The 265,122-nt window shown below is 41.1% G+C and overlaps 12 protein-coding genes and 3 long non-coding RNA genes across 17 annotated transcripts; 8 read left to right on the top strand and 7 right to left on the bottom strand.

Moving 5' to 3' along the window:
• Positions 1-12,127: 12,127 nt before the first annotated feature.
• On the bottom strand, positions 12,128-12,591 carry LOC118565593 (histone H3). Its single transcript, XM_036145970.1, has one exon. It carries the CDS (start codon positions 12,575-12,577, stop codon positions 12,167-12,169), a length of 411 nt encoding a protein of 136 aa, XP_036001863.1. The 5' UTR covers positions 12,578-12,591; the 3' UTR covers positions 12,128-12,166.
• A 154-nt stretch (positions 12,592-12,745) lies between these two features.
• LOC118565594 (histone H2A) lies at positions 12,746-13,373 on the top strand. Its single transcript, XM_036145971.1, has one exon. It carries the CDS (start codon positions 12,927-12,929, stop codon positions 13,311-13,313), a length of 387 nt encoding a protein of 128 aa, XP_036001864.1. The 5' UTR covers positions 12,746-12,926; the 3' UTR covers positions 13,314-13,373.
• Positions 13,374-22,518: 9,145 nt separating this feature from the next.
• Positions 22,519-23,273, bottom strand: LOC118565598. Its single transcript, XR_004932466.1, has 4 exons — positions 23,138-23,273; positions 22,950-23,047; positions 22,734-22,852; positions 22,519-22,625 (listed from the first exon to the last, which is right to left on the bottom strand). It is a non-coding gene; the product is annotated as an uncharacterized LOC118565598 (long non-coding RNA).
• Positions 23,274-28,089: 4,816 nt separating this feature from the next.
• LOC118565597 (histone H4) lies at positions 28,090-28,659 on the top strand. The gene has a single exon (XM_036145975.1). It carries the CDS (start codon positions 28,214-28,216, stop codon positions 28,523-28,525), a length of 312 nt encoding a protein of 103 aa, XP_036001868.1. The 5' UTR covers positions 28,090-28,213; the 3' UTR covers positions 28,526-28,659.
• Positions 28,660-29,365: 706 nt separating this feature from the next.
• On the top strand, positions 29,366-29,978 carry LOC118565595 (histone H2B 1/2). Its single transcript, XM_036145972.1, has one exon. The coding sequence runs from the start codon at positions 29,551-29,553 to the stop codon at positions 29,923-29,925; it is 375 nt and encodes a 124-aa protein (XP_036001865.1). The 5' UTR covers positions 29,366-29,550; the 3' UTR covers positions 29,926-29,978.
• Positions 29,979-34,957: 4,979 nt separating this feature from the next.
• LOC110367036 lies at positions 34,958-36,893 on the bottom strand. Its single transcript, XR_004932467.1, has 3 exons — positions 36,718-36,893; positions 36,252-36,650; positions 34,958-35,088 (listed from the first exon to the last, which is right to left on the bottom strand). It is a non-coding gene; the product is annotated as an uncharacterized LOC110367036 (long non-coding RNA).
• A 6,927-nt stretch (positions 36,894-43,820) lies between these two features.
• On the bottom strand, positions 43,821-44,471 carry LOC118565596 (histone H2B 1/2). Its single transcript, XM_036145973.1, has one exon. It carries the CDS (start codon positions 44,281-44,283, stop codon positions 43,909-43,911), a length of 375 nt encoding a protein of 124 aa, XP_036001866.1. The 5' UTR covers positions 44,284-44,471; the 3' UTR covers positions 43,821-43,908.
• A 694-nt stretch (positions 44,472-45,165) lies between these two features.
• Positions 45,166-45,699, bottom strand: LOC105915693 (histone H4). The gene has a single exon (XM_036145974.1). The coding sequence runs from the start codon at positions 45,612-45,614 to the stop codon at positions 45,303-45,305; it is 312 nt and encodes a 103-aa protein (XP_036001867.1). The 5' UTR covers positions 45,615-45,699; the 3' UTR covers positions 45,166-45,302.
• Positions 45,700-71,252: 25,553 nt separating this feature from the next.
• zgc:92594 (RING_Ubox and BBOX domain-containing protein) lies at positions 71,253-85,874 on the top strand. Its single transcript, XM_012849898.3, has 8 exons — positions 71,253-71,663; positions 72,845-73,498; positions 75,454-75,562; positions 76,973-77,068; positions 77,373-77,606; positions 79,253-79,275; positions 82,433-82,578; positions 84,740-85,874. The coding sequence occupies exons 2-8, from the start codon at positions 72,858-72,860 to the stop codon at positions 85,021-85,023; spliced, it is 1,533 nt and encodes a 510-aa protein (XP_012705352.2). The 5' UTR covers positions 71,253-71,663; positions 72,845-72,857; the 3' UTR covers positions 85,024-85,874.
• Positions 85,875-88,498: 2,624 nt separating this feature from the next.
• Positions 88,499-94,488, top strand: mrpl48 (mitochondrial ribosomal protein L48). The gene is made up of 8 exons (XM_012849899.3): positions 88,499-88,686; positions 89,193-89,245; positions 90,297-90,328; positions 90,424-90,509; positions 92,040-92,209; positions 93,779-93,881; positions 93,969-94,058; positions 94,298-94,488. Exons 1-8 carry the CDS (start codon positions 88,666-88,668, stop codon positions 94,373-94,375), a joined length of 633 nt encoding a protein of 210 aa, XP_012705353.2. The 5' UTR covers positions 88,499-88,665; the 3' UTR covers positions 94,376-94,488.
• A 2,285-nt stretch (positions 94,489-96,773) lies between these two features.
• Positions 96,774-100,594, bottom strand: sb:cb1081 (sterile alpha motif domain-containing protein 9-like). Its single transcript, XM_036146950.1, has 2 exons — positions 97,747-100,594; positions 96,774-96,829 (listed from the first exon to the last, which is right to left on the bottom strand). The coding sequence occupies exons 1-2, from the start codon at positions 100,565-100,567 to the stop codon at positions 96,774-96,776; spliced, it is 2,877 nt and encodes a 958-aa protein (XP_036002843.1). The 5' UTR covers positions 100,568-100,594.
• A 14,757-nt stretch (positions 100,595-115,351) lies between these two features.
• On the top strand, positions 115,352-140,954 carry LOC105915695 (scavenger receptor cysteine-rich type 1 protein M130). Of its 3 annotated transcripts, none has more exons than XR_004932465.1 (13): positions 115,352-115,548; positions 118,611-118,904; positions 119,051-119,335; positions 120,810-121,118; positions 121,206-121,496; positions 126,534-126,839; positions 126,922-127,218; positions 128,498-128,803; positions 128,886-129,182; positions 137,073-137,380; positions 137,463-137,759; positions 140,601-140,686; positions 140,771-140,796. XR_004932465.1 is itself a non-coding variant. In XM_036145968.1 (13 exons), exons 1-13 carry the CDS (start codon positions 115,383-115,385, stop codon positions 140,825-140,827), a joined length of 3,090 nt encoding a protein of 1,029 aa, XP_036001861.1. In that variant the 5' UTR covers positions 115,352-115,382; the 3' UTR covers positions 140,828-140,954. The 3 variants fall into 3 exon arrangements, 1 of the variants encoding a protein (XP_036001861.1); XR_004932464.1 differs by having other exon boundaries at positions 137,439-137,759; XM_036145968.1 differs by having other exon boundaries at positions 137,463-137,550; positions 140,771-140,954.
• Positions 140,955-143,104: 2,150 nt separating this feature from the next.
• On the bottom strand, positions 143,105-207,616 carry LOC105915708 (proliferation and apoptosis adaptor protein 15). Its single transcript, XM_036145969.1, has 4 exons — positions 207,241-207,616; positions 151,454-151,628; positions 151,198-151,353; positions 143,105-149,248 (listed from the first exon to the last, which is right to left on the bottom strand). Exons 2-4 carry the CDS (start codon positions 151,623-151,625, stop codon positions 149,184-149,186), a joined length of 393 nt encoding a protein of 130 aa, XP_036001862.1. The 5' UTR covers positions 151,626-151,628; positions 207,241-207,616; the 3' UTR covers positions 143,105-149,183.
• A 17,478-nt stretch (positions 207,617-225,094) lies between these two features.
• Positions 225,095-226,243, top strand: LOC110366681. Its single transcript, XR_002426879.2, has 2 exons — positions 225,095-225,421; positions 225,492-226,243. It is a non-coding gene; the product is annotated as an uncharacterized LOC110366681 (long non-coding RNA).
• A 13,954-nt stretch (positions 226,244-240,197) lies between these two features.
• LOC118565592 (calsequestrin-1-like) lies at positions 240,198-261,345 on the top strand (the record flags this gene model as incomplete). Its single annotated transcript, XM_036145967.1, is given in 3 exon segments — positions 240,198-240,600; positions 258,262-258,294; positions 261,252-261,345. Coding segments are annotated over 3 exon segments (364 nt in total), but the record flags the coding sequence as incomplete, so codon positions are not given.
• Positions 261,346-265,122: the final 3,777 nt, after the last annotated feature.

Below are 265,122 nucleotides of genomic sequence, written 5' to 3'. Positions count from 1 at the left end.
CTTTCTCCAGGTCCATTCCCAAAGCGTACAATTCTTTGGTTTCACGTGACGTCACAGTGCCGCTTCGCGACGCCGCGAAATTCAGATAGAGTGAAGTAGCTGAGGATCTGCCGTCTGAAATAATGCCTATGTTTTGTGTAGTTTACGGCTGCTCCAATCGTTCGAACCGAGAAAAGGAAAAGAGCTTTTACAGAGTACCAAAGATTGTCGTTCATAAAGGTGAAAATTGTAAAAAGCTCACAGAACAACGCCGTAAAAAATGGATTTTAAACGTACGTCTGCGGTCTGGAGGAGCAGAGTCTGCCAATGCCCGTGTCTGCAGCGACCACCTCGTCGGAGGTAAGCTATAACATTATGTTAGCTAGCTAACTTGTTTTTGTGGTAGTGTTTATATAGCATAAGGTTGTCGTTAAATGCTCATTTACTTAGTAATGATTAATCAGTTACCGGTAGTCTAACATGGACTTTCTATGGGACTGTTTAGGCTGTCCAGAGCTTTGGGTCACGTTGAGTCGGTAGACTGGGCTCCGACGGTCAACCTCGGTTACCAAAAAACTAAGCCCAAATCAGAAGCATCTTTTCAACGAGAGAAGAGGATGAAGCTCAAAGAAGATCAACAAAGCCGGTCGGAATGTGCAGAGGCTATGTTGGATCTCCAAAAGACAGCTGAGAGCCCGGGTATGAGCTCCGTTCTAACGCAGACAGGCGACTGCTCTGAACCGAAGCAGCCAGCTGACAATCCCACAATCAGAAGGCAGCAGTGGGGACTATGGGGCATTAAATGATCTAGGTAAATTATTGTACTAAGATGTGTAAACAGCATTATTATTAAATGTTACAAATGTGATTGTCAGAAAATCAACCTGTATAATTGGGCCAGAGAACTTGCATGCTTGTAAAAAGGTTGTCGAAATAGATAACTTCACAGCAATTCACATAATACATATTTATGAATTAACTAATTATGCTCCCCACTGCTATATTGCAGCCTATGCAGATGCCAGATGCCAGACTGAGCTAACCATGGATGACACTGAGAAGATGGAGGATGTTCTGGGACAGATCACAACAGAGCTGGGAGATCTTCGAACCAAAGCACTGGACACACAGTTCAACCAGGAGTCCTTTGAAAAAAATGAAGACAAGACAAAGTTCTACACAGGGCTCCCCAACTTCTTAGTTTTAATTCAGATTTTTGAGCTGTGTGAAACCTACATTCCCTCTGGTCCTATGTCTGTGCTGTCAAAATTTGAACAGTTAATTTTAGTTTTGCTGAGGCTGAGACTAAATTTCCAACTGAAAGATTTAGCTTTCAGGTTCAAGATCTCTCTGCCCACCGCCTCTAGAGTTTGGCATAAAATAATTGACATACTTCATGAAAGGTTATAATTTCAAATTGCGTGGCCAGAGCGACATGTACTTCAAGCTACAATGCCAATGGGATTCAGACAGGCATTTGGATGTAAAGTTGCTGTGATAATTGACTGTTTTGAAGTTTTTATTGAGAAGCCCTCTAATTTACTAGCCCAAGCACAAACATGGTCAAACTATAAGCATCACCATACTGTAAAACTTCTGATTGGTGTTGCACCCCTAGGCTATGTCACTTACATATCTTGTGCCTGGGGAGGGAGAGTCAGTGATAAACAGATCACAATAGAGAGTGGCCTCCTAAATAACCTGTTACCTGGAGATATTGTTCTGGCAGACCGTGGATTCAATATTGGCGATAGTGTGGGATTTTACTGTGCTTCACTACAGATACCTGCATTTACCAAGGGGAGAAAACAGCTGTCAGAGTATGAGGTGGCAGAAACTAGAAAATTAGTTAATTTGCGTATTCATGTTGAGAGAATCATCGGTTTAGTCAGAAGAAAATATCAGATTCTGCAAAGCAGGGCTATGCCCATAAAGCACATGGCAACAAAACCAGGTGAGGCACTAGCATTGATTGACAAGATTGGGGTTATTTGCTGTGTCTTGTCTAATCTTTCTCAGTCTGTCGTCCCATTGGAGTAAGGAGGAGGGGGGTAGGGATAATTAGTCCAGTACCTGAGCCCTGACACACATCAATCTGTAAATATGTAATGTAATGTAAATATGTTTTGAAATGTAATGGTAGTTTTAGGTCTTTTAAGAGGGGTCTAAAGGCAATTGCTGACAGATCTAATCTTGTAAATAAACCACCATGTGTTATTCATCTTCTCAATGGCATTTAATTTTAACAGTAAACATTCTTTCATCACATTACACATGTACGTTTGTAACTTGCTGTCCCAGTATTTCTGGAAGTACACTGTTTCTAAAAAAAACACTCAACTTTAGGAATCACATCATCCCAAAGTTCAAAATCAGGCAAAATCCTTTCCACAAAAATGTCATTGCGGTTCCACACAACAAAGTCACAGTACTCTGCATCTACAATGTGAAGCTGTGCCTGAACTTGGAAGTAGTAATCATGACTCCGGTCCAGCATGACATGATCCCCATCGTTGATAAGGCAGAAGCCCTTTCATCTTGGTAAGGGTATGGGCACTAAAATCACAGTGAGAAGGACATGTGAACAATAGATTAGCAAATATATTTTCTGCTTTTTTGCTCAGTTCAGGACTTTAGACTCGAAGATTTGGGAGACTTTACTACAACAGAGACTGTATTATCACCTTCATTTCGCAGATGCCAGTTCCGTGACAGTCACAAGCGACAATCCCATCAGGAGAGGATCCCATGTATGGCCACTTGGGGTTCAGCCAGAGACCACTGTCCATACAGGAGAAGCCTGCATGCTCCCGACCCATCAGCTTCTCATATGCTCCTATGGCTTGTGCCTCATGTTTGCATCCATAACTGTACACAGTACACATGCAAAACATGAAAAAGAAATTATTACTTAGTATTGGATGTGTAGAGCCAGTTCAGTGATTTCAATGCCATTACCCTAAACCCTATACTTAGTTCTACTCCTGCATAACCCTAACCTTATAACCCTATAATGTATGTTGACTCTTCAGAGCTGTCCATACCACAAATGAACTATGAAAACAGTAAACATTTGTTCTAATGTAAAAATGGTCTACAGTAGATGGCAGAGTAAGGACCACAGCTTTATAGTTGTGGTATGGACTCTCCTCCCACTTCATAGAACACTTTTTTAGTTACAATTCTTAATGTAGACAGCCTCATACCCCAAATCTTACCTCTGCCTTACCCTAATTCAAACCCTAAATACCTTGTAGCGGCTGTGGTGAACCTATATGCTTCTGGGTAGCATATGGCCTTGATCAAACTCGTTGATGGTTGCTGCGGGTTGGTCTTTAGTACTTGTTTAAGCTTAGAGGCAGTTATGCGCCCAGCTCTTTGTCTAAACCAAGTCCTGCCTGCACTCTGACTGATTGAGATGCCAAACTGTGTTTATGTGGGTCTTTGTTGTCTTAGCTCCTCTTTGCCCAACAGGTAAATTATTACCCTACCTTTTTTTACATGTGATGGCATCAGCCACTTGCACTGCTCTGTTGTGCAGGAAGCTGCATCTCGCATTTTTACCCCAGCTTCAATGGAAAAAAGCACTGCTCCTACATGAGAACATGATTCTGATAATCTGTGAATAGAATACAACATGACATTTTTTTAAAACCCAAAATGCAATCTACACCAGGAGCAAAGTGCAATCTATATCAGCACATTTTTGATGATGTGTAATATAGCCCACTTCTACTAAAACGGAGTAGCGCCTTAAATGATGAATAAACATGTTTATCCCTTAACGTTACAGCTCTCCCTGGTTCTGAAGTACACTGGCAGTATGCTAGTAGTAGTGCTACGTGTGTGTGTGTGTGTGTGTGTGTGTGTGTGTGTGTGTGTTTGTGTGTGTGTGAGAGAGAGAGAGATCTCGTGGTAAACATCCTAGCCTCACTTACCCTGCCATGCAATTGCAATGAGCTGCAATGACTTCTCCATCCTTCTTCGCAATAATCCACGTCTTCAGAGGTGTTTCTCTTGAACGCTGAGAGTGGTTTACCTTGAAACATAAACAACTGTCAGGCTAACGTTGTTGTTAAGATGTGTTGCATGATCGTTGACATTTTAGCCGCTAATGCTAACGCTAGCATCTTTTAACACATAAAACAATATAAGAACAAACACTCACCCTGGCGAAGACTAAACGATGATTGTCGTGGAGACGTTTGGTGCCGAGGTTGCGGACTCACCCGCTGACAAAGAAGTTATATGCCTCTATACTTTTATAGGCCTTCATTTGCTGTTTGGTGTAATACGATGTCTGAAGGACCAGATAGTTAGTTATGTCAACGGCCTCCACTGTCGGCAAATCTTTAAGGTCCACCGAAAACTCACTCATCTTCATGAGGTACGGTCAGGTCCAACATATCTGTCAATCAACTCCTTGTATCTATGTCTTGAAACAGGCTCTAACTCAATACGGGCTTTCGGTAACGGTGTCCTCCATGTTTACGCTAACTTCATAGACGTCCTGCCCTCCATCTGAAATCGCGCTCTCTGGCCGCGTCATAATCATCACGTGACTGAAACCCAGCTATTGGAGTGAACGCTGTTAACAATAAAGGTAACTGTCTCTTTTTAAAGCTAAGCTATCAGTCATTCTACGTCCTGGTATTGCAGTAATTGAATTGCTTTCAATTCAATTACTGACTGGATGCAAAAAAAAAAAACTTAGACAATATTTTTAGGTCGACTCCTGACAATGTTAGAGGTCTCCATCTGTTAAGTTCGCTTTTTTAAATAATAACATCATACCTTTGTTCACGGCAAGCGGCAGTACACCCCTAAAAAAGGATTCATTATAAACCTGCAATAATGGAGCTTTCAATTTGTCCCAAAAGGTAAAATAATATTCTTTCGGTAAGCCACCCAACCCTGGTGACTTATTGTTCTCCATGCTCATCATTGCTTTAGTTATCTCACTCGTAGTCAGGTTTTTATCCAACATTTCTCTTTCTACTGTTGCCAGTTGTCTGTCCATCTTTGAAAGAAAATAAGCCATCTCCTCTGTATGGAAACAAGTCGGTTTCCATACAGTTTGGAATCTTTTGCCACTTTCTCTTTACTTCTGCTAATCTCATCCCTTCTAAGGTAAAAAAAAACTTTTTGTTTCGGACTTTACCCTAAACCCACAATTCTCCAACTGACTCGAATAAAGGTTGCAACGTAAACCATTGTTGCAGTTTTCCCACTGTTGTGGAAAATTTTGTTGATGTATGTAACTCTGATCAGTGGCGGATCTAGGGGGTGGCTACTTGGGCTACAGCCCCGGTTGTTTCCCCGGATCTCGCTTCTGAGCTGATATGTTGTAAAATATGCAGTACTGAAATTCACCAGAAAGTGGCAGCATGCGCGGGGAAGCAGGCTGTAGCCTTCCAGTGCAGAAGAAGAAGTGTTTTCTTTCGTCGCTGCCAGCTTTTAGAAGTCGAGCGCCTCCGCGGTAAATTTTAAACAGATAGGCCAGTGGCTGATAATATCAATGGATATCAGAAGCTTTTTCAAAAAGCAGACGGCTGCACCAGCACCACCACCAGCAGTGCCAACAGCTGCTGCAAAACACACTGATGTACCAGGTATGTGAAGCTTTGACTGATTCTGAGATGTTGTTTGTCCCGGCCTCACCGGTAAAAAGAAGAAGCTTTTATACAACAGTTCTACAAACAGATTTTATTAGTTAACAGTATTACGGGACAAAAAATTGTGATTTGTTTGTTGATTTAAATATTTTTTGGCTCCGCCAACACAAACAGTTCATCAGCTGGAAGGAAACAAGGCTGTTGCTTGGCAACATGTCAACATTTTCAGAACAATGTGTCTCCACACAACAGCGCTGCTTTGTACCATTTACATCTACACATCAGCACCTGATCTGATCTCTGGTATCCAGGCCTCCCTCCTTCCTTTGTCCTGCTCTGAGTCTGATGAAATGTTGGTTTTGGAAGTTAAAACAGATGGATTAACGGTAATTAACGGTCCTTTGAACGCCTGTGAACTGTCCCAGAGCAGTTATCGGTAAATGGTCCGTTCGTTTATCCATCCGACTCGGACGTCCGAGGATGTTGAAAAGTATCCAAGTCAGACGATGGAAAGTTGAATAAAACGCTCAAAGTGAGAATGTGATGTCATATCCGAGGTCCAAGTCGGCTCGGAGCAATAGTACTCGTTGGAATGTTTCTTGTTCAATCAAATTACTCGGTCGTAACTAACTGTTGTATGATTTTAAATATAGGTCAGCTGCCATCCTGCAGTAAAGACATTGGGTCATCTGCAGACTGCAGACTGCTACTGCAGACTGCAGTAGCATCAGCCAGTGAACCACCACAAACAAGTGCTGTTTCAGGTTTGTGAATGTGCAGGTCTAATTTTATTTTATTTTATCACAAGTATAGGTCTAGAGACCTACTCCATATGAAACTTTTCATGATATACCTGATGTTTTTAATTTGAGATATACATTGTTAGATTACATTTACTTGACCTAAATTGGTATTGTGAGTTGATGAGGTGAGATTTAGCTATTTTCAGTTGATTTGATGGAATGTTGGAATTTGTTTTTGTTTTTGTCATGCAGATAACACAGCTACATGTAGGGCAGACCAGCTAGGGACAGCAGCAGGTGGACTACCAGATACTGATTTAGGGACCCCAGAAAGTGGCCCAAAGCAGGTGTCCCTCCCCCAGTACCCCCTTAGCCAGTTTGGTACCCAGCAAAGGGCATTTAACAAAAACTGGTTTGAGCAATTTAAATGGCTGGAGTACTCTGTAACCAAGAACTCTACATTTTGTTTTTCATGTCGGATTTATGGAAGGCAGAATATTCGCACCAACAAGGATCCTCTTTACAGTAGCTCCGGCTTTTCAAATTGGAAAAGGGCTTTGGATACCTTCCGTGAGCGTGAGAAAAGTGCCCTCCACATGTCAAGCATGACCTGTTGGCAGAGCTTTAAAAGCACACAAAATCATGGGGATGTGATTGAGCAGCTGAATACTGCAAGCTCAGCAGAAATAAAAGAGAGGCAGCAATACCTTAAGCGCATTGTGGGAGTAACCACATTTTTAGGGAAGCAAGGCATCCCATTCCGTGGGCATGATGAGCAAGACACAAGTCATAATCCAGGCAACTTTCTCGAATGCATGCAACTCCTCAAAGAGTTTGACCCCTTTTTCCAAAATGATAAGCCTCCATCTAATGCCGTCTACCTCTCCCATTAGACCCAAAATGAAATGATCACCAGCATTTCACAAGAAATAACAGAAAATATCACAAAACAAATTAAATCATCCAAAATGTACTCTGTGATGGCAGATGAAGCCAGAGACCAACATACAGAGCAGCTGGCTGTCTGTGTCCGTTATGTCACACATGGGGGTACGCCAAAAGAGGCATTTCTTGGGTTACAAAAGCTAGACAGTTTTGACGCAAAGTCAATTGTAGATAGAATAGAGGCATTGCTACAGTCCCACAATCTAAGTGACCTCATGTGTGTTGCACAAACATATGATGGAGCAGCTGTGATGAGTGGACCAGTTGGGGGTGTTCAGGCCCGCTTCAGAGAGCAACACCCTGAAGCTGTGTATGTGCACTGTTACGCACCTGAGCTCAATCTTGTTCTGTGCTACACATGCAAGGCTATACCTGAAGCTACCACATTCTTTCATCTCCTTGAAAACATCTACACGTTTTTCAGCAACTCTCTTGTCAACCACAACAAGTTCATAGAAATCCAAAACCAACTGGGATTAAAACCATCTCCACTTGTGGAGCTATCCACAACAAGATGGGCTCGCAAGGTGAGGTCTGTCAATGCTGTCTTGAACAACCTTCCTGCCATTCTGGCATGTCTCTGCAACATAAAGACAGCCATGGCCAAAGGGATCCTGGCAAAGCTCTCCAAGCCAAAGACCATCTACCTGCTTGTGATGTTTTCCAAACTCCTCAGTATTACTGAAGGGCTTCACCGGTACCTGCAAGGGGAGAGTTTAGACCTAGGTAGAGCGGCTCAGTATAAAATGGCAACTGTTCAAACCCTGATAGATCTCCGCACAGATGCAGGGGCTGAGGATGTGTTTATGAAGGCCAAAACCATATGTGAGGAAAATCACATCCAGCTCCCTGCTGGTCCCAGGCAGAAACAAAAAAGATTGGATCAGTTTGTGGTGGAGTCAGCCTGTGGGTCAACCTCCAATCCTACCACCCCTGATGATTTCAGACATCAGCTTTTTTAACCTTGCCTGGACCGGATGATACGGGAGCTCACCCATCGGTTTTCAGATGTTGGAGAGGAACTTATGTCAGGCATTCAAGCCTGTAACCCAAACTCATCGACCTTTCTTTCTGAAGATGCTCTCAAGTGCCTTGCCTTGCATCATAAGATTCAGCTGAAGCCAGAAGAACTCTTTGTGGCAAAAAATGTCATTATGAGAAGGATGGAGAAAGAGGAAGTCCCTGACGCAGCCGCTGTGTTCAGACTACTTGATGGAGACATGTTTCCCAGTCTGAAGGCGGTCCTCCAAGTGGCCCTGACAATTCCAGTAAGTAGCCGCAGCTGTGAACGCTCCTTCAGTGCCTTGCGACGTCTTCACACATGGTTGAGGAGGACCATGGGCCAAGACAGGCCCAATGATCTAGCCATCGTGTCCATTGAAAAAGAGAACCTGCATGCTATAACTCCTGATAATGTCATTGACAGATTTGCTCAATTAAAGCCACGCCGGCATAGCCTTATGCCGCCACCACAACAAAATAAGTAAAGACAAAGCATAAGAAGGAATGAAAGGTAGATCCGAAGAGGAAGGAGTGAAGAGAAAGTTAAGGGAAAAATCAACAGAAATGGAAGTCACAAGAATTTGGGGAGAAAGTAAAAGAGGAGAGACAGGAGAAGAAAAGGGGTTTAAAAAATAAAGGATTTATTGTATTGTTTTATTGTTCTCTTATATTTTTTTAGTCTATTTTATAATTTTATTTATTTATTTTTTATTATGTATTTTATATGTGCAGCACTTTGATGAACATGTTTCTGTTTTAAATGTGCTATATAAATAAAGTGGATTGGATTGGATAAGACGGTTCTCCGTGCCTCTCTGCTGTGGTGAGTTGAAGTACAAACAAATTGTAGTTTTGTGTGCGAGGCAGCAAAAAAAAAAAAGACGGAAAAAAGTAATCAGCATCTGCACCCTCATCTGATCATGTCTGGTCTGGATGCACCTGCATAACTTTCCCATGTGAAAGAAGCTCTAATGCTCACAGATTCACTTTTGTGTTTCCACATCCAAGGACACAGAGAGGAGTTGAGTTAGATAGGAACTGGATCGTACCAGTGGCTGCACTCCTCTGAAGATTACTCCCACTTTCTTTTTTTTTTAACCCAGAATGTATAAAAGTTAGTGTGTTCTTTTTCTCATTGCTCTGTTTCCTGACTGCGTTAGGGGACAGAGACATTCAAACGCTCATGCCTTTGAATTAAATAACTTAAAGACAAACGATGCATCATTTGTTTTCATGAGTGGTGTGCTCACTTAATTGATAATTATTAATATCCATTACACCACCAACCAGTGATGCATTGAAGTTACACTTCAGACGTGCCAATTACCAAGCGGCTATACGCAGACTTTGGTTGTCTGCTACAATTGGTGCCCCATCACCAACCGATCATGGCTGGGAGATGATAAATGAAGAACTCTGTATAAAGTGGATGACGGAACAGGCAGCACCAGATTCCGTTCTTGAATTTGTGCACTGTGCTTGTAAGACTAATAAATGTCAGGCTGGGAGATGCTGCTGTCTAAAAGTTAGTCTGGCATGTACTGACTTGTGCAAATGTACTGATTGTGACAATGATAAAGAAGTCGGAGTTGATAATGATGCCTCTGACGATGACTCAGAAATAGAGTAGACCCAATTTGACACCCATCATGCTAATGAATATTGCCATATTGTCTTTTTTATAATATAAATGTGTTACCTGTGTCCTGAAATTCAAATGTGATGAATAAAATCTATTGATAAGTATGTACATGTAAGTGTCTGTCATTGTTGTTGGGGCTGATATTTAATTTCCTATTTTAGTGAATAATTGCTGGAATGGTAAAGAAGTGCCTTATAAACAATTTTAATACTGGATTCAATGTAACATGTCAATAGGCCTACTTTTAAATGTGAAATGAAAAGCCATGGGTGCAGCTCAGCCTAAGGCCTTAATTTCTTGAAGACATGCAGTTTTCATATCACTTTAACTCATAAGTCATTTGAGTGAGCTATTCAAAGCCTGTAATATTTGTAGAAAGTACTTAGATACACCAGATAAAAGAAACTTGGTTTTCATTCTTCTCTTTTGAAGAAATGGGAAGCACTTAAAGTGAAGGGAAAACCCTGATTTGTCACTTTTTTTTTCTAAAAGTTGGCTCTGTCAACACCTTGTAGCTTCTGAATGTGCAGGTTTCACGTCTAGAACTTTTAATTATGAGTTTAGTCCCTAGTAATGATTGAAAAAGTGCAGAAATAGTTTAGTTCCACGGTCACAGGAACAAAACTTAATTTATAGCAACCATACAGATAACAGCTACTGGCCTAATAGCCCATTGGTATACACATTCAAATAATACATCTGTAGCACATTAAGTAAAATGACACTGACAACTGTACAATCTTAATTTTTTACTAATATCTAATACTATCTAACACTGTCCTTGAAAACATTAAAACATGCAACATATATTAAAACAAAATTTTAAATAGGTTTCACAGAGGCTCAAGTTACATAAAGAACTGTGATTTTTTTAATACCAAACTGCACAAAATAAATTTAATTGTATTTTTTTAATTTATTGATATGTATTGATGCTCTCAATGAACCAACAGTGGAGAAAATAGTAAAAATAATAATATTGGCAGTTTTTTTTTTTTTGGGGGGGGGGGGGGGGGGTTCAGACACCACTAGTTGGATTTTATTGTCGTCAAGATAAAGCCAGATTCTTATCACGATGAAGGAATTTTTCAAGATAACTATAAAACAATACAATAAAGGACCAGAACTATTTTAAAATGTGATTTATTGTCAGATGCGAATCCTGTAGTGATGAGCGGATTGCTCCTGTTAGTATGGAAGAAACAGGTGAGCTGTTGTAGCAGTGTGTGAACAAACAGGCATTAGCTCGATTATAACTGCTTTCTATACCAAACAATATCAGGGACCTGTTAAATATTTTCAAGCATTAAAAAATAAGATAGTAACTTCACAAATCGCACAAGTGAAAGGGGATAGGATGAAATAAATCTGCATTTTTTTAAAATAATAGGTCGTTATCTTAAGTGGGCCGGTCTGAAGCATGAAACTGTCTCACTCCGGCTCTGATGAAGCTGGAGACTACAAAGGCTTCTAAGGCCTAGTCTGATCTGATCTGAAGCCCTCGCTCAGTGCAAATGGTCTCCATAAACACTGAAGTCAACAAAGTTTGAGTTTTCTGTCAGTCCTAAAACCCGCGTGTGTGATTGGCCATCTGCGACACTTTACCTGTCATTCCATGTAAAACATGCATCCAAAATTGTTGACTAGACTTCAGCTTCTGTAAATAGCGAAAATATTCAGGTGTATTCATTTAATTGAAAAAAATAATAAATGAACCCACCTAGAACTAAATATCAGGAAACCCAGATTTTTTCCAGCATCTTATGGATTGCAGCTTGTTTGGTAAGGTTGGAGAGATATTCAGATTTGTACTTCATATTTCATGTCATGGTTCAGAGAAATCTTGATCCATTTGTACAAGTGTCATATATTAATGTTTTGATAAAAAACATGTTTCCAACAGTAAGCCCTGTTTTAGAACTGGATGTTGGCCTTATTTTAATTTATATTTATCTGGCTTTATTTATAGTCCTCCTGAACCTGAAGAATGGAGCAACTTTAGAATCACTTGGATTAAAGTCTTTCTGATGTTGGCTTGTAGCTGTTTTGATGGCTAAAACCATTAACCCCCACAGTTAATGAAAAAGTGTAATTTGTCCTGATGTGATTTAATAATGAGCATAAATTATCTGCTGGGTCAGTTTGTTATGGTGGCTTTCTGAATAGGAGGAAGAAGCTCCTGAGTGAACGTGTCGGTGGCTCTTAAAAGAGCCTTTGTGTGGTGGAGCTGCCTGCGGCCTCTAAGCTCTCTCTCCGCGGATGCGGCGGGCCAGCTGGATGTCTTTGGGCATGATGGTGACCCTCTTGGCGTGGATGGCGCACAGGTTGGTGTCCTCGAAGAGACCCACCAGGTAAGCCTCGCTGGCCTCCTGCAGCGCCATGACGGCCGAGCTCTGGAAGCGCAGGTCGGTCTTGAAGTCCTGAGCGATCTCCCGGACCAGCCGCTGGAAGGGCAGCTTGCGGATCAGCAGCTCCGTGGACTTCTGGTAGCGGCGGATCTCTCTGAGAGCCACGGTACCGGGCCTGTAGCGGTGAGGCTTCTTCACGCCGCCGGTGGCCGGGGCGCTCTTCCTGGCCGCCTTGGTGGCCAGCTGCTTCCTGGGGGCTTTGCCTCCGGTGGATTTACGGGCGGTCTGCTTGGTTCTGGCCATGGCGCTGCTTCTCTGATCAGGAGAAAATGTTACAGCCAGACGAGGCTCCGCTCTCTTAAACTGCGGCTCTGCGCGTCAAGCGGTGACGCTGGCGCAGAGCTCCGGGTCCTGGTTGGTCAGCGGCTCCTCCTGCAGCTCAGCGCCGCCCAGAGGAGTCGGCTCCCGGCTGAAGGTGCGCTGCTGATTGGAGGAAGGCGCGTTCAAAAAGTGCGCCTCTCTGTCCCGCTCTGCTGGAAGCTGCTCTGGTTGGTCGGCGGCAGCAGCGCGCCGCTCTCCGCCGACATATAAACCAGCTTTGGGCTCCTGGCGGCTCATTTTCTAGACTAAACACTAGAAAGCACCAGATAAGATGAGTGGCCGCGGAAAGACCGGAGGAAAAGCCAGAGCTAAGGCCAAGACCCGCTCATCCAGAGCCGGCCTCCAGTTCCCGGTGGGCCGTGTCCACAGGCTGCTGCGTAAAGGCAACTACGGGGAGCGCGTCGGTGCCGGAGCGCCCGTCTACCTGGCCGCCGTGCTGGAGTACCTGACGGCTGAGATCCTGGAGCTGGCAGGAAACGCTGCCCGCGACAACAAGAAGACCCGCATCATCCCCCGTCACCTGCAGCTGGCCGTGCGCAACGACGAGGAGCTCAACAAGCTGCTGGGCGGAGTGACCATCGCTCAGGGCGGCGTGCTGCCCAACATCCAGGCGGTGCTGCTGCCCAAGAAGACCGAGAAGGCCGCCAAGGCCAAGTAGACCTGCTCCCGCTGCAGAGCGACCCCACAACGGCTCTTTTAAGAGCCACCCACCCCTTCCCCTATAAGAGCTTTGATTTTTAGGTGAAATGACAAAAAAAACCTCATATTTAACAAGCTGTTAAACATTTAATTTCACTTGCACTGTTTTTGAAACATGCATCATTTTCAACAAAGGATAGTATTTTGCTTAGGAGTAGCAGAATTCCCTTCTCCATCCTCTGCAGCAATGGTGGCAGAGTTCCTGCATAGAGATGCCCCTCATCCAGCATCTTTGTCTGTGGACACTTCAGCTGTATGATCACACCCAGTGGTCACTCCATGCACACTACTTCTTCACTACTCAACTTAACTGTAACTCTGGAAATTATTTAGGAGGATGTGGGCCTCTGTGCTTGAGTGATATTATGGGTCCAGTTCAGAATCCTGGTTATGTTGTGTGCACATGATCTTTTAATGTTTTTAAGGCCTGCACAGGGCAGATTTTTTTTTTATCATTTTACAACTTACATTTATTCTGAATCCTTTAACAGCCAAAGCAGCTGCTTATCTTTAGCTAAGAGGAAGTGGCTAGATAAGCTCATTAGGAGGGCTGGTGTAGGTACCAGGTCGACTCGGGGTCCTGCGCCTCTCGAAAATAAGGAGTAACTGCAGAGCTGTGTGGGCGTTCCGACTGGGCGGTCCTTCTGCGCGTCATCACAGGATGTGAATCACCGGATGTGACGTCGCCCTCTATTTTATTTTATTTCCATTATTTATTTATTTATTTTTATTAAACAAACCATACATTGAAAAATGTTGCAGAGTTACACAAAACTGAAAGTGCAATAACGAAGGAAAGAATACAAAAAACAGTCGGGATTTTGAATGCCCCACATGCATATTTGTCCTTCTTTTTCAGGCTTTAGGCTTGGAAGTGGATTTTTTTTTCCAACTTTGCCTGGCTCCATGCAGCAAAATGTCCAATCTCTTTTTTTCTTCCTTTTTTTTCTTTTTTCCCTTTTTTTTTCCTTCTTTTTTTTCTTCTTTTTTCCTCTTTTTTTTTCTTTTTTTTCTTTTCCAAATACCTATAATACATTAAACAATAATAATAATAAAAAAAAAATTCTGTTCAAACTTTATTCTCATGTAAACACATACATTTTAACAAAAGAGCTGGTACAAAATCCCAGAGTGTCTTGGTGTTTGCTCCTCTGGACAGGCAGATCCATGAATGACATCCTGGACATTTAGGAAGGAGAGGAACAATAAACATAGGTGTAAAATCTTTATTACACTTGTATTTGATATGTCCATACCCTGTTCAACATTTGTAAAAATATATATATATATATATATATATATATATATATATATATATATATATATATATATATATATATATACACACACACACTAATGAAATAACTATATGATCAAGAAAAGTAAAACATTAATGACCATAATTTGATTTATCTCCAAGGTATTGTGGGAAATTTGCACATGCACAACAGCATCCCACCTCTGCTCAGAATGATTGGTTTAAAGAATCTCCCAGTTACAAGGCTTTTTTAATAAATAACATTACTCAGTTACTTTATATTTTACACTTTAATCCTCCTCCAACTTATGTTTACCTATTGCATTTGGCTGCAAAAGTGACTGCAGTATCCAGGATTAGGGTCTTCAGAGTGAACACCTTGCAGCACCCCCTTTTTCCTTTCCCAACATATCTTGTAGAAAAAAACAATAATAAAAAAATGAAATTAAAAGCAAACTGATCAATGGCAGTTACACCCTGTATGTGTCCGTCCGTCCGTCTTCTTCCGCTTATCCGGGGTCGGGTCGCGGGGGTAGCAGCTTCAGTAGGGAGGCCCAGACGTCCCTCTCCCTGGCCACTTGGGCCAACTCCTCAGGAGGAATCCCAAGGCGTTCCCAGGCCAGCCGGGCCACATAGTCCCTCCAGCGTGTCCTGGGTCTTCCCCTGGGCCTCCTACCGGTGGGACGTGGCCGGAACACCTCACCAGGGAGGCGTCCAGGAGGCATCCTGACCAGATGCCCGAGCCACCTCAACTGGCTCCTCTCGACGTGGAGGAGCAGCGGCTCTACTCTGAGTCCTCCCCGGATGACTGAGCTCCTCACCCTATCTCTAAGGGAGAGCCCAGACACAATACGTAGAAAACTAATTTCAGCCGCTTGTATCCGGGATCTCGTTCTTTCGGTCACGACCCAAAGCTCGTGACCATAGATGAGGGTAGAAACGTAGATCGACCGGTAAATCGAGAGCTTCGCCTTTTGGCTCAGCTCTCTCTTCACCACAACGGATCGGTACAGCGCCCGCTTCACAGCAGACGCTGCACCAATCCGCCTGTCGATCTCCCGCTCCATCTTCCCCTCATTCGTGAACAAGACCCCAAGATACTTGAACTCCTCCACTAGGGGCAGCACATCCTCCCCAACCCGGAGAAAGCACTCTACCCTTTTCTGGTTCAAGACCATGGTCTCGGATTTGGAGGCACTGATTTTCATCCCGGCCGCTTCGCACTCGGCTGCGAACCGCTCCAGTGAGAGCTGTAGATCACGCCCTGATAAAGCCAAAAGGACCACGTCATCCTCGAATAGCAGATACGCAATCTTAAGGCCACCAAACGGATCCCCTCAACACCTTGGCTGCGCCTAGAAATTCTGTCCATAAAAGTTATGAACAGAATCGGTGACAAAGGGCAACCTTGGCGGAGTCCAACTCTCACCGGAAACGAGTCCGACTTACTGCCGTCAATGCGGACCAGACTCTGACACCGGTCGTACAGAGACCTGACAGCCCTTATTAAAGGGTCCGGTATTCCATATTCCCAGAGTACCCCCCACAAGATCCCTCTGGGGACACGGTCGAATGCCTTCTCCAGATCCACTCCTGTATGTGTTAAATTGCTATTTACAACAATACTGTTTGGAACGATATAGATTCAAGACTATAAAGTTTAATATATATATATATATATATATAAATATATATATATATATATATATATATATATATATATATATATATATATATACCAGGTGTGAGCTGGCCCAAGTAACCGGGGAGAGGGACGTCTGGGCCTCCCTACTGAAGCTGCTACCCCCGCGACCCGACCCCGGATAAGCGGAAGAAGACGGAAGGACGGACAGACGGGCCAGGTGTGTGTTTTTTTTAGTTCTGCATTCGCAGCATGTTTCAATGCTGTACATGGTGTAGAACTCCTTCTTGTATGATGACGAAAACCTGCCCCAATTAGCAACACCTGTAAAAAGATCTTTTGGTCACCAAAGAGCTGGTGAAAATATGCATAAACAATACCACTGTACCCTTAATTACAGCACTTACTGTCAAGCCACTGAAAATGCGCCCGTCTCCTGAAACCTACAGTGGACACGATGTCTCTGAAGGTGGTGCAGACCAACCCCAGTGTTATGTAAGCTTGATCTCCTTCCAGGAGTACCACTTCCCCGAGGATCTCAGAGAGCCGACATGCTGACAAAATATATTAAAAGATAATCATTCTGATCATCAAGGCATAAATTGGGAGAAATGAGAACATGGAAAATTAATGACAACTAACATAATGTATTTCCCTTATGTTTGAATTCATCTAGTGTGGATGCGTTGTATTCAGCAGTGTTATGTGCTTGGAGTTTAAGAAAATGATTAATAGATTACCTTCAAAATGAAACACCTGTCATCTTTGGGAAACACAACCTTCTAGGGGAAAAAGGGAAGAAATATGTATTTCTTCCAGAAATAATCTGGAAATAATCTGGATTTTTTTTAATGAGTCATATAAATCAGACCGGTTTAAATCAAGTACATATTTGAGCTACAAATAATAAATTGTAAATACAATTAAAACCAGCAGAAAACAAATTGAAATCTAATCAATACCCATTCATTAAATAATTTACAAGACACATATATACCTACCAGCATGGCTTGGACTGGATTGAAATCATGCAAATATCCCAGAGAAGGCCAGTAGTTATGGTCATGACTGCTGTGGCACCAGTGGGCCAGAAATGGGCTCCAGTTCAGCAATAAGTGGTTATTAAAAAAACACTTGCAGGGGATTGTTTTTTATAGTTTAAAGACTAAGGGACATCTTGAGTACAGTTACGTTTTGTTTCTTACTTCCATAGCAAAATTAAATGAACAAACTGTATTTAAATTTGTACCTTGGAAGTCGTCTCCCTGAGAAATTAAAACTTCTGGCACATTGGACTCTGAAGAAAAGAACAAAGTATTATGAAGGTAACCCATGCCTGTGAAACTACAGCGAGTCTTTGTATTACTAATCCTAATACCTCTCAATGTAGGGCGTATGAAAGGTTTCAGCTGAGCGCCTGTTTTGCTGGACAGCGTTGCCACACCCTTTTCTGAAATGGACGTAATGATGTGTGGTCCAGACCAATTGGCTTCAAGTCGCCCTCCTTTTCGCCCTTCCTTTCTTTTATTTGCTTTGAGGACCTCATCACCAATTTGGAAGTGGAAGGATTACAAGTTCCCTCTTTTTTATTGTCTCATATGCCTTCTTTTGTCTGTCCTGTGCGTTTTTAATGTTCTGGTAAATCTTAGAAAATATTAAATGATGTTGTTATTATTATTTAAAACATAAGACATAACTCCATAGACATAGTTCCGTTTCACCATCACCTGCGATGTCAGCAGCCTTGGCCTCTAGGTCTTCTTCTGTCTCCTCTACCACCACGACACGTTTGTCATCATCCCCTTTTTCTTGTGTCGTGTTGTTTATCACACCTGGTGTGCGGGGGTGTCTTCCAAACAGAGCACAATAGGGTGTGTACCTTGTAGATCTCTGAACAAAAAACACAATCAATAGCATTTTACTGTCTTCTATGTCTGTGTGTTGATGGAAAACTTCATACGGATCAGCAGGCATTCTCTCTCAGTCCTCAATTTTTGCAAGAATAAAGTGATTGGAGTGATTCTTACCGATCTCTGTTGATTTTTCAATTAATACGTGGACATGTTCCAGTTACACTGTCTTACACACCTGTTTGGATGTATTGATGCCTGCTATTACTCCCCGTAGATCGTTTCGATCCTCCCCACAGTATTTGGCTAGTGCAGTCTTCATATTGCGATTGGTGCGCTCATCCTGTCCATTGGCCTGGGGATGGTAGGCTGATGTAATACAGTGTTTGACACCCAAAGCTTCAAAAACACCACGGTTGACCTGTAAACACATTTGTATAGCTTTGAGTGATACATTATGATTCATTACAAATATATATTGGTTGTAAACAAAACTGTACCTCATTTACAAATTCCCGGTCCTGGTCAGTTATAATCCTCTCTACCAGTCCAAAGTCAAGCAAAATATTGATAATTTTTTTTTTTTGGACACGTCAGTGGCACTTTTGCTGTAGAGAGATTTTGCCACCACCCACTTTGTGAAAAGATCTGCGGCAGTTAGAATGAACCTGCAACATACACACAGATTGTTTTGAACATAATTTGTATCCATGACTGTCATGTTCTCTGTTCTCTTTATCAAAAATCTAATATTACCGTTTGCCCTTTGCGGTGGTAGGAAGAGGACCAATTAGATCTATCCCAAGGACAGTCCATGCTTCCTGGATTTTTATAGGATGAAGGATGGGTGCCACAGTTTTTATTTTTTCGTGGTGCTGACAGCGAGGACACTCATCAACCTTTAAAACAAGTTATTCAATAATTGCAGTTAATTTCCTCACAAGTACACTGTTTACTTGAAGCAATGTAGGGACTATAATAAATGAAATGCATCACAATTTACACAGAACTTGGCAAATCTAATAAACAGTTACAATGAGCATAGCCTAACTTTCATTCAGAAGAATAAAGAATTAGAAAAATCGTACCCATTTTTTGACATCCTCTCGTGATGTTTTCCAGTGGTAGGAAGCTAACACCTTCTCTACTTCTCATATTTTTGCACATTTGCTCTCGAAGAATACCTACAATACCGCTATAATTACGTCAGTAAATTGTCCGAACCAATCACAATGTTTTGCGTGTTAGCGCAAACTTTAGCCCAATCGTGTATAAAGACGTTTGCGTCACCCCTCCTATAAGTAGCTTGCGCTACGACGCCACGTCATTCGAAATAAGTACCTTTTCTCGCTTCGCCCCAGCAAGAAGGGTGTCTGGTGAGACATCTCACTCATGCTACTCTGAGAACCGGGGTTACGCAAGTAACGTATAGTTCTCATTCATAGCATTCGTTTTGATGTCTCACTATGGGATATGGAGACTCCCGTATTGCCAGACTTGCCCGGACCGGACAAAGCCTGTTCAGAAAAACGAGCCCACCACTTTAGGTACAAAAACCCGTCCCGCAACATGACACGCGGGATGAAGCTTGAGTGCGGCTACCCAGCGCTGAAATCCCTTCATATGCAGACGGCCGAGGGGAACAACCAGAATGACGGAGGCCATCAAACCCAGCACCCACAGGCATAATCTGAAAGAGACTGCCCTGACAGGTGGAATGAGGCGAGGCAGGACCTCAGCCTGAGCACCCTGTCTGAAGAGAGACGAGCAGTGAACGAGACCGAATCCAGCTCTAGACCCAGAAAGATTATATTCCGTGTCGGGGCTAACACACTCTTTTCCTGGTTCAGCACGAAGAGTGTGAACCACTCTTTTCCGCGGGAACAGGACTGATAGCTCCTTCCCTCAACAGCGCAGAGATTTCCTCCTGCAGCGCGCACCAGATTCTCCCTCCGCCTGAGTGGGAACTATGCCCGAAAAGCGAGGGGTAATCCTGGCAAACTGAAGCCGGTATCCCCCGCGGGGAAGACCCAGGACCAGCTGGAGGGACTATGTCTCCCGGCTTGCCTGGGAACGCCTAGGGATTCCTCCTGAGGAGCTGGCCCAAATGGCCGGGGAGAGGGACATCTGGGCCTCCCTACTGAAGCTGCTACCCCCACGACCCGACCCCGGATAAGCGGAAGAAGACGGACGGACGGACGGACGGACGGACGGATGCGGAAAGCATGGAGGACACATTTAGCGCTCTCACCGCAACCACTGTCCCTTTATATGCCCTGTCCGTCAGGGCGGACTGGAAGCAGTCAACCTTGGCTGACAACGTGGGACTTTTGGAGGACGTCGACAACCGTGGATGCAGGTGTGCTGCTACCAGCGGCTCCATCGGGGGCATGCGATGGATGCCTAGCTTCTCCATGCCCTCGAAAGTCCAGGGACGAAGCTCCCTGAATCTGGGTTTTCCCACTGAACAGGCGGTCCTTCCAAGAGCTACTTCATCCAGGAGCTCCGGGAAAACGGGGAGCAGATGTCTGGTTGCCCTGGTGGCCTGAGGCAATTTCTTCCCTTCGTAGCGGGATCTGGTGGTCTCTGCCATTACTTCAGGCCATGGGATGTTGAGCCTGGATGCAGCGTGTTTGCACACTGACTCCATCTCCATGCACATGGCAGGGGAGCCTGTCGCACTCTCCCTGTCATCCTGGGGAACCGACGGCGTCCCCGGCTTTGCAGCCTGCGGGCTCGGAATGAAGAATCCGTCATCATCGTCGTCCTCCTCTGAAATGAGGAGCTCCGAGATGGCTTCATCTTCTTCCTCGTAGTCCAGCACTAGGACGTCCTCCACGGGTGAGAGCGCCGTGGCCAAATCTGCCTGGGAACCCCAGCTGGCCGTAGCGTCTGGTCCGTGGGCACCATCGTCTTCTCATGTTGTTGTCGTTGTTAGGCGGCAGCCCACACGACGACAGACACGGGTCTTTGCTGGAGAGGCTAGCTCGGCGCGCTAGCCGTCTTCGGAGGCTCTTCATGGTGAAGCGGGAACAGTCCACACATGAGCCTGGGGCGTCCACCGCCAGGCGGGCATGTTCCAGCCCAAGACATGTCGAGCACACTTGGTGTGGGTCTTTGCTCGAGATCTTGTTCCCACACCCACAAAAGCGAGCTTCCGTGCTGCCACCTCCCCTGGTGTGAGGAGAAGCAAGATTCATTTCGGTCGTGCTAACCGAAGTGAAAAGCTGACTGGTGTGACAGTTCAGTGAGGATATTAGCTGGTGTGCTAATATTGGCGGCACGTGCTCCAGACTATGGTGAAGGCTGGAGCGATAGCAGCTAGCGCCCGATGTCGAAGGGTTAGCTTAAACTTCCCGACCGTGGACCATTAAGCTAGTCTGCTATCAGAGATATGCCTCTAAGCAAGAAGAGGTAGCGCAAGCTTCTTATAGGCGGGGTGACGCAGACATCGCGATCACCAGCCCATCAGGATTGGCGTAATGAGATATATGCTTCTGAGGAATACGGCAAGGGGCGTATCCCATAGTGAGACATCGGAACGAATGCTACACTGCATGAAAAGTGAGATTTTCGTCCCCGTAAACTACCGCAGATCTCCCTAATTTTCGGCAGTTAACGACAATTTGCAACCCGTGCTTGTCGCCGTTTTCAGTGCCACAAATTGTCGGAACCGGACTCTGACGTATGTGGAGAGCGATCAGCTGCACTAATGGCCCTAATTAGCATATGAATGCAGCGAACCCGCGCGGCTGGCCAGGTCTGGCTTGAATAACCTACTCAGTATTGGCTGAAACCACTATTTTTAAATAAGTAAAATCGCTCCTGATTGGCAGCAAAACCACACGTGGCCAGGGCAGGCCAGAATGTTCTTACTCAGTATTGGCTGAAACCATTATTTTCAAACTAGTAAAATCACTCGTGATTGGTTGGTTGGTTTATATATATATATATATATATATATATATATATATATATATATATATATATATATATATATATATATATATATTATGCTGTATATTCATGTTATCTTATGTAGGCTACTACACTATCATTAGGCTACCTTCAAGGACATGAATGAATTTATACAGGAAATTAACATTTGCTAGGAAGATGTTTATGCAAAGAAAGAGCTTTATTAAAAAAAAAAACACACGCACACAACTATATACAACGCGAGGATCTTCCCACACATGCGTATCCAAAAAACGACAACTCCGTGAACTGTCCGTTTGCCTCCTCGGGGTTGTAGGCAACTGCTGGCGGCGTTCTTTCCGAGGGAGGTCCGATGTGCAGACGCCTGCTGTGCATGGCTTTGTACTTCGGCGTCGCCTCTAACCGGGACTGCAGCTACACACAGAGTTCAGAGAGATCCGGCCTACGAAATGACGGCGGTACAATCCATCCAGAGACCCCGCCAACGACGCCATCTTCCTCGTCAGACATGAGGTCGACGGTGGCGGACATCCAGAGTTCCACTTCCTCATCAGCTAGCACGCTCTGCCTCGATTCCTGCAGCTGTAAAAAACAAAACAATGAATCAGTATTATGCGATGGGATGCACTGCGTATGGACACAACACATCTATCAATGCACCTGAAAAATAGTCACCAAATAAAGTCTTACCCTCTTTCTTCTCGCTCGACTCCGAGCTGAATTCTTGGCAGCTTCCGCCTGCATTGAGTTCTCTGGCTGCGTATATCTGAAGCTCCTGCGTACCGTCTCGTAATACGTCTTACAGGCGGCTGGAAAACAAATAAATGAGAGTGGGATGAATAAAAACCAAACGCAAGTCACAGTAACATTAAAAACAAGGGAGAAACAGTAAAACAAGTCCCTTACACACAATGTCGTCTTTATCAATATAGTGTAAATCGAGGCTTGCAGTTATTGCTCCGAGCAGATAGGAGGTAACTGCCTCATTATGAGGCGTGCTTAGTCTGTGAAAACAAAATGTACAGTTATGATCGGTATCTATCCGTATCTATTTCCTTTTATCGCAGAATGAAAGCATATTCTTTAAATCTTACCCTTGCGCCGGTTCATAGCGCCTGCAAGTTGTCTCCGAGTTGTGAAGACGGCGTACTGTAAATCACAAAAAATACACCCTTAGCTTTGGGTTATGGCTAGGCTACTTTTAGCTTAGCTAGCAGTCAAATATATTCTTACCGCGAGCTTTTGTGCATCCGTCTTCTCTTCTTGGAGTTAGTCTCTCCCGCACAGTTCTTCGACTGCAGAGCCGCCATCTTGTCCTCTATGGACCGCAACCTGGAGTTTACCGAATTCTGCAGTTGAGTGAACCTCTCATTCATGTCGGCAGTATGTTGAGTAAGCTGACGAAACAGTCCACTGATAGCAATCAGCAGTTTCTTCTCGTCAGTCTGCGGACTGGCTGAAAGTTGTGGATCGCGTCCTAGAGGAGTTGAACGCGAGACGTTGTCCGGCATACCAGTAAAATCCAAACACAGTAAAGTCGTCGTCGTCGTCGTCGTCGTCTTCTTCTTCTTCTTCTTCTTCTTCTTCTTTTTCTTCTTCTTTAGGATTTAACGACAGCTTGCATCCATAGTTGTTGCATTACTGCCATCTATTGGATCCTAATATATATCCTTCAAATCCTTATGATCCCAGAATAAAAAAAAAAAACGAAAAATCTTTGTACATCCCTTTTCTATACTTAATAATGCAGGTAATGAATCACTACAAATTATTATTTTATTTATATTTGTATCCTCCACCCATTCTAAAGCTAATAATATAGCACATAATTCTACCGCATATATACTAAAATAATTAGATGTTCTTTTTGAAATATTAATTTTTAATTCAGGAATCACTACAGCTACACTAGTTGCTTCATTTTTTGGATTTTTCGAACCATCAGTATAAATTTGCAAATAATCATTATATTTAATCTGTATTTGATTGTAAAATTCTTGGCAGATATCTATTATATTTCTTGTCTTAATATTTAATAATGATCTATCTATATTAATATATTTCCATATCCATGTAGGTTTCAAAGCCCACAATACTGTTGGACTGAATTCTTTGTTATATACATTAAATGTTTTTGCTCTATCATCCCCAATCCATCCAAAACTATTAAATTGACCCTTTCGTCTTTCCCAACAACTTTCTAATACTTTCATAACTGGATGATCTTCATTATGTCCTTTTAAATTTATCCAGTAATTAACCATTATCTGTTGCCTTCTGATACATAATGGCATTTCTCCTGATTCTATTTGTAAAGCACATACTGGAGTTGATTTAACTGGCCCTAAACAAATTCTCAATGCTCTAGCTTGAATAACGTAAAAAATTTTTAACCTACTTAGCCGCTGAACCATATACCACACTCCCATAATCTATTCTTGACCTAATTAGTGACACATACACATTTTTATGCGATTCAAAACTTGCACCCCATGTTAACCCTGCTTTCATTTGAGCGTTTTAATGGAATACTGGGAAAGTTTAATCACAACAATAGGACAATTGAAGTCCAGATTATGAGGCAATTTCAGCAGAGCCAACAGCTTCATATGCCATGGACATGTGAATATGGTGCAGAATTTGCCAGTATTTTAGGAAGACAAATGGTTGGGACTTTGTCATGCAATGACACAGCTGATATGCTTTATGTGAAGCACAGTGTTTTGGTGTCAGCAGAACGAAAGCCAATAGAAGTTTGGGGCTTGCAGGGAACAGACACGTCATACCCAGCATAATTTCTGCCAGTTGAGCGCATTGCTGGGAGATGTGTAGTTAATACATCCTCTGTGCATTTAAGTAAGACCAAAAAAAATGTCACTGTAGTCATGCCACTATGCACAGTAGTTGAGCTCTATGAGACTGTGATCTCTGCAGACCTCTCATTCTGATTCTAATGTTTGCATGGAATGCACATTTTACCTTGCTGATTCTGATTCACATTTTACCAACTGATTCTGATTAAAACAAATTTTTGAAATAAATTATTTTGTGTATTTTTTTTACATAACATTTGCCATTGCTAATGGCATACACAGTAATCTAGCATACTTTAATTAAATAAATCAATTCAAGGTAAAATGTAAGAGTCTATATAGAGCCTGATCTATTTGTACCAGAGATTTTCTTACCTTTTAGAGAAATGTCACTTGGGGTAAAACTCCCCCTGCAACCCTGATTTACATTTGTTTAGCTCACAGCATTTTCATTTACATGTTAAAGCCTCCCCTAGAATTAGGAGGAGGGGGGTCATGGGGGGACAACTCCCAAGGTAGGCCCACGTCAATTTCTGAGTTTTCGGTGTTGCCTGCAAATTGCCGTGAACAGCCGTTAACCTGAACTTCCACGACAATCTACAGTGCCGCATAGTGACGAAAATCTCACTTTTCATGCAGTGCTATGAATGAGAACCGCTCACATGATGCCTGTAACAAGTGTAAAAAGGTGGTGTGCGGGAAATGCACGGGGAATGTCGTTGTGACATGCAAAAAATGTGTTTGATCTGTTTTCTAATCTTGTAAATATATCGTTTTATGTAGTTCCACTTGTAGTTTTATAAATATTTAGATTTTTAATGTGTTCATTACAGTTTAGAACCATTCTTTTTTTTGGTACCAAAGTGTGTAATGTTATTTCGTTTTATATTTATCGTCTAATCTATTATTGCCACATTGCATTTTCCCGAATTCATGTAAATAATTAATCATTTTAATAAACTTTTGTTGCAAACGTTTTTTATTTACAGTGTTATTTTCAGCACCATTTACAATCGTATATTATGAATAATTTGAGCAACAATTGCTGGATGTGGTATAAATTAGTTTGGGACCTCAGTTTTAGGTCTACATATCCATAATGGGCTTATAAAAAAAAACGTTTATAAAACAGTTTAGTCAGATATATTATATCAGATATAACCGATTCTGCGTGTTTGCGCGAAACCAAAAACGCTGAACTGCTTGCGGTTGATCGTAAAGCCGTATGTTTTTACAATGTTCGGAAAAGTACTCAAGGCGCGGGAAAAGCTAGAGAATGGGGAAAATGCAAATTTCAACAAAAGTAGCGGGAAACGAGGAATTTGGGACACGATCGCAGCCTGTAGACGGTAAAGATAACGATAAAGATAACGATTTTACCGTGTTCTTAAAAATATATATATAATGTATAACAACTGCTGGAGCGATATTTGTGCCTTTTGTTTGAGCGTAACTTTGCAGTTTTAGTGACTGGAATTATAAAACGTAAGTTGTTTTTTGGGTCTAGTGTGTAGAAATCATAAGCATCTGAAGTGTGTAATGATTGAGTCAGAACTTTCCAGTCAGTAAAAAAGGTGTGACAAGTATGATAAGTTACCGTTTTATTATAAACCAATCCGTTACATTAACTTAAAACAAAAGTGGAGTGTTTTTATCAGCTTGCTTATATATGAGATTTTAAATACAGGGTAATATAAGACAATTTTTGGGTAACACAGGACCGGTATTGGATTAAGCCATCCCTAAACTAGAATGCACTAAACAAAATATTGGGTATTACATCCTGTTTAATGTGGTAGTGCAGTTATTTTTTCATTAGGGAATTCGACGTAACAGGTATTGCTGTTCTGCATCATATGGTGCACCATGAAGAAAGATACTGATTTTTAACTTTTGCATTTCAGGGATATCTACATTTTGCAAGAAATGTCCTACATGTGGGATGTATTATCGGTACCAAGACTGGATCCACGGTTTACATAATTACAATGACACGTTACTCTTCAGTTTACATATGTGTCTGTTTTTAAGAAATGCTATTCAGGTTTGTAATCTATAAACTTTATGTGATGTAGTCTATGAAGCATTGATCCATTAAGCCTCTTGTTTAAATATTTTAAACCTTGATTCTTTGTTGTCTATCAACAGGCTCACACTGCAGTCAGCAGGATCGTAAGCATGCTACAGAAAACAGCTGGAATGCCTTACCCAAATGCAACAGAAATCCTACATGCCTACATTCACTTTGAAGCAATGACGAGTCATGACTACTTTTTCTCCTGCGTTTCTTGTGGTCATCATCCTCCCATAGCTATTATGGATTTACATAAAAAAGGAGTGTTCAGCATTCCAGGTAAAGCCGTAATTGAACACATTTCAAACATTTTACTTTTGTATACCAACATCTTATGCAACAAAAGACTTGGATGCCCCTCTTGAGAGCTACAATGGTGAAGTGAACATTGAAGACTTCTGTGACAACGGCGCCATGGAAATGATTGCCTTTGGCCTTCTAAAGAGTAATTAACAGAGTAATTAATTGAATCTATAAATTTGCATATTAGATGCTTCAATGCTTACTCTTGTTTATCATGCAGATGGACAAAAAAAAAATCCTTTCACAATCCCACCTAACTATCAAAACTGGGCGCCTTGGATTGGCCGAGGAACCAGGAAAGGTCACGAACACCTGGTCTGGCGTTCTGTCAGCTGTGACATCATCCAGGGAGGCAGATCAGCTGCCATTATCATATAACATAAATATAACAATGTGTGCTTCTGTGCTTTTTGTGTCTCTGTTCTGTACAACACAGAACACAAAATACATGACATGCATAGAAATGAACTTTCAAACCAAAATCAACAGTAAAAACTATCTTTTTTTTATCAGAAAGAAAATTCCTTAAAAGCTCAAGAAAAGAATAAATGATCAAACCATTCAACGTATAAATGCCTATACACGATGGCAACGTACAATAACATTATTAAAGAAAATGCTCTTTATAGTGATAGAATAGAATAAGAGAGATGTGTTTTTAATTTCCACGTCTCTCAGCTGTATTTTAGAGATCCTCAGCATCGCCTCATCTGACGGAGAAATGCTGCAAATGTCAGACCTAGATCGTGTAGCTGTATTATACTTGGAGACGCAACTGCAAGTATTTCAACATTTCAGGCTGTTCAACCTGAATCTATGCAGAAAAAAAACAATTTCTTAAAGACGCAGCAGTGCGTCAGAACCATGGGAGGAGCTGCTGAGCTCGGCTCCTCCTCGGTCCGCAGCTCAGAGCTAAAAGCGGAGCGTCTGCAGCTCGCAGCCACATTTCTCTTTGTGTTTCCACAGAAGAAGAAGTCAGAATGAGCGGCAGAGGAAAGGGAGGCAAAGGACTCGGTAAAGGAGGCGCCAAGCGTCACCGCAAAGTCCTCCGCGATAACATCCAGGGAATCACCAAGCCCGCCATCCGCCGTCTGGCTCGCCGCGGGGGAGTCAAGCGCATCTCCGGCCTCATCTACGAGGAGACCCGCGGTGTGCTGAAGGTCTTCCTGGAGAACGTGATCCGGGACGCCGTCACCTACACCGAGCACGCCAAGAGGAAGACGGTCACCGCCATGGATGTGGTGTACGCTCTGAAGAGGCAGGGCCGCACCCTGTACGGCTTCGGAGGCTAGACTGCTGCGCTGGAGAGAAACAACACAAAGGCCCTTTTCAGGGCCACGCACTGGCCCTTTAAGAAGCTCAATTCCTGCTCATCTCTTCAAATCCTCAGAAACAAGCGTTTAAAACAAGTGTTGTTTTTTTTTTTTTTTTCTCAAAGACGTGGATGAATAAAACTACGTTCATGCACCACCATTTTATCCAAATTTGTAGTAAACAATTGTCCGATGGGGAAATTACGTCAATAAAGTTTGTAAATACAAAGGTGTCAAACACATAATGAAGCTCCGTCCCCTTTGCAATGTTACGTTAGTATAATATGCAGAATAAGTTGGCTATTATTTTACATTTGGCCAAACTAAATAATGGTAAATATGAGACATTGTGCCTATGGGTGACAATAATATATTTGATCCGTTTACCCCATTCAAACAACCTTACACCATGGTTTGTAGAAAAAGGGAGGAGGTTTCCCCCAAGCCACACATTTCATTTTCATACTTTAAATATGAAAAGATTATATATAATGACTTTCTTTTTGCCCTTTTCTGCACACAATCATGCACTGCTATTATTTCAGTTCTGTGTGTCTTGTTTTTAAACCGATTTTGAGTTTCTCATGATTGAGAAGTCATTAAATGATTATTGTCTTAAGTATTTTACTTCTGTTGAAGGGAAGTCTTGATTTTAAATAGTGATTATTAATTTTCAGGTTTTCGCTTTGCAGAAATATATAAAGTTATGAAGAGTCCGTATTCTAACACATGAATAAGTCCTAAATGAGCCATAAAGCAGTCATGAGGTTCGTTACTTTTATTGTTTCCTTCTTCTGGAGGGCGTTGGAGGTTTCCCTCCATTTTTCTGCTTCCTGCGCGCGACTTTTGAAAAAGCCACGTGGTTTCATAAGCGCCGCCTGATGGACTGAGCGGCTCATCCAATCACAGTCAAGGGACGCTGCAGACATCTTTACATGCATGCTGCATAAGAGCAGCTTTCTCTGCTCCTCCCCATCATTGTGTTGGAAACTCTGAGAGACAACATGCCTGAACCCGCCAAGTCTGCGCCCAAGAAGGGCTCCAAGAAAGCGGTGACCAAGACCGCCGGCAAAGGAGGCAAGAAGAAGAGAAAGACCAGGAAGGAGAGCTACGCCATCTACGTGTACAAGGTGCTGAAGCAGGTGCATCCCGACACGGGCATCTCCTCCAAGGCCATGAGCATCATGAACTCGTTCGTCAACGACATCTTTGAGCGCATCGCCTCCGAGGCGTCCCGTCTGGCTCACTACAACAAGCGCTCCACCATCACCTCCAGGGAGATCCAGACCGCTGTGCGCCTCCTGCTGCCCGGTGAGCTGGCCAAGCACGCCGTGTCTGAGGGCACCAAGGCCGTCACCAAGTACACCAGCTCCAAGTAGACAAATCTCTGCTGCTCGCTAAACCCAAAGGCTCTTTTAAGAGCCACCCACTCCATCTGAAGGGCTCTGTTATTCCTCCTCACCACCACCGTTGATTTGAGATGATCACTTTGTTGTAGCATGAGAACTTTTAAGATGATGAAGTCCAGTGACGGCAGCAGCAGGGCATCTCTAGAGTTGATATATTCATTTAATTTGTCCACAATTAGAGTGGACTACTGGATCAAAATATATATATTTTTAGAATTTTAAGCCTGGTATCTACACTGCATTTGTTAGAAATACTGATGGGTCTGTTGGTTAAGCTATGGTATGAAGCAGGGAATCTATAATTTGTAAAACTCTCCCTTGTCACACATGAGCAGACCTAGTTTGTGCTGTTTTATTTTGTAGCTTTCATCAGAAATCAGTTTTCAACATTTCTCTTTCATCCTCTTGATCTGAAAACTGTCTGCTTAACTAACTTTTTTTTTTTACATCTACAGTGATGTGTTTGCAGCAAATATTTATTTTGTTTACCCTATGTGAAGTTATATTTGCACCTACTTTTATTTTATTTTTTACCTGATATCTATTCTTGCACACTGTTCCCTTTTGTATCTCATTTGCAGTGACAGCTTTTTACATGCAGTCCTGTCACTTTATTAGCATTGTGATCACATTTTAGTGTCAGAACAAGTGTCTAATAAACAAGACTTTAAAACAAGACATGGTCAGATATGCAGATATATGTCAAGAATAAAGAAAAGAAATAAGCCAAACCAGATTGAAAGCCATCCGTTTTGTTTTTAGAAACAAGTATGAAATGCAAGAAGAAAACTATGGGATTTGGGTGCAGACCTCCTCCTGGGTCAATTATTTTATTTTCTTCTGCATCAGGAGCATCTCCTCCTTATTGGATGCCCACCTTGATTGCTCCACCAATTTCATCACAAATAATCGTTTGGCACTGTCCGTTAATTGACCAAATACCTATAATACATTATTTTTTCCTTTTTTTTTTCTTTTCATGTGTGGTGTGTGGAGAAAAAAAAAAGGAAAAAAAAGAGAGAAAAAAAAAGTCCAATCTCCTACTCGCACGGATCTGGTTTTTACCTGGGATTACATGTAATTAATACGCTGTGTCACAGAAGCAGAGCTGTCAACTCCGCCTCTGTATGCTTTCTTTTCAGTCGCTTGTAAATTTCGTGAGTTGCAGGGTTTTTTTTAGCTTTATTTTTGAACGTGCAGTCGCATATTTGGGCTGTTTCTCCAGAAGAAGCCCTTATCCTGACAGGACAGAATAATCGTACTGCACAATAGTCCTCGCCCTGTTGCTTTCTCCTGACAGCGCGAGCCGGTTAATATCTGTCTGCATACAACGCCGTAATTATTCCAAATCACATATGGTCCCTAGGTAAAACTAATACCCTGCGATAGGGCAACAATGTGATGAATAAACACAAATACTGTGAAGCAACACTTATTGACCTTTAATTCATTTTGTCATGTTCAACTGCACAAATATCGCATTTAAACCAATCAAAGTTGTACTTGCAATGAAAGTATACCAGAGCCCTATGTACATTATAGTGATTTATTGATATGCTGCATAATGTCCTCCATTTTAGTGTTTTGAAAATAGTCACGTTTGTGGATTTTATTTTATTTATTTATTTATTTTTTGCTAATGTAGGTTTAAGAAGTTTCAGCGAGCAGCAATACGATTATCAAAACAAGGGGGAGAGAGTCTTTCTACTTCCATGCATAATTTGCAACTACTTAAGCATATTTAGCTACTTTAATTTTTAACAATTGTTTCATATCCTACCCTGCAAACATGAAAAAATTTGCTAAAGTAACTGTGCTTAAGTAGATGGAAACGTCCATATATCTTTTCTTCAGTGTAAAACAGTGTAATTAATACTTAGCTAACAAGACAACAATATTTACTACATCAGACGTTTGATTATCAAGACCATCAACATAGTACACAATAGGGTTGATTGAAAACTGCGGAATATTTGTCTTTTTCAACGTAACCATTCTTTGATGTCTCTCCAGAATGTACTTGATATAGGACAATTAAAACAGGTGTTTAAGTGAATCAGCAGGACAATCACAGAAGGCAAATCCAGCTACTTCAAACTTGAACCGTGTGTGCAAAAAGACACACAAATGACATTTTAAAGTGAGTGTCTTTCACCTTAGGTGGAACTGGCAATTCTTTTGTATATTTGGAGTATGTAACGAAAATAATTTCCCTCTGGTATTATTGAAGTATTTCTGAGTATGATTAATATACCAAGAGAAAGCCTTTTCAGCTATGTTTAAAGCTACAGCTTCTGTAATTCTGCTGTTATAATCATTGAACAATTTAGATTTAAATCCAGACATGAGAGAAACCTTTTTACACTTTGTATCAATTGTTCTACACCATTAGTTTGGGTAGACTTGAAATGACAGAGTACCTTAATGTGTTTTGTATAAATAGGATAAGGGTATCAGGAATAGCTTTACATACTTTAAGATATGGTACAGTTCAATTATAATTTGTCAACAAATTTGCTGTGCTTTAACAAACCTCCATTACTGTCTATTAAATCAGTAACAAACAAAATCCATTTCTTATACCAATCAGATTAAAGACGGATTTCTGGTTGACAACAATTGATCTGATAGTAATGAGCTGTGAGGTGTAGAATAGTAGTTTCCAAAAAAACAAAACAAATTTTGTTCGAGAAAATAGGACAGTTGGATAGAAACCTTTAACTCAAAATCACATTTAAGAAGAAATTCAAGGCTGCCAAGCTTATCAAATACAGCTCAAGGGATATCAGACTACTTTGGAAGTGAAAAATAGGCTTTCAGGCAATTTAATCCAAATGTGCTTCAACATCTAAGGCTTTTATTCTTCCCTCTTCATGTGCTTTTATTAGTTGAGAGCTTTTAAAATACTGAGTTTTGTTCCTCCAGGGAAAGTGAAAGACAACAATGACAACTGTTTTGATACTTAAGACAAAAATGAAGATGGAGTAATATGGTGGATAAACCATTTTGGACACTCCCTCAGCTTTTGATAAAAGAAAAATCGTAATCTCTCAAACCAGTGATTCAAGGATCCGTTCATGTCATTTTTAGGTTTGCTAATGTGTTCCTCCTCTTTTTTTCCAAATAGTTATTCCCAGATATTTAACTTTAGATTTGATTTTAAACAAGAGCTGGACTGGATTGGAAGGAGTTCACATTTATCAATGTTTAGACACAGACCAGATGCTTCAGAAAATGTTTTATAGGATTTTATTGCAATGTCAATTATGCTTTTTTTTCTTTAAAATAGCTGTAACATCACAAAAATTCATTGTCAAAAATCGTAATAGTGTTGAAATGTGGGTTTTGAGTAATTGACAAGGTGAGCAATTGTGTCGTCAATATAAAACAATTTGGATGAAATTGGACACCCTTGCAGGATACTTCTTGACATCATGAAGCTAGGGGTAAGATTCGTCCCTAGGGAAACCAAACTGCTTTTGTCAGCATTAAACATTTTTATAACATCACAGAATTTTTCTCCAAAGCCAGAATACTTTACGGTTCTTACAAAGTGCTGCTCAAACGAGGCAAACGCTTTGCAAAAGAGGAGAAATAAAATGATCGCTGTTAATAAAATGTTGGTAATCTACAATGTCAATTTCAGTCTAGTATGATTAGTAATATTTACATCCTTCAATAACGCAGATTGATAGTAATCCTGAATTTTTCTTTCTGGTCTGTTGTTCAAGATAAAAGAAATATGAAGAGTTCTTCTCAACCTCCTTGATCCAACAAGCCCTGGAGCAGATCCCCTGAGCTTTGTCCAGAAATAAGTTATCTAATTGAGATTTTAATTCCTGAAGGCGAAGCTGCTCCTAAGATGATAGAATTAATTTCCAACACAAATTGTTGATATAAACTAGTCGCGTTTGTCTTGCCTCAAATTCGAAGCCTGTTTACCAATCCTGATTGCAACTTTCTTGGCAGTAAATATGACCCATTCCCATTAACTCAAAGTTAATGGGAAGGCTGAGAGGCTGTCCCCAGCCACTTCGGTTTGGATCTAGCCAGTGTCCCTGTCCTGTCTGAGATTGATGTGAAGCAATATACCCAAAATACACAGCATCTATAGTAGGTGAAATACGGCTCTGTCATACACATCATTTGTAAGCAGAAATACAGACAAACAGAAAGAAGTTACATTATTCTTTACCTATAATTACTCTTCTATAGGAATCGTGCCCAAGTTGTGATGAAAGCCGAACAGTTTTCTGGATTTTCTGAACTTTTATTCTGTTCACTTCCTCATTCATAATGTGCAGGCCGGGTGTTTCGGGTGAGGAAAATTTGAGTAGTTGGCTTCATCATGTTGAGAGAATAATTGTTTCTTCGCATACGGGCACAAAGTTGTTCAGCAACCTGGCTGTTAACTTTTCCAGCTACTTCAGGGACAAGTGCAATTTTCCGCAGTTTGTCACGAGGATCTTTGGTGTTATCCTCGTGAAACTTGTCATAAAGCAAGTAGTGCTCTGATGTCCCTGTGATGGGGTGACAGTTTCGGTCCTCTTCTGCCTTCCTTTCTTTTTTAGCCAGGGCAAATGTACAGCCAAACGACCTTCTTTGGCTACCTTGATGTTCTGCTCAGTGGGTTCCGCCAGCCGGCCTTCATATGGTGAAAACACTGGATGATCTGGCCGTCTCAAATTCGCATTTGTGTTGCCAAACCTCTGGCAAAGTCATATATGCAAATGTTCGGAATGTGTTTCCATGGCAGAAGAATGTCTGTATAGTCCCTTGGACTTTCAGCTCGAACAAGAAACTTCACACTATATGTGACACCACATGGACAAAGCACAGCAGCCCATCCACCTGAAGGGAAAAGGTTTTATGTACTGTAAAAAGTGTTTGTAAGCATCTTACTTTGACAGGATAGACATGCATGGTTTGACTTTGGTAATAATGTCAGCAATAGCAAAAAATAAAAACTACAGCAGAAAAAAATGATATACCTGAAGCGCCCCAAATCTTTTGGAATACTTTGTCGTATGTAGCTCGACTCTTCATTTCTTGTTCCAGGCTTTAAAGTAGATCAGCTTTGGATCCCAAACTGCTCACACCACAGGCTTTACAAAGTTTCCGAATGCCAGCCACCTGTTCAAAATAAAGACAATAGAAATCAGACAACTCTGGCTATGAGCCACCAACCTATGATGGAAGAAGTACAAAGCCACAAAGGACTTTGTTTCATTAAGACATTTTCAAAAGTGAGTGTAAAGAGAAGCCCTTGTTTTTTAAGGTCTTCTGAGATAAGCTAATTATTGGGGTGTCTCTTAAGATAATTGTAATAGATAATCCTGCCGAATGTGGTGTGATACGCGCGTTCTGGTCTACTCAGTAGAACGCTGGGACCGGTCGGACCTCAGATCTTTGATATTAAAAATGTTGGATTGTCTTGTCCAAATACACTACACATATCCTACCGTGTGTGTGAAACATGCAGCCTGTCGAATGTGATGTGTAACTGTAGCGTGGTCCAGAATGAAACTGTCCTCCACTACAAATTTAACTTGATGAATCAGCTTTATTGCAATCTGCAAGGAGCCAAAAGTTATTTTTAACAACACAGTTCGCCACACACAATTCTACTTCACATTCATGTGTTCTTATTCTCTGAATAACCTAGAAAACACAGTGTAGCGAACGCGCCCCCTGCTGATCGGGGTTAGCCAGTGCATACTGCTCCATCACTCATCTTCAAACAACAAAACAAACTTTCCTTAACAGAAAACACAACTTTAATAGTTTGAACATAAACTGTATTACATGTAAATTATATTAATCATGTATCTAATCATTGGGTAGGAGTTTCAACCCACTGCTAGCTCAGTATGCCACATAACCAATCAGAAAGCGAGATGAGTGAAACTTTAAGCCTTACTGGCTAATATCTGAATGATCCCGAGTGAAATCTTTTCATGTGTGGTGTGTGGTGCTCGTCGTCTGACTTGACAGACACCACACACTTTAAGAGCAACCTGTTTTATCTACGATTTTTATTGTTACGTTTGGTGCCTCTCAGGCTTTGACAGTTGGCCAACTATTTTAAAATCGTGCCATGTGAACCAGCCTTTAGTGGGGCTGTCCAAAAAACGAACAAACAAATGTATTGCAATACTAATTACTTTGCTTTTTTTGTGGAAATTAAGCAACATATATACTATATATATATATATATATATTTTTTTTTTTTTTTTTTTCATCACTTGCAAACTTACATTTTAATATGTCTGCTAAAAATACAAAACAAGTATTACCTTTAGGTTTCTCAATTCATCCACAAGTCTTTCCTCTGTAACATTCACGTCCACAGAATTGTCTTGGCAGTTTGTGACGTGCAGCTTCTGGTATTCTGTGTTCAACACAGTGAGACCTTTCCTGGTTCCTCGGCCAATCCAAGGCGCCCAGTTTTGATAGTTAGGTGGGATTGTGAAAGGATTTTTTTTGTCCATCTGCATGATAAACAAGAGTAAGCATTGAAGCATCTAATATGCAAATTTATAGATTCAGGCTTTGTCCAAAATGCCTACACAATTGAAACTGTTAATTACTCTTTATAAGGCTAAAGGCAATCATTTCCATAGCGACGTTGTCCCAGAAGTCTTCGATGTTCACTTCACCATTGTAGCTCTCAGAAGGGGCATCCAAGTCCCTGACTGTTGCATATGATGTTGTTGGTATACAAAAGTAAAATGTTTGAAATGTGTTCAATTATGGCTTTACCTGGAATGCTGAACACTCCTTTTTTATGTAAATCCATAATAGCTATGGAAGGATGATGACCACAAGAAATGCAGGAGAAAGAGTAGTCATGACTCGTCATTGCTTCAAAGTGAATGTAGGCACGTAGGATTTCTGTTGCATTTGGGTAAGGCACTCCAGCTGTTTTCTGTAGCATGCTTACGATCCTGCCGACTGCAGTGTGAGCCTGTTGATAGACAATAAAGAATCAAGGTTTAAAATATTTAAATAAGAGGCTTAATGGATCAATGCTTCATTGACTACATCACATAAAGTTTATAGATTACAAACCTGAATAGCATTTTGTAAAAACAGACAAAGATGTAAACTGAGGAGTAATGTGTCATTGTAATTATGTAAACCGTGGATCCAGTTGTGGTACCGATAATACATCCTACATGTAGGACACTTCTTGCAAAATGTAGATATCCCTGAAATGCAAAAGTTAAAAATCAGTGTCTTTCTTCATGGTCACTAAAACTGCAAAGTTACGCTCAAACAAAAGGCACAAATATCGCTCCAGAAGTTGTTATACAATATATATGTATATTTTTAAGAACACGGTAAAATCCTGTTATCTTTACCGTCTACAGGCTGCGATCGTGTCCCAAATTCCTCGTTTCCCGATACTTTTGTTGAAATTTGCATTTTCCCCATTCTCTAACTTTTTCCCCGCCTTTAGTTCTATTCCGAACATTGTAAAAACATATAGCTTTACAATCAACCGCAAGCAGTTCAGCGTTTTTGGTTTTGCGCAAACACGCAGAATCGGTTATATCTGATATAATATATCTGACGAAACTGTTTTATAAACATTTTTTTTATAAGCCCATTATGGATATGTAGACCTAAAACTGAGGTCCCAAACTTATTTTTACCACATCCAGCAATTGTTGCTCAAATTATTTATAATATACGATTGTAAATGGTGCTGAAAATAACACTGTAAATAAAAAACGTTTGCAAAAAAAGTTTATTAAAATTAAAATGATTAATTATTTACATGAATTCAGAAAATGCAATGTGGCAATAATAGATTAGACAATAAATATAAAACGAAATAACATTACACACTTTGGTACCAAAAAAAGTTACAAGAAATTACATAACTATTTACACTTGAAAACAATGAATGGTTCTAAACTGTAATGAACACATTAAAAATCTAAATATCTAATAAAACTACAAGTGGAACTACATAAAACTATATATTTACAAGATTAGAAAACAGATCAAACACAGTTTTTGCATGTCACAACGACATTCCCCGTGCATTTCCCGCCTTTTTACACTTGTTACAGGCATCATGTGAGCGGTTCTCATTCATAGCATTCGTTCCGATGTCTCACTATGGGATACGCCCCTTGCAGTATTCCTCAGAAGCATATATCTCATTACGCCAATCCTGATTGGCTGGTGATCGCGATGTCTGCGTCACCCCTCCTATAAGTAGCTTGCGCTACGACGCCACGTCATTCGAAAACCTCTTCTCGCTTAGAGGCATATCTCTGATAGCAGACTAGCTTAACGGTCCACGGTCGGGGAGTTTAAGCTAACCCTTTGACATTGGGCGCTAGCTGCCGAAATGAATCCTAGCTGCCGAAATGAATCCTGCTTCTCCTCACACCAGGGGAGGCGGCAGCGCGGAAGCTCGCCTTTGTGGGTGCAGGAACAAGATCTCAACGAAAGACCCACACCAGGTGTGCTCGACATGTCTTGGGCTGGAACACGCCCGCCTGGCGGTGGACGCCCCAGGCTCATGTGTGGACTGTTCGCCCCAGCAACCCCTCTTGCTGGGGCGAAGCGAGAAGAGGTACTTATTTCGAATGACGTGGCGTCGTAGCGCAAGCTACTTATAGGAGGGGTGACACAAACGTCGCGATCACCAGCCAATCAGGATTGGCGTAATGAGATATATGCTTCTGAGGCAAGCGGCAAGTGACTGCCTTGGAAGTTCTAGTGTTAAATAGCAATTCTTGGGCAAAACTGTTTACAGCACTTTTAACTTATCTTTGCCTGTTTTAAGTATTCTACTTTCTTTGGATTTTATGGCAGTTGCCAAACTACTTTTGAGTGTGAATAGGCTTTTTCTAAAGAAATACATCACATACATTAATAATACCATGTAACCCCCTTTAAAAATAAATCAAAATGTTAAAATACAACTTTTACAACAAATTACTCACTGATCACATTACCTTCATTTTTTGTCTGTCCCTCTGAATGAAGGCGATGGAGGGAAAAAATATATGTATTGAAGTGGGCAAATCAACGAACCAATCAGCGTTTGCGCCCACACTGTCGGACCTCCCACAGGAGTAACTGAGGAGCTGTGTGGGCGTTCCGACAGGGGCGTTCTTACGCTCTGCAGTTATACCCTTCTCCCTCTCGATGACGTCTTTATACACGATTGGCTTAAAGTTTGCGCTAACACGCAAAACATTGTGATTGGTCCGGACAATTTACTGACGTAATTATAGCGGTATTGTAGGTATTCTTCGAGAGCGGTGTTGCGGTTTATTAACCATGGATCATTTTTACGAATAAATTCTTCAATACCTTTCAAAAGGGACTTACCACAGCCTAACTACATCCTGTTCATGTCCTAATAGCAGAAAAGCAACCATTCATAAGACTTCAAAAAATTATACGGTTAAAAGTAAGTAACAGTCCCTAACAATATGAGAAGTAGAGAAGGTGTTAGCTTCCTACCACTGGAAAACATCACGAGAGGATGTCAAAAAATGGGTACGATTTTTCTAATTCTTTATTCTTCTGAATGAAAGTTAGGCTATGCTCATTGTAACTGTTTATTAGATTTGCCAAGTTCTGTGTAAATTGTGATGCATTTCATTTATTATAGTCCCTACATTGCTTCAAGTAAACAGTGTACTTGTGAGGAAATTAACTGCAATTATTGAATAACTTGTTTTAAAGGTTGATGAGTGTCCTCGCTGTCAGCACCACGAAAAAATAAAAACTGTGGCACCCATCCTTCATCCTATAAAAATCCAGGAAGCATGGACTGTCCTTGGGATAGATCTAATTGGTCCTCTTCCTACCACCGCAAAGGGCAAACGGTAATATTAGATTTTTGATAAAGAGAACAGAGAACATGACAGTCATGGATACAAATTATGTTCAAAACAATCTGCGTGTATGTTGCAGGTTCATTCTAACTGCCACAGATCTTTTCACAAAGTGGGTGGTGGCAAAATCTCTCTACAGCAAAAGTGCCACTGAGGTGTCCAAAAAAAAAATTATTAATATTTTGCTTGACTTTGGAGTGGTAGAGAGGATTATAACTGACCAGGACCGGGAATTTGTACATGAGGTACAGTTTTGTTTACAACCAATGTATATTTGTAATGAATCATAATGTATCACTCAAAGCTATACAAATGTGTTTACAGGTCAACCGTGGTGTTTTTGAAGCTTTGGGTGTCAAACACTGTATTACATCAGCCTACCATCCCCAGGCCAATGGACAGGATGAGCGCACCAATCGCAATATAAAGACTGCACTAGCCAAATACTGTGGGGAGGATCGAAACGATCTACGGGGAGTAGTAGCAGGCATCAACACATCCAAACAGGTGTGTAACACAGTGTAACTGGAACATGTCCACGTATTAATTGAAAAATCAACAGAGATTGGTCAGAATCACTCAAATCACTTTATTCTTGCAAAAATTGAGGACTGAGAGAGAACGCCTGCTGATCCGTATGAAGTTTTCCATCAACACACAGACATAGAAGACTGTAAAATGCTATTGATTGTGTTTTTTATTCAGAGATCTACAAAGTACACACCCTATTGTGCTCTGTTTGGAAGACACCCCCGCACACCAGGTGTGATAAACAACACGACACAAGAAAAAAGGGATGATGACAAACGTCTCGTGGTGGTAGAGGAGACAGAAGAAGACCTAGAGGCCAAGGCTGCTGACATCGCAGGTGATGGTGAAACGGTAATATGTCTATGGAGTTATGTATTATGTTTTAAATAATAACATCATTTCATATTTTCTAAGATTTACCAGAACATTAAAAACGCACAGGACAGACAAAAGAAGGCATATGAGACAAAAAAAAAGAGGGAACTTGTAATCCTTCCACTTCCAAATTGGTGATGAGGTCCTCAAAGCAAATAAAAGAAAGGAAGGCTGAAAAGGAGGGCGACTTGAAGCCAATTGGTCTGGACCACACATCATTACCTCCATTTCAGAAAAGGGTGTGGCAACGCTGTCCAGCAAAACAGGCGCTCAGCTGAAACAAAACACAAATGTTTCACAGCTGAAGCCTTTCATACGCCCTACATTGAGAGGTATTAGGATTAGTAATACAAAGACTCGCTGTAGTTTCACAGGCATGGGTTACCTTCATAATACTTTGTTCTTTTCTTCAGAGTCCAACGTGCCAGAAGTTTTAATTTCTCAGGGAGACGACTTCCAAGGTACAAATTTAAATACAGTTTGTTCATTTAATTTTGCTATGGAAGTAAGAAACAAAATGTAACTGTACTCAAGATGTCCCTTAGTCTTTAAACTATAAAAAACAATCCCCTGCAAGTGTTGTTTTTATAACCACTTATAGCTGAACAGGAGCCCATTTCTGGCCCACTGGTGCCACAGCAGTCAGTACGTGACCATGACTACTGGCCTTCTCTGGGATATTTGCATGATTTCAGGTATATATGTGTCTCTTGTAAATTATTTAATGAATGGGTATTGATTAGATTTCAATTTGTTTTCTGCTGGTTTTAATTGTATTTACAATTTATTATTTGTAGCTCAAATATGTACCTGATTTAAACCAGTCTGACTCATATGACTCATTAAAAAAAATCCAGAATATTTCTTATAAAAATACATATTTCTTCCCTTTCTCCCCTAGAAGGTTGTGTTTCCCAAAGATGACAGGTGTTTCATTTTGAAGGTAATCTATTAATCATTTTCTTAAACTCCAAGCACATAACACTGCTGAATACAACGCATCCACACTAGATGAATTCAAACATAAGGGAAATACATTATGTTAGTTGTCATTCATTTTCCATGTTCTAATTTCTCCCAATTTATGCCTTGATGATCAGAATGATTATCTTTTAATATATTTTGTCAGCATGTCTGCTCTCTGAGATCCTCGGGGAAGTGGTACTCCTGGAAGAAGATCAAGCTTACATAACACTGGGGCTGGTCTGCACCACCTTCAGAGACATCGTGTCCACTGTAGGTTTCAGGAGACGGGCGCATTTTCAGTGGCTTGACAGTAAGTGCTGTAATTAAGGGTACAGTGGTGTTGTTTATGCATATTTTCACCAGCTCTTTGGAAATGTTCACTGTTGGTGTATAATTTGTTTTTAACAGGTGTTGCTAATTGGGGCAGGTTTTCGTCATCATACAAGAAGGAGTTCTACACCATGTACAGCATTGATACATGCTGCGAATGCAGAACTCTGTACAAAAAAAACACACCGGGTATATATATTTTAAACTTTATAGTCTTGAATCTATATCGTTCCAAACAGTATTGTTGTAAATAGTAATTTAACACATACAGAGTGTAATTGCCATTGATCGGTGTGCTTTTTTTTTCTTGTCTTTTTTTATTTATTTTTTTTCTACAGGATATGTTGGGAAAGGAAAAAGGGGAGTGCTGCAAGGTATTCACTCTGAAGACCATAATCCTGGATACTGCAGTCACTTTTGCAGCCAAATGCAATAGGTAAACATAAATTAAATACCTGGCCTAGACTCAATTGGCTCACTGAAGTTTATCCAGAAGGATTAAAGTGTAAAATATAAAGTAACTGATTAATGTTATTTATTAGAAAAGCCTTGTAACTGGGAGATTATTTAAACCAATCCCTCTGAGCAGAGGTGGGATGCTGTTGTGCATGTGCAAATTGCCCACAAAACCTTGGAAATTATGGTCATTAATATTTTACTTATCTTTTCTTGATCATATAGTTATTTCATTAGTGTATATATATATATATATATATATATATATATATATATATATATATATATATATATATATTTGGACATATCAAATACAAGTGTAATAAAGATATTACACGTATGTTTATTGTTCTTCTCCTTCCTAAATCTCCAGGGTGTCATTCATGGATCTGCCTGTCCAGAGGAGCAAACTCCAGGACACTCTGGGATTTTGTACCAGCTCTTTTGTTAAAATGTATGTGTTTACATGAGAATAAAGTTTGAACAGAATTTTTTTTTTTTATTGTTTTAACGTATTATAGGTATTTGGTCTATTAACGGACAGTGCCAAACAATTATTTGTGATGAAATTGGTGGAGCAATCAAGGTGGGTATCCAATAAGGAGGAGATGCTCCTGATGCAGAAGAAAATAAAAGAAATGACCCAGGAGGAGGTCTGCACCCAAATCCCATAGTTTTCTTCTTGCATTTCATACTTGTTTCTAAAAACAAAATGGATGGCTTTCAATCTGGTTTGGCTTATTTCTTTTCTTTATTCTTGACATATCTGCATATCTGACCACGTCTTGTTTATTAAACATTTGTTCTGACACTAAAATGTGATCACAAACTAATAAAGTGACAGGACTGCATGTAAAAAGCCGTCACTGCAAATGAGATACAAAAGGGAACACAGTGTGCAAGAATAGATATAAGGTAAAAAATAAAAGTAGGTGCAAATATAACTTCACATAGGGTAAACAAAAGAAATATTTGCTGCAAACACATCACTGTAGATGTAAAAAAAACGTTAATTAAGCAGATAGTTTTCAGATCGAGGATGAAAGCTACAAAACAGCACAAACTGGGTCTGCTCATGTGTGGCAAGGGAGAGCTTTACAAATTAAGATTCCCTGCTTCACACAATAACCAACAGACCCATCAGTATTTCTAGCATAAATGCAGTGTAGATACCAGGCTTAAAATTCTAAAAAAATATATACATTTTTATCCAGTTGTCATATTGTGGACATATCAAATGCATATATCAACTCTAGTAATACCCTGCTGTTCCCATCATTAGTCTGCAGCATCTGAAAGTTCTCATGCTACAACAACAAAGTGATCATCTCCATACAAACGGTGGTAGTGAGGAATAACAGAGCCCTTCAGATGGAGTGGGTGGCTCTTAAAAGAGCCTTTGGGTTTGAGTGAGATCAGGAGACGTCTACTTGGAGCTGGTGTACTTGGTGACGGCCTTGGTGCCCTCAGACACGGCGTGCTTGGCCAGCTCACCGGGCAGCAGGAGGCGCACAGCGGTCTGGATCTCCCTGGAGGTGATGGTGGAGCGCTTGTTGTAGTGAGCCAGACGCGACGCCTCGGAGGCGATGCGCTCAAAGATATCGTTGACGAACGAGTTCATGATGCTCATGGCCTTGGAGGAGATGCCCGTGTCGGGATGGACCTGCTTCAGCACCTTGTACACGTAGATGGCGTAGCTCTCCTTCCTGGTCTTTCTCTTCTTCTTGCCTCCTTTGCCGGCGGTCTTGGTCACCGCTTTCTTGGAGCCCTTCTTGGGCGCAGACTTGGCGGGTTCAGGCATGTTGTCTCTCAGAGTTTCCAACACAATGGTGGGGAGAAGCAGAGAAAGCTGCTCTTATGCAGCATGCATGTAAAGATGTCTGCAGCGTCCCTTGACTGTGATTGGATGAGCCGCTCAGTCCATCAGGCGGCGCTTATGAAACCACGTGGCTTTTTCAAAAGTCGCGCGCAGGAAGCAGAAAAATGGAGGGAAACCTCCAACGCCCTCCAGAAGAAGGAAACAATAAAAGTAACGAACCTCATGACTGCTTTATGGCTCATTTAGGACTTATTCATGTGTTAGAATATGGACTCTTCATAACTTTATATATTTCTGCAAAGCGAAAACCTGAAAATTAATAATCACTATTTAAAATCAACACTTCCCTTCAACAGAAGTAAAATACTTAAGACAATAATCATTTAATGACTTCTCAATCATGAGAAACTCAATATCGGTTTAAAAACAAGACACACAGAACTGAAATAATAGCAGTGCATGATTGTGTGCAGAAAAGGGCAAAAAGAAAGTCATTATATATAATCTTTTCATATTTAAAGTATGAAAATGAAATGTGTGGCTTGGGGGAAACCTCCTCCCTTTTTCTATAAACCATGGTGTAAGGTTGTTTGAATGGGGGAAACGGATCAAATATATTATTGTCACCCATAGGCACAATGTCTCATATTTACCATTATTTAGAGTTTGGCCAAATGTAAAATAGCCAACTTATTCTGCGTATTATACTAATGCAACATTGCAAAGGGGACGGAGCTTCATTATGTGTTTGACACCTTTGTATTTACAAACTTTATTGACGTAATTTCCCCATCGGACAATTGTTTACTACGAATTTGGATAAAATGGTGGTGCATGAACGTAGTTTTATTCATCCACGTCTTTTAGAGAAAAAAAAATAACACTTGTTTTAAACGCTTGTTTCTGAGGATTTGAAGAGATGAGCAGGAATTGAGCTTCTTAAAGGGCCAGTGCGTGGCCCTGAAAAGGGCCTTTGTGTTGTTTCTCTCCAGCGCAGCAGTCTAGCCTCCGAAGCCGTACAGGGTGCGGCCCTGCCTCTTCAGAGCGTACACCACATCCATGGCGGTGACCGTCTTCCTCTTGGCGTGCTCGGTGTAGGTGACGGCGTCCCGGATCACGTTCTCCAGGAAGACCTTCAGCACACCGCGGGTCTCCTCGTAGATGAGGCCCGAGATGCGCTTGACTCCCCCGCGGCGAGCCAGACGGCGGATGGCGGGCTTGGTGATTCCCTGGATGTTATCGCGGAGGACTTTGCGGTGCCGCTTGGCGCCTCCTTTGCCGAGTCCCTTGCCTCCCTTTCCTCTGCCGCTCATTCTGACTTCTTCTTCTGTGGAAACACAAAGAGAAATGTGGCTGCGAGCTGCAGACGCTCCGCTTTTAGCTCTGAGCTGCGGACCGAGGAGGAGCCGAGCTCAGCAGCTCCTCCCATGGTTCTGACGCACTGCTGCGTCTTTAAGAAAAAAAAAATGTCTGCATAGATTCAAGTTGAACAGCTTGAAATGTTGAAATACTTGCAGTTGCCTCTCCAAGTATAATACAGCTACACGATCTAGGTCTGACATTTGCAGCATTTCTCCGTCAGATGAGGCGATGCTGAGGATCTCTAAAATACAGCTGAAAGACGTGGAAATTAAAAACACATCTCTCTTATTTTATTCTATCACTATAAAGAGCATTTTCTTTAATAATGTTATTGTACGTTGCCATCGTGTATAGGCATTTATACGTTGAATGGTTTGATCATTTATTCTTTTCTTGAGCTTTTAAGGAATTTTCTTTCTGATAAAAAAAAGATAGTTTTTACTGTTGATTTTGGTTTGAAAGTTTATTTCTATGCATGTCATGTATTTTGTGTTCTGTGTGTTGTACAGAACAGAGACACAAAAAGCACAGAAGCACACATTGTTGTATTGATGTTATATGATAATGGCAGCTGATCTACCTCCCTGGATGATGTCACAGCTGATAGAACGCCAGACCAGAATAAAAAGTTAAAAGTTAAAATAACAACTAACAATGCAAATTGGAAAACAGTCCTCCGGTAGCATAAGCCTTCAGCAGGATAACTACAGAGATAGATAAAGTTTACCTAAGCCACTCTAGTTATAAGCTTTGTCAAAAAGGAAAGTTTTAAGCCTAGTCTTAAAAGTAGACGGGGTGTCTGCCTCACGGACCAAAACTGGGAGTTGGTTCCACAGGAGAGGAGCCTGATAGCTAAAGGATCTGCCTCCCATTCTACTTTTAGAGACTCTAGGAACCACCAGCAGACCTGCAGTCTGAGAGCGAAGTGCTCTGTTAGGAACATACGGGGTAATCAGAGCTCTGATATATGATGGAGCTTGATTATTAAGGGCTTCGTACGTGAGAAGGAGAATATTAAATTCTATTTAACAAATTGTCATTGTCATCTTTATAAAATCAAGGCCCATGGCGATACCTAGGAAAAAAATTAGTCAATTTGTGTACGTCTGTAATTTGTTCAAGTACATATTGTAATATATAACTGCACAGTTGCTGTCCTGAGAATTAAATAATCTCTGTAATATATGGCTGTGTGCTTCTGCGTTTGTTTACTTTCTTTTCCGTTAGTCAATGCATTATGGGCCTTTCAGATAGGAAGCGATTTGCGCTGCGCTGGCCGCGGGGTTCAGCGTTGCCGGGTGACGGGTCTAGTCATTTGTTTGTTGTTCCAGCTTTTGGTCAGCAGCAAATATGTATCTGACCCGTGCTAAGAAGCAAGCGCTAGCACTAGCCCTGCTAGTTCGAAGGAAAAGAGCAGCAAGGAAGAAGAGGCTGTGGGTGCACGAAACCCTCAGGTCCAGAGAGCAGCTTGGGGAGTTCCGGCTTGTGAAAGAGCTCCGTTCTCACAGCGACCGGTTCCAGGTCTACTTTCGGCTCAGTATGGAGCAGTTTGAGAGTTTGCTGGGGAGAGTCAGACCAAGGATCTCAAGGATCAATAAAAATTACCGGGAGCCAATTTCTTCTAGGGAGCGTCTGGCAATTTGTCTGAGGTAGGTGATTTACATTAAAATAATATGTAATAAAATAAATCTAGGCTACTTTTCATTTTATAGCCTGTTTTGCTGGAGTCCCGCTAGTCATGTCTTTCTCCCGCCCACACATCAGGGTTTTTTTCAGTCTGCACTCTGTAAATGGAATTTAACTTGTATTAATTACTATTAGCTCATTGATTCCTTTATAGGCTGTTTATAAAATATCCTTCGACTGATTAGGCTACATGGAAACTATATTTCAAATTAGCTTTATTGGAGGTGGTTGAAAGTTGTTACCTGACTCCGCCAGATAGATTTGCTCCACATATCCATCTGGAAACCTTCCGTTGAAGTAATTTTGGGAAGGGGCGAAAATACTGGTTAGCTGATTGGCCTATGTTGGTGATAGACGGGCCAAATAAACCAATCAGATTCGTCGTCGCTCGTAACAGAGCGACGACGAAAACACAAGCCAAGCTACTCTTGCTGCTGCAGGTAAAGGCTCGTTAGCTCAGCAAAGAAATGCTCTGTAATTCCGATAAAACTTGCTCGATAGCCACGCTAACGCTAGTTTCATCGGCTGAAGCCGCCATGTTCTTTAGACTGAACTGTTGCGTCTTCTCGTTGCGTCACACCTCAACCCGCCTCAAAGCCAACGCTGATTGGACGTTCGTTTGGTGAACGGCTCCAAATTTTCTTTAACGGAGGGTAGCCAGACTGATCTGCGAGTGAAACCTTGAAAGCTCGCGAGATCAGGATGGTCTCACGAGGCTATGAAAGTTGTGCAGTTTAATTGTTATTGAGCATTATGATGTTATTCATTTCAGATACCTTGCAACTGGGGACTCCTACACCACCATCGCTTCTAGCTACAGAATGGGCATCTCCACTGTGGCAGACATTGTGCCAGATGTGTCCAAGGCCATTTGGGACAGCCTGGTGGATGAATTTCTGCCTGTACCAAAGGTTGCTGATTGGCATGAGATTGCTCTGGGCTTCCAAGAGAGGTGGAACTTCCCCAACTGTGTGGGAGCAATAGATGGGAAACATGTGGTAATCCAGGCACCACATAATTCAGGTTCCCAGTATTTCAACTACAAGGGAACATACTCTGTTGTACTTCTGGCAGTTGTGGATGCAAGGTATCTTTTTAGGGTGGTGGATGTTGGAGCTTTTGGCCGGAACAGTGATGGAGGGACCCTTGCTGCTTCCACCTTTGGAGAAGCCCTGCGAGAAGAGAAGCTGCATCTCCCAGAAGATGCTCCCCTTCCAGGCGCCAATCACCTGGGGCCCATGCCTCATGTCTTTGTGGGAGATGAGGCTTTCCCCCTTAGGTAACTTATATTAATTATACATTATGCTCTACAGTATATATAGAGTGGAATAATTTGCCTCTGAACAGAAATAATCTCTGGTTTTCAATTCACATGCAGCATCACATTTGTATAAAATTGCCTTTTAATTGTCTGATTACTTGTTCTGTAGCATTATGTTAAATATTAAAGTTTTTCATTATTGGTTATTGAATTGTAGCTTGTATCTCTGGTTAAATGTGTTTTTTTTCTTATTTTATCACAAGGAGGAATGTGCTGAGGCCATATCCTGGAAGAAACCTCTCCCAACCAAAGAGGATCTTCAACTACCGCCTATCAAGAGCGAGACGAGTAGTTGAGAATGCCTTTGGGATTCTTGCTGCACAGTGGAGAATCTACCACCGGGTTGATTGGAGTGAGCCCTGAAAATGTGGATGCTGTTGTGAAAGCTACAGTGGCCCTTCACAACTTCCAGAGGTGGAACTCCACAGCTGAAAATCCTGTCCCACTGGAAGAACGTGACATCCCTGCACTTCAACAAGCAAGGAGAGCGGGCGCCAACAACGCCACCCAAGAGGCTGTAGCTGTCCGGGAGGCATTCAACAGTTACTTCTCCTCCGCCGTTGGTGAAGTGCCCTGGCAATACAACGTAGCCTGACGTGCCCACCTCTCACCTGTCAACCCTCTGCTACTCTTCCTCATCATAAAACAAAGGCTCTTTTAACAGCCACTCACTTATTCTTTAAAGGGCTGATTTCCATAAAAATATTTATTCCAGCATTCTTTGTGTGTTTACACATACCTGGTCAATAAAACCGTGATTCTATCTTTCTGCTAGATGTGTACTTTACAAATAACCATAAATAGTAAATTAAATGTGATATGTACGTTTCCTGACTTAAAACTTTAACAGACATAGTGCAGTGATTGACTTTCTTTTGGTTTACATTACCTGTTATAGTCATTATTTTCATTATCTTCATACAATTCTCCTAATTGAAATATATATAGGTAAGAACTAATCTGACGTCCTTAAGAACATATTCATTACATTCATTACCATATTAATATCACTTTATTTGCAATGTCTTGGAACACAAATGCAGAGCTTATACACTAAGCAAGAATTCATCATAACATGAATCAAAACTCAAACAATGAATTAAGTAAACTACTTAAGTATTAGAACAAGGACTGAATGACTCTGTTTTTCTTAGGAAAACTCAGCCCTGTGAAAAGCGGTCATGATTTCTATTTTAATTTCACTCCTCTTTTCACGTGAAAGGTTTCTGAGACGTGGTGCTAGACTTAAAAGAAAGAGCTCCTCCTCATCTGCAGACTGGTTAAGCACATTCATCACCTGACTCTCAAACTCATCCGTCTGTTCCTGCCTTTTTTTGGTTTTGCTTGATCCCTGTGGAGCCAGGGGTGCCCGTTGGATGTAAGACGCTGCAGGGGCATGAGATGCGGCTGAAGCTGCCGGGGCATGGTAGGCTACAGCTGAAGCTGCAGGGGCATAGGAAGCTGAGGTAGATGGGTGCTCCTGGGACACATCAATAGCTACTGGGTCAGGCAGGGTCTCAGAAGATTCATCAGTGGCCAGAGATGCAGGGGTAGACGGGGAGCTGTGAGATACTTCGGTCAGGTAAAGGGTAAAGGTTTCAGGTGGTGGTGACTGAGCAGCCAGGAGTGCTGAAGTAACGTGGGGAGCAGAGGACCTCTCTTCTAGAGATGGGGACATATTGGAGGAAGTGGCCCTCTCTCTGACATGAGGCTCCAGGAAGCTCATGATGGAGAAATACTTCCATGTGGTCTTGTGTTCTGCCCCTGCACCACTCTTCTTCTCTCTCATGGTCTTTCTTTCCTTAATATATCTGTCCCTGAGATTTTTCCATCGCCTTTTACACTCATCCTCTAAATAATAGGAGAAAATGTGTTAATCATAGTACATGAAAGCTATAATTTAGTCCTACTTCAATTAAGAAAATAGATGTAGAGCTATTGAGGGAGAACACATAACACTAAGATTTACATATTGCCTACCTACCTACCAACAAGCTACCTGACTTAAAACACACCTGACACGCCTACTTGGTTGGAAATGTGTTTCCATGCTACTGCTTTCCTCCCGATGTCCCTGTACAGTCGCAAACTTGTGTCATATAGTTCGGGGAATTCAGATACACACACAGTATAAGCTTTTCCTCCATTTTGCTTCCTGGTCTTTCAGCTTCCCCTTCCACCTCACGCACCTTTGCCTGGAATGGATATCGTGACCCCACCAGTGTTTGTCGCTGATGAGGCCTTTCCTCTAAAGGTGAACCTGATGCGTCCATATCCAACTATGTTGAACTTTGAACTTTGCTTTCCCAAAGCTTTTGAACAGTGCGTGTTTGGGTCCTTTCAGAATGTCACACACACACAGCAGGAAACTTAAGGGGGAGGTCGGGATGAAAACCAACCTAATTTTCCCGTGATGTGTACCTGCCTTAAATAACCAGTAGCAACATGCATTTCGTGCATTTAGCATTTAAGGTCATGTTGAAGTGTGTTGCATTGTTCATTAAAACTGCTTGTGGGAAAATAACCTTTTTAAAAAGGTTTGCCTTTTTTTTCAGGACTGAAAGACTTTGGAGCGATGTCTACATGGCAGTGACCCACGTCTTCTACGCTGCTCTCCACACTTTGGAAGATGAAGGACATCTTGATCTGTCAAACAAACTTCACTTGTTCAGCTGCCATTATGTCTTCATCCCAAGACTGCAGCTGTGCCTTGATGTGTTCAGTGATGAATGGGACGACCATCCACTAAAATCAGAACAGAACTTAACCTAATGTGGGAAATGGGACAAATGCAGTGTCCGGTTCCAGACCCTGATGTCCCTTTAGGGTACGTAAGATGCCAAACTTTTTTGTCGCACTGTTCAGTGTTGGTACTCAGTCTAAAGTTTTTTGTGTTGTTAATTTAAATCTGTTTTTGTTACTTTAATGTAACTAAATAGTGGACTGTCAGATACATGTTCATTAGAGTGGGACACAAGAGGATTAAGCAGCCCAATGTTATCCTAATAGTATTTATTTTACTCATTTTTTCCTGTAGGAGTTGCATTTGCCACACATTGAGTGGGAGTCCAGTGGAATCCATGCTGACTAGAGACCAGGCGCCATTGTTCCAGTTGTCCACACACCTCTGAGTGAACTGGAGATGGAGAACCTCAAAAGAGCAATAGATCCCTAGCCTGGGTGCAATTCCGAACTTAGTCCCGCCCACAACGTTTTAGGTCGGGAAGTTCGGTCTGGCATTGCTCAATAGTAGCGTGAGTATGCTCGCCCAATATCTGGCGGGCCAATCAAATTGTCAGGGCGGGCTTTAAAAGATGATGGACAGATGATCAATAGTGACGTAATCAACCACGTCACCAAAGCACGCTTGGGTTGAATTCGTTTACAACAACGATGGCTGCCGCTGGTGAGTTGAGGTGTGTAGATTCTGCTATTAGGTCTGTTCTAGAAGATATCGACAGGTTTGTGTGTTGAAGGACTCCTTGGATCCTTACATTCTTTTTGCAACACCGGCAAAAATCGTTAACGCTCATCTTCTTATGCTAGGCTAACAGTTGAGTTCCGTTGACAACAACTATGCGCCGCTTAACATACATCACACACTCCGTTGCTCTTATTGGTTGTAGGTCTATCCAATTGAGTGCAGAGGAATTTTTTTTCCTGGTTCGTTCGAAACACGCCCCATAATCACAGCTCTATGGAGCAGTATCAGACTCAAATTCTGACTAGAATTGAGTATGACCATGTCAGGCTAATAGATCCCACTACTCCCTCTGCTTGTTATGGAACAGGCATTTACATAGCTACAGCTGAATGTGTCCAAAGAATCATTCTGAACAGATGAAGTCGCTTGATTTGTGCGTTCAACAGTTAGCACTTACGATCTTAGTTTTGGCTATTACAGTCTTTTTTTTTAAATCACAGGGAAGCTTTGCATTTGCATAGAATCAAATGTTAGACAGTCCTAGTCACATTGAAGTTTTTGTGTACAGTTTACCAAAGGCAAGAAAAATGTCATTCAGATTATTTGTAAGAGAACTGTACAGAGAAAAAAAACCTTTTCAAATACAACTGTAATTTCAAATAAATGTAACCGTCTACCCACCGATTTCAAGACAATGTGACAAAACTACATGGATATTTGCTTGTTTATTGAAATCTTTATACAAAACCAATTAGAGTAACCATTTGCAGACCTCCACATATTTAAAGAGGAACGTGGAAAATGGTATTGAACATTTACAGCATCAGAGTGGTCAGGGCAGCCACAGATAGAACAATGCAAAACAAAGATTTGAATTAAATTTAGCGATGCAATAGAAGAGCATAGCCCTGAGTAGTAGCATAAATAAAGATTTAAATGTTAATGTACAAATTGTGATAGTACACACCTAAAAGGTAGACTTAGACAACTTCATTTGTCATTTTGTGTGCACAGAGTGCGTACAGAACGAAATTCCGTTGCATACAGCTTGTAAAATTGCAGTAAAAATTAGATTAGAGTATAAGGTGCAGCAGTGATTTAAAAGTAAACAATTTAAATGTAGACAATGCAGGAGAAGTCACAGTGGACAGGTGAGTATTTTTAGAACCATTTGTATGTGCAGAATTGATTGTGCAAGGGCATTTGTGCAAGAATACAGCTTGTAATTTACCGTAGATTTAAAATACAGTATAGGGTGCAGCAATACAGTATAGGGTGCAGCAGTGATTTAAAAGTAAAACAGTTGAAATGTAAACAATGCAGGAGAAAGTCACAGTGTACAGGTGAGTATTAAAAAAAAAACATTTGTATGTACAGAATAAAAAAAAAAAGAGTTTGGCAGCATTTGTAATGCTAGATGGAGATGCAATGATGCAAAAAGTGCAATATACGAGTGTTGTGCAGAGTTTATGGGTTATAGTTCAGCAATGAACTATAACCTAGTCCTGGGGTAAAGCTGTTTGAACCATTTTAAGCACTTGGCACGGGCCGTACATATGTTGGAACTATAACAGGAACCTTCTCTGTTTTACAAGTAATTAACGCAGAAGGTAACAAAAAACAGAAAGGGGAATAGCTTTGTGTAAACTGCTTTAAAAGAATGCAAACTTGCCAGGATAGCTCTTTTGTCCAAACACAACTTTTTGACTTAAACCCTATAACACCAAAGTCCATATCATTTGCCTTTAGACAAGACCAGACCCTGTTTGGCAGGTAGCAATAGCACACAACAAGTTGGACTCAAAATCTTTGTAGTGTGTGTGATGGTCAGGCAACTTGATGGCCTCAAAGCAAGTCAAGGCCCTGGGGAGGTGGCCACTTCATGATCAGCTTTAGCAGATTTTTCAATTGTTCTGCAGACGCTGAAGTAAAAACAGTACAGAGCTGTGAGAAATGTGTCCTACACGTACAGTTGAATAATGAGTTGCTTCATGGTAAAACAAAATAGCAATAATTAGGCTGTTGCAGTAGTCAGAAAGGTTGGAGTTAGTGTTTTTTCATTTGCTCGGAAGCATTGATTAACACTCAAGCTATTACTCAAAATCATATGGTCTGCTTTACCACCATGCATGTTGGCAAAACAGTTATTACCTCCAAAACTAACTTACACAAAACATTACATACATGTCAAAAACTTTTAATCCACCCAAACTCTGCAACAATTTTTACTCAAAAAGCAAAAAAATTCAGTGACAACATTCTGACCCCAGAAATAATAATAATAAAAAACATTTTATATTTGAAATTAAAAATTATTTTCACATTCACACTTTTACTTGATAGTACTTAAGTATAACAGTAATGCAATATGGTCATTTAAAGGGACATTGTGTAACATTTTTTTTCTGGTCAAAATTGATGTCTGCATTAATATATGTGTTATCATTATTGTGTTGTGACCTCCACTAATAATCTGACAGTCCTGTAAGCAAAGAATTTGAGGTTTATTTTTTACATATGACAGGTAAGCTGGTAGGGAAGCGCCATGGCAGACAGCACTCTTGGAAATACTGCACACAGTGACTGAGACACCAGAGGGGAGGGGGATATATATATATATATATATATATATATATATATATATATAGTTATATAGTTTATCAGATCGTGAAGTGAAAATGTGAAAAGACTTTATGAAATTTGGAAAGTGTAATCAAATGATTTGACCATAAAACGATTTGGCCGATACAGACGTTTGCTACACCGGCCATGTAAAAAGTTTTCGACGATGTCACTTTAGTTTGGACCAACACGTTAGTAATCTAAACAAACAAACAGTTAAAGGATAAACATTTGTAGGCATCAGTAATAATCAATGCCCTATCATTCGACCTGCCATCAAAAAAAAGCTCGCTCTCCACCATCACAGCAGAGTTGGCAGGTACCAAAAGGTCTGGTTGAACCTCAAACACTTTCGTGATTGCGCCATTTCCTAGTTTAAAAAGATTCAAGGCAGCTTAAAGTTATGACACTACACTGTTTTTGTTGAAGTAGTCCAAAAAGTCTAATAAAAAAACTTTGTGAAGAGTAAAGGTCCATTCATACCCTACGTGTGGCCTACACGTCCGTATTTCTGTCCGTACGTTCTATCCGTTGACTCCTTCATACCTCCGTCCGTCTTTTATGTTGCGGTGCGCAATAACCAATATTTCCTCTAGGTGGCAGTGCTGGGCGGCAATAATTCATCATTGATCAAACATGGCGACAGTCCAAGACGTGATTTTGTTGTATTTGCTCCGTAAGGGAAAGAAAAGTAAGAAAAGAGATCGACAGTGGAACGTGAGGCCATTAAACGCCAGTCGCCCTTTTGATGGGGAATTTTGCAGTTTGGTGTTGCCAATGCAGGAGATGGACGACAAGCGGCATTTCCAGTACTTTAGGATGTCCGCTCCCACTTTTGACAGGTTTCTGAGGCGCATTTCCCCCCGCATCCAACATACCGCTTCCCACAGTGCACCAATTGGGGAGGTAGAGCGCCTGGCTGTGACTTTACGGTTCTTGGCTTCTGGGATGAGTTAACAAGCCCTGGCAGCCAGCTACAAGCTGGGGATCTCCACGGTTAGTGGGATTGTGAAGAGAAGTGTGTCGCGCTCTGTAGATTACCTTTAATGTAATCTAATTTGTTGTTCTTATTTCTTCTGTAATTTGTGTTGTAAAATAACGAGGTTAGATTAAGATTTCTTTTTGTTTGAACAAAGCGTTTTATTTTGAAGGGCTCTCGTGACTTCCGGTTTTTCGGAGTTGTTGAGAAAGTTAAAAGGAAAACGGTCGACATATTAAAGTGTTAAACGGTTATTTAAGGATATTAGCTCCTGGCTAAAAGGGCACAAGGTTTGTATCATATTTTGTATTATATTGCGTCCGGTTTTCAGTTATATGTTTGTTTTTAAATAAGTAAAGTATGTTTGCAGTATCGAGTGTTAGCATCGTGCTGATCTATTTTTAGCTAAGCTAACGCGGTTTGGAATTTGTCTGTAAGGTTTAAAAGTCTGTTTATTGGAACGTAATTGTATTTTTATTTTTTAATTTATTTTAGCTCTTAAGGTGAGTTCATGTGATACCTTCATTGATCGTCCGAATAAAAAGGATATGAACCATCAGTAAAAGAGTTAGACCATCTATTAGCCGGGGACGCTACACGCTCTCTGGGAGGAACTGCGAGCGGACTTCCTGAAGTACCCTGAAGGTCATGACTGGGAGGTGATACGACGAGAGTTCTGGCAGCAGTGGCAGTTTCCAAATTGTATTGGGGCAATAGATGGGAAGCACGTTCGAGTGAGAGCGCCAGCCAACAGCGGAAGTTGTTTTTTTAATTACAAAGGCTTTTTTAGCTTTGTCTTGATGGCTGCCTGTGACGCGCGTTACAGATTTTTTTTTGTTGATGTGGGAGCGTATGGGCGAAACAGCGACGCTGGCGTTTTTGCCCGCACAGATTTTGGCGCGCGACTGATCCGAGGTCAGCTTTCCCTTCCACCTCACGCACCTTTGCCTGGAATGGATATCTGGACCCCACCAGTGTTTGTTGCTGATGAGGCCTTTCCTCAAAAGGTGAACCTGATGCGTCCATATCCAGGTAAGCAAACACATCTCATGATTGAATGAATGAATGAATGAATGGATACCTTGTAATATTTTACAGGAAATTACATTGTCACAGCAGCTTCAATACTTTTGTACTATAATTATGCGCATCCATACTGTAGCCTACCACTCTCCACTTAAAATCCTGTGACAATAAATAGACAATAAATAGATAAATAGCGATAAAATAAATAAAAATCTTACAGGAAGGAGCGATTTAAATCTAGTGTAGGTAGACTTTAGGATTATTTTATATTTTATGCATTTAGCAGACGCTTTTATCCAAAGCGACTTACATTTTTGTCATCTATCCATTACTTCAAGGCCAGTTTGACCTGGAGCAACTTAGAGTTAAGTGCCTTGCTCAAGGGCACAACGGTGGCAGCCAGGATTCAAACCCACAATTTCCAGGCTACTAGCATACAAGTCAGGCTCCTTAAACACTACGCTACCACCGCCCACAGATTATGGCATCTCAAGAATTCCTGAAGTGCTGTGACTTGCTCTGACCAGTCCGACTAGACATAATATCAATGTTAATCTCATCATATGACTAATAAAGTTTGTTTCTATTAATGCATTCTGTTCTTTATATCCTGTTTTAACAGGTCCAGTTCTGTCTGAGGACCAGAAGGTGTACAACTTGAGGCACTCCAGGGCCAGGCGGGTTATCGAAAACGCGTAGCGGTCAACGATCAAGGTTTGCCGGAGACTGACCGCTACATCCCCCACACCATGTGCGACAGAGATGGCACACCTGGTGAATGGAGACCGTTGGTCCAGGGTGACACCAACTTTCAGAGCTCTCGAGCACATACTGCTGCAAGGGCTACGCGTGATGGACTGGCTGTCAAAGAAATCTTCAAAGAGTTTCTCCACACAGACCAGTGCATGATTCACTGGCGAGAGCAGCACGTCTGACGTGGGACCTTAGGTCATCATTGATTGTTTATTAATTTGTGAATTGTCTGTTCAAAATCTACCTGTTTTTTTTAGAAGCAGTAGTAACTAATACACCGAACAATAAAAATAAACCTCATCAATCACAATCACTCAAGTTATTTTTATTATTTAAGTGCAAAACAGTACTGCATAAAGACATTGCATGTCATGACCTCAAGCAGGTCAAATTTGATGCATCTCTTAAAGAGAATTCACTCTAACATTTTATATACAACTCTTATTAGTTTAAAGAAAATAATTTAAAATATCATCTAAATACAGCAAGAGTAGAAACAATGTTGACGACTAAATGTTTTTCTGCATGATTGATCGCTAAATATAATCCGACCTTCATGTAGCTCACTAGTTTAACTAAACACAATGTGCCGAGCCTATCACCACATGGACACTTTCAATAAAAACGTGCAATGTAATTTATTTTGTAGCGCCAGCTTCTGCACATTGTGTTCAGTCATACTAGTGAGTTAGTGAAGAAGATGGGATCACATTTAGTGACCAATTAATTGACAGAACAGTCAAGGGTTATTATTATATTTTATAAAAATTAACATTCACTGTTGTGAAAAGGCAAACCAACTTTAAAAAAATGCCAAAGTGCAACTAACCTGGTGAACATTGACATCAGTAAGATGTCAGACATGATATTGACATCAGTAAGACAGCATAAGGCGCTGTATGTCTTTCACCAGTGCCTTGGCCTCTTCCTCAGGAAGCTCAAGTAAGAAGGAGTTGAGGTATGTTGTAAATGCTGAGAAGACATTCTTGCTCTCATCGAGCTTCCGAACAATGGCGGCATTAACAGGGTAGATGTCCTAAGAAGACCTCTTTTTTTTCCTCTGGCCTGGTCTTGCCAGGTAGTGGTAGAGGTGTTGATGATGATGATGCTGGTGCAGGTGTTGGTGGAGGGGAGTCTCTGCTTGTCTCACCCATGTCATCATCACACTACAAATGTGTACAAAACATCATTAATTAACTCTAATAAAAGGACAACCAAACTCAAGATTTTCATGTAACGTTATGCAAGATCAATTGTCTTCTACTATAATGTGTGTCTGTGTGTCCATTTTATTTTCAAGCCTATGCTTTCGTCCAAAGCGACATACTGTTCCTTCAGGTTCCTGCACCACCACACAGACACCCTATTATCTAACGCTATTATCTTTTACAATATGGTGTAAACAGCGTAGGGCTATTAATAGCTTTTGGTTTTGTGTGTGTACATACAATCATTTTTTTTATAGCCTACGTGCTCGTGCATGTAATTCATGATCAATTTACTCCTATAGTAGCCAATTCCAGAACTCAAATTATCTTAAGAGGCTGGTCATGACAAGTCGAGGGAAAAGGGGTACGAAACAAATTGATTACAAAACAGAACTTAGCGCATCAGATGGAAAATTGCTGACAGTGGCTCGGTGAGAAATGTAGGGGCTCAGCCACACCAGACGTTTGCTCCATCGCCGCTTTTTATTATTTATTTTGCTATGAGCGCGCACATAGTGCCCCCTAATTGCGGTCCACTTGGATTTTATGACATCCCCTGTCATGCCCTGAGCCTCCCCGATTTCTTGAAAACTATTTAGAACTTTTTTGTTTGTCCCTGTGCCCCGGACACGACACATCATTGTTATGAACTAGAATCAGGCAAACCCAGTATTCAAACCAAACAAGCGAGGTATAAGCAAAAAACAGGATTTTAATAATGAAACAGAGACAGGCGGGCTCAACGATCAAAAGGGCAGTCCAAAATCCGGTACACAAAAAGCAGTCCAAAATAGGCAGAGGTACAGACAGGGCAAAGCAAGCTCGGATAACCATGGGACAGAATCAGGTCGGTAAAACGGTAAATCAGTCAGACAGGGCAGGAAAAACAGATCAGGGAACAGGCTGGCTCAGAATCAAAAAGGCTCTCAGGTTAGCATCAACAGGTCAATCAAGAAAGGAACGCTGGAACAAAACTCACCGTGGGCTCGTTAATGATCTGGCAGAGAACTAAAGACTGAGGCAGAACTATATAGTGAAGTGCACAGGTGAAATGGAGTGAAAACTAATTACAGGGAAACAGCTGGAACTTAATCAGAGGCAGGGAAGTGACTGACAGAGAACTGAACTGATAGGTTGGTGACTGCTGACAGGGAAGTGACAAACTAATAGGGTAAAAACAGGGAGGTGAGCTGGCAGGTGAACAGGACTGAACTAAAAGCTTACAGAACCCTAACAGATAGTATAAAACAAAGAACAAAATCAAACCACAACAAAACTCAAACTATTCCATAATTCAAAACTAAGACAGAACCTAAAATCATGACAGAACCCCCTCCTTAAGGCCGGATTCCAGACGGCCTAAAGCAAGACAAAGAAGACAGACTAGATCGGGTGGGTGGAGGGAGGTGCAGGACGGAGGGCTAGAGTCAAACAAATGTCCAAATACAAAGTAAAACAAAGCAAGATGAGTCAAGTTCTCAGGCGGGCGTCCAGGAGGACGGCCCCGACGAGTCAGGTTCTCCGGCGGACGACCTAGGCATGTCAGGTTCTCCGGCGGACGTCCCGAAGGACGGCCTCGGCGTGTCAGGTTCTCCGGTGGACGTCCCGAAGGACGGCCTCGGCGTGTCAGGTTCTCCGGCGGACGTCCTAGGCGTGTCAGGTTCTCCGGCGGACGTCCCGAAGGACGGCCTCGGCGTGTCAGGTTCTCCGGCGGACGTCCTAGGCGTGTCAGGTTCTCCGGCGGACGTCCCGGCAGACGACCCCTGTGAGACAGGTAATCCGGCGGGTGTCCTGTAGGACGGCCCCGGTTAGCAAAGATGTCCGGCGGCCGGTGGCGGAGCAGGTCTCTCATAGGCCGGCGGCGGAGCAGCAACCTCTGAGGCCGTCGGCAGAACAGGACCCTCAGGAACCGACGCCTGGAGAGAGAGAGAACAGAACCTGGCGCCGGACTAAAGGCTGGAGACAGCGCCGGACTAAGAGCTAGAAGAGACGCCTGGCTACAGAGTTCAGGAGGCGCCTGGTTACAGAGTTCAGGAGGAGCCTGGCTACAGGTTTCAGGTTCAGACGGCCCCTGGCTACAGGCTTCAGGTTCAGACGGAGCCTGGCTACAGGCTTCAGGTTCAGACGGGGCCTGGCTACAGGCTTCAGGTTCAGACGGAGCCTGGCTACAGGCTTCAGGTTCAGACGGGGCCTGGCTACAGGCTTCAGGTTCAGACGGAGCCTGGCTACAGGCTTCAGGTTCAGACGGGGCCTGGCTACAGGCTTCAGGTTCAGACGGAGCCTGGCTACAGGCTTCAGGTTCAGACGGGGCCTGGCTACAGGCTTCAGGTTCAGACGGGGCCTGGCTACAGGCTTCAGGTTCAGACGGGGCCTGGCTACAGGCTTCAGGTTCAGACGGGGCCTGGCTACAGGCTTCAGGTTCAGACGGGACCTGGCTACAGGCTTCAGGTTCAGACGGGACCTGGCTACAAGCTTCAGATGCTCCCAGACCCTTTAACACCCAGAACCTCATCAGTAACCCTTCCAGAACCTCCGACAAAGAGAGCTTGGTCAGCCACTTGGGAAATGGCTGTCAAGCCAAATGTGAGGGGGTAAGAGCTTCAGAAGATGTCTGGAGATCTCCCAGTCTCCATGGTGCTCTGGGTGCTTGTCTTCTCGGCGAGACCCCCAACGCTTGTCGTCTGGACGAGACCCCCGACGCCGCTTGTCGTCTGGACGAGGGCCACGACGCCCAGTGTCCCGATGAGCCCACAGCGTTCCCTGCATCTCCTCTTTTGGAGGGAGAGAGAGAAAAAGATCCGGGCGAAGATCCTGTACCACCTCCGCTTCGACCTCCAAAAACCTCTACAAGCTTGTTTGGCGATAGGTTTTAGGGGGGCCAGATCATTCTGTTATGAACTAGAATCAGGCAAACCCAGTATTCAAACCAAACAAGCGAGGTATAAGCAAAAAACAGGATTTTAATAATGAAACAGGGACAGGCGGGCTCAACGATCAAAAGGGCAGTCCAAAATCCGGTACACAAAAGGCAGTCCAAAATAGGCAGAGGTACAGACAGGGCAAAAGAGAGCTCGGATAATCATGGGACAGAATCAGGTCGGTAAAACGGTAAATCAGTCAGACAGGGCAGGAAAAACAGATCAGGGAACAGGCTGGCTCAGAATCAAAAAGGCTCTCAGGTTAGCATCAACAGGTCAATCAAGAAAGGAACGCTGGAACAAAACTCACCGTGGGCTCGTTAATGATCTGGCCGAGAAACTAAAGACTGAGGTAGAACTATATAGTGAAGTGCACAGGTGAAATGGAGTGAAAACTAATTACAGGGAAACAGCTGGAACTTAATCAGAGGCAGGGAAGTGACTGACAGAGAACTGAACTGATAGGTTGGTGACTGCTGACAGGGAAGTGACAAACTAATAGGGTAAAAACAGGGAGGTGAGCTGGCAGGTGAACAGGACTGAACTAAAAGCTTACAGAACCCTAACAGATAGTATAAAACAAAGAACAAAATCAAACCACAACAAAACTCAAACTATTCCATAATTCAAAACTAAGACAGCACCTAAAATCATGACAGAACCCCCTCCTTAAGGCCGGATTCCAGACGGCCTAAAGCAAGACAAAGAAGACAGACTAGATCGGGTGGGTGGAGGGAGGTGCAGGACGGAGGGCTAGAGTCAAACAAATGTCCAAATACAAAGTAAAACAAAGCAAGATGAGTCAAGTTCTCAGGCGGGCGTCCAGGAGGACGGCCCCGACGAGTCAGGTTCTCCGGCGGACGACCTAGGCATGTCAGGTTCTCCGGCGGACGTCCCGAAGGACGGCCTCGGCGTGTCAGGTTCTCCGGTGGACATCCCGAAGGACGTCCATAATTCAAAACTAAGACAGAACCTAAAATCATGACAATCATATATGTGTGGGTAGTTGCGGACAAGCTCCGCAAGTCGTTCCTTGAATCCCGGCATTGTTTAAAGCCCAGAATTATAACCTTCTTAGTGATTTTGTTGACATTCTGTACTACAAACTCAATAGCGCCCCCACCTTTTCTGGTAGTATTGCTCCGTATTGATCCGTTTCGTCCTTAATTGTAAACTCGTGTCAAAATACGGACGAAATCGACGGTTAGAACGTATGAAACACTCCACACGTATCCGTCTTTTACGTAAGGTATGAATGGGCCTTAACACAGACAAAGATTAAGGTGAAATCCCCTTCTCAGCTTCAGCATCAGTGCTGACATAACATGTCGGTTAACGCCTAGTCCTGGGGTCAACAACATTTACAACCCGCACCGCCATTTCTGCCCCTGGTCCAGCTAGACGAATTTTGTATAGAGCCACATAAGTTACACATCTCTTTGAAATAAGAGCTTGTTTTTATAGGACACTATAGGAAATTTGTTTACATTTTTTTAATTAAAGGTCAACAGTTTCTATTATTTAAAAAAACAACATTATTTTTATGTTTAGGTTTAATTTCAATTGGACATTTGATTCTTATAGCAAATGGCATCAAAATGATGATAAAGCAAGTCGTTTGCAACCTATTGACAAAAACATACTTCATTCATCTATAGTAAAATATTCTATACACCATTAGCTTCTTTCTTTCTGGGAATGTTATGCATAAAGTGCAGAACTAAATGTATCCTAAAGCTAGCAATTGTAAATTATCTTTACATTTAGAAACATTGACCAATTTTTTTTCCCTTGCATTTTTGGTCTAAGTTTTTAAGAGCCAAAGCTGAAGGTGTAAAGAGCCACATGGCACCCCTGGCCTAGTCCTATAGCAGCGTCACCTATGGAAAAGATGAGACTGCTTAGCGTGTTAAAATGTTAGTCAACAATACCATAATTTAAACAAAAGAGAAACCCACACCTTTACGTCTGTACGTCAGTGGTGACCCCCACTCCACATTGCTGCGCTTGCAGAAGCGGACATACGTGTCCTCTTCTTCCTGATCTTTCCTCAAGTCCCCTGCAAAACGATTTTCTTCAGCAGCTGTTGGGTAAAGAGCTGCACAGCTCTTTTGGGACCTGCAACAGTCATCCATTCTGATGGCAAAAAATGTATGTAGTATATAAATTAGCATTCTAACAAATTCAAAAAAGAGAGCACAGAAGCAAATGTAGGTGCATGATGAATGAAGAAATTTATTTATTTATTTATTTATTTATTTATAAACATTTATTAGAGGATCAGCCCCATGAGATGAAGCATCTCGTTTTCATGGGGGTCCTCAGTAACATATCCAGACAATGTAGAAAGGAAAACAACAAAGTAGATACAATATACAAGATACAAGAAAAAGACCACACCGCACTTGCACGCACACACACACACACACAAGCTCTCACTAACCCCCTCAACACAGAAAGAGTAAAGTAAATCACAGTAATTCCCAAACCGCAGTATTTATACCACTAAACAATAAAACCTTATATAATCTTAGACTCAGCATGATGGTGATCTGAAAGTCAAGCATTTCAGAAATGGTAATAAGTAGGGCATAATACTCCCAAATATAACTGACAGAGTTGACATTACTAGATACGTATATTTCTACAGATAAACACATTCATACAACCATAACTAACATGACACATATTACTGCTAAATCTAGAATACTAAAAACATAGACAAGTGGTCTGAAGATGTGTTAACAAAGCAGTTCGGAACAGAGGAAAAGACGTAAGCGAACGGATAGATGCAGGAAGGCTGTTCCAATCACGAGGGGCTTTAACACAGAAAGCATGTTTCCCAAATTCTCTCTTAACTCTGGGGACAGTAAAGAAGATCTGTTCGTTGTGACGAAGATTATATTGTGAACTGTAAGGCACTAAATATTGGGATAAATAAAATGGATATTGAAAGTAAATGCATTTAAATATAAGTTGGAACCAATGATATTGTCTTCTGGCTGAAGGTGCAAGCCAGGACAGCTGGTCATACATAATACAGTGATGTGTCCTATAGGGGCAGCGAAGGACGAATCGGCACAGGCTGTTATAAACCACATCGAGAGAGTGTAGGTAAGTGGCAGTAGTGTTAGCATATATAATATCTGCATAGTCCAGTATAGGTAACAGTAACTGGGAGACTATTTTTTTCCTAACCTGAAAATTAAAGCAGTCAATCGATTGATATAATGTTTTAAGACGAAAGTTAAGTTTATTGTTAAGTGTGTGTATATGAGCTTTGAATGAAAGATCACTTTCTAGCCAAACACCGAGATATTTATATTTTTCAGTTGATTCTAAAGGAGAAGAATCCAGAAAATGCAGATTAAGATTATTTCTATCTTTCTTCTGGAAAAGCATACAGTAAGATTTTGATTTATTCAAAAGAAGTTTATTATATGACAGCCAGTGCTGTACAGAATCGAAGTCACATTGTAGGGAATAATTTATGTCAGAAATATTCAATTTGGAGCAATATATGATTGTATCATCTGCATAAAGATGAATGTCACATCCTGAACAGCAGAGTGGCAAGTCATTAATAAAAATGGAAAATAACAAAGGCCCAAGTGAAGAACCCTGTGGAATGCCTTTATCTACGCCTATAAAATTCGACTGACTACCCCTAAAGGACACACTCTGGCGGCGGTGATGAAGATATGAATTAAACCACAGAAGAGATGAACGGGAAAAGCCAATAGAGTACAATTTATCCAGGAGTAGATAATGATCAACTAAATCAAATGCTTTAGTAAGATCTAAGAAGATGGCACCAGTACTGATGTTGTTATCAAAACTAGAAAAAATATCGTTCGTAAGTTTCAAAAGAGCAGTAGTAGTTGAGTAGTATTTCCTGAAACCTGACTGGCATTGAGATAGTAAATTATTATCAGAGAGATGATTAGATATTTGATCGAAGATAATTTTCTCAAAAATTTTCACAATACTATTAATTATTGAGATAGGTCTATAATTGTTCATATTTTGGGTGTTCCCTCCTTTATGCAATGGAATGACTTTGGTACACTTCCATGCCAGAGGCACTTCATTGGTTATAAATGACAAATTAAAAAGCTCAGCCAATGGAGAGGAGAGGACATATGAAGAAATTTTAATAAACTTACCCTCAATGCCGTCAGGGCCCGATCCACTGCTAGAGGATAGCTTGCTAATGGCCAACTGGACATCAGCTGAGCTAACCTGTCGAAATGTAAAAGAGCTGTCGTAGGGCTGAGAATTAACATTCGACACTGGGTGAAAGAGTGATGACTGTACCTGAGGTGTTTGAGCAAAATGCAAACTAAACGCATTTGAAATAACAGCTGGATCATTAACAATTTCATTATTGATTATCATGTTACTGCTGGTACTGTTCGAGTTGTCAATTAAGGTATTCATTTTTTTCCAAAATTGTTTAGGATTATTGAAATCATGTGACAAACTATTTCTATAGTAATTGGCTTTAGCATTTCTTGTTTGGGTTGTGCACATGTTTCTTAGCCGTTTGTATTCCTCCCAATCATTAAGAAGCTTTGTTTTTTTATGTTTGTTCCACGCTCTGTCCCTCTGCTTAAACAGACTGATAAGTTCTCCATTTACCCAAGGTAGGTGATAACCTTTAACCTTAATAGTTGTCCATGGGGCATGTTTATCAATAACTTGCACAAATTCTGTATAAAAGAAATTCCAGGCAGCTTCTGCGTCAGGAATTAGGCTAAATCTATTCCAATTTATCCTTCTCACATCATTAATAAATAAATCACTGTTGAATAATTTCATGTCACGGATCCGAATAAATTTTGGAGAAAGATGGGGAGTTGAAATTTTCCAAGTGCAATATATGATACAATGGTCACTAAAACAATCCGAGAGAACACCAGATTTGTTTATTCTATTAGGATGTGTAACTAATATCCAGTCAAGAAGAGATTTGCAACTGGGGCTGACTCTAGTAGGCTCTTTAATAATTTGTGTAAAATTTGAACCATTGAACATGTTACGTTCCGTGAGAGTACCAGGATCAGACCAGTCTAAATTGAAATCCCCCAACAGCATGATTTCTGATTTGTCACCAAACGAAGAGGCAGTGGCTAGGATGTTTCGAACAGACTCTAGCTTGGGAGATGTTGGTGGCCGATATATATTGCCAATTACTAATTGTTTATTTTCATGAAGAGTAACCTTAACAAAGATAGCTTCAAAAAACTCAGGTTTCGCTTTCGGAATAATTAACTGTGATTTCAAATGCGATGAAATGTAAGTGGCAACTCCACCACCCCTAGATCCTCTATCAAGCCTATATAAGATGTAGTTGTCCAGTTTAACATTGGAGTCTGCTATGCTTTCATTTAGCCAGGTTTCAGATAGAGTTATGATATTAGGTTTATTGTAAACAAGCCATGACCTTAATTGTTCAATTTTAGGAACTAAGCTGCGAATGTTTAAATGAATTACATTAAGACCTTTGCCCATTGATCACAGCTTAAGAAGCGAATGCTAAAATAGAACCAGCCGGACATGTCTGTTTTACAATAAAGGTAGTGCACAGGGGTAAGGAGAATGTGAGAGCATCCGTCATGCAAACCACACACACACACACACACACACACACACGAAATAAAAATAAAAATTCTTGCATTCTTGCATAGAAACAAGGCAAAAATAACAACTCAAAAATGAAATGAAGTGGAACAGGGCGTACAAAAAAAGGAGACATTGTATGAGGGGAAAGGGAAACAGAAAATGCACCCTACCTTCTCCAGATGTACCTGCTGGTGTGCTAGCTGCTGTATTTGGATGAAGTGGTGTTACAGCATGATCTTGGTCATTAGGAATGCTGGAAAAAAGGAAGACATTAACAGATCTGGTAATCGCAGAGGATTTTTAAGTGCTGCTATGGGGGTCTGGGTTTTCTAACCTTGGCATGTGAAGTGCCTTGGTGCATCTTTGCAAAATACACAAAAAATAATTTAATCTCTAGACAACTACCTTGTGTCACAGAAACTTGCATGGATCTCCACAGTGTGTGTCGCACACAGCTGGCTGCAGATGGCACAGGGACCCATGGAGGGCAATGCAGCTGTAGGACATGTGTTCATCTTCAGAGAATACCTCTAAAACACAGGTTGTCGCAGGCAGTGTCAGCACAGTGTTTCATTTGAACTTTATTTCCTAAAGTAAATCCGTTGTACGTTCTTCAGCTGTGGACTCCAAACCATTGCTGTGTACTAAAAAAAGAGTATATATATAGGAGCCAAATTATGCCGCAGTGTGACAGACTAAATAAAGTACTGAGATATAACGACACCTTTAAAAATGGGTAATAACAGACCTTCATGGACGGCATTACTAATAAAAATATGAATTATTTAATTAGTAAATATTAACAAGGAATGTTAAAGCTAGTTTCAATTAAAAATGGGCTTACATCATGATCGGGTGTGGATTTGCCAATAGTGTCTGTTTCATCAGCTGAAGGGTTACTGACAGAGACACACTCAACATCTGAGTCGTCACCCTGGTCATACAGATAAATAAATAGAATATATAAATAAATAAATACCACAAAAATGTTTCTTAATAATTTGCAAATGGATGAGTAAAAGAGTAATAAAGCAACTTGCTTCACAGCCTTGGTTGTCTTTCCAAAAGATGGAGTGGCATCGTCTCCTGACAGTTTTCACAAGTGGCTTTTGGCATTTTTTTTTTAATTCTGAGGCATTTTTGGAAAGGGGTGTAAACATCTAATTTACCCTGTAATGGGGCAACGTATAACACATTTTTATTTGATGCCCTCTTAAGTTGTGGGGCATTGTAGCCTTCCACCTGAGGGCTTATGGCTGTCAGTCGCCTTTGACCACTTCTCCCTGAAACACAAAAATCTCAGTCAGCAGTGAACACATGGGTAGCAAACAAAAACCATAATAACTTGCCAGTAATGTAACACAATGTTTGAGCCAGTAACATCCCATTTAGCTAGTAATGTAATGGGTTGTTGCATTTTGGGCTGGTTGTTACATTATTGGCCTCACACAACCTTTCGAATGTTATAACGGGAACCGATAGTAACGTATTAACCAATCCAAAACGAAATAACTTATCACATTAATGTCAAAATGTTTTTGCATTGATGGCAGGTATTACGTTTTGAGATGTTGTGTTTTTTATTGTAACACGTGTTTTCTAGTGACATGGCGAGTGCGAAGCAGGAATAGATTCAGACAGTGTCATGTTGGCACAAAGCTACTGGAGTTACTCAGAAAATGCAATTATTAATGCCACGTTATGTAGATCAACTACAAATTCTTCACAACAGCAAAGCACAGACAAATTGCTAAAGTCTAAAACAAACAAAAAAACAGTAATGTTATTTATTTTGATTTTAGTTTTTTTGTTGTTTTTTTACATATTATTGTTGTTATGTGTATTGTTTCAGTGTGTGTTTACCTGAAGCCTTGTAAAACATCCAGGAACCCTTGATGCTCTGGAGTTTTGGGTACTCTTGGTTAAGTATTTCTGTTATCTAGGGACACACAGTGGCATGGGTAACATTGATTATACTGTTGATTCAAACCAAGCTTGTTACATCTGACACGGGAAAGAATGTTTTGGTATTTTGTAATCCAAAACTTCTCTTACTTAAAATTATTTACAACAGTCAAATGAGTGCTACCTGTACCTGTATGTCCGTGTATATGACGAGCAGGGTGTGAAATCCCTCCGCTAAAGTTACGTTTAGTTTGTGATACATTTAAAGTTACAGTATTCAATGAAGAAAAAAAAATCAATCAATAGGTCTGCCGTCAGCAAACTGATCATGCAAACACTTCTTTGGTCATAACTGAATGTGGCCTACTGAGTTCTTTCTTTAAATGTCTAAGAGTCTCTTACGCTATTTCCTCTATTACAGATGACATCTGGACTTATAAGCAATAGATAGCACAGTGATGGTTTGCGAGTGACTGTACAAGGTGCATTTGAAAACCTCTGTTTTCCCCTGAAAATACCTGGAAAAGATCTGTAATACACAGTGAAGGATAGTTACAACTACCGTCTGTCGTAATTATGTATGTTTGCTATTCAGTTCAACTCATTGATAAAACTCTGCAAAGCTGCTCCAGTGCGACACACTGCACTAACATTGTAAATTTTATCCTGGCATATTTACAGCACATTTATTAAAATACTTAACTACAAAGTGGGTAACCACCCCATGCTGTTCTCACAAGTTCACTCTATTTCATTGTCGTTGTCTTGCCCCAGCTTTATGACAAACACTGTAGGCTTCGAGTTTATTTATCTTAAATAATAAACAGAATGTTTTACCTTGATGGTACCGATCAATGGTGTTACGTTGTGGCTTTCAGCAGCGCCCTGTGATCAAGCTAAATATGTTGGGTTCATCTAAGCTAGCTCTGTTGGGTTAGCTAGCTAATTCCACTTGAAGGGATTTGCCCAGCTATGCAACTTGTTTACAGATGTCGATGTTAATGATAATGTTACATTTTTAGGAAGCTCAACAATATTACTGATATAAACCACAGAAAAAAAAAAGAAAAAAGAAATATGCTTTCGGCAAGTTGAAGGGGTTCCATTGCTCTCAGCTTTGCAGGTACCACAACCCCTAAGACCCCAGTAATGTCATGTAGCATTACAATAACGCCCTCTGGTGGTATGTGGGTGTAGGTGCAGCAAGTTGTGCTGAACTCCAACAGCCGGAAGAGGCAGCCTGTGAGCCTGAGCTCAGGGCAGCAAACCTGGAGGTTACACATACAAATACTTTTACACATTTGTGCATCTCTCACGGCAGAAGTGTAGCAAAAATCACGTGTGTAAGTAACCAATGATTTTTCTTTATCTCTGGGTCTTGAAGCGAAAATACTTCAGACATAAGTGCCTCTGTGTGTGTTTACATATTGATCTACACATTTGCTGATCTTAGTAAACATTTGCATATCTTAGTACACATTTGCAAAGCTTAGCACAGATTTGTAGATCTGAATACAGATTTGTGGATTTTTTTTTTTTACACATTTGCAAACCGGATTACACACAAGAAGTTGTTTTACACATTTGCAGATTCTCGTACAGACACACAAATCTCACATTTACAAATTTATTTACACATTTTCATATCCCACTGCACATTTACAAATAGCATTGCAACAACAATTCCCTTGTGGAAAACCGTTAATAGAGTAGAGAGATGAATGGGTGGATAGATGGATTAATAGATGGATAGATCTAAGTTAAAGAAAAAAAAAATATATATATATCCTCTAAACGTACCAGACACGTTTAGAGCTATTGGCAATTAGTACATTGAATAAAAGCGCAGTGAAATATCATAATCACAGAGGTTGTCATTATTTTCGAGAAACCTGTCTAGTGATCAATTGTATTGTTTTCTTATGATTTTGAACGTGTTATCTTGAATTGTAAAACAATATACAGCAACATTTAACCGTTGTTAGACGACTAAACAGAAACGACACAAAGTCGTTTATCCCGAATATTAATACGAATCGTTCAAATAACCTCCTACACATCTTTTACTTTTTCTCAAAATTTGCGAAACCCCGGTCAACACAAGGTGCGGCACTCAGATTTCCGAGGGCTCCTGAAGGCATCCCTTTCCCCGCATCACCGTGCTTATGGTTTCAGTTCGCCGTCTGTCCGTTTGTCTGTGCGCAGGTGCGCGACGAAGACTCGCCGTTTCCCGTCAAATACCGAAAACTCCAGATGGGACAGCCGAGCGTCCGGTGGCTGGCGTTTTCCCTGGGATAATACGCGGGGGTTTGGGCACTTTCTGGGAGAGGGACAGATAAAGGAGCGAGTTGCGGCGTTAACGCGCTAGCCCCACACACACACACACACACACACAGAGCAGGACAGGTGCACCGCGACAGGCTTCCAGAACTCAGACGTTAGCCTCGCCGACACGGAGACGTTCAGCGCCCTGGAAACCAGCTGGACAGCTTTGCTTGGAAGCCAGGCTGCCTAGAAGCCCCGCGTTACAGAGGTAGGGACCGGAGAATGGATTTTTTTATTATTATTATTTATATACTTTGGCTTTAGCTTATCTCCGTCTCAGAGCGGAACTAATGGAGATTAGTGGAGCAGGTGCAGAGAGTTGGCTAATTGTCGGCTGACTCGTGCGGTGGGGACTCGGGTCAGAGTCACGTTAACGGGCCGGAACCAGAACCGAGGCCTGTTATTGTCGGGTAGAAACCCGCAAACTAACGCGGGAGTAGTAGTTTTGGTCTAAAGTGGGAAAAAAAAAAAAAAAAAAAAAACAGCAGCAGCAGGTTCCAGCTTATCTCCAGGTCAGAGCGGCTGTTTAGATCACAGCAAACCCAGCTGACGGCAGGTTTCACGGCTAAGATCAGGATTTATTTAGCCCTCCTAATGTCTCCTTTTTACAGGGAAAAAAAAGGTGGCAGCATGTGTTTTTATGTGTGGCAACATAAGGCCCGAGATTAGACTCAGATTTGCGTTCAGATCGTGTTCCTTCTCTTTTTGATCTAATGTTGCTGCTTATTTGTTTATAAAGTATCAGACGCCAGAGGAAATCTGAGCGATCTTTGTTTTGCTCGTATTGTCCAATCACCGTCAAACAACCGAATTCATTTATCTCGATAAACAGGGTGGGAAAAAAAAAGAAAGTTGTTGCCCTAAATTATTCTTCTATATATATATATATATATATATATATTACTAAAGCTTTCAATGGCAGTCTGTCTTCGTCTGCATTAGATCATTCCTTGATTGTGAAAGTCCATTTTTATCCCTGTATTCAAACGTGCACACATTGCAATAATATTGAGAAAGAAACATGAATGAAACTGAAGCAAGGAGGTTCTCTGCGGACGCATTGTTAGGCATGAGCTCAGCTGTCAGATAAGTAGATTTTCGATAAATGGGTGGTTAAATAAAGCCATTAACTGATTGTCTGCTCTTTATAAATAATCTGCATATTTTCAGGTGTAGAAAGATGTCAACCATGGTCTTGGTTGCCTTTAAGCTCAACAGTGATCCTCAGCTCATCATCAGGGGGGTTGGGAAGCAACAACAGCTTCATTAATTTGGCTTTGAGATAACAAATGTTCTGTATGTCCAGCTCTCGCTTCTCCTCCAGCTGCATTCCTCCTGCCGCGTCCTTCTCATCCTGAACCTCGTTCGTGTCTGTCTCTGAATCCGCAGCCTGAGGAGCGACATGGCTTCGGCCCAGTCAGAGCAGTTCCGCGCCCTGCAGGAGGAGCTCACCTGCCCCGTTTGCCTGGACGTGTACCGGGATCCCCACTTGCTCCCCTGCGGTCACAACTTCTGCAAGGCCTGCCTGAATCGGCTGAAACGGCAGGCGGACCGAGGCCGGGTCCGTTGTCCGGAGTGCCGGGAGAGCCACCGGAGCGGCACCAACTTCCAGAAGAACTTCAAACTGGCCAACATCGCCGACGGCTATCGCCGCAGGCGGCGAGCCGTGGCCACGGCTCTGGGCTCCCAGGAATCACTTTCGTCCTCGACCGTGACGGGGGTCAAGACCGTCTTTGCTGTCCAGTGCGACTACTGCCCCGCCGCCTCCGCCGCTGCCTCTGCTTGTGCCGCCGAGGCCTCAGGATTCAGCTCTTATGGCGACGCGTCCTCCGCTGCTGCTGCTCCTCCTCAGGAAGGCAAGGACAAGCAGGAAGCCGCTTCGTCAGCGTTGGCGATCAAGACGTGCCTGAAGTGCGAGGTGTCGATGTGCCAGGAGCACCTGAAGCCACACCTGGAGCTGCCGGCGTTCCGCGAGCATCCTCTCACAGACCCAGTGCAGGACTTCTGGAAGAGGAAGTGCCTGGATCACGATGAGATATACAGGTAGAAGCCCGCCGCAACGGCAATGCTGAGCCAAATCAATCAAAATGTCAACTTCTAACTAGTGTTGCACTGATACCAGTATGGGACAGGGCCCCGATCCAGCACTAAAATGGTGCTATCGGTATCGGCGAGTACCAACAAATAGATACCATTTTGATGTTTGTATTTCAGTTAAACGCAGCCTTCTCTCTCCTGACTAGTATTATACATGTTATATAAGTTCATTAAAGTTGCACTATTTTGGCATTTGAGCCAAAACTCAGGGTTTAAAAGAGATTATTCAATTATTAATGTAATTTTAATGTTGCACTACTATTATACATGTTATAATTTTACAAATGTTGCTCTATTTTGGCCTTTGAGAGCCAAAAGTTTATTGTCACCCATTTCAGGTAGGCAATAAAAAGTTCTACTACCCTAAGTAGTATGCAGTTCTTCAAATATATATATATACACACACACATCAATTTCAAACATGGTATCGGCCAATACTGCTCAGCCAGGTATCGGTATCGGGTCCAAGAAATGGCATCGACGCAACACTAGTTCTAACTAAGCATCTTTTAACTTTTAAAAGAATCATTGTGCTCTCTCTGCTGTTCATGAAGCCTGACTTTTATTTGGTGCAGCCATGCAGCCTTGTAACGATGGGTCCAGCCACTACAGATCGACCGATACAGGATTTTAAAGACCGATACCGATTATTCTGACATCGGTCTGACCCATACGTGCTAATGATTTATTATTTTTTGATAACAAATGTTACACAAGTACCAAAACCTGATTTTAAACCAGCTAATATTAACCATCACCATCACCGCGTTTTGAAAGGTGCACAGATAAAACTTGCAGCGTGACTCTTATGGCAGCGCTTTGCTCGCGCCTAATGAACACAGAGAGAAAAGAGCTTCTTTAGTTAATGGAGCAAAGGAGGAGAAAAACAAGACGCCACCGCTGCGATGTGTGGACGTTTATGTAAAGTTAGAAGCTGCCCGTGTAGATATTTGTAATTATTTTTATGTGGATACATAATTCTCCATGGCAACAAACATTCACGCACAGCAGTGGCAGCTGGAGATCAGGCGTGGGTTTTTAGACACACAAAACAGATTGTTTACAGTGAGAAGGAGACTTTCAAAGGCCAGATCAGCTAAATTAGAAAGCTGAAAGTTGAAAACGTACCCTCGGTGTTGTTGGCTCCCAGTTTTATCACATTACCAGCCACTCTCTGCCAGGGATGCAGTAGCAATGTGTGCGTTCATGTGATGTCAAGACTTGGCTGGATGGATCACAGGATTGATCCAGCTGCTGTCACTGAGGCGGTGCCAAGATGTTTTATAAGGTAGCACATCTGATTCTGTCTACGGGTTACGTCGCTGTCAAACAGAATCAGGCATGATTTATCATATCAATGCATTTTTACATGGAGCCCCAGGGGGGAAAGGTTCCAACCATATGGGGTCATTTTGATCTTTGACAGCAAATAAGTTATTTGTTTGTATTTCCTGTTCCTCTCCACCCGCTTTGTCTATCAGACTCCAAGTACATGTCAATGATCCTCTGTTTTAATTATTCCTTTAGTTTATTTAGTCTGGATTGGCCTTCGTGAAACAAAAATCACTCGAGTTCAAGCTTTATCGCTGATCCTGGATTTCTAAATTCTGCTTTTGTGAAACGGCTCTCTGGTTGAAAAGAATTAATTGTTTAGAACATCATCAAGTTGTTTTTTTTTTGTTGTTTTTTTTAAACGAAGAATAAGGACATTTATACCTGCAAAATAAGTGGCTTAGTATATTTCACTACAGTTGAAAAAGAGTTCTCTGGTCGTTCCTTTACTTTCATTTCTTAATTTGTAAATATTTTGACTTCAGTGTTTTGGGGGGAATTTAGCGGTGAGTGACCTCTTTAGAGTCACCTGATCTGAGCTGAACGTTTTCTGTCCTGTGCACCTCCAGATACTACTGCATGGATGACAAGATGTGTGTTTGCAACGCCTGCACCATAGAGGGAGGACACTCGGGACACACAATCAAGAGCCTGAAATCCTTCATGGTGTTTTTCAAGGTACATCTTTGGCTTTAACTCACTTTGGAGCTTTTAACATGTTTGAGCATCAGAAAATGAAGGAACATGTCCCGCCATGGCTGCATACCAGGTGAACACCCACAGCCGGTAGATTTAATATAATATGGGGGTGCATCCAGACAGACTAGAAACTTGTCAACATATATATATATATAAAAAAAAAAAAAAAAACCTTGACAGAGCTTGGATGTATGAAAATAAATGCTACTTCAATTACAAAATATGTGGTCCCTTTGCCTCTGTAACCACGGTAACTAATCTATTGGCACGCATCATTTCTAAGCCACCCCAAGATGTCCGATCTTTTATTTAGCGCAGATTCATCTTTAGATGATATCCTCTGCATCTCACTGACATGGAGTTTCTATTCTCTCAAAAAGCCTGCTTAAGCATCTGATTTTCTGTTATTGTGTTCCAGGTCTGGATGAGCAGGAAAAAATATACAACTGCATGTGTAAAAAGATAAAGAATTCCTCTTACTTTTTAAAGGATGAAAACCTAATGATCAATACAAATGAGCATTTTTACATAGATTTCTCCTGAAATGACATGTTTTATCTTAGTGTAACATGATACCTTGATGTGAATAATCTAGTCATCTGTATTTGTAGCTGATAAGTGTAAGAAACTACAGGCACCATTCGACTCGTCCAAGGGTTTAAGCTATTTGAACGTTTCTAATCTATTTTTTAATGTTGTTTAGAATAGAGCAGTGAAATGGTCTCATTCACCACAACAGAAAGCCATACAGCACTTGGAGGCTGTAGGCTCCACTAATCAAAAACTAAGACAACATTTAACTTAAGCGTAATTCTATTTCGTACTGAAGAACAAGTTGAGCATTTTCAGTGTATGAAAATGAGTAAAAAACCGGTAGTGAATGAGAAATTGGTTTGTTAGCAGTGGGCACCCAGACCTTAGTCTAAATTTCATGCAGATTTACTTCAACCAAAGCAAAGTGTTTTGATGGCTCTGGAATCCAGATGAATGAAGGATAACTAACGGTTTGTTTGGGCGTGAAAGGAGGGCCATGTGACCATGTGGGGCTTCTGTGAGGTGAGGCTAAGCCCACTTCCTGTTCTTTCTTTCTCATGAACAAAGTGACACACAGATGCTTCCAGTTCACTGCTGTGGAGACCGGAAGCTGCAGAAATGTCTGAACGCACTGACAGAACCTTAAAAACGCAACTTAGATACACGTTCTTCTATCTCAGAGTATGGTTTTATCATGGAGGCAGCTATGATTTAAGGTACATCACGAGTATTATAAGAGCACTAGAGACCAAACTGAATTCTAATAACTGAAGCTGCTGTTTATTTTGATGCAAGCACGATAATCTCACCATGCTGCCTGTATCAACAACACATCTGTGTGTTGATGTTCCCCAGAGCTCACTGGACAAACAGCTACACCGGTTAGAGAGGAAGAACAGCATGGCGGAGCACAAGCTGCAGGAGCAGAAGGACAAGGAGAGACAAAACAAGGTAAAACATCCTGATCCTGCCTGTGCAGCGTGAATGAACTGATCTGGAAAAAGTCTCCTGTTAGTCTTCTGAACATTATATTATCATCAGTGTCACATGAGCAAGAGCTGTAAACAGAATATAAGGAAACACTGGAGTGTGAACAGCGTGATAATGAAGAAGACCCTAAATAATGTCATGTTTTGTGTCTGTAAATGCCTCCACATAAAGTATAACAAAATATTAGTGTAATATTAGGAATTATAAGATGTGTGTTTTTCCTCTAAAGCTGAATGTGTATGGTTACTCTTCCTTTCTCGTATAGAAGTTCATGGATGACGCTGAGCAGTGTTTGACTCTTCTGGAAGATGAGATGAAGACCAGAGTGCATCGCTTCATCGTCACACTGCGAGAATTCACACGCACTCAGTGCGAAACCAACGGCTCGGCCATTCAGAAGAACATCTCTAGGATCTGCCAGGACCAAGCCCGCCTCCATGAAGTGCGCTGCGGCATTGAGAGCCTCATGCAGGAAAACGACCCTTTTCACTTTGTTGAGGTAAGTAGTTTCCCTATATTTTCAGCTCCTCTCTGCTCATGGTGCATTTTACTCAAGCTTCTACCAGCCTGCTGCTAAAGCTGCAGTAGGAAGTTCTGAGAAATCAGTGAACTTAGCATGAAAAGTTGACCATTCACACCTTCCAGGTCTCCTCCTTGCTCTCCGCCTCCCTCAACAGCTCCTCCCACACAGCGCAGCCTGCCGTGCTGCTCTGATGTCACCCCTGTTTCATCTCGGCTCAGTCTGGTTCTTTCTTTTTAGCTTGCGTTTAATCAGCGGTCTCCTTCTGTTTACCTGTCTTTGTTTTCTGAGCAGGAGCAGCTCGAGAATTTGTCAGTTTTCCTGTAGGTGCTATCTGCAATCTTGAGCTTGAATGACAGGAGCGCTGTGCGTGGGAGGGGTGTGAGCAGCGCGCACTCTGCCGTGATTGGCACTGCTGAGATATTCCTCCTGGCTCTGATTGGTTGTTTCTGACCAGGAGTGGGATGAGACAGAGGAGCATGGGTTTATGTTTCAAATTCAATTCAAAAATACTTTATTTATCCCAAAGGGAAATTATTATAATTCATTTTATTAATTTTTTTAACAGATTCTGTCTGATATTTTACTGTAAGGACACAGTGAACGTTTTTGGACGTTTTCAACTGGTGTTGGATACTTTGCTGCTTGAAGGATTTTTAGGTTTTTCTTCACTGATCCTTCCTGCCTGCAGCCATCACCATCTACAACAACCCATTGAAGAAACCCCCATGAGTCACACCAGCATTTCATTTCCCTTTTGGAGTTAATAAAGTATTTTTGAGTTGAATTGAATTAAAAAATATGTAAAAAATAAAATAAAATTACAAAGGATACCTACTAGGGTTGGGCGATTGGACAAATTCGACCATGGACTATAGGCCCAGCCCCTCAACGGTCATTTTTTTTTTTTTCCTGGGCTACAGGTTGAGACGCAGCCCATGACAAAAAAATCTCTAATGCTGTTTTTAATGGTACACAGAAACTACAAGCAGCTTTTTACCCCCAGTGCCTCCGTGCAGCAGCGATTCATTTACCTAAACTCGAGACAGAAAGAACTGCAGCAGCCTATGTGTTCAGAAAAAGCATCCATTTAAAAGATAACAATCATGGTGGCAAGAGAACCGAGACTGTTTCTTTTTTTTCTCCAGTTTAACGATGCTTGCAGGCCGAAAAAAAAGAAAATACTCTCCTCCAGTGGACCTGTGTGCTTTCCATTAAAAAAAAAAAAAAAATCTCTGCACCAGTTTTCAGTTTTTGTGGTTTACCTCTCTCATCTGGTTTAAAGCCAGAATAATCCCAAATAGGAAACTTTGTGTTTTTTCTTTGCAGCGATTGTGTTCTGAACTGGTAAATCTGTTTGTGGATGATTACATTGCTCCGCCCCAAAGTCTGAACGTCACCTGCAGGGATATCATCCATCGCTATTCAATGGGCTGAAGAATATCTGTTGGAAAAGTGTTACATATATCAACTTAAGCTTTAATGGATAAAAGTTCCTATGCTGGAGCATTTGCTATATTTAACCTATTAAATAAAAGAAAATGTGCTTTTTATTTTAGAAACCTGAGACCTTTTTGAATTGATTCCTGCATAACTTGTTTTTTAATCTTTTGTCTTTATTTCAGGCATACAAGACCACGGGAAAACAGTATGTACCAGTTCCTTCTTCCTTCTAATTTTTATTTCTTAATAGATTTTTAATTCTCTTTGATGTCATACAATAGAATTTTTTTGTATTTTCTAACTAAATAGAACCTTGGGAATGACCATTGTAAGAATGGTCCTGTTATATTCAGGATATTCATTATTTAATTAAATTTATTGAAAATGTGATTATTTGACCAGTTTGGGGCACTTACCTATAATAAGCGTTGAACCATGCCCAGAGATGGCGACTTAAGGTTTAGACTTTCACTCGAGTTGCAATTAAGATACAAAAATAGGACTATAGGCTCAAGAGCTTTATTTAGACTACTAGTCTGAAACGTAGAACCTAAAATCCAATGAAGCTGGGATGTTATGTAAAACCTAAATGATTACAGAATACAATATGTAAATCCTTTTAAACTTATATTGAGTTGAATACAGTATAACCATGATATTTATTGTTGAAACTGATCAAATCTACATGTGAAGCTAGCCTCTAATGACGCCTCACCAGCAGGGCATAAAGCTTAGAACTCCACACCACTCCAGACATTTTGAGAAAGCTTCCTGGATGGGAAGTGAAACATCTTCAGCTTCAGAATAATCCAGTTGTTTTATTTTTAACCTTTTCTTAGATTGTTCAAACTGATAGACGTTATTGCTTTATTGCAAATACTTATTTTAATTTTGATGCCTGCTACACGTTCCAAAAAACTAGGTCTTGAGCAGCAAAAGACTAGGAAAGTTAAGGAATGCTCAAAAGAACACCTTTTGGGAACGTTCTACAAGTGAAAAGGTAAATTGGAAAAAGGTGAGTGTTTCTTTGCTCAAAAACCGACAAATCAGAGAACAAAATATCGTTCTACGTAGGTTATGTTTCTACGTAATTCATATTGTCAAGTTAGAGCACACCATCAAGCAAACAGCTGCCCCCCCCCCCCTCCCCCCCAGCTGATATTATACAGCTGCCTCTGTAGTGAAAATGGTCCCATACAAAAAATATGCATAAATTTCCTCTTGCATATAGTATTCTGGATTTATTATTTTAAATTAAAAAGCATAAATCTATTATAATAAAACAAAACTCTTGTAGTGTACTTAAGGGCCAAGTTACTCCAGTTTTTTTTTTTTTTTTTGTGCAAAAACAGAAGAGAAATAAAAAAAAATTATTACACATTGATCAAAAGCATAAATGCAGACATCATAAATACTGCCTTTTTACAAAGAATTTTAACTTTTGTTTCATATTTTTAGTGAAACTTTTATGTTGCACAAATTAACAAAAATCTGCTAAGAAATCCACAGTGCACAACCAGAAGCAAACTGTCCTCTAAATTAAAGGTATACAGCCACATTATATGCTTATAAAAAAAACACCAAAAACCATTTGATTCATGATAAAATAAGGTTATATACAAACGTCCATCCTGATAGTGTTTTAATTCTTTTTTAACCCTAAAAATCGCCCCAGCACTGGGCGAGATGATCAGATAAAAACACATGTGGTCCATGTACCAGCAGTGCAACAGAACTATCAGAATGCGTATTAATAAATAAATAAAATCGAAATGAATAAATCACTATTAATAATAATGCCAAACAGAGCCTGACCTTCTGAAATGCCTCATGAAAAGCAGCCGCTCGGTGTGATCGAAGACCAACCGTTAAATAAATAAACCAATCTAACAGCATCTTAGAGCCTCATTAAATTCAAATGAATTTCCCATTCATAAAGGCAAACAGGGACACAGCACCGAGGTGAACCAGTCAATCAATAGATCTGTTTATAAATGTTGTTTTTACTGCTGACTGTACTACAGACTGTAGAGGAAGAGGACCATTGCTATTACTATTATCACAGAATAAATCAGAACATTTATTTGCATCAATCAACTCTGCATTCACATCCTGGCAGCTTAGCTTTAGTTTCCACATCATTGAACACCAATATTCATACTGCGTTCCCTGCACTATTCCAGTCTTTTCCCTCTTGGAATCATAGATTTAAAAAAAAAATTTTTTTTTATTGTCACAGGATCTTGGACCATAGTTTCCATTACTTCACTGGGAGATGCTAATAGCCGTTAGCTGTTTCCTGGTTTATCTCCTCCTGTGCACGCGCAGAGTCGTGCTTCCATTGTTATTGTAAATAAACACGGATAGCTTTATTTACGAACAAATTGAGCAAAAACAAATCTTAAAACATCAAAATAACTAATACACCAGCAGGACGTGATAATCTTTCATAAAAACTTTGTATGCAACCAGAGTGAGCTACTGATGCGTAAATAAGAACAAGTCAAATAACGTGGCTATGCGCCTTTAACAGCTCTACAGTGAAGGCGCTCTGTTTTGTTCCCAATATCTTTAAACTGCAGCCAGATGCTTTTTCGTGTGTCCCTCATCGTTATTACAGGACAACACGACTTTGCACGCTCTACTCACAGCTGCAAACACCTGCACCCCTCTCTGTTTTCACATAAGATTCCCTAGTTTAACGTGATTGGCCCCCATGCTGACCAATCAAAACAAACAGAAATCATTGGTGTGAAACAGAGAGACCTTAATGTCTTCTACAACCAGTAAATATTTAGTAAATAAATACACTTAGTATCCTGGCCGCTCTGGGACGTGCTCCGGCTGGTGAATTTTCTGTTACCTTCTGGCCGTCGTTATGCGCTTCCTGTGTTAGACTAACCTGAACTCCAAATCTTTCATCCCTTCCACAATCAAGCTTTTAAAACCTGTGTAGGGTTCTTTGGGAGTATTAAATGGGCATATACTGACTGCTTGTATGTTGTAAATAATGTGTGTGTGGTTTGTGTTATGTACTGTTGCTAATATGCTGGTCTTAACTAATTGCCTCTTGTGGGGTTAATAAAGTTAATTGAATTGAACAAACTTGTGGCAAAGGTGGGGGCTGAGCAGTGACAGCGGTAGCTCAGTCAATGCCAGCTGTTTCTGTTTAAAGTGACCCTACACCTTTAAAACTTTGCAAACTTACACCCCTAAATATTAACATCTTAATATTTTTGAGACAATCTGTCCTTTTGTAGATAACTTTAATTTTGTGTTTAAAAATCAAGATTCTTGCATTTTGTAATCTTTTCCAAAATCCCTTTTTTGTATTTTTCTTCTTTTTTTTTTTTTTTTAATAGGTGCCGTAGGCAGTTAAGGAAAAATATGTTCTACCCAGAGTATATTGAGATGGAGACTGAGATCCTCGGCATAAGGATGGAGGAAGAAATGACCAAATTTCTTGACGAGCTACCATGTCACATTGTGACTGCAATTAATTCCCTCTGTAAGTTTTCATTTTCCCATTTGTTCAATAAGATTTTGTTTGAAATGTTCCTTTTGTTTGAAAGCTGCATGTTTGAGAGAAAATTATTCAATTCAAAAAGGTTTAAAACGTATAGAATTGCACTTCCGATGTGATGGCGTAGCAAGGCAAGTGTTAGTGTATGGAGTGGAAGAACAAACAAACTTTAGAATATCACCAAAAATGAATGAATCGCGAAGCTTTATTGTCATTATGTGTTACCATAGTGTAATTTTTGGTGAGACAGACAGTGGCACATAATTACACATAATTCAGATGTTTACAGATACAATGAAGGCGTTTTTATGATACAGAGACCAGGGGCCCGTTCTTCGTATGTCGCTAACTCAGCTAGATTTGATTGTTGACGATTTGGCATGATCTTGGATTGTTTGGTTCTTCAAAACTCATCCTGGACTTGCTGTCATAGCAACATGTGCGCCAGCTTAAACCTGCTCGAGAGCAGGCTTATTTCATGTAAACCGGATTAGATCGCAGCTTTATAAGCGGAGGAGATAGGGAAGTCTGTCGCATCCATGTTGTCCATTTTTACAACAGCAACCTGTTGTGGAAGGTGCAAGAATAATTTGCAGAGTTTTTCGAATTAATCACATATTGCGCAATAGACAGGATCATTTAGCGCAGCGCGACAGTGTAATTGTAGAGAGATTTTTCTTGGTGGCTGTTATAAACAGACAAGCACATAATTTAACAGTGGCTTTAAAGAGGAAAAAGTGGTGTTAAATAGAAAATATTTAAGTTATTTGTATGATGGTTTGCTTTTTATTTTTATCATATTCAGTAAGAAGATTTGTTCAGGCCATTTTATTGTGAAGTTTAGTTTTACTTTGAAAGGCTTGCTTCCTGTCGAGCCGTATATTGTAGTAGAAAAAACTATGGATGGATTATCTAGACACGGAGCAATACAGTTTTACCGTGTAAACTGTGGATGACTTGGAAAAGGAAGAACTTTATTTTATATAGATAAAGAATTTTTAGTTAAAATTCCCAGTTTGCACGCGTCCTTTACTTCCAGGAATGACACTGAAATTTGGATCTCTTGACATAACAAGTGCCTTTTTAAAATAAAGTATAATATTAAAGGCTACCATTTTGTAGAATATTCTTGTATTTCACTTTTACTTGTTCCCATGTTCTAGTGGGTCCTGTGGAGGGCCTGACATAAAAGAACAAAGTAAATATGAGATTATTAAAATGCAAAAATTAATACTGTAGAAAGTGATAGAAACATCTACAATGGACAGTATTTACGCATTAATTTGTCTGCTGCTGTTTGCCAGCCCTCTCTCCTGGCTTTAGCAGACTTTGAGGTGTTTTAATTAATGACTCAAATTCGGCATAACCTTCCATTAAAAGCTCGTGTTCTGCTTGGGAGAAAAACTGTGGGCGCTCTTTGGCCATGCTGAACAGCCAATAGCAGCGCTGCTGATCATTGTTTCTACTATCGATACATTTCCCCTTTTAAACAAACGCATGAACGCGCAGTTGTCTCAGATAACTTAATCCAGCCATACTAATCATAAACAACAGGTGTGTTTGAAGAACCCAGTTAGCCGGATCATGATTAGCCGGATGAAATCATCTTGGATGTCTCATTTGATCTCGGATGTTTTAAGCAACGTACGAAGAACGGACCCCTCTCACTGGAGGAAAATGTGCTGATAGAAACAGTATATAAGAAATCTCCCTCAAAAACGATCTAAATGTATAAAAGCTTACAGAAGTGTAAAGGTATATTAAAAGGGAGCAAGAAAAGGAAATGCATCTTTTTATTGTCAAAGGATGGGTGACAATCGATCTGCTTGTTGCAACACACCGCCACCACTTCCAGAAGCTGATAAAAATTTGGCTGGTAAACCTTAACAAGATTCTTTATCCCCTCCATGTTAAAAATAAACAGTTAAAATTCCCACAGTAACGCTGGAGGTTAAAAGAGATCGAAAACAGCCAAATTTGAACAATTGAAGAAATGGACTCTTTTTACCACTCACTCAGTAAATCTTGATTTTTCAGAAGTGCCCCACAAGTTGTTCTTTTGTTTTGTTTTTGTTTGACCAGTTTTACTTTAAGAGTGTAAAAAAACGTATACAGAATATAATTTCTCAATGCGATTGGTCATCAGGTAGTCTTACTGATCCTGAGGAGGAGGAGGAATACGAGGACAACGAGGAAGAGACTGCAGAGGAGGAAGATGACGACGACGATGAACTCTATGACAGCAGCGAGGAGGAAATGAGGAGCGACGAAGAAGAGGAAGATCTGCATGATGTCGACGATCAGGACAATCTGAGCCCACTGGACGAAGGGGAGGAGGACGACGAAGGCGAGGAGGACGACGACGAAGAAGACGATGAGGATGTAGAGGAGGAAGAGGAGGAGGAAGATGAGGAAGAGAGAGGGGTTTGACTGAAGCGATTAGCTGGCTAGGTTTTGAGTGCAACAGATCGATGTTTGAACATCTGTCTGAATGTGTCCGGCTGATTTACCTCCAGAGCCTCTGGACTCCACTAAGCTGGGATTCTGCTCCACTTGAATCTAACTGCACTGAGAGCCTAACGCTAAACTGTGACGCCATTGCTAAACTCGATCTAAGTGCTTTACATTAGAGATTTGCTGTGTAGAAAGCTGGGTTCCCCTCAAAATATGAATGTAAGACAGAACGTGGCCGTTACAAACCCTCTGCATGGCTGCAATGCTCCATTTTCTATCACTTTGATACATATTTGACTAAAGCCAAGATATTTTGCTGAAACAGCTTGATCTTAGTCCTAGAGAAAGGCCCGTTCTAGACATGCCTGATTTAAAAAAAAAAAAAAAGAGTATTTAGTCATTTGCAGAAAAACCATTTGTTTACTTTCAGTTGTCTTTGCCAGCACGTTTGACTTTGATCAAGCTGTACTTGTGGTGCTGTTTAATGCATTGCAAGCTGGTGTGTGTGTGTTTGAGAGAGTATGTGAGAGAGTGATGCAGTTTGATAACCGCTTCCATAGTGTGCAGCATAAGGAAAGCTTTAAAAGCAGTGCTTGCATTGTATAAAAAAAAACTGACAATTGTTTCTATGCACACTTCATGCATAAATCTTAAAAGAGCAGTTTCAGGTGATATCAGATTTTTTGCACTTTACTACAAAGATGCTATGTTCAGCCTGGAATATTTTTATGTTAAAAGATGATTTTTCTTCTAATGTGACTGTAAGGGGCCAAAATAATATAAGACCTACGTATTGTTAATAAAGTCTGTTGAATTTAATATTTACACTGACGTTGCTCCTCTGACACCATCAAGCATCATCATCGCCCCACAAATGGAGCACTTTTTTTCTTTTTCTTACAATATGGGAGTTTAGACAACACAAGTTTCACTATTAAGATGCAGTCTTTTTAAACATATCTAAATTTCTCTTTATAATCCCACAGAGGGGGAAATTATGTCTGAATTTGACCCATCCGTTAGTGATGGCGGTGGCACAGTAGGTGCTGCCACACTAAGTGGCTCATGGGAAACGGTCTGTGGTCAAAGGTCTTGTTCAGGGACCCAAAAAACCGGCAACTTCTGCAGCCTCTCTTAAGACACAGCTTCCTAGCCACTAGGCTACCACTACTGCCATTCAAAATTAAAGAAATACTATTAATATTCCATAAAACAAAAACATGATATATTATTTAAAAAAAATAATTCTGCTTATTTTGACATTTATGATTTGTTTCATAATAGTTTTATTTTATGAAGCTATTTCGTTTATCAATCAAAGGGTAGAATGCCTTCTCCGGGTTGGGGAGGATGTATTGGCCCGAAGTGGAGGAATCTAAGTATCTCGGGGTGTTGTTTACGAATGGGGGGGATGTCTCTGGCTGGTCCTGGGAACACCTTGGGATCCCCCCAGATTTGCGGGCCCAAGTGGCTGGGAAGAGGGAAGTGTGGGCATCCCTACTTAGGCTGCGACCCGATCCCAGATAAGCGCAAGGAAAAGAAGAATTTATTAAAGACACAGGTAGGTCCATATAAAAAAATATATATAAAACGAAGAAAAAATACAAATAGTCACAAATTTACAAAAGAGTAAAACACCAATGGCTCCACATTGTAGACTGAAACCTGACTGAGCTTCCTGCAGGGTTTACGATGGTGTTATATATTGAGTCAGCTAATTTAGCCAGTAAGTTTCTGGTGGAAACATCAGCAACTACCGGCTTGCACTAGTCCATCTCTTGGCATCCTAAGCAGCATCAATCTGTGATTTTATGCCACTAAGTTTCTGCGTTACTACTTGCAGGGAGCGGTAGCCTAGTGGTTAAAAGCAGAGCACTTGCGTTCTGAGAAGCACCTGATTTGAACCCTGCGGACTTTAACCCCAACTTTCTGCTTGGGGGGGCTGTAAAAGCTGCCCGCTGCACCTTAAAGGTGATGGGTTAAGTGAATGTACCATTGCAGTGGCAGAGTTCTTTGCTTATAATGCCTCCACAAATGGGCAGTATACAAAGGGGTCCAGTATCAGGCCTCCAGAGTGTGACAACATTTCTCAATGGTGTGGATGGTGTCGCACCAAACAAGCAGTTTGTCTCCTTTGTTAATTAAAGGCATCAGCAACTAATGTGGTTAAGAATGACTGAAGATAGACTACTCTGCTGCTAAAAAGCTGATCACTAAAGCAAAGGTTCAGCAAAGATACCAGAAAGACACGAGTTTTGTAGGCTTCTGAATTCATTTCCTTGGACCACATATTTGTATATACAGTAAAAATGTTTTGTATGTGCCAGATCCATGTTTGTTTTGAAACAATAGTTAGGTATAGATTCAGCCTCTGCAATAGATTTTATATTTATCAACAGCAAATGGACATGAAAATGGAGGCACACACTGGCTCACTAAAGCAATTAAAATAATTATGTGACTGAATCCAGGATGCTGACATCCATAAAGGATATTAACCCTTATGTTAAGTGTTACCTTGTCTACTGTCTGTGTGGGCATACCAGTGTTTATGTTCATGTGCGGACATATAAGTGTATACTGTATATGCCAGTTTGTCCCAGTTTTTGAAATTTGGAATTTATTCTTGAAATTGAAAATATGGGATTTTATATATATATATATATATATATATATATATATATATATATATATATATATATATAGTGTGTATGCATGTATGTATGTGTGTGCAAACTGCCAAAATGACGCAAAACAGTAAGTTGGATGTTTTCGAATCTAAACATTACTTGTTGTGTGGACATCAAACTTTGCCACGGATATAACCAAGATTTTGCAGTTATAATTTATTGTGTTTATTTCCTTCTTTAAGCCAAAATTAAGACATTTTGTCTAAATATTAGTTTTCTTTTTTTAGGCAAAATTTATTTTTTTGGCATTTAAATCTTAATTAACTTCCAAATTTTCACATCCAAACCATCCAACATCCTCTAGGACCTCCATAGTAGTTGATAAGAAGATTAGCAGTTTGGGCATTGAACAAGTTGAGAAATGCATTATAAAGTAGATGTGAGCATGTTTTTTTTTTTTTTTTTTGTGTGTGTGTGTGTGTGTGTGTGTGTGTGTGTGTGTGTGTGTGTGTGTGTGTGTGTGTGTGTGTGTGTGTGTGTGTGTGTGTGTGTGTGTGTGTGTGTGTGTAACATAGACCCTCGGGTTTAAGAGGATAAATAATCGTGACCCAAAAATACCAGCGCCATGTTTGGGTCCCAGTCCAACCCTGGCTGACATCGGTGACATCTGATGATTTACCAAATATCGATTTAATGACGAAGGAAACAGTTATATACAGGTTTTTAATATACGAGTCGACCTGAACGCCTCACGCTGCTGTGTCGAAGCGCAGCAGTCTTTCCGGGGGGTGGGACTTGGCTCAATGGTGCAACCGGAACCTTTGTACTTTTCACTGTGTAGACGACGGACCGAAAAACAAGACGTTCCGACTTCCTGTGTGCTCTTCCGTTTCCAGCAGGCGTAAATCATGTGTGTTTAGAAGTGTCTTGGTTATCTATGTGGCTGAACTGAAGCAGTCAGAACAGGTCTGGCCAGAGAGGAGAGAAAATGAACCACATGTTCCGGAAGGTGAGGCTAAATCTGAGCTTCCTGTGCTAGCTGCTATGCTAGCTGCTATGCTAGCTGCTATGCTAGCTGCTATGCTAGCTGCTATGCTAGTTGCTATGCTAGCTGCTGTTAGCTTCAAGCCAGAGGTCAGGTCAGCTGTGCTCTGGTTTACTGCTACAGAGGCTGTATAGGACAAATGCTGCTCTTCTCACTACATTCTTAATATATATGTGTGATGTTTTGATCTTTTTATGTAACTGTCTTTATATTTGATATAGCTTATCAATAGCTAGAGGCGGTGCTTGATGTCATGCATGTTGTAGATGTGTCCCTGATCAGGTTCTGCAGGAGTCTGCTGCTTATAATCGTTTCATTCAGCTGTGCTGGACGGTGTCGTCCCAGATGTGTTATATGCTGAGTTTAAACAATGATGTGTCCGTTAAAGCTGCACATTGCTGTCATCGGTCCTGTTTGTGCCAATCAGCAACCAGTGACCGACCTGTGTTCTCTCTTTCCATGCCACCCAGTTGTCAGTGACTGTCACACAGCAGGCATCCGCCCTGAACCAGTCGTTATGCAGGTAAGTCTTTGCGTTGCCTTCATGTTGTCACTTGGTGGGTACGATGGCTGACTCCCTCTGATCGCTGGTAGCTGTGAGCCCTACAGCTGTGCTGGGAGTGGAGGAAGAGGCTGCGGTGAAGCTGGAGAAGATCAGAGGATGGGGGAGGCTGTAGGGTAGTCCTAAATAACAGCGCTAAGCCGGAGCAATCGTGCACCTATGATATTTGTGCAGGTTGCCATGTTAAAACCACAAGCTTTAGTGTGTTTTAATCAGACTTTGTGCCACAGACTAGCACAAAGTAACAGATCATTGTGAATCGGAAGCAAAAGGATACATGGTTTTATTTTTATTTTCTGATATGAAAGTCTAATGAGTGTGATGTGATTTAACCTCGGTTTAAATCCTGCTGTTCTGTGAAGGTCTCACTGGATTGTTGGAGAACATTAGCAAACAAACGGCAACATGGAGACTCAGCGTTCACAGTGGGATGTGTGGTGATAAACCTGCTGTATACATTGACCTGATCTAGGCCTGTCACGATAATACATTTTTCTTGACGAACATTCTTTCAAAAACCTATTGCGATAAAGCACATTATTGTCATCTGGAGACCTTTTTTCAACTAATATAATAACGGCATAATAACGCAAGCATATCCTCTCGACCTGCGCGCTGAGACCAGGAAGCCGGGGACAGTTGTTGAAAAGACAAATTCCTGCCACACTTCAGATTTTCATTTCTCAAATAAATACCTAATAAGAACCATGCATCCTTTTCTTCCTCGTCACAATTATGTGCAACTTTGCGTGAGTCTTATCAGATGGGATCTTCTTAAAATACCCTGAAGTCTGTGGTGGTTTCAGCCTAAACAGTCGGCTTTCATGTGAAACAGGAACGTAGGGGAGAAACAGCATAATATGTTAAACAGGACTTCAGTTTCTAATTGAAATGTTTGCAGGTAAACAGAGGCTTCACAAAAATCAATGTTCAGTTTTTTAGCAGCTCATGTCACCGTTGTCTTTGAAGCTCTGACTTGTGGAATCATGTTTAAAAAAATTGTTCTTTGCAGATCGGCGCCGTCCATCCAGCACCCTGCGTGGTGTGAGTACTAACGCCTTGGAAGCGTTGCTTTCCCCGTGCTGTTTCTATCCATATGCTTTTGAATGATGCGACTCAAACAGAGCTCATCCTTTCAGGTTGTGCGCCTGGAAATGAAAGGCAGTACAAAGGCACGCCGACACACGGGATCGGAAGGTGGAAGTATCTGTTACCCAAACAGGCTGTAAGTCTGCCAGACGTCTGCGGAGCATTTCATCAGGCTACAGGTTGCTGCTGCAGCATGAGGCTGGAAATGACACTGACCAGCGTAGTCTACTTAAACAGAAACCTCCCTCAAAGCTCATGCACAGCTTGCACTACTCTTCTCTATTTAGTTGTGTTTTTCATATCATAGAAAGTCTTTAAACTGTTGGTCTTCCTAAAGGGTTTATTTTTGATGATTATGGATCACAGGTGATGAAAACCTCAAATTCAGTGTCTCAGAAAATTACATAACGCCAATTTGAAATAAAATAATAATTTTAATGTATAAATGTTATCTTGTCCATATTATTTGCTACACAGTTATGCTGCTGACTGGAAAGTAGGACTGATTTGATCGTAGAGCTGCTGCTTGGCTCAGTCAGTAAACGTGTTAATAATCCTCAGAACTCAAGCTTTCACAAAGTAAAAGTTAGGTTTTTTTTAGCTTCCTTTTGGAAAAATCCATGTGGGCACAAGATTAATGTGCTAAAGGAACAATTTGTCATCTCACTTTTTTATTTTTTTTCTGGTAAAGTGAGGAGGACAACTTGAAATCTACAGATAAACCTTTCTGACGTTTGGAAAAGCAAAGCAGCTGTTCTGCAGCCTTCCAGTCATGGAGTGGCTCAGTTTCTTGATCTGCCGATGAAGACTTTTTGTGCACCACGGTTACCCAGACTGTTCAGGGAGGTGGACGGGTTCCTGCACTGTTAAGTCTCCTGTTTTTAAGAAGGACTCAAAAGGTTCCGGTGTTGAGGAAGAGGTCCAGTCAGTCTTCCATATTTAAGCCGTTTACTGTCTGGCCGTGCAGCGCTGAACCATTGCTTGAATAAGTGCCTTCTACAAACTGGCAGCAGGCTTGGGGGTTGATTTCTTTAAACCTGAAAGGTCCCAGTGATGCCTGCTCATCCCTGTCCCCCTGCTGGCCTAAGAGTAAAAGTGCAGCTCACTGATGCAGCGGCGGGACATCCCAGCTCATCTCTTCCAGCGGTGCTCGGGTTTCAAGCTTCTCCACCTTGTTAATGTCTGAGTTCTGAACACCGTGTACCGCTGGACTCTCCGGGTAGGCTGCAGGTCTGCTTCTGAGGACCTTGTTGACTATTTCCACCCAAAACCCCTTTTCAAGAGCGCTGCTTTCCTCCTAAAGACCTTTAACAACTTTTGTCTGCAAACAGTGGAAAATCCTTTTTTGCCCCATTTTTCCTGGAAAATAGAAGCTGTGCTATAAATATGCACACCCTCATATTGGTTGTTGATCTTCTGAGGCCACACCCTTCCTCCTTCCACTGACCCACATCACCCGATAGGCTTCAATCTACAGAGCGTTCATGTTTATACTTGGAGTCTCTGGCAATGTGCATCAAAAGCATGGGATCAGAATATTAATTTGCTCAATAATTGTGCATGCAGCGTTGTCATATTCCATGTTGTTGCTAAGTGAAAGCGGTTTAATGGGTTTAGGGAGGCAAGTGGATGTCTGCAGTGTTTTATTGTTGTTGTTTTTTTTCAGCCCAAGAAAAAGAAGGACAGAAACCAGACCAAGCAGATTCTCTCAGCGACCGACACGGCCCACGGGACCCTGAATGTGAAGGTGTCGGGTTATGACATGACAGTGGTGGAGCATTACTCCCAGTACATCCACAACCTCTGCAACCGGCTCGGCATCGACGTGGCAGAAAGGTGACGATGAGCTGGGGGGGGGGGGGGGTGCTGCAGTGGTTCACGTGAAGGCATTTCAGAAACATGCGATTGAGTTGTGTTGTGCATTTCAAACATTTTGGCTTTAGCAAAACAAAAGCACAGAGCAGCATTTTACTTCCAGGTGTTTCCGTCTGGATCTGATGGACAGCTGTGAAGGTGGCATCATTTGTGAAGGAACACCAAATTTGTTGGTGCTCAGAAGTATTTCTAGATGCGACCGTCAGGTGTTTGTCACCCTGGGTTGTCCGATTGCAGTGAGATGCTAAACAACAGATGGGTCTGAATGTGTTCTCTCAGCTAGTGCTGGAACTAAGGGATAGAGGAGCAGTGGTACCGCCCATGAGCTTGGCTACCGTTTGGGTTGTCCTGAAGAAAAGAAGCAGGCGCTGGGGAACCGAGGAACAGCTGCTGAATTAGGAGATGAAGGAAAGCAGCTGATCAAAGAAACAGGGTTAAGGTTCTGACCGGATATTTGACCTCTGCTCCAGTCCTAACTGGCAGGAGACATTTCAGCCGTTTGGTTTTCTGGAACCGATCCAGTTTTAGTCTTTTGCCACAAATGTCCACCGTTGTTGGGGTTAGGTCCATTCCGGCAGCTTAGTGTTTTTGGATCTTTGTTCTATTTGATTATCTGCGTCCAAGTTTAAACCACGTCTCTGTTGAAGAATACAGGAGCTAATCGCCCTCCTTTGTTCCCAGCGTTTTTTGCTAGTATTTGTAACCGGTATTGCTGGACCCAATACAGACCCTTAGCATGATAATGCCACCACCGTGCTTGATGGTTGGCTCGTTGGGTTTAGGTTTCATAGTCAACATGACTGCAAATGGACGTTGGCTTGTCCATGTGGGCAACGGTAAATTTCATTTAAGGTTAGAGGTCATCTCCCTCCTGTTGAAGGAGATTATCCAGCATCTTCCTGTTTATAATAGCTTTTTTATTGATGACCCTAACCCGTTTCCTTCTATCTGGGGGTTGTAGTTGAACTAATATGGTTAAAATCTGGACAATGATCCCAAACATGCTTGTAAGCTGGGTTAGACATGGACGCAGTAGGCACGTTTTGGAAATGGCCCAGACATCAGCCAGTTTAAGAGAATTAAACCAATTCTTTAAGGGAAAATATCCAACCAGAGGCTTGACTATGGTTACATAATGCACGTGGCTTCTCTGTAATTTCTATGCCATTTACTCAACAAGTAGTGCTGCCCTGTGTGTATCAGAGAAAATCTGGCTTAATGTAAATTTGCCCTAAAACACATTAATGAGAACAAGATGGTCCTAAATATCGTTAAACAGTGGTGGAACCCTGTCCTAAGGTTTAGTGCAGCTGATGGCCTCCATCAGCATGTCGAACATTTAAAAAATGTTCCTCTATCACACAGATATATTTTATTTTACCTAATGAGTTGACTGTGCTGTGCAGATATAGAATTGACTGCCTGATAGGAGATAAATCGAAGAGCCAAATCTGCTCCTGTGTAGACTTAGTGTTCTCCATCTTTGGAAGGAGTCTGCTTTTTTTTAAGTCAACTGTTTTCCTCCTGCAGTTATGCTTTGCCAACCAAGAGCACAGAAGTGATGCTGGTGCAAGATCAAGGCAACAAAACGTACGTGGACGCCGTCCTGAAGACCCACCAACGTGTCGTCCAGGTCTCTTAGAGCCTCCCTAACTGCAGCTTTCATTAGATCGTTGATAAAGTAGCTGAGCCTGACAGAAGGTGTCGATTGTGTGTCTAGTTGAGCAGCTTGAACGCTTCGCTGTGTCCCGTCTTTGTGGACGTCCTTCTGAAGAACCAACCAGAGGGAGTTCAGCTGTCGGTGAAGGAGGTGAGTCCTGATCCTGGATGCTGCATCATATCCATGTGATTTGTTTACATCTGACCGGGTTTGACCTCTGTCGGTTTGTCTTGTGAAATTATGACATTTGTTGTGAGTTAGTGCTAGATAAATAAGCGAAAGTAGATATGTAGACTCATCAAATCTAGGCATTAGTTGCATAAAAGATTTGGCTTTGCGTTTTACGGCTTGTCAAACGCCTGACTTCTCTGTTTTTATTTCCCTCTCAGCACACCGAGGCGGATTTCCAGGCCCGCTTTAAGGCACGTCCAGAGCTGGAGGGCCTCCTTGCTCAGATCAGCCAATGAGATGCTCTCATCTTTCTTACCATATTATCAGCAAAGGAAGGTTGCCTTCAGATGAATATTGGTTGTTTTTTTGCAACTTTTGAAATAAAGCTAGGTGTTTGGAAACAGATCAAGATGGTGATGTGCTGCAGTTTTGTGTTCCGATAATTATTTTTACCAATTAAATCTGCCTCTAAATGATAAGAAGACAGCATTTATGTTGCATTTTTCCCCCTTACATACAGTAGACCTCGACATGTCACCGTCCAAAACAACAATTTTACACACGAACAGTCATAATGGGCTGAATTTATTTAGCACTTAGCTCGTCATACCGAACCACTCAAAAGCTTTACGTCAGAACGATATTCTCCCAGTTGGACTCGGAATCAAACACATTAACGTGGATCGGTAGGCAGGTTGGGGTTAAACTCCTTGCCCAGGGGCTCGTTGACATGTGGCAGGAGGATGCTGGAATTGAACCCACAGCCCTTAAGTAACAAGACGGACTACACCACCCACTGAGCCACTTTCACTGTGGGGATGCGAATGCCCTAAAAAACTTGATGTATGCATGGTTTTCCAACATCAGCGCCACCTCTTTACCTTCCCTTTGATTGTTTCTGTGTTTCAATGAAAATCTCTGACATTTACAACATCTCACATGTAAATAAATGAATCCCTGTGCATGCGTGCGTTCTCTCCAGGTACTCCAGCTTCCTCCCATAGTTCAAAAATAAGACTGTTGGGTTAACTGGTCTCTAAACACCGTTTGTGATTGTCTGTCTTGTGTGTCTCTGTGCTGCCCTCCAAGGACAAACAGGTTGAGAAAACGGATGAATGGAAGTTTTACAGCATCAATTATGGGCTAATCTGTTTTTACACAAGTCAGACTTTGGTTATAAATCAGTTGAATGCCATAATTTAACAAATGACATGGAAAATAAAAGATTGTTCTTTTTGAATAATGTATAATGTGGCAGCAGTTGCTGCCAACAAGCGCTCTTTGTTTTTCACATCCAGATGTTTGGCAAGATGTTTTTGAGCCCCCACGCTTCTCAGAAGAATTAGGGTCAGGCCTCGTGAAGGAGTAAAGATGAGTTCAGCGTTTGTTCCCATCAATTCTTGGGTCCATTTAGCTGAATGTTACGGTTACTTATTCTGTTGGAGGACCCATAACCATAAAGCAGGTCATGGGTCTGAACCAGAGTCCAACTTGAAAGCTTTTCAATTATTTCCTTGTTTTTCTTTCTCCGCCCTATGAAACTATCAAACTGCTCAACCTGGGTTACATCTTCTCTGCTTCCTCCGAGGTTGCTACAGTCCCAGGAACTTTAGAGTTTTTTTTTTTTTTTTTGTAATATTGGCAGTTGTGTTTATGTGAAGCAGCCTTTGCCTTTAGCACAGGTGTTCCCAAACTTTTCAGCCTGCGACCCCCAAAATAACAGCGCCAGAGACTGCTGACCCCCTTTAAGTCATAATATTACAAGAACGGTCATAAAATTAAGAGAATAAAGTTTAATTTTTGTAAGAACTGCACAGAAATGAGAAGGAAATGCTAAAAAAAAATTTTAGTACATCAGCATCAAATCATCTTGCATCTTCAGACACCTACTCTGAAACATTTCTGTAGTTCAGGGATGTGTAAGTAAACTAACAAATCTGTCCATGCTGAAGAAAAACAAAAAATCAGTTCTTTTCACACTTTTATTTGCATGCTTTGTCACATATTTAAGGCATGAAGGTTCACATTACACCCAGAATTTTTCAGGAGAAATGAATAGTTTCAATGAGCCAAATGGGTAACAACTATTCCTTCTGTCATGCCAACGGCCGATGAGATTTTCACCTTTTCACAGAAGAAACGGATGACGTTCAAAAGGATTAAAATAGCTGCTTTAAGTTTTGTAGATTGTTGGAGGGGACTGTGTCAGAACCCTTATTAATGGCCTCACGCAGGCTTTATGAGACTGGTCCAGCTTAAAGCTAAATAAACAATGCGGAATACATTTAACAAAGATTCAGAGGACACAAATCATGACTCAACACTCTGAGAACAATTAATACGACTATCAAACACTGGATGAAATGGTAGTTGTGTTTGGGAAATCCAGTTAGGATGAGTTAGCACCCCTTTTATGCTGTTCTAATAAAAATAACATTAAAAAAAATCCTCTCCAAGTCCTAAAACTGAACAGACTTATGTGCTAAATCAGGGCATTTTACAGAGCAATTATTTCATAAACAAAACAAATTCCAAACAGTGTGTAAAACCACTGCATAACCCAACAACCACATTTAAGAAACATTGTCGTAGCATCTTTGCTGGCTCGCTCTTTCTAACATCGCTTGAGTTCATCCACAGATTGCCAGACGTTCTCGCCACAGCAGTTCTGTCAGCTTGGGCTCCGGTCTTTGACTAGGCCGTCTCAGCACCTGGATTATTTCCATTTTCAGTGGTTCCGCCGCTGATTGCTGCAATCATACAACAGTATAAATAAAAGTTGTCACAAATATAAGGAGAGCAAATGTCAGTGAATATTGTCGCTCATTTTGTGTAGTCATCTTTGCAGACCTGTGTAAAAAAATCCCTCAACTGCAGCTCATCCAGCATGCTGCTGCCAGAGTTCTGACCAACACCAGGAAAATGCTCTGTATCAGAACCAGCACTTTAATTACTGGACTGCTTGCACGTTTATCAAAAAAATAAATAAAAAATAATCTTCTATTGGTCTATAAAACACAAAATGGTCTTGGGTTGAAATACTTTTCAGAGTTGTGCACTAGGTATGAACCATGAAGACCCCTCTGTTCCTAGGATCAGACCTAAACCAGGTGAGGCAGTATGAACCCCCTGAAAACCTGATACACTTGCCCATCCTTACTTTAGTATCCCTATCAAGGCTGTAATTATCCCAGTTTTCTGAGCTCTTTTTCAGCTCCTTTTTCTTTCCCTTTGTATGCTTGGATTCAGGGCCCTGGAAGCAGCTGGCTTCTTTAATAATGACGTCTTCTGGCTTATCCTGACTGTTGGTCAACAGTAAAGTCAGCGTTCTTCTTCATGATCGCGCTGCCATCACATAATAATTGTTTAAAAAAATCTTAGATTTGGTCTTTCATACATTTTATGTCATAAATGAGTTTTCGGTTTTCATTAGCTGTAGGCCATATTTATTAAATTAACCAAGAAACACTTTAAATATCTCACAGTGTATAGAGAATATATCTGTTTTTTTTTTTTTATTGATGGAGATCTAAAAGCAGTGGATTATAGAAAGTTAGATCTACATCTGTTCTGTTGTTACTATATGGGACCCTGCCTGACAACTAAGCACCACAATTACATATCTGCTTTGAAAAATGGTTCAAACGATAATTGATCATGTATGTACTGTTAGGACGTGTAGGTACCATGACACCACAATATAGATATATACCACATAATATCTTTTTATGGTGAGGAGTTTTCTTACCCTCAGTAATCAGTAATCTTCTCTGAATGCTGAAGGCTACTGGACCTTTGATTGTAAATCCGAGGTAAAAGGAGACTTGACCTGATCTAAAGAGGCTGTCCCTTCGGTTGGCCTCTAGCTCCACTTTGGTGTCTCCGAACGTTGCGTAGACTCGGTAGTTTCGCACCACTCCTTCAACTTTGAGAAGGCGTTCCTCGACTGCGGTATCTCTGAAGATGTTCTCGTTCCTCCAGTTTGTGTTGGATTCTTGCAGTGCATCTTTGGTCCACACAATCTCGAGGACGCGTCTGTGAACGAATCGGTTCAGGCCTTCGCCGGGTCCGAGAAAAAACAGAGGCCGAAGGTATCTTGATTGCAACATTGTCTTGTATTCCCGCTCATAAGCATGACTTGCAAGTTTGATTAACTGACTGAGATCAGAGACTGGTTTGTCTTCATCGTCTGCGGGCCAAAGCAGAAGCAGGGATAAAATGTGATACTCCGCTAGTGTGGGAGAGGCCGGTGGTTTTCTTTGTCTTAAAGCGTTTCGGTAATCAGAACTGGGTTTGGCTTTGTTTCTGTTTGAAAGCATGATCTTGGCAAACATAAGGTTGACAAAAGCGCGTGTCGTGGAATCTTTGCTTTGCTCAATTTCCTGCCACCACTCTACGATGTGTTCAATGTCTGATGTACATGTTCTGTCAAGACATGAGAGGATTCCAGCAGAGTGGACAGCCAGTTTCTGTTTGAGTTTTTGGAAGGTCTTTCGGTGTCCGTCGTTGTGTTCAGGGACCAAGTCTCCAACATACTTTTTGTAGCACTCTGCAACTTCTTTAGAAACATACGCTTTGTCTCTTTTAATGGCAGACTGCGAATATGTGAGGAAGATGTCAAAGAATTCCGTTTTTTTCTCAACCTTCACCCTTAGATTCTCGATTAGATCCCTAAATCTATCGAGTTTGTTGTCCCCAAGTGATTTCAGGACTGAGCCCATTGACACATTTTTTGTAAGCACTCCCTTCCAAGCCTCATTTTGGCTGACGAGTTGGTCAAACAGAATCCTACAGACTTGCAGGAAGCCAAACTGTCCTCTGGTGTTTAAACCCCACATGACTTTGGATTTCTCATCACCTCGCTGGCTTTTCCTTTGTTCCTCTTCAGCAAGTTCTTCCTCGTGCTCAAAAGCGTCAATGGCCTTCTCGGCCAACTGCAATAGCTCTCTTGGCGTGGCTGAAAGCCCCTTGCTCCTTAGATGGTTTTTATGAACTTGGCCCAGTGTGTCAGCAATAAATGATTTCTTTGGCTCTCTTTCTATTGCCCTTTTTGCCCAGATTTCCGCATCTATGTATTCTTTAAGCTCTCCATAACAAAACCGAGCAAGTGCCTGCGGGAATAAAGAGTTCTTATCAAACTTGTATGACGCCACCTTGAGAACCGATGCACTTTGTTTTTTGTCTTCCATCTCGCTTATGTGTAAAATCAGAGTAGAAAATTTCTCCAGGTCCAAGTCCTCAGCACTTCCTCGTTTTCTCTCCCGTTTCGTCAGGAGGTCTTTGATGAAGCCAAGCAAACTCGGAGAAACGTCATCCCTACAAAAACACATCAAAAAATTTCTGGCTGTGTCGCTTCGGGTTACGCCTGCATCCGCCAGTAGTTCAGTGCAACACTTTGCAATCATCGGGTGAGCCATCCGGATTTTTTTCTCACACCTTTTGTCATGCTGGAAGGAGAGGATGAGGTGACTGAAAGGCTGCATTAGGGTCACCAGGGAAAGGTCATCCTGGAGTGAGTGATCATGTTTGAGGAAGTCTAAGCAATCAGACTCCAGCAGATATGAACCTGGTACATAGGCGTTCAGTAGACAAAGAAAGGAAGCCAGCTGGGTCTTCAGGGGTTTATTTTTTCTTTCAACCGTGTTAAAGATAGCACACACTTCCTGGATATAATCCGATGAGAAATTACTTTGCAGTATGTTGAAACCATGGAACTGGGAGGCTTTAGCTCCGTAAATGCGGTCGAGCTCCTCCTTTTTGGTATCCAGTTCTCTCTGTTCAGCGTCTGACAGTATCCTTTTGAGGACGACGCAGTCGGTGTTACGCTCATTTGATCCTTCTTTTTCTCTGACGTGTTCGAGTTTGAGGATGGCGCTGTCACTTCTCACACAGTTGAATAAAATGACAACAGGTACGTCGACATCGATCTCCCGTTCTTCAATCTCTGCCATTATGCTGTCCTGAAGATGCTCCCAAATGAACTCGTCGTTTATCAACAGCAGCACAGTGTTGAGATCATTCCCGCTGCCTCCAGTGAACAGGTGAACCACCTCCTTTGCAACCTTCGTGCTCTCTAAGGGGAGGCCAGTTAAGACGGCACATCTGAAGGTTTTTCTCATGTCCCACAACACCTGCATGGCCAGCGTGGTTCCCCCGCATCCTTGTTGGTGAAGCAGTTTCACAATTGATGTTCCAGGGTGGTTCCTTCGTTTGTTGATCTGCTGCACAAGTCTTTTATAGCCATCTCTTTTGATAAATGGAGATCCAGTGCCATTTGACTCAGCCAGTTGACTAATGTGAAAGTTTAACCATTCAGGTGGTGCACCTCTGAAAAACCTCTCCTCTGTCTGTTGAGCAGTTTCTTGGTCTATAGTGTCTTCTTCAAACTGATTTGCATAAACAACATCCAAAACAGTAAAGTAATCTCCGATATCCTCCAAATAGATTTTTTTTCCCGCGGAAGTGGACAGCGCTGTTTTTCTGGCCATTTGATCTTTTTCTTTCTTTCTTTCTTTTTTTTTACCTGCAGATGAAAGACATGCAAAATGTGTAAAACCAAAAGATAACAAAACATCAAAAAGCAGGCATTGTTTCAATACCTTTTCACCATCTTTTCTCAATGGAGACTTTTGTATTTCCCTCTTATCTTAAAATTATTTCATCGATTTAGGAGTATTTAAAGTAACAAAAAAAAAATGTATTCTGGAATGGTCAAAATAATTTAGCTTACTATATCTTATACTAAATGCCTACAACAAAATAAAGAAATTAAGCAACACAACACACAATTATACAATTTCAGTCCCTCAGTTCAGAGGGATGCTTTACAGAAACTCCTATGTAATATATTTTTTGTTAAACGACTTTGATGAACTGGTGGTTTCCATAGGCTTCCCTTTACTTCAGAATCTCTGAAAAATCTCTGATGCTTTGTCACCCTGTGCCCGGTGGTGTAGTGGTCCCTGGAGAAATGGGTATACTCTTAATTTTTGCCCCTTTTAACGCAGCCCAGGAAAATGCCCTGTTTAAAAAAAAAATGCCATGTATGACTGCTCTATTTAGTTTACCCAAAAATGCTCATTGTCACATAGTTTCTACTACTTGATCTCAGGGAAGAAGGAGGGATTATGAAATGACTAAAGCAAACCGTGGGCGGCACGGTAGCACAGTAGTTAGCTTGGCACTCTTGCCTCACAGCCAGAAAGTGCCGGGCCTGGCAGGGGCGTGTCTATGGATTTATTTAAGCATCTTTAGTTACTTTAATACCATTTTTATGTCAGCAGGGTAGGACATGAAACAATCATGTTAAAGCAACTAATGTCGCTTAAATAGATCTGATTCATGAATTCTTTTTTTGGTAGAGCCTGCATGGTAGGACATTTTAACTTTGCAGTCTCCACTCTGCCCTTGAACTGTTAGTGTAGCTATACGTGTCCAAATGCAGCTCCCTTTTCTTTCACTCATGATTACAACGTGCATCCTGTGTGTGACGAGAGAAGGTGCTCTTCGCTGTGCGCTCACTGACGGAAGCAGCACCGTGCAACTTTCAGAAACAGACAAACAAAAAGAGGGGGCTCTCAGTGAGGAGGGAGATAAGTGGGTATACGGCGTATACCTGGACTACACCAGTGCCTGTGCCATTCCTGAATGGGAGAAAACCGAGCTGGACAGAAGAGCAGCACCTCTGTCCGTCGTTCAGCTCTTGGAGGGGAATAGAGGAGTGCTGAAAGGTCAATATTTCCCGGGATCACAGTGGGAAGAGGAAGGATTTGGAACGCATTTCTTCAGATCAGTGAGTCTTTTTCTCTGCTTTTACGCACCAGCGTGGAAAGTGAGAAGCGCAACGATCAAAAGCCAGCGAGGAAAAGGCATAACATTAACAAACTTCTAGATGATCATTTAGGCTATATTTTTCTGCGACCTTTTTCAATCCTTTGAAAATGTTTTTTATTGTGAGCATCTTCTGTAATTAAGGTAAATATTTGTGCTATATTTATTCATGATGATTCAATATTTGTGTTATTATGTATTTATCCTTAATAAAATTAGAGTCGCACTTTTAATCTGTCCGGTCACTGAAATTAATTAAACCAATTTCCCCCTTCAGGGATGATAAAGTTTATCTTCTCTACATATAAATAGTTGTGTGATTATTAAAGAAGTTTATGTGCTCATTTCCTCCACTGTTTAGGTGGTAAATCAGCTTTCTCTGTTTCCACCATTTTCCCTGCTTAAGACGCTCTCAGGCTCTTTAAAACATCCTCCTCACCACTCCTAACTTTATTTTAATTTTGTTTTATTTTTATTTATTTATTTTTTTACTTTAGGAGCTCTCTTAAGGCCTAAGATGCTTTGTGAATCGCTTTTATCTTACAGAGGTAAAATTCTTAGGAAATATTTTAGAATTTGGAAAATTCTAAAGTCCTGTCTACACAGAGACGAACACAATAAATATTCATAAATAATTAAAAAAATGTGTGTCCACATGAGAGGAAGCAACACAACTGAAAGGGATGTATTAGGTATGCTGAGCCCATCGGTGGTGCTGTGACACAACCAAAGAAAAACAGAACCAGACACGTGCCGAGCAGACAACTCATGCGAACGGCACCGTGGCACTTTCATAGCACACTCAGTAAATTGTATAGTACTTTATCAAGTCCAGCCTTCAATATTCCAGCATTAAAAGATGATCGTTTACAGCTTCTCCAAATCCTAACCCGCATCCAAATTACCTAAATAAAATAAAATAAATCATACTGATGTGGAATGGGTCATGTGTTAGGAACATAAAGGATTCCACATCATTTGATAAAAATGAAAACGATCAACCCTGAGTCACCAAGAGAGTGAACTAAAAACCTTAGGTGGGCGGCTCACTAAAATGTCATAGCGGCAACTCAAAATGGGAGCAGTTTGAATGGGCCCTACTTGCTTGTATGGATGCCTGACAGCTAGGGGGGCGGGGGCTCCTTATGAGATGACAGCTGGGGTCTTGGGTCAAATGGCTTACACTATAGTCAGTCATTCCCCCCCTGAAGTGAGCTATGTGTGTAGCTGCTCAGGGCCAGACTGACAGAAGCGAGGCTGCCATACATCGGCACCACCGCACTCAATGATTAGTGATGAGAGGGTCGGAGCAGGGGATTGAACCGGCAACTTGCCGGTAACAAGGCCTAACTCTAGTGCACACTGTCACCCAGGGGCAGCTCTTGACCTAATGTACAGCTCTTGGAGCCAAAAGCTCCAAGGGTCCGGGTAGATTCCAGGCAGGCAGGTTCCATGCTAAAAGCTCCGCCTGCGGGCTAGGAGCATGTTGGACAAGCCTGAGTTTGATTGCAGTGACGTCTTAAGGTGGAAAAAGCAGGTATTTCCTGCTTTTTTGAGCCTATACATAAAATATGTTAAACAAAGGGACATTATAGATTTTGGTCTCAGAGAAAGGATAAATAACATTTTACCTTTCATCTTGAAGTGCCAATAATAATCCTAATGACAAAATTAAAGTTTAATAACAACAAGCCAAAAGTTTACCCTGACAAATAGTTTTTGCTTTAAGTTTGGAATCCAGGAATGATTGGAATGAACTGATTTAGGTTTTCTAGAAAGCTTGTTGCTTCAAGAAAAGATAGTTCTTCACCCTTCCACTGACTGGAATCTGTTTTATACATTCTGGATGGAACATTTTACTTAGATGGGCAGCGAAGCGACCCAGTTTGTAGCAAGAAGATCTGCAGGTTCTCCCTGTGGATGCATGGGTTCTCTTCTGGTACCCGGGCTTCTTTCCACAGCCAAAAAACATGACTGTTAGCTTAAATTGGTCCCTCTAAACTGCCCTAAGATGTGTGTGTGTGTGTTAGTGTAGCCCACCCCTCGCTCAATCACTGCTGTAAATACCGCCCCCACCCAGACTTACCTTCAATTAACATGCTGTCATAGGTGATGGATGGATGTCCACTCGCTGCCCAGAAAATATGTCCTATTTATTTACGGTTTTCTTCTCCTGAGGTTCGCTTTCCTTAATTTCAATAACTGGTAAAAGGTAGAACCTTTCTGTTTTGTGTTGATAAAACTGTAAGTGGTAAATGGTTTTACTTTCTTTTCCTGTGATTGTATTTAAGTTTCTATTTGTTGAACATGCATTGTGGATTGCATATTGCCACACATGAAAGCCACCACTCCTTTTTGTCCACTGAACTCTGAACTGTCTTTTATCTAAGTAATGGTAACATTTTCTTTGAACATATCCCAACACATTTACCTTTTAAATGAATAAATGTAAAATACCTTTAAAGCGGGTTCTCTTGGCAGGCTCATTAGATTTGTGTGGAGGATGTGTATTATAAGGCAAGAAAACCATATAAAGTGGTTCTTACCTTTTTGGAATAGTCTCTGAGCTTCTGTCTGCCTGAATGAAGTCTGTGCCAGTTCCCTCTGACGGCAGAGCAGAAATGAAACTGGAAACCACTTTGGGTAGCTACAGTGGCAGTGTGATAGGATGGCAGGACTAGGAAGGGCGAGGTCTTTTGTGATGATCATCTGAAGAAAACAGAGCGCTGCTAAATATTTTGAATTATTCTGCATTATGTTTGAAAAGCTTTCAATTTCCAAAACCGTACTTATGTAAAACTAGAGATGACTTAGGTCTTGTTTCTAGGGAAAATTATACTGAAAAAACAAACAAGTAGTACAGGTTTGTGAGTCACATTTGCCACAATTAGGTGAGTTCATGCATGTTTTAAAAGGTCTACATTTGCTAAGCAAATCCCTGTCTTTGTTCCTCTTCCACTCATAGGAAGAGCTTTGTTTTCCTTAGTTTATACAGATGAGTAGATTGATGTTGCCCTCATGGGATAGATAGGAAAAAAAATCAACCTCGTGTCTGAATTTAAATTGTTAAAGGAGCAACTCGTACAGTAAAATTATTCAGAGATATTATGAGTTTAACTTAAATGATGTTTCACTTAACAGTTTATCTAGAACAGTCTAAGGCAATCCTAAACAAATGTGTTTTTAATCTTGATTTAAAAGAATTCAGTGTTTCAGCACTTTTAAAGTTTTCTGGAAGTTTGTTCCAGATAAGTGGAGCATAGGAACTAAATGCTGCTTCTCTGTGTTTGGTTCTGGTTCTAGGTATGCAGAGTAGACTGGAGCCAGAAGACTTTAGTGGTCTGGAGGGTTGATACACTCATAACAAGACTAACAGACTGACAGGAGTATTTTAAAGTCTATTCTCTGAGATACAGGGAGCCAGTGTAAGGACTTTAGAACTGGGGTGATGTGCTCTACTTTCTTAGTCTTAGTGAGGACGCGGGCAGCAGCGTTCTGGATCAGCTGCAGCTGTCTGATCCACCTTTTAGGCAGACCTGTAAGAACACCATTTCAGTAATCAATTTGACTAAAAATAAATTCATGGATGAGTTTTTAAAGATCCTGCTGAGACATTAGTGCTTTAATCCTTGAAATATTCTAGACAGGACACTGGGGGAAAAAAAAAGAAGAAATATTCTTCAAGTGATAGAAAGATAGTACCTCCATTTATGTGCCCCTGAAGTCCTGCCCCCAGTCCCTTCCCTTCCGTTATGACGTCACCACAGGACCCCAATCGCCATCTTCCATGATTCGAGCCATACACCAGACGCTCCCAGGAAATCAACGTTTTATCTATGTTGGGTACAAATGGCTTCGCCCAAAGTGAAACATGAAGAGTGGTCTTTAAAACCTTAGAAAATGTTTGGTGAATGGGGGTAACTATTCAAGTATGAAACAGGCGAGCTCCAACTTTACCAGCTCGATCCAGAAGAGGAGCTCACAGCCTTTTCAGATATGTGCAACTTGACGTATAACGACCGGACAATTCTGAGACTTATCCCCCCATATCAACAAAAGTGTTGTGTCATCAAGCCATGAGGAAAAATCGGGACTGAGTTGTAAGCAAAGACCTTTGAGACCGCCCCTCACAGCAGGGGGTTTTACTGTATAAAGGCTTGCTGCCCACAGACAGTCGCTCTCATTTCCCGCTGCTTCATTGGAGCAGCATTGGGGAGCACATTCTTATCATCCTCTGCAGAGCAGAGGACCTGACTGGGTTCGGAGAACTGCCGGCTGGATTGAAGCTAATTCTGGAGTCTGACTTCTGCGTAACCAGACGCCGGAGTAAATGATTAATCTATGCTGAAACCAGCCTTGTGATTTTTTTCTCAAGTGTTGCAGGAAAGCTGATTTGAGACGGTACGGAGCGGTCTTCCTTTCGGTGGCCAGGCCAAGCTGAGAGGAAAAGCTGATCTGAAATCGCCCGCTGCAACCGGCTCAAACACTCATGAGAGCAGCTACCCCAGGGGAAGCCAAATTGGAAGCCCCATTTCCCCATGCTGCGACCCCCCTTTATAGGCCTGAGTCCCGCATGGAGGACCGGAGCTCCCTCCTAACGTCACGTTTGAGCTAGTCGCATAGCTGCCCATAGCTGGTCAGATGAACAGCCTTCACCCAACTAGCCTTTACCCTCCCTGCTTCAACTGCTTCCAACTGGATGCCCGAAGTGAACCGAACAGACACTTGAGGCACAGACAGGTTTGGCAGAGTCAAGCAGAGAAAGTTAAACGGTTTATTTGGAATGGTTTACCTAATGCGTTTTCACAGTGTTTTTAAAACACATGGAGCTACCAGACATAGCTCCCGTTAGCATTTTGAAACCAAGCGTGGCCGATGTAATGAGTTGCTCATGCTTATAACAAACTTTATTTCCACAAGGGTTTGGTACATTGATGGGATATTAATGTTTGTGTTTTCCGGTCTGCTCATCACGACCAAAATCGAGTTTGACATAAGGGTTTTTCTTGTTCCACCGTCGTTCGATAGTGCTATTAGTGGTATTACTGTATTAATATGGAATATTAATGTCAATTTAATGGTGTGTTGTTTTTTTTAGGTTTTTACGGCACTAGTGGCATGTTTTTTGTACAGTAGCCTGACAGGAAAGGGGCTACAACAGAGGGGGAGAGACATGCGGCAAAGAACGACAGGTCAGCGTCAAACCTGCGTCAGCCACATCGAGGGCCAAGGCCTCCATACGTGGGTCATGCGCGCTAACCACTGAACCACCAAAGCATGCTCTTTAATGGTGTTTTTGTATAACTTTAGGAGTAACCCATTTAGAGACCGACCACTACATCGACCCCTAGCTTCCTGGAGGAATAATTGCATTAATAAAATCAACTGTTCTTAATGTTTTACTGAGCAAACCATTCTTTAAAATTTTATTTTATCAAATAATGATTTATTTAACTCAGGGTTTGCATTGTGAATGGGTTGAAACACATACCAAATGTTGTTCTAGATTAGTTAAGCTAATTCAACCTTATTGCACTTTCTTTAAGATGAACTTTAACTCTTTAACTTAGATTCAGTGAACCAGGATTCACTGAATCAACCATTTTATTTTCTGTCCTTTTGTTTCTTTTGTGTGTACATAGCTCCTTAGCTTCTTTTTTGTCTTCATTTTGCTTAGTAGTTTTAGTTAAGTTTCACTTGCCTAGCAGACGGGATTGATTGATTGAAATATAGTGTTAATTCAGATAAACAGCATTATATAGTGATGTTCTCTGGATGTTCATTTTATTTTTGTTAATAAATCCTTGAACTTGAAGAGAAGTTGTCACTCCTTTATTCTATATATGTGCAGAGTTTGCTGTAAAGAACGCCAGTGCCCTTTCAACCATTGTCTAATATCAGCCCTTGGGCTGATATTCACCTCTACAATACCTAACAGACAGAGAGTTATTTATTAAACATTAAATAACTAAGAACAGTGTGTAGTAGCACAGCAGTGGTGAAACAACCCCTTGTGCTCAATCTACAGCGTATCTCAACTTCACATGCGATCAGGAAATTGATACCCGAAAAATTCTCTTTTGCTCAATACGGGAAACGAGCTACTACAAGGTTTCTACGTGCAAGCAGATGCAAGAACGAAAATGTTCCATCCCTAGATCTATTTGTTTTGGAAGCTTTCAGTACAGACAACGGAATATCCAGAACCATTTTCAGACACCATGCCTTACCAAGCATGGTGTCTGAAAATGGATGAAATAGAGGTCAGTATTTCCAACCTCTCTCAAAGTTCACATTGTTTTGTCGATAATCTGTCTGTGTCTGTGAAAAAAACAAACATATCAGAACCATCCTCTAGAACCAACTCTCTTCTAAGACCCCACCCCATCTACCCAATAAATAAAGGGAAACAAGGCTCCCTGGACACTGATTCTTCATTTATTTTTCTACTCAGGAAAAGATAGATTTTAAATACTTCAGGACGATGCCTGCGTACTGGTATACAGGGTCAGGTTATACAGGTGTAGAACCTATAATCTGGGTCAATACCACCCTCCTTCACCAGTCTTCTACTCACAATACTCCTCTAGCTCCTCATCAATCTATAGAACAATAGATGGGTTGAATTTGTGCACTGGCATTCTCAAACAGAGAGCACTACACACATATCCAGAATAAACAGACAACCTCTCTACAAATACAAAAAGGTATTAACAAAACACAGCACCTATCAGTTCAAATATTTTAGTTAAACTGTTTACCTAGGCAAATACCTTTAACTAAATCACTGAATAAAAGTTAAAACAATAAGGAGAACTAATAAACTACGGAAAAAACTAAATTGGCAAAAAGGAAACATGCCTGTGCAAATTCTGTTATCGGGTCATTGCAACAGCCAACAGGGTTAAACTTTCGCTCAGTTCTTTCTGAAAATGTTTTAACACCTATCTAGGAGTCTTTATTAGTTCTGGTAGCTTTCACTTGCAGTGCTTTTTTAAAAAAAAAAAAAAATAAAGTGTCAAAGATGTTCCAGCTGCATGGATAAACAGTTTTAAGCACTGTTGCCTTCCAGCAACTACATGGAGTTAGCATGCTAACATTTGTGTTGTTTTAATTCTGGTTTTATCGTGTGATTTCTATGATTTTTAGATATTTTAGATTTAACATCTTGAAACTACTATATTCCTCTGTGGACTTGTTGCATATAAATACTGTAATTGTGTAACAGGTGATTGACCTGTAGAGATGTGGGAGTGTCCTGGAAAGGTGGACCAGCTGCCAAACAGACAGGATGGAAGAAAAGAAAAGCTGGCCGAATGGGTGAAATGTGCAGGATGTGCTGCAGGTACAGAAGGATGCTAGTAGGATGGAAGGAGGACTCAGAAACCAGGCCAGGAGGTGAGAACTGGCTCCATGGTTGCAAATCAGGATGGCTTACATGGAGACGTGATACGGTGACCATCCCAACAATGGAAACAACTAGTGGAAAGCAGGAGAGACAGGAAAGGGAAGGTCCTCCTCTTCCCTGACTGACCTTTTAAGAAAATTGTTCCTTGTTTTAAAGAAGTAACAGGTTCATCCCAAGTTTTTTTGCATTTCAATTACTTGTTTTTTTGTTTTTATTGATATTTAGATGAGGAACTTCTGTTGTCCTTTTTACCTTACTGGGAATCAAATTGTTAACACCCCTGGGGGTGCGCGAGGTGAAAACTGTAATGGTGTCTGACCGTGTTTTTCCCCCCCCCAGCAATAAAGATGTGTAAATAAGCATTTCTTTTGTAAAGCTCAAAAACTGTTTATGTAATCAATAAATAAAAATGTATTGTAATGATCGTTATTAGACTTTATTGCTAAATGCTGTTGCACACTTACTGTTCCTTTAAATCAGATCGCTTTGGGGTCATACCGGAAGAAATGTGTGGCTTCCGGGGAGAGGAGTCGTGATTCGGAGGACTGACAGAGTGAAAGCTTTCCCGTCCGTTTTGTCCTAAAATAAAGTGTTAGCAGCAAAACCTCGGTCTGGTGTTTGGGTGTCATAACGAAACGATACATTATTAACACAAAAATGTTAATAAACTGTATGTATTTAGAAGAAATCTTCTTCTACGCTTAATTTTAAGATGAAAAATCCGCATTGTGCTGTATATGCGCAAATGGCTTGTGGTCTCTGCTTCAATAATTCTCGCAAATATGCTCAATAGGCTGAAATCAGGGGAACAGGTGAGACATCTAAGGTGAAAGTTAGTCTTTAAAGAGAAGAGGAAGAGAGTAAGAGAGAAATTGGAGGCAACAGAGGAGAGAATCGCAACGGATCCAGGAGAAGAAAATGAGAATCTGTAAATGTCTCTTCCTCTCTCCTGGCTTTGCGTTGTTTACGTCAGCAGAGGAAACATTTAATTCGGGCCGAAAGTTTTATTTACGAGATTAAATTGAGTGACTCGGTCTCTATGGATCGCGCAGCGCCTAAAAACAGCTCTGCTGCTCATGGTGCCGCGACTTTGATCCGGTGACAAGCTCTGACGCGCAGGACACGCACACCGCTGTCATTACCGCTGCTGCTGAGGAAAAAATAAAACGCTGCTCCTGGAGGGATTTCTTGACTATGCTCACGCACAGATCTGTAATACTTTTCATTGCAATTCATACAGGCGCAGACTGCACCGTGCAGTTCATTGTAAAGAGGCAGTTTTAGCGCATATTCAGACAGAAAAGGGCTGTGGGAGCCGAGGTGTGTTGCCGTGGGCGTGTTTACCTGCTGAAGGTAACCGCTGTGAAACAATCAGAAATATTTCTCTGATTAATAACATCTTAATGGAGCGCTAGAGTTATTGTTACTCTGTGCTGCTTCACCACTTCTCTCTCGCTCGCTCGTTCGCTCGTGATCGTGTTTGCGGCGTAAATTGTGCGTCAGACTCAGATTTAGAAGCTTTGTTCCGACATTTGAGTTGTAACTGAAGCCATTTTATATATATATATATATATATATATATATATATATATATATATATATATATATATATATATATATATATATATATATATATGTATGTATATGTTACGATTATATGTATATGTTACGATTTTAATTATTAGATTCAATGGTCATTCCCACTGAATTCATGAGGGAGATGTCCCGCCTCCATTACGTTGCCGTTTTCAACCAAACAGGGATTTCTTTTAATGAAAAAAGGATAATGCACTGAGTTTGACACAGTTTATGTGTTTTTAAATACTTTGGTTTGCTTAAATCAGCTCAAGGAGATGTATTCCATGTTTAAAGATTTCTGTAAAACAAAGCAAAAAAAAATAAAAAATCCATCCAAGGAGTTTGCAAATCACTTTAATCCTTATTTAGCAGGCCTCACAGAGATGTGAGGCCTGCTAAATAAGGTCAGAAAAATACTGTCCACTTCCAGTCATAGATTATTTTTGCTCAATCATAAATTCAGTTAAATATCCCTTGGTATCTTCTAGCCAGTAGATGAAAGATTACAATTTGTTTGAGCCATTTTTGGTCTTATATAGACAGCTCCACAATCAGCTCCAGGAAGTGAGTCACATGATCTGAGCTGCAAATGCAATGACCCATAAAAACCCCCCAGAAACTGTTCTTCAGAACTGATAAGATGAAACCAAGCTCTCTTTTTTGTTATCTTGGAATCATCGTCTTTATAACTTGACTAATAGTTCTTTAAAGTCAGGTTGTTGCACTGCAAGTGATTTTTATCTTTATTTCTCCATTTTGTGTCAGGCTTGAAAAGCTGACTAACTGATTCACTTCAATAAAACTAGATTCTGAAGCACAAATGCATACTCCTAAAAAGCAATTCTAATTTCTTTTTTAAAACAAAGACTGCCTGTTATGAGAAACATTAAAGGTGCCATGACATCACTGTATAAACCATTTCATGTAGTTGATATTTCTGCATATGTAAATTCTCCAGATAATTTCATTTAAAAATGAACATCATGTTGTTGTTTTGTCAGGCCAAATGTCCCTCCTCAGTAAAAGGGTTGGGTGTGGTAATGATATGCAGCTCTATCTAGTTGACTTCACTCGATTGTTTAAAACCATATTTGGACAAGCAACCCCCATCACACCACTTCACCCCTCCATCCACATCTCCCTTCTCGGTGCAACAGTCTGTTACAAATCCATCATTATGGTTTTATGGCTGGTGGACCTGTTTCTGTTGCAGGATGTCAGACAGGCAAGGCCAAGCTGACCAAAGGCTTTAAACTGCTGGCGCGATTCAACACAGCGGGACCGAAATAAATAGCCACATAGACCGTGGTGCGGCGGGGTCTCGCTGAAGCTGCACTGCCACGATACAGGAAGATGCAGCTATCAGACAGCTCTTTACTACGGTACCGGAGTGGAGAACTCGCTGCAAGCATATCCGTGACACGGAAACGTTATGTAGCTGACTGCCAGCTCTTCACTGCAGTGAGTGCGGAGGAGAGGTCACTCTCCCAGGCAGCGGCAGGAAAATCATGCAGCTGGCAGCGTTTTAGCTTTAGTCAGTCAACTGAATTTTTCAGTTACAAACACACCTTTCTTATATTTGACAGCATTTAGAAATGGAATAAACGTACAGGTAATCACAGCGTTGTGGTGGCCACTTTCAGTGTTGGTACAGAAGTTACATTTTTCAAATCTGTTTCTTCAAAAAAAAAAAAAACAGCTTGAATTCCTCCACAGGAAACTGTCTTCAGTAAAGTCCCCATAAATGAACTTCAGCCACTCTGCTGGCATGACGTTTCCACTCAGTGAGTGGAAACGTCATGCATTTCTGATATCAGCTTCCCTTTTTAGCAACTGCTGTGTACTTTCAACAGGCAGGGGGTCAGAAGAGTGAAGACAAACGAGAAGAGGATGAGCCGTAGGACGAAGCCAAAGACGAGGTCGGGGACGTGGTCGATGGTCGGAGCCAGGAGATCAGACAGCCTGTGAGGTGCCGAGGACGATCCAGGACGGAGTCGGGTCACAGTTCCAGGTTCAATACACAGAGCAGCAGACAGGCTGGACGAGGGCAGCCTGTCTGCTGCAAACAGAATCAGATGGGAACAGGCAGGCTGAGATGTCAAGAGGCAGACAGGTCAGGATCAGGTAATCGGAAAAGGAACGCTGGAATAGATCTCATCAATGGCTTCAAATAATCTGGCACTGATGACTGATCTGAAGGCGGGTTTTATAGTAACTACTGCAGGTGGATCAGATGAGTGGTAATGAGGAACTGGGCAGAGCTAAGCAGGTGTGTGCAACTGGGTGATCAGACCATGCATCAGTGCCAAGATCACAACAAAGTAGGTTGATCGGGGGCTGCTGTCTGCTCACTCCGCCGCCTTTCTCCTCTCAAGTCAGACATGCTAGCGCGACTCACGGCCAATGCATCAGCTGGGGGGAGGCGGGGAGGATGTTTGCTTTATTGTGTGCACTGATTGGAGAATATGACGTATGTAGAAAGACATCTTCCGTAGAAAGAAAACCTACTAATCCGTTTTCTGATCTGACCGTTTTTAAGCAAAGCAACACAGCTGACCGCCCCTGAGCTGGTCCTTTCATATTCACTTTTGATATTCACTCATCAGCCTCATCAGGGCACAACAGATCATATTATACTTCCCAAAACCTCAGAAAATTTTAATTTGTTGTCATGGCCCTTTTAAAGATACGATATTTTACAGTTCTACTTTGTAACGTAAGGTACTTTTCCTTATACCGCTCTGCAGCTGACCCTGAGAGCCTTGTTTTGCCAAAGTCTGGTCCCTCTTTCTTTGGTAAAGTCACAATGTAACTACTATACAATCATTGTAACTCTCCTTGTTATTTCAAATAAAATGTCTTAAAAATAATTTGCACATTTTTAGAGCCAATTTTGTCACACTCAAATCTTTCAAGTCACTGAAGGGGGGAAAAAATCCACTATGAGAATCTGAGTAAATACAAAAAGCTAATTTTTAAACTGTCCAAACCAACTTGGCCTTTTGTGAGAATTGAATTTCCCCCACGTTAAATCAAGAATGTGCTGTGCTGAATCACGTTGTTTTAGTTCCGCCTCACCAGCCACACCCAGACCTGACTGCTGTAGAATCTAGAAATCACTTCAGTATGATGGAGGTTACATCTTCAGACAGTCCTCTTTAGGCTTTTTCTCCACTTGTCATCAACTCCAACTACCACGAGATTTTGGTTGGAACTTACCAGAGTCACAGATGAGGTAAACAGGGAGACACAACAGAGACTCTGTACACCCTTACTGTCTATCCACCTGGTTAATGTCCACTCCCTAGCTAACAAAACGAATGATATGCTTGTCATCTCTAAAAACTCGGACTTCCATGGATCTGCCATCCTCTGTTTCAACAAAACCTGGCTCAATAAGCACACCCCAAACTGCCAGAAAAAGGTGCAGAGGTCCTGAGGAAAGGGGAGGACATTAACAAACTGATGGTGTACTGATGTCAAACTGTTATAGAAGACATGTAGCACTCACCTGGAGTCGGTTTTTAATGACTCTAAACCTTTTAATTCACAGAGGAGGTCCTCCTGGTTTGTTCTGGACAGGGTTTAAATCCCACCGGAAGCCTTCACACCAGACGCTGAAAAACAGTTAATTGAGCTGATCACAGGCGTGGAGGGGTTACTTTCTCATATAGGAGCTTTTTTCACTTGAGAAATATAATTATCATTTGAAAAGTGCATTTTGTGTTTACACAGATTATCTTTCCATACCCATAAAATAAAAGTTTGACCCGAAACATTTAGGTGTGAGAAAAAAAGTAAAAACAGAAGCAATCTGTAAGTGGCAGAGATGGTGCTGAGCTTCATAGAATGACGATAAAAATGTTGAGACCCAGGAAGCAGAGGAGTCAAAGTTGGAGTCAAAGGGGTGTCAGGAAGTAACAGATATCGGAAGCTGTAGCGCGAAGCCTTCATAAAGCTGAGCGAGGCTCTGGATCTGATAAAGAGAGGAGCGGAGCTGAAGCTTCACACTTTAAGCAACGAGGACATGGACAGCAAAATTTTTATGTTTCTTCTGTCTCTCTGCAGCTCAGGTTGGACTCTGCTTTCCTTTACGAAACATCTGACATGTTAGAGCTGAATTTTTAAAACACATTTCCTTTCAGGAGCTGCTTTTCTTTGCTTTGTTGAAATGATTAGCAAATTTACAAGTAGAGATGTTGAATGATGAGAACTGTAAATAAAACCTGCGTAGTCATTATGGCAAATTTTCCCCTGGTGAGAAACTGAGTTAAGACCGTGACAAACTTTACAGTTTTTGTCTTGAAAGCTTACTTCCTAAGAAAAAATATCAATGATTTTAGGACTCTGAGAACAGCATCAAAATATGAGAACTACAGAAACAGGTCATCAGATGTTTTAAAATTGGTGTTTTAATTTACTTTTCAGTGTTTCCTGACAAATTCAGGCTGGTTAAGGGACCCAGTCGTTGTGCTGGAAAACTGGAGATGAGGAATCAAGGAAACTGGGAAAAAGTTAGAGACCTGAGATTCACCTGGAACCTGACCATGGCAGCGGAGGTGTGCAGAGAGCTCGACTGCGGCTCTGTGGTGTCAATGAAAAGAGATGATCTTTACAGCTGGCAGGATTTCAAAATGGAGATCACCTGTTCAGGTTGTATTATTATGTTATTTACCCCTATTCTGAACTGAGAACATGTTTATCTAAAAGATGAAAGACTGAACAGTTGTTCTCATAGGGCATCCAAAGAGATCAGCAGTCGTGCTTGTTTCTTTCTTCTTTCCGACCTGATGCAACTTCACTGTCATCAGTTTGTTAAGCAACACAATCTTCCAGAGTCTTGTCAATGTGGTTGAAATAAGTTAGTGGTGAAGATCTTGTGGTCAAATTCTAAATGGCAGTCTTGAAAAATGTTAAAGGTTAGTGCGAACGGTATGAAACCTACAAAGACGGGGGTTAGAAATATGTGGCAGCAGACCGTGAGTCATGCGCACAGCAGACATTACGGTAGGTCCTACTAGTGATGGAAAGTTCTGTTTATTTGGCTCAGCTAACCCAAAGAGAGTCCCGTCTGTCGGGGAGAGGTAGCCTAGTGGTTAGAGCATCGTGCTTGTGTTCTGAGAAAACTACAAGTATCCAGTTTGATCCATGCAGACTGCCGCTATGGGTCCCTGAGCAAGGCCCCCAAGCCTGTCCACCCCTCAGTGTGGTGGCCCACTGCTCCCTAACGGATGGGTTAAACGCAGACAATTTCCCCTCTATGGGGTTATAAAGGGAAGTATGATTCATCGGCTCAATTTCTAGTTTTAATAAATTTTTTCTTGTACTGCCACCCTTTTTACATGAAGCCGACTTTCACTAAAACTGCATTCAAAATGAGGTTTTAGCTGTTCTCCTTAAAGGTCCGTTTACATCAGATGCTCACTGTTGTTGTAAATGAGTTTTGATCCTTTTGGGAATGGAAATTTGCTTCAAGCTGAAACTCTGAACAAGTTTTTGTGAAGTATCAACCTTCGTTACACTGAATGCAAACTTTTACCTAATGTCTAAAGGACATACAGGTCTTTTATATATATATATATATATATATACATATACATATATATATATATATATACATATACATATATATACATACATATACATATATATATATACATACATATACGTATATATATATACATAATATATACATATACAGTATATATACACTATATATAGAATATATATATATATATATATATATATATGTATATGTATGTATATAATATATATATATATATATTATATGTATATGTTATATGTATAATATATATATATATATATATATTCTATAGTCTCATCTCTCTATATATCTATAATATAATCAATCAAACAAATCAAATTTTATTGTCAATTACAATTTGCATTGCAATCGAAAAGTCAGTTCCAGTACAACCGTCCATCACATAAAGAAACAAACATTTTGGGGGGAACGATTGACTGAGGCCTTGAGTTGCCAAGGAACGCAGCCAGTCGGCCGCTGCTAAATAGCGCAGCCATCAAGGCCACATTCCTCCAAACAGCCCGAACCCCGCCTACATGGAGTTCACGAGGCGCTGCCCTTGAAACTGTCGAAGGAAGAGCAACAACATGGGGGAAAGAGGGGGGGAGAAAAAAAAGAGACAGATGTTTGCCTATTTATGCTCTCACCAATAAAGAAACAAACAACCGACACAAAAAAAACCTCATAGCACGAAAAGCACAAATAACACAATACAACATGTACGCAGGAGGTAAACATTTGAGACCTGTCGCGTGTGTGTAATTCATCAGTTTTATGAGTATCAGTTATGCGTGTGTGTTTGGGCGAAAGTGTTTTATCTCCGTGAACACTCTCCAGAGGCCATTGTCCTTGATGTTATCAGCCGGCCCACAGTTCAGAGAAGCATCCTCAGGTGTCAGCGGGGGAGGGGGGTAGCCGGGGGCTTTTTCTGAGCACTCTCCGCCATAACAATCCAGGAGATGAGATAGGGAGGGAATCCAAATATGTTATTTGTTATGAGCTTTTAGCTTTTAAGTCTTTTGCTGGCTCCACATAAATCAAATTTTCCAAATTGTTGGGCTTTTTCGCGCTTCACTCCCAGATTTTATCCCATCTCCCCTTTAGTTCAACCACCAAAGTCAGTCTGCGTTCCAACACAGGCAGCTTTTCGGCTTCGCTCCATTCACCTGCCAGGTTTGTCCGTTCACAGCCATAGTGAGCGCGTCATGCAGCCGGCAGCCTGATCAAGGCCAAATGGCTCCGACATCCGCTGTATTTGCCGATACTTCAAAAATCCACAAAAACCAATAAGTAAAGATCCCAGTATCCTTAATCCAATGTGAAAAATTTCAAACGTCCAGGAATGACAAGGTCGAAAGATACACAGTTTTCCTCCAGGAATTTAGGGTGTATCTCACAAAATTAGTCAAATCAGGACTGGACGGGTCCCCCTTCCGTTGCCTACCCGTCGAAAAAAATTTATCAATAGTATTGAGAGACCAGCTTACCAGATCCATGTTTTTCAGAGTTCGGTTGATATAAAGAAAGTGCTCAGAAGACAAGACATAGCAAAGCAAAGCAGGAGAGGGGGGGGTAAAAGCTGCAGAGAGAGAAAAGACACGACCGACCTCGGAGAGAGACAGAGACAGAGACAGAAGTTTTATTTGTATAAGCTTTATATATATATATATATATATATATATATATATATATATATATATATATATATATATATATATATATATATATATAGATATTGTGTCTCTATGTGTCAAGTAGAGCCGTGTGTAGAGCTGTGTTAACTGTAGTGCTCAACTGCCGAAATAAAATGTATTGTGCTTCCCCTTGGTACTCAGACAAGGTTTTGGAGAGTTGCACGGACATGCTAAAAACAACAAAGAAGAAAAAGGTATTTAAAGGTCAATGAAGGGTCTGGATGGCCACGGTCACTACTCATTAAAGCTAGGCAATCCTCTTGTCGATCCAACACCTAGACTTTCCATATAATGCTAAAAAAGGATTTCAACCCCATTTCAGCCTTTCTGCTTTTAAAAGAGTGAAATGTTAAGGAGTAAATTCCATGGAGCATGGAACTGTCTCAGATGACAAAACATGTCTGAGACCTTTCAGTCGAGCGGACCAGGAAAACTTGAAGTTCCTTTAAAATTCTCTTCACTTCTTTTTTTCCCAGATACAGTCAGATTAGTAGATGGGAACGGTCTGTGCTCAGGAAGGCTAGAGGTAAAGTCTGACATGCTTAACCAGTCGTGGACCTCAGTAAATCAGGATGGTTTTGACCAGAAGGATGCTGAGCTGGTCTGCAGGGAACTTGGCTGTGGGCCTCTTTCAGTCCTCCAGGGGAAGCCCTACATAGATGCTGGTGCTTCATTAAGTCTCAAGTGCAGAGGCAGTGAAGCTGCTCTATCAGACTGCCCCAGCTCTGTCTGGAAGAACTCTGGTAAAGTTGTCAGCTTGAGCTGTTCAGGTAAGTAAAAGAACAGGACAAGAGTTTGTGTCAATGGTTTTAAGGCAGTTGCTCAAATTGTTTGACACTGAATTAATCTACTAATTAAAATATGTTTGAGTTCAGTTTATGTAATGTTAACAAGCTCTGACCTTCATTTTACCCAGAAAGCAAGGATGTCAGGCTGGTTGGAGGATCCAGCCGGTGTGCCGGCACTCTGCAAATGAAATTCAAAGGAGAATGGAAATTGGTTTATAAGAATAGTTGGACTTTAAAGTTTGCTGGAGAAGTGTGTAAACAGCTGGACTGTGGCTCTCCACTTTCTATCACAAGAAGAATGATGACCTCAGAAAAAGTCCTTTGGGAGCTGCGTAACTGTGACGGACCTTCGCTGAAAAGTTGTGTCCAAGGGATCGTACATTCCGAATATTTTAATGAGATGACATGCTCAGGTAAACTATTTTGGATTATTTTGTTTGCTCTTTTCAGTAACTAATCTGTGACAGAATCAAAACAGTGAGGCAAAAAGAAAAGAAAAAGGTTAAGGTGGGTTTAATATCACAATGTCTTTAAAAGAGAAAAAAAACATTAGAAAACCAGAATGAAAAGAAACATGGAAAACTAAGCAACATCATAATAGCCTTTTCTTGACCAATGCATTTGTTTACTGCACCGAAGAAAGGTGGAAAGAGACAACGTTGGGCTTCCTGTATTTAGAGCTGATGTTGCTTCCCAACTTGTTGGTTCTGATCATCTTCTGAATTATCCTGCAGATCAAAGGTAGTTCATCCTGACAGTGTGTGAGGAGTTGGCATTAGGCAACCAGTGAGCCTTTGCAGTCCTGCTTTGACATCACAGACTGGAACCAGGACCCCTTTCAATAAAATCATTTTTGAGTTGGAAATCCCATCTAACTCTGTAGCAAATTCACCATTTCTTTGTCATAACAAAGACTGGACTAGAAAAATCGTCATAGTTATCAAAAAGGGCAGTGTCTTGTAGCATTGTGCCCCAGATGCTTTACTACCATTGAAAATAGTCTCAGAAATGAGCAACAAGCATGATTTAACAGGAAACTATCACGCATGCTATAAAACACTATGAGAGAATATGCTCAGAGACTTGACAAGAATACATTATGATAAACACCAGACACAGTCAAGATTCTATGAGGGTCTTCAGTTCAGAGACTGTTACTTGTGTCACACGATCCTCTTCAGTTCACAGAGAATATATATTCACTTTGTAATCATGTTTCACATTCCTAAATATAAATAAAAATGCTTAGTAAAAAAAAAATGTACGTGTTTGTTAACTTTTACATTTCCCAATAGAGCTCAAATGGAGAGGCCTCCAGAGTAGTGGAGGAACCACCATCCCATCAGAATACTGTATTACAACTGTATAACTAAATTACAACTATACCTATATAACTACCATGTTGTAACAGTCATGTTTTTTTACTGTACAAAATGCATGAAATACACTTGAGTGGACAGATAAATATTTCTTATGGATGCTTTACATCCCTAAGGATGTATAAAAACACTTAGTAAAAAGATCCTGACTGAGTTTATCATAATGCATGCATGAGAGGTTGGGCTAATGTTAGCTTGCTTTCTCTGTGTATTGACATGGCTTGTTAATTTGGCTTGAGCCATTTTGTTTGCAGCTTACATATTTGTCTGAGAGTAACATTTATGGATAGAGTTGTTAATTAGATGAATAGAAATCTGATTGTAACTGAACTAATTGGTTTTTATCATTGGCAATCCATTCGTTCATAGAAGAAAGATTTTGTTTAGAATTGTCAAACAGTTAGTTGAATAATGGGTAATGCATGGTAGCCTGTGTGTATTGTAAAATCAATTTTTTTCCCATAGACTGCTCAGGCTTCAAATTTTCTTCTTTGTCTTTTCTCCTCAGACTCTGTCAGATTGGTTAATGGCATCAACCACTGTTCAGGAAGACTGGAGGTGAAGCCGCATGAGTTGTGGTCCTTAGTGTGTGAGGATGGCTTTAATCACCAGGATGCAGAGGTGCTCTGCAGGGAGATTGGCTGCGGGCCTGCTTTAGTTGTAGACAGGAGACGTTATGGAGAAATGTACACTCTAATACTGAAAAAGGAGATTCCCTGTGGTGTCAATGAATCTTCTCTACTGAACTGCGGAAGGCCGTGGCTTAGAAAAAGTACCTGCCCTAGTAATTCTAAGAGTATTTGGCTCACCTGTTCAGGTAGACCTGTATTTAGATTTAAATTTTGCATTTTCCCATTTACTCATGTGTGTACTCATTCTAAACATTAACCCTTTGTTTGCTCAGACCCAGAAGTCAGATTTGTTGGAGGAGCTAATCGCTGCACTGGTAACTTGGAGATTAAACAGTTTGGAAGGTGGAGAGCAGCGGGTGACAGGGATGAAATCCGTGACTGGCCTCTGATGCAAACCAATGTCATTTGTCAGAGGCTGGACTGTGGCATGCCATTTTCGAGACAAATCATCCTACATTCAACAAAATCTGTTTCACAGATAGACTTTTTCTGCACTCATACTCTGGAATGCATACAAGTAGAACATATTGAAATTATTTTCAGAGTGAAAATCACCTGTTCAGGTAATAAATGAATTACCTTCACATAATGGCACATTACGTTAATGACTATGTTGACTTGCCAACAGGCATTGAAAAGTTCAAAACCCATAGCATTACTTACTGCCGATGTTAATGTGGATTCAAAAACATTCAAAATCCCCACGACATCTACAACTCCAAGCCCAATGCCGTTGGGATGTTGTGTAAAATGTAAATACAAACAGAATACAATGACATGCTATTTTTGAACCTATATTGAGTGAAATACATTACAAGGATGATATATTTAATGTGCAAACTGATAAACTTTACTGTTTATTGCAAATATTTACTTATTTTGAAACACTTCCCATTTGGGAACTCAGAACACATATTGTTGAAGCTTTGTAAGTTTAAATGTTTCCCACATCTTGCTTGATGTACAACTTCAATTGCTCCAACAGTCTGAGGCCTCAAACTGTTGCGCTGACCTTTGATCCTGAGGGATCAAAGGTCCCGGGCATTCCGTCTTGATTTTTGGCTTACGCGCTCCATTTCCTCATATTGTCTGAACCTTTTGATTATATTATGGATGTACGTAGGTTATGAAAACTTCAAATTTCTTGCAATTATATATGGAGAAACCTTCTTAAACTGTTGGACTTTTGCTCATGCGGTTGTTCACAAAGTGGTGAAAGTCCCATGACTCCATCCTTGCTTGTGAACGACCAAGCCCTTCGGGTTGCTCCATTTATACCCAAGTATGACACCTTCCTGTTCCCAATTAACTGTTTGCCGTGTGCACTGTTCCAAATATGTGTTTTCTGAACATTCCTCAACATTTCCAGTTGTTTGTCTTCCCAGCCTTATTAGGGACTACAGGCATTGAATTCAAAATGAATGAATATTTGCAACAAAGTTTGTCAATTTGAACATTAAATGTTTTGTCTTTGTGGAGTCTTCAGTAGGGCTTTTTGCAAAAGACATCAAATTGCTAAATTTAGGATGGCTCAGCATGCATGTGCCGTGGCCATTTTAGATTCAGACAAACACTGAGTAATAAAACATGAATAGTTTACTTGTATGACTCAAATAGCGGACAGATTTCTCTTGAATATCACCTCAACAGACATATTATGGTAACAACAAAACACTGCTGTGTTTGTATCTGCCGGAGTGACTCAAGATATGATGATCTTCACCATATTAAGGGAGGTTATTAATTTATCTTCGCAAATCTTGAAGGGACGCTGAGAAATGTCAATGTTGAATATGACCTTGTGAGCGAGAGAACTTTACTGTGGAAACACTGACCAAAGACACCCACATTATATCACCAGTATTTTCTGATCTGCCTTGACTCACACATGAGTTTAAGTGACATCCCATTCCTAATCCATAGGGTTTCAATAATATGACATTGGTCCACTCTTTGCAGCTAGAACAGCTTGAACTCTCCAGTGTTCACAGACTTTTTCAAGTCCTCGCTGGCGACATGTCACATGCCAACCTGCTTGAAATCCTCCACTATTATCCCTGTTCCCAAGAAGCCAAGGTCCACAAGACTTAATTACTTTAGACCTGCCGCCCTGGCCTCTGTGGTTATGAAGTCCTTTGAGCGCCTTGTGCTTTCACACCTGAAAGAGATCACTGACCCCCTCCTGGACCCCTTACAGTTTGCCTACAGAGCCAACAGATCTGCAGACAACGCTGTCAACCTGGCCCTTCACCACATCCTCCAGCACCTGGATTACGCAGGTACCAACACCAGGATCCTGTTTGTGGATTTCAGCTCTGCCTTCCACACAATCATTACAGCTCTGCTTCAGGAGAAGCTCTCCCAGCTGAGTGTGCCTGACTCCACCTAAAGGTGGATTAAAGACTTCCTGTTTGACAGGAAGCAGCACCATGAAGCTGGGAAAACATGACTCTGACTCACAGCTCATCAGCACTGGTTCCCCCAGGGCTGTGTTCTTTCTCCTCTGCTCTTCTCTGTGTACACCAACAGCTGCACCTCCGGTCATCCGTCTGTCAAGCTCCTGAAGTTCGCGGATGGCACCACTCTCATCGGACTCATCTCTGATGGTGACGAGTCCGTCTACAGGTGGGAGGCTGACCATCTGGTGACCTGGTGCAGGGAGAACAACCTGGAGCTCAACGCTCTAAAAACACTATGGAGTCTTTCTGCTTCCTGGGAACTATCATCTCCCAGGACCTAAAGTAGGAGCTGAACATCAACTCCCTCACCAAGAAAGCCCAGCAGAGGATGTACTTCCTGCGGCAGCTGAAGAAATTCAACCTGCCAAGGACAATGATGGTGCACTTCTACTCCTCCATCATTGAGTCCATCCTCACCTCCTCCATCACCATCTGGTAAGCTGGTGCCACCGTCACCGCCAATGACAAGGGCAGACAGCAGCGTGTCATCCGGTCTGCAGAGAAGTTGATTGGCTGCAATCTTCTATCTCTCCAGGACCTGTACGCCTCCAGGACTCTGAGGCGTGCAGGGAAGACAGTGGCTGATCTCAGTCACTTCCCTCTGGCAGGAGGCTGCGGTCCATCAGGACCAAAACCTCACTCCACAAGAACAGTTTTTTTCCATCCGCTACCAGCCTGATCAACAAGGCCCAGAGCCGCCCGTGACACTGGACACTGCCTCTCTCCCTCCCCGAATCAGGACCTACAAGCTACACCAACGTGGACCTTCTGCGTTACATTAATGCACAGTCTACTGTGTATATAGCTATAGATTCTGTATCTATATATATTTTGTCTGCACCACCAACACCATGTCAAATTCCTAGTCAAATAGACCAGCCAAAGGCTGTCTACAAGGTTAAGGAGTGTGTTTATGGGAATCTTTGACCATTCTTCCAGAAACACATTTGCAAGGTCAAATACTGATGTTGGACAAGAAGGCCTGGCTCTCAGTCTCCGCTCTATTTCATCCCAAAGATGTTCTATCGGCTTGAGGTCAGGACTCTGTGCAGTCCTGTCAAGTTCATCCACACCAGACTCTGCCATCCATGTCTTTATGGACCTTGCTTTGTGCTCTGGTGCACAGTCATGTTGGAAGAGGATGGGGACTGCTCCAAACTATTCCCATAAAAATGGGAGTATGGAATTATCCAAAATCTCTTGGTCTGCTGAAGCATTCAGAGGTCCTTTCACTGGAACTAAGGGGCCAAGCCTAGCTCCTGAAAAACAGCCACACACCATAATCCCCCTTCTTGCGGTCCTAGTTGATAAGATTAGCAATTTAGGCATTGTACAGGTCGAGAAATGCCTTATGAAGTATGAGGATGTATTTTTTGGAAAATAAACTCTTGGGCTCCCTCTGTGAGACTCATTGTCAGGTTGTCTGTCTTCATCCATGATTCTACCCTGCTCTGGTTTCATCTGTGTTATGTTCCTGGTACCTGTCTTCTGGACTACTTTGTAAGCCCTATTTATTTAATAAATCATTCTACATCTCATCATGCAGCTCTCCTGTTCCTCTCTGCGCTTCAGTCTTGCACCAAACCTGACAATCTCTATCTTTTCCAACCTGTTTCCTCACCATTTTACCACACTCCCTATTGCTCTGGACTGTTGACCATAAGCACTTAAAATCCATCACCTTATTTATCTCTGCTCCCTTACCTCGCGGCTATACTTGGGTCCTTCTGATTCACACATGTAATCTCTCTTGTTCCACTAATTGCAGGGGCAAGGTTCCATCTCGCTAGAGTTTCCTCCATCTGACACCTTCTCTCACCACAAACATCATAGTCCATTGAGATTCCTAACCTCTTCTGTCAACCTGTCCATCGCCACAGCAAAGAAGAAGGGGCTCAAAGCCAATACCTGATGCAGGCCCACTTCCAGCTTGAACTCCTTTGTCACACCTACAGCACACTTCAACGCTGTTTTACAGTTTCAGACATGTCCTGCGCCACTCTAACATACTTCTCTGCTACTCCAGACCTCTTCACATAATACTGCGAGTCCTCACTTAGTATTTTATCATATGCTTTCTTTTGATCTCTTGATCTCCAACAACACAATGCAGCTCCATCTGACATTCTCTCTTATTCTCTATCAACATCCACAAAGCAAATATTGCATCTGTGGTACTTTTTCTGGGCACAAATTCCTATTGCTGTTCATAGATGCTCACTTCTGACATCAGTCTAGCTTCTGCTACTCTTTCCCATAACTTTATTGCGGGTTCATTCCTCTGCAGTTGCCACTACTCTGCACATCTCCCTTGTTCTTGATAATTGGTATCAGCACACCTCTTCTTCATTCCCCAGGCATCTTGTCAATCTCCAAGCTTTGAACAGCTTGGTCAAAAAATCTACTGCAGTCTCTTCTAGACACTTCTCTACCTTCATAAGGCATATAATCAGGACCAACTGCCTTTCCACCCTTCATCCTTTTCAATGCCTCCCTTACTTAATTCATACTAATATTTACTACTTTCTGATCCACAATAGTCACTTCTTCTGCTTTTTGAAGAGTTGAAGAATGGGGAAAATGAGAAAGAACCAGATATTCCTTTCATCTTCCTATCACACTTGTTTGACGTGTCAGCATATTACCATCTCGATTCTTCATCACCCTAACCTGCTGAACATCAATTCCTTCTTTGTCTTTCTGCATCAATAACCTGTATAAATCCTTCTCCCCTCCTTGCAGTCCAAATTATCATAGTGGGCACTTTATGCTATTTATTTGGCCACCTCTATCTTCCCTTTATGTTGCATCTCACTGTACTCCTGACCACTCACTTCGGTCCTAATGGTGTACCGCTTCTTCTAAGCCGTGCTCTTTCTCCTTACACAACTCGTCCCCTTTGAAGCGACATTTTGCATATAACACACTAACATACTATGTACAAGAATGAAATAAAAAACATAGATAACAACAAACACAACAACAAAAGAGGAATTGAAAGACTAATGGTGTTTGTTTGGAGCAAAGGTGTTTTTTATGTTTTGGATTAAATATATTCTTAGAGCTTCTACTGAAGCCCAGTGACATTCTGTAGGGTGAATAAACTATCAAACACACTACTCCATCTTTCTCTCTTCACAGACTCTGTAAGGCTGGTCAACAGTTCCAACCACTGCTCTGGTAGACTAGAGCTGAAAACGAACCAGTCGTGGTCTACGGTGTGTGAAAAGGACTTTGACATGCAGGATGCAGAGGTAGCCTGCAGGGAGCTTGGCTGTGGGTCTCCTGTGATTCTCCAGGGAGCACTCTTTGGGGGAGAGAAGGCTCCCCTTAAAAGAAGGGAGTTCCACTGTGAAGGCAATGAGTTAGCTCTGCGGATCTGTAAAAGCTCAGACTCAGCCAGAAAGCCCTGCTCACCTGAAAACATTCTTGGACTCACCTGTTCAGGTAGACGAGGAGATGGAGAGCTGATTCTATTAACTGCTTTATTTCCTTGATTAATACGTTTTATATTTCTGTTTACATCAAGGCTACCTCAGGTTGGCGGGAGAGAAGAGCAGCTGTGCTGGGACTCTGGAGATGTTATACCAGGGACAGTGGAGACCAGTGGCTGACAAGTATGATCGACTGGAGACGAAGCTGTTTGCTTCTGTGTGCGCCGAGCTCGGGTGTGGTACTTTTGTTTCAGTGACAAAGAGAATAGAACTTTCAGCAAGTCCTGTGTGGTGGATCCTCTCACACTGTCCACAGTCATTATCTGAGCTGCGAGAGTGTGTAGTTCTGGATGATGCTACTCACGATTCCAGCTTTGAAGTTAGATGCTCAGGTAATCCTGAACACACGTCTATATTTGCATTTTAGGTTATAAATGTGTGCAGAGCTGGAGAAAAACTTGAGTAAAAACTACATGTAGACCTTCTTTTTCCCTCAGATGTGTGTGAGCTTTGTCACATGCAGTGATCTGCAAAAGTATTAACACTGCTTAACTTTTTTGCAGAATTTTGTCACTTTACAACCCCAACCTACAATGTTGAATCATGTGAATTTGTATTCAGCCCCCCTGGGTCAATAAATTTGTTTATATTAGCCAAAGCTCAGTCAGAATGAAAATAAAATGGTAGATGACAATTTTCAAGTCTTACCAGATTCGTAATTGGATTTTGTCTAAGCCATTTAAAGAATATATATACTTTGATGTAAGCAATTCTAATGCAGGTCAGGCTGTATGTTAACGTTTGTTTATCTGCTGAAAGTTGAAACTCTTAATTAGTTCTTAGTCTTTTGCACTATCTAGAAGATTTTGTTCTACGAGTGTCCTGTATTTGGCTCTGTTAATCTTCCCATCAGCTCTGATCAGCTTCATTGTACCATCTTTAGAAAAGCCTCCCCAAAACATGATGCTGCACCTCCAGGTTTCACAATGGGGATGATGTGTTTGGAGTGATTATCAGTATTACCCTTTCATTACACAAAGCATTTTGCTTTTAAGTCGGAAGGTTTTATCATGGTCTCATCTCAACAGAGCTATTTCCACCATGTTTATCTTTTACTTCACAACTATGCACTACTTAGTGTTTGGCTACCATATACAATCCTAATTACATCAGAGTTAGTGGTTATAATGAGACGTTTGTCACCAGCACTATTAGTAGTTGTTTTTAACCCTGTCCTTGACCAGTCCGGTGTGGAAATTATGTTTTTTATTCGCATGGCAGATGTGTCAAAGGTTCTTATGCAGGGTGCCCTTCCTAATGCAACATTCTGCTTTTATCTAGGCTTGGGACCACTACAATTACGATACAAGACACTGTACCCTCTTTGAAGCTGCATTATCCATAAAATATCACCGACAGACTATTTACAAGAACAAAAATGAATGTGTAAAAAAAATTAAATACATAAAAGCAGGAATGTAAAGACTGATTCGGTTTGCTGGCAGCATAGGTGCTAAAATTAAGAAAATATTTTAGTTAAAGTAATTATGTCATGACTAACCAAAGGTGTTTTGGATGAAATATATTCTTAGAGCTTCTACTGAAGCCCAGTGACATTCTGTAGGGTGAATAAACTATCAAACACACTACTCCATCTTTCTCTCTTCACAGACTCTGTAAGGCTGGTCAACAGTTCCAACCACTGCTCTGGTAGACTAGAGCTGAAAACGAATCAGTCGTGGTCTACGGTGTGTGAAAAGGAATTTGACATGCAGGATGCAGAGGTAGCCTGCAGGGAGCTTGGCTGTGGGTCTCCTGTGATTCTCCAGGGGGCGCTCTTTGGGGGAGAGAAGGTTCCCCTTAAAAGAAGGGAGTTCCACTGTGAAGGCAACGAGTTAGTTCTCCAGGAATGTAAAAGCTCAGACTCAGCCAGAAAGCCCTGCTCACCTGAAAACATTCTTGGACTCACCTGTTCAGGTAGACGAGGAGATGGAGAGCTGATTCTATTAACAGCTTTATTTCCTTGATTAATAAGTTTTATATTTCTGTTCACATCAAGGCTACCTCAGGTTGGCGGGAGAGAAGGGCAGCTGTGCTGGGACTCTGGAGATGTTATACCATGGAGAGTGGAGACCAGTGGCTGACAAGTATTATCTACTGGAGACGAAGCTGGCTGCTTCTGTGTGCGCTGAGCTCGGGTGTGGTACTTTTGTTTCAGTGACAAAGAGAATGGAACCTTCATCAAGTCCTGTATGGTGGATCCACTCATCCTGTCCACAGTCATTATCTGAGCTGCAAGAGTGTGTAGTTCTGGATGATGCTACTCACGATTCCAGCTTTGAAGTTAGATGCTCAGGTAATCCTGAACACACGTCTATATTTGCATTTTAGGTTATAAATGTGTGCAGAGCTGGAGGGAAACTGGAGTAAAAACTACTTCTTTATACCTGTGATGTGGTTTGGCTTTGTTACATGCAGTGACTTGAACACCCCTTGGAGTTTTTTGCTAATTTTGTCACTTTACAACCTCAACCTACAATTTACGTTGTGGATTTGTATTCAGCCCCACTGGGTCAGTAGGTTTGTTTATATTAACACAAGCTCAGTCAGAATGAAAGGCAAGCATTAGATGACAATTTTCAAGTCTTACCACAGATTCTAAATTGAAAAATGAATATGCTTTGATGTAAGCAATTCCATTGAGGGTCAGGCTGCATGTTTAAGTTTGTTTTATTGGAGGAAAGTGAACCTCTATATTAATTCTAAGTCTTTTGCAGCATCTAGCAGATTTTGTTCTATGATTTTCCTGTATTTATCTCCGTTATTCTTCTCATCGGGTCTGATCAGCTTCATTGTACCTTCTTTAGAAAAGCCTCCCCACAGCATGATGCTGCACCTCTGGGTATCACCATGGGGATTGTGCATTTGGATAACCGGACTTTTGACAGATAGTTGTAGTTCCACCGAGCTCCACGTGGCTCCAGGGGTCCACACATCCATCTGGACTCGCTGCCATTGCGAGGGATTTCAAGACCACACAAAATAGACCAGCCATCAGGATCCCAGGGTGGGATTTTCATAGATGCGTCATATCAGAAAAGTGATTCAGACAGCAATAGTGGCTATCAGCGAGGAAGGAAGCGGTAACAATAGCCTAATTTCCATTGCCTGGGGCTTTTGAGAATCTTGGGGCTTTGCAAATCACGGGTAGGGTTTCCATACACATTTACCCGACTAATTTCCTTTACCCGCTAGGCTGGTCCACCCAATCAATCTTGGGCCCACGGTTATAAAGGGGCCCATGCTGTCCACCGCCAGGCTGATGACGAATAAAACAAAAAAGGTAAAGTCAGTCTCTTAAGGCTGGTTCACACGTCAGGAAAATTGGCCCCAATTTTTCCCCATATACTATCCGCAGTATATGGTTTGTTAGAGCGATCTAGTCCACTCGGTAGAACGTTGGGACAGCTCTCATCTAGAATCGGGGATATTCAACATGTTGGATTGCTCCCCAAGGACAAACGACCATGCAGCCTGTTGAATGTGACATGTGGCCAAACGGAAAGAGAGGTAAGGGAAACCCTGACAGAGAATAAACAGCTCACCTCCATATCAAACATAGAGCCCACAAGATTTCCAGTCCGACATCTGAAGGGTCCAAAGGGAGACTTTGGAGGGAACCAGCTACTAGATGGTTGGACAAGTCTTTCGCCCCTATACCCAGGTCGGGCGACCGATTTGCACTACAGGACCGCTATGGTCCTCCACCAGAATTACCTCTGGCTTCACCCTGCCCAGGCATAGTCAGCCATCTTTTGAGTCTGCCAGATTGAATCCTCCAGAAAAGCTTAGAGCTCACTCCAACGAAGGGATTCCATCCTCCACAGCTCTGCATGGAGGAATGACAGTGGAGGAAATTTGAACAGTAACTTACTGGTCATTTCTGTGGTCGTTTATCAGGTTTTACCTGCGTGATGTTTCAGCTTTCGCCATAACTCACTTTGTTCTCAGAGTTCTGACAGAATGATGATTGCACTCATTTTGGCAATCTCTTCCCACTTCAGATTGGGAAGGTTCAGATTGGGAACTAAACTTTAATTTACAGAGTCACCTTCATTGGAAGGCAGTGTGGGAGGGGGACCCGCAGGGACAGCAGATTGCAAACAACGAGACAGGCAAGCCTGAGACCAGGACTCGACTTGCAGGTCAGCCCAATTAATATGCGGGTTGTGCTTTTTTAACCAAGCGAAACCCAGGATGAGGGGAGCATTTTTAAAAGGGAAAACAAAAACGAGGTTAATTCCCTATGGTTACCGGAGATAACAACTTGAAGGAGCTTGGTTTGATGAGTGACCAGGTGATGACTGCCTCCATCCAGGGCGGAAACCTGGAGAGGGGTGGACAAAGGAATAGTTTCAATCCTGGCCTGTAAAACAAAAGACTGGTCAATTAAATTAAAGTCGCACCCTGAGTCAACCGAGGCGGAAAGAGCAAAATTCTCATGAGCAATTAACACTGTCGCAGGGGGGGAGCAAAACTTTAGTGTGGCCCGTCAGCCTTCCCTTTACTGACGACGGACCCGGCCTTTTGGCCGAGCAGGACAGGAATTAATGAAATGCTCGGGAGACGCGCAATATATGCATAACTTATCATCAAAACGTTGCTGCCTCTCCTCAGGAGTAAGACGCACCCGACCCACCTGCATGGGTTCCAGGGGAGAAGGAGGAGCAGCAACGGGGCGATGGGGAGCACGGTCAGGTGTGGGAGGAGGCGGCCGGTGAAAGGACGGCCTTTCAGTTCGTCCCTTTCCTCGAGTTCTCAAACGGTTGTCTAAACGAATTGTCAAGGCGATTAATTCGTTTAGTGAGGTGGGTTCCTCGAGGCGAGCCAGCTCGTCTTTGAGAGGTTTGTCTAAGGCCTGAAAAAACACAGATTTTAATGCGCAAGGTTCCCAGCCCGCAGCAGCTGCCAAAGTGCGGAACTCGATCGCAAACTCCGAGACACGCCTGCCGCGCTGCCTCTGCGTTAATAGATGTTTGGACTGCTGAGCAGGGTCGGACTCGGCAGAAAAGACCATTTTAAACTCCTGCAAAAATTCTTCAAATGTGCAGCCGAAACGCTGGCAGTCTGGGAAGCGGGGCTCAGCCCATCTTAAGGCTTTCCCAGATAACAAACGTAAGACAAATGAGATCCTTGCCTCATCTAGAGCAAATCTCTGCGGGGATTGGTTAAAGACTAAGAACACTGAAAAAGAAAACCAGCACAATCCCCACTATCCCCAGAGAATTTTTCTGGACTAGGAGCAGAGTTCTCGGGTACAGATCGGGGTGCTCTGCTGGAGAGGGCCCCGGGGCCTCACTAGATGACGCAGAGGATAGGAGGGTAGCGCAGAATGTGTCGGAAGGTTGACTAATCTGAGCTGCCAGCCCCTGCGACTGGTTCTGCATTGTTTGCATGGCCAGATGGAGGGTCTGAAGCTGCTCCTGATGGGCAGTTAACGTCTTCCCAAATGCACCTGCTGGGTCAGTTTGGCCAGAGTGTTTTTCTGTCATGTTACGGACGTATTTGGCCCAGATGCAGAAAACACTTGGGAAGACTGAGAGCAGTTAAGATTTTTATTTAATAAGTGCAGAGCTGGCAGGACGAAATGCAGAGTCTCAGCGGATCAGAGCCCGAAGAGGAACGGAGCCGGTAAGTGTCAGTCTCGGGAGAAAGGCAAGTTGTTAGGTAGGATCTTGGTAAGTGCGTAATGTGTCAGACCTGGCTTGGTATGATCAGGGAAGCTCCAGGAATTATCCAGGGAGTTATCCAAGGCAGAATGAGCATGTAGGAACAAAGGCACGAGAAACCTGGGTGAACAGGAGACACGAGTTAGACACGAGCATGAAACTGTCGACAGACAGTGGCCACATAAGCATACCACTGAGGTTAACACTCTGGCATCCCCAGGCTGTCTGAGTGCTGCTCTTATGCTTCAGCACTGGCTCACAGAACGAGCCGTAGGTGTGCGCGCCCCACCCACCAGTCAACTGCAGTCACCTGTTGAGAGAGCAGAGGCGACAGCGCCAACAGAGAACTGCATGGCGCTGCCTGCTGAGTTCTGACAACACCCCCCCCCCCCTCAATGGTCGCCACCCAGCAACTCCGAGGAGGAAGTGGAGGGACGGGAAGCCATGAAGGACTCTATCAGAGCAGGGTCTGAGATTAAGGAACCCGCTACCCATGACCGGTCCTCAGGACCGCGGTCCTCCCAGTCGACGAGATATTGGAAACCTCTACCTCGCCGACGGGAGTCCACGATCCTGCGTATCCAGCGCCCCTGGTGGTCCTGGGCTGGTGGAGGTGGCTCAGCCGGAGGGCACAGGTCACTGTAGCGCATGGTTTTGATTTGGGAAACGTGGAAGGCAGGGTGTACACGGGAGTGCGGAGGAAGGTGGAGACGGACGGCCGTGGGACTGATGAAGGTTTGAATCTCGTACGGGCCAGAGTAGCGGGGAGCTAAATTACGGCGAGAGGTGGAGGTGTTCTGGGTGGACAGCAAGACCAGCTGGCCGGGGCGGTAGTGGGAGGCTGGATTCCTCCTCCGATCGCCGAACTTGCGGTTTTGCTCCACAGATCTTTGAAGGGCCTGCTTGGTCTTGTTCCAGAACTAAATCTGTAGGACACTGGCAGGGAATAAAGGGGGCTGAGAGCCAAGAGAGACTTCTAAAGGGGAAAGTCCAGGGCAGTCAAAAGTAGCCGGTCAACGGCGGCAAATCGCTTTCTATAGCAGCTCTTGCCGCCGCCTACATTTCCCCGATGGAGCGATATTTGTGCCTTCTGGTTGAGCGCGCAGCAACTAATCCGAGCTCAACTCTGAAAAACTCTTCTCGCGCGACGCTCGCGGAGAAACAGCCAAACGAGGGCACAGCACAGCTGGTGTTGAGCATGGAATGAGCAGGTCGAGCGCGCGAGCAGAGAAGGAACTGAGCGCGCGATACCTGTTTTGAGCGCACGCGTGTTGTTTCACTGCGTGCTTGGCAGTTAGTAAATTGTCATATATTCACCTAATCTGATCTGTTTTATATGGTGCTAGTAATTCAAATTCAACAAATTTTATGCAAATTTGTTCAAATCCTTGTTAAAACATGATGATAACATGTGAAAAAATGTTTTAAGAATAATGAAAAAACAAAGGTTGTTTTAGAAGAATTGATCATTCACTTTTTTTTTGCTTTTTATTCAGTTTAAAACATGCACTCTGACTCTATTATTTAAATAATCACCTGTCTTGAAAGCTTCCAAAATACATCAGGGAGACTCTATTTTTTAAAATTCTCCCCTTCGGGGCTCGGGCACCGGCATATGTGCACCCTCCTACCTGATAGTCTGTGGCCTGCTACTGTAAAAAAGTTTGACTGCCCTGAAAGTCTGGTGGCGGAGGAGGTGTGGCTATTATGCGCGTATTCAACCCAGGGGAGGTATTTACTCCAGTCCGCTGGGTTAGATGATGTTAAACAGCGGAGGGCGGACTCCAGCTCCTGGTTCAGCCTCTCTGTTTGACCGTTGGTCTGTGGGTGGTACCCGGAGGAAAGCGTATACCTGGCTCCAAGAGCCGAGGCAAACTCTCTCCAAACCCGGGAGGTAAACTGGGGACCACTGTCAGACATTGTCTTGGGGTATGCCGTGCAGGCGAAAGACATGCTTCACCAGGAGCTGGACCGTTTGGAGAGCAGAGGGGAGTTCACGCAGGGGGGCCAGATGGCAGACTTTGAAGAATCTATCCAAGTCATCCCAAGGCATGTCCAGGGTGGTGGACATGCCTTGGGATGACGACAGGCTAGTGACGAAGTCTAACGCTATGTGGGACCATGGGCATTCCGGAACGGGGAGTAGTTGGAGGAGGCCTGCGAGTGGTCTGTTAGAGGGTTTATTTTGTGCACAGGCGGGGACAGCGAGGACAAACTCTTGGGCGTCTCTGGACATCAATGGCCACCAGAAGTAACGGGAAAGGAAGGCTGTTGTACGACGAACACCAGGGTGGGCAGATGATTTCTCAGTGTGGGCCCATTGAAGTACATGAGGATGAACAGAAAGGGGAACAAAGGTCCGATCAGGGGGTCCATTGCCTGGGTCTGGGTCCCGAAGCAGACACGTTGTTAGGTAGGATTTTGGTAAGTGAGTAATGTGACTGAGGGGCTGAGCACTTACCACAAGGCACAGAGACCAGATCGGGGGGAGTGGAGCGGAGGAGGGAACAAAGCACAGTCTGCCCTGATGGAGGTTGGCGACTGAACGAAAGGTGGGTGGCAGGAAGGAGGATGGGGTCCGAGCAGCGCCAGAGGTGGTATAGACAGCCGGAGGAACCAGGTGAGTCAGACCTGGCTTGGTATGATCAGGGAAGCTCCAGGAATTATCCAGGGAGTTATCCAAGGCAGGATGAGCACATAGGAACAAAAGCACTAGAAACCTGGGTGAACAGGAGACACAAGTTAGACACAAGCATGAAACTGTTGACAGACAGTGGCCACATAAGCATACCACTGAGGTCAACACTCTGGCATCCCCCAGCTGTCTGAGTGCTGCTCTTATGCTTCAGCACTGGCTCACAGAACGAGCCGCAGGTGTGCGCGCTCCGCCCACCAGTCAACTGCAGTCACCTGTTGAGAGAGCAGAGGCGACAGCGGCAACAGAGAACTGTATGCCGCTGCCTGCTGAGTTCTGACACCCTCCCTGTGACCAGATATTATGAAGATGGAGAGGTGCAGGGATGGTAACATTGCAGCATTACACATGGTTCAGCTGATAAATTGTTTTCTTATGGTTCCTGCCCCTCTGAGGAGTTGTTCACCTGCTCTGTTCATTGCTAGACTGTTACAGTTTCAAACTTTGTCATCTTTACCATGAGCAGCAGGTTTGGTCTCAACCTCTGCTCAGACAACGCATTCTCACTCCCTACTCATCATATATTGTCATATTCTTTTTTTGCCGGGGGAAACTTGATAGGGACGTGACCTGGTTGCAAGCCAATGTAAATGAATAGGCCAAATAAAACGTAGGCCGGGTTGTTAAAATATTCCATGAGAGCAACCTTCACGTCCAATAATAATGAGAAGGGGGTACCCGATGCATCAATATGTGACTCTGAGGGAACCTGACCAAGCGTCAATATATAATGAGTAGGGAGTTAGAATGTTTAGGCCCAGAACAGAGAGTTTCTCCTCTCTGTTGTTGCGCGCACGATTGACTGTAAATTGCTACCTCTGTAAACCTTTGGCCTGTTCTGCTCATGTGTTAGACTGTTACATTTTGTAACCTTGGTCTTCACTATTTACAGACACAGGTCCATCTTTGTTCTCCTCTCTGTTGTTCAGCTGCGCAGGATTTCTCTAAGTGTGTAATTTTGCATAATGGAGGCTGAGTTGAAGTTGTTTTGTAAGAACAGGTTGTTTATGCTTGTGGTTCGATTGGACACCATCCTTCTTTGCCTTTAACCTACTAGTGATAGCCTTAAAAGGTGAAGCCTGTACGGAATAGAACGTTTCTTATGTACTGCAACCCCAGATTCTATGCGTATAAGTTCTGAGCCTCACTGTTTCCTTAATGGCTTTAGAAATGTTTTTTTTGGAAGCTGTTTGTCAGGTCTCATGGTTATTCAAACAGAATGGTGTGGGGCCCACATAGCAGGTGGGCATAAACAAAAGTTTTTTAGCGCTTCCACTAGGCTCAAATGGATAAACCCACTGACGATAGCCTTAAAGGGCCGTGCCTATACTCATAGAATCAGGGGTTACAGTAAATAAACAAACATTTTCAGTATTAGTCTTTCATTATACAAACCATTTCGTCTGTTATCCAAAAGGTTTTATTTTGGTCTCATCTGAGCTGAGCAACATCCTCCATGTACTGTTTTTCTTTTACTTTACTGTTATGCGCTACTTTGTGTTGGGCTACCACAAAAAATTCAAATGACCTTTAACCTTTAGTTAGTGTTTATAATGAGATATATGTCACCTGCACAGGTGTCTGCCATTTTTAACCTGGTCTTTGACCAGTCTGGTATAGAAATCATGTTTTTTATTTACATGGTAGATGTGACAAAAGTTTTGATTTTGTGGTTAAAGCATTTACCACAGCATTTTTTCATGACTAACTGCATACTGTATTTTGGGTTTAATATATCTTTAGGGCTTCTACTGAAGCCCAGTGGCATTCTGTAGGGTGAATAAACTATCAAACACACCACTCCATCTTTCTCTCTTCACAGACTCTGTAAGGCTAGTCAACAGTTCCAACCACTGCTCTGGTAGACTAGAGCTGAAAACGAACCAGTCGTGGTCTACGGTGTGTGAAAAGGACTTTGACATGCAGGATGCAGAGGTAGCCTGCAGGGAGCTTGGCTGTGGGTCTCCTGTAATTCTCCAGGGGGCGCTCTTTGGGGGAGAGAAGGCTCCCCTTAAAAGAAGGGAGTTCCACTGTGAAGGCAACGAGTTAGTTCTGCCAGGATCTGTAAAAGCTCAGACTCAGCCAGAAAGCCCTGCTCACCTGAAAACATTCTTGGACTCACCTGTTCAGGTAGACGAGGAGATGGAGAGCTGATTCTATTAACTGCTTTATTTCCTTGATTAATTAGTTTTATGTCTCTGTTTACATCAAGGCTACCTCAGGTTGGCGGGAGAGAAGAGCAGCTGTGCTGGGACTCTGGAGATGTTATACCATGGACAGTGGAGACCAGTGGCTGACAAGTATTATCTACTGGAGACGAAGCTGGCTGCTTCTGTGTGCGCTGAGCTCGGTTGTGGTACTTTTGTTTCAGTGACAAAGAGAATGGAACCTTCAGCAAGTCCTGTATGGTGGATCCACTCATCCTGTCCACAGTCATTATCTGAGCTGCGAGAGTGTGTAGTTCTGGATGATGATACTCACGATTCTAGCTTTGAAGTTAGATGCTCAGGTAATCCTGAACACACGTCTATATTTGCATTTTAGGTTATAAATGTGTGCAGAGCTGGAGGGAAACTTGAGTAAAAACTCCTTGCAGACCTTCTTTTTCCCTCAGATGTGTGTGGGCTTTGTTATATGCAGTAACTTGAACACCCCTTGAAGTTTTTTGCTAATTTTATCACTTTACAACCTCAACGTACAATTTACGTTGAATGATGGGGATTTGTATTCAGCCCCACTGGGTCAGTAGGTTTGTTTATATTAACACAAGCTCAGTCAGAATGAAAGGCAAGCATTAGATGACAATTTTCCAGTCTTATCACAAATTCTCAATTAGATTTTGTCTGGACTTTGACTGGGCCATTTAAAAAAAAAAAGCAGGCTGCATGTTTAAGGCCCCAACAATATTAGGTGTAACTGCAAAAGCATTTTGTGTTTTTAGGCAGTTCATCCACTTGAATCAGGCATTTTTAGGAGTCTATAAATGATACATTTTTAAAAAACTGGGTCCCAAGGTGCATACATTTCAAAATGCTGGTTTCTTGTATCCATGTGTGCATGTGAGACACATCTTTTCTGAAATGACATCATAGCTTTGCCTCTCTCCGTAACCTGCATACGCCTCACTCTCAAACAACAACAGTGTTGCAGATGTCCGTGTTGCCTTCACAGTAAGACAAATATTGGCTTTGTTACGGATGTTAGTGGTATCCTCTGACTCTTCCTTTGCTTTACATTATATCATTTTTTTTAACTGATTGTTTAAAGAAAAGCTGTGTTGTAGTCCTAACAAGCAAACTTAGGTAATAACAATGTACTTTACTTTATTTGTCCAAACACTAAAGGAACATGTTTACAAGCTGAGGTTGTTCCACAGTATGTGCTTTTGATTTTTTTAACACAAAAAATCTGAGGTGCTAATAAATATTTTACAGCTGCAGTTTTCATACTATTTTCTATACACAGCAGCCCTGTAATCCACTGGTCATCATAGAGTATAGGATTGTGACTAAATCAAATTTTTAAGTGAGGAGAAATCCGCAGGTACTGTATGAAATCCGTATGTACTGTACAAGTGTATTAAATAGGGTTGTAGTGTGATCAGAACACAGATAAGAGCTTGGGAGGTGCATGATGAATGGTGAAGCTATGTTTTAATAGACTAACAAGGCTTACATGATGACAGGGATACAGGGACCAAGAAGACCAGAACAGGGTAGCTTGACGGATAGAGACGGTGGTCCTGACAATATGTATGTGAATGTGAGAAGGGATCTGAGTGAAGACAGCGGGATATTTGACTTTGCAACTTTAGAAAAGAAGCTCTTTTAAGTCTATTTTTTTAATAAGCCCTATAACAATTTAACACATAGGCCAATAATAATAATAATAATATATATATATATCTTTGTATTAGCTGTAATTCCATGTGGATTCAGCGGGTTTCTTCCTCAGGTTTGATCCTTTGTAAGAGAAGAGAGGAGAGCCTCTCCTACGTTTCCCCTAATACTGCTTTCTTTCCGCTCATTTTGAGGCCCCTAGATTTCAACCAAAGTTTAAGCTGTTCTATGCTGTGTTTCTCAAATGTAGCATGTTGAAATTAAGCTTCCATGACATTGTCATCTTCCGAAATGGTTGGTATTGCTGTTGTTGCCATTCTAGTTTCTACTCAGCTTGTCTGACCATCAGGGAAACTCAGGCTTTCTCCGGTCATTTGAGAAATGTCCCGTTAGGCACTGGTGAACTGACTGATACAATTTTTGCTGTAAGAAAGGCGGGGCAATGACCTGGCAGGTGCAGGGAATAACAGGATTTAACAGGGAACAAGATAATGGGCCATACTTGGAAGAATCTAACCAAACTAAGAAAGAACAGATATGACAGAAAAAAAGAACTACAGAACACTAACATAAGAGCATAAGCTAACAGAACAGAAACTGGATTTAACAGATATCAGAATATCATTAACCTAAACCCCGAACAGAAAACTAAACAGGTAATACGAATGAGGATTTAGAGATTCGCAGTGCACAAGAACAGACTGCATGATCCCCAGGGAGCTAATGTAATCACACCCCTGATGATCCTGACAGGATCATTGTCCTGTTGCATAATCAAAGTTTACTTAAGCTGAAAGGCCCAATCTTTCTTTCCTCATGGATCTTCTGTTAAGCAGCACCTCAAAACTGTCACACTTCCACTACAACTTTTAAGTTATAGTGGAAGTGTTAGATTGTTTGGACAACTCTTTCCCCTTATTAAAAAAATGTACCATTTGAAAACTGTATTTTGTGCCAAGGTAGTCTCTTCGATATGACAGCTGGAAATAGGCACCAGCACCGCTCGTGACCCCACAAGGGATAAGCATGTCGGAAAATGGATGGATGGGTCTCTCTGATATACAAATTTGTCTGATGATCTGAAGAAATATAGGTGTTAGTGAGAAAAAAATAAATCTTTAAGATTTGCTTTTAACAGCACTGTAAATTCACGCTGCTTTGAGTAGATGTTAGGCTGACTGCCCTATTAAAATCCCTTTAAAAAAAAAAATCACCAATGCCGTAAGATACTGAAACCCCAAGTACTCCACATCTTCCACCTTCATGTGAGCATCCCTTCATGTCTTGGTTATTGCCATAACTGGGGCATTAATGTAAAACTATTAGTTCAGGATTTTGTTTTTAATTGCGTCATCAATGCTATTCGGGGTAGGGGGGTAGGTAAAAATAATTTTCTAATTTTTTAAGCACAGAAAAAAAAATAGTTTGTAATGTGTCCCATGATACCTTATCTGTTGTGGGTGTGTTCCTTATGTGCAATATTCTCAGTAATCTGTTTAATTCTGTTACAGGTACTTCAGTTGATTTCATCATCAGACCATTTGTCGTGCTGATGGGTATGATGATATCAATCTCCATCCTTTACTGCTACTTTAAGGTACTGTATGTATTATGCATTGTTTGTGCATTCAGAAAATATTTGCTATAGTAATGAACATCTTATAAAATGGTGTATTTTCAGGTCCGCAGCAGAAAAAAGATAGAACGTGTGAGGATTGCAGTACAGAAAGCTGCCTGAAGGGGGAGACTTCAAACTTCAGAACCAAGTAGAAAAGTGTCTCTGTGGTGTTTGGATTAGGCATGGTGAAAGATTTCAGACTGCAACAGCCAACAAATTCCCAATATTTACGATAGTAGTTATGGATGCAAAAAGAAAAACAATTCTTCAGAATATGACTTATGTTTCTCACCATAAGAAACTGTTGACTATGCAACACTGTTTTATAAAATAGTTAAGTTTTAAAATGATGTTTGTACTTCCCTAGAAACAGTCTGCTTTCATTCTGGCCCACAATGAAAATGTCATAGAAAGCCTCTTTTTTTTTGTTGTTGCTTTTTTTAAGTTGTAATAATTTGTAAAGAAGGAAATTACAATGATGTAAAAACAAGGGCATTTCGTATTTTTTTTTATTCAGTTTCATTTTATGTTACTATCAATGTTGTTTAGTTTATAGTTTGTGGTGTTTAACTTGAAATGACTAACTGATTAAACATCTTTGAAACCATATTTGTTTCTAAAACAACAGTGATAATTAAACAGCATGGGCAAACAGGCTTAGATCTGAGGAAACCGGACTTTGGCTCAGTTCTTTCTGAAAATGTTTCGACACCTATCCAGAAGTCTTTGTCAAGCAGTTGTGATGAACCGGATAACTGAGAATTTGCACAAAGCATTAAACAGCATGCTCAATGCAATTCAAACACAAAGAGAGACTGCGTCCACAAAATCTTTAACATTTTAGGCTATTCGATGGAACGTTTAGTCCTAAAGAGCCATAACGGGTGCAAGGGAAATAAATGTTTTGTCTCTTTTTTCGAAAGCTGGCATGATTTCCAGAGGTCTTTGTGGAAATTCCTGCAGCAATAATTTACATTAAACTTTATGTTTCATATTAGTTAGACTTACCAAAGATATTTGTATTTGCTATTAGAAAAAAATTATAAGGAGATTTCATTACTCTCTTCAAACTTGGTTACATAACCAGGATTACTCTGCTCCGTAAGCAATTGGGAAATCCCAGATAACGATGCTATGACTCTGGAAGTTTCTGATTATTTTTGAAGATTTGAATTGGATGTATTTGAAGGGAACATCTCAACTCCTTCCTTGAAATTATGGGAAGATCAACTCTTAAAGACAAGTGCTTGCAAGCATGGGAATACCATCCCAACTCTCAAGTAAGGGGGGGGGGGGGACAGCATCCTTTTGTGGGAAGTTTTACTTTAGGAATTGGTGAACTTTACTAAATGTATATATAAGAATGTTGGAAATGAGGACATTTCGTTCCTCTCCCTTCAGCTAGGCCACTATCCAACTTCACCACTCGTGTGTGAATGCAACGGGAAGCCAAACAGAATCCAGGGCAGAACAACAGAAGAATTCAACAAGGAACAATGGTAACAGTGAGCTTAAATACAGAGGTAGGGCTGGAGAAATAACAAGCAAACTCACAAGAAAAGCCATCAGAGTAGATGTGGAGCGGCAGTGGCAGAAGAAAACCAGGGAAGCTGAGGGAGAGAGACTAATTAACATGAACTTAGCTGAGCTGAGACACAAAGAAACTATCAACCAAGGGGAATAGACAAAGATGCAACAGAAATAAATCCAAGAACAACAAGGAAATACTGAAAACACAAATCCTTGGACATTTTCACACCTGTATCCTCTCAGCTACATTTAAAATAACAGATCCAGGCAACAGTACTTTGGTTAGCAAATATATTTTAATATATAATATATCATTTTAGCACAATGACAAAATGGCATAATTTCAGTTCAGTCTCATAAATCATGACAAAAGCCACATGTGTATTTCACCCCTCTTATAATCTGTTACAATCCTTGCCAAATTATCCTGAAGTAATTCTTGCCCCCATATGAGGGAAATCTTACAACTTGTAACAGCATTGAGTCTACAGCGTCCAACACAGTTATGTAAGTTGAATGCGAACCTTTAGTTAATGCAGTAACACTCCTCTTTCCAAGACAAGTACATCTGTGTTAACACTGGGAAAGCATTGGACCGCTTTATTGTCCCAAACCAAAATCAACTGTGCATGATATTTAACCACAGCACACTTACATAAGAACATTTATTTAGGACTGTCAGGTCCTAACTAACATAATGGACAGGATGGACTGTCTAACAAGCACACTTGCTACACCATTTGAGAGCTCTGCAATTTACAAAATAACAGACACGAAAGAGAAATCATCAGACTGAATGAGATTAAAAACTAAAAAAAAAAAAGAAAACTCTACCTAACTCTATTTTTCTTCGTTTTTTTTCTTCTTCTTTCTGTTTTCGGGAGTACAATGATAATCTGCATAAGTAATGCTGTAATACTGGTTCTGTACGCAAAAAGCCTCAGCCGTACAATTCAAAAATATTAAGATTGCCATCAAGCCCTAAATTCCAACAAGAATGTTTCCAGCCTAAAACAAAACCTCCCGAAAGAGTCCACATGACCTGTCAAGTTAATAAGAAAAGCACTTAAAGATCATCATTTCAAAATAGCCTCTAATGTCTATCGCAAAACACACACTCGCACCCCTCAGAAAATCTCCGATTCAGCCACAAACGCGTATCGGAAACCGAGATTGTTTATCAGAAACACGTTTCAAGTCTGTTCAGCCCAGCAGCCTGCAACTCACTAAATTGCAACATATGATGGAAAAAACTGCTTTAAAACTTTAATTATCTTGCTTAAAATTAAATAATTAAAAACACCTGTCTTTAGCTGTGCAGCTTTTAAGAAAGTAAAGTGAAATGTGGTTAAAAGCAGCAATGCTTCAACCTGCACTCGTTTACAGTGATAGTTGGGCCAAAAAAAAAGAAAACATAAACAAAAAGATATAGGAAGTCTTGTTGCACAACATAGTTTCCTGGAATGGCAGAACTCATATTCATAATTCCCTGCATAAACACAACTTATGCTCCACATTCAAAAACAGTTTTCACAGTTTCCACAGTGCTGCCTGTGGACAAACATCCTCTGATGCCTCCCAAGTTCAGAACCTTCAGATTTTGCTCAGCTTACATCTCTTATAGTTTCTGCCACAACTTCTACAAACTACTTGCATTACTCATGTCAGCACTCTTTCAGCCACCTCCTCTTTATTACATCGAACACACGTCCATTAACTAGTCGCTAACATAACACAGCAAATCAAATGAAAGCCCTAAAACAGCATATTGTGTTAATAAATGAACCAGTAATCTTTAAAGAAAGAGGGAAAAAAAAGTTAATGAAATGACAACCTTGTTAGCGATTTGCAATTTTTGTTTTCAGTTTAGGAAAGGTTTACCTGATGTTGCCCAATCAACAACCTCGTTAGCAAGGTAGTTAGCAAGAAAAAAAATCAGCTAACTACATATTTAGTTTTGTGCTTAATTAAAATAAAATCCATTATACTAATTTCCAGCTCAACATGCTTATAAAGGAATGTCACTCGGTTAGCTTTGGATGGTTTACATTATGGAGCTAACATGCTCCCATTGACCAAAGTAATAACTTCTGCCACATCGCTCATATTTTTGTCATGATTTGGAAACTCTCTGAATAAGAAATTGTTACACAAGCAGTGACCACGACACATCTCATCAAAATACAACACAGTTAAACATAAAGTTACATATTGGAAAATACATATAAATGAATACCACTTATTTCTTCTTTTTTTTTTTAACCTTTGAAAAACCATCACCCAAAGCGGAAAACAGCAAATCATATATGAAGAAAACAATAATACAAGGTATACATAGTTCTCAACCCCTTGACATGTTTCCGGTTAGTAAAACAAAATCAAGACATGTAAAAACAACAATATATAGGCATTAAATAAATTAATCAATTTAAAAACAAACACTGCAACATATATCCAAAATACATATTTACAACCAAGTAAAATGTAAAGAAAGAAAGAAAACACAGTCCCATCTTTAAGGAAAAATATTGGAATGAATTTTAGTCACCTGTTAGCATCTCAGGCTATAGAAATCCAAAGCATGTTCGCCTCACGTATTGGTTCAAATAATGTATTCGTCATAAATACAACAGGCTTATTGTTTTGCAGCATTTACTGAGCTGATATGAACTTTGTACATGGATATCCAAATTCGACATCATCTGTGGCTGATATGTTAATCCTATGTGCCACTGGCTGCACAGGGAAAAAAAAAGAAGCTAAGCTACGTCAAAAATGCGATTTGCATCTTCTTAAAGTTGGAAGGACTGTGCTATTCGTGGGAGCTGACTTTAAAAAGCAATAACCAGGTGTATTTTAGCTTTGGGGGAAAAAAGCTCTGCATAGCCACATTTTGATGCAGATGCAGATTTTGATGCTGTTTGAACCGTAGCGTTCATCAGGATACCATCAGACCGCTGGAGATGTGAAAAATCGCTGAAATCGCTTATGAAACGGAACCGTTTACTTCACCGCTAATTGGAATTCCACCCAGGAGAGGTGGAATAACAAATCTCATGTTTAAATTTACAAGCTGGTATTCAAAACCTACTTTAAATAAAGGAAATTGTAAAATGATTGGCCCTTAACGTCCTTTAATGACAGTCTGTAAAATATTGGAAAAAAACATGCAACGATCTGCAAAGAAAAATCTGCCTTTTGGTTTGTACAATTAGCAAACTTGAACAAAACTTTTAAATGGCAGTCCAACATTTAGCCCAGGTGGCGTGCATTGTAACTGGGAATAACCGTTATACACAGGTCACAGCTTTAGTGTTACAATCGCCTTCCTTTCGCCTTGTGTTCAACAGACTGAATCTGAAGAAGAGCTGCCACCAATTCACTTAGTATTTGGTCAAGCAAGAGCAGGCCTAGAAACTGGGGGGGAAAAAACCCAAAACAATAATTTGACACCTTTATATATTCAACACAGTCCGCAGTTGATCTATTTGACTATTACCTATTCAATAAGATTAAAACTGTAATTTCTGCAGATTATTTCTAGGATATTTCAGGAGAGTTACAGTAAAACATTTATTTTGGTATAATTTGGTAATATACTGAACACAAAGTGGGTGATCATTTTGTCTCTTTTTTATCTTTTGCCATTTCATACACACATTTTTGGTCTGTTAATTTTTTTGGGTCTCGAAATTCCCCAACAGAACACATTGTAAGAAGAAAGCATCAATTTGTGCCAACCATAGATCCTTTTCCAATTTGTTTTCACCACCTCTGAACTAAAGCACTGTTCAGTAAGCTACCAGTGGTTACTTTAAAAGGTGGTTATATGATGCTTGTATTATTTTTCAACAGGAAGATGCACAACGATCTTGGTTAGAGATGTTCTAACAGTGATTAACACCAAAACGAAATCTATTTGTAGGTGAGACTTTAGCCTTTTCGTGATTACGTTTCTTTGTGATTCATCAAAATACCATGACAAATACTATATACTAAATACAAATGCTATATTATTCCGTCATACTCAACATGCAAAGTGAGGCAACATTTTCTCAATTTAACGCAATTAAATCAACATTTGATATTCAGAATTAGATATCAATAAGACAGATTTAGTTTTACCAATAATCAAGGGTAAGTTAATAAAATGTGAATTCTTGATGTATTTTGTTTTGGCCCAATAAGGTGGAACAAAACCTAAAACAATGAAACGGAGTACATTTAATATATTCAGTGTCAAAACATTTTGTCCTAAAAGGTTTATTTTCACCCCAGTTTCCATTTTTTTTCGCCTTCCTCTCTCTAAAAAGGTGTCCACTGTCAGTACCTATTACCAAAACCTAATTTTACTCTGCAAAGAGATCATGCAAATTTAATACAAACAAGCCCTGGTCATCTCAAAGACCCTGGCTTTAGGACAAACAAAGATTTCCGCTCTGTAAAATTGCAGTTAGTGCAGATTTTTCTTACAGACATTAATGCATAGGAAACAAATCTCTCCAGCAATACAATACAATTCAAGCTATATAAAGGAAAACAAAACAGATCACACAAACCGTGATCTAAATTAAAAGTCTTGGTCATTGGCACTAGGGTTGAATTGGAGCATAGTGGCAAAGGAATACAAGCAGGAGTCAGTCCTCGGTTAAATAACTAGTCATACATCTGAAAGATCTTGATGCCTCGGTTTTAAATCCCACAGCTTGTAGGACAACAAAGACGGGTGCAGAAATAGACCACACACATTCTGTACTCACCAACTCTGAAGTCCTTAGCACATCTCAAAAGAAAAGTCGCAACACTCTCCTTAAAAGTGAGAGCTGCTTTGATTGACCTAACGCGTGTGCTGACGCCTGTCTCTGCTCCTCACACGCCTAACTGCTCACAGTCGTGACAATTTATTCTGGGGTAAACGCAAACTCTGCTAAGGCTTCGTCGTAGGGAGAAAAGATACACAGTGTTCAGAAGAGTGGTCATTAAAGTTTAGATTCAACAGTCTGCTAGCTTTTCTTTGTGTAGGTGCATGGCAGAAATGGCATAGTCTGATAATGTGCCATTGCGTGCATTAGGGATCTCTATCACAAAATATGCAGTTTGGTGAAGAATTTGAATGATCACATAAAATAAATTTTCTTTTTTTCCCCCCTCAGAAACCTTGAGTGGTCTTTCAATGTACGCTGGTCAGTTATTTTCTGAGCAACAAATACAATGTCAACGAAGAGGCTTGAAACATGCCACGTAACATAAAAATTCAACATATGATGTCCAACACTCCCAAAACATATGCATGGATAGTGTAGTCCAACCTCCCTTTGCTTACAAAAAAAATAAGATATTAAATAGTTTCAAATTAGCTAAGATTTTTGTTGAAACTCTTTAGCAAAAGCTAACTGAACATACAGTAGTCCTTGCGAGAGCTAGAGTTTGCCCAAAAGGGTATTAACTGTGGATAATTATATTCGTTCTACTATATGTTCTTGTTATATATTATTTATTTACATCTCTAACCTGTCCCTACAAAGAACATTCACTTTGACTGGTCCCAATACTTAAAAAGGTTCCCTAAAGAAGGAAATCTTCCGTCGTGAAGAAATAAACGCTACAGCTAAATATCTCCTCTAAATAACTCTTGCGGTGACTACGAGCTAAAGGCAAATATCGGCAATTTAAAGACGTCTCACTGAAATATTCCACACGTTTTAGGTCTTGAACCATGAGCTCATTAATCATGTTACAGAAAAGGGAGCGCTCATGGAGCCTTGGAGGAACAGACCGTTCGGTTGATTAAATTTGACATTAGCATTTAGCGTCAAGTAACTTTATGAACATCATGACGTTCTAAGGAATAGTTGGATTTGTTGAGACATGCTTATTTTCCAAGAGTCACACTCAGATATTAGGAAACGTAGCTACAGCTTACAGGAGATAGCTATTATAAAGACACAGGAAGGCAAAAACAACTTGCTTTCTGTGTCAATTTAGCGCTAACGCTAACTCTTGGCTAATCGACAGAAGTCAGTTTGGCATCTAGACTATTCCTTTTCTTATCACAAAAACACGCTCGGATATTTATGCCGCTAGCTACAAGCTAACACAAGCACCTTCACAGAAAAGAACAAAGACGATGTGTAAGATAGTTGTTTGTCTATAATCAATCCTTACCTAGTGGTAATCTCTTGAAACTATTGTCTGCTATCTTAAGCACTTAGTTATTTTAGTGTATGCTCGTATTTTCATTAAATATTGTCCAGATATTTAGTTTCAAGAGTTTGGCTATGTTGCACAATGGATTTGGATTTAGAGAAATTAGCTTTAGCTTCAACAAAAATCTGTCCGTTGCAGTGAAGTATCAATGCACATCATGTAACTTGATATCTAAAGTAATCCGTAGGGTTTTCCCGATTTTCAGAAAATGAATATAGCCATTTCATTTTTAGTTTGCTCAGAGGCAGGTTTTGTAATCTCTGCTTCATCATGGGGCGGACATAGTTTTTGTTTCCTCTTTAACAACCTTTTAAACGACATGAACACACAACATCACAAAACACACTCATTCAGAACTGACCCACTCAGCATCCAGGATAGACGTCAGTTTTCTCCTCACAAACATACTACATTGGTCCATCTCCAGATTTTATCTTGAAGTATCTTTACTTCCCGCAGCTTTCTATCCCCCCTCCCCTCAGCTGGGGAAAGAGGCTGTGTCGCTACGATCTGATTGGTCGACATTGTAGGCGGTGTACTGCATGGTCCCATGTTGTGGAGTGTGTTACCTAAGGAGGCCGGGGCGTGGGCATGGTGGGGGGTGTAGGTGTGTATCTGTATGGCTGCAGGTGGTGTGGGGGAGGCTGGGGTGGGAGTAATTAACAGGGCTGATGAAAAATGGTTGATCGGTTGATTTGAGTGCCAGGAGTGGAGAAATCAAGGTGCAAAGATTAGGACCTCATGCTTTTTTAGGAGGAGGCGCCAACTTGATGATTTCATCTTCAGAGGGCTGTCGGATGATGTCTTTGTGTTTCCGGGAATGGTGGGTTGGAGAGAGAGGGAGACAGGAAAAGAAAGTTGTGTCAATTAAAATACATCAATATAACTCATTTCCTTGCATATTTTCCTTAATATTACATTCTGCAGATACTACTTCATATAACATTCTACATTTAGTAAATGATTGTAGCAGACTCTTAGACAGCGGAAGCCTTATCACCTCATAGTAATGAACCAGCTATGACTTTAAGGTATACTATTTCTTTTTTTTGTTAGCACTGACTGATGGCTCTTTTAATTGTGTTGTTCATGTGACAATGTCAATAAAGGTTTAATCTAAATCTAATCTATTGTTTTAAATAGTCTGAGTTAAATACTGTTCCTGTGGGTAAATGCTGGCATCTCATCTCTGAGTGAAGGGGGGACTTTTAAACCATCCATCTCATCAATAAGTTTCAAAATCACCTATTTTGAAGTATTCACAATGACAACAACCTCAGACAGCTGTGCTGTTGCTGTCAGAGGAACACCAACTATAGCTCTTTTATTGTAAAACTGTTTTGAAAGCTTACAACAAGAATGTTCGTAAGTCTGTCGTCGAGAAAAGCAGCCTACTTCAGGCGGACTTCCAGGACACATACAATTGCTATCAGTTTGCCAGGCTGATTTTACGTTAATAACTAAATGTTTGAAATGCTTTGAATGTCTCATGTTTCTCTCCTTTTGTTTTCTTCTTCTACCTTCCTGTGTCAGTGTCCATTTAACATGAAATAGTCCCTGCATAAATTCTAATAAAGCTTCTTGCATATATAAATCAAGCGGAGCTCTATGGCGAAAGCAGTAAGGCTCCACATGGGAAGGTAAAATCTGTTGGGCTCTTTTTGGCATTAACACAACAATTCTTAATGCCACATTGCCAGACAGGACACTAAAAAAAATGAATGCTTTCAATGGTGCAGCTACTAGGTTATTATTTATGGGATTCATGTTGAGAAGAGGTACTCATACCAGATCATACATTAATTCAGATTTCCTTTTGTCACCAGACTAAATTCCTTGCTTTCCATGTTTAGTTTGTGTCTTTTTTTAATAAATACCCTAATGTGCTTTTGGGATTTGTCAGTGGGTTTCCAAATATCGATCACCTGCACAGTTTGAAATAATTTTATTTGGGAGATGAGGAATCAATTAATTAATTAAAACAAACATCTGCTGGAGCAGCCTCTTCGGAACATAAACCACAGATCCGTCCCAGTGATTCCTACGATTAACCACTAGATGGCAGACCTTGGCTGCATTTGGAAGATTGCCGCTTCACTCATTTCCCGGTTTGAAAACAAAATAGGAAAGAATACTTTTATTGTTATTGCATTGGGCAAGCTGAAGTACAACCAACTTTGTATAAGCAGCACTACAATTTAGCAATAATTCAACATCCTCAATTTTGCTTGTTGGATATTTGTCCGGCTGGGCAGAGAAACAAGCAGAGGGGGCGAGGGTAACAGATATCCTTGCTAGAAAGACATCGTTTCTAATAAATGCCAGTTAGAAACTTGGGACACAGCTGCAACATCTAGCATTGGCCTGTTACAGATTGCCTCAGTATTTCATTAGTTTTGACACTGGAGCATTATACCCTGAAGGGTTTACCTGGCATGCTGACTGTAAATCTAATTTAAAAGCCGGAATGATTGTGTCACAGCACCATTAGGTGTTGTAGACTGCAGACTCATGCCAGACGTTCTCATTCATAAGCCTCTCCGCCTGTCTCTCCTCTGGGTGTATTTTAGGAACAGAGATGTCCTTCAAAGTGCTTTGCTGAAATCCATTTTTGGTTTCCATGCAGAAGGATGACGGAGGAAGGGATGAGTCTGAAGAAACCAGCCACACACACTTCTAACTTGTCGTTTCCGACGTTGTGAACAGGATTAATCTGCGGTGACCGGTGAATCCGAGCTAACGGGACGTGCTACCTTTGTATTTCTTGGCAGAGGGGATGCGCGTTAGCTTGGTGTCGATCTCGTCATCCTCCGAGATCTTGAGCACAGTGGTGCGGTACTCTATCACCCTGGTCAGCAGGTCCGGCCGCCGGGAGATCTCGAAGATGTGCTCGATGTAAGACAGGTTATCTACATGGGAAGAGTTTGGTTTAACTTAGAAGGGTTGAAACTAAATCACCAAAAATCAGGAAACATGGCTAAAGAATATCTGAAATTCAAGCTTTTTCACCGTGGGCCAGCTTGTCGTTCTTCTCCAGGTAGCTGAACCACTCCTTAGAGGAGGTGATGTTGTTGCTCTGGTCCTCGGGGATGTCCTCCTTGCAGGCTGACTTGAGCTGCTCCAGATCCTCGTTGGTTATGTTTTCAGACAGGTCGCTGAGCAAAGAGCTGTACTCCGCCATGGTCTGCTCAGAGTCAGGAGATAAGAGAAGAAGAGAGAAGAAGAGAGACTGGTTAGCAGATTTAAAAAAGGTTTTACATCGAAAGAGGTGACACAGATTAACTGCACCACAGCCCACCTACTTCCCAGACTCCACAGTGGAAAACAAGTCTAAGCGAATGGAAATAACATACTATTTGGGTGGGACTGAAAAGCCTGAACACAAATGCCTTCTCTTTTTGGGGGGTGGGGGTGGAGGGTGGGGGTTTGGGTCAATGTTTTTCTTTAAAGAGAGTTGAAAGACAAGATTGATCCGCTGGAGCAAATCAAAGGTTGGAGGTTTAATTAAGACAGACCCAGGGGGCAGATCGATGTTACTCAATAACAAAGGAAGGCTTTAGTGTTATGGGTTTGTATTTCACCCGATCGTCCATTAAACTGGCGAGATTCTACATTTTCCTTTTGTTTTATTGCCTGAAACCCAAAAATGATTGATTTTATTTTTCATAGGAGTTCACTCCAAAGCTCTTTAACTTTGATTTGTCCGTATGCATAGTAAATAAATTGATTTTTGAAAATCTAAAAAAAAAAAAGAATACCAATACAGAACCTCTACAACAGGGTCAAGGCTCTTTTTGAATAGCAAGTGTAATTTCAATTCACTGAGATCTAAATCAACAGTAGACAATAATGGGTAACTTTTGTTTTTCCTCATATCTACTCAAACTTTGAATAAACTTTTGCTGAAAATCCATCCTTCCCTCTTGCTATCTACCAGTCCATCCATCCATCCTCTTCCAATTCAATTCAATTCAATTTTATTTATATAGCGGCAATTCATGAAACATGTCATCTCAAGGCACTTTACAAAGTCAAATTCAATCGGATTATACAGATTGGGTCAGATTATACAGATTGGACAGTGATACAAGCAGAGGGGGTCACAGCTCAGATTCCACTAACTTGAAATTTGAGCTGTGGAAACATCTTCCTCCAGCAACTCTCCCCAGCTCTACTGGGGGATCCCAGCACATTCCCAGATCAGAAAGGACATCTAGCACCTCCTCCAGGGGACACACACCCAGAAAACCTCTAAAGAGATAAACCCGTGAAGGCATCCATAAGATGCCAAAAGCACCCCAACTTCCATAGTGGAGGAGAAGCTACTCTACTCTAAAGACCTCCCCGCAGTTCAATCAATCAATCAATCACTTTATTTATTTTGGTAAATTGTCCACATTAAACACAAGTAACAGCAAAAGAAAAAAAAAGAAAAGAACAATAGACAAACCCACAGTTTACCAAAAAAGGAATATGCCGAAGCAAAGCTTATTCTTGCCTACCCAAAAGGGAAAAGAACCAGCACAAATTAATGTATTTTATTTAGTTTCAAGAACTTAGTCCTTTACATTGGCACAGGGTACCAATGCAAAGAATAGAAAGTCTCAGCAATGAGCTTAGAGAAACAATTGATGCTGCCCATCAATCTGGGAAAGCAAGGACATAAGACGATTTCAAATTTGAAGGCCATCATTCTACAGAGAGAAAGAAGATGTGTATGTGGAAAACATCCAAGAGAGTTGCCAAACTTATAATGACAAAATGTCCCAGCAAATTGTTCCCCAAATCTCACTGTGCAAAGCTCAGAGAAAATGAAAGAACTTACATTCTCTTCTTTAACTTGATAAAAGTTCTCGTTTAGTGCAATTAGAAAAAAGATTTCTTCAACGTATTGTTGCTAAACATGGTTCTACATGCAGCAGACTCAGCTGGTGGACTTAGTTCTTCCATGACTGTAACTCCAGTCAAGCCTGAAAGGAGCAACTCTTTTCTAACTAAGGATGGACACACTAATCCATTAGAAGTATCCTATTTTTTTTTCAGCACAATACAGATAATTTTATTTATTTTCTATTTTAGATTTTTTTAGATGTCTTTTCTTTCTTTTTACCTCCCACTTGAAAAATAGTTTCACCTGCGCCCCAGTAGCCTTCCCCTTCTGGCCCATTCTGTTATCTGTAAGCTTGCAGAAACTGGCTTTCCTCTTTGAATTCCCTCCTTCTGAAAACAATCCTTCAAACTAGAGATGTGAGCAGAGAACGTGAGCGAGACATACAGGGCAGAAAAGTCAAGGCCACAGGAATCTAAAATAGCAGATGTCTGGCAATTAAATATTACACACAGTGATAGAGAGCTTTGAAAGCTAAGTACTTCACTGATAATTATTATTCTTTTTATTAATGATTACTTTTGTGGTGATTGTTGTACAGTATGTATGCAAAAAACACTGCTAAACAAATTGCCCCGCTGAGGGACAATAAAAAGGACTCCAATTACTTGTTTCTATGGTAATGCTGTTGTAAAATGAAGGTTTTTAAGCTATGGGGGGCAACTACAACAGCAGATTGCCTCACTGATTAACTAGCACATATAAGCTTGTTTTACTCCTGTTATAACTCTAAAACACGTAATATTCTGTACAACAAACCAAATTTTGCGGGTGTTTGAGTTCAGATTTCTGCGTTAGTCGATTATATAAAAAAAACACAATATAACATTCAGTGGAATATTTGACATTGTAGCTGAATACCTAGAATGTTTTGGAGGTCTTTGGTATAACTGTTGGTTTTTCATTTCGAATGAATGATCACAAAACTATGATGTCTATTACATCATCATAATCCCACGTTGATGCCTATTGCGCTGATTGTCACACCCAGCCTGGGCCAATGGCAAGGCGCCGGCAAACTGTCTAAACAACAGAAAAGACACGAAGCAGCGCGGCACACGGCTGCTTCAGGAAACGAGTCCCGCAGCCCTTGGTGGGCTTAATGAGGCGGCAGATTAGTTTTGTGGAAACGCTCGAGGTCAAAACTGAACAGCTGCATTTAGGCTTGCATTAGAGCGTTCTTACTGCAGGACAAATCCCTTCACCTAATTTCCCATATGCTTCCTCATTTAAACAGATTTTGCACGTCACTCATCACAAACAGCAGCCCCAACTTTAACTCCACCCAACCCCCCCAAGCCACCCCCCTTCCCTTCTATCCACGCCGCTGGCGAGCAGCAGCCTCTCTGTGCGGTGCATCATGGGCACTGGCACGCAGCTCTGTCTGCCTCTGATCCACTCAGTCTAGTCACAAATAGATAAAGCGTACAGAAAGCCCAGAAGACGCGTGTCGAGTGGTGTGACCTACATAAAATAGAGCTGCTACTCCCTGCCGCAGCCACGAGAGGGCCACCTGTGGCACTTTTTTAAAATTAAAACATGAGTATGTCACATTCCTTAACGAATAAGCTGCTAAAATGTGCTAAAGTAACGAGGTGGGATGTGTGTGACCACAACCAGCAAAGCCGACATGGTAGATAACGTGAGTGGTGTCTGATGTTGGTATTAGTTTTGTTTGGCTCAACTCAAGGTACCATCTACAAACACTTTACAAAACAACTCAGTTGACTAAAAGATCTTTATACATCCTGAAAAGCTAATGAAACAAGATGAGATTTAAAATTTAAGAAAAAAATAAGGAAAATTTTCAACAAAACGAGTAAAACAGAGAACAGATACGATATATAAAACAGAACGTGAGCCGCTTGACATTATATCTAAAGGTATTTCATTCGATAGTTTTGTTGCCATGACCTTCACATTCCCTTGGTCTTGGGAACGAGAAATAACGGGTCTGCCGACCCCAGTGAGCGAGCGCGTTTTTCCAAAGACAAACCAGAAGCCAACGAATGACTGCGAGAACAGGAGAAACGTGCTGTCGTTTTTTTTGGTACAAGTTAAAAGACTAGCAGCAGCATTTTGAACCAGCTCAAGATGAGCAGCTAAAGTTTTCTTAAACCCATCTTAAATTACATTGCTTGTAAGAAAGGCATGGATTAAAATTTCAAAATTATGCCATGACAGGAATGGTTTAATTTTGTCCAGCTTTCTAGATTACAAAAAAGATGGCCATGACCCCTTAATCTGAGCAAGAACGCTAAAGCCACTGTTCAGCGTTACATCTTGGTCTGTAGCAGTTGTTCAGAGGCTGACTTAAAGGACCCAGGTCAACACTGCTGTTGAAGGCACCACTGGGTCCAAACAACAGGACCTTGGGCTTTTTATTGTTGTGGTGAAAGACATTTATTGATGTCCAAAACTTTATTTCTGCAATGCATTCAAGTAGCAGCATATAAATCTGACTGTCGTCTGCACAAAAAGAGGCAAGGCGATTCTGTATTTTTTGAGAATTTACCCCAATGGGAGTGGGTAAAGGGGAAAGAGAAGGTAAAATGGTAAATGGCTTGTACAGTGCTTTAACTAGTCTTGATGACCTCCAAAGCACTTCACAATACAGTTCAGTCATTCGCCCATTCACACCCTGACGGTGGTGAGCTATGTTAGTAGCTACAGCTGCCCTGGGGCAGACTGACAGAGGCGAGGCTGCCATGCACCGGCACCACCGGACCCTCTGACCACTGCCAGCAGGCAATGCGGGTGAAGTGTCTGGCCCAAGGACACAACAACAGTGACAGTCAGTGCAGGGGATCGCACCGGCAACCCGCCAATTGCAAGACAAACTCCCTAACCTTTGTGCCACGTCGCCATAGTGAAGGTGACAACAATAGAGCCTTGAACCCCTCCACATGAGAGAGGTGGTGGCCTCAGAGGCGCCAACAGGAACACAAAAACATATCTCCGTCCGAAAAGAACTATGCCAGTCTAAAGCAAATTTGACTGAAAACTGTAGTAAAATGTCATCAGTGTGACTTGTTTATAGATGATACTCATCTGGTAAACAGTCGCTTTGCCTCCTCCACTACCTGATGTCCTCAGAGAATTAAAGCACAAGCAGTAGGCAGTCAGGAAAAGTTCAGAGAAAGTCCTAGACTGATCCCCAGTCATCCATGTTTTGGACAAGCATAGAAATTTGTAACCTCTTGATTTAAATAAATCCTTAAGGATTAGTGTTTTGTTCGCCAATGATCTAGTATTCCCCTGCGCCAACTCAACCGGAGAAGGAGCCAGGTTATTATCCACCTTTGAAACAGCAGCAAATGACCGGAGGTGGAGAAAGTTCACCCCGTTCGTGTGCGAGGGTTTTCATGTTTGTTGTCCCTCATCCAAGCCAATGACAAGAACCAGAGAGGAGCTGGTCAGATCCAAAAAGCACCTAAAAATATCTAAAGTAAAATTGACAGGAGAGAATGCCTAACTGTCTCTCAGTCTCACCAATAGAACCAACGTCCTGTTTGTATTATTATGATCCCACTCTGAGCCTCGGGCTGAGAGCACAGCGATGACAGTGCGCTTTTTCCTCTAAGTGTGTATGTGTGTAGTGTATATATATATGTGTGTCTCGTCCTTGCCTTGAATGCTACATTCATCTCCTGGAACTTGATCGGTGCGCTCGGGCTCTGCTTGGGACAGGCTGGTGTCATTCACCTTATTACAACAGGGCCTTGCGTCTCCCTTTGTCTCTACGGACACATGCTCGTGAATTGTTGCGCTCACAGAGGAGGGCTGGAGGAAAGAATGGATCTGTGTGTTGGTCCTTAGGCCTCTCCTTTCCACTCAGGTCGCCCCGAGCGCTCCCTGCTTTGCACCACAATAACTGCCACTGCTTTTGTGTACTTTTAAAGAGGAAAGGAGGGGGGGGGGGGGGGGGGGAAGCACAACAATGCATGAAGTGGATACACTTAGCGTTTTCATCTTCATATCTACTTCACCGTGCACACTCATTGTGCTGCTTTAACTCTTTCTCTGCCATGAATGTTATGTAACAGTAGAAGAAATGGATTCACCCCGACACTTTGAAATATTGAACCTGCCATTTCATAAAAGCTCTTTGAGGTGGGGGGGGGGGGATGGTGTGTTAAAACATGTCAGTGATTTTGAGGCTTTTTAAAACATGTACACCCTGATCTCAGTATCTGGCCCATTAAGCCTGGGAGGACATTGGAGGTGCAGTAACTATAAACCATAGTGAAAACCCCAGAAGGAAGCAACTGAATGTTTTGGATTGATTTCCCTCTTTAAACTTAGGAAAAATAAATCCAACTATATTTGTAGTTTCATGCTGAATTTTGCTGTTATATGAAAACAGCAGAGATGGACATCCTATCATGTCACAGCCAACTTGTAGGGCTTTTTTCTTCCAGTATAGTGCTACTATCTAATACTATCTGCCTGAAGAATCAAGGTCTACTTGTGAAAGACTTGAAAAAAACAACAACAACAACACACTTTCATTTAGGTCCATAGAAGCGCTGCGATACGAACAACCAGAGAATCCGAGCCTTCACATTCAATGGGGCCCTCAGAATACCAACTTAATTTGGTCAAACGTTGTATCATAAAAGCATTTTTTGAAGAAAAAAAATGTTCATATAGGAAATTCTGGAAATTAAGATAATTATGTTGGGTTATTAGAGTATATAATAATCCAACTGCCAACCAAAACATGCACAATGCTCAAAATCACAGTCATTTTCAGCACAAGTCATTAATCCTAAATTGCAACATTGCTGAATGCATAATATCGATGGATAATGAATAAAAAACTCTAACAGTAAACAACATTTATTGTCTATGTCCATCACATTTGGAAAAGTCCTACAAAACTGTTGCTGTGCAGAGTTATGCTGATGCGCTTTGTTTGGTGTAAAGCACAGTATTTGGAACTTTGAGTGCACCTCTGCTGTGTAGGGGACTGAGAATCTGCACCATCATTACACTATCTTATGTATCTTAATATATAATATTGTCACCTTAAATGTATTGGGCCCATTGTGGGGCTTTTTTCTTGAGAATTCAATTTTGCAATCACAAAGGATCCATGGTCAACTAAATGTAATTGGATGTGTTTGGCTTACTGTTGCCTGACAACAGCTTTTAATGAAAAGGATGTGTTTCATACTTACATAAATAGCTCTCTCTTGCATGGATTTTTTTTTAATACTAAGCAAGTTAATGAAATATTCCAAACAGAGAAATGTCTTTTTAAAGATCGAAACATGGACAGATTGCTATATAGTGGAATAAATTGCCTAATGCATACAAGCAGATACTGAGAAAAGCATGCTCGCTCCTCGGATAAAGATCAAATTCCTATATTGGAAGTTGCAATGCAAACATGTGACTAATGTACAAACGACTTAAAGAGGGAAAAAAAACAGCATCAACGTGCATTTTAAATGATTGTTGTAGTCTTGCTGGAAGGAAAAGAGTCTGTGAAATCCCCTCAAACTACACCCCCACCCTCCTTCCTGGTCTCTCTGGGACGAGCCTGACACTGCCTCCATACATAGAGACCCACTGTGCTTCAAATTCTCATGGACACAAACATGCTTTTGTCTGCTTGCTTTCTCTGCTGTCTATGCTGCACGCCCGTTTGTGTGTGCGAGAGTGTGTGTGTGTGTGAGAGAGAGAGAGAGAGAGAGAGAGAGAGAGAGAGAGAGAGAGAGAGAGAGAGAGAGAGAGAGAGAGAGAGAGAGGGAGAGAGATATGGGGGGGCAGTGAAATTACGATTACAAAGACAAAAAACTGTGGCAGCTGACTCAGTTTCTAAATGTTCCTTATAAACTTTTTAGCAGGTATGGAGGTAGCTCAGTGCCAAAAAAAAAGGAACAACTAAAAAATACAAAATAAATAATGGAGTATTATCTGTCCCTAAGTGGGTTAATGGCAACATTCTAGCAGCAAAAGAGACAGATCAAGAACACAAGTCTGCAAATAACCAATTGCAAGTTGAGATCAGGGTGCAATCTCTATTTTTCAATGTAGCTGTTGGAAGTTTAACTGCTTTCTGGCTGTGCTTAAAAAGTCTAATATTTGCAGAGGATGGCCATTAGATTTGTTAGAGGTAAACATTTTAAACTGTGGGAACTAATAATAGCAATCAGCGTAATTAGCATGACTGAAACAGCCACGTTGTATGTGTATTGCCAAATTAATCTCTACCAAGATCGGACAGATACTTTATAAAAGCTAACTTTTTTTTTCTTTAACAACTTCCAAACCAAAGAGTGCTGCTCTTACTACGCCCAGACAGGGCCGATTACAACCACCGGCTAATTTAAGGTGGGTGGTCCTCTTTTAATAAATGTAGTATATGCCGTCGTATCAGCCTCTCAGCTCGTCCATAGAAGAGGAATCTGATTCTAAAAGGAGGCACACATCAGGAGCGCCGTTGTGCAGCCCTCCAGCCGAGCAGATAACTGGACTTCAGCTGTGAATAGTTTTATTAGAAGCAGAACAGGCTGGAAAATGATTGCCTGGGGCCACACCTTAGGGCATTTGCACCTGACTGGGAGCCTCTGGTGAGGGGTGTTTAATTTCATATGGAAAAAGAAATTAATTTCATATGAAAATAGAAATTTTTATCACCAGTGTGTGTTGTATTTTTTTGTATTTTGTTTATTGTATTCCTTAATGTTCTGGTTGTTAGACGCCAAAGTCTTAGCTAAAATACCAAAAATGGCTATGTTTTGATGAACCGTGCATGGCTACAGTGTTGATGCCACACTGCATGGCTTTCTTCAAATGTCTATCTTAAGCTTAAGTGAAGATAAAACTAGTGTGTTTTGTCTTTTAACGTGAAAAAGTGCCCCCTGGCTCCCTTCTCTGTGTCTCAGAGCATGAACGACTTTGTTTCCGCAGGAATAAAGCTGCTCTCTTGCACCGCGTGACTAAGTTGACGAAGCCACCTTTAATGGTCTGCTGCGCACCAACATGTGGCCACTACCCATCCGCACACCCTGCTCTTTTTCTACCTACAAACTGTTTCTTTTCTGTGAGCTGTTGTCCTCACCTCTGAATGGGCTCGCAGACCCCAGTGAGGTAAAAGAAAAAAGAAAAAAAAGAAGTCTGTTTTTAATTGAACACACAAAGCAGAATGTGAACGTACCGTGAATATAATAAGCTGATAACGTAAACAGCGGAGGCTGATGACCTTGGTCTAAGGGCTCAGACGAGAGCGCGCTAATCAGATTAATAGTTTATCTCATAGCTGACTATTGACCTGCATGTCGGTGGTGAAATATATATGAATATATGAAACATTATACAGTTCACAAAACAACCATGAAAACTCCATTCACTCTCCAAACCAATGATGTTGCCATGGAGACCAGGGCTGCCTTTGGGCCTCAAGACTGTTACCTAGCGACAGGGCAAACGATAACCCCCCACATCCACCGTATTCCCATTATTCTCCTCACCTTGCACCTTCTTCCTTTATTCCAGGGTGAAAAAACTGCCGCACTAATGGGACCGACGCATTAAAAGACAAGTGTCTAGAAACGCTTCATGAGTTGTAACCGTTTTCGGACACATGCGTGTCTTTGCTTTACAAAAAGAACTCATTTTGAATTAAAACCATCTCCAAAATCCCCAAGCCCGTTATTACTTTTTTTTTTTTAAACAAAGTGACAGAAAGCCATACAAACACAAACACACAAGCAGAGACAAAGAGGCATTTCTGTCACAATGGGACCATCATATGATCAACAGATGAGCTCACACAAAAGGGATAGAAAGACAAAAAAAAGCACTCTCACACACACACACACACACACACACACAGAAAGCTCTGGCAAACTGTGCTGGACTGCAATGTGGAGACGAGCCTTTAGATTTTTACCATAGCAACCAAACCAACAGGAGTGTAGCTGAAAAAAATCTCCGATGGACACCGAGAAAGAGAGACAGATTCGTCTTTACTGTTCTCTATACAAACATCGGAAGAGTGTGTCTGGGTTTCCTTGGCCACCTCTCTGGTTCTATTGATCTCCATTTTCTGCTTCTTCGTTCACATACTGTCTCTTTGTCTGCTTCAGCTCCCGGTCTGTTCTCATCTTTCTCAAGCTTCGCAGTTACTCAGCTGCTGGAGTTTACATACCAGGAAAACGTCTAATATTGGTGCAAATCGTTTCTTTAAGCCGCAAGGTGTCTTTCCCAAAAAAGAACAATACCTGATCCTGCACAAATTTGAACCGTGAGGGAGGAGAACAGTTTTGTTTGAGCAGTTTTTTTTTTTTTTTTTTTACAAGTGGCGAGCGTTGGAATCCAGAGTTAAATTCCTTGTTTGTACCCTCAAACTTGCCGAATAAAGCTGATTCATATTCTGATTCAGAAGCAGCAGGGATAATCACAGCCTTCAGATGATTGTGAAGTTAAAAACCAGATTCAAGAGTTTGGTGGAGATTGACGAGACGTGGGCTGCAGCTTCCACAGTCATCACACACAGGTATATCCAGGGCATAGTTGCTACGTGTGTCACACCCTTTGTGCTAAAGGCTGCAACATACTCCAAGAGAACAGAGACAAATTGTCTCGCTCCCGCAGCGAATGACATCATTTTGTTCTGTCAGCCCCCTTTTTGAGGGTCTCCCTGCTGTTTCTCGACACAACGTCTGGGCAGAAAAGTTTTCTCAAGGGGTGTCTGACTACTGTAATGTGATTGGACAGGATTTAGATGGGTCTGTTTAGGTTGGAGAAATGGAAATGTCTCACACATCTGTGGAGCTGCAGTCAGCTCTAGTGGTTTAAGCGGGCGAACATGCTAATCCTGCTCACTTGCAGCTCTTAATGAATAAATGATCTCACAGGGGCAGTCCCGCCCCGTAGGGGCTGACTTCTGCAGCTGAGTGTCTTGTGCACTATGTATAGACAGAGCCAATTTTAACTTTTTTTTTTTGCATTCTTCCAAACTCGACTACGAGAAAAATAACTCTTTGTTCTCATGGATGTGTTGACGCCCGTTGCCTTGTGTCACAAGCATTTCCGTCCGCGGGATACTGCGACGAGTCATTCATAAACAAAACATGGAGGAGACTGAGAAAATTCGCCCCGTTCCATCACATTTCAAGTCAGATGTTTAAATGCATTTTGGCTTTAAAAACAAAGAAGATAAAAACTAAATTGATATGACGCACGCAATTTACATTGTAATGAAATACTGTGAGAACACAACAAACGGCACACATGCAGAGGCATCATCCAGAAAAACAAGAGCCGCCAGCACCCCATGCACTGATTAAACAAACAACATTCGTTGCAAGCTAGCCCCGATCGAAAATCCGAAGCACTTTTTGTCAGTGTGTCCACTCCAGTAATAGTAATATTTGTGTCCAGTAACAGTAATATTTGTTTTCATGGCAATACCTCCAAAAGTCATTTCAATAATTACAGCTATGTATGAATTCAGCTTCTTTCAGTTATGTATCAATTGAAGACACTATCCAGATCATACACAGCCAGTCAGCCACTGGTAATGGCTGTATTTTTTTCTAACAGTGTTCAGTGAAAATATCGCAATGCATCGCGATGCATCGCAATAATTCAAGTATCGTGATGCATCGTGATAGAATCGCATCGTGGCATGTGAATCGTGATTCGAATCGAATCGAATCGTGACTTCTTTGGCAATACCCACCCCTAGTCGCCAGTCTATCGCAGGACAACACAGAGACAGATAGAGCAAACAGCCATTCACGCACACACTCATAGAGAGGCCTATTAACCTAACAGTCAAGTTTTTGGACTGCAGGAAGAAGTCAGAGTACCCGGAGAGAACCCACGCATGCATAGGGAGAACGTGCAAACTCCATGCAGATAGACCCAGGGTCGGACTCGAACCCACTGCGCCACTGTGCAGCCCCAGTACAAAGTCCTCTCTTCAATTACAAGTACATTTTGTGACACAGTGTACCGGCTGCTTTAGGTCCAGTGTGAAGTTCTCACACTCGATTGGGAAGCATTTGAACTGTAGGTGTTGGTCCGCTGTAGCTAATAAAGTCCAACGTCAGCACAGCCATCTATCAGGACTTTTAAAACACTTTAAGCTTCCCTCTGCTGATAAGATTTATGGAGATTTCGATTTCCTGCTCCAGTAGAATTTGGTCCCTGGCCACACTATTAAACATGGGCGTAACAGATGGTAGGGTTGCAACTCTTTGAAAATAAATAAATCAATAAAGGACACATTTTGACCAACCTTTATATTCCACCCTACTGACATGATGAACCTTTTTTTTTGCCTTTTACTCTGTGTATGAGAGGAAATGTGTGTGGACGATTGAGTGGGACAGTTGGTAGCTCTAGTGTGGAGCATGTCCCCTGCACTTCCCGTACACGTGTCCTCTTTTCCCTGCAGCCGTTACAACTGTTTAATCCATTATTAACAGGCAGGTAACAGGTTTTTCTGAGCCATCTTTCATCGCATCATGAAGCATAGACACATGCTAACAACGGCATCTGGTGGGTCACCGACAGCAGACGTGTTGCTGAGCATTGCTTCACGGTGTGTGTCAGAATCATGATCAGCAATAAATAAATAATTACTGATGTTTATTGTCAATTTCCCTGTAAAGACAAGGATTTGACGCTTCCTTCATATGAAATAATTTTCTTAAAAGTGAAAAAATGTTTTGCATCAGACTCAGTAAAAGGGAGACCAATAAATTCTATCGTCCCTGGAACTAGGCCAATTTAATAAGAGTAAAGACATGTTTTAAAGAAGCCCGGCTCACTTCTCTCTCCTGCCTGATTCCTTTTCCTTCACGTTTTCCTTGACACATAGCAGTTGATTTGTATCATGCTCATTTAATTTATCCTGACCTTTGAGAACCTCCCATCGTCCCTTTCCCTCTTCTGTTAATTTTTATTCTGATGAGCTGAGAGGCAGAGAGTGGGAGTCCCCTCCCACTCTCCATCTTCACAACACCCATGAACTACATCGAATGAGTCCTCGAAGTATGGCGACGGCTCTTCTGAAAGCAGCCCCGCTTGTTATTCCAACCGTTACATAATAACTTGATGTCATTACTTGTATTAATTCAGGCATTGCCACTTTAAAAACACTCCACTGTTTGAGTCATCTTATAGCTATTGCAATATGTCTCCTTCTCCCAAATCTGTCGTTCTGGCGACAGAAAAGGCGAGACCAGTTCATCCTGCAGGAGCAGCAGGTGGTGAAGAATGACAGAGTGGAAGCTGTAGATCAAAGCTGTAGATCGACCCAAATGTCTGCGGCTGGGTTCAGCCATGGCAGGGAACAAGGACTGAGCTACACATAACAAGATACTGGTTAAAAACTCTGAATCCCAGAATGCACTTAGTAACCCATTTTCATGTGAACGACCTGGAAGGAGTCGTCACAGCTGGAATCCCTGTGACGTAATATAGCAACTCTCTTTGCCCGCAGCTCTCCACAGGCTGCATTGGGGCGGAAAAACACACGAATGTCCTGATCCCACAGGCCAAGTAAAAGACTGCATCTTCAGAGAAGCACTGGATCCAAAGTAAAGTAGGGTCTGCTGTCTAACCGGTGGCTGTACAACACTAGACTTAGACTTAGACAACTCTATTGTCACTTTGTATGTACAAAGTGCGTACAGAACGAAATTTCGTTTGCATACAGCTTGAAAGATCACAATAAATTGCAGTAAATTTCAGGATAAAGATGCAGCAGCGGTTTATGTAAACAATTGCACAGTAAACAATGTAAAAAAATCACAGTAAATTGTAAGGAAAAATCACAGTAAATTGCAGTAAATTTTAGCCGCCTGAAACTGGCTGTCTGAGCTCCTGCAGCAGGAATAAAGTTCTAGACTACCCAATAAGAGATGGTGTCTATAACTGCATCGATGGAGCGGTTTTTCCCGGCCGCCTGAGGAAGATAGCATAGAAACCTCAGCTCCAAATGAGGCAGTCCCCGCTGACGCTAGCCCCAGCCTCTAGACCGAGAGGACCCGCCAAACTAAACACTCTCCTGTTCACAGTAAGAGGTTGTGTCTGGGCAGAAATAAATTGGTTTATTTATTTCATTGTGGTTCCTGTTAGACCACTGAGCCCAATGCTACAATATTAGCTTTTGGCTGTGCTCTAAAGTTGTGACAAACTTTATTTCAAAGAGTGGTTTGAACACTGATGGTCCAGTAAAATGAGATTGCTCTGTATTTTCCTGATTCCCATTCCAGTCCTCTCACAAACCTGCATTAAAATCTGCATTGTCCTTCTAAATGTGCTAAAAATTGATCCTTCAGGTCATAAGTCTCTAACCCACCCAAATAGAAAAGACTTACATTGCTAAGTAAAGCAACTATTTTCAAATGAGGCCACAGTCTTTCTTTCTTCCTGATTATAACATCCACTGCAAGGAATAACTTCAAGCTAAAGGAGCGTTGCCGAACAAACTCACTTGCAGTCACCTCTGTTTAAAGTTGATGTATGAACCGGTTACTCCTTCTTGTTACGCCGTTCAACTGTGGCCTAATGTAGCGGTACTTATTTGCTCAAGTGACAACATGCATTCACATGAGACACGTGCTGTCAGCACATCACTGCTCTGTAAAAACTTATCCACAGAGACCCCACTCCACAATCCACAGACCAGTATCTGCTGCTAACAACCTATTCTCACACCATGTAATTTTATGTGCAATAACTGGTCCACCAGACCCACGGAGTTTTAGGGAGGTGGTCCTAATATTCTGGCTGACCAATCAATGTTTCTGGTCACACATAAAGGGTAAGGTGTCTCTTTTTTTTGTTTATAATAAATCAATGAAATAAAATGTTGTCCCGAGGAAGAGTTTTCTTTCCAATGTTCGCATGTGAAAAAGTTACTTTTACTTCATAATTACTTTGTATTCTAATTATTTGGAAAACATTAGCTTTAAAGTATTTAAGATTTAGGTTTAAAGCCTTTTTTAATTTTACCAACACGTTTCTCTGACGGGGAGTCATATCAACACCTCACAGAGTCCCATCTTGAAACAGGTAGAGAATCTGTGGAAGCAGGTAAAGGTTATAGTGACATATATATGCTGGTTATAATCAATCCCTGAAAAATGGCTAGTGCCGAATTCTGGCTGATTGATTGGTGCATGCCTTTCATAAAGGAGATCAGCCTGCAGGTCTCGATCTTTTGGGAGATGCCTGTCTCAAGAAGAAACCCCTTGGCTGATTGAAAAATATTTTAGAATCAAAATTGTATCACTGTGTTTGAAATGAAACTAAACGTCAGTTTTACTTTTGGAATTATATCAAACGAACTTTTCAGTTATATTCCAATTTGTTGAAACACGTCGAATATCATTTGGATGCATCAACAACCACAATCTAATTTCACTATTTACACATCTGGAGGAAAAAAACAAAAGAATACGTATATTTCTGCGTATATACACAGATGTGCTGTATCAGATCCACATACCTATTGAGAGGCTTTCTCTCATATTACACACACTGAAAGCTGAAAAGTTTTGTCTCTGGCATGTCCATTCATCCACCGTATGTGTTAAAAGGCAGCTGCTGTTTGTCCTCTTTCAGACTGAGAACAGCCGAGGGAGCAGCGAGCTGCTTTCGTAGAGATAAGAATCGGATAAGAATCTTTTGCGCTACTAACATATTACCGTCGCTCCCGCCATGGCTGAGGCAAAAATCTCATAAAGTAGTACATTTTTATTGCGTGAGGCAAACACCGGAGCCAGTCAGAAAGTCCTCATCTCCCCTCTCCGCTTCTGTCCCTCTCTCTCATGCACACTTACACACTGTTTTGCTGTTGCAGGCAGATTGAAGCAGTGCAGAGGAGGTGTGCCGTATGTTATTGTTAATTTGAGCTGATGCGTGATCCAGATATTTATCCCAGTGAATTATTTAATCCTTAAAAATACCCAATTGCATATACAATTATATAAACATTATTTGTATTTGTTTCTTTTATTGATGTTTAACTTTTTTATCGTTTACTATTTCTCGCAGATTTCTTTAAAGTGTCAATGTCGGAAGCAGGACACGAGGAGGGGGACGGGGGCTACAGTCACCCCCAAGGAGGCGTTTCGCTCTTCCGGGCTTTTCTAGGCCTGATGAAACACAAACCTGGCGAAGATAAACCGAGTAGGGCGGAGCCAAACTGAGCTGGTCAAACAGAGTAGGGTGGGTGGAAATGGGGCTTATGAGCACCAACAGAGTGCCTCCAGTCAGAGGTTTCTGTCTGCTGTGATGATGACAGGAGACTCTTCCTCCCCAGAACCATCAGCATCTACAATAGCTCTTTGAAGAAAATTGGATATGAGTTATAACAATATTATTACAATCCAATTTAATTTCCCTTTGTAATGAGTGCAATTTATTTTAATTAAATTAGATACTTTGACATTTCAGTTTCAAACATAGATGGTTTCTGCTCATGTCATGTGAAACTGCAGATACGACATGGTAACTCAACAAAACAGCAAAGTTAATGCAATTATTATTAAGTGAACTTCCTCCCAAAACCACACCTTTCAAATACTAATCCCTCATATGAAAATAAGCACTTTAAAGTGAGGACTTACTGTTTATTGGTCAAAGGAGATAATGTTTCCTTACTGAAAGCTATATGATCTTACGCTGCTGTCAGCAATATCCCCCATTTGAGAAAGAAACAGAACCTGAGAAAGATAATGGGTGTCGTATTTCTTGCTGGCGCTTTATGTAAAACTATGACTGGACACAAAAAGATGCAGGGAGTTCAGAGCCATGTGCATTAACGTAACGGGAACTTCCTGACCTCTCCACCGCTGCGTTCGTTTAACAACCACGTGTAAGCCACGTGCGCGGGCCGCGGAAACACCTCCTCCTTACACGCCTCGCGGGGTTACAAGCGATGTCTCATCACAGAATCAAAATCCCACGCCGCACACCCTCCGCTATCTACGTGCGAACCCCTGCAAAACCCCACTGACCCAGCTAGTTTTCAGACATCGATCGGTGTTCTGCCGCTAAACCGAGCCCGTCTGCCTCTCTCCGGGTTGCCTGTAAAATATCAAAACAACAAACCCGTACCTCCTGCAGCCAGCAAGAGCCGAAGTAGAGGAAGTGCAGTCCAGTCACAGTGGGGGCTGACTAGCCTTTGCCGCACATCATTGTGTAACGGCTTTGTCCCAAGTAGCCACATAGTGGCTCCAGAAGGACGCCACGCTGTTAGCAGGCAGCTGTGCCTCCTTTCTCGTTTTATCTATGGGAGATGAGAGAAAGCCTCGTTTTGACTCTCCTTCTGGCTTTGTTTTGGTTCCTGGTCGTTTTCTAGAGGTCCCGCAGTTCTTTTAAAACCTTTGTCTCAAACTTAAACTAAACAAGTTAAAAAGGCCTGCAAAACATGACATATAAACAATACAGTCCGAGATAAACCGAGGTTCTGCGAAAGGATTAGAAGGAGCATACCTTCCCCGCTATAAACCAAAAAAAAATTATGTGGCATAATGTCTGCGCTTTAAAATCATCTTTAGCTCAATCAATTGTTACAAGATTTGCAGGTAAATAAAGAATAAAAAGAAAAAATACTTAAGAGGTAAGAGCAAAACAAGTGAAAAGGAAAAACATCAACCTTGTGGATAAACCTAGAAGGATGCAAATAGGAGTACTTACAACATGTGACAGGCAAAAAGGAATGTGTTCCCCAGCGGAAAAAGAGTCTGACGCAGGCTTAGTCATTAGAGAGAAAAAAAAAATCTACCCAGTAGGTTGAAAAAGATCCATTCTTTTATGTTTAAAAGCCTCTTGGATCACCACATGTTGCATTTCTAACCTTGTGATAAACGGGGGCCAAGCAGAGCCCTCCCCATCACGTGCATGTCAGCTGTGCCACGAGATTCTACTTTCTTATAAAATTTAACGTCTGTTTTTATCGCAACATGGCTTATGAGTTACATCACTAATACGGTTACATTAACATTTATCAACTCAACTTGTAAATCAGTGACTGGTGCTTTAGTTGCTAGTAACTCCTTGAATACATCCAGAATAGTCAGTCCTTGCAGCTAAAGCTAGCGGCTGGTTCCAGAATCAATGCGGACTTCTACCATCTTAAAACTAGTTGGAAAATGACAGAGCAGTTTAAGCATGTGGACCATCTAGACATAGTAGCTCAGAAATATTGGTAAGAACACAACCAATGGTCTGACCTAATAACAGAACATGTTATTAGGACAAACTCAATTATTACTTTGTTTCTGTCCACAGAAACTTTGATAGAAAAGTACGTTAGTGTCATAAACTATAAAATACCTTACATAAAATAACCACAGTAATACATTGGCTTTTTACAAGGGATGGACAATTAATCACATTCCCAATAAAAACCACAATTATATTTATATTATTTATTTAGAAAAATGCAAATTTCTGCAGTTATTGGCTGTGTAGCAATTAATGGGTAAGACATGTCATCTAGGTGTCAGTAATATGTTTAAAGTGGGTTTGCCTCCACATGAAAGGGAAGAGAGTTGCAGCAGTGAGATAATCTAATTTTCTTATTTGTTTTAGAGTTTATATAATCATACATTTTTACCAGAAACTTTCAGGAATCTCACCATAGCATCCAGTACCAGTCAAACTGTTTAATACATAGACTTGTTTCTTGGCTATATGTTCTAGATATATGTTCAATAAGGGTTGATGTCCAACTCACAAAGCTATTCTCTTGAATAATAATAATATTCTGATTATTTAAAACAGTTCAATTTCTTGTTTTAAATGATAAATTTTTGTTGCTTGTGGTTAATGCAGAGAAATGTCAAAATTAAATCACAATCGCGATTATGGTTTAAACATATCGCAATTTAAATTTTTGGCAAAGTCGCACAGCCCTAGTTTTTATACAGCTTTACCTTTGTATGTTGTTTTGATGTGTGGCTGCACATTATCAGGAACGCATATCATTGTACTGATATTGCAAGAATGATAGAAATTATGATCAATCCAAATTTTCTTGACTCTCTTTTTTTTCCCTTTACCGTCGCAATGTCCCCAGAACTCTGTATGCGTTTCAGCACTTCACTGAAACTATGCATCGAGGTGACGCCATGCATCGAGGGCAGGTTCAGATTTAGCCAACAGGCCAAATTGGGGCCCAGAATGCATGTATGGTGCTTGAAATATAATATCCTACAAAGTATTGCCTCCAAGCAGTCCTATGCAACTGCGATATTGCACACAATGGGATATATTATGCAGCTCTATTTCATCCTCAGGAAGAATACAGCAAGATCATTGGTGGCACAGCACTTCCTTCCTTTATTTCCAATCAAGCTAATCGACTTTTCTAAATGACCTCCCGAAGCAAGCATGTTGACAGTTTCACTATTTAGAAAAATACTATTTACATAAATCGCAATGGTTTTTAGACTGGGCTTGTTTAAGACGGTAGAAACACGCTTTAGTCTTGGGTCTGGATTGATACTCGGTGAAGACATCAAGAGAGAACTGTATTACAGGGAAGATGTTATCTGCTTATAATGTTTTACTTCACAGCTTTACTTCAAAAATTCTGCACTACCTCTGATGCGCTACAGAAATTCTTTCCCAGGTAATATTTTAGCACTTGGTGAGACTGTTTCTTGATAAAAAGCAGAAACATTGCTCTGCGAAGAAGCTATTTCACTCCTGTGGATTTGTAAGCAAGATGACATTTCTGCTGCTCGCCGAAGATGTCATGTTCCGGGGCTCAGCAGCGCACTGCCGTCGGGGTACAACAGCCCGCGCACGCCACAAATTAAAACATTTTCCTGTCACTGAAAGGTCAAACACAAAGCCTGGAGATTATCCCCACCCTGACCACGGCATATCTTCAGATGCCTTTTTCATCCCAACTATCATAATTCCTTCCCTATGGACTGTCCAGCATAGAAGTGTCATCACAGGATCACGTCACCGACATGAAATATTAGAGTTGATTACTGACCATTAATCGTACTTTGATGTCTCTATTGCTGCCAAAACTGCTCATATCCTCTACAGATCGGAACATCCGATAAATACCACAGCTGCTCTTTTTTTTTTCTTCTCTGATTCAAATACTTTGCTGGCTTGTTTTCGCAACATCCTCTTTCTGTCCGTCCCTCCGTTTGTGTCTTCCTCGGATGTCCTGATTGTTTGTGCGTGCGCAGGAAGAGAGATCCCCTGCACTTTAGCAGAGGATTAACTCACTGCAACCCCTCGTCATTTACGCCAATGGCCTGGAACGGCGAAGAGAGGGATGGTGGAGAAGAGAGGAAAAGCAAAAATAGCGATATTGACCACTGGGTTACAATATAAAAGGGTGATGGGACACAGAAAAGGAAAGAAAAACGCCCTTTTTTTCCCCTAAAGAGGGCCTCGTGTCCAACGAGGCAGCAAGGGCTGCCAGCACTTATCAGTTCAAAAGCCCAGAGCGAGAGTGCGGGAGAGAGGGAAGGAGAAAAAACAGAGGGAAGAAGGAAGCGCTAATCTGAGGAGAAGCAGCGGAGAATATAGGCCACTGGCCCATTTTCCGCTGAAGAGAAAAGATTTGCAGCGTATATAAATAGAGCATTTGATTCAGAATTTTTTGGGGGTTTTTAAATTACCCACTGGCGTGAAATTTTTTTAATACATCTTATTTATTGGACTGGACACTTTCTCCGAGCTTCATTTCACCAATCAGAAAAAGTGATGATCAAAAAATGTCTGTTTCCCTTCCCTATCCATGGAAATCTTTGAAGGTTGCTATTTGTGGCCGATCACACATTTTGCTGATGTTACATTGTAGTATACATAGGACGCTTTAGCAACAGCAAAGCCACCTTGAAAGATAAGCTGGAAATAAAATATACTAGCAGCAGCAAGCAAACGAGCCAAAACTGAGAAACTCTTAGCCAATTTCATATAATTGTGACCTGGACACCCTGAGAGCTGTCTCTTGAGTTTTGTCTAACATTAGCAACACATCTAAACTCATGTTATCTGCTTTCTCTCATGTCCTGTTTGGCTATGATTAAATAGCCAAGATATCAAGATGATAAACTATTCCACCAATATCTACAGATTCTGATAATGTTTGGCAGTTTATTGTCAACCAAAAGGACCAGGATGGTAATAGCTAGCCTCCCAGGAGTAGCCCTGCTAGCTACATGTTTTAAAATTATTTTAAGTGGGTTTTTTTTCCCCCAAGATTTTTCCCAAAATTCTCAAATCCAATGTTTAGATTATTTACTAAGTTATTCCTCTGTTAAGACAACATTCTTGTTCATACTGGCATTTAACCAAATATTTAGCTAGCTTTAAAAATCTTGGCGACAGCAAGCAGGACGAATGTCATTGGATGATGTAAACTCTTTTGTTTAGGTAAATAGCTACGGGCCGCCCATAAAGTTAAGAGTAAAACCTCATCTGTCTTTTCTCATAAAATAACTGTGACAATTTGTTCTTTTTTCATCAACAAATACAACTGTATCACTCCAACTTTATGGACAGTGCATTATGTGTAGTCCAATATTGAACAATTGCTGAGTCATGGGAAAAATAAATAAAAATCCAGTCTTTATCCCTGTCTTTCTGTAATGTGGGAACTCTCAGAAACAAATGGACAAAGGGCAGGGAACTAACGACATGCAGGTAAATATTACACTGGTTGAGGCCAGTCTTAATGTTTAGACTAATTGAAGTTTTAAAATCAGTCACTAGGTCAATCACAGCCTCAAACAACCCTAAATTCAGCCACAATGAAACTTGATCAAAAGCTGAATGTGATGCTGATTAAAAATTACTGAATTATTTCATCATAAATGAACAACACCAAAAAAAATAATAATATCTGGACATATATATGGCTTGCACATTTTGGTGTGTCTCTAGGAATTGGGATTTATTGATTTAGCTGGTGAGAGAATTGTCGCAATAGTTTTTGTGTTGTTTCAAGACTAAAAGCTGTTTCCTTTTCCCTTTGAACAACCCAAACATTTCACTACAAACTGCTGGAATCTATTTATGAGCTGAACATTCAAACCTGCAGCCACCATCCTGGAATCAGATTTTACTTTTACAGTTTTTGCATCTATCAGTCTGTTAGCTGATCTGCTGCTGCATGTGCACACGCGTTCTCAAGAAAGGGCATGCCAATATATAGAGAACCTAAACCCGAAGATCCTTTTAAATCAAGATATTTAATGCTCAGCCGCCTCTTTATATAATGACTAGCAGCTGCATGTGTAAATTTATGTGCTTACATGCACATTTGTATTTTAACGCCCTCTTATTCTTCCCGCAGCTAAAGAAAAACAGCATTGCCGAGGAGTTTGTGTAGGCAGGGCCAACAATCAATCCTTCCAAGCGGCACACCAACACAACACAACAGCACTCGCACACCAACAGTGTGAGCACTGTGTGGATGTGTCCTGCATACAGATACTCCTCATTTTTTGGCTCAAGCGTTGGAAAAGCCAGAGGTTAAAGGTCAATTAAAAAAAGAAAACCCAGCGCACCCACGTTTTCTATTAGGTGCACAGGAATAGATGTTTGCTGTCGCTTTAGGGAATTGCACTCTTTCTGTACAAACTGCAGTTTGTTAGCCTAATTCCTTAACATAAATCTGGTGCATGTCGCAAAGTTAGCAACCAATATTCAATAAAAACAGCACCGGTGCCACTTGAGCTTTCTCTCTTCTGGACAAGGTGATAATAGAAAAAAACAAATATATGTTGCAGCTTTAGTCCAAAATTATCCGGAAGGAAGTTTTAGGCTGAGAGAAATGTGGTTTAAATGAAAAAGAAAACAAGATATTTAGTGAGAACTTCCCCAGTGTTTTTGTGCTGCAGAGGCTGAGTAGAAGCTAAACTTCCTGACGTTACCATGGCCACACTTCCTGGCTGCAGGTTTAAGGCTGTGGGAAAAACAAAACAGCCAAGCACAGGGTGGGACAGAGAAGGTTGAAACAAGGACAGAAGAGAGCATGTGTGGACGGGGAAAAAAAGGAGACAGAATCTTTGCAGAAAAGTGAAGGTAAACCCTTCAACTTTTTACACCCCTTTTATTCCCAAACTTTTGCCCGTGTGGCCTTAAACTAAAAGAAAATAGAGGAGGCTGCATTAAACTTTTTAAGGCACCAGGTAGTTAAATGTTAAAGTCCTGGTAAAGGTTTTAAAACTCCTTAAAGAAATCCTGTTCTAAAAACATTTTTCTTTTTGGGTAAAATCATCCTTCCATCCTGAAAGTACTAAATACATTATGTATTCACAAAAAGGAGGTTAAAATTAGTTTTCTGTGGGAGCTGCAGGCCTGTAAAAACTCTAACCAATCCATGCCCCTCAGTCCAAAGAGCATGGATTTGACAGAGTTTTGTTCCTGCTTTCATTCCCCTCTGTCCCTCAAATTCTGGGAATATCACTTTATCTATTGGTTGTCCCATATGCCAATTATTCTGACAGTGTGCGTGCTCGTTCTTTGTGAGTTTCCGCTTGCTGGCTGCTCATGCACACTTCTAGTGTTTATGTATCCGGTAGGGTTAGCGGCTAGGTTAGCGTTAGCTTAGCGGTTAGCCGTTCATTGTAGCTCCACTGCTCTCATGTAGACTTTGAACATGGCTGAGAGTCGCACGATGAGAACCGCTTCCATGTTTATGAGAAGAAGAGGAAGGCCTCAGTCGAAAGTAATAAGACCAGGGTGGATTTGGGAGATTTTAAAGACGCGATCCCCCTGAAGAGCGGGCGAGCGAGGTAAGCCGGTCTTGCACATGTGCAGTTATTCAAAACGGGACTTGCGGAGGCTTCCGGAAAGTTCGCCGACCCTAGCTTTAAAACTCCATATAGTTTAAAGAGATACCAGAAAAACCACTGGGGCAACCGAATGAACTTTTTCTAGCTATGAGGATCATAGAGTGAAGTATCCCTTAATCCCCACTTGTTGCTGCACACTCCGGGTCAGCTGGCTGAAATACGTTGTTAAACTTTCTCTCACTTGGGATAAAGACACATTCGGATGTTTGCAAACTACTTGAAAACTATGTGTACATTTAGCAATATATTTTTGAATAGATCTTGTTTTAAACTTGTGTGTGAATACTGTAGGAAAACAGCGATGTTTGACTCAAGGCTGTCATACAGTGACTATCTATAGTAGCAGCCTTTACTTTTTCTTACTTCTATGGAGTGCCCATTCAGTATTATAGCTGTAAATCACATAGAAAGTCTCTTCTAGTTCTCTCAAGAGGTTTTAACCTTAATTCTTTACCAACACACATACACTGAACGGGTCAAACCTTTTAATCTTGCTTAATGGGTGAATTTATCAGTTCAAAAATGGAATTTGGAAGTACTGTTTAACATACTAGACATGCTATCTGTATAACATATAGCTGACGTCTTTCAGCGTGGGGCTTAAGTAAATTATTTATTTATTTACTTATATTTTATGTTGGGTACGAGAACTCATACATGGATGACAATACCTCACAAAGAGCACAGGATTCATTTTTCCTGGTAATTCAGTCTCAGTTTTATTGAATCTATTTAGAGAGCAGAAAAGTCGTCCTAGATCCAATACAAATCCTGTTACATGCACAATTTAATTACATACAACTAAGACATTTGTAAAGGAATAGCTCACATTATTCAGCCTGTAAAACAACAAAGCCATAAAGCTGCCTTGGAAATCTCTCAGTTTTGTACGGATACGATTTCCCTCTTATGATCACGGTGAGGATCATATAAAATAGAGTTAGGCCCTTTCTATCAGACACTGGATGTTATCAATTGAACTCCACCTGAGTGTTTTCATTCCTGTTTTCATCACCATTACTCAACCAATTACACAGACTAATTACAAACACAAAGACTGTAATCAGCCCAGCAACCTAATCCACTTGTGCTGTTACAGTTTCGTTGATCTAATGCTGAGGCTGAAAAAAAACAAAAGCATGAGCAGCTGAAGTTCTAACAGAGCAAAATCTAACCAGCTCTGTATTTCAGAAAATCTTAAAAAAATCTATGCAACTGGAAATTTAGACCTTACCTGACTCCGCCAGATAGATTTGCTCTGCATATCCATCTGGAAACCTTCCGTTGAAGTAATTTTGGGAAGGGGCGAAAATACTGGTTAGCTGATTGGCCTATGTTGGTGATAGACGGGCCAAATAAACCAATCAGATTCGTCGTCGAAAACACAACCACAAGCCAAGCTACTCTTGCTGCTGCAGGTAAAGGCTCGTTAGCTCAGCAAAGAAATACTCTGTAATTCCGATAAAACTTGCTCGATAGCCACGCTAACGCTAGTTTCATCGGCTGAAGCCGCCATGTTCTTTAGACTGAACTGTCGCGCTTCTCGTTGCGTCACACCTCAACCCGCTTCAAAGCCAACGCTGATTGGACGTTCGTTTGGTGAACGGCTCCAAATTTTCTTTAACGGAAAGTAGCCAGACTGATCTGCAAGTGAAACCTTGAAAGCTCGCAAGATCAGGATGGTCTCACGAGGCTAATTTTGACCCCCTCTGGTGTAAAAACTTGATCTGAATCGGACTGTATTGAATTGTAATCACAGCTGATTTAGAGTGTATGGAACTGGATCTGAATCTGGCCACGTGAAAATAATAACATGGATTAACTAGATTTTGGGTTGAATTTCATTCCAGATAACTGAACACGAGTTGGACCCACATGTCTTGTAAAGTGGGGCGAGATGACACTTCTAGCTATCACTTGTTGCAGTAAAAATGAACGGAACCAATATTTCTGTAGACGTTTGTGACTGGAATAGACCAGCCATCCATTAGCCATTTTGAACCATCTCAATGATCTGCTATTAAAGCATCCTGGGCTTCTAAACCCCCCAGCAAAAAACACAGGCTGGTCGAACCCCCGTCCTAAAAGAATTTCTCATTTTTGTTAAACCATAATAATAAAAAAGGACAAGCATAAGCGCCTGAAATCTATCGCTCTGTGTTCAATCAATCGATGTAATATCTGAGTTAACCTTTCCATCTAATCTGATATATTTAGATGCACCTGTGCATAATTCAAACTTTTACAATGTACACATGCTTGTGGTTCTACATTTCTTTGGCTAAAGTGTGTTAAATTGGCTGTATTTTATCATAGGTGCGAGTTGGAGGAATGTCTATAGGCTGAATAAATATGGACAGCTGCAATCGTGTGGGGGCAAAACGCTAAAAAGGCAGAAAGGAGAGAGAGAGAGAGAGAGAGAGAGAGAGAGGGAGAGAGAGAGAGAGAGAGAGAGAGAGAGAGAGAGAGAGAGAGAGAGAGAGATGCCACCGAAGCGGCATTCTCATTAATCTTAATCCTTAAAAAATGTTGTTGGATTTATGGAAGCCCAGATGGTCTCGATGACTAAAGCCAGAAGCAAAAAGGGAGAGACCAGATGTGGTGTAGACACGCTGCAAGAATAAACAAACTCATAAATTAGAGAGAAATTTCAATTTCCTCTTCGTGATTTCAGGAGAGAAAATATGGAGCTCGCCACACGCCCGGCACAGATCTCCCTCTAATCAGAGCCTTATTTATTTAGAATAAGCCTCGTGACTTAGTGACCCCACTGTGACACTGGTCAGCCTAAAGAAGGTTAACAACTGTCAGGTCTAATTCTCTAATCCTTCCCAATCCTGTTTCCAGGCGGCTAAGATCTCGCTCAGTAACCAACCTTATAGTGCAGCACAGTCACCCAGTCGATCAAGACCGTTTTGGGTTTCAAAGCAGTTTTCCATTCACCAACGGTTCTGATTTGATTAATATCAAAAAGTGAGATTTCAGTCATTTTTATTTTATTTTTATAGAGACATGCAGCAAAGAACGACGGGTCGGAGTTGAACCTGTGTCAGCCACATCGAGGGTCGTAAGCGCTAACCACTGCCCCACCAAAGCACGCCCGCCCTTGAAGACATCTTGATTTTTTTAAATGTATTTAACCTTTATTTATACAGGTTTTCTCATTGACATCCATGGGTCTGGCTTGACAAGACAGACCTGTTTAAATAAAAAAATAAAAAAAAAAAAAAGGTTACAAGCACAGTACCAACACAATGTGTGATGCAAATTAAATAAGCAACCAAAGCATGACCTACAGACTAGAGTAATCTCACACTAAAACACAGAAAATGTCCCACAACTTAATTAAATGGAAATACACCAAAAAGAAACAAAAAAGTAAGATGAGGCCATGACATCAACACTACCAAAATATCTCATATCGGTTATCCAAACTAAGATGCAAGGGTGAACATTAGGGGCTGCTGGTGCACCATTTACATGTGATTAAATCATAAAACAATTTACCTTTATACATCACTGCTCCCATGTGATGGCCTGCTGTTGGTAACACTGTTGCCTTGTGGCAATATGGTTCTGGGTTCGAGTCCCAGGCAAAGGAACAAAGGATGGAGCAAAGAGCTTTAAATGGCCAACAGAAGAAAGGATCAAAGGACAGCACAAAAGGAACAAAGCATGCAAGAGTAAAAGTAGGAAAAACAGAAGCAAGGAACTAAGGAATGTCAAAAGAAAAGAATGAAACAAACAAACAAACAAATGGAGGACGGAAGAAGAAAGGAAGAGACAAACAAACAAAGGAAAAGGGATGAAAGACAAAGGCGAGGCAAAGACAGAAAACAGAACAAAGGACCAATAAAGGAAGGAACAAAGTATGGAAAGCAACTAAAAGGATGCATGGAAAGGAAATCAGGGAACGATGGACGATGGGAGAGTGAATACAGTCTGGAATTGGCTACTCTATTTTCCATTTCCATAGTTGAGCAGGTTAAAAACATAAAGGAATTTCCTACTTTTTATAATTTCCTGGACTATGTAGGAACTCTGCATAGAGCATCTGATCCCTGTTACACTGAAACGGACCTCATCCAGCTGGTACATGCCTGCTTTCTTTCTTCATATTCAGCCAGTTCAATCCAGAAAAGTTTTATTGTTGATCAGGCTTAAATATAAAAAATAGTCTCACGTGTAGTGGGTATTCAACCAAATATTTTTTCTATGCTCTGGATTAAAAGGACAAAAACATTCCAGAAGAATCTTGTAGATTCGTGCTGTGATTAACAGTTTGTGGAAAGGCAACAGATCAGGTGATTGTGGAAGAGAGATATAAAATGACTGATGGATAAATAGCACAAAGGGGAAGTAAGTGAAAGGCAGCTCCACAGATGATATTTTGTAAAGCCAGTGCCAAAGAACACCGTAGAAGAAAGCTGCCGGGACGTCCGGGGAATGTGGTAGAAATGCGGTCGGACCCCGGCACCGACGACTGCAAAGCATCAGCCTTGATGACAGAGCGTTGCATCATACAGAACGAAAAGTACAGGGCCAGTCAAATGAGAAAAATCACATCAGCTGCAAAGTTTTTTTTTGTTCTTTTTCTCACCTCAGCATCTATGAACCTTAAAGTAAAATAGAAAAAAACATTGTTAAATGTTATTTCTTTACTTTATTTCTTTCAAACGACTCCATCTCCAGCGCTGCCCCAAGTAAAACTGTGGGACCGCATAGGAAGGAGATGTGGGTCTTGTTTTGTAACGCTGTCAAAACAAGATGAAGAACTGGAAGTGAGAGGGATCCTGTCACACCGCCGCCTCTCACGCTTTTAAAGACCCGATGCCTTATTAAAGGATATCTTACATTAGAACAATTACTGCTTGGATGTAGCGACTGGACAGAGTCATCTAGACTCACGTGGCATGACGGCTGATAGCCGACAAGGATAGGTGTCACGACCGCAGCAGCAGAAGCCAGATGCGGGGAAATGATGGAAATGTATTTGTGTCGTCGACGCTTCATTAGCGTTTGAGCTTCATAGAGGATAAAAATATCTCCGTGCCTCTGGGAGGAGACGGGATGAGGAGGGGGAGGCGCGGGGGGAGTGTGGAGACAAAATTAGAACTTTTTTATTTATTTTTTTTAAAAGCTTAAAAACGTCTGATTTACTCGCGTTTGAGATCACGAATCGCACGTGGGCGTAGTTAAAAAATCCCCAGCGCGATGGGGGAAAAAAAATAGGTTAGAATGGAGTCTGGTCTTTTTTAAAAAGTCGGGTGGAAAACAAACGTCTCTGTTTTTTCCTCACCTCCGTTTACGTCTTCTCACATGTCACGGCTTTAATCGCGCGCAGGGCTGCGGGCTTTTTCAGCATCCGTGCAGCTGTGGATAACACATGCTGGTGAGCAAGGTACCACAAAGAAAATGTCAAAGCGTGTTCGAACGCACAGTCGCACCTCGGTGCCTTTCAGGTTCAATCAAGAGTAATACACCACAAATGGCGACGTGCTGCGAGCCTGTTGGGGCTAAGTAAATAGCCGCACCGAGCAGCATGCATGCAAAATTGGACAACTTTCAGAGCCAGTCGCTGTGCAGTGGCCTGCAGGAAAATTGTGCTGCAGAAAACGAATACTTCTTCTTCTGAAGCATTCGGGATTAAATTTTCAGTTTAAGTTGCAGAGTTCTCCGGACCCCCGATTCCAGAAGGTCCTGCAGAATCCAGATTCTAAAATGCCTCAGGATACAAACCCTACATAATACATAGGCGAGAAGTAGGCATGGCTTGATTACAGGGGCTTTAAAAAGATGCAATTACACTGTTTCTAAAATTTAAAGGTCTTTGAATAAATTTGGAAAGTTTCACAGTGATGGGAGTTTGATCTGACTGTATGGAAGGAGAGCTCACCCTCCCCACAGCAGCTGCACACTGCTGGTCAGCTGGATGACAGAGGGCTGCTACATTTTACCCCAAAAATGGCATATTTGGCATAAAATGTATACTGCTTCAAGGTTTCCTACAGCGCATTATAAGCCTGGTGGGCTTATAATATGCTGATTTTGGCAGTTAGTGCGCAGGTTTGAAAGAAAGATAAACAAATATATGACAGGGAAGCGGAAGTGGCCAGAAACATCCCCTAAGGTCGCCAACAGGGGGCAGCATGCATGAGGATGAGGGCTTCCCCATACCTACGGCAGCATAATGACTTTCTGCTAAAAAGTAAGCAGTTAAGATGTGGATACTCTTGTCTGGTCACTTCGAGGGGCGAATGAATCACAAAACCACAAAGTTTGAGCTGACTGAGCAGCCTGGGTCTGGGTCAATGGGACAATGGTTTGTTGTCATTGGTAGTAATTTAGGATATATGAGGTGAATTAGGAGATGTTTAGCATAGAAAATCACTTTTTGGCAGATTTGTAACCAAACAAATATGAAAGAAAACCAGAAACGAGCAATAAACATTTTTGTTTTGAGGTTGGTAATGAAAAAAATCAAAACTGCATTCATCCATCTGACTCAGCTGGCAAAATAGGTAGGTTATGTCTTTCCGCAATATCACTTTATATTTAGATATTTACATTTATATGGTAAGCAGGAGCTTTTTATCCGTCCACATGCAGAAAATTGTTTCCTTTTTTTCTCATCTTGGTCACGGTTCCAGACCACAATATTTATCTCACATTTTGCAGTCATGTTTAACGTCAATTAGGGCCAGACGATAATTCAATAACAATATTGTTCGATAGACATGTGGTGTGATAGACAAAAAAGAGTCAGTAAAAAGCTCAATAGAACAGTTTTCCTTCCTTTTGCATTCTAGCCTATCATGTAGGGTAATACTGCAGTCATTACATCCTCCCAACTAATCAAAAATGCAGACCAAGGAACGCTCTGTCACCAAGCTCTTCAAAGAGTTCAGAGACTATGTATTATTATTATTATTTTTTTTAAACTTGCAGTTTTGGTAAAAAGCTGGTTGAATGAAGGGTTGAGTTTGAATTCAGTGTTTGTGTTCTCTTTATCTAAAAATAGGTCATTGAGCATCAGGGTAACATTTCCAGGGCTGCACTTAAAATATGTTTAGAATTTTTTTATAATTATCAATATTGATCAATATGATGTCTATTTTCTCTATAATCTTTTTTTCCAATATCGTCCAGCTCTAACGTCAATGGTGCAGCAGTGTGTAATACACTACCAGTCCTTTTTGTCATTTGGCTCTCTTTAAATGTGTGATTAAAACAATGGCATGATGTAAATGTGATGCTTTGTTTCTAACATTTTCTCTTAGGGGATGCTACAGCCGTCAGATGAAGTTCTTTTAAACATATTTTCTGATTAAATTGTTTTTTTTTTTTTAGTTCAGAATGTCCATGGCATGACAACTCCTAGGATAAATACAGCAAATTCCTTATGGGACATTTAACCTTATCCTTTAAACTAGAGGGGGAAAACAGCAGCAACAACAAATGTGAGTGTTTAATATATTAAGAGGAACAGATGTCGTTCTGGCCTATATTTACAGTAAACAGAAAATCGCTTCAAAAAGAACACTTCTGCAGATGATTTACATACATTTTAAATGTAGCCTAAGAAGGTTTCTTTGTTCTGCTTCAAAGCCACAAAAACTCATCATTCTCCCATGAATGAATAGCATTGTGAGTGGTGTTGCTTCATGTGTTGCTCTTAGTCAGCGAGAGGGAGAGAGCCAAAGAAACAGGTGGTCAGGTAGTCATGCAGTAAATCTAATTAAGAGCTGCCAGCGTTGGGACACAGCGAGCCTGCAGAGAAACGCTGTCAGACGTTTTGATGGGTCGCCCACAAATCGCAAAAATCGGGCTGGTGTCTGACGATCACCGGGTGAAACCTTGGGCTGTGTGTCTGTATGTGTACGAGGACAGGGGTGAAGGAAATCAGAAAGGGCAAGCTGGGATGGAAGGCAGGGGGGGGGGTTAAAAGGCAATTAAATGATACTGAGGGGTTTAACTAATGCTGAGCATCGTCTCACTCGTGGCGAGCCGTGACTCGGGTCTGAGGCGCATTTACAACATCCTCCTAATGAGCAGATGAGATCCAGATGAGAGAGCGCGTCACTCCGACAACAGCTCATTTCCTCAAGGGGTCAGAGTTCACACCGTGGATTCATCCGGGGAAGATGAAGCAGGCGAAGGCGCACGACCTCCTGTCCAGGAAGCAAAGCGGTTTTCCACTTCAGCACCTGATTATGAGGCTCAAAGCCTCCCCGGGTTTCATATGAGAGTTCACAAAAGTGTATCCCATAAGTAATAACGGCTCCTCAGTTTCATATGCTGAGGATGTACGTATATCAGGAAAATAATAAACAAGTGCATAAACGTACGGTGACACGCTCCTTAGCTCTGATACACTCTAAACAACAATGATTTTGATAGACTAACTGCATCTGATTGAAGCACCGTTGGTATTTCAGACTAGAACCGGGGTCTGCAACCTGTGGCTCCAGTACCGCATGTGGCTCTTTACACTTTCAGCTTTGGCTCTTAAAAACTTAGACCAAAAATACGGGAGGAAATAATTGGTCAATGTTTCTAAATGTTGAGGTAATTTAAAATTGCTAGCGTTAGGATGCATTTAGTTCTGGAATATATGCATAACATTTCCAGAAAGAAAGAAACTAATGGTGTATGGAATATTTTACTTTAAATAAATGAAGTATCTTCTTGTCAATAGGTTGCAAATGACTTGCTTTTTAATCATTTTGATGCCATTTGCTATAAGAATCAAATGTCCAATTGAAGAAAATGCATTAAACCTAAACATAAAAATACTGTTGGTTAAATAATAAAAACTGTTGATCTTTAATTAAAAAAAATGTAAACAAATTTCCTATAATATACTATAACAACAAGCTCTTGTTTCAAAGAGATGTGTAACTTTTGTGGCTCTAAACAAAATTTGTTTAGCCGGACCGAGCTAGGGCAAAAATGGCTCTGCGGGTTATAAAGGTTGCTGACCCCTGGACTAGAACTACAAATATTACAGACAGAGACCTTAACTGCCCAGTTTGCCTGAAAGCTGACAAGTTCTGTAAGCATGACTAACTTCATTATGTAAGAGACGAGTAAGGTGTACAGAGAAGAGACTTAAAAATGACACGTCAGAACCAAACAACTAATGTTGTGCAATTCATTATTACTGAATTCAAATGTTGGACTAACAACAGATAAGACTGACTCTTTGGCTTAAACACAGAACGAGGCCGGCCGCCGTGTTTTGGATTGGTTGTCGGAGTTCAGGTGCCTCTGGTGTGGGTGGTTAAAATTCTAGATAACTACTTATTATAACAATAAATAAGTTACCAAGAAGGTAGGATTCAATTCAGCAACTGATTAAAGGGCCGTTTCACTGCTTTTCAATCAGGTCTGTATTTCAGCTGTAATTCTAAAACGGATTAAACCTGAGCTGAGTTATTCTTTAAAGACACATAAACGTGTCAGTGTGATGTAGGATGACCCAGATTAGCTTTGATCTTTATCCTGCCTTCATGTTTGGACCCATCAACGGTGGTCTACATGCCAAGTACAGAGCAAATAATGTGGTTTAAAGGTGAGGACTAATGCAGTTCAGTTTAAAATGTTTTAAGTAGATTTTACATTATATTTTATCAAAGAATGGAGGATTGCTTGATTTTATTTTACCACAATGTGGGAATTTAAATGTTTATGTTGAGGCGTCACACAGATTGATTCCATGTCTTTGTTTTTTACATAAGCAAATTCTCAATACTAAACCTCAAGCTACATAAAAACAGCATGTCTGTTGGTGAAATGAAACAGCCTTCTGCAGATACAATACTGAGACACATAGCACAACAATCCTGATGAAGGTTGATTAGTTTGGCATATTAGGGGGGAAGCTGAAACCGTCAACATATTTTCAAATCTCAATAAGCTGTGAACAAGTCTTATTTTCTGACAGGGATTGGATTTAAAAAAAATATGGTAAAAAGTGTTATGACAACATCATACTAAAGGAAAAACAAGAATAAATAAAACTAAAAACAGATTACACAATGTCCTTTTATGACTTCTTCACCTTTTCCAACGCCTCTTCTCAACAACCCATCTCATTTTCAGCGTTTTTCTACCTCCGCCCCAAACATCTTGTATTTTTTACCCCCCATTGTTCTGCTTGCACACGATCTCACACATTCCTTTTATTCTTCTCTGTGATATCTGAGACTGAACATCCACCAGTCTATGTTTAGAGAAAACTGATTGTCTAACTAGTGATGGCGGGAACAAATCTTCCAGAAATATATAAGCGAAATCATTTATTTTTATGTTTTAGATAAAAATAGATAGCCACAGAGGACCTTTAGGTTATGGCATGACCATGAAAGCACAATGACAACAACTCCCAGCTCTATTCTCTAAATGGATGCCTTTGTGACGTGTGCGGTGGTAGCATCTCACCTACTAAAGAAGGCTTTGAGCTATCTTCTATAACCTTTGAAATAAAAGCCAAACAGGATTACTGCCTCTTGTAACGAATGTGTTGACCTTTTCTGCAGCGGGAAACAAGCTGACAGAGGAGACAGACGCCTTCACTGAAACACGACTTCTTATGCTCTGGGAAAAAAAAAAAAAAAATGGCAGTAGCACCTCCACGGTGTGTACTCTGTACTTCCTCTTCTTCCCTCAGCAATATGCAAACATTGACAAAGAGATGAGCGCAGAGCCAAGCCACACACACACACACACACACACACACACAGGCGCACGGAGGGTCAAAATCACGTATATGGACATGCAAAGCATCGCTGACAAAAGACTTTGATAACGCAGGGTGTGCTCGCTTCATACTTTGCATAAAAGAAAAAAAACTTCAATTCAGTCAACAACAAAGGCAAAAAAAAAATAAACTGCTCTGTTCCTCGGCCCTGAGTCCATAAGCACAAACTAAAATGTGCTGTAGCAGCAACAATATACGGTTAATCCCATCCGACGCTTCAGCCCCCACGCGCGTTTCCATCGCCGGGCTCACATCTGTACCTGACAGACACCTGCACAAGCCGTCGTTCTCGCCGGTTCCCGCGCCAACGTCGGCGTGTGAACATTTTTTGCTTTTGTCCGTCCTGCTGTTGGCAAGTGGCATTGATGAGCCTAAGGCATATGCGTCCTGTTAGCATGGGTGTTAGCCTGCTATCCTGGGTTGGTTGCTTCCGAGCAGTGCCGGCTTTTATAGCAGCTGTTGAGGAGGAAACGGGCCCTAACGCGCTTATCATACCTAAATATGGATTTCTAACCATGCCGTCTGCTTATTTTTTAAAGCTGCTGCAGCTTCCTCTTTAGCAGTCAAATAAAGATTTAAAAATAAAGATAATAAAGATAAAGATTGGGTCATTGACGGTGCGCATTTGCATACGCGCCATGGGACTGTTTCAGGTGACAAATTGAATTTTGAAGCCAACTGTGAGGTTGTGATCAAGTCACATCAGTGCCCCTTCTGCTTGAGGAAACTCTGCCATTTTAATATAGTCAGAATAAGGAGCCTTTTTTTGGTCATATCACTCTAAAAGAGAGGAGCTCCCTTCAGGATGTTGTGGAACTGTCGTCCAGACTGATTGCAGGGCCCCAACAATCAGTCCCATTCCTGTCCAGCAGGCAGGTACGGCGGCTAGCCACTTCTGTTGTAATTAATTATCAGGAAGTGTCAGTTTCTTCCCTCAGAAAGAAAATTCCTAGTCCCTAAATGTAGAACCCCCCCCCCCCCTCGTATGTCTTTTTATGTCTTGATCTCCTCATCTCTGTCCTGATATGATTTGAATTGTGGAATCTGGAGCACTATGAGCACTAATAGCACTATAATATATTTATTCGCATGATTCTGGTTGTGTTGAGATGTTTGTAGAAATGAATGCATTTTTTGAACCGCTGCAAAACAACGCTACCTACAGGTAACAATAAAATAACATTACACATTGAGCCTTGAAGAAAATAGAGGGGTGTTAGGAAGTATTTCTTGTCATGAAGACACAGAACGTCTTGACTTCTGTACTAGAGGAATGCCAATTAACACTCTTCTAAGATTGACAAAAACAACTTTTGAGACAAACATTGGCATTAAGCAACAAAGATGTGCATGTCTGTTGGTTAAATCAACCAACACCTACTGGCATATTCCAGAGTAGGATACCAGAGCTAACATCAATCTGTGTATGGCTTTCAACAACGCTTTATAAAGAGCAAATGAGTAGAAAACAAGCAATGTTCATGTTTACTTCACAGTTATTACTAAATATTGACTGAGACCACTATCTAAAATAGGCAACACTTTATCTAAAATAGATTTTATAGATTTATAGATTTTTTTGAGGAATTTCTGACCTGAGAACTACAGCCACAAAGGCTTTGATCATTTTATATCATTGGTTTATATTGGTTGTCTAATATGGAAGAGGCAAAGTGATAAGTTTATACATCCGCCAACCATAACATGTCTTCATTTCCTTTCAGTAGCAAAGGAAGACACAATGACAGGAAAATAACACTCCCAGATCGTCTTACAATGCATTTGACATTATAGCAAAAATGTTTGCTTGATCCTCTCATAAACATGACTGCCACAGAATCTTTTGGGCGTGTCAAAATAATTCCAACATGTTCTAAATAATATGGGTAATGGCAATCTTTCCACTTGGGGGCAGGGGGTAGGGGACTCATGGAACATTGAATAACCATTCCCAGATGGCCAGTTGATTCTTGAAAAGGTGAAAAAAGGAGGCTATGACATTATGGAAAAGTAAGAAACCCGATCATGGCACAACAGAACACTGAGGATTCCACACGATTAATCTCAGTATACATGTACTATTCAGCAGAGGGTGACACACGTACTTTAGAGAAGTGACAAGAACTGAGGTTCCACAAAATCTGGATCATTTCATTATGTTGAGGCCTAAGCATGTTGCAGTAATTAATAAAAAGATTAATCACATGATAAAATTAATCACATGATACATTTAAATCAGTTGAATAATTTCTGTTTGCATGCTTGTTTGGTTTTCATTGTCTCTCCCTCTCTTTCTACCAAAGAGACATGAAATGACAGAAGGGTTGACTCTGGTGCACCGATCTCCACTCACCCCTACCCTTCTAGTCGAGATTTAGAAAACCATGGAATTGAGTCCATTCTCACCTCCTCCATCACCATCTGGTACGCTGGTGCCACCGCCAAGGACAACAGCAGACTGCAGCGTGTCATCAGGTCTGCAGAGAAGGTGATTGGCTGCAATCTTCCATCTCTCCAGGACCTGTATGCCTCCAGTACTCTGAGGCGTGCAGGGAAGATTGTGGCTGATCCCTCGCACTCCAGTCACAAAATATTTCAGTCACTTCCCTCTGGCAGGGGGTTGCGGTCCATCAGGACCAAAACCTCACGCCACAGGGAACAGTTTCTTCACATCTGCTACCATGGGGGACCACTTAACCTAGACAAGCTTGTAATTTGCATTTGTTCCAGAGCAGTGACGATAAAGTACAACCATACAACAAACCTGGAGCTGTATCTAAAACACAATCAACCAATGCATTTTTTCCCAGCTAGGTGTAATGATTCACTCTGGTCCTTCTTTGTGTCTCTGATGGTATCTGCTTGCTCAGCTCCTGCAAACAGGTCTGAGCAGTTAGACCTGCAGCAGCTCCACTTAAGTAGAGTTGCTGCACCTGGGGAGTCCATTATATATTCTCAACTTTTCCAGTGTGGAACTGCAAGATCCTAAAAAGCCTTTGTGTGAGTAGACCATCCAGCGTTCTTTGTTTGCCTGCCTGTGATTGACCAGTTTGCCTTGTGGATTTTACCTGTTTGCCTTTCCCATGTCGGACTCTAATGTTCGCTTCTGTTTCTGCACACCGAAAACCTGAACTGTCTCACTGCCAAGCATGTCCGCTTCTGGCCCTTTGGAAACCTCTGTCTGATGTGTGTCTTGTGTAAGACCCAAGCCTGGACTATGGATTTTGTTTCTGCCTCTGCCCCACACCTAATCTGTCTGAAGCAGATAATTTATTAAGTGATTCAGATCACTCGAGCCGAGCCCTCGGACTCAGCGATCAGAACCAGTGAAACCTCCATGCTTCTGAAAATGTTAGTGGCTTTTATTCAGTGCACGCTACATCACACTGAGTTGGTCTTGGCCACTAACCTTGTTCTCCTCCTTGTAGTGGTTCCCGAGTTGTACTACAGTTAGTTCTTGCTCCAGCAACACTGGTATTCCAATAAACCTTTTAAAACCATTCCTGTTGTTGGCTGAATTATCGGGATTCCAGCATCTGAACTATTACACGGCAAAAAAAAATACAACAAGTGGGCCATCTCAGTCTTCTTGACAAACCACAATCACCGGAGCGTTTAATCGCCAAACCAAATACAAAAAGGGCATTGAAAATCGATGCACACGTACAGACACTCTAAGGAGATGCTGCCCTTTAATTTAGTTGAACAGCCAGGATTTTGAAAAATGTTGCAAGCATTTAACACCCAATATAAATATCCTGGAAAAAACATACCTGTCACAAGCGGCAATTACACATCTGTACAACAGCACAAAAGATGACATTTATCATGCCCTTATAATTATATTAGCTGAAAATAGTCGGCAAATGGCAATATTAATATTATTATTATTATTATTATTTTGCAATAATGCCTGGAACAAAATGTGTTATCATGACAGCCCTTTTGAGACCCACATACATCCATTTTTTTTTCAAAATGCTAGAGTAAATGACCAAAGATAGGAAACGGTGCCAGCAGCTTAGCGCTAGCAGCTTAAAGCTAGTGCATGTCCTTTCTGATAAAACCGATTATTCATGTCCGGTTTTCTTGTGACTCCATGCATGCACATTCAATTTTTAGCAAAGTGTTTGAGCACCTTGTATTGAATGTTGTCAATTTTATTGAGTTGTGTTTAAACTAAAGTTTGTGTTTTTAGTTAGCTGTTTTTATGAGAGAAACCGGAGGTCCAGCAGAATAATTACACTTACAGAATTAGTTGAGAATAAACCCAACAAAAGTAGCTAAATCAATTAAAGAAATACATCAAGTCGGCTCGTCAAATCAAACACCACCAACATGAAGATGCAAACAGATAGACACACATAGCAACACAACAAGGCTCAGCATAGATGCCCACACGCTCCTCAGTGATAATGGAGCTGTATCCCATTATAAAGCAGAGTTCACTGAGGCTGGATCAACTCCAGATGGAGAGGCAGCGAGGAAGAGGAACAGGATGCCTTAACCTCGCTTTACACAGAGGGCAGATGCCACAGCTGTAGACACACACACACACACACACACACACACACACACACACAGGCAGGCAAATAGGCCATGCATCCATGCCTGTAACATTCCACATGACAGCTTGCAGAGATGCACAGAAAATACACCCACACATAACTTTAAGCTGCACACAAACATGAGCACTCACACATACAGGCGTGTGCACGGTGGCTGCTGTGCGTGTCAGAGAGGCAGCACAAATGAACTCGATCACCAGATACGTGTCCCTATGGAAAGCTCGCGCTGAAAAACAGTGGTGTCTGTAACCACGCAGCTCTGCATGTGAGACAAGAAGGAGTTAGTGAAAGAAGGCGGAGGAGTTGGAGGCAGCAGAAAACTGGGAGGAGGAAAAACTGCCTTTGTTGTACTTTCCATCTATGCAAGAAGAACGGCAAAGGAGCCAAGATTGTCTTTTGTGGCCAAAGCATAACTAAACGTCTTTGCGCTTGGACTGAATCTGCTGGTTAAACACAGGATACGAGCACTGATACCCTGACAAGACCTTTGAGCCACGCCTTCAAAACAGAACCATCTTTTATTTACAGCTGTTGTTTCAGAGTAGGACATTCCCACAGTCATGATGATATCCTTGAGTAAAAAAAATACCACAGTATTATAGAAAACAAAAATGTTTAAAACGACCTAACTGCTTTTATGTAAAACAGAGATGCAATAACAAGTCCTACTTCTGCAAAAAGTATGTGCTGTTGTCTATACGGAAAGTTTGTTGTAATTCTTATACAAATTTACCCAAAAGACTAGAATAAACACCAACTAAATATATAAGTGAATATTAGCTGGAAAATGAGTCGAGAAAATCTGCTACTGCAAACATGACCACTGTGATTTTAAGACAATAGCTTCATAAGACGAATGGCAAGTCATGTTGTCAAGTTTGAAGGCAACGATCATCTATGCTTGTCTTGAATTCGTATTCTTTTTACCATTAAAAAAAAAAAACGGTAAGATCTTTTCAGCCAGGTGAGCGTCAGTGTTTACTCTGCGATCCAAACTGCCAAATGAAGTGCTTGTCATACCATCATTCAGTTGTTATTGAAATATGTGTCCAGTTGTGGCTCCATCCTTGGCCCCATTGTAGTTTACATACAAATTTATATTCATGTTTGTACACAAATGCATCATAATTTAATATAAATCTCTGTGCAGCTGCCACGTAAATACGACACAAATATACCAACAGGGATAAAAATGAAAGAAAGCCATTTTAAATACATTTTTCTTCAATTAAATGTTCCAGATAATTACATTTCTGACAGGAAATTTACATGTACGTTTTTCTAGCATTTCAGATTTTATTCCTTTTAAAAAAAAAAAAAAAAAAGGCACAATCTCTTTCTTTCTTAGTGTTTTACTGCTGCCGTGAGTATATAAAACATAGATTTATGTAAAAAAAAAAAAAAAAAAAAGAAGAAGCGCACAACTAAAAAAGGATGCTCACCATGACATGAAATTCAAAGACTCCTGATATTCAATAATAATGAACTGCTAAAGCCCCAGTTACATTTCCCCTTTTTTAACTGTGCTGAGACCAGTCTGAGCTCAGTAACTGAGATAACTTTCGAGTGTAAATGGTTCGCAAACTGAACTGAACCGTGCCAGACACAACCGGACCGCGCTGAATCTAGACCAGTTCCATAGGTGGGCTCGGTCAGATTTTTCAGTAGCCCGGTTCTCAGATAACAAAGAGCGCATGAGCAGACCGCGCCATCTCCTTAAAATCAGCTGACTAATTTAGCGCTTTTAGACATTCATAAAAATACTAGCCTCCCTACCGTGCCACACAGTTTCCAGTGATGATTCTGCTTAACAGTGTGATGAAGCTCAGTGTCTGTAGTTGTTTCCTACGTCTGTAAATCCTGAATAGACTATTGTTTGTCTTATCCACATCCCAAAAGCCGACTCCGTCAAGTAATTTCACCAAAGGTTGCCGTCTTCGCCTGACTCTCCGCAAAAAGCAATTATAACCAAGCATAACTTCTTGAATGTTACGGGCGCCGCCATTTTGATTTGCTTGAGTCCCTCCTTCAATCCTAGAGAGCAGTAGTACCGCGGATCGTCACTAGGAGGCGAGGAACCGTGCTAGCGTGATGTGTAAACGGTCGTCAGAACCAAGTTCGGCTTGGTTAACTGATCCAAGCTCGGTCCAAGCTCGGCATGGATCGGTTTAACGAGGGTAGTGTAAACGGGGCTTATGGCGGTCTTTTAACAGTGGCTCTCTTCCTGCCACTCTTCCATTAAGGTCAGAATTGTGGAGTGCGCAACAAATAGTTTTCTATTCTCCCACCTGAGCTGCTCTGTTTCTCGGATTATTGCTCACCTTTTCCATTTCCAGATTATGGATTGAACCGAGGACTGGGAGAAGTCCAAGTCTTGTAATATTGTTTTATAACCTAACCCTGATTTAAACATCTCCATAGCTTTCTCCCTGACCCTTTTTGCTGTATTCCAAGGTTTTCATAATGCTGTGGTTTACTAATGTTCTCTAGCCGACAGCTTAGGCCTTCGTAGAACAACTGGTTTCACTGCTTTTCATTTTCATGCTTACATATTATTTTTCATTGCCATCCACAATGATGTGCTACTTTGTATTCGTCTCTAGCACATTGCACTCCAATATATTCATGTTTTACTGACAAAATTTAGGGAAAAAAATGTTTTGCTTTTAGAGGAAGTGTTTTCATTTGTTTCATTACTTGCTTCTGCTGAGCCTGAACCAAAATTAAGACCTTCAGCACTGTAAACACTGTTATTAATTGCACACTAAGGACCACTTATTTGTCAGTGACTAATACAATCTTAAGAATGTGGTCAGTTATTACATCCACACCCAAAGTTTTAATCTACAGTCACTGGCCCAAGACACAGCTGCTGCTCTGAGCCTCTGAAAGAGAAGGGAGGGGACCAACGGAGAGGAAGAGGAGGCGACAAAAACAGGACGGATAGGAGCACGATGAGGAAGGAGCGCAGGATGAGGAAGGGGGGTTATTAGTATGAGTCATCACTGGTTAGAAACATCATGAATGAGGGAGGATGAAAGGTGCACACACAGAGAGGAGCGGCAATCTTTAATGGCAGCCCCTCTCTTCCACTAACGGTGATGTGGAGTCAAATGACACGGGACTGTATGCAACAGCCCCGCCACACACAAACACGCGTCCTTGTTTTAAATACTTACTGAGGACCATGCCTCGACTTCCATTCATTTTCGACCCTTTCTAGGACCTCACCCTAACCAGAAACCTAATTGACACGTTAATCCTAAACCCTAGCCAAAATAAACCCGACGAATAAAAAAGGTACTCACTTTATATCAGTCTTCACTTTACAAGTAAAACGCACGTACACAAACACACACACACATATTCTTGTTTAAAATATAAAGTGAGGACCATCCCTTGACTTCCATAGACCTCCAGTCATCTTTAAGCCTTTCTATGGCCTGACTCTAACCCTAACCTAATTAATACCTTAGTGCTAAATCAGCCTCTAGCTCTGACAAAAATGTGTCTTCACTTTAAAAGTAAAATGAGCAAAAACAATTCTCGCTCACCTGCAAGTACAGGAACACAGACAGACAGACAGACAGACAGAGAGCAACAGTCCATTAGAGATTAAATAACTTGTTCAGTCTGTATTAGACTCCAGGCAGGACTCAAAAACCTTCAGATCATTCCGCCTCCGCCTCGTCTCCCCCTGTCCTCCTTTATTACAGCCTCCGTCTCTCTTCCCGTCGCCCAGTCCTCCCTGTTGCTCCATTAGGGGACTGAGCGCCAGCACCGGGGAGGAAGGCAGGTGCTGTTCACAGGAAATGATACACAGTCCATCACCCTGCATAAAAGTAACAGGCAATGTTTTACTTGCACACCACAGCGTTCCTTTATGGATTTCTGTAATAACCCAACTTTTTCTGCAAGACAGAATGTGCTGCTCTGCTGTCTGTCTTGATGTTAGTAATAACTCAGTTAAAAGGGTGCTCCCGTTGGCAGAACAACAATTATGGTCTAATATGTTAGTTGTTGATCAATAAGGATTTGATGAAGACCTGAATCCTCACCCTAAGCAGGAGACAAATAACCATCAATTTAACCAGCTGGTGGATAGATGGAGTCCATCACTGCAGAGATGAATATACAACGCAAACCCTTAAGGCATATTACGGATCTTTTCCCTTTATCATCCCCACTGTATCATGGTAACTCTGGTAAGTGCTAGCGGCAATAATATGACACATTTCTAATTAATTTCTTGGTAACCAAACCTGCCTTAGCAACCAGCAAAGCTCTATGTTCTCTCTCTCCCTGCAGTAATTGCCAGCATGGGTAAAAAGCAACTTTCGCCACAATTGAATTCATTTAGAGCTTATGTAATACAAGCCTTGAACTCAAATTTGTACAGCGACATGGCTCCCTAATGTCAGACCGTAAAGTCTTTGAAAAGGGGGAACGGTGGAATTATTGACTGATTCTTTTCATTCCAGTCGAGCGTTGCCTTTTCTCTTAGTGCTCAACTAAAACGGAGAGCCTCCTGATATTTACTTTGTCTAAACCTCTCTGATAATGTGCGCAATATAAGGCACTGATGCATGGCCGTGGCAGCTGAAAGGGTTTTTGCAGTAAAGGAGCGCACTTAATAGAGTCTGGTAGTCTGCTCAAATATTTAACTACTGGTAGGACTCTTAGCAGTAAAAAAAAAACAGAGAAATGCCACTTCTGTTTGGAAACCGGGTGACACTTTCTGTTTAGCTTGGCTAGCTAAGATTTATAAATAAGTTACTAGTCAAACAAAAGAGTCATTATCTGGCTACATCAGTAGTACCTGTTGCACTTACAAATTTCCACTAAAAACCTAAAAAAAAAAAGTTTAGTTTGAAATGCATGGAAATTAATTACAAGTTAAGTGAAATATCATCAAGTTGGTGTTCACATGAATGTATACAAAGATTTGTTATGATCTGATTCAATTTGAGAGATTGCCTCAAGTAGGTTAGACTAAGCTGACTAAGAACTGAATGAGAAAACGCTAAAATTGGTTATCTCCGAGTACTCTGGCTTCCTCCCGCAGTCCAAAAACATGAATGTTAGTTTAAGTGGTCAGTGTAAAGTTCTCTTTGAAATGGGTATGTGTGTTTATGGTTGTCATGTATGTCTGTGTGTTGTCCTTTGATGGACAACCCTTCCAGGGTATACCCTGTCTCTCGCCCAATGATCACTGGAGTTAGACACCAGCCTACCGGGAACACTTAACCTTTGTGTATGGCACACTGTTTCTCCTAATCCCCCCAAAGTGAAATTGTCATGATTTCTAAATGAGCGTAAACATTGTTGTACCCGTTTATGTGCACAGGAATCTTCCTGCATGGGGAAGTCCTGGCACATGCACAGTATGCTTTAGTGGTGGACATTTTTTTAAGCAGGGAGTGTTTGTATGCATGTGCATGCTGTTGAGTTTCAAAGAACATACCGCCTACTAGTGGTGTGGAAGAAAAATGACATCATTTTTAGCGTTTCAACTAGCATCCTGTCTCAAGTTGGAGAAAGAAATAAAAACGCTGTCGTGTAGATATGTTGACAGAAACCAGCAAACAATCCAGGTTTCAATGGCTCATTGTCATATAAACAGGAATGCAGTACTTTCAGCCATTTTCTTACACAAAAAAGCTGCTTTGGGGACTTTTCCTATATGCACCGAAAACCTATGATTTGAAGTGATTTTCTATATTTGCCTATATTTGTACTGATGTGACTCCAAAACATAATATCTGCCAGCCAAAGGTTGCTCAGAATTGTTTTGGTTTGATCAGTGGATCATAAACTATGATATTTTGAGTAATCGACTCTGTATGGAGAAACAAAAAACAATAATTTTACAAGTAAAGTTTCATATTTAAAGGTAAATTACTGTGATCAAGCAACAAGAACATAAGAAATGTTTAAATATCATCTATGGATTATTCCAGGTACACACTCCCCCCGTAGATGTGAGATGCTCTAGATACTGTTGTTTCCTCCCATAGTCCTAAAACGAGCCTGTTAGGATAATTAGTGATTTCAAATATTAATGAAGGTGAGTGTGTCTGCATTCATGATGCATCTATATTAGAGCTAGTCTGACTAGATCTGATTTAGAGACACGTTTTCTGAGGACAGAAAGGAAATTTGTTTACTGCGTTACACGAAGAGAAAAAAAGAAAATGCTCTCTGCACCTAATGAATAATATCCTTTTGATGCTTTCACAGAGTATCACGTAACCTATTGATGCCAGGAGACTCTAAAAGATTGAATCAGACAATACGCAAGAAAGCAACCAGAGCAGATATGGCTGGAGGTGCCGCTCACTGCCCACCTTGTGTTTGATTTCTCCGAAAACTCGGCGTAAGGTGTTACATAAAAGCATCCCGGCTACAATGCATTAGTGCAAGCTGCCGTACTTTGAACACTATGTGGGTACTTGGGTCCCCGGAGGGTTATATAAACAACGTAGAACAAGTTTGACGCCTGAATATGAATTGAAGCAAAGTCATCCTCCATCGTGCCTTCAGTTGGTGCAAAAACGCTGCTGCGTGGCTTCTAACTGGAACAGGGAGGAGAGTAATACTCCTGTTTTATCCTCTCTGCACCGGTCGTCTGTTTTATTGTGTTTTAAGCCTTTAAATGGTCTTGCCCCTCCCAACCTCTCTGAGCTACTGCACCTTCAGTCCCCCTCTTCGCCCCTCGTATCAGCTGACCAGCTGTTGCTGGAGGTGCCAAGGACATAGTGGAACCGCAGGGGGGGGGGATCTGGCGTTTTCCTGGTGCAGCTCTCAAATTATGGAATGCTTTCAATTTCAATTCAATTCAATTTTATTTATATAGCGCCAAATCATGAAACATGTCATCTCAAGGCACTTTACAAAGTCAAGTTCAATCATATTATACAGATTGGGTCAGATTATACAGATTGGTCAAAAATGTCCTATATAAGGGAACCAGTTGATTGCATCAAAGTCCCGACAAGCAGCATTCACTCCTGGAGAAGCGTAGAGCCAGGGGAAGAGTCATCTACATTGTACATGGCTTTGCTGCAATCCCTCATACTGAGCAAGCATGAAGCGACAGTGGGAAGAAAAACTCCCCATTAGCGGGAAGGAAAAACCTCCAGCAGAACCGGGCTCAGTATGAACGGTCATCTGCCTCGACCGACTGGGGTTACAGAAGACAGAATAGAGACACAACAAGAGAAACTTTCCTGCTGTAAAATAGAAAAACCTCTCTACTTGACATTTTTACATCTGCTCTTAAGATCCACCTCATCTCTTTGTCGTTTGACCTTGTTCTTATATTCTTCCTGTTTCCATTGTATTTTCACGTTGCTACATTTACTCGGAATGTTCACCTTTTATTCATTTATTTTAATCATTCTTTTTGTTCAGCACTTTGGTCAGCACCTGCTGTTTTTTTGAAGCGCTTTATAAATATAGTTGGCCTGGCTTGCCTAGTTCAGATGCAGCTGCGTTACATATGGACTTCAACGCGTTACTTACAGAGAGCAAACGTTGCTTGTCGACGTGGTTGGACGCTCCCAGTTGAGACGGCAGCGCAGAGCAGAAAACTAATGCTGTTGGTGAATTCATGATAACATTTGGTGCAGATCGCGTCCAATTCAGAGCACCATAAATAAGCAGCCACGGCTCTGAATCACCTCAGCAACACAAAGAGTCTCATCAACGCACGCATTGCTCATCAGCCCAACTGTTCCAAAGCCATGCTTTCCACCCACACCCCAACCTTCCCTTACAACCCTCACTGCTCAGACACACACACACACTCACACACACATAAAGACTCAACATCATCATACAACGAGCAGATGAAGTAGCACAACGACATTGGCCCCCCTATGGGCACTGCAAGATTCTCCATGGTGCCACATGCTGGCTTGTCATCTGTTGCGAAGACAGAAACTGGCCAGAAAGTTAGCTGCCGTAAAAACACACACACACACACACATATATCAGTGCACATGCTTATCGAGGTTATTGCAGTTTAACATGGTTCTAATAATGTTGGGAAAAGCAACAACAACATATCTAATGATGAAGGATCCGATCCAGAAAAGTTAGCAAATAGTGTAAATTGCTGAAGAGGTGTTTCAGAAATTCTCATACTGAAGGGCTTTTTTAAGAGTTGATGATAAGGGTTAAAGTTTGCACTCTACAATGGGCAGATGATGCCTCCTGGGATAAACAATATGACCACAAAAGAAAAAACAAAACAAAAACAAGAGTCTAACAGGATGCAGTGAGGCATGCTAAAAACATCCAGACGTGTATGACTTCACAGATTAAAGCTTCATGGCTACAGGTTCAGATACATTTTGACAGCTTTATTTAATGGATAATGAATAAGGACCTTGAGCCAGTACAACACAAATTTCTTCTAACGCAGGTCAACAGAACCACTGTGAATAGAGTGCGTGTATCGGGATCAAGGGTGTGGGATGAGCAGTGTTCCTCAAATTATGTTAGGTTTGCCATGATGCCGCTGTCTCACGGTGAGTTTATCGTTAAATATGAAAGCAAAAATGTTTTATACTGATTTTCAAGGATGAACTCAACATGAGCTAGTGAGAAACTAACCAGCTGAGTGTTTTAAGTGCAAACAAAAGGCCAGATCATTACTGGTCATTACTGGTGGGAGTGGTGGCCTAGTGGTTAGAGCACAGCGCTTTAGTACCAGATGTTCTGAGTTCAACCCCCACAAGCTCCCATACTGGGTCCCTGAGCAAAACCCTTAACCCCCAATTGCTCCCCAGGCGCTGCACAGTGGCAGCCCACTGCTCCCCAAGGGGATAAGATGCAGAAGTGAATTTCTCTATTGTGAGATCAATAAAGTTCAATTATTATTATTATTATTATTAGCCAAATTAATCATAAAGCAGTTTCAAGCATCCAAGACGCCACAGTGAGTTCTCGCCATCAGTGCAGACAGATTAGCATAGCCTGAGATTAAATTATGTTACGCTGGTGTTACGGACTTTTCACAGTCCACAATTCCTTCTTAGTGATTTATTCTTAAAACTGGTTTGCAAAGCAAAGTCACCTCCTGTGGACGAGCGCGGGGGGAGCAGAGAAGGTACGCAGTGGAAGTCATTGTGTTTTTGGTGCAGCCTGTTAAGAACAGAGGATGAGGCTCCCTGATGACCGTTTTCCTGCTGATATTAATACCTCCACATAGTTAAGCCAATGGCTGAGCCACATGCAGGTCAGCAGGAACAAAATCTGAAGCAGATGTGAAATCCATTAGATCAACAGCATTAAGAGGAATGCCAGCCGTTTTGACGAGCTGGTGCTGACAACCGCACAATAAGGCCAATATAGCACCTATATATAGCTTTATTAAACTATTGCAAAGCTGATTTTAGTGCATGCTGACAGACATGAATGAAACACATATGAAAGCAGGGAGCTTTTATTAGCTCAACGAACATTTATTGGAGCGTACGTCTGTGTGTGTGTAAGACAGGTAGGTGGCTAACACCTTGAACTGACCCCTGATAATATCCTGTAACATCTAAAAGAGACCTACATACACGCACACACACACACACACACACACACACGACACAAGTGTGCATTTGCTGCCTTTTTCCTCCTCCCTCAGTTGAATCAGGTCTTATCAAATCCGATCAGGCCCACTGAGGCGTTTCATTCAGAGGCAAGCTGCAGAGCAGATTATGCCCACAGGGGGGAAAGACGAGTGTCCTAAATCAAATCGTGCAATCGTTTGTGTCCGTGTGTGTGTCCGTGTGTGTGTCCGTGTGTGTGTCCGTGTGTGTGTGTACATCTACAGTGAATGCACTTCTGAATGCCTCCACGTTTGTGTGCACATCGGTCGCCGTCGCTGCTCGTGTTGTTCTGCCTGTCTGCATGTCTGGGTCACTTCATCCACTATTCTGGCAACGTTGAAAAACCGACAGATTGGCCTTATGGAACGCTTCCACAGCTGTGCTCATGCGGACGTCGCCGGACGTCTTGCTCGTCGCTCCGTCCATGAGAGAACAATGAGAAAAACGCACCACAAAGAGGTACGCAGAACAATGCAGCGCGAAGCTTTCGGTTGCAATTTGTCAGCAAGGAGGTGAAATCCTTGCTGACAAATTGCAGCTTTGCAACAGCAGAAAAAAAAGAAAACAAAATACAGAAACATGCAGTTGATGAGAGACCATCAGCAGTTGCTGTAGGGATTAAATCTGCACAAGCATGAGAGGCAAAGGCTTGACCTTTCTGGCAGTTTCCAATTAATCCCGGCGCACGGTTCAGATGCACAGTGAATGAATTTTAGCACACATTAAGGAGAAATGCAGACTTTTGTTTTACAGTTGCAAATCAACAAATATCGCATACATATATATGAACCGTGTGATATAAGGTGTGTGTGTGTGTGTGTGTGTGTGTGGGGTAACTTCCTGTTTACCAAAAAAGTAGAATGTCCAGCGCTCTGGATGTGTTTAACACAACAGATAGTGTTTGCTATAGACGTTTTTTATTTCAGCGGGGGCGGTGAGCTTGGCTCTCAGAGCTGGTTTTCACTCTTGCCCACACAGGCTGAGTCCTGCAGGCGGTATCACTTCCAGTGACCCAAATGACCGGGACGTCAGGCCCACAAAGCTTCCCCTCACCGTGCGCCCCACTCACGCGTCCCCTTTATCTGCGCAGTGCTTTGCGAAGGAATTCACACCTCTTGAACTTTTCCACATTTTGTCTCATTGGAAACAATGAGTAGCTGTGTGACTAACGCAGAGTACATGATTATGATGTTCTTTTATTTTTTTATCTCTGTTACAAAAACATGAAGGTTGTTACCCCATTTACTCTGACAGCCCTAGAGACAAGCAACTGAAAAGCTGGCGAGTCGGGAAGTAGAGATGTTCCAGAGTCATGATTTAGGTTTTTGTTTGTTTGTTTTGGACTTTTCTTGAATCAGCTCTGTCACCTCTCAGCCACCGTCCTATCAGCTCTGTCCTCTCCTCAGCTCCACCTGCTGCACTAATTAGAGTCAACTCTGCTCACCTGTTCACACGCCTACTGACACCTGCCTCAGCCATCCACTCTGCCAGATTGTTTATGTGTGTTCAGCCCTCACTGTTGTATGCTGCCAGTGTCTGCGTGCTGCAAAAGTCTGCCCTGTCCCTCTGTGATTTTCAGACGCTTGCTCTGACCGTTCTGGTGGTTCCTCGGTCTGCGTCGCCTGTTCTGGTCAGAATCTCTTCATCTCTGGTTTAAAGGTATACTATGCAACCGGGGTTGATTTTCCAGCGAGGCTCCCCCCAGAGGGCGAAAGTAAAAGTGCACTGTCATAAAGATGCTCAGCTGCTCTGGTTTCTCCGTCAAGCCAGGCGCGGTTGTTTTGAGCTTAGCAGACAGGCGAACGCAATGAAAAGTAAAAAAAAAACGGCAGTACAAACAATAACTAACACAGTGAAAGTATGAACATCAGGGTTTCCCACAGCGCTGGCCGCCTGGCCAAACTCACGCTACCGCCTCGCCAGCATTCAAAAAAAATTCAATAATAATTATATATATATATATATATATATATATATATATATATAATAAAAAACTTGATATGCTTGCATGTTATTTGACGTTAACACGCGGTTCTTTGTTGCTTTCGCGCATGCATATAGTGAATGGCAGGGCAAAAACACATGGAGTTCTCGCCGTAAAGCGAGACCGACTCTCGCGGTCTTGCAGAGACTTCTGAGCCTGTGGGTGCGGGCCGACGGCTCCTGCAATTGCAAGTATGGTAAGTGTAAGCTATGGTCCCTGATAGACGGTGCAAACGTTTGGTAGCTCATCAAGATCGTTCTCGCTTACATCGACTTTCTTCCATGTCATTCATGGATGGATGGATGGATGGATGGATGGATGGATGGATGGATACTTTATTGTCCCCACATGGAAATTTGTCTTGGACACAGTACGCTAAAAAAAGCTGCTTCAACAATTAAATACTCTCCAAACAATAAAAATCCTCTGACTAGAATAAACAAGTAAATGGATATTGCTCGATAACAGCTGTTCCATAAAAGAGCGTTGACACATTCCCACGTACAATCCAGCAAATGTACCAGCAAATCAAGTTTCATGAATGGACTGCACATTCTCTCACCTGATAAACGCCATCTGGTCTGTAGATTATGAAATAACTGTTAGATTTTCAGCCCCAAATTCACACAAATGATCATAAAACACATGCAAATTTATTATGGCTTAATATTTAACTGTTCAGAAATATTAAATCTGTAAGGAAAACTAGTGTAGATGGGTTAACGCTATTAATGTTACATTTTTAATGAATCAGAAAGTGGTTTTATTTTGAAAAGGCATAAGCACCCTGTAGCTACCACCTGTTAATCCCTTTGTTCAGACTATCAACTCCTTAAACAGTGAACAGTTAGAAATTACGTAACGAGCACAGCGTAGTTTAGTGAGTGAAACAGGGTGAAGAATTCTCTGAATGACCACAATACAGGGGCTTTTATTTTGAAAAAGCCAGAGAGGGTTTGGCTTTGTAAGGACACTGGCTTAACAGCAGGACAATCAGATGTCAGAGGTAAAGTAAGCTGAATTTGTTCCGATCCGACCTACAGCCAGAGTTCAGTTAGAGTGAAACCCTCGATGTTGTGAATTTGAAGCCGCAGCTAATACACATTGTTTCCAGCCACGAATCGTCCTCTGTCGGTAAACATGTCTGCATAAGAACTTAAATTCACCCTGTAAAGCAATGTGTACATCCCTCTCAGAGCGGCAGTCTGTGACTTGGACACCAGTTTTTCACAACTATTAAATTACATGAAGATTGGTGACGGGACCAGAGACATTAAAACGTGAACCTAAACCAGGTCACAAGTATTTGTTTTTGTTATAAGTGTGATTCAAGTCTATAAATCTACTATCTGTACTGAAATGGCAACTAGAGGTAATACACTGACTGCCCATATTACCTTAAATCATGCTGTACACACAGTAAAGTATAATAACAATATTCATTATGATAATAATAATGAGAACACGCTCATTTAAATATTATATTTTCATTATGGCTGCACCTGGGTCATGTTATTCACCAGGCCAGTGATCACAGTCAATATCATGTATTTTGTTCAATACACAATTGCATTTTTCTTAACCAAGTCTCAATAAAAATATTCCAGACTTTGATGGTGAGTCCCTTGCACAATGCATGTCTTTGCCTTTCAGTTTAAAACCATTTCTGACGCATTATGCCCTGATAAGATGATGGAACCTGGTTCTAATCATACACAGGTATGTATGGTAATTATTATTATTATTATTATTATTATTATTATTATTATTATTATTATTATTATTAGGCAATGTATTTGCATATTGACCTTAGCATTTTATTTTTTCGTCTTAGTTCCAAATATCCGAAGACTAGTTTCTTCATTCCTAAAGCAAACCTATCTAACTGTAATACTATTTAATGACACAATTAGGCACTGACCCACGAGAGAAAATCAGACTTTTTTACATTGGACTGTGATGAATGTCAAGTACAATTTTTTTTTATTCACTAACCCAACTTTCAATTCCTCATTTCCTGTGGTTGCAGAAGTGACCTTAATTATGTCCGATGTCTGGTAAAAGGCCTGAACTAAATGGCTTTCTGCTAACTGTGAGCAATGTTTCCTTTAACAGTATTTATAGCACATTCTAACACCAGCAAGCATGCCAACAGTGTTGGTTTTCTACTGCCGTGGTTATGCCGACGTTATCTTAAGTCTGGGGTTTTTTTTTGTCCGTTTTTGGTTAGTTACAACATTTTGGAACAAGCAGCTTGCAGACTGGTCAGTTCCCAGGTCCAAGTAAAAAAAAAAAAAAAAAAAAAAAGAGAAAGAGAGACCGATGCATTTCCTCTTTTGTTTTGACTGTTTTGAGCTCCACCGGTTTTAACACTCATCTTCCCGAAATCTGTGTTTGAGTCAGAGCCGGCAAACAGTCGACCACAAACATTCCCCCCCGGTGGCCGCAGCGGTGGAGGGGGGACATCCGAAACCCCACACACACACACACACACACACACACACACACACAAACACGCAGAGGAAGTGAACCCGAGAGAGGAAGCAAAGTTCTGCTGCGCTGCCCAGATTTTTTCTCCCCACCCCCCTCCTCTGTTTAAGCAGACAGATCGATGAATATCACAGAGAGAGCCATCGAGCTCCCAAAAAGCTGAGTCAAGGCTCCCACACCCGGTAAATACGTTTTTTTTTTTTGGAAGCATCGTGCCTTGGTCTGGTAAACCTATAAACCCAGCATTATTCTAACAGGCAACCTCTAAGCAAAGTGGAAAAAGCTTCTTGAAGCAATTTCTTAAACCTCCCTCGCAAAAACTCAAGGAACGAGCAGATTAAGAGGACGGTGAAACAGGATTTAACACATCAGGGTGACTACAAATCAATGACCTCTTCTATGGGACAATTATCAAGTTCTGCTTTTTTTTTTAAAAAGGAACCTTTTTGAATATCTATGAACTGTGATTAAAATGTGTGTTTGTGCTGGAAAACCAGCCACTTTAACTCCACCAACTCCCCGGTTGACGTGTGGATTTGGGCAAATTTTCTGCTACTGTGGTGAGCTTTTATACGGCTAAAAATCCCTTCTGCTGTGAAAAGGTGTTTGTAAAGTAAAAGGTTTGGAAACAGCTAGAATGTCCCTTCATGCAGTTCCTACAGGGAGTTTATTGAGATGCCAGCGAAAGCACCAGAGTTTTCTCCTGTACTAAAATCTCCTGTAGTAAGAGGTAGCGCATTGCCTTGCCTCCTCCTGCTACTGCACACTGCGAGTCAGCTGGCTGAACAATGGATACTATTGTTTTTTTGTTTTTTAATTTGTTTGTTGGTTGTTGTTGTTCTTTTTTGGAAATGCTTGACAATATTTCTGTAGTTCATGATATGGAAAAAAAGTAATGCAATCATAACTCTAATCTAAAACTAGTGTTGCGCCGATGCCATTTTTTGGCCCCGATACGATACCCGATACCTGGCTGTGCAGTATCGGCCGATACCGATACCATTACTTTGAAAGTTATGTGTGTGTGTATATATGAAGAACAGCATACTACTTGGATGTAAAATAATTGCTATCATGGCTTTGTCAAGCTGCTACCTTATTAAAGCAGGAAAAAAGACTAATACAAAGTGAATCCAGTAGAAATAGTGAGTGTCGGGAGAGAGAAGGCTGCGTTCAAGTGACATACAAACATCAAAATCTGTGACCTATTTGCTGGTACTCGCCCATACCGATACCACCATTTTAGCGGCGCCCCGGCCGATACTGGTATCGGTATCGGTGCAATTCTATCTAAAACTATAGTTGGAAAAATACAAGCTGCGTCTCTGCTGAGCAGCATATTCCAGGCTGGCTACCAGAGCAGGCGGCCTGACTAAAAGCTGACAAAGACGTATCACACTTTATTTCACTTTGATTGTTGCTCACTAAAGAGCAGAACACCAAACATAGTGATCTCGCACTTGGAACCTATTCAGTTTAGCGTGTTCTCTCTTTTTACTTAGTCTGACTGTTAAATGAAATAAACCAATGGGAAATGGTCTGAATTAACGTAGCGCTTTTCTATCCATGCTGACCACTCAAAGCGCCTTACACTTTAGCCACATTCATCCAGTCGCATTCACTAACACGCACGCAGACGTGCACTGATGAGGCAGATCGGTGGGCAACTTGGGTTAAGTGCCTTGCCCGGGGGCACATCGACATGTGACCGGGGGGGGGGGAAGCTGTACTGCAAGTCGACTACCCACTGAGCCACAGCCAAATAAATGTTGAATAAGATGACTTTATTGCTCTAATAGTGGAAACTGTAATAATCATACCTGTACAGCATATGAAAATGATTATCATGCCTCGTTATGTTCATGGAGGCAACAGAGGAACATGAACTAATTTAGTCCAGGGCTTCAGCTCGGGAGAATGACTGCTGCAATCTCATTGCCTTCCCTGGTGTCCGCAAACTCCCATCCATTCATAAAAAAAAAAAAAAAAAAAAAAAAAAAAAAAAAAAAAAAAAAAAAAACCAGAAGAAAGAAAATCCACCCTCATCCGGTCATACTCAAATAGCTGGCCATCAGAGGGTTATTATTACAGTCAGCTATACAGTCAAAATACTTGGAAATATACACGGACTAATATGAGAAACAGCCCATTAGAAGCTATAGTTATGTAATACTGTAACCTGTTGTGGTTCAGCTGCAGAGCATGAATGATACGGTAGGATAGAGTCAGTGTAACAGTACCATGGGGACGCAGAGCAAAGAAAGGACACTGGATACATGGGAACTGGCAGCCTCAATGATCCAAATGCAATTACTTTAACTGCTGATGGATTGAAAGCCCCCCTTGGGAAAGGGGGAGGAGGGGTTGCCACGCAGTTGTAAAAATAAACTTTATATTGAAGAAAGGAAATTTCCTACACAGCAAAACACATTCTTTCAATTTGTCTGTGTTTATTCTTTCGTAGAAACACTGCGAAAACTCGATTTTCCAGGCTGCCTGTGAAGTACTCTTTCCCAGAGCCACCATGCAACGGTATGCACGCAGAGAGGTGAGCCGTATCCATGAATGAAGGAGCCCGGGATCGAGTCCCGGCTCCGACAGATGAATGGAGGGACGCTCCTGGTCCTAAAGTAACAACCCGGACGGGAAGAGATAGCGGAGCAGAACGGAGACGTACTCACCCCGGGGCGCAGCAAAGACGAAGCAGCTTCCGACGGGCAGAGATGTGGGGATGATAGTGTCCTCGGAATCGGTCGGCGTCGGCCTCAGGGAGCACAGACGTGTTGCGGGTGGAGTAAAGCCCACCTCGTCTGGTTCACTTTAGGGGGGGTTCGAATGATGGATCGGAGTCGCTTTTGGTCAGTGGGAGTCGCTGCCGTGAAGGGGGCCACGGGTCAGGTCAGCTGTCAGTCAGAGCTCGTGGGTGATAACGGAGGAATGTTGGGTTCGGGTTCGGTCGTGATCTCTTTGAGAATCTGCGTGCGCTTAAGTCCGCAGCTCTGTGACCGGCTGCTGAAACGTGGAAACGCCTTTTCCTCTCTCTCTCTCTCTCTCTCTCTCTCTCTCTCTGTCATGGAAAAGCACGCTGTCTGAATCGTGCAGAGATCGTCTACTAAAAACAACGTTCACTCTGAGGCGTAAAGTGTAATTTATCAATGGAAGCTATTCACATTTTTTAGATTCTAAAGTACGAAAATATGTTGTTATTATTGTTGTTGTTATTATTATTGTTGTTTATTTATTTATTTATTTATTGTTACTATGTGTACAGCGTGATTTAAGTTGATATGGACAGTCAGTGTATTGCCTCTAGTTGTCATTTCAGTAGAGATAGTAGATTTATTATTATTATTATTATTATTATTATTATTATTATTATTATTATTATTATTATTATTATTATTAATAATAATAATAATAATGATAATAATAATAATAATAAGAAGAAGAAGAAGAAGAAGAAAGAAGAAGAAGAAGAAGAATTCCTTTATTGTCCCACAAATTCGGTTGTGACCGTCGCAAACACACAGACAGTTATACACAATTATTAGCAATGATGGGAAAAATAAGAGAAAAAAAGAGCAAACCGGTTTAACCCTGGTGTTAATATTATTGTTACTCAGCCAATGTTTGTGGGTCTGGTGGACCCGTTGCATTTTGTGCTTTTTAATGCCTCACAATTAAACGCTTTTATGTAAAAATACTCAACAAAAGTTTACTTCATCCCAATTTCAAGTTGTATAAACAAAATATTTGGTTAGTATTTGCCCCTTACCATTGTTAGATTACATTTATAACCTTTTATTTAAAACATAATAAAGCAAATTAATCTAAAGTTAGCTCTAAAGAAACAACAAGAGTAAAAGATAAGGGTAAATACCAGAGTAAAAATTTAAAATATTGACAGTGGGAGAGAAAAAAAACCTCCAGCCTATTTACATAACACATCATAACAAAATATGCCATTTTTACATAACGTGCAATAATACAATATGCAATATGCATGGTAGTGCAGCAGCATCCTAGCTAAGGTGTGTGCAAGTTACCTTGCTGTAAACAATTAGTGGTTATATCAGAACCCGTGCTACAATTAGTACGATGTAAAGAGTTATTATTATTAGGTGCTGAATCTTGACTCGGGGGGGGCACAGGTTTCAACTTTCAAAAACTTATAACACAGTGATAGGTTTGATTCCTGCCAAGTTTCACCCCAAATCACACCTCCACACATGTGACCACAACATTCCTCCCGTGAACCAGGCTAACAATGAGCCTGATGACTCTACATTGTGAGGGTCGACCAGTTCCAGGTGAATTTGCATGTGAATCTAAGCTATAAAACTCCACACTACTTCAGACATTTTGAAAGCTTCCTGGATATGAAGTGAAACGTCTTCAGCTTCAGAATAGAAGTCCATTTGTTTCATTTTTTAAACTTTTTTGGATTGATCATGACCTGGGTGACTGAGAATCTACACCAACATGCATTCAAACAGAGAAATAAAACACAATCAATTAAGACAGAATGACAAGCGATATCAAAACAAGCAATAAAACTAGACAATGAAATACAAATTAAAATCAAGAAATGATTGTTAGATATGAAATTCGAAAGAGGCGTGTCTTAAATCTAGCTTTAAAAACAGAAAGTGATTGAGAGTTGCAAAGATCAGGAGGATGCGAGTTCCAGAGATGGGGAGCAGAGCGGCTGAACACCGTGCTCCCCATAGTACCGAGACGGGCAGGAGGCACAGTAAGATGGATGGAAGAGGAGGACCTGATGGAAAGGGTGGTGGCATGAAGGGGTGCAGAAATAGTATAGATAGTGGACAGGAAGCCAATGAAGCTGCTGGTGGTGTGGTAAAAGGAGTTGGTTCTGGTGATAATCTGAGTTGCTGCATTTTCAAGGAGTAGTAGTTTATGGGTAGTTTTATGGGGGAGACAATACAGGGAGGAACTGCAGTAATCAAGACGTGAAGTAACTAGACTATAGACAAGTATTGCAGCTCTGTGGGGGGTGAGGAAAGGACGAAGTTGGTTAATTTCTGAGATGAAAATAAGCGTGTGATATTATTAGTATGAAAGTGTACTGTCAAGGATGACACCCGAGCTCTTTACCTGAGAGGATGGGAAAATGAATCAGTTATCAATGTGAATAGCAAAACTGTATAAAGTATAGATTTGGTGGCAATAAGGAGAACTTCAGTTTTGTTGTTATTTATGTTCAAGAAGTTGGAGGAAAACCCAGGATTTAATATCCCGGAGACAATCGGAAAGGGAGGAGGGAATATTGGCAGTGGAGGATCTGGAAGAGATACAGAGTTGGGTGTCATCAGCATAACGATGGAAGTTTATGTTCCGTTTTCTGAAAATGTGACCGAGTGGAAAGAGATATGTTCTAAATAAAATGGGGCCTAGTACTGATCCTTGGGATAGACCTGATGAAACAGTGGAGCGGGAACCAGGAAACCAGGGAAGTGGGTAAGGGTTCCAGTCTACTGGTGGATTTCAATTTCTGGACAAGGTTGGCGATATTAAATAGTCAAGTTTGAATGAGTCAAGTGTGGAATCCAGAGCCTGGCATGCTCAAGCCCCCACCCATCCCCTAGTAGAGGGCCAACCCAACACCTGAGAGGACCTGCCTCCCCAAGGCAACCAGCAGGGGCGGATCAGCATGTGCCGTGTAAATTTACCGCATACGTCACTATGCTGAAGGTTTCTACTGAATCTGCCCCATCTTGGTTATGTTCAAGAATAACAAATGGTGTGTTTGTTGGGTTGAAGCCTTCTACTTCTCAGGAGCTGAAAGTTATTAGGTTTGTAAACTTAAGACATGTATCTTTACTTCTTGCCACCCAGAATATTTTTGGGATATTTGTCCCCCTGTATAAATCTAGAGGAGGTGGAGGAGCACACCACCATATTATCCGGAATCATGTATCACTGGTAAAGATCCAAATTATGAAACATTGGACTCTAAACAAAAGACTCTGCATTTCCTTGGGGTTGTTTTGCATTTTTTGTTATTTCTGTCCAGTTTCTTTGGCTCTGAGTAAAAGCAGCAGAGTGAGCGCTCTCTCAGTTTGCATCTGCCGGATTTCACACATACACACTTGCACACATGCGCATTTTTCGAAGCTGATGTCACAGCCGCTACCCAGCCTGGCAAATCCCTCCTCCTGTTTCTTTTTCCTCCATCACGGCTCCATCATTCAACACAAACTCCATTCTTTGAAAAGTGAGAGCGGGCCAGCAGGAGTTGCGCGGCTGACTGTTTATCTCTCCAAATGTGGTCAGTTCGTTCACCGCTTTTCTCTCCTTGCCTCTGGGAAGAAAGGTCACTGTGTGAAACAATTAATATGGATACTTGTGGGTAAATGAGAATATATTCATTTAGAACAGGAAATAATGGGTTTAATTCAAAAGTTTGAATGAAAACATGAATGGAACGGCAATGTCTGTATTCAAATGATTCTGGAGACCATGCCCTTAACTGGTGGTGTAAAAACTCTGACTGAAGCAAAATTGTAAGCAAATGTTTTTAAAGGCTATATTGAGAAACCACTGAACAACCCAATGGAGCTCAGATAATTGATTAGAGTACTGGTCAAAGCCAGGAAATGCTAATGAAATGTATAAGCCATAAAAAGCTCATAGCATGGACTGATCAACTATGAGGCATTATTTATATAAAAGGAGGTGAGCAAATACAATATATATATATATATATATCAAAGCAGATACTTCTTTTTGACCCTTGTAATGAATGTTTCCCGGAGCTTTGATTGCAGATCTGTAATGAATGAGCCACTGTTTCTCCAATTTTATCTGCAAAATGTTTCCAAAACTCAACGTCTCATGACCGTCTAGTATTTGAAATGGATTTATTCATAGTCAGTGAAAGAGTTGTGACTCTCCTCTTGGTTATTGACTCGTGATGGAGAGGACCGTGTAATCTCTGACCATGAATAAACCTTTTGTTGTAACCCGTTTGACCCCGAGGCACCATTGGAATCCCCCTTTCACCACAAACACACACAGAGGCAATGCACACTGTGCTCTTAGGGAAAGGTCTAAATGTTCATACTTTTTATAAATGTTGAATCCATGTCTTAGATGTGTGCTAGAAGGGCAAGATGATGAGGAAAAGAAACAACAGCAACATGGTTACGCCAATGTGGTTTTTACTTTTAAGAATTTATTGGGAATTCGCATTCTCTTTAAAACCAGGAAGACTGAGCACATCTTCACGGTTCTGAAGTCCTCACACTGGCTCCCTGTAGCTCAGAGAATAGACTTTAAAACACTTATAAATCTCTGAAGATTTAATGGTCTTTAATGCACCAAAATACATTAAAGACCTGTTGTTGCTGTATCAACTACTCAGATCTTCTGGCTCCAGCCTACTCTGCATACACAGAACCAGAACCAAACATGGAGAAGCAGCATTTTGTTCCTATGCTCCACAAATCTGGAGCAAACGTCCAGAAAACGGCAAATCAGTCAAAACACTCAGTTCCTTTAAATCAAGACTAAAAACTCACCCGTTAAGAGTTGCTTTTGGTCCATAATAACAGGAACATTGACCAACATATTTGATGTGTATTGATGTTTTCACCTGATACAATTTAATGTTTGTTACTGGTCTCACAACCAGTGACTGTTTCAATGTGTTTGTGATGTTTTTATGTTTTAATGAGATAAAGCACGTCGAACCACCTTGCTGATGAAATGTACTATAAAAATAAACTTGGCTTGACATCTGTTAATTAAAAATGAAATTGTTTGTATTAGTTGTCTCGTGGTCCTTTGGTTTTGTTCCGTCTCCAACAGTTCTGGCAGCTTTAATTATTTGAAATACAAGAGAAATAAAATTTAAAATAATAATTTTTAAAAACAGGACGATAACACCAATCTTGAAGTGTGACACCTTGGGGTCACGAAATCACCAAAACCATCATCTACATCTCTTTGGCCCCCATGCCAAAAAATGCAAAACTAATTAATTTTTTTTTTCTGCCCCACCATTACAAACTTAAACAGTTGAGTTTTGCTAAACAGTACCGGGACTAACTAGAGCTGTGTGCTTTGGTCAGATGAGAATTAGATTGAGCTTTTCCACAACGCACAAAAAGACCTCCGCTATTGCTTCTAGAGAATCCCAGAGGGGGGGTTGCCCCCTCTGGGTTGGGGGTCAGGTCTCTGCTTGATGTGGACAAGTTTAAGCATCTTGGTGTCTTGTTCACACGTTATGGAAGGATGGAACAAGAGATGGACAAACGGATTTGGGCCACATCTACTAGCAGTGCACTACTACTACTGTTAAATATAATGGAGAATTAGTGAAGCTGTGAGCCTATTTCTTTTACCTGGAAGAGAGGCCCTGGAAACACTGTTTGAGTGCTTGGCATCACAAACTCCTTTAGGATATGTGGTGATTTTTAAAGAAAAAGAAAGATCTGCTAGCCTCTGCTTAAAAGCTGAGAAGGGGTTGTCACAGGGTCTTTCATCAGGAAAGTCTTAAAATAGTAAGGCCATATCTTAAAGCAGAAATCCTGACACCATGCACAATAAGCTCTGCTGCAAAGAGGGACCCCGACTATTCAGTGGTGTTTACATGTGTTCTACCAGAACATGAACGTGATGTTTGCAGAAGTTTACGCTGATGGTATCTGGAACCATGTCATTTGTTCAGACGGGACTAAGATTAATCTTTTAACAAATGCTTCAGCTAGGTTTGGCATGAAATCTGCTTGCAGCGCATCCAAAATAAATTCCACTCGTACATGATTTAACACGGTATAACTTTCCAAAGCTGCCTTTAGCATTAAGCCCCTAGGGAAATATAATGGCAGTATAACCTGTGTGCTCTTGATTCACAGCATCCAGTTTTTGATAAATTGAAAACCCACGCCACGACCTCTGTCAGCTTGTGCCACCACTCAGGACAAGATATTCTTGATGGGCCCCCACCCACGGCATTCTGTAACTATCGGACAATCATTGAATGTTTACTATTTAAAGACATAATTGTCTCCTTTTTTCTCCTTCTCTCCTCTCTTTTACTTCCCTCTTTCCTATCCATTCGGCTCCATTTTTTTGTTTTACTTTTTCTCCATAGATCAGGTTCTAGACTATAGTCCTACTTTAGTGACACAAAACCAAAATTGGAAATAGACATCTCAAAAAAAATAATTAAATGGATCCATATTTAAAAGCCATTATATTATTACATCTAATTAAAATTTAACACAATTATTTGGTTAAATCATACATAAATGGCTAAGATTGTTTATGATTACTTTTTTTTTGTACATCATGAAATATTCTCAGTTGCTTCAGTGTCTTACTAAATAAATCCTATCATCTGATTGGTTAAGCGGCACAGTAACTCAGCTGCAGACCAATCACCTCTCCCATTGCATTTTTAGCCCAACTGAATGAGTTTGATTTGCAAGACTGAAAGAAAACCCCCTGATGTGGTGTTGTGCACGAAATATAAATAAATACATCATGAAATAAATAAATAAATGTCTCATTATGATGAAATGATTAAATGGAACTTTAAAATATGAAATGGATAATTAAGTAAAGCAATTTCACATTAAATAATTAAGTAAACCATTTTAATGATGATATTAGATGTTTGAATGCCATTTTTTGTAAAATCTATTAATTTAGATTTACAAATGCTAATTTCACTCAGTAATTACTTATTATATGGCTTTCGCGCAGCAGTGTCATCATTAAATCTTTTAAACTGTTTACTTCACTCATCAAACTCAGTGGGTGGGATTAGGGCAGTTTCTATAGAGACCCTGACATCAGATTGGCTGATTCACACTACAAGTCAAGACAACCTCTCTCCGTGTTTGGTTTAGATTCTGTCAAATTCATATCATGGTTGGTCATTTCTTGTTAATTTAAAATTGTATTCTATGAAGTCTTTTTGTTGTACCCTTCCATGTGAACTACTGGACATGGAAAACAGGGTTTTAACAGGGACGCTATGTCAGACATTGCAGCTTGTCGTGTGCTTTTAATTTCTTAACAAAGGCACATCGATAAAAGGTAAACTTGTTGATGATATGGAGGACTCCCAGGACTCACCTGCACTGCCGAATTGTTCCACTTTTAGTAATCTTGATGGCAGTTTCTTTGCATCTGTGCTAGTAGTAATTTGTTGCGCTTACCTTTGTCTCCTTTGGCTCTAGACTGCATTCCTGGAACAGACCTCAAGCTTCACCGCAGTCTGTCCCGCTTCCTTGTTCAAACCACAACTGCGACACCTACCCGTGAAACTCACCTCGTTCCACACCACTGCTACCGCTCCTCCGTCCAGCTTTCTCTTTGTCCCATAGTCCTTGACATTGTTACAAAGCGAGATATTTCATGTTTACGGCACGCTTCTCGCACACTTTTCAGAGAGACAGTTTGAAAAAAAAAATACCCACAAAAACCAGCGTGCCAAAGAAAAAGAAGTGTGAGGCAACAGCCTGTGTTTCTAATATCAAGTCACATGTCAGAGGTTTAAATAGCGCTCAGTGGGTGATAGATGAGGAAGCCGATGATCTTTGGATGCCTGGGAAGCCATATGTTGTTTGTCATACTGCGATTTATGAAGATAAGCTCAGCATGACTGGAAAATGCTCTCAAACTATTAAACTGTTCTGTTACACATCTCAGGAAATAACACGTGTTCTCTAATCCGTGAAATATGTCATACATTACAATTTAGTCATTCTAATTGAAGTAATTGGAGAATAACACCAGACATAAAAAAAAAAAAAAAGTTCATAAGTTTTGCATTCAATCAAGCATCACATAGGAAAAAGTTGCCACAGTTACTGACTGGTCATCCTTTTTTCAGGACAAATAAGTCCAGTTACCATTTCTTTTATTTTTTACAAGAGTAAAAGCATGGAAAACTGAAACTTTGCACGTTTAAGATGAAATACCAGTATTTATACCTAACATTTCCAAATTTTGTAAAGTTACAACCACAAACTTGATTGTACTTTGTTGGTATTTGTTGTGATAGATCAACAGAATTGGCCAAGAAGCAACATGTTCAAGGGAACGATCCATCAGAGCAGATGTTTGTAGTCCCTGACTACTGCAGTGCCTGAGATGATGTGTTGAGAATTTGAGCTATATAAATAAAATTTAACTTAGTTGGTCAGAACTGGCTGCAGAAAATGACCACTAAAAAGCACAATAAAGTTTTGAACAGAAAAAATAGAGTCATGGACTCAGGAAAAGAAAAGAAAAAGTCAAAGAACTACGATGAATTTTAAGGTCATTTGAGGAAAGAGAATCGGTGGAGGTTTTCTGGTGGATTTCTTTTTCTTTCACATCAGAGAACAGATATCAGAGAAATCAACAATAAAGTCAAACCTAGATTTCCAGCGTAAAGTTGAGATGTTGAGGAAAAAAAAGGCAATATTTCTATTTTGTGATTAATGTAAAAATATTGAGAATAAAATATATTTTTAAGAAGAGGCAAGGTGCAGAAATTGCTGTCGGCTATTCTTCCTAGACATTCTGCTTCCTCAGGATGTATATGGGCAAAATAAATAATTTATTTGTAATTAAATCTTATTCTAAAGTATAAAATGTTCATGCTCGTTTACCCAATGTATGACTGATGTGAGTCTTTGGCCCATTGTCCTTTTGACTTTAACGTTGATTCACTTTTTCTCCCATTTCCTCATCGTTTATCTTCTTTTTCTTCATTTGTCTGTAACCCAAAGTACATACCCTTTGTCATAAATGAGATATACTTGCTCACAGGGGAAAAAAAGGGTCGGGTTGGCTGTGCTACCAACCCAAAGTTCTAATTGCATAAAGGCTAGCATTGCAATAAAACAAAGAAGAAAAAGTACACCACCTCACAACAGAAATAGTTTTTTTCTTTTCAACGGGCGTAACATTAACAAAGATTAATTAGGTAATTAGGTTCATTCAGAGTCATGATGGTTATGTTACCATGGAAAGCCACCTATTAATCTGTCTTGGAGTTTATCAACAATTCAGTCACTGTCTAAAACAGTTTTCAGTGCAGATTCAGTGTAAAACTGATCAAATGCTGTTTTTTTACTGATCAGAATGGATCAGATGTAATTCTGCTGTGTCACATATGCTTTTTGATTTGAAATACCGAGCTGGACTCTCTCTTTCACACACATTCACACTAACACTTGTGTACTTGTGAGACAGGATGAAATATCTATTCGGTAGAAGGAAAACTAGCATTAATACCCAAAAGTCTGTTATGCTTTTGTGTGAGGTTTGGATGCATATGGAACATTGCACTTGTGTTTTCCTGATTTCCCAAGAGCAGACTAAACTCGCCGAGTTCTTGTTTTCCATCACAAGACTAGTGTGTGTTCATTGTTGGGGAGATGAAAAGGACTACAGAGAGGAAGCCCCTCCAAGCAAAAACAACTCAGAGGATTCAGCTGCTGAGAAAGAAAGGAGGGAAACGAAGAAAAGAAAAAAAGTAGCTGGTGGTGAGGATGGGGAAAGGTGGAGGAAAGTGGAAGCAAAATAGATGGAAGATGTTGTGAAGGGAGAGACAGATCAGCCGGCTGGGCGACAGACAAGGATTGCTGTGTCAGTGGGAGTGAATGTGCTTATTGAGCGGGATGAATCAGGGAGAAAGAAAACAATGAAAATACAGAATCACTGAGCCCTTTTAATTCAAACCCATTGTTCTGATGCTTTTTCCCCCCTTTACACCTAATAGAATTTGTGGAGCTTCTTGAGGTTTTACTTCCACCTTGGATTAACCTGAAAGTGTTTCCCTCATAGCTTTCGAGCTCAAGAAGAAATATGAAAACATTATATTCAGTCATGCCTTTTCAACAAAGAATAATTATACTATACAAATATTTACATTAAACTCTGAGCAGAACCCATTTAGTTCGTTTCATATGTGCTCAGGGGACATATAAGACTGCCTGTAAACATTTAGTCTAACGTCAGACTGAACCTGTCAATGTTGCCTAAATGCCTAAAAGCCGACTTAATACCTGCATCAAAGAGATATTTCTTCTGTACTGCAACAGTTTCTCACATCCAACATATTTTATCTAGCTAGACATGTTGAGGTCCACGATATAAGAACCCTACCAATGAGAAGGGACATTAGTGTCATTATTTAGATTAGTGGGTGTGCAACAGAACTTCATGGTATGAGATAAAAATATCACGTTCTATTCCTGGAAAATTCTGCTTTGGTAAGCCCTGTCTAGTAGTTGTTGGCATAACTTTAAAGGATGAAGTAAATTTAAGGTATTAAATTAGCCCTGGATAGAAAGGTGTTGTACTGTAGACTTGACACTGTTTATGTTCTTTAGAATCTTATTTTGAAGTAGGAATAGAAGCAGTTTTTAGTGGTTGCCCTGAGATATTATACTAAAGGCTAAATTACCACTTTGACTAGACCCAGCTTTAAACTGCATTATGAACCCAGTGAAAAAATATGTGACTTATAACCTTTTTTAAAACTTGAATTTATCAAAGTTCTGTGTACATAGAAATAGAAAAGAAGCATATAAATGCACAGAGCTAGCATGTAGCTGAGGGAAAAAGCTATACAATGATGTCAAGGATAGTGCTAATAGGTATAAAGTGTGATATTGCAACATTAAATACTTATTTTCGGTAGAGCGTTTCAAACAAATTCAAATGGATGTTATTAGTAGCTCTAAAATTTGGAGGGAAAATAAATCAAGGCAGATGTTCCCAGAAATGCAAAAATCTCCTGTTGGATAACCTTAACCTCAATTTAAAGAGTGCGTGAAAGGTTGTTAGAGAAGGCCATTTTGACTAACTTGAAGAAATCAGATAACCACATAATAAACAGACACATGCCATATTTCTTTAAGTTATTTGTGACATCAACAACATTTTCAAATGTGTAATAATTGTGAAAATCATTTGTAACCATTTTTTAGCCTACCATTTTTTTTGGCATAACTGTAGGCTAATGCCTGTTGTAAAAATTTAACTGATTATTTTCAAATGTTAAAAGGGAAATAATTAATCTATATTAACAGTATTTTACCAATGTGATATCTAGTTGGACCCTAAAGCAGACTCTTTTGGTGCAACAACATTTGAATATGTTGTACAAGCCTAAATGTGCAACTCGTGTCAGATAATTTACAGCTTTGTTTTCTACCTGGTGCCTTCGAATGACCTCAGAACTCGGCACCAGAGAAGAAAAGCAGAGCTTTAATCACTGTCATTACAGCAGACTAGGGCATCAGACATCATTTTAAACCCAGACACAGCCAGCTCAGAGCAATAAATGATAAATGCTACAAAGCTACTGGCTGATGACGGAGAGCCCTGGCCATCTCAACAACTATTTAATCCATTGTGCCGTGCTTGTATGTGAAGCTGAATGGCAAAATTACAAAAAAACATGTTCATTAGTATAGAGAATACAGAAATGATTATAATTATGGTACCTTTAAAGATGTCCCAGCTAGGAGTCGGTAAGACACAGATCATTTAGGAGAGACAGTATTCATTACTAGCCAGATTATCAATGCACTTTAAACCTAATGTTCTCTATTTTTCACTCTGTACAGAAAATTCTATATTACACCCATTTGAGCTGTGCTGTCTTTTACCAAGCAACACTTTGCTCACCCGTTTTTAAAGTCTCTATTCAAGACATATAAAACTGCTCTGAAATAGTGAGACAAACATCTAGTTACATTTCTCATTTTAGTCCAAAAAGAGCACTAATGGGGGCTGAGAGCATCTCTTGCAAACCTTGCCTTAGATTTCACCTTCTGTTTTTATTCCAAAATGGTTATTTTTTTATATGAACCTACTTTTAAATTTATCCTGACTGCTCGATGGCTCTTTGTAACCTGCTTGGCTAACACGACAATACTGCCACATGCAACATGTGGATGCAACCATGGATATATCATCTCACTCCTACAAGTAATTCTTCAAGTATTTGCCCCGTGGTGCATTCTTCTGATAAAAAAAAGAAATAAATATTCAGATCATCAAATCAGCACTAGTGGTACAAAACCCAAAGTAAATATACACTGACACATGTTCAGCATGAAACAGTACTTGAAAGACAGCTTCTATTTATAACTAAAAGAGTCAAATCTGAAAAGACCAAAACCACAAAAGAATGAATTGGCAAAGGGGTGAAATGACCGATACTTGCATCGGTGTCCACCAGTTTCACAAGAGTTATGTGCTTCAATTAAGGTTTCAAATATGCATACAGATTAAAGTCTTGGAATATCAAGAAAGATGTGAAGCATTTTATATCTAATCTCGTCCAGTATAAAAAAGATGATAATCTTTTGGTACAACTGAAGTGTAGAAAAAAATCCCCCGTTAAAGCTAGAACCCCCAAAAGTTTGAATTGCAGATAAAATCTGTTACTGTTCTACGTACATCTTTACACGGTGATCGAGGGCCTGAACCATGAACAAAATAACCACCATGCTCTCTGTTCATTTTACCTGTCAGTTTTAGATACCTTCATGCGGATCATCTATCTTTTGACTATCTGAAACTGAAAAGTGATATGGTTTGACATTATTGATACGTTGAATTGGGTAATTGAAACAGTGGAAGGTTCTGTGAAATCCTCTGTGAGGACCAGGCTGATTAGCACTTCTTCTCTAATAGTAGGAACATTATTCTTCAACATGTTTATTTTTTAGATTTTGACCAACTGAGTCAGGCTTCAGCTCCTCTGTAGCTGACGTGATTCATTCATGGCTTTGTTTGCTCCCCCAGACAAAAAAACTTTGGCTTATTCTTGATGTCTAAATGTGTCCCAGCACAGATGGTCGTGACTGCTTAGCATGGTCTGCTTATTGCATTTCACTTAGCACCATGATGATTAATGACTGAATAAACCAATGGGTTTTTTTAACTGTCACACATGGGGAAGGCAATATACCACAATGTGTGTGTGAGACAGATAATAATCTGAAAATGAGCAATGCTCTTGGGTTTTTCTTTTATTACATACAATTAGTCGCTAGGTCTTACGGAAAAGAGGTATTGAAAGTTCTTTACACAGTTATAGAATGGGAGTGCAATGTTAAGACATTATATTTGAGTTAGACTCACACTCTAACACCTAAGGACTTGACTTAGCCTTGGGTTTTGAATTTCACTAACAACCTTTATCTCACATAATCAAATAAAGATTTCAGGTCTCTCTATGCTCATTATGTGGTAAATTGTTGTACCTTGGAACATACTGACTGATTTGATTTAGTAACCAAGGTTTTCTTTTTTTGTATTTAGAAAACCAATTCCCAATCAATATAAAAAACACCAGTAGAAGGATGTGTAAAAGAAATCCTCCCACCCTAGATATTGCAGTTTAGCAAAATAAAAAAAAGCTATTTCTTCAATTTATTCAAAAATTCAACATTAACAAGTTATTATTTTTCACTAAGCACAAAGGCATACTTAGGACAAATGACTTGTAAACATTTTTGGCACTTACTAACATGGGCTGTATGAGTGCCAATTGGTCATATAGCAGTCAAATATAATTTTTCTAGTGGCATCAGAAGGATCTGAGATGTTAATCAATTGTGAATGGCCAGGTATGTGATTCTCTCAATAAAAAAAACATAGAATAGTATGGTATCAAGGTATTTACACAACAATTTCAAACAAAAATTTTAACATTAATCTGATTTCTTAAATGTATTTATTTATTGGCGCTAGTAGTATTTTTTGACAGTAAGCTGGCAGGAAATGGGCTTGAGAGAGAGGGGAGAAGGAAGCGGCAAAGGTCCATGGTCCCGGACTTGAACCTGAGACGACTGTGTTGAGGACTGAAGCTTCCAAACATGGGTCACATGTGTTGCCACAGCAAGTCTCTATCTCCATTTATCTGCAGCATCTTCTTTCTCACCAATTACCCTCATGTCCTCTTTCACTTCCTCCATAAATCTTCTCTTTGGTCTTCCTCCTGCCACAGTGTATTTTATGCCGATGTACTTACCTTCCCTCCTCTGGAGATGTCCAAACCACCTTGGTCTGGCTTTGTTCCAAAAACATCTAACATGAGCTGTCCCTCTCATGTACTCTTTCCTGAAGATATCCATCCTTATCACTTCTAAAGAGAACCTCAGCATCTTCATATCTACTACCTCCAGCTCGGCCTCTTCCTCAGCGCCACTGTCTCTAAACCGTACCACATCGCCAGACTCACTGCCATCTTGTACACCATTCCTTTCATTCTTGCTGAGATTCTTTCATCCCATAAAACACCTGAAACCTTTCTCCACTGGTTCCAACCTACTTGGACAAGTTTCACCTCTTTTCCACACATACCGATGTACTGTAATTAAAATCCTCCACCTTCTTTATCTCTGCTCTCTGTAACCTCACGGCTCCACTTGGGTCCCTCTCATTGACCCACATGTATTTTGTCTTGCTACGGTGAACCTTCATTCCTCTGCTTTTCCAGGGCAAACCTCCATTGTTCTAGATTTTCCACCACCTGTTCCCTGCTCTCACCGCAGATCACAATACCATCTGTAATTATGTATGATAGTTATAGAGTAACAGACCTACAGTCTAAAAACTGATACCTGTTGGATGGTCAGGCTGTAATCCTTTGCTTAACAGACAAGCATATCTTAGCTTGGTGTAGCTTTAAAGAGTATTTCGTTTATATGGGATTCTCTGAGTTTTCTCAACATCAGTGTTTTCTTGTTTTTGTTTTGTTTAAGCGCTATTTACATAGTGGTATGTTTTTGCACAATGACTCTGAAATGAGCAGCAAACATGGAGGCAGGTAAACTGTTTATCAAGTTACAGGTTTACTGAAATGTTTAATGAGTAAGAGCGGGAGAAACTGGGAGAGCTCTGGTTGCTGACTGCAAACAGAATGTGAAGAAGGTTAGACACCAACAACATGCAGGTAGGTAGAGTGAATGCTTTGGTTGGTGGCTTACAGTGAGGAAGTGAAGCTGGGTCTGAAAAGTGAGTGAGCAGGAACACAGAGAGCTGTGGCTTGTGGCTTATGAACAGTCCTTTAGTGAGGTTGTTGCTGTGGTGAGGGTAGGACTGTGGACGAGCAGGCGATAGTTCGGCTGGAGACCGGATGGTTTTTGATCCGAGTTGTAATGGGGATTAGCAGGAGTTCCAGGAAGGCTCATATGGACAAGGCTGACGAACTGGACTTGGATTCTTCTGAGGAAGCAGGAACAGAACAGGAAGTGGGTCTGACAGTTATAGGGTTTCTGTGGAAAGACAACATGGTTCAGTCACAGGCTTAACTAGGCAAGGCAAGAATAGAGGCAACACTCTCGGTCAGGTTTCCTGCTCAGGTGTGCAAATGCTCTGACGCATTCCCGTTGACTCCAGTCTCCTGTTAAGCTCCCCCTTGATTACAGCCGATACTGCATCCTGCAGGAGAAAGGGAAGAACTATAATCAAACTACCCCACAGATTTGTACATAGATTTGTGCCCCAAAAGAGGTCAGAAGTCCTGCCAAACTCGTGAAATGAATTGTGGACCTATGTCTGTGGGAATGTAATGAAGTCAGAAAACGTGATGGAATTGGAGTCTGGCAGTAGCAGATGGGAGTTTGGTGAGAATAATCAGGTGACAAGCTTTGTAGAGGCGGTCGATTGTAGAAAGGATAACAGTCTTGCCTTTGGAAGAAGGAAGGTCATTGATGCAATATCAAGGTCTTCTGAGAGTGGAGGATGGTTGAAGGAGGCCAAAAGGGGGTCTATGGGAGTTCTTCGCACAGATGGAACAAGCAGCAGAAAAGTCCAAGGTATCTTTGTTGAATCTCATCAGGAGACCAATGAATTGGCTTTTACAAGGATGGCTCAAGAACTTGGAGGAATAAGGCCACTCAATGACCTGGGACCAGGCAGAAGAAGGGGCATACCAACGGCCAGGCGGTGTTCTCCAGGATCTGGTTTGTTGACAAGGTCCCTCTCAATGACATGCTCTGGATCTCAAGAGAGAGATCAGATGACACAAGACGAGGGGATGATGGTAGATGGTTCGTGTGACTCTTCTTCAGAAGATAAACTGTCTGGATAGGTTGTTGGATCTGGTGTTCTTGGAGCCCGTCTGTAAAGTTGAAACAGGAGAAGAAAAGGGACCATCAGGACTCATGATAGTTCAGGTGTTTGGCAGCTTGAAGATAGACCAAGTTCTTATCATCAGTCATGATGATGATGATGATGATGATGATAATGGTCGTCATCATCATCATCATCATGACTGATGATAAGAACTTGGTCTGCTAAAGCCAGGAGAGAGGGCTGGCAAAAAGCAGCAGATAAATTACATGCATAAATACTGTCCATAGTGAATGTTTCTATCACTTTCTACAGTATGAATTTTTGCATTTTAATAATTTCATATTTACTTTGTTCTTTTATATCAGAGCCTCCACGGGACCCACTAGAACATGGGGACAAGTAGTCTATATAAAATGAAGTTCTTCCTTTTCCAAGTCATACACAGTTTACACGGTAAAACTGTATTGCTCCGTGTCTAAATAATCCATCCATAGTTTTTTTCTGATACAATATACGGCTCGACAGGAAGCAAGCCTTTCAAAGTAAAACTAAACTTCACAATAAAATGGCCTGAACAACTCTTCTTACTGAATATGATAAAAATAAAAAGCAAACCATCATACAAATAACTTAAATATTTTCTATTTATGGCTCCAACACCACTTTTTCCTCTTTAAAAGCCACTGTTAAATGATGTGTTTGTCTGTTTATAACAGCCACCATGAAAAATCTCTCTACAATTACACTGTTGCGCTGCACTAAATGATCCCGTCTATTGCACAATACGCGATTAATTCGAAAAACTCTGCAAATTATTCCTTGCACCTTCCGCAACAGGTTGCTGTCGTAAAAATTTACATGGGTACGAGAGACTTCCCTATCTCCTCCGCGTATAAAGCTGCAATCTAATCCTGTTTACATGAAATAAGCCTGCTCGCGAGCAGGTTTAATCTGGCGCACATGTTGCTATGACAACAAGTCCAGGATGAGTTTCGAAGAACCAAACGATCCAAGATCAAATCGTCAACAATCAAATCCAGCTAACTGAGTTAGCGACATACGAAGACCGGGCCCCTGGTCTTCATATCTCTCTGCTCCATTTCCCAAGTACCAAAAGTGTCCTTCAATTTCATGCAAGTTTGGATTTTGCTAATGATAAAAAAAAATGATAGTGAAGATAATTACACAGAACAATCGGAAAATATTCAAAATTCAAATAAAATCTATGGTATTCATCAAGTTCACCCTAAGGTAAGAACATAAAATGCTCAGAAAAACTGTGGAAAACCCAAAACTACATCTAAATCTCTGCATCCTATTTAGGAAAGTATTACATTTTCTTGTCGGGGTCTGGGAAACTTTGTGTGGTAGTTTTCTTTTTCCTCCACCAGATGGCGACCTGTGGCTGGGTGAAGCACAGGTGTTCTCCATCAGACCTCATTAGGAAGAGGGTAAGAGGAGCTGGCTGCCAGCCCTTCCTCACAAGAGTGTTTTGTCACAGTGGTAACTGCTGAAATGCCTGTTGCTTGTACTTTAGGTCTGCTCTCCAGATTCTAGCCTGTGCACTCCTGATCCAGTTCTGGCTCAGTTTCCCAGCTCATGGACCCACCTGCAAATCCTCCAGAAGACTCCCTGGTTCTTAAGTCCCAGCTGGCAGCCTCCATGTTTTCTCAGTCCTCCTGCTCACCCTCCGACGTCCTTACCTTCTCAAGATCCAGATCCATTTGAAGACTCATCTGCCTCCTGGAGCAGACCCTGCACATTTCTCCCTGGTGGATCTCCACCTCCACTCCTGTAAGCCTTCAATCATTCTTCTCTGCAATATTCCTCTTCATCCAGTCCCTAACTGCCCATTCATCTCTAGAGCCTCTGCTGCCCCTGGTCTGAGCTCCCATTTCTGGATTCCTGACAACTTGGATCATTTGCCTCAAACCTTTAAAAACTCTGTTAATCTCCTCTGTGTTCTGCATGCGAGTAAGATCATTGGCAAAACCCACAACATTTCTGGGCTTACAGCTAGAAACTCCGGTAAAAGTAATGTTTTTTGGCGTTGTTACATGTGAAACACCTCTTTTGTCTGAGCCCATACTAACATAATTCATTACTGAAAAGTTTTTGTTCAAAAGATCATCGTAGTTCTGGTATTATGTCTTTCAGAGATAAGATGCTTGTGGAAATGTTTGTGTGCAATGTATGGTTTCTAACTGTGTGGGGAAGAAAAAAAAAACAGCATAAAGAACCAGGACCAGCTGTAAAGCACAAAGGTAGAGGAGTGATTTGGGACCCAGGCACACTGAAGTCACAGAATCAACCATCGACACCTGTTTACCTAAGTACTTCCCAATAAAATGTGAGGTTGTCAATCAGACTGACTGGCTGAAGTGGAATCAAGGAGAAAAGCAATGATAATTACAGGACCAATTAAAAAGCATTTTATAAATGAAAACCTCACAATGTCATTGAATTAACTTAGGAAAACTAAACTGAGTAGGCAGACATTCCTCAGGATCAACAAAGTAATAATTACTAAATGTTCCACAACTTGCTAAACCAAAGGCTCTACATGTTGTTTAACCTTTTTTGTAATTGTGTAAAACCTATTAAAATTATTCGAAAGTATATTCTTATAGCATTGTGCACACACTATAATTGTGCCTTTTAAAAACCTATCTGCTGTGTATATGTGTATTTCACTCTTGTTTGTCTTGTTTCACTTTAAATGGGCAGCTTTAAACCCCCTGATTCAAAAAGCCGTAAGGCTGTGACTTACTTTAGCATTTTCCTCCCTGGTTCAAGCATTTATACAACTCACACCTTTTCACTCACACAACGTGCACACTTACTACAGCATGTATAGCCTTCCCACACACACCAACTGTTCGGTCTGAGTTTGATCCTTCGGTCTGTCAGGGTTTTGGTTACCTAGCAACATCGCTAATTCCAGTCACCGACCAACTGTCAAAGAGTCTCTTCATATTGACATTTCTTTGCAGAGGGTTAATGATCTCGGTGTACTGAATTCAACACCGACTCTACAACTGAAAACAAACTTCTTCTGCTCAGGAACATCTGCCATCAAAGATCCATAAAATGAGCAGAGAAATCATCGGCATTCATTATGTGCCTGCGTTCTCCAAGTACCTGTGAATACATGTGCTGTGGGCCAGTGTGCAAAAAGTGACACAGGGATTTATCACCTCTGCTGTTGTGGAAAGTAGTGTGCTTTTTTTAAAAAAAAAAAAAAAGTCTGCAGTCTTAAGTAGTTGGATGCCTTGGCAACATGTATCTGCAGCTCCGCAGTAGACAATTTATTTCAGCCAAACCAGATTTGTAAAAGAAAACAAGAATATATAAGATGTGCTAAATTCATTGAAATTTCAAAAACAGTCAATACACAGTATTTTCTTTTAACAGAAAAAAAGGTAGGCTGAATAAAGTTTATTCAGCATTACAGTTTAGTTGGATATATTGGCACCACATGGTGACTCATCATCACCCTTGGCTGAAATCCATGATCCGTTTTGGCTCTGTGCAGTTTGCAGTGCTCCTTCACCATCCATTTTATATTGGTTCTTGTCCTTGCAGGGTTGCAGGGGGTAGGGTCATTGGGCGAGAGGCAAGGTACATCCTGGACAGGTCATCAGTCCATCACAGGACAATCATAGCTTTATAAGTAAGCACATCTGGTTTTGTCAAGATAGTATTTTCCAGAAAACAAGATAAAATAATTGACACTGCTGTAAAAATTAACTGGTACAAAAATGTTAAGGTAGCTAACAGCCCTGCCTGCCATAGCTATTGGTATGCGTCTGTATTCTAGCCACCAGCTCTGGTCACTATGTTACCTGAGAGATGTTACAAAACAGGACTCTCTCTTTAAGATGTAGTTGTTTGCAGCCCTTTGCATTTTCACAGCACAGAGTCTCAGCAGCTATGCTCTTTGCAATCTGGAATCTGCAATCTTAGAAAGTATGGCTCCTGTGACATCTACACCACACAGGGAACACTCGTCTTCAGACTCATCTGTGAATATGGTTGAATTTGACTGCTTTAACTATCTTTAGTATTTGTGGGCTTTCAATATTTAGTGTTTTTCTTCAAAAGGTTTCCACGGTACTCATTCTCAGGAATGAGAAACCATAACACACACACACATGTATATATATATATATATCTATCTATAGATATATATATATAGATAGATATATTTATAGATAGATAAGCAACTCCACCAAAACAAAATAGTGAAGGGGTGACGACGTGTGGCCGTCGCAAACCTATAGGAACAGGATGAGCATTAAGTCCTTTGTGTACCAAAGTATTCTCAAGGAAAACTATAATCCAAAGCACAGCAGTAAATTTGGAAAGAGATTAATCAAGATGTGTCAGAGGCCCGGTCTAAGAACTAACTCCAACATGATGGGAATGTTGTGACAGCATCTGAAAAAATAGAACTGTGCATAAAGTCCACGGTATATTTAAGATCTAATCTAATCAAAATGTCAAAGGAATGCAACATCAGGTAACAGGCTGCAATGAGAACCCTTTTGTCTTAGCAGGAGATCCAGCAACAAAGCAGAGCACAACTAGGCTGACAGCCATTGATTGAGTGGAGACTGATGACAACCCGGCAACGAGGAGCAAACTGAAGTGAGCTTATATAGAGAGGCTGGCAGGTGGAGCGAGTATTGACTGATTAGTGCCTAACAGGTGTGACTGATTGCTGAGGGAGTGGAGGCTGAGCTGTGTGAGAGGAGGAAGTACTGGAAAATAACAGAGGGAGATAGCCAGGCCAAAACTGAACCATGACATCTTTGAAATGTGTTTTTGCTGAAATCTAAAGGAACTCAATTAACTTCAATATGCCATGTTAGGAGATAGAAACTAATCGTTCCCATTCACGTGATTTTATTTTATGACGTGAGTGCCATGCATAGAGTCTAACCTGGGACTTTCCACTGGCTCAGACCCAGTGAACACAAAGTCACTTTACTAAAATATCAAGAGCCAAACTGCCAAGAAAAAAAAATTACATTTCGAAGAAACTCTCCTTTTTTGTGCTTTTCCTCTTTCTTTGGCTGCTTGAAAATGAGTATTAAAAGGGTGACCATTATTTCTCCCTTGATGCCAACCCACCACTTTACAAACACAGATTTTCAGACCCTTAAGGAGTCTGTTGTAATTGTTGTGCAATTACAAACATATCTAAATCTATGTGTATTTATCTTTCTTGTCTTGGAATTTCTTAAACTTTTGCCATGATAGTGTGTTTGCATGTGTCAGAGCTGGTGACAGTGTTAGCTTTGTGTGAATTGAGACACTTAGCAACATTTATGACAGCATACGGACCGTGGGCGAAGGACAGCGAGGGTGCGAGAACCAGGGCCAGTCTGGCCCCAGTGGGAGGTGGGAGTGTGCGGGGAGGGTTTTGACTTCAGCCTTGATCTGGATGATTATTCAGATCTGATAAAATTGTGAGTCAAATAAACATTTTAGCAAACATGTTACATCTTCTGCTACACTCCTGTTCGTCAATTATAGCAGAAACAAATACTGTATGAGCAGTGATGCAATAAATTGATTAATACTGTATCTAAACTAGCTTTAACATTTAAAATGTATGATCTTTTACCACAGTCTAAATGAACAAACATTCCCCTTTTTTTTCTCTACTGACCATAGAAAGATTATTGATCTGGTCTGTTCAGCAAGAGAGGGGGTTGTTTATCAATGTCAGTCTGGCGTTGATGAAATCAGCAACAGCTGCACTAAAGGGGCAACAATGTGATGACCCATCAAAACAGGAATGGTTTTGCGGGTGGGGGCTACAGATATTGTTCCCTCATTTTTATTTATGACCTTCCAGTAATTGTGCATCTGGCCAGGGTCAGTTTCTCTACTGGTGGCATAAGGCCGACACCTGGACCCTATAAAGGTTGTTCTGGCAGTCCAACTCCACCAGGATGGCACATCAATATGTCACATTGCCAGAAGGGTTGCTGTGTCTCCCAGCAAAGTCTGAAGAGCATTGAGGAGATTTCAGGAGACAGGCAGTTACTGTAAGAGAGCTGGACAGGACCACTGGAGGTTCTCATACCATCAGCAGGACCGGTATCCACTCCTTTCTTCAAGAAGGAAGGGGATGAGTACTGACAGACTTCAAACAAACTGACCTTCGGTGGGCCACTGGCGTGAATGTCTCTGACCAACCCATTAGAGACAGAGACCCCGTTGACACTACCCCTTTTTAACTGTGCCGAGACCAGTCCAAGCTCGGTAACCGAGATAACCATCGAGTGTAAATGGAACGCAAACTGAACCGAGCCAGACACAACGGGACCGCGCTAAATGCAGACCAGTTCCAGAGGTGGGTCCGGCTCGGTTGTTCTTTATCTCGGTTATCTGATAATGAAGAGCGCATAAGCAGACCGCGTCATCTCCTTACAACCAGTTGACATGTCAGACATTCATAAAAATACTAGTTTCCCTACCGTGACACATGATTTCCAGTGATGTTTCTGCTTAGCAGTGTGATGAACCTCAGCGTCTGTCATTTCCTGCGTCTGTAAGCCCTGATTAAACTATTGTTTGTCTTATCCACTTCCCAAAAGCCAACTATGTCAAGTAAATTCACCAAAAGTTGCCTTCTTCGCCTGACTCTCCGCAAACAACGAAATATAACCAAACATAACTTCCTGAATGTTACAGGCACCGCCATTTTTATTTGCTTGATTCCCTCCTTCAATCCTAGAGAGCAGTAGTACCGCAGATCGTCACTAGGAGGCAAGGAACCCAAGGAACCGAGATAGCGTGATGTGGAAACGGTCATCAGAACCAAGCTCGGCTTGGTTAACTGATGCAAGCTCTGACCGAGCTTGGCAAGGATCGGTTTAACAAGGGTAGTGTAAATGGGGCTAGAGTCTTCATAAGGGTAGTCTGAGGACCCAATGGTTGGCACTATCACCTTTTCATAGATGAGAGCAGGTTCACTCAGAGCTTATGTGGCAGACGTGAAAGGGTCTGGAGAAGTTGTGGCGAATATTATGGTGCCTACAGCATAGTCCAAGATGATCAGTTTGATTGTGGGTCACTGTTGGTCTGGAGAGGCATATCCAAGGAGGGACCTTCAGTGGACAAATCATGACACCTTGACTGACATTAGGTATTAGAATGAAGTCTTTGGACCTATTATTGAGTCCCTCACTGGTGCAGTGGGTTCCTCCTAGTCCATGATAATGCTCGGCTACATGTGGCAAGAGTATGGAGGCAGTTCTTGGAGGATGAAAAAAGTGATACCATTGACTGGCCTCCATGACCTAAATCCAATAGAACATCACTGGGACATCATCCTTAGGTCCATCCAATGCCACCGGGTTGCAGCTGCAGGAGCTGATGCCCTGGTCAGGATATGGGAAGAGATACCCCAGAACACCACGCGTCATCTCACATAGAGCATGTCCTTATGTCATCATGCGTGCATACAAGCACATGGGGTTTAGACTACACAGTACCATTTGGAGTTGCTGCTATGACATGTCAACAAATTGGACTAGCGTCCCAAATCAGTTTTTGCAGGTTTAAATTTCATCAAATAATGTGGCATCCTATTGATTCAAACACTTTAGTCTTTCCATATGACTTGGACTTAGAGACTTAGAAAACTTTATTGTCATTTTGTATGCACAAAGTGCGTACAGAACGAAATTTCGTTGGCATACAGCTGTCAGTATAGATATCCAGCAGGATTTGATCCAGTGTTTCTTTAATTTAATTATTTTGAGCAATATCTATCTAGCAGTATCTATATGCCTGTCTGTCTGTCTGTCTGTCTGTCTGTCTGTCTGTCTGTCGGTTGCACAATTTTCCATAAGCACTCATACCAGTTCCTTTAATTAAATTTAATTGAAAAATAACAAGTTTTTAACATTTTTCATAAAAAGTCTGAAAAGTGTAACATACACGCATATTCAACCCATTTTACTTCAGTGCCCTTAAAACAACAGAAACACAAGAATGAACTAGAACAAAGGAATGACCCAAACTGCCCATACAATATTCCAACAATAATGACACAGGACAGAATTAAATAATTCAAGGCCTAGCAAGTAAATGATCAAAACAAAAATAAAAACGTAACACTAGTGGCACGTGACATCTTCAGGCAAGACAGGGAATCTGGTCAGAGTGGTAGGGAAATGAATGGAATGAATGTTTAAGGGTAAACAGTGTTTGGGACTGGGAAGGTCACCTTCCAACAGAAGAATGAGCCATACATACAACCAAAGCCACGATAGAAGGGTTTGCGAAAAAAACATTTATTTTTATTTTTTTAATTTATCAAAAAAGATAAACTGCAACTACTTTTTCTGCAACTACCTTTTCTATATTGTATTTATTGTATGAAAATAGAGTGTAGACCTATTTTCCATGGAAAATATGTGGAAAGAGTTGAAAATTGCTGTTCATTGATGCTCTAAATCCAGTCTGATGGATTCATTGAGCAACAAATTCTGCGTTGAGTCTTGTAAAGACAGAGACGTACCTCAAGAGGAAACGTTTTTCAACAAACTAATTAGTTGGATTTTTATGATTTTTATGAACTGCTTTGTGTTGATTAATTCCAGGAAAATCCATTTCATTCATGGTTTTTAACAATCTAAAACAGTTAAAGGGGTCTAGTCACTTTATGATGACGATCTGTTTTTAATTCATGTTTATTCATTATCCTTTGTGGTCGACACCTAAATAATGTCTGCTTTCTGATCTATGACTGGCTGGACCTGCTTTGATCAACAAATGGCAGAAATTATGTTTAAATAAATCAAAAACTGGAAGGACTAAGACTTTAGTTTACTGAAGCAAAACCCTGCATTATATGAGGTCTTCATTCACATCACGTCTTTCAGTCTGCCATTATATTTCATTCACATTTTTAACGTTCCTCTCCGCTTTCACACCATTTTCCATCTTTTTCCACACCACCTCCCCCCACCCCCACAGCTCTTTGTCCTTGTGATAGAGCCTTTAGACCTCATTAGCGTCCAGACGCCGCATGTCGCACTTTCACCCTCTGCAATGAGGGAGGAGGTGTTGAGGACAAGGAGTAGGTCTCTAGTCCCCTTCCATACCCAGTTTGATCAAAATAAAGAAAACCAGTTAAAACAGGCTATAACAATTAAGAAAACTGACAAATTTCATAACGTTTTGTCGTACAATGTGATAATAATTGAAACGCTTTTATTGTATCTTTAACAATTTCATTACAAATATCAAAGCATCCGCAGAACTCACAGCATGTAAATTAACAGCTATAGGTTTGCTTCAATGGTTGACTTTGGCCTCCGCCGGCGTGTGCATTTTTACCTCACAAAACTACCGCCATCCAGTTGCCGTAGCAACAGCACACATAGTTTAATGACTACAAACCACAGAGATGTTATCATCTCTCACCTTGCTCCTGACAGTTCAAAAAGCAGGGGAAGGAGAAGAAGAAGAAGAAAGAGCTGTAATTGGGTGAAACACAGGCGGGTTACTTTGAGCTTCTGCCAGAGGGGGGAGCTGTTTACCTCAGAGGGGTAACTGCTGAGGGGAGCTGTTAATGAACAAGGCGTCTGGTTACTTGCTACCTGTTACAGTTGGAGCCAGAGAGGAACAAGCAGCTGGGAGTGACAGTTATAGTCTAACATCCCGATGATGTACTGCAGATGGAAGCTGACTGTTAAAGAATTGGAAGCGCTCTGCTTGTCAAGACTGTCAAAATGTTCTCTGATGCAGCTTTGACAAATCCTGCAGCTGTCTTCCACTGTCCTCTTTCTTCACTTTTCAAAATGTTTAATACAGCGTTGGTAGGACAGCTCAAAGGCTTTCAGTCAGCCTGTCAACAGAACGGATCTGCATCTCATAAATGGAGGAAGAAACAGCAATTTGGTGGACTAGTTAAAGCTGGTAGAACACCAGCTTAATATTATAATATTATTATTAAAACACAGCCTTTGGGTGATAGGATTTTATCTATTTAACTGTTGCTTTAGCAATCCATTTTGGTCAGTTTTAAAGCATTTCTTTAACTTAGCTCTTATTAATGGAGAAGAAATGTATAATGTACAATTTGAGACATGGAAAGTTAAAATGTACCATTTGATTAAATTAAACTAATACATACTAATACAATATAGAAAAAGTAGTTGGAGTTTATCTTTTTGAATAAAGTAAAAAAAAAAAAAAAAACATGTTTTTTGCACATGGCCATTTTTCTTTGCTCTGTTAAATGCAAATGTTCAGTCTTGTTTAATATGACTTCTGCTTCAGAAACTCCATGCTGAGCTTCCCTGTCGGGTCCAATGAAATTTGACACAGCAAATAATAACAATATAGATTTGAAGGATTTACTTATCCTGGGCTACAATGGTTAAAAAAAATGTGAAATGCATGACTGCTAACTAACTGCTTTTAGTGATTCAACAAATATGAAACAATAAGCCCAAGCTAATTTCAAACAAACCAAAGAAAACATCTTTACCAGAGTGGAAAATATAACATAAAACATCATCCTGGACCTTCATTGAACCCTCTATTCTTTCTTGTTAGCAGTATTAATATTTCAGTTACTAATACTGTATAAATAAAATGATATGTGTTTTATTTGGAATAAAACTTTATCTTTATTTTATTTATTTATATAATATTGCACATATTGTTCAGAAAAAAAATAAATAAATACATCTGTGATAGTTCTTGGCAATTGCTATGGTTCATTTATTTTTATAACGTCACCTTTAAACAACCCAGAGCTGTGTGTTTCGAATCAGGACAGAAAATGTGGTAAAGAAGTGTGTCAGCAGAGCATTTGTCCGGCTGCGGGAATGAAAAGTAATATGGTGATCTAAACATGACCTTTAAATGTTTTTAGCTACACCAGGAAGTAATGTTTTGATTCTCACTTAACCAAGCACCATGTAAATGTTACATCTTGATGCAAAGCTAGAAGCTCCCAAAGAGGGTTCCTATTGTTTTTTCTATCATAGTCAGAGCTTTTTGGTCTACCTGTATATCAGGTCAAAGTCCCTCTGCTCTGTTGGCGTGACAGGTTCTCCGGCGGACGGCCCCGCCGTGACAGGTTCTCCGGCGGACGGCCCCGCCGTGACAGGTTCTCCGGCGGACGTCCAGGAGGCTGTCGGCGGATCAAGGCGACAGACGGCCGTCGGCGGACCAGGAACCTCGGAGGCCGTCGGCGGGGTCTGGAGAGGGAGAAAACAGAGCCTGGTGCCGGATTACGGGTTAAGGCAGGCGCCAGACTACAGGCTGAGGAGGGCGCCGGACTACAGGCTTCAGGAGGCCCTGGGCTACAGGCTTCTAATAAGGAAGTCTGGCTCCTGGCTGGAGTGAAAGCCAGACCCTTAGCAACAAAAAGTCTCAACTAAAGTCTTTGGAGAATGTCGGACAGTGACAGCCAGTAGAGTCTCTCCCAAAGTTGGCTGTCTACCAGGGTGACTAGAAGTTGAGGCTTTCGGGGAACGCCGAGGGGGTCAAAGTCTCCAATAGACCACGGGGGCTGAGCCTTCTCCTGAGGCCCGGGGTGCCTGAAGGAGGAAGCGTCCACCTGGGTTCCCACCTCGCAGGTTGGCGACGGACCATCCTGGGTCTCCGCGTCGCATGAGCGACGGACCCTCCTGGGTCTCTGCGTCGCATGTCGGCGACGGAGCCTCGTGGGTCTCCGCGTCGCATGTCGGCGACGGACCCTCCTGGGTCTCCGCGTCGCATGTCGGCGACGGACCCTCCTGGGTCTCCGCGTCGCAAGTTGACGACGGACCCTCCTGGGTCGCCGCGTCGCAAGTCGGCGACGGACCCTCCTGGGTCACACCTGGAGGCCTGGGCAAGGACGTGTCCTTCTGGACCCCCTCACAGGGCTTGACGGGAACCGTGGCAGCGGCCGGACCCTCGGGGACAGACTCAGGAGCCGAGGCGTCGGCCAGACCCTCGGGACAGACTCAGGGGCCGAGGCGTCGGCCAGACCCTGAAATGTTTTGTGTAGAGATGAACCCAGAGTTCAACCAGACGCAGTCGTAATCCTTTGTGGAGTTTATTGAAGGAATGGTGAGGGGAAAAACAGGCAAACAGACTGGGTCCAGGCTGGTGGATATACAGACATCAAATGGCTGGGCAAACTCAAAAAACAAAGAACAGGTCAGGCTAGACAAGAATACAGGAGGGCTCTTACCAACGGAATGATGAGATGATAGAGAAGTCCCGGCAACAAACAGAAAACTAAGAGGGGTTTAAATAGGCGGGCAGACATAGTAGCAGGGAGGGACTAATTAACCAAAACTAGGTGGAGATAATTAAGGGAGCAAACAGGACAAGTCTAAGAATAAAAATAAACCTAAGCAGAACAAACTAAAGACAGAAGAACAGGCTAAGACTAAAAGTGATAACAACACGGTAAACCAAAACATTACACCAACAAAACGAGGATCCAGACAAGACAGAAATCAAAACAGCAAAATAATCAAAGACAGGAGAAAAACAAAAACATAAACCAGAACTATAATCGGAATATTACAGAGCAGGGATGAAAGCAGTAATCTGATCTGACTTTGGATCAGATAAACAACCAAACCACAAAATATGAATCTATAATCATCAATGATGCTGGGCTCGGGAGAAGGGCAAAGGCATTTTCAGGGGGTCTTAAGACCACCCCATGCACCCCCCTCCAGTCGCCATTGGTCGGGGCTGGAAGATGTGACTTTGATCTTTATACGGTACTGCAGGCTGTCATCCAAATATCGATCCCGATATTTGGATGACGTTCACGCTGGAGAAAACCTGCTCACATAAGTATGTTGAGTTAAAGATGGGTAGGACTCCAAATGCATATTTATTCATGTTCATACGTCAGGAATAGCACTTCATGTTTAATTTTTTTTGGGGGGGGTTTGGGGAAGAGTTCAATATCATTTCATTTGTGCTCTTTTAGCGACAGCGGCCTTCTGAGACGCGACTTCTTCGAGATCTGCTGTCGGGCTTAGGGCTGACAGACCCTAAGCCTGACAGCAGCCAGGCTTCAAAAGCCAGGCTTTTGAAGTTGGAAACCCAGAAGTCTTTATCCACTGTGTTCCATTTTAATACCAAGCTGACTTATCGCCGTGCTTGCGCTGCATGCGCTGCTATAATTGCACAAAGCAAATAATCACATTAATGCAATTGTCTCGCAGGGATAGGAAGTGAGACAGCATACCTCTCTCTACATCTCTGGCAAACATTGTCATCTTGCGCTCGAATGCCAGAACATCCTGCAGGGCCATCTTTTCCCCGGAGATTTTTATTCAGTGTTTAAGCGATGTGTCATATCCACAATGAAATAAAACTTTTCCAGCCGATTCAGGTCCTCCGGTGGAGGATAGCTGAGGCCTTTGTTTTCCAAGAATGTTTTGACATGTTCCAGACAAGCAGCGAAACATTTCAGCACGTCTCCCTTCGACAGCCACCAAAGCCTTTTGTGCGGCAGTAGATGCAATTATGCGCTCTCTGGCAGTGAACGACACTGTCGGCGGTTTAACCCGTTTGCATTTATTTTGTTCACACTCTTAATGACGAGGTTCATCACTTCCACGCATTCAGCGAGGGAATACGAACACAGAGGACTTCCTGGTGCAAGATGCAGCGAGGTCTGGATCCAACGACTTTTGAAGCAAAATTAAAGTATTTAATAAATTGGTTTTATGTTTATTTATTTATTTTCCTTTTTGACAAGGCCAAGAGAGCTACAAAGTAAAAGTCTCTCTTTTACAACAAAATAAAAGAGACAACAGCACCATCTGCTGTTTGATCTGTTTCTGCAGTCAGTTGGACAATAAGCAATGGATTCTGGGTAATCGTCAGAGCAACGGCTTCACTGCATTGAGGTACTGTAATCATGAATGTCTGGACGAATCATATTAATTAACTCCAGAAAGATGATCAAACTTAGTTTAACTGTATTTTGCCTTTGATGGTGCCTTGATTATATTTTGACCATGTTTTCAGCTTGTCTGTTTTAGGTCTATATTTTATTAATGATGAGGTTCTGGGGTGGCTAAAAATAACATGCGCCGTCTTTCAACATAGTGTGCAGTGTCTGCAGCCAGTGAACATTTTTGCTTCAGTATCCTGTGTGAATGTACACAGACCTTGAACTATGCTTTGTGGACTGTGGAAATGAAGTATATTATTATATTATTATGTATATAATACAGTATATTATATAGTTTGTCTTGCTGAAGTGCAAGACAGGATATAATGGTCACGATAGATTGATGTTTGACCGAACAAATGAACTTGCTTACAAAAACCGGAGGCATGGGAGGAGAAACAACAAGGAGCACTCTGTTATGTCTGTTAAGACATGGGGATGGATAACAAGGGGATCCGACTAAAAGCAAACCAGTAAGCATAAATTCAGAGGAGGTTGATTACTATTACAAGCAATAGATGTGCCTAAATGCACCTATGTGCAACAGCTTCATGTCGGAGCAGGTAGCACAGACACTGAGGGAGACAGACTAACACTGTTTAATATCACAAAGGAAAATAGTTGGTCAAAATGGAGACACAAATCAGCAGTAAAAAAAAAAACAGATCTAAATAAGGAACCAGACCATGAAACTCAAACAAAGTAGACTCGAAGTCCTAACGTCATGACAACTGAACAAAGCTTCTGCAGTAAATGTATTTCTGAAACACTACCTGGCAATCACAAAAGTAAAAACGCATCCAACTTTGAATGAATTTGTTAGTTAGAAATTGAAGAGCTCTGGATTTTCTCTAAAAAGTAACAATTTATACAGAGAGGCTCATATACTGATAAAACCGTAGCACGCATGGTGTCATCCTTTATGTATATACTTATACATGGTGTTCTTATATCACTCCCCCTATACTTAAAAATGGAAAGCGTACTTACACAGAAGCTAGCGGGCACTGCAAGGAGTTTTTAACAAAAGTGGAAAAACAAAAATAGAGCTGGGTAAGTTACGTGTGGTGCAGGGTGAGAGGGTAGCATATTTATATGGTTTACCGTTTTAGGGTAGAAAAACACAAACTGTGGAACGGCTGATACACTATTGCCTCACAGAGAGAACCTAGGCCACCTGTGTGGTGCTTTCCAGGTGTGAGTTCCCTTTCAGAACTCTGGCATCCTATTGAGTTGAATAAACAGATTAAATAGACCACTGGTTGTCTGTCCTGTAAATCGGTGTGATGCAGAGGTGTCCTGTCCCCTTGTCTCTTGACAGCTGGAGACCAGCCCCCCTCTGTTGCAAAGCTTTTAGTGTTATCTAATACGCACGGACCATTTAATTAAACCCAGATATGTGTTGTGTTGACTGTGTTGTTAAATCGACAATGCTCAAGATCTGTATATATTTGACAAAGTCATCGGTGGGCAAAATAACTGGACTGGGCTGTTTTAAGCATGTCAGATCATACTTCATAGAACTAGAACTATACTACTGATTGAATCAAATAACCGTAGTTGTAGACTGGAACGGTTTCTGAACCTCCTGCAGCGACTCAAAGACTTTAGAAGTTGTCTCATACAAAGCCTGCGAAGCAGTGCCCAGCACCCCTCGCCGACATTCAAATCAGCTCAGCACTCTAGTGAAATCCGCCCATTGACAGGGGCAGAAAACAGATTGGATTACATACTGTTATTAATAGCCCCCCCTGTCCCCTTCTCTCATTATAAACTCACAGCTGACAGGGTCCCGCTCTGTCTCTGAGCACATGCTCGGTGTGACTCCTCTGTTAGGTCAAGTCTGTTTTTTTTTTTTTTTTTTTTTTCACTCCATCTTCCATCTCTCTCCCCCTTCAGATTATAATGAACTTCACACACATGTGCAGGGACAACATGACACGGCGTGGCCATTATCCTCTGCCTCAGTCCAACAGGGAAAGCGCTTACAAAGCTTGGCAGTGCATTAGCAATAAGAACATTGCGGTCGTTTTGCCATAAAACTGATTGGTGTTTTTCATTTGATTCTTACAACAGGCAAGCGGTTTTGCAGACACCACTAGAAAAAGCATAAACCTGCAATTTTGAGGAAACAATTATGTTTTTTTTTTTTTTTTTTTACAGCTGGCTCTTAAAAGCCACCATCCATTTAGATATTAGAAGGAACTTTATGATAACATCATCTTAAAAAGGTGACTTTGGGACTAAGTTTCTATCCGTCTATCATTGCACAGGCCTTAGTTTGTTCTTCTGTAAAACCTAATCTGGCAATGACGTCTTGTTTGTTTCTTCTAGCTCTCATTTTCTGTTTATCAGCTCCTTCAGCACTTCAACAAACGGAACTGATATGCTAGTCTTCATACACCCAACAGTGACATGGTGCCTTCTCATCTGAACAGCTTCAAACAGGTGGCTCTGATGCCCCCTCCTACATTACCATGTAATGTTTCTGACCTCCACTCTCAAGTCCGCCCACCCTTAGCCCTAGTTTTCTGGCAGCTCCATGGCCTGTGGACATAGAGCTGCCAGTCGGGACAACCCAATGGCCAGTGATGTCAGCAAACCACGTGATGCTCTTTTTATAAAGACGGTATCAATGTCAGACCTTCTCTTCTTCAGCTATTGGGGACAGAAAGCAGACGTACTCTCCCATTAGGGGACAGTATAAACCGATTTAAGCGCATTCTTGTCCCCTTAATACCCTTATTTAAAAAGTGTTGAGTAATTTGCGTTGCTAAAACTTGCCATGAAGTGGGGCTGGGTGTTTTTGGGGCTATTCCTCCCTTTGGGGACTCTGTCTTTCGGGGAGAAGGGCTTGGAGATCCCCGAGTATGACGGCAAAGACCGCGTCCACACCCTGACTGCCAAGAACTACAAGTCCATCATGAAGACGTACGACGTGATGGTGATCTACTACCACAAAAATGTGGATGGGAATCGAAGTGCCACGAAGCAGCTTCAGATAGAGGAGCTGGCTTTGGAGGTGGGTCTCTGCTAAAGCTTGAGAGCAAATCAATCCATGACGTGTTGATTGGAATGGCCAAGAGGGGAGGAGGGACATTTGGGGATGGTTTCAAAGGGGGGATTTGGCATCAGATTGCACTTCCTGGATCAGTTGTGGCATTTTGGAACTTTTAACAAAGATCAGAAGAAAGTGTTAACGAATAATGAAAATGTCAGCTTTTTGATCTATGGCTTGGTACACCTAAGGTTAGATTGAAACTGTTTAAAAACCCAGCAAAGAGCAGATCTACACATGAAAACCTTACAATTGAGGAAGCATATTCTTTCATCCATCCATCCATTGTCTATAGCTACTCTGTGCAGGGTGGGGGGGGGGGGGGGGGGGGGTTGGATTGGGTTGGCCTGGTGCCTATCTCCAGTAGTCATTGGCGAGGGGCATGGTACACCCTGGACAGGTTGCCAGTACTTTACAGTTCATATGCAACATTATTGTTGTTGGCCTGGGCATTCTGCCAATGAGGAATTAGTTTGGAGACCGGACAGACAGGAGAATTATGGAACAAGGTTTATACAAAGATATAATGTAAAGAACTGTGTCATTTTCACCCATTGAGCATTTTTAGGTGAAATTATATTCAAGGAATATCTGAAAGGTTCCTAGACATCTGGGCTGAATTTGACATGTATTAGACTTAAAACTGAAAGCGTACAATATATAAAACGCGTTTTACACATTTAGTAGAAGTCTGAATGCTGGGCACAACTGACTTGTGCAAAACCTTTCAATTACTAACTGAACTATTTATCAGCATATCATCCTACACACAAATGATTTATACATCCTCACTGTGTATTAACCATGCTTTCATTATTGTTGAGATAACATTCTTATTTTTTGTATAATACAAATTAAACTACAATCCTTGTCTACCTCTGCAACATTCTGGCAGCTCTGCATCATCTCTCGTTTACGAGGTGCTGGTTGGAAGTTACTTTTCATGCTGAACAAGTGATATTTTTCTTTTATGGAAACAAAACTAAACTTTGCCTCCGGTAATATCAAGGAAGCACTTTAAGTAAGTGGTCAGTGTTAACTTGGATGTTTAACTACACTTTCCAATTGAATAGTCATCATTACAATACATATATGTAAATATCATATTTTCCTCCTTTCTTAAAAACTTTCTCATACGGTTTTAAACAAAAAGCTAATTAAGATGTTTTGATTCTCTGTGTTTTTAGACAGTATTTGAATCAAATTCCCTAACTTGTATGCTGCCTCCTTTATTCTGTCACCTCCAAATTTAGTGCTTCAAATGTCACATAATTAGTTTTTTTTTCTAAAAATGAATGCAACTGCTTAATGAAGGCCTTGGTTATTTGTTAGAGAATGTTAGTGAGCTTAGAGACCAAACAACACTAGGAACACAAGAAAGAGAGATGCCCTGAAATTAAAAGCAGGGTTAGGTTATAAAACAGTATCCCAAACTTTGAACATCTCACATGGTGAGAAATAAGAAAAAGTTTGAGTTAAAGGTGACATATCATGCAAAATCCATTTTTTGTAGCCCTTACATTTTCTTGTGTATTTGCAGAAAACTTTAGTCTGTCCAGGAGCTGCATAAATATCTTTACGTTGTTTTTGGGTCGTATTTTTAAGCCATTCAGTTTTCTCTATTCTCTATTTTTTTTCTTTTCAACAATTGCATCACAGTATTTGGTCATGGACTACTGGCTTACCAATTTTGCAAATCAGCCACTTTCATTTCTCGGAGTGATTTTGTAGTCCAAGCTGAAAATACTAAAGCTACAAGTGTATAAGTGAAAATGTTCGGTTGTTGGGTGTATTTACCCACACCATTCATTACACCAACAAAAGGTTGAGAGGTATCCATACTTTTACAAGGTCCTAAATGTGCTAATCATAAGTGATAGATGATAAACTGTCTTTCAGTGTCCTGGCAAAAATTCTCAGTAATCTCGGACATGGTAAATCCAAAACAAACAAAAAAACAAACAAACAGTTGGACATCAAGAATCTTTCTTGTTATTATGTAACCATAATGAGTTTCAGTTCAGTACTTGTAGGTGAAAACGTTTTGCTGTTCATCCGACGGGCTTTCTCAGTTCAAAGCTAATGACGGAGAAGTTTCAAGCTTTTAGGGTGCTTCAGATGTGCTTTTCTGCAGATCTCAAGTATCACGCTGAGTGGACTCCCCTAACAACGGGGCGTTGTTAGTGCCGTTGTTAGCCTGGTTCACTGAGAAACGTTTGGTCCCATGCATGAAGGTGTGAATGGTCTGAAACTGAATGGGCATCAGGCTGAATGATGGACTGTGTGTTTCTGAAAGCTGTAATTCGAGGCCTCCTCCTCTGTTTAGAGATGGTTTTCTTATTTCTGCCAATGATTCGCTTTCCATTCATATTCTTCCTCAGAGTAACTTCCAGGCAATCCAGTATGTTAGTGAGAGCGGCGCAGTCTACAATAGAAAATTGGAATTAGGCATGTAAAATAGGCTTTCCTCAGTGCTTTGGTGCCTTTCACCCAGATACTTATCCGTGTAATAACTCCAGAGCTGCTGCTTAGTAGTCGACAGAACTAGAGCACAAGTCTTGTAGATTCTGAACAATGTTCTTTGATGAATAACTCCAAAGAGCTCTTTTATCACACAGCCAGAAATGATGCACCTGGGCCCAGCAGCCAGCCAGTATTCCAGTTTAGCCCAGCAACCTGCTGCCTTTTCAGAGCGGCAGTGTCTTCTTACATCAGCGCCGTGTAGCTTACAGCAGGCCCCCGTAAGTCACCTCTGTAAATAGCCTGAGACAGTCCTGCACGCTGAGCCAGAGGCTAAAAGCTCTCGTGAGGCAGAGCGAAAGTTCAGGGCCATATTTTACACGGACCATCGCACCTTTCCCCTAAACCAGCCGGAGCACAAACACTGCTCTGCTGCTGTGATGAACCACAGTATCCTGTGGGAGGGGGCCAAAGTCCCAGGCTTTTTACAGTTACTCACTCAATGCTGTTGGATCTGATCAATTTTCCAGCAGAGCAGAGAGAGAGAGAGAGAGAGAGAGAGAGAGAGAGAGAGAGAGAGAGAGAGAGAGAGAGAGAGAGAGAGAGAGGGATTACTGTACTTTTGCTCTTTCTGACTGCCTGCCAGCTGTGGCTATTTATCCAGTCAGAGGAGACTCCTAAAATAGCTGATCTTTGACACCTATGAATATGGAATTATAAATAATTAAATTGCTGAGCTCAGGGACACATTTGTGTTTTAATTTAATTTCCCTTTTGGGATTAATAAAGTATTTTTTAATTGAATTGAATTGCAGAGTAATAATAATAATAACTATTATTATTATTATCATTATTATTATTATTATTATTATTATTATTATTATTTTATTATTATTATTATTATTATTATTATTATTATTATTATTATTATTATTATCCATGAGAGATTATCAGGTTATTACAGTATTTCACATCATGCTGTAAACTGCCTGCTTACTGTCTTTTTGTAACACCAGAGCAAACAAAGAACCTGATATTCACGGCAGACACGCTGTTGCCTTTTTAGAGGTTTATTTCTAAAATGAGCAAGCCCCGGTGCAGGCAACACACTGACGGCTCTAGGCAGGGGAACACGGGCAACTCTGGCGCTCTGTAGCAGATCTGGGCAGAACCCGGGGCGTGGTGGCTGACAGGAATCTAAAGCTAGGCCAGGTTCGGTGCCGATGCGAATCCAGGACTACGTCCAGAAACTATGAAGCCAAATGAGGTATCCGACACAGGCAGGACGACATGAGAAAATCCAAGGAAGAAGAAGCAGGTTCGGTAATTGGGCAGCAGTCAAGGATGAACGGCAAGGGAATCATGGATGTGCAAAGTCTGAACAGCGATTGCTTAAAGTAATATCTTAATTTCACCAACACGTTGTGTATGCAAAATGAAATTGCTGTGTTTTGTTTTTGTGTAATCTTTAGTGCACAAAAAGTTAAATATGTTCCGTTTTTGTGTCACTTTGTTATGAGATTAGTAAAATTGGAGTATTGGTAAAAATGAATAAAATAAACTTTAAAAGTGCTATGTGTAATGTAAATGACCAAGGAATACAACAATGTATAATTTATCTTCATCAAATTGAACAGTAATATGTTTATCATTGGGGCTCTGTTTATACCTTAATAGGGCAACGTATCCTGGGAGATACAACTCATAAAATCCGAAATATTCAATATATATAAATTTTTAATGTGGAAATATTTCACTTAGGGCCTAAAGAGATAAGTCATACAATTTAATTATTTTTTGCAACTTATTTTCCACTCCTGCCTGTTTAAGGGTTAAATGAAGTGAAAGAGATGTGACCATTACCGGGGTGTATTTTATACAATGTATTACATTATATGGTGTCATACTGAAACCCCCCCCCCCCCCTTTTTTTAAATGCAGCCATTTTTCAGGGTTTCATGTGTTTTTTTTAGTTTCAGGGCTAGTTCAAAAAACAGCGCAAAACAACGACATACTGCTCTGGTGAAAACGTTGCACCGCTGTGTGTTCGGGAAATCTCAGTTCAAAGGATCCTCCTACTTGGTCAGGTCTAATCTTCTGTTGTCAGCTGAGAGACGCGGGGATAGGTCAGACTGCCACTGCGCTAACCATTATTTAAAGTGACCACTGAAGCCCTCGCTCTTTCCACAGCACAATAAATGATATGCTCACATTTAAATGATAGAGGAGGGTAATGACTGAGGAAGACAAAGAGCCAGACTACTACAGCATCCTGCGTTAAAAAAGGTCCATGATGTTAGGCAGTTTTATTCTTGAATAACATCCCACTATAAGGGTGTGTAGGGGTTCAAGACACGGTTTTTCTTTTTGTTTCATTTGCTTCTCGTTGTTAAAATCAACACGAAAGCTACTTTTTCTCTGAAAAAAATAATCATCTTATTCATCTTTCACAGTAAAAGTAAAGCCAGTCAGCTTTTTTTCCCAATCTCTCAGTTATTTTCAATTGTGCCTGATCTGTGCTCACTAATACTTTTAGCCAATCCTTTAGCCATTGTTTTTTTTTTTTTTTTTTTTTTTGCTTTATTATTTTTTTATTTGAGCTATGTACAAAGATTCCTAAATAGCAACTTGATTGTGAAAAAGCAAAAAGGGAAGCTCTTCCTAAAAAGGTCAGTTTCATGTTTCTTTTCAGTAGCACAACTCACAGCTTTCAGCTTGCTTTTGTTCTCCAATTAACACCTTGAAGGAAGCTGTAAATTGAGAATCTATTTATTTGATTACTTTAGTTCGCAGTTCTCTGCTGGCAGTCAACAAAGGTGTTCAGTCCTCTCTAATTTCTTCCATATTGCACCCCCTCCCAATTGTTTTGGATTTGAGGATTAGTTGTAAAGCTTAAGCCTTATTAATAAAAGGCTTACAGCTACACTTTGCCATTAAATGTCAAATCCCAACAGGGATCGCCTCTGTGATTGCATATTCCTTTAATCACTTCCAGCTAAAAACGTCTGCTTACAAAAACAAACGTTTTATCTGCCACAGGAAAGGTTCTGTAGACCGACAGGCATCCTTGATAAGGGAAAAGTGTCACATATATAATCCAGTAGAAGATCAGGTATACATTCCCCCTTAAAGCTGTCATGATATGGAAATTCACTGAAGATGTGAAACTTCACAGGATCTCAGTCGAAATTATCGGTATTGTCCCTTTAAGTTTAAATGCTTTTTTACTGTAGTTTTTCTGTAATACAGTAACTGTGCTGGCCCGGCTGGTGACCCACTGAGGATGAACCTTCTCATGCGAGACACTGCAGAATCAGGATGCTGCTGGAGATGGATGTATTTTTATTACAGCCTCATAATTTACCATCAGACTTTGATGTTTGGACATTATGTTGGAGCTGTTGCCATGCGTGACCCACAGCCTAACATTTGACTAAACTCCCCAACGCCACCCCTCCAATGGACCAACTCAGTGTAACTTGCATCTTTATTCCCTGCACAAGCAATATGATGGCAAGATAACACCCCCTAGTCAGGTCAACCGTTGGCTTGACCAATAAACCAGTTCCCATATTCACAAAGATTCTCAGAGTCCTCTCAGAGAGCTCCTATCTTAGCCAAATTCCTACCAAGGGTCTTAGTTTAAAAGGGATGCTGATGCTACTGAGATTAAGATATTTATCTCAGTGAGGAGGTGTGGTTGACCCTGTTGCTTGGTGTGATGCTCTCTTTTAAGCAGTGATTGGTTGATAGTAGTTGATAGTAAGAAAAAAATAAAATAAACACGCTCTTAGTGATCAAAGGAGAGAGATTAACTGATAAATTCAGTGCTAAGGTTTCCTGCCGAGGTCTGAGCGCCAAAGTCATAAAATAATTGTATCAATAAAATTCTTCTAATTGTGAGTTTTTCAGGTTGAAATGATGATGAAATTTAACAAAATTAATTGTCACACGTCATCAAAATGTTTTTTTAACACCCTCATCATTATTTAGATTTGCATATTTATTTTTACTCGCCAGTCATTTTACTACTTTATCTACTTAATATGTTTGATATTAATGCGGACTCACCTGTCAGATTATTAATGGGATGGCCGACCTGTGTAAAGCGTCTGTATTTGGCAAAACAACAGCATCACGCAAGCAAACATCATGAAGATTTAGGCGACTGACAATATCATGCAATGCAGAAAATATGTTATTGCCTCATTTATATATAGTCTTTGTAAATTTCTCCACTGTATTCATGATTATTCAGTATTTTTCCCATTATTTATTTTTCCTCAACAAAAATTACGTTACTAGAGCCGCACCTTAGACCCGTCGGGCCCATCCATCCATTTTCTAACACGCCTATCCCTATTGGGGTCGCGAGGGGTTGCTGTGGGAGGAAGCCGGAGTACCCGGAGAGAACCCACGCATGCACAGGGAAAACATGCAAACTCCATGCAGAAAGGTAGGGGTAGGATTCAAACCCAGGACCTTCTTATTTCATGGTGTGCTACCCACTGCTCCACTGTGCAGCACCCGTCGTGCTACTGAAACTGATTAATTTCCCTCTATGGGGATGATTTTTAATTTCCACCACTGTTTAGGTGGTGGATCAGCCAATCATCCTCTCTGTTTCCACCATCTTCCTGCTTCAGACACTCTTACACTCACTTAAAGTCCTCTTCACTACTCCTAATGTTTTTTCCCACTTTAGGAGCTCTTTTAATGCCTAAGATGCTTTGTGAATAACTTTTATCTTACCAAGGTTGAATTCTAAGAAAAATCTTTTTCCTAAAGTGACATCACTTCCAATTACTTTTAGTCTTAGGATTCTTTGTGAATTTAAGCACCGGATGATCCAAATCGATTCAGCGTTAAAGGCTCACTATTGTCCACTAACCCACTCCCACTGGTGGATATCGGCATACAGTCCAGATTTTTGTAACCATGCTTTGGGCAAAGGCAATGTCAATAAAACTCTTCCTCATAAGATGGCCCCAATTATACAATAGTAGCAAATCTACAAGCTAAGTCCCAGGTAGGAAATTAAAATAAATTAAGCTTGTGTAAAACTGTGCATTCTCTGGCCAATTTATTTGGTACAGCATGCTAGTAGTGGATTGGACCCACATTAGCCTTTAGAATAGCCCTAATTTTCCATATCATTGATTTAACAAGGTGTCAGACACATTTAGAGATTATGGCCTATAGTGACATTTTAGTGGTATGTAGTTGGTACTGATTTATTTGTTTTTGACTTGTGTTGGAATGTCTTGCTTCACCACATTGCAAATATGTTCTTTTGGATTGACATTTGGTGGCTGAGAACAGTTAAGAAACTTTTCTGTGGGAGTTTTTGTTCTGTAGTGGTTCATCTTGTATGGAGTTTCTTCACATACCCCTAAAACATGACTTACCACAGAATCTTATTGGAATTATTAAAGTATTTTTTATTTGACTGAAACCAGTTTGAGATGATCTGAAGTTTGTGACATGGTCCAGTATTCCTCTTGAAGTCGCCATCAAAAAATGGGTACACTGTGGTCAGAAAGGGCCCAGAGTGACAAGCAACAGCGCTCATGTAGGTGGTGGCCTTCAAGCAATGCTCGATTAGTACCACGAGGGCCAAAGGGAGCAGATAGAATATCCACAACACCAGTTCATCACCAACCTAAACTGTCGGAATAAGGCAGGATGGATCCATGGTTTCATGTTTCCACCAAATTCTGACACTATCAGATGAGCAGATTTAACGTTTTCTCAATCTGTTGTCCAGTTTTTTTTTATGTTTTTTTTTTCAGTTTCTAGTAAACTGAAGCATTAGTTTCTGTTTATTAGCCAAAACGACTGCTACATGGTACGGTCCTCTGCTGCTGTAGCCCAAGCAAGTATGGAGGGGACCTTGAGACTAGTGTGTGAGCACATTTGAACAACTGATCATAATTAGTTGTAAAAAAATAAATACATTTTTATTTCAGTTAAAGGAAGAGTGCGATTTTTCCGGAAGTATCCCAAGTCCCGTTTTGAATAACTGTGCAAGACTGTCTTACCTGTTAGTGTGAAAAAGTCCCCCAAATCCACTCTGGTCTTATCACTGTCTACTGAGTCCTTCCTCCTTTTCTCATAAACTTGTACGCGGTTTGCTTCTTGTGACTCTCCGCCAAAGTATATGGCAGCGGAGCTACAATGAACGGCTAACACAGAAGCTAACCACCAAGCTAACCAGATACATAAACACTAGAAGTGCGCAGCTAGCAAGCAGAAAGTAACAAGGAATGTTAGTGGGCATGTGGGACAAGCAATAGATAAGGCGATTACCCTGGAACTCGAGGGGGGGGGGGTTGCAGAAGCAAAACTCCCACATACATTGACTTTTTTTAACCTCTTTTTTCTGAGCACATAATATATTTACTAGTTTCAGGATGGAAGGACCATTTTACCTACTATAACAAAAAGTGTCTCTTAACAGGATTACCAGGATATAGCTTTAATGTTCCAGTTTATAACTGGAACATTAATTGCATATCAAGATACTGCTGTAGATGGCTGCTCATACATATTAACTTATGTAAAATATATATATAGATGTTTAACTTTCATTTCTTTAGTTCCTAATGATTTATAGATGATCCAACTATGGTCTCCTCGATGCTTTCTTTTCTTTCCCTCGGCAAGTGCTTTAATGGTTCCCTCTCGTCTGTCTCATCTGTATCACAGAATATCTTCATATCATTTATTAATGAGAGAAAAATGTCAAGGAAATGGGGGGGATCAGAGTGCGCCATGAAAAATTCAAATGTGAATCTCTTGACTTTGAAACCCAGATGTACCATTTTTCTCCACCCAGTGTTGGGTCTGAATAAAGATAGCACTGACGTTGCTTTACGTCACAAGACCCTAAATAAACCCAGGCTGTTTCAGCCATTTAGATTTATACTAATTATTTAGCTTTGGATTGGCCAGGTCAGATTTTTTCAGCATTGAAAATTGACAGGTCCTTACATGCTGGTCTTTATCTTGCAAGATTTAATATTTGTTCTGATCAAATAATCAAGAAGTACTTACAAAGTTTAGAAATAACTTTTTAAGTACAACAGCAAGTTTTTGTAGGAAATAGTGAGCATACAAAAATTGAAGAGTAGTTTCCTTATGTCAATATCAAGATATTAGGTAATGTCAATAATTAATGGCTGGACTAGTGATGGTGACATTTCATTGCATGCTAGGAATGCAGCTAAGTGACTAAGAGAATTAGTCAAAAAGTTCAGAGATCCTTTACCTTACACAAACAAGGAAACAGATAGAGAAAGATTGCCAAGATCAGTTTGAAGTTAAATTTAAAGTTAAAACAACAGTGACTATACTGGATGTGGCAGAAAGTGGAAGTTATCGACAACTGGTTTCTCAGGAATCTGGTGATTCCTGAGAAACGTGACCGCAGGTGACAAAAGACCAAGACTTTGTAACATTAGCCACGGAGGTTTCAATGTCCCTAGTGAGTTACTTTAATGCTAATGTGATCCATGTCTGAACTCCAAAACCTAAACGGCTGCTAACAAGTCAGCTTCATTTTACTCTAAACTATATAAAGAAGCCCAGAAGGTTTTGGGATTCTATTCTGTCGAGCAATGAATAAAAACTTGGACTTTTCAGGCCTGCTGATCAGCATGAAGGAGGAAAATGAAGCAGATGCACAAAGGAACACCATAGAACACTACAGTGGTGTGTGTGGTGGTCAGCTCCGGGGCTGCTGTGCTTCTCTCTGGCACCCGAAAGCTGTGGCATATGGAGCCGGTGAACTCACTGAAGTACCAGAAAAAACTACGATCCGATCTCACGAGGAAGCTGATGCTGTTGGTAGATCATTCAAGCCTCAGCACTTGTTTTCAGATGATATTGCCGTGGACATCACGGAGAGCCGACTTAGAGTCCACCAAATCCCACCATGAAATGCACAAATCTTTATTTATTTAATATACATAGATTTGCCCACCGGGCAAATCGGCTGCACCGGCTACACTAAGTACTGAAGATACTTGTCATGAAGAGGTTGAATAGTATTAAGGCTTCAGGAAGTCATTGAAAGCGGCATCATGTGTTTACTTTGGAGAAAGCATCTAGTGGATTTCCTTAAATTACACTTCTATGATTGGTTTGTTGCATTCAGCTGCTTGTTTGTATATTTTGCCAGTAAACCTAATTTGCAGTGGAGATTGGATAATTTTGTATGCAACTTCAGTCAGCCCACGTAGTCTTCAAAATGAACTGACATTATATGAAACATGACCAATATTGACATGATATATCTTGTAAAAATCTGTAAGAAATTGGCTTTTTTTCCTATATTGATATTTGATCAAGAAAAATCAGGAATAAAGAACACCCCCTCCCCTTTTTTATTTGTAAAGAGGAAGTCAGTTGGCTGCACTGGCCAAACACACTTCCTGAGATGCCCGTGCGTGCCAAATATTCTCATAACAAGTTCTGAAAGTCAGGTTTTTACAGCACCAGTGGCTCATTTTATGTACAGTGGGCTGACAGGAAAGGAGGAGAGACATGTAGCAAAGGACCACAGGTCAGAGTTGAATCGCAACGTGTAACAGACTCAGTCTTCTCAGCAGGGGGCGATAGCTCTCACAGCTTTTGCGAAGAAGCTGTTTCTGAGTCCAAGGCTAAGCCGTAGCAAATGTATATTTTCGTTTAACAGTGAGAAAATGTCGTTGACTGTACTCAATCTGATCAATTAGTGAAAGGAGACAAATGTGTTTAAGAGTGTCACCGTCATTAATCGCATCTGGTTTGGTTTGGTTTGTTTGCCTCTCTTTGGATGATTACTCAGAAAGTTAACGTTCAACACTACCAACAGAAATTGCACAGTCTGGCATTTCACCTTTGATATATGTTTAAGACCGGACCTGCAGGAGGATTTTCTTCACCCGGTGTGTGATTGCTCTTGTTTTCTTAGTCGTTACTGTGATGTTCCAGCCATGAGTGAAGATGTTCCCATTTAAACCCTTAATATCCCCATTTTCTCGGTACATCCAGCAGCCGACTGACGTCTAAATTATTCTGTGGACGTAGGGACTCACAGGTCTCCTCTCCGTGCTGTTCTGGCACGTCTCCCATCAATTGCCTTACTCAAAAAAACACGGCTTGTTTTGACCGCCTGCATGCTTGGCAGATTCAGCAGGGGTTCCAAGTTTAGAAGGTAAGATCTGCTATGTGACATGTGAGTAATTTGACTGATTCCTGCTCATGTCACTCGCACACTTTTATGTCTGTACAACGAAGATGGCCAAGGGTTATGTTATTGTGCAATATAAAAAAAATACAAGTAAAGCTGGGTAATCATCTCTAAAGCCATCTCAGAATTAGTTTTTATCTCTGTGCAACACCGTACAGAAGTAGTGATCTACATGGGCGCCATTGAGTGTTTTATACGCTGTTACAGCTGAATCTTTCATGAACACTCCAGTGCAATGTTATGTAACAGCTCAGCGTGGAAGGCTGTGATGTTTTAAAGCAGCCATTTACTAATTCACCGACTGACTGTGGAGGAAATGCACACTGAACTTGTGACTTCACACAGATCCCAGGACACATGCTTACAAAGGCAACATTCCCTTTGAGAAAACAATGAATGCTACCTTATTTCTTTAAAGATTCAGTTGTAAATCACATACAAATTATTCAGTTTTTTTCCATTTGCATGATGCAGACAGGGTCCATCCATCCATCCATCCATCCATCCATCCATCCATCCATCCATCCATCCATCCATCCATCCATCCATCCATCCATCCAATTATTGCAACTTAAGGTGCCATTTAAGACCTGTGCCTCTGCTAGAAGGTGAACCTTTGTCTAACTCGTGAGCAGCCTCAGACAGGTTTTCTCCTGGGCACTTTTTTTTCTGAAGAAACGGATAAACACATCTTTATGCTGCCACCACCATGTTTCCCTCTGGGCGTGTGTTCTATTCTTCACATTAAAGCCAAAACTTCATCAAACATCTGTTCTCAGACATTCTCCAACAAACCTCTAAGGACTTCATCTGACTTAATACTGGGATTAGATTACCAAAAGGTGGAGTCTATTCACTAATTGGGTAACTCCTGATGGCAGGTGTTTGAAGTAGATTATAATAAGGCGTATCAGTGTTGTAGGTTTTTTTTTCTTTTCCTTTTTTTCCTCTTTTTTTCTCTCTTTTTTCCCCTTTTCCCCCCCTTTTTGTCTTTTTTTCTTTTCTTTTCTTTTTTTTCCTTTTCTTTTTTTCCCCTTTTTTTTCCCCTTTTTTTTTCTCTTGTTGTAGTGTTGTAGTTTTTTTAAATGATTGAAAACATGCATAATTTTCTTTTCAGTTCAGAATTATGCAATACTTTATGTTGGTCTATGTCGAAAATCCAATTAGAATACTTTGTAAAAAAAATTGTGAGGGTTATGAATGCTTTGGCAAGACACTGCGGGTCAGAATTGCTACCTTGTTGGCGTCATCATATTTGAATTACTTAAACTAAATGTCGTGTACACTGCCAGTCAGCTGCCAGTCAGTTTGGACTCGCCTTTGTCATTCAGTGGATTTTCCATGTTTTCATGGTTTTCTATATTGCAGAAACATGGTGAAGACATCATAACTAGGACTGTGATTGATAAAATATTTTTTTTATCAAACACAAAGTTGTGAAATAACATCTTGTATATTTTTAATAATTTGGGATTTAAAATGTTGAAAATGCATTCAGGAACTTTCCTGTCCCTGAATGCTTCAACTTTGGGCTCCTATAAAAAGGATGACAACAGCTGGCTCTTTCCCTGCAACTTGTATAAAAGCTTTAGCCGGCTGAGTTTGTGTCCCTTGGGTCATCCCTGAGTGCCTTACATCACAGGGTGACGCACACACCCCGATGTGTGAATCATCAACTTCTTTCTGAAGAATCAATCTAGTGAACCATGGGTGGAACGAAGGTAAAAAGTCTGACTTAGACCCGTTTAGATTGCAGGAGAGAACCAACAGCAAAACAAGCAGCTTGTTTTTGACATTTACTGACAAAACAAGCTGTGTGCTGCAGCTGGTGACCATGCTTTATTGGCTGTGTGAAATGCTGGGTGTCGGTTTGCACCCAGACAGAATTTAGTAGAAAAGGACAAAAAAGAAAAGTAGTCTTCGGACTAAACTTTGTGAAAATATGTCAGAAATGCATAAATGATAAATGGGCATCTACTGGTGTTTAGAGGTCACAAGCAGCTCAGTGCTACTCAGGTAAAGGTTCGGCTTTCTGGTGAACTTCTTTTGTAGCTTTCTATTAGCTCTGGATAAGAAAAAGCTGTCGAAGGGAGTTTTTATAAGCCGCTGAGCTGGTGTCGGTCAAGCTGCAGATTCTGAGCTTTTTTGATGAACAGCAAGAAAATCAACCTTGTGTCTAAACTGAAATTGTTAAAGGAGCAACTCGTACAGCAAAACTATTCAGAGATAGTGTAAGTCTAACTTAAATGATGTTTCACTTAACAGTTTATCTAAAACAGTCAAAGGCATTCCTAAACAAGTGTGTTTTTAATCTTGATTTTAAAGAACTCAGGCTTTCAGCACTTTTACAGTTTTCTGAAAGTTTGTTCCAGATAAGCGGAGCATAGGAACTAAATGCTGCTTCTCCTTGTTTAGTTCTGGTTCTAGGTATGCAGAGCAGGCTGGAGCCAGAAGACCTTAGTGGTCTGGAGGGTTGATACACTGATAACAAGTCTGTGATGTATTTAGATGCTAAGCCATTTAGGGATTTATAGACTAACAGAAGTATTTTAAAGTCTATTCTCTGAGATACAGGGAGCCAGTGTAAGGACTTTAGAACTGGGGTGATGTGCTCTACTTTCTTAGTCTTGGTGAGGACGCGGGCAGCAGCGTTCTGGATCAGCTGCAGCTGTCTGATCCACTTTTTAGGCAGACCTGTGAAAAAAATCATTGCAGTAATCAATTTGACTAAAAATAAACCTAGATTAGTTTTTCCAGATCCTGTTTTGTAGTCATTTAATCCTGGAAATGTTAAAGTTAAAGGGTCATTCTCTATACTCATAAAAGATGCTGCAGTTTTAGGATCAACCCAGTTAAGATTTCTGAGTGGGATTGTCTGGAATTGGTCGCTTTTAAAAAAGGCAACTCCGATTTCAATATTGTTTTCATCAGCATGCTGTTTGCAGCCAATGTGGCTCATGCCAAGCCAAACCTTAGCAACCAGCATGTCAGCAAATGTGCATCAAGTCAGCAGTGGACAGTTACTGTGGTGTATGCTGCCAAAAAATGCAAAGACCACCTTGGTTGTCATTTGGCCCTGCAGCCAAGTGCAACAAGAAGCCCAGGCACATTTCTCACAGCTCACCATGACGCTCACAACTCTCCTCCTGCTCACCTGACATTTTGGCAGTAGGACGCCTTTGGGAAACAGTGCCAAGTGATTACTCTGCTGACCTATAACTTGACTCCACACTTCTGGATGGATCCAGTGATTGCAGTGGACTGTGTGAGGAACTGAAGAGCAGAGCAATAGGATAGAGCAGGGGTCACCAACCTTTTGGAAACCAAGGGGTACTTCATTGGTGTTGTGTCATACGAAGGGCTACCAGTACTGACCTTTGCACTAGAATAGTCAGAGTTCACCTTAACTTTATGTGAAATAAATACATTTTTCATTCTTTCTTTTAGACATTGTTATTTTTAAGGCTTAATAAATGCAAATGTGAATAAACAGGAAGAGTAAAGGAATAAAATAAAGTCTAAGGTGCAGCTCACTGGTGGATTGTGCTTTTTTTAGAACAGGCTTGTGGGCACCACGTGTGGTCCTCGGTACTACTTGGTGCCCGCAGGCACCATGTTGGTGACCCCTGGGATAGAGGGTTAGGAAAATCAAACATTTAAGAGAAGAAGAGATTGTTGGAATTTATAAAGGATGACTCTAGGTATTGACGTTAAATTTTTCATGTCAAGTGTTGATTTTCACTCATCTGCCAAGCCTGCCCACACTGCAACCCCTCCCACTCCAACGTCTCAGTGTATTGGTGTATCAGCTTGCTTTGACGTTCCACAAAATCCTTTTTCATGTGCTATTTAATGCCTTTTTATTGTCGTTCATGTAGTTTCATATGAGGTTGTTGAGTTGTTGTTTTCTTACATTGAGGGAATCTGTTTGTTTCTTCTGTTTTGTGGAAACTGACTTGTGGCTGTGCTAATAAGAAATCTCTTTACTTTGTACAAATATTGGTAAGCGATGCTGATCAGACAGAATGATGACACGAATAAACATCAACTATAAGTATTTTCAAAATGTTAACATACAAATAAGACATTCGTAGAGGGAAGAATGCTACTATCAACCAAGATTTTAATTGAAATCATCAAGCACCAATTATGCCTTTCTGAAGTGTATTAGAACTGGAAAGGGGGTAACATTACAGAGTTCACACTTCAGTCTAGCAGTGAGACTTAAGCACTTTCTCCAAGCTGTAACACAGTGTGGTGGTTGTACAACATTAGCTTGTAAAACAGGAAACTTCTGATAGTTGCACAGACACTAACGGTTACACCCTTGCTAGAGCCTGAGTATGTGCATATGTAGAGAAAACACTCTAAATACAGTGTTGGGAAAATAAGTATTTAACCCTTTCAAATAATTTTTTAAATGTATTTTTTCAGTTAAAACTGGGAAAATAGCTGTTCAAACCAACCTTGCTCTATATGAAAAAGGAGCTACCCGCCTTGCTAAATCAGAAATTAACTGCAGTTAATCGCCTGTGGTATGTAAATAACAAGCAGTTACTTATATGGAACCTGTCTGACAACATGCTAGTAGATCGCAAAAGTAACACATAATTGCAGATTAGAAACAAATTAATTCACATCAAGCAGTCATTGACCAGTTTCTTAGGCTGTGGTTCTCCAGTGAACCACAGAGAGAACTGTTATCCATATCTGGAGAAAACCTTATAAAATGACTCAGAGACCCCTCTGACCGCTCACCAACTACAGCATTGTAGTTTAGGTAAGTGTTTACGTGTTGACAATAATAAATAAAAAACAGCATGGGACAGTCCCATGTTCAAAACCACTTCTGACCAAAATTAAGGCAAAGGACTAGCTTCATATTTGCCAAAAACAATCTGGATTCTCGGCGTGACTTTTGGGAAAATGTTCTGTGAATACTGACCTCATGCCTACAGTCAAACACTGTGTGGGTAGCATGATAGGCTTTTTGCTACTCCAGGAGCTGGATGACTCGCATAAGTTCATTGAACCACGAAATCTGCTCTTTTGCAGAAAATCCTGGAAGAGAATGTTTGGTCATCAGGTTGAGACCTTAAGCTCAAACATAGTGTTATTCAAGAGAGCTATGAGCAAACGTTCACCAACAAGTTTACCTCTGACTCGCTGAAAAACAAAATAGAGGTTTTGGGGTGGCCTGGTCAAAGTCTAGACTTAAATCTCATTGTGATAGAGTTGCATGACATTTAGGTGTTTTTGCAAATTTGACATTGTTGCAAATGCTTGATGGCAGTTGTTGCTGCCAAGACAGTCACAACCAGCTATTAGGTTTAGAGAGCAATTACTTCTCACATAGAATTGGTTTGGATAACTTGTTTTCCCTAATAAAGGAAATCATAATTTTGAATCTACATTTTGTATTTACTATGGCTATATTTGTGTGATTTAAAAGGTGTTAAAAAAAAATCTAAAACTGTAGAAATGTTTAAGGGAGAGACTACATTTCCCAGCACTGTATGCTCATGAACACACCTGACTTCGTGAAAAAAGTCACACATGCAGTCATTAAATACATAATTCAATTCAATTTATTTTATATAGCGCCAATTCATGAAACATGTCATCTCAAGGCACTTTACAAAGTCAAATTCATTCAAATTATACAGATTGGTTATTATAATGCACAAAGACAACTCTTGTTTCTCACCCAATTTATTTGGAAAGCTTTAGGCAGTTCCAGCTTGCTAGACTGCAGATATATATCTGTAGATGAGTTCCACGTGTTGGTGATCTGTGGTGGAAAGCCCATCAGTCATTTTCATGATTGAGTGTGGTCTTGTTTTTTTATTTTCACTGAAGATGTCCATTTGTTACAATCATGGAGGCTGTGTTCACTGTGCGTTGCGCTAAAGTGTTACTTCTTCTTGCAGTTGATCACAAGTGAAGCAGCAATAATCTTTCAGGTACGTCAAGGTTTGTCGTTTGTGTCGAGTGTTTCAGAGCTGGGCTGTGACACATGGATTCTCCTGCTGTTGCAGAACCGTCTAACTGTTTCACTTCTTCCACTCCTTGACTGCAGTTTAGTTTAAAAGGAAATGAAATGAAGTAACAACCAACAACACATACCAGTGGAGACTGAAATGCTTTCAAAGTCCAGTAGCAGCAGCAGCAGCAGCAGCAGCTTGGGCTGTGCAAGTTTAACGTCAGATTTGTGAGAAAAGATCAAAGTAAGAACACCTTATGTGATAAAGCACCCATCTAACGTATTTATCAGTTTCTAACATGTCCATCCATCCTTTCATTCTTGCCATGTAACAATCACCATAATCATAAAGGGAAACTTCACCCAAATCAAGAAAAAAACAGAACCTTAACACCAAGAAAAATAGTTTTAATAAAAGTAAACTGCCTTAAAAAACATAGAATGCAGTGTGATGTGAGATTTTCTTGATGTTTCTTATTTTATTATCATAAATGGCAAAGTATTCTACTTAACATAGTTAATAGTCTTTGGTTTTCGTTTTTGCTTTGATTCATTATTTGCCTCCATCTTATGTCTTTTAAATGTCACTTTATTTGCAAAGCCTTAGTTTGCTGACTACCTAATTTAGTGTAGATCAATATGTATCCTTTGTTCCTGGCCAGATCATTGTCTTGACCCTTTTCCCCTGCTCCTTTGTTTACTAATGCAGATCTTCATGGATCATTATTGTAGTTTTGTGCAGGTTAGGAATTATTTGCAACTGCAGATCTCCCAGTTGTTTCATGTCCAGCTTTTTATTCTGTATCACCTCTCAAATTTTCAAAAACTCTGTCAGTTTGGTAGTAAGCCACATTAATGCTCAAATCATTCTTCAAATATCCTTACTTAGATACCTTTGATAGCAAATTTACGTAGCTATTGTCCTTAAGGGTTTACCTTTAAAATCTTCTATTTAATTAAATATCTGCTGTGTTTCTGAGAGTTACCAAAAATAATTTCAAAACATAATAATGCATGTGGGTACTGTCATGGCTACAGACCATGACAGTATCCCCTTCCATAGGATGCATTCAAACATCCCTGATAAAAGTCCACAAAGATGGGTCTGTGGAAATGTCTCAAGGGTGAACTGAACCAAAAGGAAAACAGACTAAAAGGAAGTGGAGTCTTATAAGGTACCTCCTAGTTCAGTAGGTGGACAGAAGAGGTCAGGCAGTTGTCCTGGCTCCACATATTGGCATTAGGTGAGCACTTCACAATAACTGGTGTGCGAGACAACCAATAGATAAAATGATACCCATAGAACTCGAAGCTAAAAAAAGGGCATCCACTATACCTTTAAGCAGTGGCCAGGCAAAACATTTTTAGGTTGAGGCCCTTGGGGCAAGGTAAATAGAACATCCATAAAGAAGAATCAGGCAGATGGTGGAAAGTACAGGAAGCACTACTGAGTGAAATTAGGTTGCAAATAACTAGGGAATCAAGTTTTCCAGTGACAACAACTTCAACAACAAGACTGCGGTGCTTCTGGGTTTAGCCCGGTATGACAAAACCCTCTAGCAATGTGTATGATTGCAGGTCTTCAAATATTTGGCTAAGCAGCAGATGAAACACAAGCAGTATCCTGCAGGACATGACCAAAGTGTGATCTTTGTCTAGGACTGAAAAAGCCAGGGAATTTGCTTTGTGGCAAATGTTTGCCATTTCAATGACAGGCTTGGTGTCAGTTTACTCCAAAGCTGGCAAGATGTCAGCAGACTCAGGGACATTGTCATACTCATCAGTTGACCCTGGAACTGACTTAGGCAGAGGCTCTGCAGTCTCAGAAAAGAAGCAAACATGTTGTCTGTAGACTATAAAGTAGCAGAAAGCTTTGTCTACAGACATGTTGTCTGTAGACTATAAAGTAGCAGAAAGCTTTGCAGACTCCAGGACCTGGACTGCAGTTACCTGAAAACCCCATTAACTGAGCAGCTGTACAATCTGCAGAAGCCTGGCTCTAAGGTTGAATTGTGCCTGAACATTCCAGACCATGTGCACTTTTGTTAAAAGAGAAAGTAGTGGCTGATATATAAACAGGTGAAACACAATTTATCTAAAAACTCACAAGGTTTCCTGACAAGGATGTACTTAATGTGTCGATTAAACACAAATAAATAACTTTTTTTTCTGATTTGGGAGAACTTAACCTCTAACTTTAAAGGATATCTTGAAAAAAAATAGCAGGACTCTCATTGAATCATGGTGATAATTCATCTCAATCTATTCAACAACTACGGATCTGTACCAAAAGAATGGATGACTTTGAATGACCAAAATAATGTCTTTAGAGATAATCTGCAGAGTGACATAAGGCATACCGAAACACTATAAATAATCTGCAGATATTTGCGCTTTTGCTTTTGGGCAATTTGTGGCTTACGTTGTGAATCCATTTTGCAATGCTGCTTTGCAAGGTGTTACAATGCTTTGGATATGATATGATTCCTGAAATTGTAGAGGGCAAGTACAATTTTATATCCTGCAAGACTTAAGAAGCACGTGAAACAGTGATATAACAAACTATGTGAATTGAAAGAGTGTGCTGTACAGTAAATATATGTATGTGTATGCATGTGGGCAGGATTGCCTTTGGAGGGGTGTGCGCGCCTCTTCTTTCCAACACACCTGTTGCGGCGTCTCTTGCCGTCAACATAGTTGGCTCATGTTCTGCCTGTCTCGTTCTTCTGGAGGTTCTGTTGTCTCCCATGTTGTCTATGAATTCCTGTCAGGTGTTGGCTTTGGTTTAACTTAGATTTAGAATGTACAAGGCGGCAATTCAGTCGGTGGAATTCACGGGGATAGATTCAGTACTCGTGGCATTGGTTGCCTCCGCCATTTTCTCTGAATTTTGTCCAATCTCTCCCACCTCTTTTGTGACATTATCCCTTTGTCTAGCTTGCGGCCCAAGTTCTGGATGAGTTCGACGATGAGGACATCGGATTTGGCCTGGTGGATGAAAAGAAGGCCTCTGCTGTTGCCAAGAAGCTAGGTAAGGTTTTTAGAAATACTGCTGCTAGAAATATATATGCCTGAACATATGATGTGTTCAAAGGTTCCTTGATAAATATTTAAACCCCTTTAACATTTTAAGTTAATTAATAATTCAAGGTATTTTAATGTGGAATTTTTGGAAGATACCAACACAATTGGTGCACAGCTATTAAGTGAACATACATACATAGGTACGTATGTAGGTATGTCAAGTTTCCCTTAGATTCTCCAGCTTTTTCCCAAACTTGAAAGGCCTAGCCTTTCAGTTCAGTTTCTTCATTTGTCTTTTCTTTTGATTCAGACAAAGCTCACAACTATGTAAGCAGGTTGATAACCTACAAAGATAAAATAGACATGAGTTAACAGAAATTACAATGAAATCACTTGAATGTTTTACATTTTCAATCAGCTTTTAAAACTTAGCTGTAAATTAAATCAACAAACAATAAACTGCATATTGCAAGCAATGCATACCACCATGTCCATAATCTCAAACATTTGAGACATATTGTCAAACAAACATATAATCTGCCTTGGTTTTACTGCACAAAATATGAATCATGTAAATTATATTTTACTGTCCATTTAAATCCACAAATGTACTCATCATCTCCTACCAGTGGTGTCTTTTGTCGTAGCTTGGAATCCTTCTGTGAAGCCCAGGTGACCAAGGTTATTTCTAGATTAGGTTTTTGGCTTGAGGAGGGAGATAGCCAAGGATCGCTTGATATTATGTTAAAAGCACTCCAGGTGGGTGGACATTAGAAACTGTCAAACTTGCCCTTCCTGGTTTAACTTGACAGTGTGTGTATTGTTTTCAAAAAAATCTTAAAATGTGGCATGCATTTATATTCAGTCCCACCTCAGCCACGTATTATGTCATTAAGCCATTTGAAAACAAGAGTTGGCTCTGACCTAAAGCATTCCATTGTTGATCTGGCTTCTACCAGGAATATTCTGTATTTAGCCCAATCCATCATCCTATCAACTTTAACTAGCTTCACTGCTCCTACTGAAGTAAAGCATCCAATATCATGCTGCCCCCAGGTTTGGTTTTGGGAATTATGTGTTCAGGTCGTTTTTCAGCACACATGGCATTTTGCAATATTGGCCAAAAGGTTTTCATGTTCAACTCATCTGACCAGAAGACGTGGCTTGAGGCAAACTGCAGAGGGGACTTCTTACGGCTTTCTTTCAATGGGATAACTGTTTTGCTACTCACCCATAAGGGACAGATTTCTGAAGAACACATCTTATATAGTTGTTCTGTCAATAGATTCCCCAAACAAAGGTGTGGATCTCTGCAGCACCTCCAGAGTTATCATAGACCTCTTGGGTGCTTCTCTGATTAATGCTCTTCTTTCTTCTTTCTTAGTTTGGAGGCATGGCCATGTTTTGGTAGGTTTGCATTTGTTTCATATCATCTATGTTCAGATGATGCACTGAACTGAGCTCTGTGAGATGTTCAAAACTCTGCTGTGTTCATTGGTCTTAATGGTGTTGTTTGTTCGGTGGATGTTCTCGAGCAAACCTCTAAGGCCTTAAAAGAACAACTGGATTTATACTGAGAATAAATTACACATCGTATGTAGAGTTTTATTGTTGCCTTTCTTGAATGCAAGGAGAGACTAGGTAGTTTATGGACCGAGAGTGACCTCAAGTGTTTAGCCATAATATGACACTCTCTGACTCTGGCTACTGTAAATGTGACCCAAAGCTTAAAAAATAAAAGCCTAATTGAGTGAGGAAATTTACAAACATGCATACAAGTTGCAGATAAATCACACATATTTTCTATTCCTCATCAAGGTCCTGGTATATTCCTGGTTGGATATATAATCTCTCTTTGCAGCTGACCTCATTTAAATTATTTGGTTTCCTCGACATAGACATACTGTAGACATAGCCCTAGTGCATGTACCGTAGATATGGTGCTTGCAGATCAGTGCAGTGAGGAATGTTCTGATCTTTATATTGGAGAAATTAAACAAACTTCTCTGCACACGCATGGCTCAACACAGAAGAGCTATCTCCTAAGGACAAGAGTCAGCTGTCCACCTGCACCTCAAGGATAAAGGACACTCTTGGAGACCACAATTTTCACATTTTGGACAGAGACAAACAGATGGTTTGAGAGAGGGGGTGAAGGAAGCCATTTAGGGTAAATCAGAATCAGAAATGCTTTAATAATGCCAGAGGGAAATTACAGTTCCAGTACAACCGTCCATCACATACATCACAAACATTTCGGGGGAACGATTTGACTGAGGCCTTGTTGCCAAGGACCCCGCCTGACACGGTTTTCATAGGGCGCTGCCTTTAACTCTGTGCAAAGATAGGAGCCACATTTGGGGAGGGAGAGGAAAAAAAGGCATATTTCACACTTTATCCTTTTCCAGGATACAGTTTGAGATATCAAAAAAACCACCGCACGAGAAAAGCACATTAAACGAGACAACATTTATGCAGGGGATTTACATTGGAGACTTGTCGCATGTAAGTTCATGTAGTTTTGTGGGCGTCAGTTGTGTCTGTGTGTGTGTGTGTGTGTGTGTGTGTGTGTGTGTGTGTGTGTGAGTGAGTGAATGTTGTGTTTGTCCATGACAATGTCCAGAGGGTCATTGTCCATGATATGATGGAAAGTTTATCAACAGGTGCCACAGTTCTGAACGCATCCACAGATGTCTGCGGGGGAGGAGGGAGCGAGGGGAGTAGTTCTGGGCCCTCTCGCCATAACATCCAGGGGAGTTTTTGATAAGGGAAAGCCTAATCCAAATACACTATTTCTTACGAGAACAAGCTGCACCAACTTTTCCGTCTGCTTTAAAGTCCTTCGTTGCTGGCTCCACATCACAAATCCAATAATAAAAATTTGTTAGGCTTTTTTCCGCGTTTCGCAACAGATTTCTCACATCTATCCTCTGAGTTCAACCACCAAAGCCAGTCTGCGTTCCATCACATCTAGCTTACGGCTCATCTTGACTATAACTGCAACAAACAATCCTGCTGGGTTTGGATGAATATATGGGAAAGCCTCTCATTGCTGATGTAAAGCATAGTGGAGGATATGTGATGCTGCAGATCTGTTTCCTCTTTACATAGCATCTGTAATTCTTATTAGGGTGCATAGCAGCATGAGGTCTTCAAAATACCAGGAGATTTTTTTTATAAAAATTGGTGGTTCTGCTGAAAGAAAGCTTGAAAGAGGGCTCTCATTAGAACTTTTTAAAGGAAAAATGATCAGAAACACGGCAAAATTAAGAGAGAAAAGGTCTTAAAAAACAAATTGATAATTCTTCTATTACAATCGAAGTTTCCTGACCTAAATCCTAAAGCAAAGCTTTGGTGTGAGCTGTAGAGAGAGGGCATACAATAGAAATTAATAGAGGCGGAGGGAGGATCTGATTGAGTGTACTTAACAAAACTGCCTATTGGAAGCTTTTGGAATGAATCCTTTTCTAAGTCTTGTAAATGAATGTTAAAACGTTATTTATGTCTAAAAGACTTTTAAAACGCAATCTTTCTCACCAGGTCGGATTAGAGTTTGATGAGATGCGAGAGCATCTATATCTTTGCAGGACAATGAGATTAATTGAGTATGATGGAGAGCTCGCTGCAGACACCATTGTTGAGTTCCTATATGATGTGAGTAACATTAGTGGAATAAATCAAGAAGTGCAGGTAATCATGCAATTATAAAGGTACATGCGATAAGTGCACCTGTTGTCAGTCTATTCTAGTAGCAGGGGTGAGTGAATGTTATGATTAATGTATA

This window comes from Fundulus heteroclitus, chromosome 14 (assembly GCF_011125445.2).
Source record: "Fundulus heteroclitus isolate FHET01 chromosome 14, MU-UCD_Fhet_4.1, whole genome shotgun sequence".
Lineage (NCBI taxonomy): Eukaryota > Metazoa > Chordata > Actinopteri > Cyprinodontiformes > Fundulidae > Fundulus > Fundulus heteroclitus.
The sequence above is the reverse complement of the archived record's forward strand: the minus strand, read 5'-3'. Positions and strand labels throughout refer to the sequence as shown.

What these genes read in the sequence shown, in the direction of transcription:
- LOC118565593 (XM_036145970.1), bottom strand. Translation starts at nt 12,577, where the DNA reads ATGGCCAGAACCAAGCAGACCGCCCGTAAATCCACCGGAGGCAAAGCC.
- LOC105915708 (XM_036145969.1), bottom strand. Translation starts at nt 151,625, where the DNA reads ATGGCGGAGTACAGCTCTTTGCTCAGCGACCTGTCTGAAAACATAACC. An exon ending in GAACGACAAGCTGGCCCACG is followed by an intron (nt 151,354 to 151,453) that starts GTGAAAAAGCTT and finishes CTTCCCATGTAG; the next exon opens with ATAACCTGTCTTACATCGAG. An exon ending in CTCTGCCAAGAAATACAAAG is followed by an intron (nt 149,249 to 151,197) that starts GTAGCACGTCCC and finishes GGAAACACAAAG; the next exon opens with ACATCATCCGACAGCCCTCT.
- LOC118565596 (XM_036145973.1), bottom strand. Translation starts at nt 44,283, where the DNA reads ATGCCTGAACCCGCCAAGTCTGCGCCCAAGAAGGGCTCCAAGAAAGCG.
- sb:cb1081 (XM_036146950.1), bottom strand. Translation starts at nt 100,567, where the DNA reads ATGGCCAGAAAAACAGCGCTGTCCACTTCCGCGGGAAAAAAAATCTAT. An exon ending in GGTACCTACACGTCCTAACA is followed by an intron (nt 96,830 to 97,746) that starts GTACATACATGA and finishes GTATGATTGCAG; the next exon opens with CAATCAGCGGCGGAACCACT.
- LOC118565595 (XM_036145972.1), top strand. Translation starts at nt 29,551, where the DNA reads ATGCCTGAACCCGCCAAGTCTGCGCCCAAGAAGGGCTCCAAGAAAGCG.
- zgc:92594 (XM_012849898.3), top strand. Translation starts at nt 72,858, where the DNA reads ATGGCTTCGGCCCAGTCAGAGCAGTTCCGCGCCCTGCAGGAGGAGCTC. An exon ending in TACAAGACCACGGGAAAACA is followed by an intron (nt 79,276 to 82,432) that starts GTATGTACCAGT and finishes TTTTTTTAATAG; the next exon opens with GTGCCGTAGGCAGTTAAGGA. An exon ending in GACTGCAATTAATTCCCTCT is followed by an intron (nt 82,579 to 84,739) that starts GTAAGTTTTCAT and finishes ATTGGTCATCAG; the next exon opens with GTAGTCTTACTGATCCTGAG.
- LOC105915693 (XM_036145974.1), bottom strand. Translation starts at nt 45,614, where the DNA reads ATGAGCGGCAGAGGAAAGGGAGGCAAGGGACTCGGCAAAGGAGGCGCC.
- LOC118565597 (XM_036145975.1), top strand. Translation starts at nt 28,214, where the DNA reads ATGAGCGGCAGAGGAAAGGGAGGCAAAGGACTCGGTAAAGGAGGCGCC.
- LOC105915695 (XM_036145968.1), top strand. Translation starts at nt 115,383, where the DNA reads ATGAGGAATCAAGGAAACTGGGAAAAAGTTAGAGACCTGAGATTCACC. An exon ending in TAATGAGATGACATGCTCAG is followed by an intron (nt 119,336 to 120,809) that starts GTAAACTATTTT and finishes TTTTCTCCTCAG; the next exon opens with ACTCTGTCAGATTGGTTAAT. An exon ending in CTTTGAAGTTAGATGCTCAG is followed by an intron (nt 129,183 to 137,072) that starts GTAATCCTGAAC and finishes CTCTCTTCACAG; the next exon opens with ACTCTGTAAGGCTAGTCAAC.
- LOC118565594 (XM_036145971.1), top strand. Translation starts at nt 12,927, where the DNA reads ATGAGTGGCCGCGGAAAGACCGGAGGAAAAGCCAGAGCTAAGGCCAAG.
- mrpl48 (XM_012849899.3), top strand. Translation starts at nt 88,666, where the DNA reads ATGAACCACATGTTCCGGAAG. An exon ending in TGAACCACATGTTCCGGAAG is followed by an intron (nt 88,687 to 89,192) that starts GTGAGGCTAAAT and finishes CATGCCACCCAG; the next exon opens with TTGTCAGTGACTGTCACACA. An exon ending in CCCACCAACGTGTCGTCCAG is followed by an intron (nt 93,882 to 93,968) that starts GTCTCTTAGAGC and finishes TTGTGTGTCTAG; the next exon opens with TTGAGCAGCTTGAACGCTTC.